Genomic DNA, 288,358 nt, shown 5'->3' with positions numbered 1-288,358 from the left:
TGCATTTCTGCTCAAAATGTTGTATCAAGACTGCCCAAATGTGCCTAATTTGTTTATTAATAACTTTTAATGTTCAATATTGTGCACTCTCCTCAAACAATAGAATTGTATTCTTTCACTGTAATAGCTTCTGTAAATTGGACAGTGCAATTAGATTAACAATAATTTAAGCTTTCTGCAAACATCACATATGTCAATGTCCTGGGAAATTTTCTTGTTACTTACAACCTCATGCTAAACGCATTAGTCTACGTTAGCTTAACCGTCCCGTGGAAGGGACACCGATCCGAAAGACGTTTTTAAGCTGAGGAGGATTGGAGGGAAAGAAAAAGGAGGTCGATAAGACTGATGGATAGAGGATAGGTTTGAATCTGTGGAAGCTAGCAATAACAAGGGAGAGGGTATGTTGTGGAAGATTGGGGTGAAGTTCAAACAGAGTGAGCCGGACTTCAGTTCAAGTTCTGGAGGTGAAGGGGTAGATGGTGTTGAGGAGCTTGGAGCCCAAGCCTTGCATTGATGGACATGCAAAGGCTACGTTTGGTCCAGTGGGAGTGGAATTTTTGAAGAGGGTGGAACCGGGCCTTTTGGCTGATCCATGGGTGGTTTCAGGTTGGGTGGAAAAGATGGTTGTGGTGAAGGAGAAGGAGAGTGATGGAGTGCTGCATCAGGCTTCCACAATCACCCGACCTCAACCCCCTTGAGATGGTTTGTGATGAGTTGGACCGCAGAGTGAAGGAAAAGCAGCCAACAAGTGCTCAGTATATGTCGAAACTCCTTCAACACTGTTGGAAAATCATTTCTCAAGAAGCTGGTTGAGAGAATGCCAAGAGTGTGCACAGTTGTCATCAAGGCAAAGGGTGGTTACTTTGAAGAATCTCAAATATAAAATATATTTTGATTTGTTTAACAGTTGGTTACTAGATTCCATATGTGTTATTTCATAGTTTGGATGTCTTCACTATTATTCTACAATGTATAAAAATGAAGAACCCTTGAATGAGTACAGTAGGTGTGTCCATACTTTTGACTTGTAATGTATATATTTAAAAAAAATATTCAGTTTGACACTCGCAACCCACAAAGCCTTCTCACTGCGCTAGTTCACTCGACCTGTGTTGACTGATAGTTTTCTAGTCCAATCGAGGGCAGAGTGTGCCAAGTCGTTTTTTTTTTTTGCGATACTGCCTCTGGCTGCATGGAGAGTAGTCTAATCTATGGAGACTCTGTGCCACAAAATGAGTGACAAAACCTGGCCAGATAATTTCAAGTCATCAGTCTCAAGTCAAAGTCGAGTCCCAAGTCTTGAGGCTCCAAGTCGAAGTCAAGTTATTACATTTTTTTATTGCGTCCAAGTCATCTCTGAGGTATGGTCTCTGTGGGGACGATGTCGTTGATGCACTTACCAGTGACTGATGTGGTAAACTCCTAAATGTTATTAGATGAATTCCAGACCTTATTCCAGTCTGTGCTGGCAAAGCAGTCCTGTAGCTTAGCATCCACTTCATCAGACCACTTCCGTATTGAGCACGTCTCTGGTACTTCCTGTTTGATTTTTTTCTTGTCAACAGGAATCAATAGATTTATGGTCAGATTTGCCAAAGAGAGGGCGAGTGAGAGCCTTGTATCCGTTTCTGTGTGTGGAATAAAGGTGATCTAGAGTTTTGCACAAGGGTTGGGTTGTGTGTCTATTTGTCAATAACATCTGGTGTGTGATGTCTAGTATTATGGTAGTCTCGAGATATTGCTCGCCTGAGGTAGAGTACCTCATGATAAGCTGTAGACCAAAATATCTACAAAGAGAGTTTTAATCTATATTTTCCGTAGCCGTCTACAGTATTTACCACCACAAACCAATACTGTATAAGGTCATAAGCAAACAAGAAATTGCTCATCCAGTAGCGGCGCTCCTAGTGGCCTGGGACTTTAATGCAGGCAAACTTAAATACGTTTTACCTCATTTCTACCAGCATGTCAAAAAAAGCTCTCCCTCACCCTCCATTTGACAAATCTGATCATAATTTTATCCTCCTGATTATTCCTGCTTACAAGCAAAAACTAAAGCAGGAAGTACCAGTAACTTGCTCAATACGGAAGTGGTCAGATGACGCGGATACTACACTACAGGACTGTTTTGCTAGCACAGACTGGAATATGTTTCGAGATTCATCCAATGGCATTGAGGAGTATACCACCTCAGTCACCGGCTTCATCAATAAGTGTATCGACGATGTCGTCCCCACAGTGACTTTACGTACATATCCCAACCAGAAGCCATGGATTACAGGCAACATCCACACCGAGCTAAAGGCTAGAGCTACTAATCCGGACACTTATAAGAAATCCCGCTATGCCCTTAGACGAACCATCAAACATGCAAAGTGTCAATACAGGACTAAGATCGAATTCTACACTGGCTCTGACGCTCATCGGATGTGGCAAGGCTTGCAAACGCTTATGGACTACAAAGGGAAACCCAGCCGCGAGCTGCCAAGTGACGCGAGACTACCAGACGGGCTAAATGCCTTTAATGCTCACTTCAAGGCAAGCAACACTGAAGCATGCATGAGAGCACCAGCTGTTCCAGATGACTGTGTAATCTCACTCTCTGTAGCCGATGTGAGCAAGACCTTTAAACAGGTCAACATTCACAAGGCCGCGAGACCAAACGGATTACCAGGACCAGGACTCCCTGACCGAGTCTGTAATAGCTACATGTTTTTAAGCAGGCCACCATAGTCCCTGTGCCCAAGAAAGCGAACGCCCGTAGCACTCACGTCGGTAGCCATGAAGCGCTTTGAAAGGCTGGTCATGGCTCACATCAACACCATCATCCCGGAAACTCTAGACCCACTCCAATTCGCATACCACCCCAACAGATCCACAGATGATGCAATCTCAATCGTACTCCACACTGTCCTTTCCCACCAGGACAAAATGAACAGCTATATGAGAATGCTGTTCATTGACTACAGCTCAGTGTTCAACACCATAGTGCCCACAAAGCTCATCACTAAGCTAAGGACCCTGGGACTAAACACCTTCCTCTGTAACTGGATCCTGGGCTTCCTGACAGGCCACCCAAAGCTGGTAAGGGTAGGCAACAACCCATCTGCCACGCAGATTCTCAACACAGGGGCCACTCAGGGGTGCGTGCTTAGTCCCATTCTCTTGTATCCACATCACCAACAAACTATTTATGGTCCAGACACACCAAGAAAGTTGTGAAGAGGGTACGACAAAACCTTTTACCGCTCAGGATTTGGCATAGGTCCCCAGATCCTCAAAAAGTTCTACAGCTGCACCAACGAGAGCATCCTGATGGGTTGCATCACTGCCTGGTATCACTGCCTGCATCACTGCCTGAACTATAAGGCATTAGACAGTAGTGCCTACGGCCTAACTTCCTGCCATCCAGGACCTATATACTAGGCGGTATCAGAGGAAGGCCCAAAACATTGTCAAAGACTCCAGTCACCCTAGTCATAGACTGTTCTCTCTGCTACCGCATGGCAAGCAGTACCGGAGCGCCAAGTCCAGGTCCAAAAGGCTCCTCGGCAGTTTCTACCCCCAAGTCATAAGACCCCTGAACAATTAATCAAATGGCCACCCTAACTCTTTGCATTGACCCCCCACCCTTTATTTTTACACTGCTGCTACTCACTGTTTTATTATCTTTGCATAGTCACTTTAAAAAAAACGTTATTTAACTAGGCATGTCAGTTTAGAACAAATTCTTATTTTCAATGACAACCTTGCAACAGTGGGTTAACTGCCTTGTTCAGGGGCAGAACAACAGATTCGATCTTGCAACCTTCCGGTTACTATTCCAACGCTCTAACTACTAGGTTACCTGCTGCTGCCTGCTGACTTTACCCCTACCTACATGTACAAATTACCTCGACTAACATGTACCCCCGCACATTGACTCTGTACCGGAAACCCCTGTATATAGCCTCATTATTGTAATTTTTTAAACTTTAGTTTATTTAGTAAATATTTTCTTAAAACTATGTTGGTTAAGGGCTTGTAAGTAAGCATTTCATGGTATCGTCTACACTTGTTGTATTCGGCGCATGTGACAAATACAATTCGATTTCATTTGTTCTGCCCAGAAGCTGTTTTCGGTCATAGGAAATGATGGCGGAGACATTCTGTACCAAAGAAAATTCTGAATTTGTCAGGAGCCCGTAAAACGTCTGCTATCCACTGCAGCACCATCTTACATTGTGTGTGTGTGTGTGTGTGTGTGTGTGTGTGTGTGTGTGTGTGTGTGTGTGTGTGTATATATATAATTTCAGCCGTGTGTCAGCAAAGGACCTGAGGGCAGATGAGGTCTCTCTAAAATCACAGTGTTAAGCCAAACAACCTTACATTATACATGCTCTGCCTCAGCTCCCTCCTGTTATGTGAGACTGCAAAAACATGTATTTTATGTCCAGCAGACAAAGACAATCTGTACTGGAACACATTTAATTTTATTTATTTATTTCACATTTATTTAACTGGGCAAGTCAGTTAAGAACAAATGATTATTTAAAATGATGGCCTACCACATATCTGGGTTACGTACATCAAGTACTGTACCATTATTCATAGCACGCACTCTTTTTCCAGACAGTTCAAACACTTGTCCACTGTAAAGACACAAGAGAGGGTGTGTTCAAGGTCAATAGGAAATTAAAATTCAACAAAATGATTAATAATATATATTTTTCTCATAAAGGTAGTGCACTGGGCCTTTACTAGACCTATATTAACGGACCGATATATCCATCTGTGGCATGAAAAATGTAATATCAGCACCCACCCTTCGACAAAACATTTACAGCACCCCCACCCCCAAACTACTTGCGGTGGCTATGGTGACAACCTTCAGCGGTGACTTCCTGATGTTGTGAACTGAGCGGTCAGTCTTCCTGTGTAGAGGGTGGTGAATAAAAGGCTTCCTCTGAAATGGCACAGAAAATCTTAACTATCATCAGTGGATTACCCAGCCTGTCCTCAGTATTGCAGCTCTGTCATTATAGAATTAGTCTGTGTTGGCTAAACCTTTTGTTTTTGCATCATCTGCTAATCTGTTTGGCTCCTGCCCTTTGAAGCCGATACCTGAGGGATCTTTCTGTGGTTTTCTGCACTATTAACATCTCTCTCCAAGAGCAAATTATGCCACAGCTCTCTGAATACTGTAGTTAGGCCTTCCTCGGTCTGGCCTACTTAGCTGATCAGCTCCTCGAGTGTCACGTTCTGACCATCGTTCTTGAGTGTTTTCCTTGTTTTAGTGTTGGTCAGGATGTGAGCTGGGTGGGCATTCTATGTTGTGTGTCTGGTTGGTCTATTTCTATGTTTGGCCTGATATGGTTCTCAATCAGAGGCAGGTGTTAGTCATTGTCTCTGATTGGGAACCATATTTAGGTAGCCTGTTTTGTGTTGGGTTTTGTGGGTGGTTGTCTCCTGTGTCGGTGTTTGTACCACACTGGACTGTTTCGGTTTTTCATGTTTCTTGTTTATGTAGTCTGTTCATGTATAGTTTCGTTATTAAAAAAAAAACATGAATCATAACTACGCTGCGTCTTGGTCCGATCCCTGCTATTATACACCTCTTCTTCAGAGGAAGAAGATAATCGTTACATCGAGAAAATCCACAGCATGGAAATGAGACTGTAATAAATCAAATTAGGCAAAGTTCAGAAAGCAAAGTCAAGTGGGAAAGTCTTCCTTTTTTTTAAACAGGAAAGGCTAATGCAGAGTTCCAGAAGATAGTTAACACGCATGTCAATGCTTGTTATTGTTTGAAGTTCACTGCAGAAGAGCACTTCTAACCCACCTCTGACATTGATTGAAACGGGTGATGAAATGAGGGCCTAAAGGCTATGAATTGAAGGGGTTTGTCAGGGGAATGGAGATTTGACATCAAAGATGACTCAATGGAAGTCCAAAACCTCAGATATTGCTTTGTTCACTGTATGACAGAGCTGTGGTTTTAGTTGATGACATGTACCTTCTTGCTCCTAGTAAATCAATCTAAGTTGTCTTGTTGGTCATCAGTCAACTGCAAATGGCTAACTGCTTTCATGCCTTGTACGTTAAAACCCCGTCAATATAAAACAACTACAAAATATAGCACAATTGCAAATGTTACAAAGTGCAACATTCGAAAGTAATTTGCTTCATATTAAGTGAGTATTCCTCTCGTTGCCGGCAAAAACAGAGTGGCCTAAACCACCACCACCGCTGCCCACTAAGGTGAATAAGCAGGAGGACAGTGTGGATGGTCCTACATTGGAGGCCAAGAAGCCAAGAAGCCAAGAAGGGTGAGGGAGTTCAGTTTACCAGGGTGCTTATGGGGGAACTACTGTATAACAAGGCAGGTCTGGGCCTCACACATCCTCCCCTTCATGAGCCGGTAAATCACAGGAACTATCCAGGACAACGAGGTAAGCCTCACTAGTCTCTCTACAATACTGGCACAGGGCACACACTATATACAGCCTCATAAAAGGGAGATGGATGTACTATGACAACTAATGCCCCCGTAAACCCTAGACCACATTAAATCAAATAAGCATATTGATATTGTCAAAATGTGCCAAGACTGCAAGTCGGCAGAAAACATTACTGCATGGGAGTTTTAGATTGATACAGCGAGGGATGTGGTCAACCTTTTTATGTGTTTGGCAAAAAGCCTAGAAATGAATGAAAAATTCCCCAGTGCTAAACCTAAGACTTTAGCCTGTCAAGTCGTGGTATATCACGGGCAGATGTATTATAAATTGAACAATACTTTGACGAGTAGTGAAATGGAGTCCCGCCCCCCACCAAGGCAGCTGTGTAAATTAGACCAGTATTATCTGTGAAAGCAGCACACAGCCCCATAGGCTCTTGTCCTGTTATTGAGATGGCAGAGTCAGATAATCTGTCAGCTATCTAGATCCCAGGGCTGCATACATGTGGTTGGCAAAGGGATTTCCCCCCTCTGTGTGTGTACCTAGCTTACAGCAGATAGAATGTACCACCTGAGTCATTGTGACAGGATGCTGATAATATACATTTGTGCGGGACATAGGGGACCACATGTACTGTAGGAGCATGTTCATTTTGTAACGCAAAGACACATGTCTGTTATGTTACAACAACCTAAACATACAGTACATACATCATGTCATGGACCTTTACTCATGCACAACACATCACCGGGGGCAAACTACCTGCCCTCCAGGATACCTACACCACCCGATGTCACAGGAAGGCCATAAAGATCATCAAGGACAACAACCACCCGAGCCACTGCCTGTTCACCCCGCTATCATCCAGAAGGCGAGATCAGTACAGGTGCATCAAAGCAGGGACCGAGAGACTGAAAAACAGCTTCTGTCTCAAGGCCATCAGACTGTTAAACAGCCACCACAAACATTGAGTGGCTGCTGCCAACATACTGCCTCAAACCAAAGCCACTTTAATCATGTAAAAATGGATGTAAAAAATGTATCACTAGCCACTTTAAACAATGCCACTTAATATGTTTACATACCCTACATTACTCATCTCATATGTATATACTGTACTCGATACCATCTACTGTATCTTGCCTATGCCGTTCTGTATCATCACTCATTCATATATTTTTATGTACATATTCTTTCATTCCTTTACACTGTGTGTATAAGGTAGTTGTTGTGGAATTGTTAGGTTAGATTACTAGTTGGTTATTACTGCATTGTCGGAACTAAAAGCACAAGCATTTCGCTACACTTGCTTTAACATCTGCTAACCATGTGTATGTAACAAATAAAATGTGATTTTATGTCCTATGCAGCCTATAGACTATATCGCTGCACCATCCACATTATTTTATTTTACTGTTATTTTACCAGGTAGGTTGACTGAGAACACATTCTCATTTGCAGCAACGACCTGGGGAATAGTTACAGGGGAGAGGAGGGGGATGAATGAGCCAATTGTAAACTGGGGATTATTAGGTGACTGTGATGGTTTGATGGCCAGATTGGGAATTTAGCCAGGACACCGGGGTTAACACCCCTACTCTTACAATAAGTGCCATGGGATCTTTAATGACCGCAGAGAGTCAGAACACCCATTTAACGTCCCATCCGAAAGACGGCACCCTACACAGGGCAGTGTCCCCAATCACTGCAGTACATTTTACCATCACCAGCCAATGTGATCACACCACTTGCACTTTCTCTCCTTTCAGACTCCCCAATAGTTATTTTGTCTGAAGACAGAAACACGACACATTGCTAGCAGGCTAGGTTAGAAATGCATGCATATTAATCTACAGTTTATTAGCTAAATATAAGGGCCTTAAAATATTTACCTTTAAAAGATGAAATGGCAGATTCATGTTTCTTTTGTGTTCTCCCAGGCTAAACGCCAAAGGATTTCTGTGACAATGGACAACAACAGCTAAAGGTCAGAAATACATACGGTGCCCTCGGAAAGTATTCACACCCCTTGACTTTTTCCACATTTTGTTGTGTTGCAGCCTTAATTTAAAATGGATTAAATTTTGATTTTTTTTTGTCACTGGCCTACCCACAATACCCCATAATGTCACAGTGGAATTCTGTTTTTGGAAATTGTAACAAATTAATTAAAAATTAAAAGTTGAAATGTCTTGAGTCAATAAGTATTCAACCTCTTTGTTATGGCCTAAATAAGTTCAGGAGTAAAAATTAGCTTAAGTCACATAAGTTGCATGGGCTCACTCTGTGTGCAATAATAGTGTTTAACATGATTTTTTTGAATGATTAACTCATCTTTGTACCCCACAAATACAATTATCTGTACGATTTCTCAGTCGAGCAGTGAATTTCAAACACAGATTCAATCACGAAGACCAGGGAGCTTTTCCAATGATAATCGCAAAGAAAGGTACCTATTGGTAGATGGTAAAAATTAAGTAGGCAGACATTGAATATCCATCCCATTGAGCATGGGATAAATTGCAATTTGAATTGTGTATCAATACACCCAGTAACCACAAAGATACAGGCATCCATCCTAACTCAGTTGCCGGAGAGGAAGGCAACCGCTCAGGGATTTCACCATGAGGCCAATGTTGACTTTAAAACAGTGAGAGTCTAATGGTTGTGATAGGAGAAAACTGAGGATAGCTCAACAAGATTGCAGTTACTCCACAAAACTAACCTAATTGACAGAGTGAATAAGGAAGCCTGTACAGAATGCAAATATTCCAAAACATGAACCCTGTTTACAAAAGGGAACTAAAGTAAAATTGCAAGATGTGACAAAGAAATTATCTTTATGTCCTGAATACAAAGCGTTATGTTTGGAGCAAGTCCAACACATTACTGAGTACCACTCTTGATATGTTCAAGCATGGTGATGCATCATGTTATGGGTTTGCTTGTCTTCGCAAGGACTAGGGAGTTTTCTATGATAAAAATAAATGGAATAGAGCTAAGCACAGGCAAAATCCTAGAAGAAAACATGGTTCATTCTGCTTTCCAACAGACACTGGGAGACAAATTCACCTTTCAGCAGGACTTCAACTGTATATCACTCCAGTGTAAATTGCTAAATTGTAACTACTTCGCCACTATTGGCCTATTTATAGCCTTACCTCCTTACTGCATTTGCACACACTGTATACAGCTTTTTCTATTGTGTTATTGACTGTTCTTTTATTTATCCCATGTGTAACTCTGTGTTGTTGTTTTTGTTGCAGTGCTTTGCTTTATCTTGGCCAGGTCGCAGTTGTAAATGAGAACTTATTCTCAACTGGCCTACCTGGTTAAATAAAGGTGAAATAAAAAAATAAAAAATGAAAGGCAACATTTTCTACTGAGGCGTTGGCTGGACTTTTAAACACAATACCGAGTTCATGACTACCTTTCCTGTTGGAAATAAAAGTACAATACCTATTCTGTACTCCACCACCTGCAGATTTTCAGCACATAACTTTTCAACATGTGTAAGTTTTCTTTAGCAATTATAAACCCCTTTAAACTGTAAAACCCTAACAAAGGGCTAAGTGTTTATGACGGGCTGGATTTACACAGCCTCAAGACCCATTTGGACTCATTCAGTTAGTGTGACTGCCCAGAGAGAACATGAAGCCTGATGCCTAACACTGCTATATGAGACAGACCAGTGGCTGTTTTCCCAGGGCTTACAGAGGATCTTGGGCTTTAGTTTGACCTTTGTTTCACACACATGCATGAGTCCGGTTCTCTTTTGGGTGCATTTGCCGTTCTCCTTTTAGAAAATAGGTCACAAATTACACAAGTAGGGATTTTACCTATTCCCTGGAGAATTCATATAGGAAGCAGATTTTTCAAACAGCCCTTCGGGCTTACAGTTAGACTTTCACAAAGGGGCAAAATCTGAATAAAAACTGAAACATTCCCTTTCAACCAAATACTTGGAGTCCATTTAAGACTCGCTTTAAGATTGTCAATATAGTCTCTATATACAGTCTCAATTAGCCTCGTTCAGTGGTTTTAGGTTATTGATGTGGTCTCTGCCCCCTCCAGATCTGGGGCCAAGTGGAGGAGTCATAAGGGCATGTCCCAGCAGGGAAGTGTGAGTTGGACCAAAGGAGGGACCCTTCCCACCCCAGATTCAGATGGGGCAGAAACAGGTGTCTAAATCTCCATTTAGACACATCTGTATCGTTGAACTGTGGAATGCACAGCAAGAGCAACTTATTCTCCATACTGCAATTCAAAGCTTCAATTACTGATTAATTATAGACCAGTTTAAATTTGGAACATGATTTGATTTGAGGTAACCACATTCAATTTGAGGTTACTTCATGTTTTCACTCAGCAATACAATTTACGGCTCCGTACATTTCTCTGAGACGGCTCAAGAGATTTTACTACTTCATAAGTTTATCTGTCATCTGCTTGCCAGAGGAGTTGGCTCCCAGCCAGCAGAGAGAATTTCCCACACAGACTGCTGTCACATATGGGAACCTTTATCAACTTGTACAGTTAGGTCCATAATTATTGGCACCCTTGATAAATATACTATATAAAATAAAAATGCAATATAAAATAAATTATACAAATACTGAGCTGTATTGTGTGCTCCAAAAAAATGGGTGATTCAATTATTTTCCTCTCATACAATTGGTCAGAAAGATTTAGTTTAACAAGTAAAAAAATAAATCTCTAAAAGATCGGAGTCAAAATTATTGGCACCACTGTTTTCAATACTCTAGCATCCTCCCTTTGTGAGGATAATGACACTGATAATGAGTCTTTTTCTAAAATGTTTTATGAGACTGGAGAACAAATTGGGAGGGATCATAGACCATTACTCCATACAGAATCTTTCCAGATCCTTGATATCCTTCGTCTGCTCTTATGGACTTCCCTCTTCAATTAAACCACAGGTTTTCAATTGGGTTGAAGTAAGTTCAAGTCCTGAGACAGATTGCAAAATGTTAATTTTCTTTGTGGATTTTGATTAGTGCTTGGGGTTATTGATTGCTGGAAGATCCACTTGCGGCCAAGTGTCAGCTTCCTGGCAGAGGCAACCAGGCTTTTGGCTAAAATGTCCTGGCACTAGGTAAAGTTCATGATGCCAATGACCATAACAAGGGCCCCAGGACCAGTGGATGCAAAATAGCCCCATAACATCCAAGGTCCACCACCAAATATTACCATAAATATGAGGTATTGTTCTGCATATGCTTCTGTTTTTCAATGCTAAACTCACCACTGGTGTGCGTGGCCAAAGAGCTTGGGACAAGACGGGATGGGATGGGATTGCAGGGATGGGACAAAACTAACTACCAATTGGATGTCAATAGGATGTCATAAAAGTACACAAAAAACAACAACTTAAAAAACACGCCAGCCCAGGACCGCCACATCAATCTTCTTCACCTGTGGGTTCGTCTTAGACCAGCCACCCGGACAGTTGATGTAAGTGTGGGTTTGCACAACTGAAGAATGTCTGCACAAACTGTCAGAAACCGTCTCAGGAAAGCTCATCTGCATGCTTGTCGTCCTCGACCTGACTGCAGTTCGGCGTCGTAACCGACTTCACTGGGCAAATGCTCACCTTCGATGGTCACTGGCACACTGGAGAAGTCTGCTCTTCACGGATGAATGCCGATTTCAACTGTAGCAGGCAGATGGGCGAGCGGTTTGCTGATGTCAACGTTGTGAATAGAGAGCCCCGTGGTGGCGGTGAGGTTATGGCATGGGCAGGCATAAGCTACGGACAACAAACACAATTACATTTTATCGATGACAATTGGAATGCACATAGATACCGTGGCGAGATCCTGAGGCCCATTGTCGTGTCATTCATCCGCCGCCATCACCTCATGTTTCAGCATGATAATGCACAGCCCCATGTCACAATTCCTGGAAGCTGAAAATGGCCTAGTACTTCCGTGGCCTACATACTCACCAGATATGTCACCCATTAAGCATGTTTGGGATGCTCTGGTCACAAACAACAGCCTGATCAACTCTATGCGAAGAAGATGTGCCACACTGCATGAGGCAAATGGTGGTAACACCAGATACTGACTGGTTTTCTGATCCACTCCCCTACCTTTTATTTTTAAAGTATCTGTGACCAACAGATGCATATCTGTATTCCCAGTCAAGTCAAATCCACAGATTAGGGACTAATGAATTCATTTCAATGGACTGATTTCCTGATATTAACTGTAATTCAATAGAAATCTTGGAAATTGTTGCATGTTGCGTTTATATTTTTGTTCATTGTAGTGTAGTGTTCTATTGACAAGCTGTTCCATGTCATGTCTCCCTGGCAGGCAAACAGGCCTCCGCCTCCCTCTCATAACAAAAGCATGTCGCACATCTTTGAGCTGGGCCCAGAAGTCTCAAATCAAATCAAAACAAATGTTATTTGCCGCTTGCGCAGAATACAACAGATGTAAACCTTACAGTGAAATGCTTACTTACATAAACAGAGAGTTGCAGAGGTGTAAAAGAGGGGTCTGGGTAGCCCTTTGATTGCTGTTCCGGAGTCTTATCGCTTGTGGGTTGAAGCTGTTAAGAAGCCTTTTGGACCTTGACTTGGTGCTACGGTATCGCAGAGAGAACAGTCTATGACTAGGGTGGCTGGAGTCTTTGACAATTTTTAGGGCCTTCCTCTGACACCGCCTGATATATAGGTCCTGGATGGCAGGAAGCTTGGCCCCAGTGATGTACTGGGCCGTACGCACTACCCTCTGTTGTGCCTTGCAGTCGGAGGCTGAGCAGTTTCCATACCAAGCAGTGATGAAACCAGTCAGGATGTTCTTGATGGTGCAGCTGTAGAATCTTTTGAGGACCTGAGGACCCATGTCAAATCTTTTCAGTCTCCTGAGGAGGAATAGGCTTTGTCGTGCCCTCTTCACGACTGTCTTGGTGTGTTTGGACCATGATAGTTTGTTGGGGATGTGGACACCAAGGAACTTGAAGCTCTCAACCTGTTCCACTACAGCCCCGTTGATGAGAATGGGGGTGTAATCGGTCCTCCTTTTCCTGTAGTCCACAATCTTCTCCTTTGTCTTGATCACATTGAGGGAGAGGTTTTTGTCCTGGCACCACACGACCAAGTCTCTGACCTTCTCCCTATAGGCTGTCTTCTCGTTGTCAGTGATCAGGCCTACCATTGTTGTGTCATTGGCACACATGATGATGGTGTTGGAGTAGTGCCTGGCCATTCAGTCATGAGTGAACAGGGAGTACATGGGACTGAGCACGCACCCCTGAGGGGCACCCGTGTTGAGGATCAGCGTGGCGGATGTGTTGTTCCCTACCCTTACCACCTGGGGGTGGCCCGTCAGGAAGTCCAGGATCCAGTTGCAGAGGGAGGTGTTTAGTCCCAGGGTCCTTAGCATAGTGATGAGCTTTGAGGGCACTATGGTGTTGAACGCTGAGCTGTAGTCAATGAATAGCATTCTGACATAGGTGTTCCTTTTGTCCAGGTGGGAAAGGGCAGTGCTGAGTGCGATTGAGATAGCATAATTTGTGGATCTGTTGGGGCGGTATGCAAATTGGAGTGGGTCTCGGGTTTCTGGAATAATGGTGTTGATGTGAGCCATGGCCCGCCTTTCAAAGCACTTCATGGCTATAGACGTGAGTGCTATGGGTCGGTAGTCATTTAAGCAGGTTACCTTCGCTTTCATGGGCACAGGGACTATGGTGGTCTGCTTGAAACATGTTGGTATTACAGACTCAGTCAGGTTGAAAATGTCAGTGAAGACACTTGCCAGTTGGTCTGTGTGCATTCCTGTAATTCCTCACAGGTCTCGTATTAGTGTCAAGTGGCTGAGACAAGGAGTGGGTCACCTGGGGTCAATGAAGGGATTATGCTAATTTGACACAAGATTACAGAGGGGGGACAGGGAGGACAGAGGGCAGATTTGACTCCTCTTTCAACGAGTTTCTGAAAAGGCACGTCAGCTTTTCAGCACTGACTAGGCCAGTCACCCAGGAGCTAAGGGTCAGTAGGGGCCTGGGGTACTACAGCTGCTTTGACTGTAGCTGACACTGGTTTATGTATAGAGTCTCCAACTCTGTCCAACTCTGTTGATCAGCTCTGTTCCTCTGATCTGTCAAATCAAATAGTCACAACAGACTGCAACTCCCACCAGTAGAGTCCAATCACTCATGAACAGGAGATTGTAATATCGCTGTATAATATCTAGATTCATATCTGAGTTTTGATTTCAGATTGTGTGAAATGTTCAATCTTATGCGGGAAAACAGTTAACTGTACTAATTTGTAGCTTAGTCAATAGATTGGCTTTTCTTTTGAGCTGCTAAAGACGTGTGGTGGTTATGCTGTGTTGTTCAATAGAGGTTATGGGTTGTATGCCTGGCGGAGGTTGGCCTGTATAGAAGGTGTAGGTCAGGGGTCAGGCCCAGTCTGATGGATGTCCCAGGTCATCCCACTAAATACCATTGTCACATGATACATTTACCAATTTCACCCAAGAATATGGGCAATTTGATCCTTGTTTGGGTTTGTAGAGCTCACATTTAGAATCCATTATTAAGCTTAAACAGGTTTAAAACCATAACATGCATACATAAGGTATACTATTTCATAGACCTCGTGTATATCAACCCAAAGCAAAATACTATTATTTAGTTGTAAATTGTTTGTGTTAGTACTAGTTTGTATGGTGCAGTTTGCTCTTATCTAAAAACCATATTTGGTGGGTGACTAGCTGGCTCCGACCACCACCCCCACCTCCGGTGCTATTTGGTAAACCGGGTAGGGCACAGGGAGGATATTACCCCCCTCCCCCTCCCGCGCACAGGCCTGCAGGCGCTTTCTCTGCTAATGCCCTACACCTGTGGATAAGTAAAACCTCTGATGTTTTATGACACTCACATCTTTATGAGCCAGCGAGAGAGTGGGAAGAGAGAGGGAGAGAGAGTGTCAACATACAGTGCATGTTTTTGTGTAGGCCCTGTGTCATTCACTCTGAAGGGACACACTGTAAAATGGTTATCAGAGTTCTTGGCTTTTGACCTCTGGCTCAGCCTGAGCAGGGTACCTTTACTTACCTTTGCATCTTTGGAGCCTTTTCTATTATAAGACGTAGCTAGTCTAAATCAAAAGTTGTTTGTTTGTATTCTGTGTGGTGATATACAATGATCTTGTCAACAACGTTGGACTACATTGAACAGTGCACAGCTGAGTTGAACTGATCTATTAGCACTTGTGCATCTCAGATCGGGGATAACTGTGTTGTGAAAAGGGAATAACCATTATGTTTCTGTTGTGTTCCCAGCAGGCCAGAGCCAGCAGCATTAGGAGGATGGGTTCTGGTCCCGTGGGCAGGGTGGCCTGTAGATGCAGCAGCGCACCAGCAGCAGCCAGCCCCTCAGAGTCAAGTCCCTCCGCCTGCTCCAGACCAGGACTCCGCAGTCCCTGTCACCCCTCTCCACATCATCCCTCACCTCCCCTACACCCTCCTGCTCAGCCCAGACACAGACCCCTCAGAGCCCATACCCAGGTAAGCTGGAACCTACTGTCTACATGGTCATATAGATCAGGGGTTCCCAAGTCCAATCTTTTGACTCTTCGCCTCTGGAAGGTCGTATCTCAGCTTCTGAATGTCATAGATATCCCTATGTGCATCAGTGTTTTTTACCACTTATTTCTAGCCTAAAGCATCCCAGAGTAATGCGTCGTTATAGATCGGTATATACACTCGCAAATTTGTTAAATATATATATATATATTTTTAAATGTACCCCTCAGATCAAGGCTTGGAGTTCCAGTAACTGGGCTTCTCATTCCAAAGTGTCTTCCTCACTTAAATTTATCTGAAGGGGATGAAATCAGATCCTTGCTCTATTTGCTTTTGGCTTGATAGATTTGATACCTGCTGACAGAAGTGTGGTTGTCTTGTTATTTGTAGTTACAGGGATCACCACTCATATTTAGTCATCATGATATAATGACGGATTACCTCTGCTTCCAGGATGACAAACAAAGGAAAGTGTAAATGTACAGTACCAGTCAAACGATTGATATTCAAGGGTTTTTCTTTATTTTTGCTATTTTCTACATTATAGAATAATAGTGAAGACATCAAAAATATGAAATAACGCATATGGAATCATGTAGTAACCAAAAAGTGTTAAACAAAGCAAAATATATTTTATATTTGAGATTCTGTAAAGTAGCCACCCTTTGCCATGATGACAGCTTTGCACACTCTTGGCATTCTCTCAACCAATCTTGAAAGAGTTCTGATATATGCTGAGCACTTGTTGGTTGCTTTTCCTTCACTCTGCGGTCCAACTCATCCAAAACCATGTCAATTGGGTTGAGGTCGGGTGATTGTGGAGACCAGGACATCTGATGCAGCACTCCATCACTTTCCTTCTTGGTCAATTACCCCTGGAAGTGTGTTGGGTCATTGTCCTGTTGAAAAACAAATAGTAGTCCCACTAAGCGCAAACCAGATGGGATTGTGTATTGCTGTAGAATGCTGTGGTAGCCATGCTGGTTAAGTTTGCCTTGAATTCAAAATAAATCACAGACAGTGTCACCGGCAAAGCACCCCCAGACCATAACACCTCCTTCTCTATGATTCACGGTGGGAACCACACATGCGAAGATCATCCGTTCACTTTGTGTCTCACAAAGACACGGCGGTTGGAACCAAAAATCTAAAAATTGGACTCATCAGACCAAAGGACAGATTTCCACCATGTCTAATGTCCATGGCTCGTGTTTCTTGGCCCAAGCAAGTCTCTTCTAATTGGTCTCCTTTAGTAGTGGTTTCTTTGCAGCAATTCAACCACAAAGGCCTGATTCACACAGTCCCCTCTGAACAGTTGACTTTGAGATGTGTCTGTCACTTGAACTTTGTGAAACAATTATTTGGGCTGCAATCTGAGATGCAGTTAACTCTCAGAATTTATCTTCTGCAGCAGAGGTAACTCTGGGTCTTCCTTTACTGTGGCGGTCCTCATGAGAGCCAGTTTCATCATAGCACTTGATGGTTTTTGCAACTGCACTTGAAGAAACTTTAAAAGTTCTTTACATTTTCCAGATTGACTGACTTTCATGTCTTAAAGTAACGATGAACTGTCATTTCTCTTTGCTCTTTTGAGCTGTTCTTGCCATAAATGGACTTGGTATTTTACCAAATAGGTCTATCTTCTGTATACCAATCCTACCTGGTCACAACACAACTGATTAGCTCAAAAGCATTAAGAAGGAAAGAAATTCCACAAAGTAACTTTTAACAAGGCACACGTGTTAATTGAAATGCATTCCAGGTGACTACCTCATGAAGCTGGTTGAGAGAATGCCATGAGTGTGCAAATCTGTCATCAAGGCTACTTTGAAGAATCTCAAATAGCAAATATATTTAGATTTGTTTAACTTTTTTTTTTTACTACCTGATTCCACGTGTTATTTCATAGTTTAGACGTAAAATATAGAAAAACCCTTGAATGAGTAGGTGTGTCCGAACATTTCACTGGTACTGTACATCCCAAATCAAATGGGTCCAATTCATATTTTGTAATGAAGAGATGAACTATTAAACATTGAACAGTAATCTCTTCTTGTTGTGCAATCAACTGTAACAACACCTCCTGAAACGATAACCCTCACAGCCCCACTCGATTTGAATGTGTTGTTGTTCGCAGTGAACTATTTATTGTCTGTAAAAATGTTTTTACACACCAAGCAACCAGTCCACTACTGTATCCTATAATATGCTTCCATCCGGCCCACCTGTGTTCTGTGCCTTGACCTGCCCTGAGTGACTTGACATCAGTGTTGATCTGTTTCAATTGCGTAGGCAAGACTGGACCACTTAATGGAACACAAATAAACCAGAGAGCTGCCTGCCTATAGTCCTGACTCTGTCCCTGGGAATTAATTCTGTGTCTGTGGGCAGCTTGGGAAATCCGGAAGCCCTGAGCATGTGTGGAGGAAAATGACAGTTCCTCTTTCTCTGCATGCAGACCAGTGTCAGCCCCCTCCCTACTCACAAACCCTGCTCAGCACTACAGAGGAGATGTATTTATAATCAGGCACATCCCTGGCAGCCCCACAGAGCTCTGCCCTCTGACACACCAACTGACCTCGCCCCGTTGGAAAGACCATCCATGGTCCGAGACTAGAGAGGATGAGTCACTCACTGCAAGTTTCAAGTTGTATTGTCATGTGCACAAGTTCAGTGAAATGCCTCCCCTGCTTGCGCTTTCCCAATGTTGTAATCAATATCAGTGGTATTACAAAAAACAAATAAAAAAGGAAAGTTGAACAAAAACACACGAGAAGAACACAAGAAAGTAAGTAAGCTATATACAGGGTCAGTTCCTGGGTCAGTGCCAATACCATATTTACAATGTGCAGGGATACTGGAGTGGTAGAGTTAGATATGTATAGGAGTAAGGTGACTAGGCATCAGGATACATGAGAAATGGAGTAGCAGCAGCGTATATGATGATTGTATATGAATGTGTGCTTGTTATGTGTGTGCAAGCTAATGAAGTGTGTGTGTGTGTGTGTGTGTGTGTGTGTGTGTGTGTGTGTGTGTGTGTGTGTACACCGGGGCCCCTGAGTGGCGCGGCGGTCTAAGCCACTGCGTCTCAGTGCTAGAGGCGTCACTACAGACACCCTGGTTTCATTCCAGGCTGTATCACAACCGGCCGTGATTGGGAGTCCCATAGGGCGGAGTACAATTAGCCCAGCGTCGTCCGGGTTTGGCCGGTGTCGGCCGGCATTGTAAATAATAATTTGTTCTTAATTAACCGACTCGCCTAGTTAAATAGAGGTTAAATGAAATAAAATGTTTTGGCGGCCGTTCAAGCCTTGTGTATAGAAATCCACATTGTTTGGGTGTTGTAACCTGATAGCGGATGCTGCTCCGTGGGATGATTGGTGCTGTCATGCGTTAGTCTGCAAGCATTTACTTTCCATGTGATCCAAGCCAACCTGACTGACAGACAAACATGTTTTGGTGATGGAAATCACATCGGTAAAATTCTTTGACAGCTTGCCAGGGACAACCTGACTGCTACTTAAGTGGCTAACGAGCACGACAGGTATTTTTTTAATCACCCATTCTTTGTACACTGAGCATATAAATAGGGAGGGGAGAGTTAATAAGAGAGTTAATAATGAGAAGCTCATTTCAGCGTTTTATGTAATAACTATTTACATGACTGTTGGTTATTTTCACTCTGAACTATGTGAGAAAGTGTTTCATGCCAGGCGGCTCCTCTTCACCACCATGTGTCTCCGGACTGAACAAGGACTGAACAAATTGTGCTTCTGGTTCATTCGCATTGTTTTGTGGTTCGCTACTTAACAGGTGTGCAAATAAGTCAAGTCAACCATCCCTCTCCAACAAAGGCAATGTAATTACAGACACAGATGACTGTATTTAAGACTAACTTTATTCATGAAATATGCGTGACAGCTATAACCGCCATCTTAAATGCACAACTAACAACGACACAGGCGCCAAAGAGACGAGCACACTTGTTTGCCTTACTGATTAGTTTGCCAGCCCCACGATCACCCCCGCTTAACTGTACTCATGAAAGGGGGATTATTATGAAACATACGGTAGACTAACCCATTAGAGAGGCACAGAGAGTTGATGCATGGGAAGAAGAGACTGTGTGTGTGTTCAACAAGCGTGTCATATGATACAGCACTGCTGTGTGTTCAGAGAGGTGGGAGCCTGACTCCTCTCCTGTTCTCTCTCCCCTCTGAGCACCGTGGGAGGAGATGTACAGTACAGGTTCACTGGGTCCACTGGGACCAGATTAGGACATGGCTAGCAGTGATGATAAGGCTGAACACGCTTTAACTCTGGAACCTGATCACTCACCGTGTGTGTGTGTGTGTGTGTTGTTCGGTAGCACACTCATCCCAGCCGTAGTTATTTAGGGAATTCCTAATGTGTTCAGGTGTAAGCTCACCCAGCGCACTAGAGCTCCTGTAGCATAATCCTGGGCTACAATTACCCGGGCCCACGACCGGTCTGTCGATGCCACCGCAAGAAGAGGAATAAACAGACTCACCCCATCGCGACGTCCCCCAAAGGTTAGCTCTCTAGCCCTCGCTATCTCCCTACTTGCTATTCGGCCTGCTAACGGCTAGCTTGTCTAGCCCGGGCCTACGAACTGTTAGCTTGTTAGCACAGGCCTGCTAACCATCTGACTCACCTCATCCCAAACACTTCTGAACCCATTTACTTTCTATCTCTCTTTGATTTTTATTTGTTTATACCTTCCGGAAACCTGCCTCACCCACTGTGATACGGATTCGCTATCACTTTTAATTTTGATTTATTTTTATGACACACTCAAGAACCTCCAGACGCTAACCAGCTAACTAGCTACAAGCTATTTAGTCATTGTTAGTTTAAAAAATAAATTTAATAAAAAATAAAAAAAAACCTGGATAACACTCGCCAGCCCAGCTTCCCTGCCCATCCACCGCTGCCCCCTGGACACTGATTTCTTGGCTACATAGCTGACGCACGCTGGACTGTCCATTAATCACGGTACCCCATTCTGCTTGTTTGTTTATCTGTCGGCCCAGTTGCCTAGTCAACGCCATTTTACCTGCTGTTTGTTGTGCTAGCTGATTAGCCTCGCCTACTGTTTTTAGCTAGCTTTCCCAATTCAACACCTGTGATTACTGTATGCCTCGCTGTATGTCTCTCCCAAATGTCAATATGCCTTGTATACTGTTGTTCAGGTTAGTTATCATTGTTTTAGTTCACAATGGAGCCCCTAGATCCACTCTGCATACCCCTGTTACCTCCTTTGTCCCACCCCCCACACATGCGGTGACCTCACCCATTACAACCAGCATGTCCAGAGATACAACCTCTCTCATCATCACCCAGTGCCTGGGCTTACCTCCGCTGTACCCGCACCCCACCATACCCCTGTCTGCGCATTATGCCCTGAATATATTCTACCATGCCCAGAAACCTGCTCCTCTTATCCTCTGCCCCCAACGCTCTAGGCGACCAGTTTTGATAGCCTTTAGCCGCACCCTCATACTACTCCTTCTCTGTTCCGCGGGTGATGTGGAGGTAAACCCAGGCCCTGCATGCCCCCAGGTACCCTCATTTGTTGACTTCTGTGATCGAAAAAGTCTTGGTTTTATGCATGTCAACATCAGAAGCCTCCTCCCTAAGTTTGTTTTACTCACTGCTTTAGCACACTCTGCTAACCCTGATGTCCTTGCCGTGTCTGAATCCTGGCTCAGGAAGGCCACCAAAATTCAGAGATTTCCATACCCAACTATAACATCTTCCGTCAAGATAGAACTGCCAAAGGGGGCGGAGTCGCAGTCTACTGCAGAGATAGCCTGCAAAGTAATGTCATACTTTCCAGGTCCATACCCAAACAGTTTGAACTACTAATTTTGAAAATTACTCTCTCCAGAAACAAGTCTATCACTGTTGCCGCCTGCTACCGACCCCCGTCAGCTCCCAGCTGCGCCCTGGACACCATTTGTGAATTGATCGCCCTCATCTAGCTTCAGAGTTTGTTCTGTTAGGTGACCTAAACTGGGATATGCTTAACACCCCGGCAGTCCTACAATCTAAGCTAGATGCCCTCAATCTCACTCAAATCATCAAGGAACCCACCAGGTACAACCCTAACTCTGTAAACAAGGGCACCCTCATAGACGTCATCCTGACCAACTGGCCCTCCAAATATACCTCCGCTGTCTTCAACCAGGATCTCAGCGATCACTGCCTCATCGCCTGTATCCGCCACGGAGCCGCAGTCAAACGACCACCCTCATCACTGTCAAACGCTCCCTAAAACACTTCTGTGAGCAGGCCTTTCTAATCGACCTGGCCCGTGTATCCTGGAAGGACATTGACCTCATCCCGTCAGTTGAGGATGCCTGGTCATTCTTTAAAAGTAACTTCCTCACCATTTTAGATAAGCATGCTCCGTTCAAAAAATGCAGAACCAAGAACAGATACAGCCCTTGGTTCACTCCAGACCTGACTGCCTCGACCAGCACAAAAACATCCTGTGGCGGACTGCAATAGCATCGAATAGCCCCGTGATATGCAACTGTTCAGGGAAGTCAGGAACCAATACACGCAGTCAGTCAGGAAAGCTAAGGCCAGCTTCTTCAGGCAGAAGTTTGCATCCTGTAACTCCAACTCCAAAAGTTCTGGGACACTGTGAAGTCCATGGAGAACAAGAGCACCTCCTCCCAGCTGCCCACTGCACTGAGGCTAGGAAACACGGTCTCCACCGATAAATCCATGATTATCGAAAACTTCAATAAGCACTTCTCAACGGCTGGCCATGCCTTCCGCCTGGCTACTCCAACCTCGGCCAACAGCTCCGCCCCGTAGTTCCTCACCCAAGCCTCTCCAGGTTCTCCTTTACCCAAATCCAGATAGCAGATGTTCTGAAAGAGCTGCAAAACCTGGACCCGTACAAATCAGCTGGGCTTGATAATCTGGACCCGCTATTTCTGAAACTATCTGCCGCCATTGTCGCAACCCCTATTACCAGCCTGTTCAACCTCTCTTTCATATCGTCTGAGATCCCCAAGGATTGAAAGCTGCCGCAGTCATCCCCCTCTTCAAAGGGGGAGACACCCTGGACCCAAACTGCTATAGACCTATATCCATCCTGCCCTGCCTATCTAAGGTCTTCGAAAGCCAAGTCAACAAACAGGTCACTGACCATCTCGAATCCCACCGTACCTTCTCCGCTGTGCAATCTGGTTTCCGAGCCGGTCACGGGTGCACCTCAGCCACACTCAAGGTACTAAATGATATCATAACCGCCATCGATAAAAGACAGTACTGTGCAGCCGTCTTCATCGACCTCGCCAAGGCTTTCGACTCTGTCAATCACCAAATTCTTATCGGCAGACTCAACAGCCTCGGTTTTTCGGATGACTGCCTTGCCTGGTTCACCAATTACTTTGCAGACAGAGTTCAGTGTGTCAAATCGGAGGGCATGCTGTCCGGTCCTCTGGCAGTCTCTATGGGGGTGCCACAGGGTTCAATTCTCGGGCCGACTCTTTTCTCTGTATATATCAATGATGTTGCTCTTGCTGCGGGCGATTCCCTGATCCACCTCTACGCAGACGACACCATTCTATATACTTTCGGCCCGTCATTGGACACTGTGCTATCCAACCTCCAAACGAGCTTCAATGCCATACAGCACTCCTTCCGTGGCCTCCAACTGCTCCTAAACGCGAGTAAAACCAAATGCATGCTTTTCAACCGATCGCTGCCTGCACCCGCATGCCCGACTAGCATCACCACCCTGGATGGTTCCAACCTTGAATATGTGGACATCTATAAGTACCTAGGTGTCTGGCTAGACTGCAAACTCTCCTTCCAGACTCACATCAAACATCTCCAATCAAAAATCAAATCCAGAGTCGGCTTTCTATTCCGCAACAAAGCCTCCTTCACTCACGCTGCCAAGCTTACCCTAGTAAAACTGACTATCCTACCGATCCTCGACTTCGGCGATGTCATCTACAAAATGGCTTCCAACACTCTACTCAGCAAACTGGATGCAGTCTATCACAGTGCCATCCGTTTTGTCACTAAAGCACCTTATACCACCCACCACTGCGACTTGTATGCTCTAGTCGGCTGGCCCTCACTACATATTCGTCGCCAGACCCACTGGCTCCAGGTCATCTACAAGTCCATGCTAGGTAAAGCTCCGCCTTATCTCAGTTCACTGGTCACGATGGCAACACCCATCCGTAGCACGCGCTCCAGCAGGTGTATCTCACTGATCATCCCTAAAGCCAACACCTCATTTGGCCGCCTTTCGTTCCAGTACTCTGCTGCCTGTGACTGGAACGAATTGCAAAAATCGCTGAAGTTGGAGACTTTTATCTCCCTCACCAACTTCAAACATCAGCTATCCGAGCAGCTAACCGATCGCTGCAGCTGTACATAGTCTATTGGTAAATAGCTCACCCTTTTCACCTACCTCATTCCCATACTGTTTTTATACTGTTTTTATTTATTTACTTTTCTGCTCTTTTGCACACCAATATCTCTACCTGTACATGCCCATCTGATCATTTATCACCAGTGTTAATCTGCAAAATTGTATTATTCGCCTACCTCCTCATGCCTTTTGCACACATTGTATATAGACTGCCCATTTTTTTCTACTGTGTTATTGACTTGCTAAATTGTTTACTCCATGTGTAACTCTGTGTTGTCTGTTCACACTGCTATGCTTTATCTTGGCCAGGTCGCAGTTGCAAATGAGAACTTGTTCTCAACTAGCCTACCTGGTTAAATAAAGGTGAAATAAAAAAAAATAAATAAAAAGTAAGGTTTATGTAACCAACACACAACAACAATAAAGGAGAAGACAGCAACATAGGGAAATTGGGGGATAGGATCCGTGATCAGAGAGCTAGCTATTTTATCTCTGCATTGCAACAAAGGAGCAGCGGAGCTCGATGGGAATATTTGTTTATTGAGATGATACAAACTGCACAGGACAACCAAAGCTGTTTGCCAAGAGTTAAAGCCACGAGGGAACACACAGATAGCATTTTATGGATATTTATAAGTGTCTACCTCTGCGCTCCCATGACACCCTATACAACAGTTACCTTCATTTTTTATGACATCACTCCTGATTTCCCAGTATTGGCCTGCTGTTCAGACAGGCTACCGTCTCTCTGAAGACTAGGAACAGAGGGAATTTCAGACAGCGCACATTCTTGGAAACCATGATTACATGTGAAGCTTTAAAATGTGGTAGTCTCATTGAGATAAGTAATGCAAATTGTTTTCTGCTGTAGGTTTTTAGATTCAGGTGGGAAAAGAGGGAAGAGTCAATGAAGTGGACAACTTACCGATACTTTGGAAGGCCCCACTTGAAGAGAGCAAAGAGTAAATATCTGCCAATGGAAGGGCGTGTTGACTATCACACCCACCTGTTAATCCAGAACATGATCAGTGTCAACGACCTCCAGGCTCGTCACTGCAGCGGTAAAGGTAGAGCCCCTCTCAAAGGTCCTCAGACCTGCCTAGACCCTCTTCCCAGCACACCTGTATTCTCACCTCCTCAACAAAGCTCTGTAAACAGGATGAGAAAAGAGCAACCTCTGTCCCCTGGGTGCTGTTACATACCACACATCAGAGGAAAAATGGAGTACTTGACCATCCATCTTTTCAGAGCTCAGCTAACGCATGGTGACTACTATCCCCTTCCCAGAAAAGGGACAATGTTTCTTATCAACTGCTAGATAGTGTAAATGTATTTTTAAAAATTTGTATCCGTTTATTTGGTCTAACTTCAACTATTTTGGGAAAGACCTTTCATGGTTTCTGCTGCAGTGCAACTGAATTGAAATGATGCATGCCGAGTGTTTTCTTGAGCATGAAGGCAGTAATTACCTCCTTTGTCTAATGTGGTGACGTGCTCCTCTCAAGGCTATAGGAAAACTGTAGCAACCACCATTATGTTCCTACGTAGCCTAAATGTTTAAGTAGATCCAGTAGCCACATTCAGCCATTGTGAATTGAGCTTGTGAATGTCAGTCATATTATATGGATTTATGGCCAGTATTTTCTTGGCAAAGGAATTTCTCGCCCTTGGTGTTGTAGCTAACTCAGATGCTGTTGTAATGTTAGAGTACTGGAGTATCACATACAACAAAGCATAGATTCAGCTCTGGTAATCCTTCATAGTTGTCCCGGGAGCTGAAATGTAATATGGGAGTGAAAATTGCATCTCATCCCCACAGGTCTGTTCCACCTGTAGTTCTGCCCTGTCCTGCAATCGCTCCACCACACTCTTACCCAGGCATTCACAGGCTTTCACATCCAGGTTACACACGGCCAGTGTTGCTCTAGAAAAGGCTTCTCAGTATCACTCAGTATCACTCACAAAGGTGTCTTTGTTCACAGCAAGATGCAATATTTGGTCCTCTGTGTGGCAGACTCTTTCAAGTCCTTAGGTCCCCTTGACGCATGTAGGACTTTGTGCTGGAACATGTCCTGTCATGTCAACCCCCTCACATGTGTCATAAACACAAGGGGCTTCTCACACCAGCTCACGCTCTCCCTCCCTGGCGCTCGAGGGCGCCAGGCTGCCCAGCACTACACACTCCTGCCACCATCATTACGCACACCTGCTTCCCTCGTCACGCACATCAGCCATTCATTCCACTCACCTGGACTCAATCACCTGTGTCATCACCTCCCCTATATCTGTCTGTTCCCCAGCTCTGTTCCCCGCTTCAGCCTTAATGGTCGTATGTCGTTGTGTTACCCGGTTCTGACGCTGTTCCTGTCCTGTTCCATGTCTATGCAATATTAAACATTCACTCCCCGTACTTGCTTCTCTACTCCAGCGTCGGTTCTTACAGGGCTTGCATAGCGAAGAGGAAGAGAGCACAACAACACTCCTGTTTCCCTCCTCATTCTCAGGAGGTAGTGTCGCTGTCAAACACTGTTAGACTTTCTCTCATCTCATGTCTGTCAGCCCCGCATGAGGATCTCTGGAGCAGTGTATTTCTCCTCTTGCCTCTTATGTAGTGCTCTGGAGCGAGGCGGGCCAGGGCCCCTGCTATTCAGGATTAGCTGTCAGCTCAGACATGTGTAGGGCCCCTGGTCTCGCCGTTCTACCAGACTGGACCAACCTGCTGTCTCCACTGAGGTCAGTGCTGCTTGGGCCTCCATTATCTGCCGGGCCAGACCGACTCAATGGCACTGGCCCACTCTTATCACTTATTAGCGCCAGCACATGGCTAGCTAAATCCAGCGTGGCTAAACTGTTCAGGGTAATCTCTCCTCAGTCCGCTCTTCACTCCACCCAAATGGATCAGCTCTGACAATGGGAGCTAGGCTAACGCGATGTGCAGCAGCTGTTTAGCACGCTGCAGGCCGCACATCAAAACCCAACTGTTTATCCCCTCAAATAAAGAGGTATTAATGACATGCAGGGGGGAAGCCAGGGCTCCATACTGGGGTGACAGAGCTTGAAAAAGGCATTGTGACATGAAGATTTAATTCCAATGTGTATGGAGCTTGATGCATTTGCTGTTAGTGTCATGTACAGTGCCTTCAGAGAGTATTTTTTCCACATTGTGTTTTTTCTTCTACAGCCTGCATTTTAAATTAATCGAAAAACCTACAGTAGAAAACTGATAGCCCTATGCGACTTCCACATTTCAAAGCTTCACATTTGTGTCACTGATCTACACACAATACCCCATCATGTCAAAGTGGAATTAATAAAAAATGAAAAGCTGAAATGAAATGTCTTGAGTGAAGAAGTATTCAACCCTTTTGTTATGGCCTAAATAAGTTCAGGAGTAAAAGAAAATGTGCTTAACAGGTCACATAATAAGTTGCATTGACTCACTCTGTGTGCAATAATAGTGCTTAACATGATTTTAAAATGACTACTCCATCTCTGTACCCCAAGCACAATTATCTGTGAGGTCCTTCAGTCGGGAGTGATTTTCAAACACAGATTCAACCACAAAGACCAGGGAGGTTTTCCAATGGTTCGCAAAGAAGGGCCTATTGGTTAATGGGTAAAAATAAATCAAATATAATTGAATACCAGTCTGAGCATGATGCAGTTATTAATTACATCTTGGATGGTGTATCAATACACCCAACCACTGCAAAGATACAGGCGGCCTTCCTAACTCAGTTGCCAGAGAGGAAGGACACCGCTCAGGGATTTCACCATTAGGTCAATGGTGACTTTAAAACAGTTAGAGTTTAATGGCTGTGATTGGAGATAAATGAGGATGGATCAACAACATTGTAGGTACTTCACAATACTAACAAAAATAACAGTGAAAAGGAAGCCTGTACAGACTAAAAAATATTCCAAAACATGCATCCTGTTTGCAATAAGGCACTAATAATACTGCAAAAAATGTGGCAAAGAAATGAACTTTTTGTTATAAATACCAAGGTTGTTTGGGGCAAACACAGCACATCACTGAGTACCACTCTTAATATTTTCAAGTATGGTGGTGGCTGCATCATGTTAAGGGTATGCTTGTCATCGGCAAGGACTAGGGAGTTGTTTTAGGAGAAAAACAAAAACGGAATAGAGCTAAGCACAGTTAAAATCCTTGAAGACAAATTCAACTTTCAGAAGGACAATGACTTAGCGCACAAGGCCAAATATACACTGGAGTTGTTTATCAAGACAACATTGAATGTTCCTGAGTGGCCTAGTTATAGTTTTGACTTAAATTGGCTTAAAAATCTATGACAAGACATGAAAATGGCTGTCTAGCAATGATCAACAACCAATTTGACAGAGCTTGAATATTTTTTTGAAAGAATAATGTGTAAATATTGTACAATCCAGGTGTGCAAAGCTTTAAGATTTACCCAGAAAGACTCATAACTGTAATCACTACCAAAGGTGATTCTAACACGTATTGACTCAGGGAGTTGAACACTATTCTAATCAAGATATGTTATTGTTGTATTTTCCATACATTTTTACAAAATGTTACAATATTTCTTCCACTTTGACATTACAGAGTATTTTGTGTAGTCCCACTTTTAACACAACAAAATGTGAATACTTCTGAAGGCCATGTGTGTATGTCTCTACCACTCTGAATATACCATTGACATAGATGTACTGTATGTGTGTCTCTCCATCCTTAATCATCTATTGGATGATGAGCTCTAAATATAGCATGAGCGGAGCCATATCAGGCTATGCTTTTCATTAGGTGCATTTGATTAAAGCTTCAGTAGGATACAGTTGTCCATGTCTATGTTCATTAACGTGGAGTAGACTGAGGATTCCTTTGAGGCAGAGTTGCTGTATTTACTTAGTAGCAGTACTTGGGGCCCTGTGATGTTCTGTAATCCAGCTCCCACAGCATGGTTTCACCTGAGACTTGTTGAGAGCAGCTCAAGGCTCCATCTCCAGCCCCCCTCCGGACCACCACATGCCAACCAAAACCCCTACAGCGTCACAGGCTCCAGATCCACTGATTGTCCCCAATGCCCCCAATGCAGCAGCATTAAACCTTCATTATAATTAACGTCGCACAGCCATTGTGTTCTTCTTTTAGAGGAGTCTTGGGGACTGGGGGGCATTGTGTTGCTATCTGACACAAGTGTCTCATTCCCCCTCCGCTCTCTGATGCTTTGTGTGTCACAAATGGAGTGTGCCCTTCAGTGTTTTGGCATTCAGAAGTCTTTTGCGTGAGAAATGTAAAGTGCTCGTAGAGCCCGAGGACGAGGAGGGAGAGAGCTTCAGCAGCAGGCGTCTCAGTGCTTTTGATGCTCTCCTCTGGTTTGTTTTTTTGAATTATTCCTCTGTGGAAGAGCAATATCTTTTGCATTTTATTTTAGCATTAGGCTACACGCTCTGTGCAAATCTTTTCAGTCGGTTTTGTGTCGGCGAACTCATTGTGTGTGTTTTGTCCATGTCTCTACATTAATACTCTGTGAACATTTTTGAAGGACGTTGTTAGAATAACTTGTTACTCGACAATACACATCTTTTGCCTCTTTCAGCCTCTCTTTATCTAGACTTAGAATTTTTTTGCCGGCTAGCTTCTGTTGATTGTAGTTTGAAAGGGCAGAAGTGCAGCGCCACAACACCCAGTCCTGTCAGCCCCATTTACTCACAGGTTGAGAATGTCTTTGTTACTGATCACTCACTTTTCTCTTGTGTCATAGGGAGCTGTCATCAAGATATCATGGCCTGAATAAGACTACCAACCCCTTCAGGAACACTCGGGAGTCCCAGCTCATCTGAGAAAGGGAGGACCTGCATTTGATTGCACTGTTGTCTATCACTATGCCCCCCCAAACTCAACACAGACTACTACAGATTAACACTACATGACCAAAAGTATGTGGACACCTGCTCGTCGAACATCTCAATCGTGGGCATTAATATGGAGTTGGTCCCCACTTTGCTACTATGACAGCCTCCACTCTTCTGGGAAGGCTTTCCACTAGATGTTGAAACATTGCTGCAGGGATTTGCTTCCATTCAGCCACAAGATCATTAGTGATGACGGGCACTGATGTTGGGCGATTAGGCCTGTTTCGCAGTCGGTGTTCCAATTAATCCTAAAGGTGTTCGATGGGGTTGAGGTCCGGGCTCTGTGCAGGCCAATCAAGTTCTTCCAAACTGATCTCGACAAACAATTTCTCTATGGACCTTGCTTTGTCATGGGAAACAGGAAAGGGCCTTCCCTAATCTGTTGCCACAAAGTTGGAAGCACAGAATCGTCTAGAATTTAATTGTATGCTGTAGCGTTAAGATTTCCCTTCACTGGATCTAAAGGGCCTAGCCCAAACCATGAATCTCCCTACGAACAGTTCTTGTGCTGACTTTGCTTCCGGAGGCAGTTTGGAACTCGGTAGTAAGTGTTGCGACCGAGGACAAACTATTTTTATGCGCTATGCACTTCAGAACTCGGCGGTCCCGTTCTGTGAGCTTGTGTGGCCTACCACTTGGCTCCTAGACGTTTCCACTTTCCAATAAGAGCACTTGCAGTTGACTGGGGATGCTCTAGCAGGGCATACATTTTACGAACTCACTTGTTGGAAAGGTGGCATCCTATGACAGTTCCACGTTGGAAGTCACTGGGCTCTAGTGTAAGGCCATTCTACTGCCAGTGTTTGTCTATGGAGATTGCATGGCTGTGTGATCTATTTTATACACCTGTCAGCAACCGGTGTGGTTGAAATAGCCGAATCCACTAATTAGAAGTGGTTTACACATACTTTAGTGTATATAGTATATCCCATGAAAAAGTTTTAAAGGCACATACAAGATCCAAGCTAATCACCTAATCACTGCTCATAGTTCTGAATATCAATGTCCTAGGAAGGCCATTCTGATATGGGGGACTTCACTGCTCCATATCCCCTACCCCATGTTGTTTGTTCCACCACTGCTACCCAGTGATTCAGCACTCTCTGGGTAATAGGGCAGCGAGTTTTTATCAATCAACCCTCTGGTGTAATAACAAGGCGATAGTTGGTGGGATTTTCTGTGTCCCATATTCGCAAACACACATCCATCATATATTTTAGTACTGCATGTGGGAGTGTGTATTTAGTGCTAATCCTACTGCTGGATTTCATTGGTGTTGCTCTAGTGGAGTCATTTGTTATTTTTGTGTCTCTTGTCTTCGTTCTTCTAGAGACATGTTTTTATTGTAGATATATATATACATATATATAAATAAAACATTTTTTATAGCTGTTTGAAATAATAAAACATTAATAACCCCACTAATGGTCAGGCATAATTTATTCACGAGGATGTCTCGATCTGAGGGTGGGCAAATGTGAAGTCACCAGCTGCTCTTCTATCTGTGGTTTGCATTTCTTACGAGGAGGATTCTCTTCTATAGCTCAACTCAATACAACAATACATGAGACTAGAAATGGAAAATCTCTACACGTATAAAGAGGGAACATGTTTTCTTATGCTGAAATGTGGTGAAAGTGCCACTGTTGGACTTCACAGATTCTGTAATAGGTTAAAAAGGAGTGGGGATTGGAATATGTAGAAAAGGTGTTAGTTCTGTTGACTCGAGAAGAAGGGCAGCCAGTCTGTTGAGCCAATGTGTCTTTAGGCAGCAAGTGCACCGTCCATTTACCTCTAGACCCTGGATGTTTGACCAGAGGCTCTCGTTCTTATGTTTTCACTGCAAAAGCACAGTGTGGGTGGTAGAGTTGACTGTCTGTCTGCCATTAAATGTTTGAAGAAAGGCAATCAGGCCCCTGTAATTACCTGAGGTGTATGTAGGCAGCACTACACAAACACATCCACAACCATACAACTGCGTCACCTTGACGAAACAAACTGGTGACTGGCAGACAAATGCTATAGATTTAACCTGGGTAGTTTTCATTCAAATCTTTTAAAGTTAGTTTTTTTGTTGTTTGTTATTGTGACAGTTTTATTGTGATTTAGTGCTCCTCCCTGTCAGCCCACAAGAAAAACGAATTCAACTGGAAAAGCTGCTGATTGAGGGGTGTGTGCTTTCAACACACTATCACAGCTTATTGTGCAATAGACACTAATTACTTATTTGACATTTGTGACAGGCACACGAAAAAGTCCACAATTTTCTTAAATGCATTTCGAGCGTGTTACGCAATTTTCTTTCTTCATAACTCTTTCGTGACACACCACCTGGATTCTGTTTTATGTAGCAACATTTGAATTTCTGTTTATTACATTGGATTAAAGTAGAGACTCAGAGCTACAAAATGGTATATCATACACTGCATTTGAGGAAACAATGGGAACATAATTCTGCTTTGAAAGTTGATCAACTTGTAAACTCACTTTTGAGAAAACCGTCTTTCAATGTTTTGGTCCTACTATTGGAGAGCCCTTCTTTGTCTACACCCATTCAACCTTGTTCACACCCTCTTAAGCCATAGCCCCACCCATCTCTTTAAGGGTTGATCCATGCGTTCTGTACCAACTTGCAAGCTACTTCCAGACATCTAAGAGAGCGAGAACAGCTCACTGAACATTACTCACCAAGGGCAGAGCTGGTTAGACTGTTACAGTATGCTATCCAGAGCGTTGGTGACTGCAACTGTGCTGTCAGATTGTCAGTTGTAAATTCAGAGCGTTTCCCGTTCAGAGCGCACACTGGATGCTCTGAACAATAATAGGCTGACTACATGGCCCGAGTCGCGTGCGAGAGCGTTGCAAAAATAAATGTAGAAATCTGTATTATTAAATTATGGCATCCTCACTGCTCGCACGCGCCAACGAGCGTCTGTGTTGCCAAGGGCTAAAATAGAAGTCAGTTCTATTTCTGACACAGATCACACTGCAAGTCCTGCCTCTCCCATGTCCTCATTGGTTTATAGAAGCAGGTACCCACGTGCCATCTCCTTATTGGTTATACCCACGTGGGTGACTGAAAGACGAAATAGGTCGGGGGCGGTAAATGCACCTAATTTATGAAAGTTGCCTATAGCAATATAAAGTCAAGAGAAGAAAAATCCTGGAAGGAGGAGAGATAACTAGAAAGATTTGGTCATAGACTATAGGCAACATCCACACTGAGCTAGCGGCTAGAGCTGCCGCTTTCAAGGAGCGGGACTCTAACCCGGAAGCTTATAAGAAATCTCGTTATGCCCTCCGATGAACCATCAAACAGGCAAAGCATCAATACAGGACTAAGATCAAATCGTACTACACCGGCTCTGACGCTCGTCGGATGTGGCAGGGTTTGCAAACCATTACAGACTACAAAGGGAAGCACAGCTGAGAGCTGCCCAGTGACATGAGCCTACCAGATGAGCTAAACTATGCTCGCTTTGAGGCAAATAACACTGAAACATGCATGCATACATATCCACCTGTCCAGTAAAAAACCAGGCTCCTCAGTTGGTATGAGTACGCTGGTGGGCCATACTGGGAGTCTTCTAACTCCTATTACTCATACCCCTTTCCATGTTATCCTGCTGTGAGGTGACCAATCTAAATCTCTCCGGGTGCTCATTGACTCTGGGGCTGATGGGCTGCTACTCTAGTATCTGAGCTGGGTATTTCCACACAACTCCTCTCTTTTGCCATGGATGCCAGAGCACTGGATGGATGCTCCATTGGCAGGATCAGGCAATCACAGTGAGTCCTTACAGCTTCTACTTATTGAATCTCCCCATGCTCCTGTTGTTTTTGGATTTCCATGGCTCCAGAGGCACACAAGCTCTGATTGACCGGACTACTGGTTCTATCATTTGTTGGAGCCTGTTCTGCCACTCACATTGCCTTAAGGCGGGGCAGCTTGCCCTGGGACGTCTTCCTGTGGGCTCTTCCCGTGGAGTACCAGGATCTCCTGGAGGTTTTCAGCAAGGCTCTCGCCACCTCCCTTTCTCTGTATCGTCTCTACGATTGGACTATTGATCTCCTCCCGGGCACCACACCGCCTCGTGGGCGGCTATATTCCCTGTCTGGGAATGGAGGAGTACATTGAGGACTCTCTGGCTGCTGGGAGCATCCGTCCTTCTGCCGGCACCGGTTTCTTCTTTGTGGAAAAGAAGGACAAGACCCTGCGTCCGTGTATCAACTACCGGGACCTCAATTACATTGTAAAGAATCATTACCCTCTACCACTCCTCTGTTTGTTGCTGATTCGGCCCCCTCCCCGGTCCTGGAATGGGACCATTCCTCTAAGATTTACCTGTCATTCCGGCTCCCGCCGAACCCTGGCTTTCATCCAACAACATTTTTGATGACCCACTATGGTTTCTGACGTCTCCACATTCGTCGCCGCCTGCACTGTGTGTACTCCGAACAAGACTCAGCGGCAAGCTCCGGCTGGCCTCCTTCAACCACTCCCTGTGCCTCGCCTTCCCTGGTCCCATATTTCCCTTGACTTTGTCACTGGTCTCTCTCCGTCTGATGGCAACACCACCATCCTTACAGTGGTGGATATGTTTTCTAAAGCTACCCATTTCATTCCCCTCCCCAAGTTACCTTCAGCCAAGGAGACGGCCCAACTCTTGGTGCAGCACGTCTTCCGAATCCATGGACTTCCTGTCAACATGGTACAATGTAACAGCAATAGGTTTACAACCTAGCCTATGAATGAAAGTTTACAACGTAGGTACACACAGGTCGGGAGAGAAAATGAGGCGACAGATAGTTAAACATGGACAGACAGTGACAATACTGCCTTGCACACTTTTCACTGCATCTATCTGATATAGGGTGTAATCATTAGTCCAACAGTTGCAAACTATCGTTTTTATTGGACAAATACAGTTATGTTTATCCCCATTTTGTTCCATTTGCTTCCGTCTAAGAAATGTTTTTCAACAGAACCAGTGGAAAGAATACACCCCTGATCACGCATAGAAACAGTTCACTTTCATAGCAGCAACGTTGTATTCCTTCAATGTGCTCTCCTTCTCTCACCTTCTCTCACCTTGCAAAACAGCTGAATGTGACCAGGTGAAAAAAACTTTCAAGCCAAACCGCTACACACAGCCTACATCGTTGTCACCATAGTAGCTAAAGTAACGTCAGCATTGCTAATAGAACTAACTCGTTAATATACCCGTTACAATCATGCAGTAACCTTAGTGTACAGTCAGTGAGCAGTTTCACCAGTGAGCACCGGTACAATACATTAGTAATACCAAAAGCTTACCTTGGAAGAGTTCCAGTGTTGTGTTGGATAGTCATAACCAGCTATCTAACATAGCATCCCTCTGTTTGAGCAGGGTGTTTCAGTAGTCTAAAATAGCTAGCTGCATTTGCTAGCTAAGTAAGTGAAACTGAAAGTGAAAAAATACAATCTCTCTCTCCCTCTCTATTTGTCTCTTGCTTCTCCTTCACTTTGGGAGAAATTTGTTCAAAACTGTTCAACTACTGTCTTTCTCTCTCTTTGAGTCAACTACTCACCACATTTTATGCACTGCAGTGCTCGCTATCCATATCTTATGCTTTCAGTACTAGATTAATTATCTGATCCTTTGATTGGGTGGACAACATGTCCGTTCATGCTGACATGTAGGCTGGAGGACGTCCTCTGGAAGTTGTCATAATTGCTGTGTATGTCTATGGAAGGGCGAGGGAACCATGAGCCTCCTACGTTTTGTATTTAATTCAACTGTACCCAGAGGAATGTTCTCCCGGGTGGCGCAGTGGTCTAAGGCACTGCATCGCAGTGCCACCAGAGATTCTGGGTTTGAGTCCAAGCTCTGTCGCACCAGTGGTGTCTAGTGGAGGCCGTATGTAACCAAAAGCAACTTTATTTCTCATTATTTTAATTGTATTTGAATTCACAAGATAGTTTGTGTGTTCCTTTTGACTCACCTTATATGTCCTACGGGAGCCATTGTACCTGCCTGCGCTAAACAGGTGTTTGCTTGCGCACAAATGTGAGGAGAGTTGTAGCTAATGCACAGAGCAGCTTATAAAGAATTTAGCTAGTCTCGTTCTTTCTACAGTATTCTCCCTTGAAATCAGAGTTCCTTGAGTTTCCCAGCCGTAGCCTGCCTAGGCTATATGCCTGTGATCGAAATCAACACAGGTAGGCACAACGTTATGGTTGTCAAATATGTATTATTGGCATTGGCAGTTAAACTTATCAACACAAGACACAATTCCAGATGTAACAATGCATAAATGTCTATTTTCTGGCAGTGTATCCGCTAATTTTACCAGCATTGCTTTGCATAAATGCGAGAAATATAGACCTGCTTTCTAATTTGACGGACTACGACGCCGTTGACGGCATTGACGCTCTTAGCCTGTCTGTTTTCTCTCATTCACTCCTGTGCATTCGAATTCAAATGCTTTTCGTTTGAATTGGGCTTGACGCCAATGCCGGACGCCCAATGACTTTAGTGTAGCGGGACCTTTAGGTGAGTTTAAACTTTTGAAATATGTTTTGTGAAACTGAATACAAAAACCCACCCCCCAAAGTTACTTTTCTCACCCTGAAGTAGATCCAACCAATTGGAGTAAAACATTAACATAGAAACTAGAGTTATTTTTTGTCTTGTTTCCCAGAAGTCGTCTGGAACTCCCTAATCTAGTCTCCTATGCTGCGTTTTGGTTTCAATCGTCCTTATATCCTTACGTGTGATCACTCAACCTCATGTATCCATATAGCAGATACCTTTAGGAAGGTATATCCACCCACAGGAGGCTATTTGTCTTACCGTTGTTCTGGGAAGCTCTGTCAGCTCTTGTTAAAGACATGTTTACATCTGCATGAGCTGGACAAGGAGGCACACACGGTTTAATTATTGACAGCACACTCTTTCACAAGCTCCCCTAGTCAAGGGACTACTGATGAAAATGAGCTATCTAGTTAAATCTGGTGCAATGGCACGTTGTACATGGTCTCTAACAAATAAACAGAAAAAAAGATCATCTACAATCCCTTTGGAGGAGAGAGTTTCTCAGAAATAGAACTGTAGCCAAAACCTGTATTAACATTATAAGAAAACCTCTGCTATTACAAAATGTTACACAGCAGAGCACAAGAATGACCTTATTGCATATTAATGTACTGGGAAGTGGTGAGCAGGAAAGGGAAAGGTACCATCTGCTTCCTGGCATTCATTTGTTGGGATGAGTGGGACTAAAATCGAAATGAACATCCAGCACATCTAAACTGAACAGACCTGACACACACACACACACACACACGCACACGCACACGCACACGCACACGCACACACACACATGTACAGTTATGTTTTTCCTCAGTTTATTCTCTGGAAAAGAAAACAGAATTTGAAAAACAGTAACTGTTTATTATCTCTAAATGTATGAGAAGTGTTGAGTACAAATCAATATGAATGTTTCTCTACTAATAGCCATGTCACTATGTGGAAACCCTGACAGATGCAAGAAATCCACTTGGCCATTAGACCTCTGCAGGCTGTTCCACCCTTCAGAGAGAAGCTCTGCTCTTGTTCCAATTGAATAATGTATGATGTCATTAACCAATCCAATAATCCATTAAAAGGAGTTTAAGACACTCTCTTTGTCCCTTCTGACCTGCCCGGTGTGTCCACAGGGACCACACAGTAATGATGACCTACAATATCTTTCTCATCCATATAACAACTAATGAAAACATTGTGACTGGACTGTAGTTATTCTTGTACTGTGAGGTTTTTACTGATGTACTACCTTAATTTAAACAGTTTCTCAGAGCAGGAAAATAATCCAACAGCAATATGAAATATGAATTATTATGTGGAAAGTGGAAATGACAAACAAAGTATTTTTAAACCTTGAATACACTACAAGTTTGCATTTCCTGCTGCACAGGAAAATGATCTGGGCCAACAGTGATCAAATTAAGATGGTGTGCAATCTCTAGTATTAATGAAGTCTTGAGGTTCTGCTTGCCTGAATTAGAATAACTCATGATAAGCTGTAGACCATACTATTTACCAAGAGAGCTTTCATCAGTATTTTTCGTAGCTGTCTATTTCCCGCCACAAACCGATGTTGAAACTAATGCCGCACTCAATGAGCTGTATAGGGCCATAAGCACACAAGAAAATGCTCATCCAGGCAAAGCAGCACTCATAGTTGACAGGGATTTTAATGCAGGAAAGCTTAAATCTGTTTTACCTCATTTCTACCAGCATGTACATTGTAGAATAATAGTGAAGACATCAAAACTATTAAATAACACACATGGAATCATGTAGTAACCAAAAAAGTGTTAAACAAATCAAAATACATTTTATATTTGATTTTCTTCAGCCACCCTTTGCCTTGATGACAGCTTTGCACACTTGGCATTCTCTCAACCAGCTTCAAGAGGTAGTGACCTGGAATGCATTTAAATTAACAGGTGTACATTGTTAAAAGTTAATTTGTGGAATTTCTTTCCTTCTTAATGGGCCAATCAGTTTGAGCCTCTCAGTTGTGTTGTGACAAGGTAGAGTTGGTATACAGAAGATAGACCTATTTGGTAAAGGACCAAGTCCATATTATGGCAAGAACAGCTCAAATAAGAAAAGAGAGACGACAGTCAAACATTACTTTAAGACATGAAGGTCAGTCAATATGGAACATTTCAAGAACTTTTAACAAGTTCTATGATGAAACTGGCTCTCAATGGGACTGCCACAGGAATGGAAGACCCAGAGTTACCTCTGCTGCAGAGGCAAGTTGAGCCTCGGAAATTGGCAATTAACTGCACCTCAGATTGCAGCCCAAATAAATGCTTCACAGAGTTCAAGTAACAAACACATCTCAACATCAACTGCTCAGAGGAGATTGCGTGAATCAGGCCTTCAAGGTCGAATTGCAGCAAAGAAACCACTACTAAAGGACACCAATAAAAAGAAGAGACTTGCTTGGGCCAAGAAACACGAGCAATTGACATTAGACCAGTGGAAATCTGTCCTTTGGTCTGATGAGTCCAAATGTGAGATTTTTTGTTCCAACCGCAGTGTTTTCGTGAGACGCAGAACAGGTGAGCGGATGATCGCTGCATGTGCGGTTCCCACCGTGAAGCATGGAGGAGGATGTGTGATGGTGTGGGGGTGCTTTGCTGGTGACACTGTCTATTTAGAATTCTAGGCACACTTAACCAGCATGGCTACATGTCACGTCCTGACCTTAGTTCCTTTTTTATGTCTCTGTTTTAGTTTGGTCAGGGCGTGAGTTGAGGTGGGCATTCTATGTTGTGTATTCTAGGTTTTGTATTTCTGTGTTTGGCCTGGTATGTTTCCCAATCAGAGGCAGCTTTTGATCGTTGTCTCTGATGTAGAACCATACTTAGGCAGCCTGTTTTCCCACTATGATTTGTGGGTAGTTGTTTCCCGTTTCTGTGTTTGCACCATACGGGACTGATTCGATTTTCATTTCTTTCCTGCACTTTGTTCTTTTGGTATTTTCTCGTGTTCTGAGTTAATAAAGTTATCATAGACACGTACAACGCTGCATTTTGGTCCGATCCTTCCTACTCCTTCTCAGAAGAGGAGTAACATCGTTACACTACCACAGCATTCTGCAGCAGTACGCCATCCCATCTGGTTTGAGCTTAGTGGGACTATCATTTATTTAAAACAAGACAACGACCCAAAACACACCTCCAGGCTGTGTAAGGGCTATTTGACCAAGAAGGATAGTGATGGAGTGCTGCATCAGATGACCTGGCCTCCACAGTCACCCGACCTCAACACAATTGAGATGGTTTGGGATGAGTTGGACTGCAGAGTGAATGAAAGCAGCCAACAAGTGCTCAGCATATGTGGGAACTCCTTCAAGTCGGTTGGAAAAGCATTCCAGGAGACTACCTCATGAAGCTGGTTGAGAGAATTCCCAGAGTGTGGAAAGCTGTCATCAAGGCAAAGGGTGGCTGCTTTGAGGAATCTCAAATATAAAATATATTTTGATTTGTCTAACACTTTTTTGCTTAGTACATGATTCCATAGGTGTTATTTAATGGTTTTGATGTCTTCACAATTATTCTATAATGTAGAAAATTGTAAAAAAAAAAAGAAAAACCTTTGAATGAGTAGGTGTGTCCAAACATTTGCCTGGTATTGTACGTGAGAATGCTTTTCATTGACTACACCTCAGCGTTTAACACCATAGTGCCCTCCAAGCTCATCACTAAGCTTATGACCATGGGACTGAAACCTCCGTCCACAACCTGAAAATCCTAATGGGCCTTCCCCAGGTGGTGAGGGTAGGCAACAACACAGCCGCCATGCTGACCATCAACACAGCTGTGCGTGCTCAGGCCCGTCCTGTACTCCCTGTTCACCCATGAATGCATGGCTGCACACGACTCCAACACCATCGTTAAGTTTGCAGACGACACGATTGTGGTAGGCCTGATCACTGACAACGATGAGACAGCCTGAACGGGGAAGGGCGTAGACCTGGCAGTGTGTTGTGAGGAAAACAACCTCTCCCTCAACGTGGGCAAGACAAACTGCATTTGCAACTGCTCGGCATCCGACCGCAAGGAGCTACAGAGGACAGTGCATACGGCACAGTACATCACTGAGGCCGAACTTCCTGCCATCCAAGACCTCTATACCAGGCGATGTCAGAAGAAGGACCAAAAAATTGGGGAAGATTCCAGCCACCCAATTCATAGCCTGCTCTTTCTGCTACGTCACGGAAGCGGTACCGGAGTGCCAAATCTGGGACCAAAAGGCTCCTGAACAGCTTTTAACCCCAAGCAATAAGACTGCCGAACAGTTAATTAAATGGCTACCCGGACTATTTACATTGAACCCACTTCATTTATCGTTAAAAAAATGCATGCACTCTCTTGCACACTCACTCACACATACTACACTGACACTCCAACACACACACACACACACACACACACACACACACACACACACACACACACACACACACACACACACACACACACACACACACACACACACACACACAACACACACACTACATAAGCTCACACACACAAAACACGCACACAAGCATATTCACACCACACACACACACACTCACACGGACATACTTTCGCACTCTTCACATACGCTGCTGCTACTCTGTTTATTATCTATCCTGATTGCCTAGTCACTTTTACCCCTACCTACATGTACATGCTGAATTACCTCAACTACCTCGTACTCCTGCACATCGACTCGGTACTGTCCTTGTATATACAGCCTTATTATTGTTTTTATTGTGTTACTATTTCCTTTTTTATTTATCAAATAATTGTCTTACTTTTTAACTCTGCATTGTTGGGAACAATCTCGTAAGTAAGCATTTCCCTGTAAAGTCTACACTGTTGTATTCGGCTGTTGTATTCGGCGCATGTGACCAATACAAATTTGATTTGATTTGATGTATTTGCACCATGCCTGTTGGGAGCTGTGTTGTGCGGAGGCTAACATTAGCGCAGGCTCTAATTTAAGACTCGCATAATGGATGAGTTTTGTGGTGTGGCACTAGCACAACTCCCTGCTCAACGTGAGTGACGTGACTGGCTCCTGTGAGAACCAGTTTAAGTGCTGTGAGCCTGTTCTTTACTTCACCATCGCCTCCTTACAGACACACGTGCCAGCTCCAACCTGTTCACACTGATAGCTCTGATCGCTGCATGGGAATATTAGAAGTAGTAGGACTAGAGCATACGGCTGTTGGTATTATATCATAAAAGCAAAATGTCACTATTAACTGGCCTACCAAACTGTTTTGCATTATTACTGTATATCATTTTTTGCTATATCTACTTCAGTGCATGACACCTGCTCCCTTGCATGGATGATGTGTGGGAAAGTTATGCTAGTTGGTGTGGAAGTGTACACACACACACACACATAGGTATGTCCTGCGCTGAGTGAGTCATTATAACGGGTTGCCACACACAGGCGTGTTTGTCTTTGACAGGCCCGTGGAACGTGAGGTCAAGGAAACCTGCTGGATGTATTTACTCTGGTAAATGTTTAATCCATCGAGCCTTTCCACACTAGATGGACGCCTGTTTGTCTGCAGCTCTTTGTTTCCCAGTCCAGTGTAGCCCTCAGTCCAAATCCTGTGTGATGATCTACTCCCATCTTAAAACTAGACAAACGTACAGTTCATCCCGAAAGTATTCAGACCCTTTGACTTTTTCCACGTTGTTACGTTATAACCTTATTCTAATATGGATTCAATTGTTCCCCCCCACCCATCAATCTACACACATTACCTCATAATTTGCGAATGTATTTTTAAAAATACAAAACTTAAATATTATATTTACATAAGTATTCAGACCCTTTACTCAGTACTTTGTTGAAGCACCTGAAGCACACGTTACAAGCTTGGCACACCTGTATTTGGGGAGTTTCTCCCATTCTTCTCTGCAGATCCTCTCAAGCTCTGTAAGGTTGGATGGAGAGTGTCGCTGCGCAGCTATTTTCAGGTCTCTCCAGAGATGTTCGATCGGGTTCTCTGCATCATCATATACCCCAAAAACATCTGATATATTTGTTGTCTGCTGTTTGGTTGTGTTAGAATCCAAGGTAACATTTCATTTTACACACAAATCCATTTAAATTGTATTTGTTGCATGCTTTTTAAACAACAGGTGTGTACTAACAGTGAAATGCTTTCTTAATGGCCCTTTCCAACAATGCAGTGAGAAAGAAAATAGATAGTCCGGGTAACTATTTGGTTAACTATTTAACAAACTATTTATCAGTCTTATGGCTTAGGGGTAGAAGCTTTTCAGGGTCCTGTGGGGGAAGAGGCATTGTCGTGCCCTCTTCATGACTGTGTTGGTGTGCTTGGATCATGATAGATTCTTAGTGATGTGGACACAGAGGAACTTGAAGCTTTCGACCCGCTCCACTACAGCCCTGTTGATGTGAATAGGGGTGTGCTTGGCCCTTCGTTTCCTGTAGTCCACGATCACAACCTTTGTCTTGCTGACGTTGAGGGAGAGGTTGTTGTCCTAGCACCACACTGTCAGGTCTCATGATCTCCTCCCTATAGGCTGTCTCATCATCAACGGTGATCAGGCCTACCACTGTCATGTGGTTGACAAACTTAATGATGGCGTTAGAGTCGTGCACGGCCACACGGTCGTGTGTGAGCAGGGAGCAGAGGAGGGGACTAAGCATGCACCCCTGAGGAGTGGGTTCAGGGTGGAGTGGGTCCAGGGTTGAATGGGTCCAGGGTGTCTGGGATAATGGTGCTGATGTGAGCCATGACCAGCCTTTCAAAGCATTTCATGGCTACAGATGTGAGTGTTAAGCAGTGATAGTCATTTAGACAAGTTACCTTGGCGTTCTTGGGCACAGGGACTATGGTGGTCTACTTGAAACATGTAGGTATTACAGAATGGGTCAGGAAGAGGTGAAAATGTCAGTGAAGACACTTGACAGCTGGTCAGTGCATGTTCTGAGTACGGGTCCTGGTTATCCGTCTGGCCCTGTGGCTTTGTGAATGTTAACCTTTTTGAAGGTCTTACTCACATCGGCTACAGAGAGCGTGATCACACAGTCATCTGGAACAGCTGGTACTCTTACGCATGGTTTAGTGTTGCTTGTCTCGAAGAGAGAATAGAAGGCATTTAGCTTGTCTAGTAGGCTCGCGTCACTGGGCAGCTCGTGGCTGGGTTTCCCTTTGCAATCCGTGATAATTTGAAAACCCTGCCACATCCGACAAGCATCAGAGCCAATGTAGTAGGATTCAATCTTAGTCCTGTATTGACGCTATCCCTGTTTGATGGTTCATCAGAGGGCGTAGTGGGATTTGTTATAAGCGTTCTTGAAAGCTGCAGCTCTAGTCTTTAGTTCAGTGCAAATATTGCCTGTAATTCATGGCTTCTGGTTGGCATGTTCAGTGGGTATAGATAGTCATCGCCCCCTTTCAAAACATTTACCTTTTATTGCCTTTCAGCCTGAAATGAAAACACATAAAATCCGACTTTTTACGGCATTATTTACACACAGTAATCCATAATATCCAAGTGGAGAAAAAAATTCTGAAAATGTATTCAAAGTAAACAGTAAAATACTCTATTTTGATTTTTTTCAGCAATTTCAAACTTGCTGAGGTATAACCAACCACCTTCCAGATCACAAATCAAGCTAATTGGCTTCCAAACTGTGATCAATTGTTGTGACTTTGATTAGTTCAGAATAAAAGCAATTGTTCATAGAGAACTCCACTGCTTAGTAGTGCAATTCAAAGCAAAGAATAGAAAATGTACTTTCAGAAGATCTACGTGAGGAAGTTGTGGAAAGGCACTAGGGATGGATATAAAAAGATTTCAAAGGCTTTGTCTATCCCTTGGAGAAGTGGAAGGCGTATGGCATCACCCAGATCCTGCATAGATCAGGCTGTCCCTCCAAACTGGATGACCGGGCAAGGAGGAGACTGATCAGAAAGGCTACCCAAGAAACCAATGGCAACTTTGAAGGAGTTTCAGGCCTTTATGGCAAAGACTCGTCAATGTGACGACAATATCACGAGCGCTCCACAAATCTGGTCTCTATGGGAGGGTGGCAAGAATAAAACTACTCTTCAAAAAAAGCCACATCAAGTCTTGTTTGAGCTTTGCCAAAAAGCACATGGTAGACTCCGAGGACAACTGGCAAATGATGCTGTGGTCAGATGAGACCAACATTTGTATTTTTGTCCTGAACACGAAACGATATGTCTGGAGAAAATCTAATACATATTTCCATCCAAAGAACACCAAGCCTACAGTAAAGTACGGCGGTGGCAGCATCCTGTTGTGGGGGTGTTTCTCTTCAACAGGGACTGGAGCACTTGTCAGGATATAAGGGAAATTGAAAAGTGCAAAATACCGACCAGATTATTGAGGAGAACCTGCAGCTCTCTGCCAGGAAGTTGAAAATGGGAAGACGGTTCATATTTTAACATGACAATGACCCAAAGCACACTGCCAAAGCAACTGTACAGTGGCTGAAGGACAAGAAGGTGAATGTCCTTGAGTGGCCTACATTAGTCAGAACCCCGACATAAATCCCATTGAGAATCTGTGGAATGACTTGAAGAGTGCAGTCATGAGCGGTCACCATGCAATTTGACTGAAGTCAAACAATTCCGCAAGGAAGAATGGGCAAATAATGCACAGTCTAGGTGTGCAAAGTTTGTAGAGACGTATTCAAAGAGACTCATGGCTGTAATTCAAGCAAAAGGTGGTTCCACCAAGTATTAACTCAGGGGGGTGTTCACTTATCCAAATAGGTTATTCTACAGTTTAAATGTAATAAATGTTCAGAGTTTTTTAGAAATGGTTCTTCACTTGGGTATTGTGGGTTGCTGTGTGTAGATAAAGCCGGAAAAAGTCTAATTTTATGTGTTCTCATTTCAGGCTGTAAGGCAACAAAAGGGGAACATTTTGAAAGAGGGTGGTGACTTTCTACACCCACTGAACGTATGGTCACTGTTGGGATGACATCGTCGATGCATTCATTAAGGAAGCCAATGACTGATGTGGTAAACTCCTCAATGCTATCGGATGAGTCCCAGAACATATTCCAGTCTGTGGTAGCGAAACAGTCCTATAGCTTAGCATCCGCTTCACCGGACCACATCCGTATTGAGCGGATCACTTCTACTTCCTGTTTGAGTTTTTGCTTGTAAGCAGGAATCAGGAGGATAGAGTTATGGTCAGATTTGCCAAATGGAGGGCGAGGGATAGATTTTTATGCGTCTCTGTGTGTGGAGTAAAGGTTTTCGAGAGTTTTTTCTACTTTAGTTGCACAGGTGACATGCTGGTAGACATTTCAGGATTTCAGTTTTCCTGCATTAAAATCACCAGCCACTAGGAGCTCTGCTTCTGGATGAGCATTTTCTTGTTTGATTATGGCCTTATACAGCTTGTTGTGTGCAGTCTTAGTGCAAGCATCGGTTTGTGGTGGTAAATAGATAGTGAAAAGTACAGACAAAAACTCTCTTGGTAAATAGTATGGTCTACATCTTATCATGAGCTATTCTCACTCAGGCGAGCAGAACCTCAAGACCTCCTTAACATTAGAGATCATGCATCAGCTGTTAACAAAGAGACACACACCAACCCCTAGAGTTTCCCCGACGCTGCCGTCATGTCCTGCGGATGCATACGATCAGCGCCCCAAAAAAAACACAAAACAGCAGACTGATATTTTAAAAATAGCAGACTGGTTTACATAGCATTAATTGGTCCTATTGGTCCTGCATGTTAGAGCAACCCAGTTGAGCTACTTTGCTTTAGAACTAGGAATGGAGCAAGACAAACGAACCCATCCCTCTAGAATAGGCCTATAAATCAATATGGCTGAGTGGCTCTTCAGGTTGTGAGTGAGTTATGGCAGGGCTTGTGAGTGGCTCTGTCTGTGTGTAATTACTCTGTCAGATGGCACCACACAGCCTGGCTGAGTTGTCGTCATCAAATATTTATAAGTCCACGCCTTAGTCTGGATGTTCCATGTTCATCCAGCCAGACTGACTGATAAACAGAGAACAGAGCAGACAGGCTCATCAAGTTAATTAGACACTTTGCTAGGAGCTCTGACAGAACCCCCCCCCCCCTTCTCTCTCTGTCTCTATGCTCTTCTATATCACCCTTTCAGGGCCACATTCAGTAGGAAAACATTGTCAAACGTTGCAGATAGAAATGCCATGAGCAGAGACTACATGTCCGAGAGGCATGTTCTACATAACATATTTATTCCTGAACGTATTTCAATGTTGTGCCCTGCTGAACATGCACCAGAGTTTGGTGTGACTAGAGGCTCAGCCACCCATCTGACAGGCCACTAGAATAACCTCCTACTAGCCTATCTGGTACATGGGTACTCACTCCTCTCTAATGGTCTGGACAGGGATGAGAGTGGTTGGCAGTAAGCACTTTGAGATGTGTTATGTTCGGGCTGTCTGTCCGTCTGACGGAATATATGTTGGTTTTATTATATTGCACAGATTGTTTTCCTGACAGTAGTATTTTCTAACGACAGCCACCAGGGCCTATTGGATCCCATACGGATATTAACTGCTGGGCTCATTCCAGCTAACACATTATGAGCCTGGGTCATCTCATCTGAATGGTTTTGCACCATGCACGCATGGCATACATTTGAATATCACACAAGTATCTTACATTTGACTATTTATAAATATTTCTGAATGGAGCGATTCTCTTTCACTTTGTCACGCATTGATGTCAATGGGAGACTAATGAACAATTCAGATGAAGTGGAAGTCAGGATTCTGCCCTAAATGTTTTAGAGGGCTGGTGCTATTCAGCTCGACATGGTGTAAGAATGACCCCGGCCTTACAGGCTGCTGCTCTTGAACTATTTATAGGTCCGCTATCTCCTGAGGTTGATGACCCATGAGAACATCGCCAGGGCATGGTCCCATTCATTACTAAGGGTGCACTGCATGAGTGAAATAGGGGGTTGAAGAGTGCAGAAGGTCTCTCCGAGAGTGTCTTTTCCCTTATTTGCATTATGCAACTCCATTATGATAAAACCGTCCTGATAGTGTTATCATACAAAAGTAGCAGAAATGACTGCCTCCTGAGTGGCGCAGTGGTCTAAGGCGTCACTACAGACCTGGGTTCGATCCCAGGCTGTGTCACAGCCGGCTGTAACCGGGAGACCCATGAGGCGGCACACAATTGGCCCAGAATCGTCCGAGTTAGAGGCGTGTTTGGCCTGCTGGGATTTAGTGACTCCATGTGGCATGCCAGGCGCCTGCAAGCTGATTTCGGTCATCAGCTGGATGGTGTTTTCTCTGTCACATTGGTATTGCTGGCTTCCGGGTTCAGCGAGCAGTGTGGCTTGGCAGGGTCATGTTTCGGAGGACGCATGGCTCTCGACCTTCGCCTCTCCCGAGTCAGTAGGGGAGTTGCAGCAACGGGTCAAGACTGTAACTACCAATTGGATGTCACGAAATTGGAGAGAAAAAGGGGGCAATAGTACAAAAAAAACACAACAGAAATGGTACAGGAAATCCCTGGCACAGATGGTTATGCCTAAAAAAATGTTTTTTTAAGTACTGCATATGGCATAGTGTATGGATACGTTTGAGGTGAAAATGCTGTTTGAGGATAATGCAACAAGGTTGTGTTTCAGTGTCAGGCTATCGCTGACTGATGGTTGCCAGGGTGCTATCCACTAAAACGCTTTGTCTGTCTGTTTGTCTGTCTGCCTGTCTGTCTGTCTGTCTGTCTGCCTGCCTGTCTGCTTACTTGCCTCTCACTGGGATCAATTTCATACATGTGGCACAACTAATCTCAGTGGTTTAGAGAACCAACAGAGTATTAGTGTCACTTCTGACACCTGCAAATCGTCAATCCCAGACATTAATGTTTTAGACAGAAATGCCTGGATATGAATAACAACCACTTGAAGGCATATTCCATAAGCGGAGTCTCCCGCTCTGTTGTCAAAAGTCATATTTAAAGCATCATGTGGCACTACGCTGTTGGGGACTCAAATCCTCTGGATCTGAAACACAGACATCCCTTCTCACACAGTCCCAGTCCCAGCTCACCCCAAAACAGTAGAACATAAGGCCTGGCCCAGCCTTCATCTCTGACTTATGTAAACTCCACTGTTTTCAACCGAGTGAGCCAGGCTAGGCAGCTGCTCTCTGGCTGCTTTCATACAGCCCTGCTGCCCAGTGCCAAACACAGCCCAGGGAGCACACAGGGGGGGCACAACAACACATAACGCCCAGACACAAAAGCAGACTGGGTTGCATAAACAGAAACAGTCTGGGTTTTGACTTTGGGTTGTTGTATGTTGTCTGTCTTAGCTTTCCCAGCGTTCATATACACTGCTGTTTCTATTACTTGTACTGACTCCTGATAAACTGATTAGATTAGAGCTCTCAAGTGGTTGTCCTGATATAAACCATGCTGAGAACTACCGATCCATGAGGTTGATTGGCACAACAAATTGTACTGTAACTGAATAGGGCATTGCCATCAATAGGGTATTGGTATCAAGCTGTCAAGCAACCGGAGAGAAAGTGAGGATCAACTACACGGATTAATTAAACAATTACTGGGTAAGGTGACAGCTAGTCTGGCCAATTTGCATTGGATTTGCATCATCAGACTGGCATCTGACTATGAAAGGTTAGTCATGCTGAAACAACATGATCAATTAACAAAAACCTCCCTCTGGAGAATGTCTTTTGATATTTCTAGAAGTTACCCTCTGGGAAACGCTACATCTCGGCAGGTTTGAGCCTGGCTCTCCTAGGCAGATAGTGTTACAAAAACAACAACAGAAATCTGGAGGCCTAAAGATGGCCAGCAGATACGGCCTCCAGATGGATCGAATAGAGTTGCAGTTTAATGCACTGGCATATATCCAACTTTTTGAACACCCACTTCAGAGTACAGTGAAAAGTTTGGAATGAAAATTACAAACATAACAGTGAAAATGTCTGGAATTCCCTCGCTTGGTTAATAGTGAACAGTTTGCTCTGTTAGTGAAACAGTTTAGTAAAAAGGTATGCATTTACACTAATCATCATTAATGCAGAAGTTCATGCTCTGCTACTCCACAGACTCCAATTAAAAACAGCAGAACATGACACACACACATCACACACCCCAAAGGATGCAAAACATCTATCTACCATTTTTGACTTTCTCGTGAGGTAGGACTAATTCCAATGCAAATGAAATGTGTGATTTGCATAGCCAACTCTTAAATCATTTGTCCTACTTATGCATGTACTAAATCAAACAGATCAATATTGGTTAATACTTTATTTCCACAGTAACCTGTATGTTTATAGTTGAATGTTCATAGTGATGTGGGTCTTTGCAGTTCAATGCAGTTGTTGTTTTCCCTCATTCTAAACACTTTCTGATAAATAGTACTTGTGACACAGAAACAGCATAGCAAGCTATATCCACTTTCCACAACTTTTGTCAGGATTTCAGCACAATTGGCATAATATGATCATAAATTCTATTGCTTGTCTATACTGGCTGAATATCTGAGAGTGGCCTATTTAAAGACAAGCTATTGTGGAGTGAGTTGACTATCATATATGTACGGTGTCCATGCTGAATCCTTTTGAGGGAAACGGAGAAACATATTTTTTTAGTGTAGAGAATTCCACTGTCCCTGAGTTTGCGTTGCATATTTTCAACAGTTCAATAAAGAGTTAGCTACACCAGTGATTCACACACAGGTGTATTGTCAGAGTCCTGGCTATGCATGGAGCTCAGCCCCGTGTCTGAATCTTCGTCGTTCATGTCGCAGGTCTTGGACAGACCTCTGGTCTGCTCCACCCACCCACTGCTCTTCTCCAAGGAAGGCAACATGTCAGTTTCAGTGATACCAGAGTGTTCTTTATCAGCCTCGGGTAACTTTTCCTTATTTAAATTCATAGAGTGCATTTTTGCGAGCAAATCCGTTAGTTCTTTTTCTTTCGCGTCCCATAGCTCCTGGCTTAAGTCCAAATCACCCTTAACAGCCTCCAAATCCGTGTTTAAACGGAGACCAACATATAAACTGGTATCCAGCTTTGATTTGATTATCTTCCCCTCTAAAACCAAGTCGTTCTGTGATAGACTGTTCACATCTGGCTCTGGGGCGGCGGCGCCTGACTGTGCTGCCGGCTGTGGAGCCACTGCAGCTACGGGGATGTCCACAGACTCCCCAAAACGTTCTGTGTCTTTGCCCGACAGCTCATCTTGCCGTCTTTTCATCCACCTTTGGTTTAGCTCCTCCTGAATTTCACCTGTGATGCATTCCACGAGAGCCTCGCGCTCTGTCAACTCCTCCTGAAGTCGCAGGACCTCCTCGCACCTAAGAGCGTACTCCTCAAACTGCGCAATAGCCTCCGCTGAACGTGGAACGTCCTCTATTGGATCAGCCTCCACGCTCGATTCCACCATGTATGTGTCCTGCACATAATTGATACCATGTCTCTTAATTCTGTCAAAGTGCACTTTTGCCTCATACATCTCTATATCACTATCCAACTCTTTGATCCTTTGGATCTGCTGGCGGATGGTGTGATCTTGCGAGATAACCAAGTGCACAAACGTTTCCAATTTCTCCACTGAGGATTTATCCTTGGGAAAAGTCTCTTCTCTCTTTTTGTTAATTTTGTCCAACTTTCTAAAAGCTTTTCTAACAATCCTCCGCTGCTTTTCTTGCGAGAAAGCCATTGTGGTCTTGGCTGCTCCCTTGAATACGCACGGATTGTCTTTGCTCTGAACGACTCGCGCCTCGGCGCTCCTGGGTCCGTTGTTCGGTAACGATGCCTCATTCTTCACCAACACAAACCTCACGTTTTCCTGCTCATCTCCCCAGGCGCTCCAGAGACGCAGGATTTTGGTTTTATTGGGTAACATCCTCTCAAAGCCTCTCCATTTCTCCACAATGCAGTAAGACTGGGGGGTCCCAGACTGCATCGCCGCTGACGCACCTTGTGGCAAGTTTTGGTCCTCCAGTAGAACTTTTACAACATCCGCGCAGGTGGTGCGTTTGGACAGCCCTGAGACCAGCTTCTCCTCCCGGCAGACCCATACTGATACCTTGCATTCTTCCTGCTCCATACTGGGAAGAAAAAAAACTCCAACCGAATTGCTTATCAAAGTTTCTGCTCCCCTCTCGACTCCTCGGTCCCTGTTTTCAGGCGTTAAGAGAAAAGTGTTTCACACACCTTCGTTTGGAGCTGTCCTTATTCTTATGTAGGCATGTCATCATTCTCATGAAATAATCAGCTCAGTACTTCCCTCTATGTAGGATTATTCCCGTAGCAGACTCAAGAGGCACGCTGGGAAGTTGTTCAGCAGGGGACATTACATTATCCCCGCAGACTTCCTTTTGGTACACTGTGCGCAGAGGAGGAACGGACGTCCTTCCTCTCGGTCGGCACGCACGGCTGTGTGTACATTTCTATGCAAACACTAAAGTATACGCCCTCCGCTCGCAACGGGACTCTCCAGTGTCTGTTGATCACCACACTCCACACGTTTTTGTATGTAACATTACCCGTTCACTTTGTGCAAATTTTACGCACCAATTTGCTTACTGTACTTTGTTCAAAAATACCATCATTCTGACCTGAAAGATTAAAAGGTGAACACATTTTAAATGGAGTGTTATATATGTCATATTAAATGAATTCAGGCAAGGGTCAGTCAGGGGCCCCTTGTTTCACATCTTCATTACTTCTGATCGGTATTCTATAGGAACAAATCAAGCAAAAAAAATAAAAAATACAACTATTCATGGAGCTGCTCAGAATATAAGTTCTCTGCCCTCAATAACACGTAGCACACTTACCATTCATCCCACTTGTCTACAGTCTTTAGGCCAAACTGACCCTGCTAACCAAACCACTCACCCGAAAGTCATGTGAATGTGAACTAAGACCATATTTTCATAAAACAAAACAATTGTTTATCTGTGATTATTGCAGAGGTCTATTGGTGCATGGGGATTGTTGTAGTGGTGTAATATGTTAATGATCTGTCCAGAATCACAGGTTGTCATTGGTCCCGCCTGGTTTATCTTCCTCTGACCCTGACAGTGGATGACAGGCCAAGTTTGTTGATGAAATAATAATAATACTTGTGGGGGAGGGGGGTTTATATTTGTCATTGTTCAGCACCCCTGGAGCAATTAGAGCCTTGCTCTAGGGCACTGTGACATATTATATATTTTTTCACCTTGTCGGCTCCGGTACGTCAACCTTTCAGATGCTGGCCCAACACTCTAACCTCGATGCTACCTGATACACCAAGGCTATAATAATGTCAGGCAGGTTATACTCCAACATCAACATGGCCAGGAGATGTATTCAAAGAGAATTGCCATATCCGGGCTCAAGGAAAAAATCATTCAAGTTAATATTTACTCTCATGTGGGTGAACCGTTGCACAGTATCACTGCTCGCGAGGCCTGGTTCTTTTGGATATAGCTCCCCCTGTTGTGCATTAAGAGTATTGTATCGTTACAGATATATCAAAGGTGGGCTAGTAAAGAAATGCAAATACTTCATTTGAGAGAAATTCATTGATGTTTGTGAGAAATTATGATTCATCATCAAATCAGAAACAGAATTGACCATTTAGTTTTATTGGGTATTATATGCATATAAAGTTTCTAGAAAGCTATAAAATATCTAACACTTTAGCAATGAAGAAAAGGTTACAAAGCAAAGACCAGACCCTGCAGTAACAACACACATATTGTCAGTTTCTCTTTTTATATTCTTGTCTGAAAGAATTCACAATCTTTAAGAAAATTAAAGATAACATTAAACATGTGTACCAGGACATCTCAGAATACATTCTTCTTTATACAAATCACCTTTTTTAAAATGTATTATCTGCACGCAATGCTCTAAGGATGCCATCCAAACCGAGAAAAATGAAAGCCAATGTTGAAAACAATAGACGAAAGTTACCAGTACCGATAGACAAAGAGCGCATGGCCCCAGAGCTTTGCTGCTGATCTCAAAAAATCTCCTTGTGCCCGTTTAAAATAATACCTTCAAAATACTTAAGTGTGAAAAATCTATATTCCAGGTTGACAGAACAGAGACACAGAGCCCAGCCATGAAACCAACAGGCTTGTCTCTGGCTAAACTGGAGTCATCACAAAAGCATTGTAAAGTATAGCCTACATACAGCACATTCAAACAGAAACTACTGTGATGGTGGACACCCCAGGATCTAGTAACAATTATTACTAAGTTAGAAAACAGGTCAAAGGTCTTCCAAACATGACATAAACCCGGATCCATTGTCTTTACTCACAGTGTAACATACAACTATACTGCATTGTGTTTTCTGGACTTGAATAAGTTAGTGTGCATATGATATCATGATAACACAATTGATCTACTGTGACAATGATGCTATAAACCTCCACAGGGAGATTCACTGTGAACTGAACATGCATCTAAGGGAACAATCGTTTCCCAAATAATAATCATAATTGGGTGGGTTCTTATATATGTCCTGTTTGACACGTACAAGTACACGAACACTCGCACTTGACTCCCTTATTGAGGAAGAATGTACTTACTATGACTGAGAAATGTGGTTGTCCCACCTAGCTATCTTAAAATGAACTCAATAACTGTAAGTCGCTCTGGATGAGAGCGTCTGCTAAATGACTAAACTGTAAAGTGTGGATCATACGCACGTGTGAATTGGAAATGTGTTGTTGTTGTTGTTTTTTTCTCCATTATCCCAACTCCCCGAGACACCCTCGGAGAGTGGGGTCATGGCCATGGGGCTGCCATTATCAACGGCGACCCCGGAGCAAGTAGGGTTAATTGACAGATTTTTTTTCACCATGTCAGCTCAGGGATTTTAACTAGCGACCTTCCAGTTACTGGTCCAATGCTCTAACAGCGGGGCTACCTGCCGCCCAGCAATCGTCAAATTGTTGTGGTAATGAATACAGTTCTACAGGGACATGCATTGGAAAAGGCATTCTGGTGATCTCTTCCACCATTTACGTAGGCTTTTTGGTTTAGCTTCTTTTAAACCTTTTCTTCACTGGAAAGTCATGACCAAAGGCACTTTATGCTACAGTGCAAGGGACAATTGCACGTCTGAAATGTCTCCAGTTTTTTTGGTTTTTGAAAGGCAAGGCAAAGTTATTACTGCTATTACACACGGATCTTGTTCATTGTAATAATCTACGTATGATTTACCAGTTATTTTGTACAACACGGTGAAATAGGTGCACATGTAGAACCACTAATAGTTAGCCGTGTATTTATAATGGCCGACATGACGCGTCACAAAATGTTATGTATTTTTCGATCCAAGCAAACCATTGGGCCATTGGTGGAAAGTTACTCACTAAGGCACTGTACACATAACACTGGGATGTAATGGAGATTACAATGCTGTCCTCCAGCTCAGGAAAGATCTCACAGCTTGAGTGGTGGAGATACAGTATCTGTAAGGATCCCATTCCCTACCACCACGGTTAATGTGCCCAATAGCATAGGTCACCGATTGACAAGCAAAATAAGGCTGAATTAGCATTCAGAACCAGGGAAACACAGATTAATATATGGGAGTGTTTTTGACTTCTGTGTTCCTCAGTCACTAAAAAGAGCAGGTTCATTCAACAAGTTTACTCCACCCTGCAATAACCATACAGAGGAACTAAGTGCTTTGGGATGGGTGACGATGGTAGTAGAGTGTCCATTTTCAATGTTCAATATGTGTATTCTATGATTTCTTTGCTTCATTGTCATACAGGCTAAAACCTTAGCAGCTCAGAGAAAATAGAACATAGGAGGAATCTCTGATCTGTACACATTGTCTTGCTGTGTTCTCACAGTGCTTTTCCTCTTCGAATAAAATCACGTTTTATTGGTCGCATACACATATCTTGCAGATGTTATCGGGGGTGTAGCGAAATGCTTATGTTCCTAGCTCCAACAGTGCAGTAATACCTAACAATACAGGTTTATTTTTAGTTGGGCACAGGAGATATGATGCAGATATGAGAGAGCTGTGCTGCAAAGTGGTACCTGAATCATCATATATTTTATTTATAGTTTCAAAGTGTCCCTGGAATTATAACTATTACTGGTCTTCATTATAGTTTAGTATTTGCGTCGTTATCCAAAATGTACAAAATGTAAAACCTACATATTTTTTCTTTGGAAAATGTTTGTGTTGATAGTGATGTTCACAAAGCTACATGTACACTACATGACCAAAAGTATGTGGACACCTGCTCGTTGAACATCTCATTCCAAAATCTTGGAACATTGCTACAGGGACTTTCTTCCATTCAGCCACAAGGGCATTAGTGAGGTCGGGCACTGATGTTGGGAGATTAGACCTGGCTCTCAGTAGGCGTTCCAATTCATCCTAAAGGTGTTCGATGGGGTTTAGGTCAAGGCTCTTTGCAGGCCAGTCAAGTTTTTCCACACCAATCTCAACCAAAAAATTCTGTATGGGCCTCGCTTTATGAACGGGGGCATTGTCATGCTGAAACAGGAAAAGGGCATTCCCAAACTGTTGCCACAAAGTTGGAAGCACAGAATCGTCTAGAACTCTAGAATGTCATTGCATGCTGCAGCATTAATATTTCCCTTCACTGGAACTAAGGGGCCTAGCCCAAACCAGGAATAACAGCCCAGACCACTATTCCACCTCCACCAACCAAACTTTACAGTTGGCACTATACATTGGGGCAGGTATCGTTCTCCTGGCAACCACCAAACCCAGATTCATCCGTTGGACTGCCAGAAGGTGAAGCATAACTCATCACTCCAGAGAAGGAGTTTCCACTGCTCCATGGTCAAATGGCGGCGAGCTTTACACCACTCCGGCTGACGCTAGACATTGCACATGGTGATCTTAGGCTTGTGTGCGGCTGCACGGCCATGGAAACCCATTTCATGAAGCTCCCTATGAACAGTTATTGTGCTGACGTTGCTTCCAGAGGCAGTTTGGAACTCAGTAGTGAGTGTTGCAACCGAGGACAGACAATTGTTACGAGCTACGTGCTTCAGCACTCAGCGGTCCAGTTCTGTGAGCTTGTGTGGCCTACCACTAATTTGATGGGGTGTCCACGTACGTTTGTATATATAGTGTATGTAGTAACTGTTTGTATAGTTTTTCTATTTATCTAATTAAGAAAGGCTATTATGATCTGTAATTGGTTGACATTGGTGATGACTACAGTATAAAAAGCTGGAAACAGAGTAGTTTCCAAATGTAATCCACAGAACATCTCCCCTATGTTACGCAATGCCCCTTCATATGTACACTTTCTACACTACAGACCTGAACTAGTCTGGAAAAATGGCACATGACACAACTATACCACAGATTGACAGCTGCACTCATACAAATATACATTAAAAAGACAAAAATATAATGATAATATTATCCGTGATAGACTTCACCCACAATGTAACCAAAGGACATTGTGGGTGGGATTTGTGTAGAGGCACAGCCACTTTCCATACGGTTGTCAAGTAAGTCATTCTGAAGGCGTGTTTCACTGGGGGGTTGCCTTGTGTCCTCCCCCACAACCCTGACAATACTCAGGGTCTGTCCTTCAATGTCTTCCTTCCATCCTTCATAAGCTACATGTCCTTCAGGTTAGCGAGATCTAAGTGATAGTTTGTCCCAGTTCTGAATGAAGCATGTTCACACTGAGTGTCAGGGCTAGATTCAATCAGATTGACATTCACATAGCGGTTGTTTTGGCGGTGTCAGGAGGTGGAACTGCAGAGAGCTGTCCAATCCACAAGCGGCTCGTTGCGTTATTTTATTGCGGACACCGCCATTGGATGAAACGAAATCACACCCGACTATAATCTGACAAATCCCATACAGCCGCGTTGGAAGTTCATTCAGCAACGTTACAAGTTCAAACACTCAAATTAGACTGATAAGCTATAACCCCCCCCCCCCATCTAAATGAACATGAAAACATGCGATTAGCCTAACATCTACGGTTTGACATTTGAAAGTCATTACGTCTAACATCGATAGAGTCTACACTTCCTTGAACTCCTAACGCGGTAGGGATATTAAGGAAGGGATGGTTGCTGCCACACAATAGCAGCCGCTCACCGATATTTCAGCTCATTCCGCAGTTACACCTCCAACACCGCCAAAACATCTGCTATGCGGATGTCGGTTAACGTTCGATCTGATTGAAATCTAGGCCGCAGTCTCTTATTCCTTGACTAGCCGGTAGATGTGATGTTGTGCTCCGTGGTCGCTGTTCGACACCTCAAACACACACGCCATGCACAGCAGCGTCTCCTGTGTCTCTCTGTTGGTCACCACCTGAAAACACAAGAGAAATGCAATGTGAGACACGTAAGACAAATACACGGAAACACACACATGCGCAGAAAGAAAGACAGACAAGACAGCCAGACACACACTTGTTATAAGTATACAAACAGATGGATGACTGAGTAGGACATCCTTACCAATAGGATGGTGAAGTTCTCCAGGACACTGTTCATCATGTATTTCTCAGGCAGGTGTTTGAGTTTGTGGATGAAGTTGATCATGTATTCACACATGGGGGAGCGGCTTATCCTGTAGACAAAGCGTCCGTTCTCGAAGCGAGCATATTCCGTCTGAGGGGGAGGAAGAGAGAGAGAGAGAGAGAGATCACTGAGTGCAGCTCTTCACAAGAAAACAATTAAGTGATAATGCCCGAGAAGCCGGTGTTTGGAGGATATATTGGCACGGCTGTCGTCGAGGGCCTGCAAACCGTGCCAATATATCCTCCAAACACCGGCTTCTCGGGCATTATCACTGTTAATCAACGGGTTACCAACAAAAAAGGTTACTTTGCCGAATTTATTCATTATATTTCATCCTTCTACATGATATAGTCCTCGACACAAATCTAGGGTTGCTACCCAAGCCGGCTGGTCGGTTCAGTTGCCAGAGATGCGACCCAGTCATTAAATCTTTTTATTCTGTATCTGTGGATGCGATCCAGTCGTTCGTTCTAAATGTTATTTTGCCATTCTGGCTGGCAACGTTCTTATCCCTTGCTTGCTGGCTAGCCAACTACAGCTAACTCACAGTCACGTCAAACAGTGCAGCCAGAATAACAACAAAGTAGCAGCATTTGTATTTGTTTAAGCTGTTTTCTAGTGACATTTATTTGGATACATCCATAACAATGAGCTAATGATTTCACCTGAGGTAGAATATGTGCTCTCTCGTCAGGACACTGTTGTTCAGAGGAGCTAGCCAACAATCATTTAAAACTGAAGCTGGAAAGACTGCAAACTAGCTGCACTTCGTTTCATTTGACCTGTTTTCTATTGATAGTTCTTTGTATATATCCATAAAAATGATAATGACTCATGATTTCAACTGGCTGAGAAAAGCTACCTGCCTGTCTGTCTCATCCCGACTCCTGACATATTCATTACTATGGGACAGCTGGAGGTCGAAATTGAATATTGAAACAATGTTGCAAATGTCAGAGAGACAGACAGCAAGGTTTATCCAAATCTCTGCTGTTGAAAAGTAAACGTTAGTCTAAAATAAATGTGGGAAAATGTCTATATGCTTATTATAGTGGAGATTACATTTATACATTGCCTGGCTGGGCTGATGACACAGTGGAATATGCAGTCAGATGGAACAGATTAAATAGCCATTTTAAAGTCATAGATACGGGCTGGAATGCGGTTTTAACCAATCAGCATTCAGGATTAGACCCACCCACTGTATAAATGAGGAGGAAACCATGTTCACCACAATAAAATAGGTGTTAAAACACTCATGTATGCAATTGTGAGTAACACACAAATATAAAAGTAGGTAATTGTGAGTCATTTGTGTCGTTTTATAGTTGCTTCTCCACCGAGCACACAGTGGTGTGTGCAGGACTAGGACTCACCTCCACCTTCTCAACCACCTGCTTGCCAAAGGAGCACACCTTGGTGGAGCAGGTGATGGTCATGTTCTCAGAGCTCTCATACTGGCTGGTCACACCGTAGAAGGCCCCAGAGTCATCCTGGATGTTACAGTTCAGATCAGCCTGCATCGGGACAACATAACAGCAGAGGTTTAACTACATGGTCAAGCAAATGTTGACTAACAACGGCTAAAACAATGAGCTAAATGTTTACAACACATGCTGAACATTTTTAAATTAAAAAGGGATTTTCTTTAAAATGTCAAGATTAACTTGAGGAAAGCATCTCGATGTAAAGGTTACTAAGGCAGCGAGGCCCTCCAGTGGCTCATGACAATACTTGCAATTATATTATTTGGCATGTCTGTATGCCGAGAATGAGCTGAGTGGCTATCTACCGGTAAACACTGTTGTACAATAATCTTGTGCTTCTGCATCTCAAATGAGGCGGAAAGAGGCTTTAGAAATATCCAAATGGCACAAGGCAGATATGAGAAATGGCCTGAATGGATGTAAAAATAAACTATTTAATAAGAGTCCTCTGAAGGGGACAGTCTGTTTTCAGAGAACACTGAGTTCATCGTGTGAACAAAGGAATAAATAGCTCCTTCATTAAGTCAGCTGGTTATTAAGGCCTGTAATGATCAGAGGAGGGCGATTGTTTAGAGGGTGAGTGTCCATGTTTGAAATTCAGACGCAGTGGCTCTTCACTAACGTCTGAAGAGAGACTCACCGTCTTGTTTGCGTTTCCCATTTGAATTTTCAATTGAATTCATGTGGACGTGAACTAATATGGTCAAGTCTTAAAACCTATTAGTTGTAGATCATGAAACTATCTTTGTGTTGAACAAAATAAAAGGGATTTGACTGAGTATCTCAAAGCTCATAGAGAACCAGCATGTATGTAACAAACAGAGGAAACAGAGAGCTGAGGATGACATTATACTCGAGTTGTAACATTGTAAATCAAATAAAGCTTTTTTGGGGAGCCAATAGACTATATAGGATGTAATAGGAAGTAAAGCTGTGGAGAATGGGACCAGTAAATATTTGCACTTAGAGAGAGAAATGAGAGACAGAGACTCCATTGGTAGGGAGCTACTGCAATCTCCTTAGTTTGCCCCAATCTCTCACACCTGTCAGGGGGTAGGCAGGTGTTCAAACAAAGCCTCAATGCTACCACATCAGACCCTAGGGAAACGCACATACACACACATTCAAACACAAAACCATATCCTCGGCTTCACTCGTGATGCGTATACTTGAATATACGTATCATTAAAGTTGTTTGTTCAGATGTAAATCGTGTTTTTTTGTGACGCCAAATTGTGTGGACAATAAAGGCCGGGATTCAATTCGAGACACGTTATAGAGCAGCGCATTGGACAGCCGACAATGCGCCTTTTAAAAAACATCATCGTGTGAATGTGCCATTAAACTCACCCAGAACTTGACCAGGAAAAAGGAGTTGTGAGGGCCCTTTCCAAAGAGCTCCTTCAGTCCTCCCTTCTTCTCTGGGAACTTATCGTAGATCTGACGGATGTCGACAGCCTCCAGTAGGGCATCGCTGTACGAGTAGTTAGTCTGTCCGATGTGGGCAAACAGGTGCTTGTTGTACTGACGAGAGAGAGAAAACAACAGGTTTGAATAGATCCCTTCGATTGGCATTCTTTTATGACTTCTCCATTACCTGAAGGGCCAGTTTCCCCAGACACAGATTAAGCCTGGTCTTGAACTAAGAAAGGTTTTCAACAGTTAATCTCCATTGAGAATGCATTTTAGTCCAGAATTAGAGTTAATCTATGTCTGGGAAACCGGCTCTAAAAGTTCTCAATCTCTCTTGACAAGGTTGTCATATCAAAATTATATATGAATATTTCAAAATGATTTTAGCACATCATGTATGATTTGACAAGCTCTTCAGAAGAGAAGATGTTATTTTCAGGGTTGTTTTAAAGTCACAGATGTGCACAGGCATAGCAGTATAAATACTGGTCTCAGATAACTCACTACCCCAAGATAAATGTCCGCTGTCATAGAACACAAGCAAAAAAGCAATAGCTAAGAAATAGTGACAAAATGACAAATCGGCTGTGCCAAGGTAAACATAGATTTTCCAGAGTCACTTAGGTATCACTTTGGTATTTGGAGGGATTCTGCTTTGCTTGTGGCATTATTGTCCTTGTTTTACCTTCTCTGTCTGTGAGTGTGTGTGTGTGTGAAGACATGCCCCAGTTTGAGGCAGTACGGTTGACCTCAGGAATTGGCACTAGTTTGACCTGCTTTGGGACGCTGTCTGAGAAACAACCCCGGCGTGTTTTACTGTGCGTGGAAAGGAATACAGTGGGGCAGGTACTCACAGAGTCAGGGTCTCTCTGCTGCTCCAGGAAAGCAGAGAACTCCACCAGTCTGAGTTTGGTGGTCCCGATGGAGCGGCCCTGCCAGGCTGGAGCTGTAGGCGTGGGGGCTGTGGGAGGCTCGTACGCTGGGCAGGGTAACATATAACACCGTCAATTCACTATCCACCGTTTACCGACACTAACATCGCACCTCTCACTATCGTTATGGCCATTAGCTATAGCAATAGTAGCATTGGCTATGTAACAGTATTAATGTGCTGGTAAATAGGTGTCATTGGAGTTTCCTTTTGAGCGTTGGCCTGAGAGGAATTGAAATGAGCTGATAGAAATAGTGTGGGTAGGGTAAAAGGTTTCTCACCTGAGATGGTGGTCGTTACAGCTGTCTGGATGGGGTAGGCCTGCTGGGCAAATGGCTTAACGCTGAAGACAAAAAGACACGAGCTTTAAGCACCAACTGTCAGAGCAGCTCACAGATTACTGCACCTGTACATAGCCCACCTATAATTTAGCCCATACAACTACCGCTTTCCCTACTGTATTTAATTAATTAATTCATTAATTTTGTTCCTTTGCACCCCATTATTTTTATTTCTACTTTGCACATTCTTCCATTGCAAATCTACCATTCCAGTGTTTTACTTGCTATATTGTATTTACTTTGCCACCATGGCCTTTTTTTGCCTTTACCTCCCTTATTTCACCTCATTTGCTCACATCGTATATAGACTTGTTTATTCTGTATTATTGACTGTATGTTTGTTTTACTCCATGCGTAACTCTGTGTTGTTGTATGTGTCGAACTGCTTTGCTTTATCTTGGCCAGGTCGCAATTGTAAATAAGAACGTGTTCTCAACTTGCCTACCTGGTTAAATAAAGGTGAAATAAAAATAAAATAAATAAACACAGAATCAGGAGGTTGACCTGGGTAATGCAATCATACAAAGAATGATCTGGCTCCATACCAGTTAGACCATTGGTCACCAACCTTTTTTTGGGTCAAGATCACTTTCTGAGTCAAAATGCCGTCTACCGCTCTGATTTTTTATTTACACGACTTTTAAAAAATGTAAGCCTATGCAACATTAACCAATTAAAAACAGCTCTGTAGCATTGAGAGTTGTGTAGTAGGCTATAGGCCCAATACATTATCACCGCATACTGGCTTTGCTTGATTTTACCTGCCAATGCAGTGTTGTTCGGGACATTTAAAAAATATATATTTAAACATTTGAGGTAGGCTATATGATCACACCGGGAATAGATGGTTGTATTATTTGTGAGGCACAGCCGAGTGAGCAACATATAAATAATTTGCTTAATATTTTACTGGGCTCACGGTGCCTGCATCTGATGGTCAGTCTCAGCGGAGGGAAAGAGCAGCAGACTGAGGGTCCGTCACTCAACATTTGTCTGCTCTCTCTTTCCTCCGCTGACACTGACCAAAAAAAGCCACCGTCTTCCAGCTGATGGCGAAAACTCGAGTCGCACCGCATTATTTCGGCGTCATGCACAAAATCAGGTTGTTAGTCGTATGAACAGAGAAAGTTAAATATTCCTTGATATTAAAAGAGACCTAAGCCGCCAACAATAACAACAACGCAAACCTATAGATACACTTTCCTGCTCATTCATTACTGCTGCAGTGCTTATTGTCGCGCTGGGTGGAAATAGCAAGAACGCTCATTTTCTGGCTTATAAAAGTGTTGAATACAAAGTGTCGACAGTGCCCGAGTAAGAACTCAAACAGGAACTCACTCTTAAAAACAGCAGCTCATTGCTGTATTTGTTGACAGTCTCTCTCTCTAGTCATGGTTTTAAACTTTTTGAAATCTCACAGTATCAATTTTGCCGTAGCTTTCTTTTATGCCTGCCACGTTACTGCAGACTCGGTCATCAGCAATCTGATTGGCCAGCGGAAGCATAGTGCACTTGATTTCCACTCCAGGCCACCGGGAAGGCAGAGTTTTTACCTTCAGACACATGAAATGGCAACAGTTTGCCTACCAGGCGTGCAGGGCAGCTGAATTGGCTGCACCTACTACCAACAGACAGAGACTTGGGTTTTTTACAGAAATGTTTGACGATCGACTAGAAAAGCCTCGACTAGAAAAGCTAACACATTTGTTATTACTTATTACTTCATCATCTTCTATTGTGAATAACAAGACAAGCATTAGGACTTCTTACTCTTGTGAGGATCCAGGCTGGCCAGTGGATATCATACCCTGCCAAAACTAGGGAAAAGGAGTAGATGAACGAATGGACAATCAGGATGGCACAACGCACTTAAAGTAATTTGTCAATTGCCATATTTGTCAATTGTTACGAGGGATGTGTGTTTAGTGACGGGTGTCTTACCCCTGCCGCACCAGGGAAGGTGGGTCTTGGGAAGCCTGGGAGGCCAAGCTTGTTGTGGATGGCGGTGGCAGAGACGATCTGAGCCGAGGACATGGAGGCCATACTCTGCAGTGCCTTGTCTTTCACACTCTGGTCCTTCAGCAGAAAAAAACACATTGACTCAGCCAGAGAGTGGTGGGCCAAACAACAAGCAACAACAGCCAAACACACACACACAACAGAACTCTTTACAACACCAGCAGGCGAGGACATGGATTATCTGAAAAGACCACAGGAACACCAAGACCGCCTATACACCTGAAAGGAATGTACTATTAAGAGTACATATTTCTATTGCTCTTCATACTTCTCTCTCAGACTGGTGAATAAAAACACAGAATACAGATTGTGGTGTTTTTGATCCTGTAATTGAATAACAGACCATTTCATGTATTTATCTTCTAAAGGCAGAGTTTGTCTTCTATGAAAACAAACAAGGACATCAGGGCAAGATTCTAGTGTACAGTGAACTTGGGGGGGGGGGGCACTCTGGTGCCTGAGTTCTCTGTTAAGTGTCACCCTCTGATATGCTGCCATTTAGCATTTCTGTACCATTTTAAAAGCATATGTAATATATGCCATTTAGCAGACGTTTTTCCCCCAAAGCAACTTACAGTCATGATACATTTTACTTATGGGTGGCCCTAGCGGGAATTGAACCCACAACCTTGGGTGTTGCAAGCACTAAGTTCTACCGACTGAGACACACGGGACAACATATGAATTTGTGCAAGCATGGGTTAATGGAATGCCTCACTGCCATTTGCGTGAAAGAAGACTTGAGAGAAGACGAGCATGCTGGCAAAAACAATTCACTTAGATGGAGTGGATACAGTGAGATGGAGTGGATACAGTGAGATGGAGTGGATACAGTGAGATGGAGTGGATACAGAGAGATGGAGTGGATACAGTGAGATGGAGTGGATACAGTGAGATGGAGTGGATACAGTAGGATGGAGTGGATACAGAGAGATGGAGTGGATACAGAGAGATGGAGTGGATACAGAGAGATGGAGTGGATACAGTGAGATGGAGTGGATACAGTGAGATGGAGTGGATACAGCGAGATGGAGTGGATACAGCGAGATGGAGTGGATACAGTAAGATGGAGTGGATACAGCGAGATGGAGTGGATACAGCGAGATGGAGTGGATACAGTAAGATGGAGTGGATACAGAGAGATGGAGTGGATACAGTAAGATGGAGTGGATACAGAGAGATGGAGTGGATACAGAGAGATGGAGTGGATACAGCGAGATGGAGTGGATACAGCGAGATGGAGTGGATACAGCGAGATGGAGTGGATACAGTAAGATGGAGTGGATACAGAGAGATGGAGTGGATACAGCGAGATGGAGTGGATACAGTAAGATGGAGTGGATACAGAGAGATGGAGTGGATACAGAGAGATGGAGTGGATACAGTAGGATGGAGTGGATACAGCGAGATGGAGTGGATACAGCGAGATGGAGTGGATACAGTAAGATGGAGTGGATACAGAGAGATGGAGTGGATACAGAGAGATGGAGTGGATACAGCGAGATGGAGTGGATACAGCGAGATGGAGTGGATACAGAGAGATGGAGTGGATACAGTAGGATGGAGTGGATACAGCGAGATGGAGTGGATACAGCGAGATGGAGTGGATACAGATAAGATGGAGTGGATACAGAGAGATGGAGTGGATACAGAGAGATGGAGTGGATACAGTAGGATGGAGTGGATACAGAGAGATGGAGTGGATACAGTAAGATGGAGTGGATACAGTAAGATGGAGTGGATACGGAGAGATGGAGTGGATACAGTGAGATGGAGTGGATACAGTAAGATGGAGTGGATACAGAGAGATGGAGTGGATACAGTGAGATGAAGTGGATACAGCGAGATGGAGTGGATACAGTAAGAAGGAGTGGATACAGTGAGATGGAGTGGATACAGAGAGATGGAGTGGATACAGAGATATGGAGTGGATACAGAGATATGGAGTGGATACAGTGAGATGGAGTGGATACAGTGAGATGGAGTGGATACAGTGAGATGGAGTGGATACAGAGAGATGGAGTGGATACACTGAGATGGAGTGGATACAGAGAGATGGAGTGGATACAGCGAGATGGAGTGGATACAGTAGGATGGAGTGGATACACTGAGATGGAGTGGATACAGTGAGATGGAGTGGATACAGTGAGATGGAGTGGATACAGAGAGATGGAGTGGATACAGCGAGATGGAGTGGATACAGTAGCGAGATGGAGTGGATACAGCGGGATGGAGTGGATACAGTGAGATGGAGTGGATACAGTGAGATGGAGTGGATACAGAGAGATGGAGTGGATACAGAGAGATGGAGTGGATACAGTGAGATGGAGTGGATACAGCAAGATGGAGTGGATACAGTGAGATGGAGTGGATACAGTGAGATGGAGTGGATACAGTGAGATGGAGTGGATACAGAGAGATGGAGTGGATACAGAGAGATGGAGTGGATACAGTGAGATGGAGTGGATACAGAGAGATGGAGTGGATACAGTGAGAGGGAGTGGATACAGAGAATGGAGTGGATACAGCGAGATGGAGTGGATACAGAGAGATGGAGTGGATACAGAGAGATGGAGTGGATACAGTGAGATGGAGTGGATACAGTAGGATGGAGTGGATACAGTGAGATGGAGTGGATACAGCGAGATGGAGTGGATACAGTAGGATGGAGTGGATACAGAGAGATGGAGTGGATACATAGAGATGGAGTGGATACAGAGAGATGGAGTGGATACAGAGAGATGGAGTGGATACAGAGATGGAGTGGATACAGTGAGATGGAGTGGATACAGTGAGATGGAGTGGATACAGTGAGATGGAGTGGATACAGAGAGATGGAGTGGATACAGTGAGATGGAGTGGATACAGCGAGATGGAGTGGATACAGCGAGATGGAGTGGATACAGCGAGATGGAGTGGATACAGGGAGATGGAGTGGATACAGCGAGATGGAGTGGATACAGCGAGATGGAGTGGATACACTGAGATGGAGTGGATACAGAGAATGGAGTGGATACAGCGAGATGGAGTGGATACAGTAGGATGGAGTGGATACAGTGAGATGGAGTGGATACAGTGAGATGGAGTGGATACAGTAGGATGGAGTGGATACAGAGAGATGGAGTGGATACAGTAGGATGGAGTGGATACAGAGAGATGGAGTGGATACAGTGAGATGGAGTGGATACAGTGAGATGGAGTGGATACAGCGAGATGGAGTGGATACAGCGAGATGGAGTGGATACAGTAAGATGGGTGGATACAGCGAGATGGAGTGGATACAGCGAGATGGAGTGGATACAGTAAGATGGAGTGGATACAGAGAGATGGAGTGGATACAGAGAGATGGAGTGGATACAGTAGGATGGAGTGGATACAGCGAGATGGAGTGGATACAGCGAGATGGAGTGGATACAGTAAGATGGAGTGGATACAGAGAGATGGAGTGGATACAGAGAGATGGAGTGGATACAGAGAGATGGAGTGGATACAGTAGGATGGAGTGGATACAGCGAGATGGAGTGGATACAGCGAGATGGAGTGGATACAGCGAGATGGAGTGGATACAGCGAGATGGAGTGGATACAGCAAGATGGAGTGGATACAGTAGGATGGAGTGGATACAGAGAGATGGAGTGGATACAGTAGGATGGAGTGGATACAGAGAGATGGAGTGGATACAGTAAGATGGAGTGGATACAGTAAGATGGAGTGGATACGGAGAGATGGAGTGGATACAGTGAGATGGAGTGGATACAGTAAGATGGAGTGGATACAGAGAGATGGAGTGGATACAGAGAGATGGAGTGGATACAGTGAGATGGAGTGGATGAGATGGAGTGGATACAGCGAGATGGAGTGGATACAGTAAGAAGGAGTGGATACAGTGAGATGGAGTGGATACAGAGAGATGGAGTGGATACAGAGATATGGAGTGGATACAGAGATATGGAGTGGATACAGTGAGATGGAGTGGATACAGTGAGATGGAGTGGATACAGAGAGATGGAGTGGATACAGAGAGATGGAGTGGATACACTGAGATGGAGTGGATACAGAGAGATGGAGTGGATACAGCGAGATGGAGTGGATACAGTAGGATGGAGTGGATACACTGAGATGGAGTGGATACAGAGAGATGGAGTGGATACAGCGAGATGGAGTGGATACAGTAGGATGGAGTGGATACAGCGAGATGGAGTGGATACAGTGAGATGGAGTGGATACAGAGAGATGGAGTGGATACAGAGATATGGAGTGGATACAGTGAGATGGAGTGGATACAGTGAGATGGAGTGGATACAGCGAGATGGAGTGGATACAGTGAGATGGAGTGGATACAGTGAGATGGAGTGGATACAGCGAGATGGAGTGGATACAGTGAGATGGAGTGGATACAGTGAGATGGAGTGGATACAGTGAGATGGAGTGGATACAGTGAGATGGAGTGGATACAGAGAGATGGAGTGGATACAGAGAGATGGAGTGGATACAGTGAGATGGAGTGGATACAGAGAGATGGAGTGGATACAGTGAGAGGAGTGGATACAGAGAATGGAGTGGATACAGCGAGATGGAGTGGATACAGAGCGATGGAGTGGATACAGAGAGATGGAGTGGATACAGAGAGATGGAGTGGATACAGAGAGATGGAGTGGATACAGTGAGATGGAGTGGATACAGTAGGATGGAGTGGATACAGTGAGATGGAGTGGATACAGCGAGATGGAGTGGATACAGTAGGATGGAGTGGATACAGCGAGATGGAGTGGATACATAGAGATGGAGTGGATACAGAGAGATGGAGTGGATACAGTGAGATGGAGTGGATACAGTGAGATGGAGTGGATACAGAGAGATGGAGTGGATACAGTGAGATGGAGTGGATACAGCGAGATGGAGTGGATACAGTGAGATGGAGTGGATACAGCGAGATGGAGTGGATACAGTGAGATGGAGTGGATACAGCGAGATGGAGTGGATACAGCGAGATGGAGTGGATACACTGAGATGGAGTGGATACAGAGAATGGAGTGGATACAGCGAGATGGAGTGGATACAGTAGGATGGAGTGGATACAGTAGGATGGAGTGGATACAGAGAGATGGAGTGGATACAGAGAGATGGAGTGGATACAGTGAGATGGAGTGGATACAGTGAGATGGAGTGGATACAGCGAGATGGAGTGGATACAGCGAGATGGAGTGGATACAGTAAGATGGAGTGGATACAGCGAGATGGAGTGGATACAGCGAGATGGAGTGGATACAGTGAGATGGAGTGGATACAGAGAGATGGAGTGGATACAGAGAGATGGAGTGGATACAGTAGGATGGAGTGGATACAGCGAGATGGAGTGGATACAGCGAGATGGAGTGGATACAGTAAGATGGAGTGGATACAGAGAGATGGAGTGGATACAGAGAGATGGAGTGGATACAGCGAGATGGAGTGGATACAGCGAGATGGAGTGGATACAGAGAGATGGAGTGGATACAGTAGGATGGAGTGGATACAGCGAGATGGAGTGGATACAGCGAGATGGAGTGGATACAGCGAGATGGAGTGGATACAGCAAGATGGAGTGGATACAGAGAGATGGAGTGGATACAGAGAGATGGAGTGGATACAGCGAGATGGAGTGGATACAGTAAGATGGAGTGGATACAGTGAGATGGAGTGGATACAGAGAGATGGAGTGGATACAGAGATATGGAGTGGATACAGAGATATGGAGTGGATACAGTGAGATGGAGTGGATACAGTGAGATGGAGTGGATACAGAGAGATGGAGTGGATACAGAGAGATGGAGTGGATACACTGAGATGGAGTGGATACAGAGAGATGGAGTGGATACAGCAAGATGGAGTGGATACAGAGAGATGGAGTGGATACAGAGAGATGGAGTGGATACAGTAGGATGGAGTGGATACAGAGAGATGGAGTGGATACAGTGAGATGGAGTGGATACAGCGAGATGGAGTGGATACAGTAAGAAGGAGTGGATACAGTGAGATGGAGTGGATACAGAGAGATGGAGTGGATACAGAGATATGGAGTGGATACAGAGAGATGGAGTGGATACAGTGAGATGGAGTGGATACAGTGAGATGGAGTGGATACAGAGAGATGGAGTGGATACACTGAGATGGAGTGGATACAGAGAGATGGAGTGGATACAGCGAGATGGAGTGGATACAGTAGGATGGAGTGGATACACTGAGATGGAGTGGATACAGTGAGATGGAGTGGATACAGAGAGATGGAGTGGATACAGCGAGATGGAGTGGATACAGTAGGATGGAGTGGATACAGCGAGATGGAGTGGATACAGTGAGATGGAGTGGATACAGAGAGATGGAGTGGATACAGAGAGATGGAGTGGATACAGTGAGATGGAGTGGATACAGTGAGATGGAGTGGATACAGCGAGATGGAGTGGATACAGTGAGATGGAGTGGATACAGTGAGATGGAGTGGATACAGAGAGATGGAGTGGATACAGTGAGATGGAGTGGATACAGTGAGATGGAGTGGATACAGAGAGATGGAGTGGATACAGAGAGATGGAGTGGATACAGTGAGATGGAGTGGATACAGAGAGATGGAGTGGATACAGTGAGAGGGAGTGGATACAGAGAATGGAGTGGATACAGCGAGATGGGTGGATGGATGGAGTGGATACAGAGAGATGGAGTGGATACAGAGAGATGGAGTGGATACAGTGAGATGGAGTGGATACAGTAGGATGGAGTGGATACAGTGAGATGGAGTGGATACAGCGAGATGGAGTGGATACAGTAGGATGGAGTGGATACAGCGAGATGGAGTGGATACATAGAGATGGAGTGGATACAGAGAGATGGAGTGGATACAGAGAGATGGAGTGGATACAGAGAGATGGAGTGGATACAGTGAGATGGAGTGGATACAGTGAGATGGAGTGGATACAGAGAGATGGAGTGGATACAGTGAGATGGAGTGGATACAGCGAGATGGAGTGGATACAGCGAGATGGAGTGGATACAGTGAGATGGAGTGGATACAGTGAGATGGAGTGGATACAGCGAGATGGATGGATACAGCGAGATGGAGTGGATACACTGAGATGGAGTGGATACAGAGAATGGAGTGGATACAGCGAGATGGAGTGGATACAGTAGGATGGAGTGGATACAGAGAGATGGAGTGGATACAGAGAGATGGAGTGGATACAGTGAGATGGAGTGGATACAGTGAGATGGAGTGGATACAGCGAGATGGAGTGGATACAGCGAGATGGAGTGGATACACTGAGATGGAGTGGATACAGAGAGAGTGGATGGAGTGGATACAGTAGGATGGAGTGGATACAGCGAGATGGAGTGGATACAGCGAGATGGAGTGGATACAGTGAGATGGAGTGGATACAGCGAGATGGAGGATACAGTAGGATGGAGTGGATACAGCGAGATGGAGTGGATACAGCGAGATGGAGTGGATACAGTAGGATGGAGTGGATACAGCAAGATGGAGTGGATACAGAGATGGAGTGGATACAGCGTGGTGGAGTGGATACAGCGAGATGGAGTGGATACAGTGAGATGGAGTGGATACAGGAAGATGGAGTGGATACAGGAAGATGGAGTGGATACAGGAGATGGAGTGGATACAGTGAGATGGAGTGGATACAGAGAGATGGAGTGGATACAGCGAGATGGAGTGGATACAGCAAGATGGAGTGGATACAGTGAGATGGAGTGGATACAGTGAGATGGAGTGGATACAGTAGGATGGAGTGGATACAGCGAGATGGAGTGGATACAGCGAGATGGAGTGGATACAGAGGATGGAGTGGATACAGCGAGATGGAGTGGATACAGTAGGATGGAGTGGATACAGCGAGGAGTGGATACAGTGAGATGGAGTGGATACAGCGAGATGGAGTGGATACAGCAAGATGGAGTGGATACAGCAAGATGGAGTGGATACAGCGAGATGGAGATACAGCGAGATGGAGTGGATACAGCGAGATGGAGTGGATACAGTGAGATGGAGTGGATGGAGTGGATACAGCGAGATGGAGTGGATACAGCGAGATGGAGTGGATACAGTGAGATGGAGTGGATACAGTGAGATGGAGTGGATACAGCGAGATGGAGTGGATACAGGAAGATGGAGTGGATACAGTGAGATGGAGTGGATACAGTGAGATGGAGTGGATACAGAGAGATGGAGTGGATACACTGAGATGGAGTGGATACAGTAGGATGGAGTGGATACAGCGAGATGGAGTGGATACAGCGAGATGGAGTGGATACAGCGAGATGGAGTGGATACAGTAAGATGGAGTGGATACAGAGAGATGGAGTGGATACAGAGATGGAGTGGATACAGTAGGATGGAGTGGATACAGAGAGATGGATGGATACAGTAAGATGGAGTGGATACAGTAAGATGGAGTGGATACAGAGAGATGGGAGTGGATACAGTAAGATGGAGTGGATACAGAGAGATGGAGTGGATACAGTGAGATGGAGTGGATACAGCGAGATGGAGTGGATACAGTAAGATGGAGTGGATACAGTGAGATGGAGTGGATACAGAGAGATGGAGTGGATACAGTGGATACAGAGATATGGAGTGGATACAGTGAGATGGAGTGGATACAGTGAGATGGAGTGGATACAGAGAGATGGAGTGGATACAGAGAGATGGAGTGGATACAGAGAGATGGAGTGGATACAGCGAGATGGTGGATACAGTAGGATGGAGTGGATACACTGAGATGGAGTGGATACAGTGAGATGGAGTGGATACAGAGAGATGGAGTGGATACAGCGAGATGGAGTGGATACAGTAGGATGGAGTGGATACAGCGAGATGGAGTGGATACAGTGAGATGGAGTGGATACAGAGAGATGGAGTGGATACAGAGATATGGAGTGGATACAGTGAGATGGAGTGGATACAGTGAGATGGAGTGGATACAGCGAGATGGAGTGGATACAGTGAGATGGAGTGGATACAGTGAGATGGAGTGGATACAGAGAGATGGAGTGGATACAGTGAGATGGAGTGGATACAGTGAGATGGAGTGGATACAGAGAGATGGAGTGGATACAGAGAGATGGAGTGGATACAGTGAGATGGAGTGGATACAGAGAGATGGAGTGGATACAGTGAGAGGGAGTGGATACAGAGAATGGAGTGGATACAGCGAGATGGAGTGGATACAGAGCGATGGAGTGGATACAGAGAGATGGAGTGGATACAGAGAGATGGAGTGGATACAGTGAGATGGAGTGGATACAGTAGGATGGAGTGGATACAGTGAGATGGAGTGGATACAGCGAGATGGAGTGGATACAGTAGGATGGAGTGGATACAGCGAGATGGAGTGGATACATAGAGATGGAGTGGATACAGAGAGATGGAGTGGATACAGAGAGATGGAGTGGATACAGAGAGATGGAGTGGATACAGTGAGATGGAGTGGATACAGAGAGATGGAGTGGATACAGTGAGATGGAGTGGATACAGCGAGATGGAGTGGATACAGCGAGATGGAGTGGATACAGTGAGATGGAGTGGATACAGTGAGATGGAGTGGATACAGCGAGATGGAGTGGATACAGCGAGATGGAGTGGATACACTGAGATGGAGTGGATACAGAGAATGGAGTGGATACAGCGAGATGGAGTGGATACAGCAAGATGGAGTGGATACAGTGAGATGGAGTGGATACAGAGAGATGGAGTGGATACAGTGAGATGGAGTGGATACAGTGAGATGGAGTGGATACAGCGAGATGGAGTGGATACAGCGAGATGGAGTGGATACACTGAGATGGAGTGGATACAGAGAATGGAGTGGATACAGCGAGATGGAGTGGATACAGTAGGATGGAGTGGATACAGCGAGATGGAGTGGATACAGCGAGATGGAGTGGATACAGTGAATTGGAGTGGATACAGCGAGATGGAGTGGATACAGTAGGATGGAGTGGATACAGCGAGATGGAGTGGATACAGCGAGATGGAGTGGATACAGTAGGATGGAGTGGATACAGCAAGATGGAGTGGATACAGAGAGATGGAGTGGATACAGCGTGGTGGAGTGGATACAGCGAGATGGAGTGGATACAGTGAGATGGAGTGGATACAGGAAGATGGAGTGGATACAGGAAGATGGAGTGGATACAGTGAGATGGAGTGGATACAGTGAGATGGAGTGGATACAGAGAGATGGAGTGGATACAGCGAGATGGAGTGGATACAGCAAGATGGAGTGGATACAGTGAGATGGAGTGGATACAGTGAGATGGAGTGGATACAGTAGGATGGAGTGGATACAGCGAGATGGAGTGGATACAGCGAGATGGAGTGGATACAGTAGGATGGAGTGGATACAGCGAGATGGAGTGGATACAGTAGGATGGAGTGGATACAGCGAGATGGAGTGGATACAGTGAGATGGAGTGGATACAGCGAGATGGAGTGGATACAGCAAGATGGAGTGGATACAGCGAGATGGAGTGGATACAGTGAGATGGAGTGGATACAGTGAGATGGAGTGGATACAGCGAGATGGAGTGGATACAGGAAGATGGAGTGGATACAGTGAGATGGAGTGGATACAGTGAGATGGAGTGGATACAGAGATGGAGTGGATACACTGAGATGGAGTGGATACAGTAGGATGGAGTGGATACAGCGAGATGGAGTGGATACAGTGAGATGGAGTGGATACAGCGAGATGGAGTGGATACAGCGAGATGGAGTGGATACAGTGAGATGGAGTGGATACAGCAAGATGGAGTGGATACAGAGAATGGAGTGGATACAGCGAGATGGAGTGGATACAGCGTGGTGGAGTGGATACAGCGAGATGGAGTGGATACAGTGAGATGGAGTGGATACAGGAAGATGGAGTGGATACAGTGAGATGGAGTGGATACAGTGAGATGGAGTGGATACAGAGAGATGGAGTGGATACAGCGAGATGGAGTGGATACAGCGAGATGGAGTGGATACAGCAAGATGGAGTGGATACAGTGAGATGGAGTGGATACAGTGAGATGGAGTGGATACAGTAGGATGGAGTGGATACAGCGAGATGGAGTGGATACAGCGAGATGGAGTGGATACAGTAGGATGGAGTGGATACAGCGAGATGGAGTGGATACAGTAGGATGGAGTGGATACAGCGAGATGGAGTGGATACAGTGAGATGGAGTGGATACAGCGAGATGGAGTGGATACAGCAAGATGGAGTGGATACAGTGAGATGGAGTGGATACAGCGAGATGGAGTGGATACAGCGAGATGGAGTGGATACAGCGAGATGGAGTGGATACAGTGAGATGGAGTGGATACAGTGAGATGGAGTGGATACAGCGAGATGGAGTGGATACAGGAAGATGGAGTGGATACAGTGAGATGGAGTGGATACAGTGAGATGGAGTGGATACAGAGAGATGGAGTGGATACACTGAGATGGAGTGGATACAGTAGGATGGAGTGGATACAGCGAGATGGAGTGGATACAGTGAGATGGAGTGGATACAGCGAGATGGAGTGGATACAGCGAGATGGAGTGGATACAGTGAGATGGAGTGGATACAGCAAGATGGAGTGGATACAGAGAATGGAGTGGATACAGCGAGATGGAGTGGATACAGCGAGATGGAGTGGATACAGTGAGATGGAGTGGATACAGTGAGATGGAGTGGATACAGTGGGATGGTGGATACACAGTTGCTGCTGGTGATAGATACAAACACAGGACATACAGTACCAGTCAAACATTTGGACACACCTCCTCAAGGTTTTTTCTTTATTTTTACTATTTTCTACATTGTAGAATAATAGTGAAGACATCAAAACTATGAAATAACACACATGGAATCATGTAGTAAACAACAGTGTTTAACAAATCAAAATATATTTGAGATTCTTCAAAGTAGCCACCATTTGCCTTGATGACAGCTTTCCGCCAGTCTATTCTCCATTGCTTGTGTTTCTTGGCCCAAGCAAGTCTCTTATTATTATTGGTGTCCTTTAGTAGTGGTTTCTTTACAGCAATTCAACTATGAAGGCCTGATTCACTCAGTCTCCTCTGAACAGTTGATGTTGAGATGTGTTTGTTACTTAAACTCTGTCAAGCATTTATTTGGGCTGCAATCTGAGGCTGGTAACTCTAATGAACTTATCCTCTGCAGCAGAGGTAACTCTGGGTCTTCCTTTCCTGTGGCGGTCCTCATGAGAGCCAGTTTCATCATAGCGCTTGATGGTTTTTGCGACTGCACTTTAATAAAAGCTCTTAACATTTTCCGGATTTTAAAATAGATTTTGATTTGATTTAACTAGGCTAGTCAGTTCAGAACAAATTATTATTTACAATGACGGCCTACACCGGCCAAATCCGGACGATGCTGAGTCAATTGTGCTCCGCCCTATGGGACTCCCAATCACGTCCGGTTGTGATACAGCCTGGAATCGAACCAGGGTGTCTGTAGTAATGCCTCAAGCACTGAGATGAAGTGCCTTAGACCGCTGCGCCACTCGGGAGCCCTTGGATTGACTGACCTTCATGTCTTAAAGTAATGATGGACTGTTGTTTCTCTTTGCTTATTTGAGCCGATCTTGCCATAACATGCACTTGGTATTTTACCAAATTGTCCTATCTTCTGTATACCAACCCTACCATGTCACAACCCAACTGATTGGCTCAAACGCATTAAGAAGGAAAGAAATTCCACAAATTAACAAGGCACACCTGTTAATTGAAATGCATTCCAGGTCACTGTATCATGAAGCTGGTTGAGAGAATGCCAAGAGTGCAAAGCTGTCATCAAGGCAAAGGGTGGCTACTTTGAAGAATCTCAAATATAAAATATATTTTGATTTGTTGAAAACTTCTTTAGTTACTACATGATTCCATATGTGTTATTCCACAGTTTTGAGGTCTTCACTATTATTATACAATGTAGAACATAGTAAAATTAAAGAAAAACATTTGAATGAGTAGGTGTGTCCAAACATTTGACTGGTACTGTACATTACACAGTATTTGGGCCTTTAGCAGCAGGACACTATGGATCTAAGCGCAGGGACACCTAGCTTTACAGATGGGCCTGAAGCACAGCCAACAGTACAGTATTTTGAGGGTGGTACTTACCATACATGTGACCTGAATGCAAAGAGATGAGAGTGGTTTTATTCTTACAGCCCACTCGTCACACTTTGCTATCCGGACAAAACTAACTACTGTCCGTATTACAACATAGAATGATTACGTTCAGATTGTTAGAGATGACATGGGAGGTATAGACAGTGGTATGTAAAACATGACTTTGTATGCAAGCCAACCCTCAAGTTGAGCACACACACAAACACACACAACCACGCACAAACGAATAACAGCTTCAGCGTTAAACGATGATAAGGTCATAGCTTCTGGCTGACTGCTATCTCCAACACTAAGGTGCTCATATACAATAAACAGCGAACACGTCTTGCCAGCATGCTTCTCTTATTGGCTTGCTGTCCAAACATCATGCAGGGAGATATTGTAGGTGCAATCTACATTTAAAAAAAAAAACTACTTTCACAAAAAAAAAATACATTAGCATTTAAACATTACAGTACTTTCTTGCAAGTTGATGTAAGATATTTTTCTTGAGTAAAATATAATATGAAATATTATGAAACTGAACATGCAATTCAATCCTTGGTCAGTGAAAGAAAGAGTAGAACTATCCCCTTGCAAAGCCATTCGAGATCCGCTGAGCGGGTGTACACTTTTGTTAGTCACAGGAAGCAATAAGAAACAAGAGCAACAAACAGGGGGAAGCATGGGACTAGCCCATCGAATGCTAAACAGGAATATTGGATGTGTGGAATCTAGGATACTGGAGTCACAGCATCAGGCATCCCACCCATTACCACAGCAACAGAAACAGGAAGCTAGACAAACAGCGCCTGGAGGTCGAAAAGGCAGTAGCTCTTACCTTTAGCTTGGTGTGAAACTCCCGAGATTTCCGTCTGGCAAGAACCTGAATGTGACTGGAGACCTGTTGGTAGGGAGACAAGGGAACAGACAGTTACCATGGAGATGAAAAAGAAATAGGGCCTAAAGCCCGCCACTGCGGGCACACACTCCTCCCTTGACAACTGCATCCAGCGCTTTGTATCCTTCACAGTTTGACAGTGAAAAGTGCTATGCATCATGCAAAAACGGCCTTCAATAGGAGACCTGTTTTGATCCTCCTACGCATGGCCACACAGGTCAAAGATCCTTCGCCTGGCCAGTAGTATCAGGTGACCTGCCCTACAGCAACCTCTAAGGGCTCCAGAAAATGACAATATGTGTCCCTTAGGGATTGGACCCGTGAGTGGTTTAGATTTCATTACAAGTGCACAGTATATCTGATGAGTCTTCTTACCTGCTTTCTTGTCCTTGTCTTTCCCGTTCTTAGTTTGATGTATCTCGCTATCAACTCATTGCGACCTGAGGGAAGAAACAAATCACTCAGGTTTGTGTAGGTAGTGGCCTCCTGGCTTAAGTGTCCACTCCAGACAGGTGTATGTGTGGAGGGGGCCTGGTGAGTGATACTAACCCTAACCCATGTTCATTTGGAGGGGACCATTTTGTTAAGGCAACACGGACTGGCGGATAACATGTGACCTCGGCCGAAAAAAACAGCATCTGGGGGGGATTTAGTGGTGTGACCCTGCACCCAGCAGGCCCGCACTGTAATCTCCCGCCGCCCATGCTGGGGCCTCCCTACTCTCAATCACTCACACACTGTGTACACATAACATGACAATACGGGCATTCATGCAGACGCCCAATTCCCAGATCAAAGGCCCCCAAACGGCCAGCTGTAAGCATGCTTACTGCTGAATAATTCATTATTTTCACCAGCTTGCAAACACACTCAGCGGGACTTGGCAAGAGCACGAAACAAGCGAGAGGGAGTGACAGAGCGAGAGAGAGAGGGAGGGTGAGGAAGAGAGGGAGGGAGGGTGGGTGAGGAAGAGAGAGAGGGAGGGAGGGAGGGAGGGTGGGTGGGTGAGGAAGAGAGGGAGGGAGGGTGGGTGAGGAAGAGAGGGGGAGTGAGAGAGGGTGAGGGAGAGAGAAAGGGCAGAGAGAAAGGGAGAGACAGACAGAGGGATGGAGAGAGAGAGCCAGAGAGAAAGAAAGAGGGAGAGGGATGAGAGAGGGAGTGAGAGAGAGAGAGAGAGAGAGAGAAAGGGAGAGACTGAAAGAGGGAGGGACGGAGCGAGAGAGGGTAAGAGAAAGCGAGAGACAGAGGGAGGGAGAGAGAGAAGTTTAAAGATCCTCAACCTAACAGACCAAACCAAGAAATCCCTCCCCCATGATACTCATAAATTAGCCCACTATGAGTTGAGTAAGCTAATATCTATTTCCAGAGCTAAACAAAAAGAGTGCACTGCCAGGAGACAAGAGAGAGAAGTTTCTGCACTGATGGACATTGTTATTGTCAAATGTCTCATTAAGTTTCAAAGAGGTAACACTGCACCATTTCCCTCAGCTTTCTTCAAAACCAGCTCCATCACATATTCCTGCTTTGTTTGTTGTCTCTGTAAAACCAGCCATTTAAGGGGGGCTGAACTTCCTGATTTGGCCTCATTTTCAGCTTGGTCTTTAAGAAATGCAGCGGCCATGACTGAAGCCAAACGAGAGTCTGTTGTGTGTGTTAGCACGTGGCAAGTGTTTGTACATTCACTCTGCCAAAACAGTACACAGTTACAATTGCTCACCCTTCTAGATAACTTGAAACAGTCTAACCAGGTCTTATGTCTTGAAATTGCAGAGGCTAGCTAGTGCTAGCCAACTTCTTTCGCCAATTAGCTTCAGCCAGCTGGTGTGCAACCGTGGCAAAGTTGGTTTGACATTGGATAGATTATCTCTGGGGCTAGTTAGGGACCATCAATAAATTATACAATGTAAATGGGACAATATTTTCATGTTGCACATCTTTTAGTTGGCTCATAAATACGTTCAATATTTGTAAATACATTTCTATAATTTATAGTTGGTTTGAGGTTTTTAAGTCAGTTACATTTGGAGTTATTGACATTTTTTAAATATTGTTTACATTGTGTAATTTACGGATGGTCCCTATCTAACCCCATAGGGGTATGGAATGTCAAACCAAATATACCATGGGCATTACGATCTGGTAATTTGCAGCTGCGCTCCGAATTGATGATTACTTGGGTGCTGCCAGCTTTGGGCAGGATTTAAATAAACCAAACCCAATGAAAACTGTTACAGTAGTACCACTACCCTTCATTCCATGACATAGACATTTTTCCTATCATCTCGCAAATCTCTGGTTTGGACGAGGTTGACTTTATGACCAGAATTATCCTATTTACACTTTGTAGTCAAGTTTGACACTAGGATACATGTTTCTGACTAACATCGATGCCACATACGCTGTTTTCAAAATTTGAAGTTGCTTTTTAGGAGCAGTCACTCTTTAATATCATTATTGCATGAGCCAAGAAACACACATTCAAATGAGTTCTCTCTGAAATAACATCTTATTCAAATGCATTGCAAATCCTTCAAGCAAACTGGACAATATCTCCTTTCATTGGCTATCCCTTAAATAATAAAAATGATGGAGAACATAATGCAGCCTACAGCAGAGGTTAGAGCAGGGTCGGAGTTAGGGTTAACAGATTGGAGTTGCGAGTTCAGTAGGTCGACGAGATAAGAGTTTGTGTGTGGGTTGGAGATGTCTGACTATGTAGAGTTGGAGCTTAGAGCTCTCATTGCTATGGTTTGCCTGATCAGCAGACTGCTACAGTGCTACTTGACAGCTGATAGTGTGTGTGGGCAGTTTTGTGTTCCCATTTCAGCTCCCACTTACCAGGCTGACGGATGGAGCAGGACACTGACCCACAGTGACCCGGCCTCAGCCCTACTGATCCAGGCCAGGGGTTAGAGGTCAGGGGTCAGAGACAAAGGGGAGAGACACAACACCACACAGTACACACAAAATAACCAGAGAGAGAGGTAGTTTAGCACCCTCCACTGACACCAACGGACAACTGACACTGAAATTCCAGGATAACGCAGGTTAGTGTTTTCGTAATACACATAGAAATTATTTGTATTGGTAACAACAACTTTAAAATTAGATTTATTTTGTGTGTGTGTGTGTGTGTGTGTGTGTATATGTGTGTGTATGTGTGTGTGTGTGTGTGTGTGTGAAACAGCACGTCTCTTAGCTGAGATCTTTTTAAAGCTCTCATTTCCTTTCCCGGCCCTCGTTTTAAGGATGGACTGACCATACCCCCACAAGGCACTGCACTGCAGCATCCAGGGTGATGTCAGAAGACCCTAGAGAACACTCTGGCATTCTGACAACCTGAGGATCACTCATATACTCACTCACTGCTCTCTTCATGTGGCTTCGCCATTAAACGCTCCTCCAATAAATGTCTATTGCCAGGCAATATGAACTGTTTCCAACATCATAACAAGGGATTTAAAGGCTTTTCTCAGAGATGGTTTCCAAGTGTCATTGTGAATCACGGCCATAAGGAAAGACAACTGTGACTTGCCCTGTTCTTGACATTACCAAAGTTGTGAAACACTGAAATGGAATAAAAAACCAAACACTTTATAGGCAATGAAATGATCTTGAACCAGTTAAAGAAGCTGCCCTCCGTATTGTACGGTTCTATTCATTTTCCTGCATGTTGCGTTCAAGGTAGTGAGGCTAGCAACTTTAAAACGTATCAAAAGTATCAACTCCCAACATTACAAATCCCACAGAATACGCACAAATACAACAAAATGCCTCATCTCTTGGTCCAGTGCTCAAACTTGTCGCAGGCACCCTCCTTTCATAGCCCTCTGACTAGCTTATATTTACACTGTGACGGGCGCCCTAATCCTTTCCGCTCTTTACTCCCCCTTCCCAGAATGCACTGGGCCCCAGGCAAGCCCCTGACTCTCGGCGGAGCGGAGTGAGTGCAGGAGAGACCCAAATCCTCTGGACAATAGCCTGGCTGTCCCGCCGGCCATGATGGATGACTCAAGGGTCTCAGGCCTACATTAGCATCACAAAGGCCTAAGCCAACAATATGGAGCCTTTCAGTGGGAGGTCCCCTGGCTGGCTGGGGAGACGGGAGAGAAGCCCTATAACTACTACAGACTGGAACATTACCATGGCCAGAGCTGCTGTATATTTACTCCTTCCCCAGGGCTCTGTCTGGTCCAGCCTCCATATTGTCACACACAAACACAGAGGGCTACCTTGGGGTATGTTATCGGAATAATAGCCCCGTCCAAGTGATTAGACCTTAAAGCTGAGATCAGCATTTGGTGAAACACCCCCCCCCCCCCAAAAGATAGCACTTTGTTTTTGTTTTGCTTTTGAAACAGGGAAGAGGAGCATTCTGCTGTGGTGAGAAAGAAAACAAAGATATCATAGGACACATTGCTGTTCTATCATGCGTGCAATGATTTGCCATGATGTTAGAGGGGGGAAAAACGATTGTTGTTGTTTGAAGTAATGTCTTTGTTGTTGGAATGTCGTAAACAGACGTGGCAGTTTCACCGCTTCGGATTCCAACTTTAAAGCTCCAGAAACCAACTATACCTAGAATTTCGCGCCCTATGCGGAAGCTAGGTGAATTGCAACAGCACTAGGCTGTATTCAAAACAAAACTCTCTCCTCCCACGCATCCCATTTCCCTGTGACATGGTGGAGACTCGTGCTTGAGCCTTTTAATTTGGTCCAAAAACTATATTTTTGTTATTGAAAACATATTTCACAGAGATATTGGTGGTAAAATGATTCCCTATGCTATTCAGTGTTTGCTTTCCTCACATAAACTGAAATTAAGAGAACAGTGTAGAATTTTAGCAACCTGGAAAAAAGTATTTCGACATTGGCCACTTGACCCAATTTCCACTAGATAACACAGCCAAAGTCAAAACAGCTTTTCCCATTTTGACAACAGATGGCGCTCCGGTGGGAGAAATCAATAGGCGAATATCACAGCCAATCACAACACTGGTGGGTAAGACATACTGTGAAACATTATCATTCCACTATGACTGCAGATACTGTATATTATGGACATTTTCTGAAATTTCAATGCAAAAATGTATGTGTAGGCACCTTTAATGCATCCAAAGAGGCTGCAATGTCACAGGCATACAAACTACAAGGTACAAACACACAGATAGAAACAAACTAAAATACTGCGTATTACTTCTGGACCTGTTGAATGGAAATAGATCTAGCCCTGGCCCTGTGTCCCTAAACCAGATGGTGCTGTTCTGACCCATCCCTTAGCTTGGAGATAGGGAGCTTAGTCGGATAAGATCTACAGCTCCAATGCAGGTGTTTCCCTCAGAGCAGTCAATGGGCGCGGCCGTCACTCCCCCCTGACAAATAAATCCTCACACACTCACACGTACACACTCCTGGCAGGCTGACATCTGACTCCTTCCCCGACCAGCTGCCCATTCTAGATGGCTTACACAGTACATTATGACCCCCCCCCCCCACACCCACACACACACACACACACACACACACACACACACACACACACACACACACACACACACACACACACACACACACACACACACACACACACACACACACACACACACACACACACACACACACACACACACACACACACACACACACACGCTCCCATTTAGAGAATGGGCCAGAGAGAAAGACTTCAAGGCCAAAGTCAGATGGTCTGAGGCCGTGACGATGGCTTTTCTCATTATCAACATTTACCCCTCCAGCCCTCCCCTATGGATGTATCCAGCTCGCCACCAAACACAACACACTCCATTACACAAAAGGAGCCACTGGTGAAGCCAAACACAGTAATCAGGGAATATCAAACATCACTTGCTGTTCTAATTGCTAATTTGGGGAAATCTTTGCACAGTAATGCACATGTGAAATGAATGGCAGAACCATCCAACATTTTGATTAAGGCACCCCGTAGTATGCAGCAGTGATTTTGAGTTTGTTTATAGAACCATTTCAGCGGTACTTCCAGAACACAAAGGTTTCAAAGTAAGAAAAACATTTTCTTAATGCATGACGTTTAGAATGGAAGGCTGATGTATACCACGATGCCGATAGCCTCGACTCACAATAAAGCCCTTCAGTTGTTTTAGAATGACTCCAAACGTCATCTTGAGCCCAGTCTCTAATGAGCTTGGAGTACACTGAGGAGTCCACAAACCACAACGACCGCGTCTTGGTTTGGCAAAGGACCGCTGTATTCATTCATCGCAATTTTTTTAATTAAAAAGGCACTGTGTGTGAGTTTAAGTGTGTGTGTGTGTGTGTGTTTTTTGTGTGTGTGTGTGTGTGTGTTTAAGTGTGTATATATATATATATACACAGCAGAACGGCACTCTAAGAACCACAATTCACTCTATCCCAAACTGTGGCCCACTATGCATACTCACGGCCTGTGGGAGTGAATGTTGTTGGTTGGTTGCAGCCGTTGGTTCGTTTTAAGGGGACTAATTAGCCATTCTCACCTGTGTGTTCGAGCCTCTCAGAGTTCTGACAGAGAGGCCCGAATGGAAACATTACACCAGCGTGCTGGAAATCTCACATGAAAAAAATGTGAAATATCCTCAAGTGAACTCCACAGGCCCTTAAGCTGACGAAGGTATTTACCTTTCAAGATTTTCTTCAACCTAGTCCCCAAAAAAATGGTGTGAAGCAAAATGTACTGTACATCGGAATTGTTTAGTCAACCAAAACAAATACTGTACAGTATTGGTGAGAGAGAAAGAAAGAGAGAGAGAATGAGAGCGAGAGAAACAGCATTGAGTGTTGTGACCACTCACATATTCTCCTTTCTCGACAACACTTCCTGTCATCATTACCTCTATCATTCTGTCGCTGTGTGGGCCTTCACACAAAGTACCATAAATCTATCATGTCTTTCAAAGGAACAAATTGTTCCTGGAATAATTACATCAGAAGGGAGTGCAACATAACGACCTACAGATGAACACCTAGTGCTCTTTTACGAACCAAACACTCCAGACACACACATGCCCTCGATGCGAGAGGCTCTGTTAAGAACATGTTCTACCCCTGAAGGCCACTGAGTCATTACTAACAAACAAAGATGTGCCATGAGCCTCTTTCACTCCAATTATCTTGAGAGGAAGACAGAGGGAATACCACTGGATAATAATCTCTATGCTTTTTGTTTCAATGGTTATTGGATGAAGATCTCAAATTCTGTTATGTAAACATCTTTGTATGTCATGATATTGATATTTCTGTTTTGTGTGTGTGTGTGTGTGTGTGTGTGTGTGTGTGTGTGTGTGTGTGTGTGTGTGTGTGTGTGTGTGTGTGTGTGTGTGTGTGTGTGTGTGTGTGTGTGTGCGTGCGTGCGTGCGTGCGTGCGTGCGTGAGCGTTTGTGAGACGACAGGTACAGGCATGCCCTTCATGGTCACAGCTCACACCCCTCTGGAGCCACAAGGGAACACATTACTGCAGCATCCGGGGAACTCTCCTCTTTGAACATTTCCTACCATCCCACTTTCACCATAGCCATTCATTTTGAAGAGCGAGAAACAGCGGAGGTCTGTAGTGTATCTCTCATTCAACAGCAATACATTCATTATAAAATAACATTCTTTGTTACAGTACAGCAACTGGCAACTGCAATTCGACTGTCAAGAGTTTCCCTGATTAGGGTTGGAAAGGTAAAGGTTTTAACCACTGCCACAGTACATCCTGACTGTTATAATGCTTCTCCGGAAATCAGCACTATGGTGACAGCAGCCACTACTATTAAAATCCTCGGATGCCGTCTACCAATTGGACCCTTCGCTTTATCACAGGTGACAGTTGTGATACTCGCCATTGCATCCTGTATCAAAACGTTGTCTGGTCCTCATTAAAGTCCCGTAGATCACTTCACTGTTCCCCCTTTGTTGACAAAGCTCGACGACACAAGCTTCTGACTTACCTAAACATCGCTGTAGGAATATAAAAACATGAGATACCAAAGTCGTTCACAAGGTTGGTTAACTCTTGAGGTTCCTCTGGTCTCCACTGAACTAGGTGAATTCGCTGTATTTTTTTAAAGCACCTCGTTGCTGGAACCAACTACAAAATACATTACAGTTGGATGTTCTGGTGCCGCTCGAGCAATTTCAAATATTGATTTGGGACCCTCTTATTGAGGAATGTAATTGTTTTTCTTTAATATTTGTGTTTTGCTGTATTTGACTTGTTTTATATTGTATTTGATTTCGAGTTTGTCTTATGAAATTGGATAAGCAGAGCTCCCTTGTGAAAGAGACCCTGGTGATTCTCTGCTTAAATAAAGAAAAATGAAAACGGTTTTTAAAAAAAGAAGAGTTTTGTTGCCTTACAATTCTCCATACATTTCCTAAGTCCATTTTTATTTTACACACCTTGAAAAAAAAACACCCAGACCTTCAGTTGCACATCGTCAATAACCGGCCTCCCTCGCAGGACAAAGTCATGTCGCGCCACTCTGAGGTAGTAACATAACAGATAGTAAAATCAAAGCTACCTACCTAAAAACCCGTCAAAAAAACAATCCCACCACAAAATACCACTACTCTTAATACAGAAAATACAAAGAACATGATGTTTTCTGGCTATACTTGTTTTCCCTTCACACAGCCTGTGCAACCATATACAGCAGAATGGTTCGGGAAAAAAAATGAAGAGGCGCAACTTCTGTGTGTCTCCATCCTTCCTTGAAGATAACGTGTGCAGGTCACACTCTTAACTCTCTCTTACGCATTATCTTTGCTCTCGAAGAGGCACAATACAATGGATGGGAAATACGTATAGTGTTCAGAGGAGAACTCAGAGGTGAAGTTCCTCGAGGTGTGGAGGAGGTGGGTCTTTCCCGCGGTGCCGTACAGGTCCACGCCAGGGAGAATGACAGTGGCTCAGTGCCAATACCAACTCTGCCCACACCACGGTACTGTACAGTAGAGAGCAAGCTGGTATGAGCGTTGACTGAAAGACAGGTAGTCCATTAGCGGTTTGTACCGCCCCTTTAAACCATCTCTTCGAGACTCGTAAGTTTCAGCAGCTAGTATTATAGTTGTATTATTACCTAGAGAGGCTACAACTATAAATGCTAGAAGCTGAAGTCAAGGCTCTGTACTGTACCCATCATATAGTGAAGCATACTGTCATATATTACTGTAGTTCCATGATACTGTATGTACCATACAGGGAGAATAGACTGAGGGAAACCCAGACCCAAGGATGACTCAGACTCAAGCCACCCCAGCATGCTTCACCATTACCCTGAGGGCACGAGGACTATATTTCCCATCTCATACGGCCATGTTGGCAGCTTGGATGTACAGGATCTTATCCTCAATAGCTAGAAGGCAGCGGCGAGATATCGTGCAAACCAAATCAATCCTCACGAGTACACAGCGTCCCATGACTCATTTTCAAAGCCTTTTCTTTCCTTTTAAAGAATAATTGAAAGTTGGCTAATCATTAGTGACAGTCACAATGTATCATAGAACTTCAAAGGGCCAAATCCAAACCTGATCCAAGATTCAATACCTATACCTCAGTCACTACCTATACCTCAGTCACTACCTATACCTCAGTCACTACCTATACCTCAGTCACTACCTATACCTCAGTCACTACCTATACCTCAGTCACTACCTATACCTCAGTCACTACCTATACCTCAGTCACTACCTATACCTCAGTCACTACCTATACCTCAGTCACTACCTTTACCTAATATAATAATAACCTCAGTCACTACCTGCTCCTGAAGCAGAGAGGGGAAATGGCCATGTCACCAATGGTGCTACAAAACTCCAGCCTGCCTCTGCTCTGGTCTCTTCTCCAGCTAAGCCATGCTGGGATATTTGGCCTGGCCAACAGAGAGACAGCAGATTGCTACGGTCTAATGATGATGAGGCATCATGACAGGCCTCTCCACTCACAGGATAAATGGTGGCAGAATGGAACCACTGCGGAGGCCTATCTGCTCCTCATCTAAACCAGATGGAGATTGTCAATACCATTTTTAAAAAAACACTGATTTCTTTCTAGAATTTATCGCTCGGATAAAAGACGTGCAAAGTGGATTATACCTTAGCATACATTGTGCCATTAGAGAGAAACATCAAGCAATCGTACAAGTTGTGGTGGAGGAGTTATACGTTTCGTGATCAGTCAGTACGTGGGCTTTTTTTTAGGGCCGGGCTGAGGTCATGTCCCTTCCTTCCACCTGCTCAATCTAGTTCCTGTAGAGCAGCCGGCGCTCCACAAAGAGGAAAGAGCCTACCCCCCCCCCCCAGGCCGGGCACCGTGCCAGGCCCCACTGAGACTCAAAGCACCCGAGAGCCCCACAGGTAAACACTGAGATAAGCTCCGCTGCAACAGGAAAAATAGACATTGTTTAGAGGCAATAGGCAGTTGCTATAGAGACAGTTGCTAATTAACTGCATTGAGTGGAGGGAGCAGAGGGCTGAAGAGGGCCACTCAGGAGGACCTGAGCCTTACTCTTGCTTCACTCCTCCTCCTCTAGTGACTAATCCAGGTCGCTCTGCGTCGTTCCTCCAGTCTCTCAGATGCCAACGCCGCCCAACGCTGTACCGCACTGTCCCTCGTCAAACGTCTGTCTCACATCGCGAAAGCTCAGCAACTGTCTGTTGTCTGGTCAGGATGCGAACCGAGCGGACAGCAAATTAAGTTGTTATTGAATCCAGGCCATCTGTGTGGCTCCAGTGCTAACTAATGCAAACAATTGTATTTCTAGCAATCAGCCCACTTAATCAGCCTGGACCACCTCTCTATCTGTTTCTCATCGGCTCTGGGATGAGAGGGAGGGCCCGCAGCACAGTGGTGGCCAACAGGATCTGAGTGTTTCGTAAAGGCAAATCCATGGTCTGCTATGTGGAGGATATTAATTGTAGACAAGGGAGATATTAGGTTGTGCTACAGGCAACATGAGTCCACGGTGAGTCACAGTTCAAGCACTAGGACCCAGTGGATCCAAGGCTGGGAAGAGAGGTTGGAGTGAGTTCTTCCACAGTTCCAGTAATCACTGCTCATTACTCCAACTCCACATGCCTCTCAACCCCCTCTTTTATTCTCCCTACCTGATACGCTGACATGCAGATCCCATCCATGAGTAAGGTGTAGCGATTTGTAATACATTCGAATAAACTACAATGACAAAATGCACAAAAGGCCCAGTTTCTGGCTGATGGATGTGTGTTAGTGTCAAACCTACAGAATCAGGTCTTTAAGTGGTGTTTGAGTAAAACCCCAGAGGGATCATTGCTATGTTCTAGAGACGGTAAAGATACAAGCAGCTCAGTCTGGAACATGTTAAGATACTGAGGACCTCTGACCGACCCTGTGCTGATCCCACTCAATACATCACAACCAAGCAGAGATAACACGTCTGTCAACACGCTCAGACAGAGATTGATCTAGTCAGGGCGATATTCAATAAACATAAACTCAAACAATGTAGATGGTCTTGCTTGTGTGTCAAGAGTCTCCGAAACAACCTGAAGACATACAACAACATATAGAAGTATACACATTTATAACCAGCAAAAGTTCACGAGAAGTTCCCAAAGTGCCACAGTGCTGTTACATCCGACTCGAAAATGTTTTTCTAGTTTCTGTATATAATGTCTTTCTAACATCAGTTTTCTGACTCGGTAAGATGCATGAGTTCTTACACAGACTGTGAGCTTGGGTAGTGAGGTCGCACGAGAGCAGACACTGGTCATGTTTGAAAAATAAAGGGGGGTTCACCTCTACTTTCATTGGATGTTGTGTTGTGTGCTGTGAGCAACTATGGCACTCAGAGAAGGAGGAGGAGGGGGTTGTCCTCCCTCTCCCAACATCACCAGCCAAGCCCAAGAAGAGAGGGAGGGTGAGGGTGTGTGTGTGTGTGTGTGTGTGTGTGTGTGTGTGTGTGTGTGTGTGTGTGAGTGAGAAAGAGGGTAAGGGGGAGGGGGTAGAGTGTACGGCGCAGCTGGTGGCAGCCACACGACCATCTGTTCCTCACTAATGGTTCACACTGGCTTTAGTTCTAAACCTCTGCCTCCCTCCCTCCCTCCCACAGCACTCCAGCAGACTCACTGGTCATGTCTCTCACTAACTCACCACTCTTCCACTCTCACTAACTCACCAGTCTTCCACTCTCACTAACTCAGCACTCTCACTAACTCACCACTCTCACTAACTCACCACTCTCACTAACTCACCACTCTCACTAATTCACCACTCACTAATTCACCACTCTTCCAATCTCACCACTCTCACTAATTCACCACTCTCACTAATTCACCACTCTCACTAATTCACCACTCTTCCAATCTCACTAACTCACCACGGTGCAGTATGTGTTGTTTCTAATAAAATAAATATTCCTGCCACTCTGTCCACTTCTGTGAACAATAGCCCAGTTCTAACTAACTGGAGCCTTTCTTGGAGTTGTTCTCTTCCTCCTTCCTCTGTACTTACCGTACATCTTGCCCTCGTCTGAGAGGATGATCTTCCTCCGCCCACAGGGCGGGTAGATAGCCAGCGCCTCCTGGAAGCTCTGGTCGATGTCGGGGCTCCACACCCCTTCGGGGTCCCCGTCCATGCCCTTCTCGGCCCCGTCGCTCATCCTCTCCATGTCGTCTGCTGGGCTCTCGCTGCCGCTCCAACTGCTGGGGTCCATAGTGGCGGTGCGCTCGTCCATGCCCAGGCCTGGATCACACTAGGGGGAGAAACCTGGAGACCAGCAGTGGAATAAACAAACAGTCAGTTAGTCAGGTACAGAGCAGAGTGTAAACCAGCTGCCTCCAGCACCACCACAGAGCGCAGCACAAAACAGAGAAGCGCAGACCTGGTTCACTCTGGCCTGGGCAGCAGCGGTAGCAGCAGAGCACGGGAAGGGAGCGAACACAAGCGAGACAACGAGAGGAAACTACTGCTATGTTTGCCCAGAGATTTGGCAGGCCGATGCCTGCTTGTCGTTTTTACACAAGTGCTACGTTTGAGAACATTCAAACTGTCGCCAGGACCTAGGCATGAGGATTATTCCTATCAACATTTCTCCTCGGCCTAACAAGACATTGTATAGCAGGACAGATCGTTAATGCTGTATACACCTGGTGAGAGAATGTGATCCAATCCCAAAACAAACATCCAGATACAATACAAATGCTATAAAAGAACATGGAAGAAGGAAGCCACAAGCCGAGAGCGAATAGAAGAGAGGCCTTGGGTAGCATTCATCAACACCAGCTGCCATCTACTTGGAAACCAGTATCATAGTCAGTCACTACTCAAAGGCAGTCTGTCACCAAGCTCTTCAATATGGCTGGGGTTCATATAGGGGGGATCAGCGTACAAAGGCTTCGTGGAGCTCCAGAAATACGAGTCTATGTTCACAATATCCTATTCAAAAATCAACTTTGTCACTTCCGCGTCTAAATACAGCTACTTCGTCGTCTAAGTTTCGTAAACGACGTCCCACCCCAACAAGTAGAACGTTTCCTATAGAGAAAGTGTACAGCTGGAATATACTTTATTCCCCATGGCTTTGTGGAGATGGCCGCACAGCTGCCCCCCCCTCCCCCCTCCCCATCCAGTTGCCGGGCAGCAACTCCTTCCTCTCAAACAAGATCCTATTCATGGAGCACGCTTTGTTGTAAAGAGCGACTAGCAGCATATGTTTCCTCTAGAATGTCAGTACACTGGAGGATCTGTCTGTGTGTGTGTGTGTGTGTGTGTGTGTGTGTGTGTGTGTGTGTGTGTGTGTGTGTGTGTGTGTGTGTGTGTGTGTGTGTGTGGTTGACAGGGGTGAGGGCTGCTGGTAAAGAATCTGCCACAGAGCAAGCGTAGCTTTGACTGAATTTGGTTTTTGTGTGCTGAGTGCTGACATTGCACAACTAACTACTGCTATTGGTGGGGGGACGTTCCATTCCAACCACTAAATGACTCTCCCCCGACTGATCTATGAACTGAGTTAGTAATCACTAATAGCATGCTGATAAATGTGGGTTATCAGAAGGGAGAAAGAGTCATTCAAATTTGAATGAATTTGGCTTCATTCAGCATCTTCATGTAAAATACCTTCTCCTTCAGTTAGTTCGACATAATAGCCTGATTTGAGACATAGTAGCATTATTTGAGACATAGTAGCATCATTTGAAACAGAGTAGCATGATTTGACACATAGTAGCATGATTTGAAACAGAGTAGCATGATTTGAAACAGAGTAGCATGATTTGAGACATATAGCATGATTTGAGACAGAGTACCATTATTTGAGACATAGTAGCATGATTTGAGACATAGTAACATGATTTTAGACATAGTAGCATGATTTGACACATAGTAGCATGATTTGAGACATAGTAGCATGATTTGAGACAGAGTAGCATGATTTGAGACATAGTAGCATTATTTGAGACAGAGTGGCATGGTTTGACACATAGTAGCATGATTTGAGACATAGTAGCATGATTTGACACATAGTAGCATGATTTGAGACAGAGTAGCATGATTTGAGACAGAGTAGCATGATTTGAGACATAGTAGCATTATTTGACACATAGTAGCATCATTTGAAACAGAGTAGCATGATTTGAAACAGAGTAGCATGATTTGAAACAGAGTAGCATGATTTGAGACATATAGCATGATTTGAGACAGAGTACCATTATTTGAGACATAGTAGCATGATTTGAGACATAGTAACATGATTTTAGACATAGTAGCATGATTTGACACATAGTAGCATGATTTGAGACATAGTAGCATGATTTGAGACAGAGTAGCATGATTTGAGACATAGTAGCATGATTTGAGACAGAGTAGCATGATTTGAGACAGAGTAGCATGATTTGAGACATAGTAGCATGATTTGACACATAGTAGCATGATTTGAGACATAGTAGCATGATTTGACACATAGTAGCATGATTTGAGACAGAGTAGCATGATTTGAGACAGAGTAGCATGATTTGAGACATAGTAGCATTATTTGAGACAGAGTGGCATGATTTGACACATAGTAGCATGATTTGAGACAGAGTAGCATGATTTGAGACAGAGTAGCATGATTTGAGACATAGTAGCATGATTTGACACATAGTAGCATGATTTGAGACAGAGTAGCATGATTTGAGACAGAGTAGCATGATTTGAGACATAGTAGCATTATTTGACACATAGTAGCATGATTTGAGACATAGTAGCATGATTTGACACATAGTAGCATGATTTGAGACAGAGTAGCATGATTTGAGACATAGTAGCATTATTTGAGACAGAGTGGCATGATTTGACACATAGTAGCATGATTTGAGACAGAGTAGCATGATTTGAGACAGAGTAGCATGATTTGAGACATAGTAGCATGATTTGACACATAGTAGCATGATTTGAGACAGAGTAGCATGATTTAACACATAGTAGCATGATTTGACACATAGTAGCATGATTTGAGACAGAGTAGCATGATTTGAGACATAGTAGCATGATTTGAGACATAGTAGCATGATTTGAGACATAGTAGCATGATTTGAGACAGAGTAGCATGATTTGAGACATAGTAGCATGATTCGAGACATCGCAGCATGATTTGACACATAGTAGCATGATTTAACACATAGTAGCATGATTTGAGACATAGTAGCATGATTTGAGACAGAGTAGCATGATTTGAGACATAGTAGCATGATTCGAGACATCGCAGCATGATTTGACACATAGTAGCATGATTTAACACATAGTAGCATGATTTGACACATAGTAGCATGATTTGAGACATAGTAGCATGATTTGACACATAGTACCATTATTTGAGACATAGTAGCATGATTTGAGACATAGTAACATGATTTTAGACATAGTAGCATGATTTGACACATAGTAGCATGATTTGAGACATAGTAGCATGATTTGAGACAGAGTAGCATGATTTGAGACATAGTAGCATTATTTGAGACAGAGTGGCATGGTTTGACACATAGTAGCATGATTTGAGACATAGTAGCATGATTTGACACATAGTAGCATGATTTGAGACAGAGTAGCATGATTTGAGACAGAGTAGCATGATTTGAGACATAGTAGCATTATTTGACACATAGTAGCATCATTTGAAACAGAGTAGCATGATTTGAAACAGAGTAGCATGATTTGAAACAGAGTAGCATGATTTGAGACATATAGCATGATTTGAGACAGAGTACCATTATTTGAGACATAGTAGCATGATTTGAGACATAGTAACATGATTTTAGACATAGTAGCATGATTTGACACATAGTAGCATGATTTGAGACATAGTAGCATGATTTGAGACAGAGTAGCATGATTTGAGACATAGTAGCATGATTTGAGACAGAGTAGCATGATTTGAGACAGAGTAGCATGATTTGAGACATAGTAGCATGATTTGACACATAGTAGCATGATTTGAGACATAGTAGCATGATTTGACACATAGTAGCATGATTTGAGACAGAGTAGCATGATTTGAGACAGAGTAGCATGATTTGAGACATAGTAGCATTATTTGAGACAGAGTGGCATGATTTGACACATAGTAGCATGATTTGAGACAGAGTAGCATGATTTGAGACAGAGTAGCATGATTTGAGACATAGTAGCATGATTTGACACATAGTAGCATGATTTGAGACAGAGTAGCATGATTTGAGACAGAGTAGCATGATTTGAGACATAGTAGCATGATTTGAGACAGAGTAGCATGATTTGAGACATAGTAGCATGATTTGAGACAGAGTAGCATGATTTGAGACAGAGTAGCATGATTTGAGACATAGTAGCATGATTTGACACATAGTAGCATGATTTGAGACATAGTAGCATGATTTGACACATAGTAGCATGATTTGAGACAGAGTAGCATGATTTGAGACAGAGTAGCATGATTTGAGACATAGTAGCATTATTTGAGACAGAGTGGCATGATTTGACACATAGTAGCATGATTTGAGACAGAGTAGCATGATTTGAGACATAGTAGCATGATTTGACACATAGTAGCATGATTTGAGACAGAGTAGCATGATTTAACACATAGTAGCATGATTTGAGACATAGTAGCATGATTTGAGACAGAGTAGCATGATTTGAGACATAGTAGCATGATTCGAGACATCGCAGCATGATTTGACACATAGTAGCATGATTTGAGACAGAGTAGCATGATTTGAGACATAGTAGCATGATTCGAGACATCGCAGCATGATTTGACACATAGTAGCATGATTTAACACATAGTAGCATGATTTGAGACAGAGTAGCATGATTTGAGACATAGTAGCATGATTCGAGACATCGCAGCATGATTTGACACATAGTAGCATGATTTGAGACAGAGTAGCATGATTTAACACATAGTAGCATGATTTGAGACATAGTAGCATGATTTGACACATAGTAGCATGATTTGAGACAGAGTAGCATGATTTGACACATAGTAGCATGATTTGAGACATAGTAGCATGATTTGAGACAGAGTAGCATGATTTGAGACATAGTAGCATGATTCGAGACATCGCAGCATGATTTGACACATAGTAGCATGATTTAACACATAGTAGCATGATTTGAGACAGAGTAGCATGATTTGAGACATAGTAGCATGATTCGAGACATCGCAGCATGATTTGACACATAGTAGCATGATTCGAGACATCGCAGCATGATTTGACACATAGTAGCATGATTTAACACATAGTAGCATGATTTGAGACAGAGTAGCATGATTTAACACATAGTAGCATGATTCGAGACATCGCAGCATGATTTGACACATAGTAGCATGATTTAACACATAGTAGCATGATTTGAGACATAGTAGCATGATTCGAGACATCGCAGCATGATTTGACACATAGTAGCATGATTTAACACATAGTAGCATGATTTGAGACAGAGTAGCATGATTTGAGACATAGTAGCATGATTCGAGACATCGCAGCATGATTTGACACATAGTAGCATGATTTGAGACAGAGTAGCATGATTTGAGACATAGTAGCATGATTCGAGACATCGCAGCATGATTTGACACATAGTAGCATGATTTGAGACAGAGTAGCATGATTTAACACATAGTAGCATGATTTGAGACATAGTAGCATGATTTGACACATAGTAGCATGATTTGAGACAGAGTAGCATGATTTAACACATAGTAGCATGATTTGAGACATAGTAGCATGATTTGAGACAGAGTAGCATGATTTGAGACATAGTAGCATGATTCGAGACATCGCAGCATGATTTGACACATAGTAGCATGATTTAACACATAGTAGCATGATTTGAGACATAGTAGCATGATTTGAGACATAGTAGCATGATTCGAGACATCGCAGCATGATTTAACACATAGTAGCATGATTTGAGACATAGTAGCATGATTCGAGACATCGCAGCATGATTTGACACATAGTAGCATGATTTAACACATAGTAGCATGATTTGACACATAGTAGCATGATTTGAGACATAGTAGCATGATTCGAGACATCGCAGCATGATTTGACACATAGTAGCATGATTTAACACATAGTAGCATGATTTAAGACAGAGTAGCATGATTTGAGACATAGTAGCATGATTCGAGACATAGTAGCATGATTTGACACATAGTAGCATGATTTAACACATAGTAGCATGATTTGAGACATAGTAGCATGATTCGAGACATCGCAGCATGATTTGACACATAGTAGCATGATTTAACACATAGTAGCATGATTTGAGACAGAGTAGCATGATTTGAGACATAGTAGCATGATTCGAGACATCGCAGCATGATTTGACACATAGTAGCATGATTTGAGACAGAGTAGCATGATTTGAGACATAGTAGCATGATTCGAGACATCGCAGCATGATTTGACAGATAGTAGCATGATTTAACACATAGTAGCATGATGTGAGACAGAGTAGCATGATTTGAGACATAGTAGCATGATTTGAGACATAGTAGCATGATTCAAGACATCGCAGCATGATTTGACACATAGTAGCATGATTTAACACATAGTAGCATGATTTGAGACATAGTAGCATGATTTGAGACATAGTAGCATGATTCGAGACATCGCAGCATGATTTGACACATAGTAGCATGATGGGAGGAGTAGATGGCAGAGATAATTGGGGTAGATTTAGTAAGACAAACAAAAAAAGAATGTTTACTAAAAGGGACTCTTTGGCGTTCCAGAATCTGTCAGCAGATGAATTCACGGCGAAAACAACAGTGACACTCAGAAGTGTTTTTGGAGATGCCTAGCTACTATAATTGCCACTGCCCAACAGGATATCTGTGGCGCTGAGGTTTCCTCCACACTCCCACAAGTGGCGTTCCCAGAACCTATCTCTCTAGGAAGTAGAAAGAGGCAAACCGCACCTAACGTGATGAAATATTAAGCTCTTCCTGTGGCACAGCCACATGCATATGTGGCACTTACTGAACCGTACTGACATGTGTGGCAACCATAGACCTACATATTACAGCACTGAGAGCGTCCACCAAAGTTCAACAAATAGACATTTAGGCACAGACAGTGATGACGATATGTTGTTCAATCCGTTTTGTATAACATGTGAGCAACATGCATTTGGTACTCAGGACAAAAATGAGAATTTGCGTGGGACATGTGTAACACGGGGATGTTTTCTGTATCCCTGTAGAGATAATAGGAAAATCCCCCCAGATTAGCATTGTGGTGTTGAATTGGCAAAGAGCAGAATCCTATCAGCGTAGCCGCTGCAGTGAAAACTGCATAATTAACTCATCTGTTGAGCTTAAATGTATCACCTCCCTAATCTGCATCCAGAGCCTTGATTATTTCCTGTTAGAGTGGGCCGCTGGGAAAGATTAAAGCACCCCGATACAAACCACATCACAAAAGGCTTTGCAGACAAATACATTTACCCCCCCCCCCCCTGTTCCCATTTCCCAATTATGTAAACCTGCTGCAAAATTAAAGAGGAATCTGGAAGCAATACTTAGACCCTATTTCATCAAACCGGTAACCTGATTTCTAGCATGAGTTTTAATAATAAACCTGATAGATTTATTTCGTCAATGTACCTTTTTTTTTGTTGAGTTGCCAATAACATTGTAGACGAGTGTATAAATGCTTGAGTTCTTTCAATGACAAGAAACAAAACACAATAAGAAGATCATCTGGATTTACTCATTTGGATCTGATGTTTGGACATGGTTGCTCCGTTATGTTATGCAATTGTGTACAATGCGGGGCAATGTCTCAGCTCAAGCAGCTTCTCTGCTCCACTGATTCTGTACTAATGTAGAGGAGGAGGGAGGGGCAAGGGAAGCCAGAATGTTGTGATTGGTGCAATATGGCCGTGCTAGATGCTGGAGTGGGGCCGCTTGTCCGAGGCCCCAGTGGCAGATGGGAGAGGGAGATTAGTCATGCAACAATATACTGTGGCTACACTTACACTGCACTTCATCCTCCAGGCAGGGACAGCCTTCCAAACAAACGCCATGGCATGAATGCAATTCCACAGAAACAGGGGGCATACATTCACACCAGGCATCCTCTCTCTCTCTCTCTCTCTCTCTCTCTCTCTCTCTCTCTCTCTCTCTCTCTCTCTCTCTCTCTCTCTCTCTCTCTCTCTCTCTCTCTCTCTCTCTCTCTCTCTCTCTCTCTCTCTCTCTCTCTCTCTCTCTCTCTCTCTCTCTCTCTCTCTCTCTCTCTCTCTCTCTCTCTCTCTCTCTCTCTCTCTCTCTCTCTCTCTCTCTCTCTCTCTCTCTCTCTCTCTCTCTCTCTCTCTCTCTCTCTCTTGGGGCTACCTCTGAGTTTGCAATGTGCATCGCTGCAGGGAGGGAAATAGGGAGGCCGACCGGACAGTGTGTCATAATGAAATGTAATGATATGTATATATGAGCGCTTCCATCACCAGGGGGTTGACCATGTTATCACTGTAACAGTGAACACAAGCAGCAGCATGGTCCTCTGCCCCTCTGCCTCCTGGGCATCCTCTCTCTCTCTCTCTCTCTCTCTCTCTTGGAAGCTGCGTCCGTCTAAAAGGCAGCCAAAACACAAAACACTGTGTTTTACCAGAACCTCCCTGGCATCCAATCTTCTGCCACGTCTAGGAAATCTGTTCCCCACAGGGGCAATGTGAAAACACCTTCACACAACACTACTAAATGGATATGGCCATTTCCTGAAACCTACAAAAGAGAGATGCATCATGGGATTTTTCTCTATTAACCTGACCATTAAACAAAAGCTGGACTCAGAGGTAACCATATAAGCACACAAAGACGCCAGTTACAAAGCCTGAACATATTTCTGACAACCGCACTAACAAGGCCATTCATAATACAATTATGCATTTTGTAATTATGAAATGAGACCTGTATGAATAAGTACAGATTTAATACAAAAGGATTAATTATCTACAAGAGGCAACCATCAAATGATGTTCTTAGATCTTTTCCAACATCTTACAAGCAAATCTCGGAGTAAAAAAAGGCTTTTATCCCCTGCTGTTCAGTTCATTTCTACTGATAACGTGAATTACTTAAGCCCTGCTATTAGTTTATGAGTCTATAAGGCTGGAAATTCAAATTCAAAGGCTGACAACGCCTCCTTTCATGCCTGCCTCTGTCAGATATCTCTTTGCATTTCAATAGCACGATGCATCAGTGGAAGACTGTGCCTGTCTTTTTCCGTTTGTCATTTCAGCATTGGGCTAAGTGAGACACGGCTCCTTTATCTCTCTGGGTAGGCCTCAGCATAATGACATTATTTCAATGTCCCTCCACCTGAACGGGTCTATTTTACCGCCCTACTATGGCGTTAACATTTGCACATCCTTTGTCACCGTCATAATTGTAAAAAAAAATATGGAAGGGATGAAAAATCTAGAATATTTCTGAAATGCTGACTTCTGCCTCCACATTTAAATTCGCTAAAAACAAAACAAATTTGAGGATTAGGGTTGAATGGCAGGAACCCGGTTACCGAGAAAAATCACTCCCTTTTCCCCTGGGATAAATAACTAAGCCCATCTCAGTATGGAGCGCAGTTCACAATGCATGTGTAGACCTATCATCTCATCATGGTAGCTTTTTTCTTCTTCTGACAGGTAGGCCTACATTTGCTGCAGCGTAGCCTATGCTACAGCAATATAAAGACCGAATGTGCGTCTAATTTACCCATCTCCATCTGGCTTTCGGGGGTCACCTTGTTTTTTCATTGTACATCAAAAACTTTTCATTGCAGCTGCAGAGTTTTAAAACAGCCTATCACTCAAATTGCTTTAAATCAGTGCACTCGCGAGCACTCTCTCACAGTCTTTCTCTCTCCATCAACTCCATTCAAATTGTATTCAAAATAGATCATCCTGTTCTAGATTGATATTTAGCCCTATATTTAGATGCCCTAGCCTACCTCTTTTAGGCAATACATTAATGGAGTATTAGCCTTACATTTAGCTAATTAATCATGGGTTATGTATAATAAGCTTCTAACTTATAGCCTCTGTCTCTTGTGCAATATGCAAACACCTGTGTTCTGCTGGCCTCTCTTCTTTTTTTTTTTAAACACTCCTTAGCTCTTGGAGTCCCATGCAGGAAACATAGACTAGAATAGCTTGCTGGACATCATTTTTTTGCATTTCTCATACCAATAGACTATTGGAAGAGGGACGCAAGCTCTTTGTTGCTGAATGTTAAATACAGCAACCAGTAGAAATCACGGGTAGTTTGAAAGAAGAGCGAATGCGCGATGGTGGTAAGCTATAGCAGTTATTTATTCAGACCCATAACCATTCAATCTTCGTAAAGAGAAGTGAACGCCTTCCGCATCTAATGCATCTAATTCTAGTCCTATATTATTCAAGGTTGTCACTAGAACGATGAAGATAAGGACAACTAAACTTATTTCACTTAACTGTTGAAAGCGAGGAAGGACTGAAGCAACAATAGAGAGAGGCAGAATATATGCGTCAGCCAACTAATTATACAAATTGGCCCTATTATATTTCAAAATTAAAATCAAATTCGCTAGCCTATAGCCTACTTGTGCTGCACCAAAATTGGATGCTCTCTTCTGTTTTATCATAGTTTGAATGATGTGTGTAATTCCAGTCCATATAATACAGTATAATACAATACAGTAATATAGATTAGCCTACTGGAGCTAGTTTCAGTTATTTACCCAAGAGAGCATAGCTAGCTACATCTACGGCCAGCTGTATGGAGAGTTTTGGTGGTTCCAAACTTTTTCCATTTAAGAAGCCTTATCCTCCACATACAACACGCATTCGGTCAGTCATGTTCTGTTAAAGGTCCCCTAAGCACACACATCCCTGGGTTGCTCCTCTTTTCAGTTCGCTGCAGCTAGCGACTGGAATGAGCTGCAACAAACACTCAAACTGGACAGTTTTATCTCCATCTCTTCATTCAAAGGCTCAATCATTGACACTCTTACTGACAGTTGTGGCTGATTTGTGTGATGTATTGTTGTCTCTACCTTCTTGCCCTTTGTGCCGTTGTCTGTGCCCAATAATCTTTGTCCCATGTTTTGTGCTGCTACCATGTTATGCTGCTGCCATGTTGTGTTGCTACCATGTTGTTTTCATGTGTTGCTGCCATGCTCTTGTCGCCTTAGATCTCTCTTTATGTAGTGTTGTGGTGTCTCTCTTGTCGTGATGTGTGTTTTGTCCTATATATTTTAATTTTTAATCCAAACCCCTGTCCCCGCAGGAGGCCTTTGGCCTTCTGGTAGGCCGTCATTGAAAACTGACTTAACTCGTTAAATTAAAAAAATGTAAGAAATAATGGAGGCCATTGCGTTTTTGGGGACCTTTAATGCTGCAGACATTCTTTGGTACCCTTCCCCAGATCTACAATTCCTTCGAACTCATGGCTTTGTTTTTGCTCTGACATGCACTGTCAACTGTGAGACATTATATAGACAGGTGTGTGCCTTTCCAAATTATGTCCAATCAGTTGAATTTACTACAGGTGGACACCAATCAAGCTGTAGAAACATCTCAAGTATGATCAATGGAAACAGGATGCACCTGAGCTCAATTTCGAGTCTCATAGCAAAGAGCCTGAATACTTACGTAAATTAGGTATTTTTGTTTAAAAAAACGGTTTTCGCTTTGTCATTATGGGGTATTGTGTGTAGATTAATCCAATATAGAATAAGCCTGTAACGTAACAAAATGTGGAAAAGATCAAGGGGTCTGAATACTTTCCGAAGGCCCTGTATATGGCACATCAGGCTTGAATGTTCATGCTGAACAAAGCTCCAATCAAATCCAGATATTTATATGCTTTATAATGCTTTTGAACAACACTTCCGGTTTTGGCGGGAAATACCGGGTTACCGGGGAGAAAAGTGATTTATTCTCGGGATGGAACATTTGTAAAATACCGGGGGAAATATTCAACCATAATGAGCATGCCCTCCTTCTCCCAACACCAGACAGAGAGAGACATCCTCATTACCAGAAGAGACTGGTCCTTAGTGAGCACGGCTGGATGAGGCTCCAGTCCAATCACAGCTCCAAATGACATGACAAATGACAACACCATCCTCAGAGGTGTAGCTCTCTGATTTTGCCTCAACACCACAGAAAGCACCAACCAACCCCAGTCCTAACCAGGTGACACAGTCCTGTAAGACAGCAGTAACAAGACAGCAGTAACATGGTCATTGATGTGTCAGAGGACTGTTGCCACACTTGTTAATAAGAGACACAGGCTGAGACCCGGGCTATTCACAGAGTCACTGAGTGGTGCTCCGAGGTTTCTATTGAATACAAAAACACGCTAGCTAATTATCACAGGCTGTGAGAGGGGGAAATGCCAGTGTCAATTCAACAGTCAAGTCTGAGCAGATTACTACATACCACAAGCCCTGACTGAACGCCATGGAAATGCTCTTATTAGCGACATAAAGGTAGAGAGACCCAGGGTTTAGAAAGGGCTCAAGCTATGACCCTGCGTGATATAGGATCCAACATAGTATAAGGCAAGGATGCACGACCTATTGACAGTCACTCTGAAGACGAATCCATTTAAGTGAATTTCACAAATATTAGTCTCAGCATGTAGCTTCTTTTTGGAGCCTGATGTCTATCATTGTATAGAGCTAAATTGAATTCTACCCTGATGAGTCATGCAGTTCAAGTTCAGTCAATGCAGTTCAAGGTGGCCTGCACAATAGTGAAAACTTCAGATACATTCATTGTACGCTGGAAAACTGGGAACAGCAATATCAAATAGAAATCCTGTGTTCAATATAAAGATTGATACAAAAATGTACATATTGTATTTTCCAACAATCACACAGTGCTGAAACATTTTACTTTAATAGATGAAACGGATGCAATTTTGTTCGTGATGCAATAGCATTTCAAAACGTGTATTAGGGAAACCCAGCAATTTGAATGGTCTACTTATTGCTACATCACCATACAAAACACTGGCTGCATCTCTTTAATATAAAAACAAACCCAACACACAAATTGGAAATCAATTTTGACTGCACTAAAGCAATAACATGTAGCTGTTTCCAGGCAACAACTTAATTGATGAATGGTTCATGAAAGAATTATGTATAAAAAAAATACAATTTGTTGGGGGAAAATAAGATACAAATTCAGATGTAAAAAGCAACAGTCCTAGGTGACCCACTCATGCCTACACTAGCCATCCAGTTCTTTTGGCTTCCTTCTACATTTCTCTGGGCTCTGGAGGAAGAGTAATCAGTAAACCCAAGCTAACCTGGCAGCAGCGTAACTCTGTTAGCGTTCAGGCCCCGATTGACAGCTACAGTATCAGGATACTTCACTAGTCCCACTACATGGGGAAGACAGGAGGGCGCTTGTTGTTTTGTCTGTCTCCCCTCCAGCAGTATCATCCCCTCCCACCTAAGTCCTACTGGCATGGAGGCGAAACGCAACCCTCTGGAAACTATTTTGTTCGCTGTCTGACTGCCAGCCAGTGCAGATGCCCAATGGTTCAATGGGTTCAAGTAAGGCTCGTCTCTTTTTTAATTTAACTAGGCAAGTCAGTTAAGAACAAATTCTTATTTACAATGACGTCCTACCGGGGAACAGTGGGTTAATGGCCTTGTTCAGGAGCAGAACAACAGATTTTTACCTTGTCAGCTCAGGGATTCGATCCACCAACTTTTCGGTTACTGGCCCAACGCTCTAACCACTATGCTACCTGCCGCCCCGTATATATATATGCTGAACGGTTAACGTTCTGTCACGAGAATTCCAAACTATCTCCTGCAATTTTCAGCTTTAAGCAACACGTGGTAGTAGCAGCCAAAAAGACTCCGCTTCCCCCATGTATTGTCCATATATCTGTGAGCAGGCCCACTTCCTCCAGGTATTGTGTTGCTGCTGTGTTTCCTATATGCGCAACTCCTATTCTTCCTTTTAGGCAGCTATATTGCTGAGTCAGACCCCTCTGTTATCTGTCATCTTCCTGGGGCGTCACTCTCTCCCTCAACAACAGGCTCTACCAGGAAAGACAGGCCTGGATTGGAGTAATATCAACATGCTCCAAGACGTGTGAACTCCAGAGCAGCGTTCTGCATGTAAGTGTATAATCCTTCCTTGACACTCCGCAGGATAGGAGCATGTGGTTTCAAAGGGGGGGATGTGAACCCTGTGTGTCCCTAGGCTAAACACTGATACAACCTCTGTTAGAAAACAGTCACGGTGCTCAGGACCCAACAAAGAGACCGTTTCAGCTCCACCTAACCAAATGTACAAACTCAATTTAGCCCAAATGGTGTTTTCCATCTCTTCTATTGAAATAGTCAGACACCTTTTTATTTGCAGACAAAAGTGCAACCTAGTGTGATGGGGGGGAATCTTTTATTTAAATCCTCTTGCAAAGTATATTTTTGTCAAAAGAGCCTAGATATTCACTGAAGTATCATAGCTGTTAAATTCTCCATTTTAGCAGGCGCTCTTATTCAGAGACTTTCAGGAACAATTAGTGTTAAGTGCCTTGCCCAAGGACACATTGACAGATTTTTCACGTAGTCGGCTCAGGGATTCAAACCAGCGACCTTTCAGGTACTGGACCAACGCTAATAACCGCTAGGCTACCTATCTGTTAGTACTTAACCAACGATGCAGTAGGCCACAGTAATCCAAGTAAAGTAGTAGCATTGTGCCTAATGCTAAATAACATTGTAGGAACCAACAATTGTACTCAATTTATCAGCTATAAGGTTTTTTTCTTTTTCTTGTGGTATAATCAGTACATGTTGCCACTACTACTGTATTGTAGTCAGTCCAGGGAAAGGAAGTAGTTGGAGCCTGGATTTCCTGTTTCAGCTGAAGCCAAGAACTCTGAGGAGGTTTGTTTGAGCTTCAGGTTCTGACTCATGTAATGACGGATGGGTTGCATATTGCTGTCGTGACACATCGGTCGTAGGACCCATCATCTGTAGCCTAAACAGTTATCAGGATTTTTATTTTGGAAAAGAGACTTAAAACAAAAAAGGAAGATAGCATTTCAGCTGTCAGATGGTTCGAATTACGAAGCTGTTAATCGCTGATGCAGCTATTGTATATTTAAGTCATTTAAGTGTTATAATATGGTATACATAAAAAAAAAAATTAAAAAAGCTTTATGGGGCAATATATTTAATCCTATTGATTAAATAGATGGCACGCCTCAACTTGTTACATTTGGACAACATTTGTTGTTGTGAGGGCTGTTGGCACTTATTTCGAAGGGATTATGAAAGCACCCTTGTCTATCACCCTATTTACATTCCTAACCCTGTGGTCTTGTGTGTCCTAACCCTAGAGTTACAGTGGTCCCATGGTTGGTGGACAGGGCCAAAGTGCAGCCAGAAGAATCTGGCAGCCAGAGATTCCCCACGGCTGCAGCTAGCACTGCCATGACGTCACTGGCTGAGTGCCAGCTGTACAGTTTTGGTGGCACCCACCGTCTGCTTTGTGGGCCCGTGCGCGGCTGAAAGTGCAGCGCAGCAGACCGTGCTGAAATGCTCCCTTTGTGACACAGGGTTTACCTCAGGGCACAGAGGGAGGCCCGGGGAACAGGCCAGCAGAGCGGCCGGCCCTCCTGCAGCCAGGCAGCCATGCCCCTGGAGGACGCCCATTGTTCCCCTGCTCTCCAAACAAAGCCTGCCCCCCGTGCCTCTGCCCCAGTGCTGTGACACACCAGCCCACCGCACCACGCATTGTTGCTCTAACAAACCCACTCCCAAATGTCATTACATATGAATTTTCTTTCTTCTCTTTTACACTCCATTTACTTTCTGTTGAATTGGCTATCCCTCCCAAAAATACAGCCTTACTCTGTGGCCGCCGCACATTTTGTGTCCTGCGAGTATCAGATAACAAGGCAACTTATCAGGCCAGAGAAATGAGACATATTTCTCTCAGGCAATCTATCTCAGCATTCATTTTCACTCCTCTGAGAATAAGACACAGGAATGACAAAAAGGGACCAAATGATACACCGTTTCCACTGACAACTTATTTAGTTTCCATGGCTTTTAGTTAAGATGGTCACTTCTAGTTTAAGACAAAATCTCTTTTAGAATAGTAGAAGGATGATGATTTGCAATCAGATGAAGTGGTGAGAGATTCTTGTTACAGCAGTGTAGGCCTATCATTCCCACATTCAGAACGTAAATCACCTGTGGATTTGATAGCATGCTGACGAGACCAATGGTTCTTCAAAGACATGTCAATTTAACATGTTGTGGTTGGGATAAAAGTCCAGGTATTTAACATAGATTCAGATAGGCTGATGTAATTTAGGGAGCCAGGTTATCCAAGTGACTTTCTAAGGCAGTGGATGCTTCGGTGTGTCAGGCCTTCCCCCTTTTCCCTATACAAAGACAGAATAACAAGGAGAAAATAGCTGGCAAACTCAAAAATCTACCATATTGTAATGCCATTGATAAGCTAAATTAAGCAGATAGCACCGACTGGGCACACAGGAGCCATATGGTGCCTCTACTGCCTGTTGCAGGCATAACAATAGGCTGGCCTAGACAGTGAGGGGCAAACACAGCCGAACAAATGGTCGTTAGTCCACATTTCCACAGCTGGGAGGGGTAAAACCAAACGTCTGGATTTGCATATTTTTTTCCCTCTTCTACAGGTGCTTGAAGTACTAAACCAGATGTCAACGGACTGAAGAGTAGGACTGTTTGCCCATGGTGATTCAACAGTTTCATACGCACTGGCGTAGCACACAATCCCTGCAGCCCACGTAAGGCGGGGTGGCCCACGAGCCTTTGGGGTTGGGGTCCAACCAGAGGTTGGGGCGCCCCAACAAAATATTTAGAATTACAGGAAATTAGCTTTAAAATTGGAACATTTTCTCTCAGACGCATGGAAAAATGTGAAAAATAGCATGAGATTAGCTATTAAACTGCAAATGTTTCTCTCTGCCACATGGCAAAGAAATAACAATAATAAAAAATATACATTTTTGTTGCTCGGACCTTCCGGGGGCCCCGCGAAACTACGCTACGCCACTGTCCATATACTCTCAGCCTGAACCCAGCAAAGATAATAAAATACCCTATTTCCCTCCATCCATCCATCCCTCCCCTCTTCCAAAGTTACCCACAGTCCTCCACTCCCAGAAGTAACTGGTGAGTTTTGCACCTCCCCCCACCCCTCTGATTTCAGAAGCGGTTTGAAGTCCCCCTTGGCTAGACATATTTATTTCAAGCTTTATTTTCAATCTAAAAACTAAGTCCAAATTTAGGAAAGTGATAATGACATTAACGTTAGTGACATACCAATTGTCAGATTGAAAAACAGTTTCATAACATATCATATGAGAAAAAAAATTAAAACAAGTAAAGCTGAACACTGGAACACATTTGACTCAAGTCAGTATTTCACTAAAGAGATCTGTTAATTATCTAATTGAGATGAGATGTTTCACATTATTGTTTCAAAATCAGCAGGTTATTAAAATTTGATTTACACATGATCAAAACAAACTTCCAATCTAATCCATGGGCTCATGGAATAATTGCAGGCATATTTTCTTTGATGAGAGAATGGTGATTAAATTAAATGAAACACTGTACTTATCATAGCATTCATAAACCAAATTACAAAAGATCTCCATTTGCTTCTTGGACTCATGAAATCACAGGAGGGTTAGAGGCTGTATTACACACTTGTACCTAGTCGAATGAATCATTAACGAAGGCAAAGGCCCTCTGTAATATAGACTTTCTCCTTCACACATAATGTACCACTTAGTAAAAATAATGATAATATGTTTGTTTTTATATGAAAATCTTAAAATAACTTAAGAAAAAATCATTCGGTGGTGAATATGATTGCAAAACTGTTTACACATCCAAACACTACTGTAAACAGAAAGATATCACACAACAATAATTCCCCCAGGCAATAAGTTACTGATTAGGATACAATATTACATCATCGACATGTTATATTGTACGAATAAAATGTGTACTTACAGATGTCAAAGGGCCAAATGAAAACCCGAAATGCAACAAGTCCTCTTGACTTGTATGCTTTTTTTTTGCGCCAGGAAAGCAAAATATCCTTGACGGCAACTCCCTCCCTATTGGGGGGAAAACACAATCAAAAGTGTCTGAATAACTTATATCATGTAAAAGCAACAATATGTGTTCTACAGTAATTATACGACGATGTACTGTGGCGCCGTCGTAATATACAAAGGAGTCTTCAGATTATTATTTTTATTTTGAAATGTCAAAGATTTTCATGCAATGCCGGACGACGTCTCGGCACAAAGTGAAAGCGACGGATCTCCGATGTATACTAGTTCAGCCAGCCAATATAACACGCTTGTAGTTTCTACAATCTATTTCACCAGTGGCCTACTTCTATTAGATAGGCTACATATTTTTTTTAATATATATACACTATAGTCATTCTTAAATATTTTCCAATTAAATCTGACTACTGATTTTCCAGTTGCCTACAAACGCATCACAATAAGTTATCATACAAAGTAGTTGGAAACTTACCTTAAACACCTCTAAAAACGGGTTAATTGTCACAATTTACGCTGTTTTACGATTTTGCTGTAAGAACTGAGATGTTTTTTTTCAGAACTGACAAGGTATTTTTTCTCCAGACCAGCCGGCGAGTGCGTAAAATTCGCCGCGTATCTACAGGGATGCGAAGTATGCGCGGAATGGGAGCAGGAATGAAATGAACGCAAAGATTGAGTTTTCGGGGCGGGGCGTGAGTGGCGTCATTCTAAACTCTGAAGCCATTGACCAGACCGGTGGGAGGGACTGTACACATTCAACAAAAGAACAGTAGTGCGCCCAAACTTCCTTCAAAATACAAAACGAAAAATCTGTGCATATTATACCTAGACTATCCACTAACTCTCTTTGATATTTCTGTTTTGAAAAAAAAAAAACAACTTTGATTCTAAGAATGATCCACGAACTAATAAGACTGTTGGTTGGCATTATACTATCAATAGGATAACTTTCTTTCCAAATAGACATTGTAAAAAAAATTAACAAAAAAAAAGTTGTAGGTATTTATTTTGTAGCAGAAAATAGAACGTTCCCGTCAACCCAGCAATGCACCTGAATTGTTATTATCATGGCATGTCTGTTGGTGTCAAGTCTATATATAATATATTATATGCCATTTAGCAGACGCTTTTATCCAAAGCGACTTACAGTCATGTGTGCATACATTCTACGTATGGGTGGTCCCGGGAATCGAACCCACTACCCTGGCGTTACAAGCACCATGCTCTACCAACTGAGCTACAGAAGGACCACCCAACCTTCCATCCTGCAGCATGTGGATGGAACTGTACCTACAGCAGACCATTACTTTTGACCATTACAAAAGGCTGTAAGGTCATAAACGGAGAGGGAGTGTTTCACAACCACTTGTTTGCAAACGTGTAAAAGCCAACTCATCTTTAAAGGAGATAAATCATCACAATTAGCTTAAGGACATTTTTTTTAGTTAAACGTTTATACCTCTATCTAATCATACCAACATTTATGAATTAATATGCACCCTTGCAGCACTGCCTCTGACTTTTAAGGAGTTGTTTTTTGAAACTCATCCCAGCTCAGGTTTCAGCCCTGGGGCTCTTAAGCCATGTCTTCAGATGAGGAGGGTCTTGGCACAAAGCCAAGAGGTATTCCTGGGTCATGACCTGAGTCAGCAGCCACAACCTGACACCAGGGCATCCTGACCCCTCTCAGAGCCAGTCTCTTTATCCACAGCAGGGGACAGATAAGAATGTCCTCCCCATTTCTCAAATCGCTCAGCAATACACGCCTGCACACAATCACGCTCACACAAACACACACGTAAATAGAAGCGCGCCGCACGGACGCACACACAGGCACAGAGGATATGACGCTGCGTTGTCAATATAATACACATGCAGAGCAATTTTCATGGAAACCAGAAACATGACTGAAAACGGTCATGATTAAGTAGAGAACCGCTTGCCTCTCCATCATAAGTGTGTTGATGTTTAATGTCTCTGCTGGCTTAAATTGACCCCTGTCACCCTGAGGTCAGAGGTTAAATTGGCCTGATTTACTACCCTATACCGGTGACGTAAGATCTCTCCTAATCCATCTCCCAGAACAGCCACCAATATAATAGATCCTGGGAGTTAAATACTTAGGGGAATGGACAGGGGATGAAACACATGGAGAACATTATATATTGTATAATAAACGTTATATTGTATAAAATAAAAATGCTACGGTGCTCTGCCTTCATTTCCTCTTCTCTGCCTCGGCCCGTGACAGTCCCTTGGCTGCAGTGTCATGAACTGGCTACTTGTTTTGAACATCATTTGCCTTCGACAGAAGAGCTGGTCAATTAGAGCTCAGCATGTGAGCAGTCGCCATCTTGTGGTCAGAAGAAAGCAGTGTTGATCTGGGTAAATAGAATGACAGGAAGGGATGCGGCAATGCTTGAGCATCCAAATGCTTTCCGGTCATTGGAAATTGAGCCTCTGGGACAGTCATTTGAATTTGAACCATACAGTGATTGAGCATAGTTCAACTTCTTGTTTTTTCACAGGCAGCATAAATTCACTTCATTATTACACTGTCGTTATACCACAAGGTCATCTGATGGGACAAACATATGACAGTTGTTAACGGGAGCAGATTTTCTGACATTTAAAGCTCGGGGTGGACTACGCAGGATTTATGTAATTGTTTTAAATTGGTCATATAATCCACTCTTTCAATAACTTAGATGGCACCTGCATTCTCTATGCACATCCATGTATATCAAATGGTCTGATAAACTAAGTGTACTTCATTGAAGGGTATGTACATTCATGGTCATGGTTCTTCTAGTGGATTGTGTTACAGAAAAACTGGTTAGCTGCAGGCCTTTTCAATGGGACATTTGAAGGGGTTGATGTCACTATACACATACAGTGCATTCAGAATGTATTTGAGACCCCTTGACTTTTTAAAACGTTGTTATGTTAAAGGCTTATTTAGTAAAATTGATTAAATTGTCCCCCCCCTCAATATTCTACAGACAATACCCCATAATGACAAAGCAAAAACACTTTTAGTCAAGAAAATTTATGAACTATCATAAATATCATATTTACATAGTTATTCAGACCCTTTACTCAGTACTTAGTTGAAGCACCTTTGGTCGCGATTACAGACTCAAGTCTTCCTGGGTATGATGCTACAAGCTTGGCACACCTGTATTTCAGGAGTTTCTGCATTCTTCTCTGCAGATCCTCTCATGCTTTGTCAGGTTGGATGGGGAGCGTCACTGCACAGCTATTTTCAGGTCTCTCCAGAGATGTTTGATTGGGTTCAAGGCTGGACCACTCAAGGACATTCAGAGACTTGTCCCGAAGCCACTCCTGTGTTGTTTTGGCTGTGTGCTTAGGGTCGTTGTATTGTTGTAAGGTGAACCTTCACCCCAGTCGGAGGTCCTGAGAGCTCTGGAGCAGGTTTTCATCAAGGATCTCTCTGTACTTTGCGGCATTCGTCTTTCCCTCAAACCTGACTAGTCTCCCTGCCACTGAAAAACATCGCCACAGCATGATGCTGCCACCACGTTTCACCGTAGGGATGGTGCCAAGTTTCCTCCAGGCCAAAGCATTCAATCTTGGTTTCATCAGGCCAGAGAATCTAATTTCTCAAGGTCTGAGTCCTTTAGGTAACTTCTGGAAAACTCAAAGCAGGTGGTCATGTGCCTTTTACTGAGGAGTGGCTTCCGTCTTGCCACTTCGCCATTAAGGCCTGATTGTTGGAGTGCTGCAGAGATGGCAGAGATGGCTTTCCTTCTGGAAGGTTCTCCCATCTCCACAAAGGAACTCTGTCAGAGTGACCATTGGGTTCTTGGTCACCTCCCTGACCAAGGCCCTTCTCCCGTATGCTCAGTTTGGCTGGACAGCCTGCTCTAAGAAGAGTGTTGGTGGTTCCAAACAACTTCCATTTAAGAACGATGGGGGCTACTGTGTTCTTGGGGACCTTCAATGCTGCTGAAATTTTCTGGTACCCGTCCCCCGATCTGTGCCTCAACACAATCCTGTCTCAGAGCTCTACAGACAATTCCTTCTATCTCATGGCTTGGTTTTTTGCTCTGACATGCACTGTCAAGTGGGGGTTCTTATATAGACAGGTGTGGGCCTTTCCAAATCATGTCCAATCAATTTAATTTATCACAGGTGGGCTCCAATCAAGTTGTAGAAACATCAAGGATGGTCAATGGAAACAGGATGCACCGGAGTTAAATTTCAAATCTCATAGCAATGGGTCTGAATAAGTAAGTAAGTAAGTAAGGTACTTTTTATTTTTAATAAATTAACAGTTTTCACGTTGTCATTATGGGGTAGTGTGTAGATTGATGAGGAAAATGTTTTTATCCATTTTTAGAAAAAGGCTGTAACATATCAAAATGTGGAAAAAGTCAAGGGGTCTGAATACTTTCCAAATGCACAGTAAATACATGAATGTTTGTGCACCAATCGTCTCTCTGATTCATAGTCCACAGGGCTGCTTGTGATGTTACGGGTGAATGCCTCAGCCTTTGATGTGGCCCTGCTTTCTTAGCAGCATGTGAAAATCCCAACACTTGAAGGAGAAAGGGCAGCCAGGTTACATGACCCCTAGCGAAACAGGCCTAACAGAGCAGACATTGTGTGCGTTTCCATGGAGTTATTATGGTGTTTAGCCTACATGTGTTCAGCTTTTTCCAAAAACGAATGATCAACCTCACATGCAAATAAAGGAGGCCAAAGGTATCACATTTTCTTCTTCACATCCCTGCCAATGGTCCCTTCTCTTCCTCTGCTGTACTCTCTATACTCTTACGCCTGCTAAAAGGTGAGGTACGAGAGGCAGAGACTCGGCAGATGCACAAGCTCTGCTGTGAGGAAAAGTAATGAAAAGAATAAAGGGGAGAGGGATGTAGAGGGAGAGAGATAGGGGTAATTACCCTCTAATGGGGGTAACACTAGTATTCAGCAGTCAGGGCACCTTACACGACCAGTCAATTACTCTGCTGTCGTTTTCTGTTATTTTCTCTCTATAGGGCGGACGTGTACTCAAATGTACTGAAAGCTCTCTCCCTTAGCTTTAGTGATAATAGCTCAGTAGTGAATGTGTCAGAGGCAGAGCAATTGGAAACTAACGTTATGATGGTCGTAGTGGCTTCATACTAGCCGGACTGCCATCTGGCTTCAACTGAGAAATAAAGCATAGCTCTACCCTATTCTTAAAGGGACAACCAAATATCATATAGGTTGCACTAACAGACATGACCTGGTACATTGGTGCACTGGTTTACTTTCACCTTTAAAATGATCAAATACAGAAAGAACCTTGTTTTTCTGCAGTTTTCCCCCCCAACAGTGACCACCTGCTCCCAATCTTTAATAGTATCGCAGAGCTGACCATCTTTAATAGTATTGTAGAGGTCACTCAGCTCTATTGTAGAATATATGACAGGAAAGGCTGAGACCCGCTAGAAATACTGCTCTGATCAAACCTCAGCTTCCTAAAATATATCCTTTTCTGAAGAGGGAAGTGAGGCCGCTGGTAACATTACAGTAATGGAATAACATTCAATCACCATAATATCCAGACAATGTTTTATTTCAGAATTAACAGATGAGCAATAGAAACTATGGATGAATTAACTCAAAATACAAAAGCTTGTAGTGTATATCATTTGAAAAAGTGTTCGCAAAACCCCCAATTCTCACACATTTGACAAATCTTTAAGACCTCTGCATTAGTGAGCGAGGTCACACTTTATTTGGATAGTCCGGATTATCCATCTGTAGATGCTCTACAGACTATATGTTTATAAGGTTACGGTTAGGGTAAAGAATAAGGGTCAGGGTTAAGGTTATGATTAGGAGGTACAGTGCATTCAGGAAGGATTCAGACCACCTCCCCTTTTTTCGCGTTTTGTTACGTTAGCCTTTTCTAAAATAGATCATTTGTTCCCTCAATTTACACACAATACTCCATAATGACAAAGCGGTTCTGAATAACCTGTTTTCGCTTTGTCATTATAGGGTATTGTGTATAGATTGATGAGGGGGGGACTATTTAATCCATTTTTAGAATAAGGCTGTAATGTAACAAAATGTGGAAAAAGTCAAAGGGTCTGAATACTTTACGATCGCACTGTAGTGGAAATGTTACTGATTGTCTATAGAGCAGTGATCTCCAAGGCATTCCTAGTCTAAATCGCCAAACGTTTCTGTAAACAAAAAAACAGTGGTAAGCCTTGCGTTCCTATTTTATTAATTAATCTTGCGCTGTCAGTGGTAGACGCACTCGATTCAGCTGCCCTGTATGCCGGGTAGGCGATGTGTTCCCATTTCATATGTCTGAAGGTACAAACTATGCCTTCCCGGTGGGAGCAAATCAAGTGAAGTGTAGGTCGACCACTGGCCAATCGAATGGCTCAGATTAACATATCTGCAGTAAAAGTAGCAGGCGTAAAAGAACGCTACAGCAAAGTTGAGGCTGTAAGATTTTTAAACGTTTAAAAACCATGACCAGAGAGAGACTCAACAAATACAGCAAAGAATGAGTAGGAAAGTGTATCGATTGGCTTGCTTTATTATTAGCGGCTTCTGTCTTTTTTAATAGAGGAATATCTCACTTTCTCTGTTCATAGGAGTAACAACATGAATTTGTGCACGACACAGAAATAATGCGGCGCGACTCGAGTTTTCGCCATCAGCTGGAAGACGGTGGCCCTTCTTGGTCAGTGTCAGCGGAGGAAAGAGAGAGCAGACAGATGTTGAGTGACGGACCCTCAGTCTGCTGCTTTTTCCCTCCGCTGAGACTGACCATCAGATGCAGGCACCGTGAGACCAGTAAAACAGAAAAAGTTAATTATTTAAAATGTACGCTCACTCAGCCATGCTTCACAAGTAATACAACAACTCATCTATTATTGGTGTGATCCTATAGCCTACATCAAATATATATATATTTTTTTAATGGTCTGAAGAATAACAATGCATTGGCACGGCAATTCAAGCAAAGCCAATATGCAGTGATAATGTTCTGTACCTCATTAATTACCTCCTCATTAATACAGTGCTGTTTTTAATAGGGTGATGTTGCATAGGTTTACGTTCAAGTTATTATTTTTTTTATACATTTTCCACAGTAGAGCTCGGCTTGCATTTTGACTCAGAAACTAATGGACTCCAAAAGGGTTGGTGACCACTGCTGTAGAACATCTACAGATGGACTATCCAAACAAAGTGTTAGCGTGAGGGAGACCTTCCGTTTCTTTACAAGGTTGTTTTAACATTACAACATTTTAGGAATGTGGTTACTAAAACATTTAACATATATGAGACATGCAAAGCAGTTTTGAGAATAAAGTAAGAGAGCATATTCAATCACAGTCAGCACTTTAAGTGGTGTCTTCCTAATAAATGGCATGCAGTACAGTCTTTTTATTTTAAAAAAGGAACTTATCCACTAGTGAAAGTAGAAAACAGCTAAGTAATTGAGACGGTCAGGTGCACACAAAAGCACAATACATGTAGGTTAACAAACATTTGTTTAGTAAATAAATTAAACAGGCTTTAGCGATGGAAACATGAAGAAATTTCATCACAATATCAACCTTTTGAAATATGACATTACGAAAAAAATATGGAATTTTCATCTATTAAAAATATAATTAAAAAAACAATGACTGTTTTTACTTAGGCTAATATGCATTCATTTAACAAAAATGCATACAGTATGTAGTGTATTTTAAAATGGCAAACAGCACATACAATAGTAGAAGTTATTATTATAGCACATAAAATATTTGGAATGGAATCTATAAAAAAAATATTGATAATACCAACGCTGAATGTCCTGAATTGGTTCGTAGTGTTCTTTGCAAGGGACTACTTCCCTTGAAGCATGTAATTGGGGAAAAACGCTTAAAACTTGAATGTGATACCCCATAAAATGAGTCACCCCCAACACAGCATATTCACTCCACGTTTCTGTACCTGGTGAAGAGGTTGTACAGCACCCTCAGGGTTGACTTGAGGTCACAGTTCACGATATCTGGGAAATAAGGGAATTAATAAGATTTAAATAAACACAGACAATCTCTCTAAAAAAAAATGTTTTGATAGCGTCAATACCAGTAAAATCTTTATTTTTTTTAATTGTTAATTGAATTCTATCAGGATATGCGGTATAAAGGAAATGTTTTGACCATGAGAAATGATTCAGGTACAACACCGACCATGAATGTGTTTCAACACCCATTCACAGACACACTACTACATAATACTAAGGACAAATGAACAAAGACGCACAAACCCCAACAAGTAAACATATCCATTAAGGGGCTTGGTGTGTAGTGCTTTTACTTTAGCAATGTGTGGCATTTAAGATTTACTGAATGGATTTGTACCATAGAGGAGCATATAGCCAATTCTCTCCGAACAGTTCGACTGAAAGATACAGCAATATTATCACATAAGTTTTGCTTTCAGGGAATCTTGCCTGACAGAATTCTCACAAAATAAATACTGGACTTTAAATTAGGAGGCAAATGTATTGCGCCATTATGGTTTTGCACCAAATTTCCAGAATTAATCATCTTCTTAAAAATAAGAAAAAGGACAAAAAAAATTAAAAGTAATACAAAAAAATAATTGTCCATGGGAACTATATAAACAGCATCCTAAAGGAAAACACCTACCTTCAGGTCTAGGTTTGGGTCTCTCCAAACCTCCGTCTTGCATCAGCTCAAAAGAGAAGGACACGTTGTGCACCTGCGTGAGAAACACAATGACAACAACATTATACAACAGAAGAGCAAGCCACACACAGGCAGGCCTAGAGTATGAGGAAACAGCTCCTAAACCATAACACACCTATACAATTCACACAAGTCATTACAGCTCCCCTACCACAGGTTCCTAGGTGTGTAAACATCAGCTCCATAAACCCATAAGCTCTTTACAGCTGGACAAACAGTCACTCAGCACCAGGCAAAAAGGAGGGGGAGTTCTATCAGAATTTGGTTGTTGTTTGGTTCATGTAAAAGTGTGGTACCGAGTGTCAGTACAGAATGTGGGAAGCCTTGGAACAGACCAGCTAGGAGGTGAAGGCAATTAAGGAAATATGGAGTGGATAATTAGTAGCCAAAGCTTAAGAGAAAGAGAGCGCTTGAGACAGAAGAAAGAGTGAGAGAGCGAAAGAAAACAAGAGAGTTAAAATTCAAGCAATACAGAGACTGACCATTGGAGGATTCCTTCAGGCGAGTACCAGGGACTCCTATATAGCAGCTGTCCCTGAAAAGACCCCTTGTCCCTTCTCCCCCCTCTCCCTGCATTAGCGCTAATCTCCTGGCCACTTATTGATTTTCTGTGCAGGAGCAGATTACAGATGCTGCCTGCCGGGTGCCCACTGCCTGGCACAGCACAGCCGGCTGGAGAGGACCCAGTCTCAGGCCTGACAGGGCGTCCCTTTAGAAAGCCTGCTAAGAATAGAGGCTTTGGGCTGCACATTGTCTGTCTGACAATATGGAATAATCTTCATGATAAATACTAATATCAGCAAATAGAATTAATCACTGAGGGATTAGCCATCTTGAAGTAAAAAATTATGCAAATGTTTGAATTAAACAATTAGGGCCTGAAAAAAACAATAATTTGCTGGAAATGTATGAAATGGAACAAAACAAAGACTAGTGTGTTCACTGTCATTAAAGTGTACCACACTGAGCAAAGATAAATGTCAACATACCTGTTGTTCAAAGTTCTCAGGAGTCAGGAAGAAATTATAGAGTGGAACAAAGTAGCCCTCCAGCAATCCCATCAGCAGAACAAGGTACACACCGTCAGCAAACTAAAGAATAAAAAAAACATGCTTATTCATATCAATATACAAGAGGTATGATTCTAATTAGATACAGTAGAAGTCGGAAGTTTACATACACTTAGGTTGGAGTCATTAAAACTCGTTTTTCAACTACTCCACAAATTTCTTGTTAACAAACTATGGTTTTGGCAAGTCGGTTAGCACATCTACTTAGTGCACGACAAGTAATTGTTCCAACAATTGTTGAGACAGATTATTTCACTTAATCTCAATTCCAGTGGGTCAGAAGTTTACATACACAAATTTGACTGTGCCTTTAAACAGCTTGGAAATTCCAGAAAATTATGTCATGGCTTTAGAAGCTTCTGATAGGCTAATTGACATAATTTGAGTCAATTGGAGGTGTACCTGTGGATGTATTTCAAGGCCTACCTTCAAACTCCGTGCCTCTTTGCTTGACATAATGGGAAAATCAAAATAAATCAATTGTAGACCTCCACAAGTCTGATTCATCCTTGGGAGCAATTTCCAAATGCCTGAAGGTACCACGTTCATCTGTACAGACAATAGTACGCAAGTATAAACACCATGGGACCACACAGCCGTCATACCGCTCAGGAAGGAGACGCATTCTGTCTCCTAGAGATTAACGTACTTTGGTGTGAATAGTGCAAATCAATTCCAGAACAACAGCAAAGGGCCTTGTGAAGATGCTGGAGGAAACAGGTACAAAAGTATCTATAACCACAGTAAAACAAGTCCTATATCGACACAACCTGAAAGGCCGCTCAGCAAGGAAGAAGCCACTGCTCCAAAACCACCATAAAAAAGCCAGACTATGGTTTGCAATTGCACATGGACAAAGGAAGGCTTTTGATACTGTTAACCATAAGATTCTCATCACAAAATTGTCCAAGTTCAACTTTTCCCCTGATGCCTTGAGATGGATGAAATCATACCTTGAAGTCAGAACTCAGTGTGTCAGAGTGAGCAATGAGCTGTCGCCCACTCGTAGCTATGATGTGGGCGTGCCCCAAGGGTCAATACTGGGGCCCCTCCTGTTCAGCCTGTACATTAATGATCTGCCTTCTGTATGTACTGGGTCTGAAGTTCAAATGTATGCAGATGATACAGTGATATATGTGCATGCAAAGAGCAAACAACAAGCTGCACAAGAACTCACTACTGTAATGGTCCAGGTTACAAAGTGGCTCTGTGACTCGTGTTTGCATCTCAATGTGAAAAAAACTGTTTGCATGTTCTTCACAAAGAGGGCAAAAGATGCTACTGAGCCAGATGTCTATGTGTCAGGGGAGAAGCTCCAGGTGGTATCCGATTTTAAGTACCTTGGCATCATACTTGATTCCAACCTCTCTTTTAAAAAGCATGTGAAAAAGGTAATTCAAATAACTAAATTCAATCTAGCTCATTTCCGATTTATACGAAATTGTTTGACTACAGAGGTAGCAAAACTGTACTTCAAATCTATGATACTCCCCCACTTAACATACTGCTTGACTAGTTGGGCCCAAGCTTGCTGTACAACATTAAAACCTATTCAGTCTGTCTACAAACAGGCGCAAACAAGTGCTTGATAGGAAGCCCAATAGCCATCATCATTGTCACATCCTTAGAAAACATGAGCTCTTGAGTTGGGAAAATCTTGTGCAATACACCGACGCATGTCTTGTATTCAAGATCCTTAATGGCCTGGCTCCCCCTCCACTCAATATGTTTGTTAAACAAAAAACCCAGACATATGGCAGCAGATCCACAAGGTCTGCCATGAGAGGTGACTGTATAGTTCCCCTAAGGAAAAGCACCTTTAGTAAATCTGCATTCTCTGTGAGAGCTTCCCATGTCTGGAATACACTGCCATCAGACACACATAACTGCACCACATATCACACTTTCACAAAATGCTTGAAGACATGGCTAAAGGTCAATCAGATTTGTGAACATGGTCCCTAGCTGTGTGTTGCCGCTTTCCATGTTGTCTGTAGCTTGTGAGGTATGGAAACACTTTGTTGCTTTTATGAATTTTGTCTTGCTGCTTTTTGTTCTATGTTGCTCTGTCTGTATGCTATGTCTTGCTTGTCCTATGTTGCTATGTCTATGGTGCTATTGTCTATATTGTAATTGTTTTTAATAACCTGCCCAGGGACTGCGGTTGAAAATTAGCCGGCTGGCTAAAACCGGCACTTTTACTGAAACGTTGATTAATGTGCACTGTCCCTGTAAAAATAAAATAAACTAAACTAAAAACTAAACAAAGGTCGTACTTTTTGGAGATATGTCCTCTGGTCTGATGAAACAAAAATAGAACTGTTTGGCCATAATGACCATTGCTATGTTTGGTGGAAAAAGGGGGAGGCTTGCAAGCCAAAGAACACCATCTCAACCGTGAAGCGTGGGAGTGGCAGCATCATGTTGTGAGGGTGCTTTGCTGCAGGAGGGACTGGTGCACTTCACAAAATAGATGGCATCATGAGGATGGACAATTATGTGGATATATTGAAGCAACATCTCAAGACAGTCAGGAAGTTAAAGCTTGGTCGCAAATGTGTCTTCCAAATGGACAATGACCCCAAGCATACTTCCAAAGTTGTGGCAAAATGGCTTAAGGACAACAAAGTCAAGGTATTGGAGTGGCCATCACAAAGCCCTGACCTCAATCCTATAGAATAGTGGGCGGAACTGAAAAGCGTGTGCGAGCAAGGAGGCCCACAAACCTGACTCAGTTACACCAGCTCTGTCAGGAAGAATGCGCCAAAATTCACCCAACTTATTGTGGGAAGCTTGTGGAAGGCTACCAGAAACGTTTGACCCAAGTTAAACAATTTAAAGGCAATGCTATCAAATACTAAATGAGTGTATGTAAAATTCTGACCCACTGGGAATGTGATGAAATAAATAAAAGCTGAAATGGATCATTCTCTCTACTATTATTCTGACATTTCACATTCTAAAAATAAAGTGGCGATCCGAACTGACCTAAAACAGGGAATGTTTACTAGGATTAAATGTCAGGAATTGTGAAAAACTGAGTTTAAATGTATTTGGCTAAGGTGTATGTAAACTTCCGACTTCAACTGTAATTCTAGTTCATACTGTACCTGTGTGTCCAGTTCAGCCACCTCCAGATTGAGTTTGTTCAAGTGTTTGTTCACAAAGGTGATGAGAGTCTGTGGAAACAGCAGTCATTTCTGTGAGGCACGCCAACAGTACAACAGAAAACTCTACTACTACTACTACTACTACTAATATTAACACACACTACCTTTTTTACCACATTGAGCTTGTCCGGAGCGTGATCAAACAGGGTGTCGAAAGCATCTCGCTCTTAATGGATGGAGAGAACAGTCATACCGTTACTCACAGAAACAAGATAAAAAGCATCAAGGTCGTCATATACTGAAAACAGCGATTTAAAATAAAAACAAGTGTCAAATTTACTGCGACTGATTAAAAGATGCATTGGGAGAGAATAGACCAAGTAGAAGACATACCATGTCTGCCAGATAAAGCCCTGAGGGAAAAAAGACAAAACAAGATATAAAAGCTCCATTTGGTCAACAAGGACAGCTCACGAAGAACTTCATTAAAATGTCCACATTAGCCTACTTTACATTCTAGTAATTTAGCAGACGGACGCTCTTATCCAGTGAGAATTACAGTAGTGAGGGAGTACATTTTCATACTGGTCCCCCATGGGATTCGAACCCACAACCCTGGCGTTGCAAGTGCCTTGCCACATGGGATTATTCCACAACTACTAAATCTTTAAAATTATTACCAATTCTACAATGTAATCCTCACAAATATTCCTGATAGGCATCAGTCTGGAATTTTCTCTAATGACCTTAGTGATCACTGTTTTACAGCCTGTGTCTGTAATGGCTGCTCAATGAAACAACCTGTCTTGATTGTCATAGACACTTGCTAAAAAACTTTAAATGAGCAAGACTTCCTTCATGAACTGGCCTCTAAAATGATATAGAATCAGCTTGATCCCCTCTGTCGAAGACACTTGGACCTTCTTTTCTTGATATTTTCAGTGGTATTGTTAACAAAAACGCTCCCAGAAAGAAAATTAGTATTAAAAACCGGTCTAGCCCCTGGTTCGACTGGGATCTTGCAGAGTTACTCCACCTCAAGAATTGCATTTGGCGAAAGGCTCGGCACACGCATACTCCGGCTGACTTTAAGGAGCAGTTCTCTCTCTGTGGGTCTAACCCCAATAAGTTCTGGAAAACATTTAAAGACCTGGGGAATAAACCCTCCTCCTCACAGTTGTCCATGTCCCTTAATGTTGATGATGTGGTTGTTACTGACAACAAGCACAAGGCTGAGCTCTTTAATCACCACTTCATTAAGTCAGGATTCCTATTGGACTCAGCCATGCCTCCTTGCCCGTTCAACATTTCCTCATCTCCCACCCCTTCTAATGCGACTATCCCCGATTCTTCTCCTTCTTTTTCCCCTGCCCGCTACAAAGTTTCTCCCTGCAGGCAGTCACTGAGTCAGAGGTGCTAAAGGAGCACCTTAATCTTGACCCCCAAAAAACATCTGGGTCAGAGGGTTTAGCCCCTTTCTTCCTTAACGTTGCTGCCCCTGTCATCGCCAAGTCTGTCGCTCCTTTCTGGGGAGGTTCCCATTGCTTGGAAGGCAGCCACGGTTTGTCCTTTATTTAGAAGGGTGAGATCAAGCTGATCCTAACTGTTATAGGCCTATTTCTATTTTGCCCCATTTATCAAAAGTGTTGGAAAAACTTGTCAATAATCAACTGACTGGCTTTCTTGATGTCTATAGTATTCTTTTGGGTATGCAATCTGGTTTCCGCTCAGGTTATGGATGTGTAACTGCAACCTTAAGAAGGTCCTCAATGATGTCACCATTGCCCTTGATTCTAAGCAATGTTGTGCTGCTATTTTTATTGACTTGGCCAAAGCTTTTAATACGGTAGACCATTCCTTTCTTGTGGGCCGGCTAAGGAGTATTGGGGTGTCTGATGGGTCTTTGGCCTGGTTTTCTAACTACCTCTCAAAGAGTGCAGTGCATAAAGTCAAAATCTGCTGTCTCAGCCACTTCCGGTTACCAAGAGAGTACCCCAAGGCTCGATCCTAGGCCCCCCACACTTCTCAATTTACATCAACATAGCTCAGGCAGTAGGAAGTGCTCTCATCCATTTATATGCAGATGGTAGTCCTCTACTCAGCTGGCCCATCCCTGGATATTGTGTTAAAAGCTCTAAAACAAAGCTTTCTTAGTGTCCAACAAGCTTTCACTACCTTTAATCTTGTTCTGAACAACTCCAAAACAAAGGTAATCTGGTTAAGAAGAATGCCCCTCTCCCCACAGGTGTTATTACTACCTCTGAGGGTTTAGAGCTTGAGGTAGTTACCTCATACAAGTACTTGGGAGTATGGCTAGGCAGTACACTGTTCTTCTCTCAGCACATATCAAAGCAGCAGGCTAAAGTTAAATCTAGACTTAGTTTCCTCTATCGTAAATCACTCCTCTTCACCCCAGCTGCCAAACTAACCCTGATTCAGATGACCATCTAGATTACAGAGACATAATTTATAGATCGGCAGGAAAGGGTGCTCTCGAGCAGCTAGATGTTCTTTACCATTTGGCCATCAGATTTGCCACCAATGCTCCTTATAGGACACATCACTGCACTTTATACTCCTCTGTAAACTGGTCATCTCTGTATACCTGCCGCAAGACCCACTGGTTGATGCTTATTAATAAAACCCTCTTGGGCCTCACTCCCCCTTATCTGAGAAATCTACTGCAGCCCTCATCCTCCACATACAACACCCATTCTGCCAGTCACATTCTGTTAAAGGTCCCCAAAGCACACACATCCTTGGGTCACTCTTCTCAGTTCGCTGCAGCTATCAACTGGAACGAGCTGCAACAAACACTCAAACTGGGCAGTTTTATCTCAATCTCTTCATTCAAAGACTCAATCATGGACACTCTTACTGACAGTTGTGGCTGCTTTATGTGATGCATTGTTGTCTCTACCTTCTAGCCCTTTGCGCTGTTGTCTGTGCCCAATAATGTTTGTACCATGTTTTGTGCTGCTACCATGTTATGTTGCCTTACTATGTTGTTGTCTTAGGTCTCTCTTTACATAGTGTTGTCTCTCTTGTCCTATATTTATATGTACTTATTTTTAATCCCAGGCACCCGTAGGAAGGCCTTTTGGTAGGCCGTCATTGTAAATAAGAATGTGTTCTTAACTGATTTGCCTAGTTAAATAAAAAAATAAAAATACTATTGATACATTGATATCAACCTGATACAGAGGAATGTTGGTGGTGAATACAGTAATGTTGTTGTACACAAGCGATTAACTTCACTGAACATTAACAGAATGGGCCACTAGGCATTGTCACACATGTTGAGTTAAGGGGCTGCTGCAACATCCCAACAGCTATCGCACAAAAGAGGGCCTTAGACACGCACAAACACACGACACCCTTTCTCGTCGTGGTGTAATCCCTGATGGCAGGGCAACGGTCCTGGTCATATGATAACAGCCCTGTGACCATGATATGAGCGCTTTGCTCGCCCACTAATCTCCCCAGCTGCTCTGGACCTGCTGGTTCGCTCCAACCTCAGCTGGGGCAACGCTACACTGGCAAGGAACCATCACATCCCTGTTTATACAATGGTCAACTGTGTTCATACACACTGGTGAAATAATTGTGCTTGAAAAATGTATTAATATGATGTGGTTATTACATAAAGACTACAGAGGGGATTGCATTTGAGAGATACAAATCTATATTAAAGTACTTCATATTGCAAATAGGAGATTGCATTGTGTTTTGGGGAAGACAGTGGTATGTGGTTTACTGCCGTGGTGAACCCATCCCTATTTCTGACAAAACAGAGCTCTCACACTGAGTGAGAAGGAGTGTGTTCTCTCAAAGACTGGTTCATCCCATCGGAGAAAAACGTGACCTACTCTGTATTGCCCGTGATCTCCTCCTGGATCTGGCGAGATTGCAGAATCCCCTCTCTTTTCTGAGAGAAGACAAAGAAAAAAAGAAACAGGAAAAGGAACAGAGTAAATAGGTATTTTAACATTCAGATTTATCCAGAATGCGGTTTTAACCAATCAGCATTCAGGATTAGACCCACCCGTGGTATAATTTGACAAAGTATTGTAGTACTTCAATTTATCGTAAAACAGCATTTATAGCGAAGTTATTATAACACGTAACAAAACAGGTGTATGACCTCAGAGACTTACATCAAGTTTCATTCATGTGTACTATGCACCAAGCAAAATAAGAGGATTTACAGTACCTGAACCACCACTACTTGGATGGACACGTGATCAGGAAGTCTGATAGGTGCTCTGAAGTGCTGAGATAGCGCCACCAACAGGTGAAGAATGGCCACTATACTCTTAGCATGGACGGCTGGGCAAGAAACCGACAGAAATGGGGATTTGCTTTAGTTTTCATTGGTTGGAAGAACAATCAATGAAGAAAACAATGTTTTGATTTCCGCCTAATAAAAAGAAGCTAAATTAAAGGAGAGGTATCTAAAAGCCCTTTGATATCGGCCTGATCCTCTCAGCCGAAGAGGATCAGAACATCTCCCTTAAGTGTTTTCTTCAGCTTAAAAGAAAAAGGTTGAAAGTAGGGAACAACGCATTGATTTGGTTAGCGCTTGGTTGACAGTATTCTGCTGTAAATTCGATCAAAAACACCATCATATCATACAAGTGTTCCTCTTTCGTGATGTAGTCATGCATTTACCTCTTACCGTAAGCCGAGATCCACATTAGCGCCACTGGCTGCCCCAGGCGCATTCGTTATGGTTTTTGAAAAGCAAAGTAATACAAAAACTAAAACACTGCACATACTCTGCTGTTCTATCACGTGCCGTGATGTACCATGATTAAAACAGTGTTGTTTTAAGTCACGTCTTTGTTGTTTGGAATATTGCAAACAGACGTGGCAGTTTCACCGCTACGGAGTCCAACTTTAATGAATATGTATATTTCTGGACTACTTCCCTCAAATCAGTTCATCCCTACAACTCTCTTTCCTTTTCTCATACATGTACGCTAATGATAAAACACAAGCTAGAACGCTATTACCAGTGTCATCATATTCTTGTTAAAAGCCTCATAAAATAGAGACATCACGGCAAACCTAAAGTGCTTTACCTAAATGTACTGTATGGACAAACATTCCTTCTCCATTAGAGACGGCTCAATGGGAAGCAGAGAAAACTCGACGACCAGTGTATGGACTGGTAACAAGCTGAAGCCCCCATGTATTCCACCTGTCTGACCACTTTGGCTCACTCAACAACTACTGTATGCTGAGTCTCTCTCACCAAAGAGATGAAAATGGACTGAAACATGGAGGGACTGTCCAATAAGAACGCTTGTTATCATTTTAGGGTTGCGTAATGTCTTGCTACGGTGTGCCCTAATTAATACGACCAAGTTCTCAGCCTCTACTTACAGTCCACGTTCCATTTGATGCTCCTGGCAGAGACCTTGATGGAGTCGTTGATCCTCTCCAGCACCGTCTGTAGTTTCTGTTTCTGGGCGATCTCCGACTGGGTCACCTCAGCTACGTTTAGCTTCTCCCCCTCCAGCTTCTCTGAAACACATATACAAAGAAAACAGCATGTATTACATTTGGTCAGGGGTCTGCTTTAGCATAAATACAGGCATTTGCACAATGAGAGAAAGGCCTGAGAGAAAATGGTCAGAGGGAGAAGGCGAGCGGTAGTAGTGATCCTTTAAGTTTGATGGAGAACCATTAAATGGACTTGTTCCTCACCAAAGAGTTTCTGCAGAACCTGCCCGTCGTATAGATCCTCAGCCAGGTCCTTCACGATGATCCTCTCCCCCACCAACACATCATTGATCCAGTCGATCAACACCTTCTGGAGTTCCTGTAGTTTCTGGTCGTTCTTGGAGTTGGGGTCGACCATGGTGCGGACCTCATTCTCCTCTGTAGGAACAGAAAGCAACATTAGGTATAGCCAGTGTCAAGGCGTCTCATCTTCTATGGCCAGGGATCTCAGATAGGGACTGCACTGTACTGCACTGCACTTACCTAGCATGGTGTCTTCTGGGTCCAGTTCGTATTGGGTGGGGCTCAAGGGCAGGTTGATGGCGTTCATCCCCTCTTCCTGGAGCTCAGACACTGTAGGGAGAGCACGTCACGTCACTCACAAGGCATCCTCTCAAACCGCCATCTTTCAGTGCAACAGCTATAAATTCACGTAGGTTGTAAGTGGCTTACTGTTTGTGCCGCCTAACTGTGATAATTTCACCAAAAAAAAGAAGCTTTCTACAACTTAGGCTACTACACGTTTCATACTGCTCAGTACTTTGCTGCTCTTAGCATCAGCTAAGCTTTGCCAGTATGGCAAATCCAGCAGACATAAGCACAGAGGGTCAGGGGAAATGAGAAGTTGTTGTTAAGGCGGGGGACTACTAGGATAGGGACCAGCACATGATAAATGTAGTGTTCCCACACCACTAACACACTAGCTAACTACTACCACAGCTATTTGGTCACAGTAATGTACTGGGCCTTATGCGCTACCCTCTGTAGCTCCTTGCGGTCGAATGCCAAGCAGTTCCCAGCAAACATAACCCCACAGGACCGGGCGTTGCCTTCTTTATCATGTCTAATATGGTATATTATTGAGGCGTAGCGGTTATTTCTGGAAGTGGTTTCACTCGTCAAGGAATATTTTCTTAGAAGCTGCTGCTCATTGGGAAAACACAGTAATGCCCGTCCAGGTAATGACCTTCTGTCCTCCAGACAGGCATTTCCTCGTAGTCTACTACTTATTGGCCCTCATCCGTACACTCCTCCTCCCTAGGCTATATCTCACAACAGAGGAGACGTGTTCTAAAGGGGATGATTCTTATATCAATATCAGCAGCTACAATTGATTCTTAAACCAATATCACGTTTTCCCCTTTGACGACTGCACCACCTCAGCTTTCTGTGTCCCCGTTCCTAAAATCAGCTTTATCTGATCAGACACTGTTCTCAGTTAATCAATTTATCACACAGAACTTCCTGGTTTCCCCATCAACCCCTGCCTTGCCCAAGAATGCGTTTCACTATACTGCTTCGTGTCAGTTTAAGTGACACCTGTAGTGGTGTGAACATCCTGTGCTGGATTTCTCATCCTTCCTTCCCAGCGAGGATGACATCCTCATAATCAACACCATCAGCAGCCCTAATTCGGACCGCCTGTGTAGCGTCATATCAAGACTAAGGAGAATATCCTGTGCCTTGACAGCGCGACACACAGTGCCTTCAGAAAGTATTCACTTTTTCCAGATTTTGTTGTGTTACAGCCTGAATGTAAAATGTATTAATGGACATACAATTATCTGTAAGGTCCATCAGTCGAGGTGTGAATTTCAAAAACAGATCCAACCACAAAGACCAGGGAGGTTTTTCAATGCCTTGCAAAGAAGGGCACCTATTGGTAGATGGGGGGGCAGACATTTAGTATCCATTTGAGCATGGTGAAATTATTAACTACACATTGGATAGTATATCAATTCACTCAGTCACTACAATGATACAGACGTCCTTTCCAATTCAGTTGCCGGAGAGGAAGGAAACCGCTCAGGGATTTCACAATGAGGCCAATGGTGACTTTAAAACCGTGAAAGTTTAATGGCTTTGAAGGGAGAAAACTGAGGATGGATCAACAATGTTGTTACTCCACAATTACTAACCTAATTGACAAAGTGAAAAGGAAGCCTGTACAGAATACAAATATTCCAAAACAGTTGTTGTCTGCAACAAGGCACTAAAGTAGTACTGCAAAAAATGTAGCAAAGCAATTAGCTTTTTGTCCTTAATACAAAGTGTTATGTTTGGGGCAAATCCAATATAACATTAGTGAGTACCACTCTCCATATTTTCAAACATAATGGCAGTGGTGTGAAGTACTTTACTATTTATATTTTTTGCCAACTTTTACCTCCCTACATTCCTTAAGAAAATAATGTATTTTTTACTCCATAAATTTTTCCTGGCACCCAAAAGTACTCGTTACATTTTGACAGGAAGTACTCGTTACATTTTGACCATTTCACACACTTATCAAGAGAACATCCCCGGTCATCCATACTGCCTTTGATCTGGCGGACTCACTAAACACAAATGCTATGTTTGTAAATTATGTCGGAGTGTTGGAGTGTGCCCCCAACTAACCACCAAAAAAATGTAAATAAAATTGTGCTGTCTGGTTTTCTTAATATAGGGAATTTGAATTGGTTTATACTTTTACTTTTGATACTTAAGTACATTCTAGCAATTCCATTTACTTATGATACTTAAGTATATTTAAAACCCAAATACTTTTAGAATTTTGATCAAGTAGTATTATACAGGGTGATTATTTTACAGTATTTTACAAGGTTCCACTTTTACCCTTAATTAAAAAAAAAAACTATAGTATCTTTACTTTTACTCAAGTATGACAATTGAGTACTTTTTCCATCACTGCATAGTGTTATGGGTATGATTTTAAATCGCTAAGGACTGGGGAGTTTTTCAGGATAAAAAAAAGAAACGGCGCTAAGCAGAGACAAAATTCTAGTTCAGTTTTTTTCACCAGACAATGGGAGATGAATTCACCTTTCAACAGGACAATAACCTAAAACACAAAGCCAAATCTACACGGGAGTTGCTTACCAAGAAGACAATGAATGTTCCTGAGTGGCTGAGTTACAGTTGACTTAAATCTACGGCAAGACCTGAAAATGGTTGTCAAGGAATAATCAACAACCAATCTGACAGAGCTTGAACATTTTTGAAAAGAGTAATGGGATTGTGCAAAAGTTGCAAATGTTGCACAATCCAGGTGTTGAAAGCTCCTCGAGACTTACCCAGAAAGACTCACAAATGCTTCTACAAAGTATTACCTCAGGGGTGTGAATACTTATGTAAATGAGATATATATGCATTACATTTTCAATGAATTAGCAAACATTTCTCAAAACATGTTTTCACTGTCATTATGGGGTATTGTGTGCAGATGGGTGATAACCTTTGCAATCCATTTTGAACTCAGGCTGTAACCGAGCAGTCACTTTATCCCTACCTACATGTACAAATTACCTCGACTAACCTGTACCCCCGGCCCCCCACATATTGACTCGGAACCGGTACCCCCTGTATATAGCCTCGTTGTCATTTTTAAGTGTTACTTTTTTATTTTTATGTAAATATTTTCTGAACTCTATTTCTTGAACTGCATTGTTGGTTAAAATTATTCGGCATGTATGACAAATAAAATTTGATATGTGGAATAAGTAAAAGGGTATGAATACTTTGAGGGCACACTATGCCTTCTCTCAGAAATAATTGTATGACTGAAAATTGCATGCATCAGCGTGTCTAGAAAACAATAGAGGAATTGTCACTGCCCTCCCAATCACACATTTAAATAATCTCCATAAACAATGTCCCCTTGACCAGCAGAGATTCACACACAGAGCATGTGATGCTATGAGTTGGGGTGCTAAATGCTATCCCAGACCTGCTACAGAAACTGGGTCTCCATTCCTCGTCTACTTTCCTTCATATGAACTGATGTGAAGGACCTGGATTGGTGAAAGCAAGTAACAGGTAGGTATCCACCACACATTGCTTACACCCATCCTGCAACACCATCTATGTGTAAATGAAGGAAGGGAAAGCAGCAAAGGACGCCAATTTAGATTGTTGAAATGCAGCCACAGTGTTTCTCCTTCCTCTCCTCATGCTCCAGCATGAGGGTGAATACTAACAGGCGGTCTTACCTGGTGGGCAGAGTGCTCCACAGCCCATCTCTCCATTCTCTGAGTTTCCAGCATCTTCCCTTCACTGACTCATCCTCTCCTCCAGCCTGCTTAACATCCACCGTCCTGTCTCTAACATTCTCTGTCTCACCCTTTCCTCCCTCTCCCGCCGCGGCCCAATCAACAGGCTTGTTCAAGGCCGTGCCCCTCTCTTCCTCCCCATCGTAAAATGTCAGAGAGCTTTAAATTAAATATACTGCCGCAACGCGGGACCAGAGACGCTTTCCATCAAATCACTAGGAACACACTGCGGACATCCTGGCCAGTGTGCTCCGCTGTGGATGGGTGTGAGGGAGAGACGGGATAGGGCTCAGCTGTGGTGTGTCAACCACTCAGCCCTGTGAACCCTGATTGATACAAACCAATCATAACACAAGTGCAGGGCCGGGCAACCACATTTGGGGGGCCCCCTGGAGATCGGGGGCCCTCTTAACAGGACAAACGAAGTGGGAACATTTCCACTTAATGTGCAACTAATTCATTTGATGATGATCCTACCTCATTTGCACATGCTGCATATAGATTTTTCTACTGCATTATCGATTGTATGTTTGTTTATTCCATGTGTAACTCTGTGTTGTTGTTGTTGTATGTGTCGAACTGCTTTGCTTTATCTTGGCCAGGTCACAGTTGCAAATGAGAACTTGTTCTCAACTAGCCTACCTGGTTAAATAGAGGTGAAATAAAAAAACAAATCAAAAACGGAACTTGAGGAAAAACAATGGGCAACTCGTTCATTTTATAGGTGTGTTAATCTCGTAGCAGTGAAATAAAGGACATACACTAGCAGTGCAGCTGCTCCTGGAGTTGTGTTTGCTCTTGCCTCATTCCAGAGTAATTGCATCTGAAGTAGTAGCATACCCTACATGGCAACCATAGCCTGCAGCTACAGTGAGGAACTCTACTAGGCACTGCATGCGCTCCCAGGCTGCCCTGCAGGCCAACTCGGGTCAATACAAGAACGTTGAATTACAAGAAAGTGAGTGTGTACGCTAGTTTACCGATATTTATGTAATACCCTACTCTATTCTGATCTCTTCAATGAATCTGCAGTTCGGAAAGCAGGCAAAGGCGATATTCCTTTACCAATAACGAATAGACAGAATCAGACAATGGTTGAGGCGTGACTTCATTACACAACGGATTGAAACAATGTTGTAGCGACTAGCTAATTACAATGAGCTACACGGTCGTTCCTTAAAAATACTTATTTTCTGCTTGTGCTTTGCTGATGGTTTAACATTTTTTTTTTATACACATGCCACTTCACGCAAGTAAAGTTTAGACATGTTCGTGACAGTATTGTTTTGATCAGAAATGTACCTTCTTTTGCCTTCTTTCTTCTTACTAAAGTTCCTCCAAGTTTTCCCAGGAACGAGTCATCTTTCTTTCTGGAAGAGGGTGATTTCGGAGTCGTCGGCGACGGAGAGGATGGCGACTTTTGCGGCGAAGTAGCCATGATACAATTTATCCAAAAGTACAATCAATATTGTGAAAGTTGAGTGGGTCTCTGAAATAAATAGATTTTCAAGTCAAGTTCTGCTCAAATCAATTTTCACTCCCTAAAGCGGAAACGGAATTTCATCCAGGCTTAAATCCCTTCCTTGTTCCCTCCCCTATTTCTATTGTAAATAAAACCCTACTGGCTGAATACATTGTAGTTAGCAACTGGCCCCTGTTTGCTTTGACCAGTGTGCTATGTAACTTCTGATTTATCACGAACACATTTCTTCATTATCATATTTTTCTAGTGATATCAGTAAGGATGCATAGACATTGTTATAGGCGTTATTCTAATACCACCAAAATAGGCTTTGATCCTCAAAAAGTTCTACAGATGCACCATTGGAAGCATCTTGATTGGCTGCATCACCACATGGTATGGCAACCCAGCAAACATGTCCATATTGGTACGATGTGGGTCCAATGTGGCTTAAAACATTTGAGCTCAAGGGCCCGTGCTGGGTTTGGTGTGGGATAGCCTGTGCTGGGTTTGGTGTGGGATAGCCCGTGCTGGGTTTGGTGTGGGATAGCCCGTGCTGGGTTTGGTGTGGGATAGCCCGTGCTGGGTTTGGTGTGGGATAGCCCGTGCTGGGTTTGGTGTGGGATAGCCCGTGCTGGGTTTGGTGTGGGATAGCCCGTGCTGGGTTTGGTGTGGGATAGCCCGTGCTGGGCTTGGTGTGGGAAGGCCCGTGCTGGGTTTGGTGTGGGATAGCCCGTGCTGGGTTTGGTGTGGGATAGCCCGTGCTGGGTTTGGTGTGGGATAGCCCGTGCTGGGCTTGGTGTGGGATAGCCCGTGCTGGGCTTGGTGTGGGATAGCCCGTGCTGGGCTTGGTGTGGGATAGCCCGTGCTGGGCTTGGTGTGGGATAGCCCGTGCTGGGTTTGGTGTGGGATAGCCCGTGCTGGGTTTGGTGTGGGATAGCCCGTGCTGGGCTTGGTGTGGGATAGCCCGTGCTGGGCTTGGTGTGGGATAGCCCGTGCTGGGCTTGGTGTGGGATAGCCCGTGCTGGGTTTGGTGTGGGATAGCCCGTGCTGGGTTTGGTGTGGGATAGCATGTGCTGGGTTTGGTGTGGGATAGCCCGTGCTGGGGGTGGGATAGCCCGTGCTGGGTTTGGTGTGGGATAGCCCGTGCTGGGTTTGGTGTGGGATAGCCCGTGCTGGGCTTGGTGTGGGATAGCCCGTGCTGGGCTTGGTGTGGGATAGCCCGTGCTGGGCTTGGTGTGGGATAGCCCGTGCTGGGTTTGGTGTGGGATAGCCCGTGCTGGGCTTGGTGTGGGATAGCCCGTGCTGGGCTTGGTGTGGGATAGCCCGTGCTGGGCTTGGTGTGGGATAGCCCGTGCTGGGTTTGGTGTGGGATAGCCCGTGCTGGGTTTGGTGTGGGATAGCCCGTGCTGGGTTTGGTGTGGGATAGCCCGTGCTGGGTTTGGTGTGGGATAGCCCGTGCTGGGTTTGGTGTGGGATAGCCCGTGCTGGGCTTGGTGTGGGATAGCCCGTGCTGGGCTTGGTGTGGGATAGCCCGTGCTGGGCTTGGTGTGGGATAGCCCGTGCTGGGCTTGGTGTGGGATAGCCCGTGCTGGGTTTGGTGTGGGATAGCCCGTGCTGGGCTTGGTGTGGGATAGCCCGTGCTGGGTTTGGTGTGGGATAGCCCGTGCTGGGTTTGGTGTGGGATAGCCCGTGCTGGGCTTGGTGTGGGATAGCCCGTGCTGGGCTTGGTGTGGGATAGCCCGTGCTGGGCTTGGTGTGGGATAGCCCGTGCTGGGCTTGGTGTGGGATAGCCCGTGCTGGGCTTGGTGTGGGATAGCCCGTGCTGGGCTTGGTGTGGGATAGCCCGTGCTGTGTTTGTTGTGGGATAGCCCGTGCTGTGTTTGTTGTGGGATAGCCCGTGCTGGGCTTGGTGTGGGATAGCCCGTGCTGGGTTTGGTGTGGGATAGCCCGTGCTGGGTTTGGTGTGGGATAGCCCGTGCTGGGTTTGGTGTGGGATAGCCCGTGCTGGGTTTGGTGTGGGATAGCCCGTGCTGGGTTTGGTGTGGGATAGCCCTTGCTGGGTTTGGTGTGGGATAGCCCGTGCTGGGTTTGGTGTGGGATAGCCCATGCTGGGTTTGGTGTGGGATAGCCCGTGCTGGGTTTGGTGTGGGCTAGCCCGTGCTGGGTTTGGTTTAGACTAGCCAGTGTTGGGATGAACCGTGTTGGGCTGATGTGGGATGGCTGTGGGCTGGCCCATGCTAGGATAGCCCGTATTTGGTAGGTGTGGACTTGTTATGGCTTTTTGTGGGCTAGCCCCTGTCCACATGAGGCCAATGGGGTTATGTTTCCTGGGAACTGCTTGGCATTCGACCGCAAGGCGCTACAGAGGGTAGCGCATACAGCCCAGTACATTACTGGGGCCTAGCTCCCTACCATCCAGGACCTCTTACTCTATTCCAGGTAATGTCAAAAGAAGGCCCTAAAAATTGTCAAAGACTCCAGCTACCCAAGTCATAGACTGTTCTTTCTGCTACCGCACAGCAAGACAAAGTCTGGAGCCAACAATACCCTAAATAGCTCTACCCCCAAGCCATGAGACTTCTAAATAGTTACCAAATAGCTACCAGGACAATTTGCAATGACCTTTTTTGCACTAACTCTTTTGACTCATCAGATACGTGCTTCTACTGTTTATTATCTATCCTGTTGCCTATTCACTTTACCCCTACTAACAGTACCAGAGTTTGGACACACATACTCATTCAAGGGTTTTTATTTATTTTGCTATTTTCTACATTGTAGAATAATAGTGAAGACATCAAAACTATGAAATAACACACAAGGAATCATGCAGTAATAATTAAAAAAGTGTTAAACACATCAAAATATATTTTATATTTGAGATTCTTCAAAGTAGCCACCCTTTGCCAAGGTTTTTTTAAAATACATTTTTATTTATCTAGGTGAAGCCAGTTCAGAACAAATTCTTATTTACAATGACGGCCTACACCAGCCAAACCCTCCCATAACAACGCTGAGACAATTGTGCGGCGCCCCATGGCACTCCCGATCATGGCCGGTTGTGATACAGCCCGGGATCGAACCAGGATCTGTAGTGACACCTCTAGCACTGAGATACAGTGCCTTAGACCGCTGCGGCACTCAGGGTAGGTTTGGGTAAGTTACTTCCTAAATGTAATCTATTAGTTACCTGTCCAAAATTGTAATCAGTAACATAACTTTTGGATTACCCAAACTCAGTAACGTAATCTGATTACATTCGATTAATTTTAGATGACTTTCCCCTTAAGAGGCATTAGAAGAAGACAAAAATGTATGTTACCAATTGAACCACATCTATTGCAGGATAAATCAATGTTAAATTTTACATAGCTGGTCATATATGGATGTTAAATTTTACTTTATGGGTTGGTTATGTAGGCTTCTTCTAACCCATCACGTTCTACTATTAAATTATATCTTTACATTAAAAACCAAAGTTTATCAGAATTCCAATCATTCCAATAAATGTTATACCCCTTGATCTTCAAGAATAGGACTTGGAAATATGGAAGTATAGATTTGCCAAATTGATTTACCTGAGCATAACTCCAAAACAAAGGATTTATTAGCCAGCCCTACTCTGTTTATGATTTTGTTGTCATGGAGGACTGATTAGGCTCATTGATTCGAGTTGAAAAATAAATGCTGCTCTCATGGAATTGCTTGGTTTGAGCATTACTGAAAAGTGCTATTTACATGTGAAAAATGAATACCATATGCATCATTTGCTATAGGCCTATTGTTTCACTTTTTTGTTGGCAACACTTTGATATCTTGATAATATGCAGCTGTTAAAAGGGCAAATCCACAGTGAAACAATAAATAAACAGCCATCCCACCTCTGTTTTGGTAAAAAGCTGAGCGATAGGCCTGGAGAAATGTAACCACTCTCAGAATAACAGACAGAGCTATGGATGCAAGGACTGACCATCCATGATATCAACATGATTGTTTTAGCCATGTTATGAGGTTATACAGTGTTAGTTTACATTTACATTTTTTAAAGGAGAAAAACAAGCTTATATTTTGGGTTCTTATGGAGTGTGACAGTTTAACTAAGATCATGAGGCATTTCTAAGTTATATTCTTCAAGAATGAATGGAGATATATATACAGTACCAGTCAAAGGTTTGGACACACCTACTAATTTAAGGGTTATTCTTTATTTTTAACATTTGCTACATTGTAGAATAATACTGAAGACATAAAAACTATGAAATAACACATATGGAATCATGTAGTAACCAAAAAAATGTTAAACAAATTAAAAATAAATCATATTTGAGATTCTTCAAAGTAGCCACCCTTTGCCTTGATGACAGCTTTGCACACTTTTGGCATTCTCTCAACCAGCTTCATGATGTAGTGACCTGGAATGCATTTCAATTAACATGCGTGCCTTGTTAAAAGTTAATTTGTGGAATTTATTTCCTTCTTAATGCGTTTGAGCCTATCAGTTGTGTTGTGACAAGGTAGGGGTGGTATACAGAGGATAGCCCTATTTGGTAAAATACCAAGTCTATATTATGGCAAGAACAGCTCAAATAAGCGAAGAGCAATTACAGTCCATCATTACTTTAAGACATGAAGGTCAGTCAATTCAGAAAATGTCAAGAACTTTGAAAGTTTCTTCAAGTGCAGTCAAACATTAGACCGGTGGAAATCTGTCCTTTGGTCTGATGAGTCCAAATTAGAGACTTTTGGTTCAAACCACTGTGTCTTTGTGAGATGGATGATCTCTGCATGTGTGGTTCCTGCAGTGAAGCATGGAGGAGGTGTGATGGTGTGGAGGTGCTTTGCTGGTGACACTGTCAGTGATTTATTTCGAATTCAAGGCACACTTAACCAGCATGGCTGCACAGCATTCTGCAGCGATACGCCATCCCACCTGGTTTGAGCTTAGTTCGGCTATCATTTGTTTTTCAACAGGACAATGACCCAACACACCTCCAGGCTGTGTAAGGGCTATTTGACCAAGAAGGAGAGTGATGGAGTGCTGCATCAGATTACCTGGCCTCCACTGTCACCCGACCTGGGAACTCCTCCAAGACTGTTGGAAAAGCATTCCAGGTGAAGTTGGTTGAGAGAATGCCAAGCGCGTGTGCAAAGCTGTCATCAAGGCAAAGGGTGAATACTTTGAAGAATCTCAAATCTCAAATTCTATGTGTTATTTCATAGTTTATGTCTTCACGATTATGTAGAAAAGAGTCAAAATAAAGAAAAACCCTGGAATGAGTAGGTGTCCAAACCTTTGACTGGTACTGTACATAGGCAATATTTTTCTTTGAGAGGGAAAACACATTTGATAGGCTGAATCTATGGGTTTCTGTAGTGTTTATAAGTGCTTTCCAGTGCAACTGAAAAGTGTTCTATATTATTATATTTATAAGGCTGCATAACATTAAGGTTTTCTTGGTAAGGCATACAGTAATCTCTGAAGGCTGTCTCGGGAGACTAGCCTAAACAAACACAAATCTGTCGTTCTGCCCCTGAACAGGCAGTTAACCCACTGTTCCTAGGCCGTCATTGAAAATAAGAATTTGTTCTTAACTGACTTGCCTAGTTAAATAAAGGTAAAATAAAAAAAATAAAAAAATGTACAACCCTCAGGTCCATAAGAGGTGTGGTCCTCAAGTAGGAATTGACAAGTCAAATTGATATACATATTCAAAAGGGTCATCATGCCACGTGCGGCCAAATCCAGTAAGGTAGTCACTAGTAGTCAAGTCACTTGTCTCTTCTGCCTGTGGAGCTGCATGGTTCTGTAGCCTTTTCCCTGCCCCAGAGGGCTGATTCTTTTCAGGTCCAGTGGAACTGGTAGCCTCTAGACAGTACCAGGCTCTCCGGGTCTCTGTCCTCAGCTCTCTCCTGCAGCCGCTGCTCCTCCAGCAGGCTGACCAGAGTGTCTCTCCTCTCCACCACCTCCATGATCTCCGTCAGCATCTCCTGTTCCTCCGCCAGCTCACTGGAGCTCTTCCTGGAATCTGCAAAGGGCCACAGCGGATAAAGGGCAGCGGCGCAAACGTATAACAGTGGTAAGTACAGAATGTGTAACAGCTGCACACTACAATTGCACAGTACTACGCTACAATTACACAGTATGTGACCCATACCGTCTATGGACATCCTGCACCGTAGATCCATCTGTAGTTGACTCTGTCTGTCCTCCAGCTCGAGTTCCTGAGCACTAACAACAGACAAGACAACCCATTTTCGAACACTCTTCACTCCATAAGGCGGTCACACTATCTGAGAATGCACTGTGCCTCTCCTCGTTTCCTACTTACAATATGACCAGCTCCTCCTCATAGCGTGCCAGTCTGTTCTTCTCCAGGACCAGCTTGAACCACGTTTGAAGGAGCTCGTGCTCATCAGAGAGACCATCACCTTTGTCTGATCGTGGGAGAGAGCAAGGTCACAATCAGTTACCCCAACCCCATATAGAAGTTTGATCTTCCTGTTTCTTCATTCCTCATTACGTCCAAGGTCGACTAATAAGCTCCCTGTCACAAGGTTATACAGTAGACGGACATAGTAATCGTCCAACTGTACATGAGCCGATAACGTAAATGGGTCATTCCATCAATTCGGTGCCTTTTGAGAAGTATAACTTGGTGGTGGGGGGATGCTAGATTTTCTGTAATAGAGAGCACACGTTCATCTTCATAAAACATGTTCTCCCCATCTCAATAAATAAAACATGTACATGAATATAGAAAGTGCCTATTAAGTGCCAAATAAAGTAACAGGGTTGACGATTTCATCTTAAATCAGCCATAAATCCCCCTGTCACAAAGGGATTGAAAGCTTGTTGTGTGGAACAGGGAGTGGCAATTGAACGCAAGCTTCACAATTTGTATTTATTGTTGAAACATTTCTAGCCTGTCTATTTATGAGTAACAGGGTTGACATGTTATGATCGACCTGCTCAGTTTTCCACCACAAAACACCAGCAAATGGCCGAAAAGAGCAGAACCAGCTCACCTACTTTTACACTATGATTTTTCTATTAGATGTTCAAGGTTTCTTTTGAAAAACGTATCAAAATATGAATAGTTTCACCATATTAATAAACGAGTTCAGTTCATGTAACAGAGTTGACCTTAAAATGAGGGACAGACATAAATGAATCACTAATCACTTGAAATAAATAATAATATTCAAAATTGAAGGTGAACACGGAGAAATGTTGGGGTTAAGTGAGTTAAAACCTTCCTGGAAGGTCACATGGAGGGACATGTCAAAATGTGAATTTTGGAACCTCAGCTTTTTTGGCACTTCAGCACTGGTTGAATCAACATTGTTCCCACGTCATTTCAATGAAATTACATTGAACAAACATGGAATAGACGTTGAACTGACATCTGTGCCCAGTGGGTTTTGTCCTTTTTCAGATGAAAAAATCTGATTGATTGAATCCTCCATGGGGTCTAAAGTAAAGGGGACTTCATATAACCGACTTTTAAAATTCAATATTGGTCCACAATTTCTACTTAAAATATCAAAAGCCAATCACTTCGTGGAACGGCCAAATACTAACGCTAGCGACTTCATAAAGCACTTTATAATGGACCGTCGTAACTATCAGAGGTGAAAGAGTTAACTTTTGAAAATGTAATAGCATGAAAGTGTAACCCGTAGACAACAGGCTAAAGGTATTTATTTAAACTGCTTAAGCACATTCTCCATACTAGTGTGTCATTTAAACAAGTTAGTGGGTGACTGGATCTGGAGCAATTGATTTATATGTCAAAGCTACTAAGCACGGAGATTTAAATTAACTACAGATATGACATATTAGACCCATTAGAAGAGTGTGTTTGATTGAACGACAGCTCCTCATTCCTTTTCTAAATCTTCTGGAACATTATGCCGTCTTTGTTGTCAGAAAGTTAAGAGGAAACGCCTTCTCTACCATTGCCACATACTGTAGAGCACTGTGACCCTTGCCTCCAAATACCCCTGCAAACATCTATTGATTCATTTTTGATTGAAGAGAGTCAGATACAAAGTCTAAACTTTGTGTTCCTTTTTCAAACTCAGAATCTTGCCATGCACATAAACTTGTCATTGTCTGACAACTACCCCTGCCCTCTTTCTATCCATTTGGAGTACGTTAATAACGTACATGAACAAAGAGTCTATTGAGCCAAGAGCCCTTCGCTATAATGCAATTATCCAAACAAAGCAAAAACATCTGCACAATGACGGCCACATCACAAGAGAATATCTCTGTGTAGTTTTAGAATCAGAATTTGCAAGGTCATTCATTGTACTGAGAGGAGCCTGCCTGTTAATGTATCTGTCTCAAATGGTACTTAGACAAGATACACTCAGTCATTCAGTGGAGGCTTTTAACATAGAGCCTGACTATTGAACGAAACGTGAGTTTACACAAAAATGTGCTTTCCATTTGAGAATAGAAGGGAAAAAATGTGGATGAAACAATTGCATTACTCAGTTCTGCGTGCTTTTATGCACTGTAATCTAATTTAATATAATGATAATAAAAGTAACAGCTAACTATGCTTAAATTCCCAATAATTATTTATCTGGAGGGTGCAGAAGGAACAAACACATTTCTGAGAAACGTATGAAAATCCCATTTACAATTCCGGCAAAACACAATTTACCTTTGAGGACTATGATTATCAGTATAAAAACATTACTTGTTAAAAGGAATGACTGTTTTTCATTCTAAAATGGCTGTCTTTAATGGCTAACTTGTATATCACGATGTGCAGTGGAAATGAAACATGGGTTGCTTTCCCAACGCCTTCCTCTCTTCACAAGGCCAATTGCCACTGTAGTGATTTCAAAACAATTTTAGCTTGAGGTTATTTTGGTTATTAAGGTTATTTTGAATGCAAATGACTATAATTTGGTGCCATTTTTATTATATATTTTCCTAGCAAAGGCATCAGAGTAGTTCTGACTGTAGACTACTCTAGATAAGGAAATTGAAATAATGATTAGAGAAGCATTGCCACTTTCAAACCTCACAGAAACCCGTCAACTAGAACGAGCATAGGTCTTTCTGAATACAGTATTTACATGTCTCGGCTATATGTTCTTGGCTGAGGTCAAACAAAGATGAAGAGAGTTCCATTATCAGCCATGCCTTTCTCCGCTCTCTGTTCATATCGGTCTTCACGTGCCATGTCTTTGTGTGGTACCTTCAGAGAATAAGGCATCTCTGATGCGAGGACAAGGACGACCAACTTACTGAACATTCTGATTTTGACCCTTCCAATCCATTCTCCTAAACCCATAAAATTCTCTGGCCACGAGTCAGATACGTCAACTGAACGGATACACTTTAATGTACTTCACTCATACTGTACACGGTGCAGCTGTTGGAATCCGCATAGCATGGGATGACAAATGTACAGTACTCGCCAAAGGTACAGTACATGCAGTTAGGACACAGCGTGGCTCACCTGGGGATTCGCCTCGAAGGACCTTCTCAATGGTCACCCCTCTCTCCTCCAGGTCCTTCTGCTTCTCCCCCACTTCCTCCAGCTGCCTCTGTATGACCTTCACACAATAAACAACCAGGTCAGAATCAACCAAGACAGGCTCACAATGTAGCTCGACACATCATATTTATATTCCATTCATCTCCCCAACAAATCAAATACGTTTGTGGAAGACTTCATGAGTGATTCAAATGTATCAGAAAAAAAAATCTATGTAGATAGGTTAGTTGACAATACCACAAAAACTATGTGCGCACTTTCATCGGGCAGAAGTCAGCATGTTGTTGTGATACTGGATGGCCAGATTGTTAGCAAGAATGACAATAAACTACCATGTGGGGAATCGTAATGGGCTCCTTTCATCTTGTTATTGATACCATGTCTTGTTGTAAGGTGTTTTGACTGATTTCATGTCAATGCTAATATGCTCAAATTTGATAACTAGCTCACCAATAACTGTAACGATGTATTTGAGAGACAACAAGTGCTCATTGTGTTTTCAATAAACATCAGGGACAAAATATAGCTTACATGTTGCCAGCAATCTAAGCCAAACCATATGTTTGCCCCATAGTTGTGCATGCCTCGGTTTTGTTGCTAAACAACCAAACCGTCTATAAAACATGTAAACGAATGGCAAATGATCACAGAAGCCCTTTGTGTGGTAGTGCTGTTCTGTTGTTTATGTGCTCTACTGTACCTGGGCTCTGTGGAGTCTCTTCAGCTGCTCTCTCTTGTCCTGTTGAATCGCAGTCTCCTCCTGCCTCCTCCTCTGTCTCTCTGAGCTCCCATGGGTCTAAACACAGACCAGCAAGACAGTGTCACATACCACTTACCTCACAGCAGAGTTGAACCCTATTTTCTTAGTCACAACTATTAGTCTGCTGTGCACAACAGTCTGATATCTTATCAGTCATGCACTTATCCTGACCTGGCGGAAGAAGCAGAGATTGTTCCTAACAGAGAAGTGCAAAAAACAGTGCTCAAAATGAGAGGGTGTGGGGTGTACGCGGTGAAGCCATGGCCGAGACCTACTGCAACACCAGAGTGGGATTTCCTCCCTGTATGTAAAGTGATACGAGCAGGTCATGATGTGCTCCTTTCAGCCTTCCCAATAATCACTCTCTAATGGAGGATGGATTATCTGTTCCCCACCGGCCTCTTTCTGCCTACTCTGTATCCTCTGCCTTGAGGAGAGGTGCATCTAACCGCTGATCTGACCAGTGGAGGCTCCTCGGAGGAGGAAGGGGAGGACCATCCTCAGTGAAATTCATAAAAATAAAAACTGTAAAACATTAAATAAGTTCTCCTTTTTAGATAAAACTATACTAAATATATTCACACCACTAAATGATTGATTAAAACACATTGTTTTGCAATGAAGGTCTACAGTAGCCTCAACAGCACTCTGTAGGGTAGCACCATGGTGTAGACAGAGGACAGCTAGCGTCTGTCCTCCTCTTGGTACATTAACTTCAATACAAAACCTAGGAGACTATTGTTCCTCTCCCCCTTCCATAGACTTGCACAGTAACTATGACAACTTCGGGAGGACATCCTGCAACCTATCAGAGCTCTTGGAGCATGAACTGACATGTTGTCCACTCAATCAAAGGATCAGAGAATGAATCTGGTACTGAAAGCATAAGCTACAGCTATAGCTAGCTCTGCAGTGCAAAAAAATGTGTTGAGTAGTTGACTCAGAGGTAAAAAGACAATAGTTGAACAGTTTTCAACAAATTCATTTATTGAAAAATGAAGGAGAAGCAAGAGTATTTTTTTTCTCACTTTCAGTTTCACTTACTTACTTAGCAAATGCAGCTATCTAGTTTAGCCTATTCAAACACCCAGCTCAAACAGAGGGATGCTATGTTAGCTAGCTGGCTATGACTATCCAACACAACACTGAAACTCTTCCAAGTCAAGGTAAGCTTTTGGTTGTATTAATTGCCACCGGGCCTGCCGGTGTAACTGCTAAACTGCTTACTGACTATACACTAACGTTAACTCATGATTGTAGCTGGTCTACTAACGTATTAGTTCTATTAACTATTTTGACTAGGAGGTTACTTTAGCTAATATGGGGTCAACGATGTAGGTTGTGTGCAGCGGTTTTGATATGGTTTGGCTTGGAAAGTTTTTTTTGCCTAGTCACATACAGCTGATGTGTTGTGCATTGAAGTCCACAAACAAAGGGAAAAGGTGAGAGGAGGAGAGGGCATAGATGCAAGAAGGAATACAACGTAGCTGCTATGAATGTGAACTGGGTTGTATTCATTCTGCCAATTCTGTTGAAAAACATTTCTTAAACGGAAGCAAGCAAAAAAAAATACCTGGATTTGTCCAATAGAAACTCTCGTTTGCAACTGTTGGACTAATGACCCTAGATAAGCTAGATGCAGGTAAGAGTGTGCAAGGTGGTATTGAATTTGTCACTGTCTGTCCATGTGTCACTGTCTGTCACCTTTTCTCTCGACCTGTGTGCACCGACCTTGTAAACGTTAATTCTTAGGCTAGGTTATAGCAACCTCATGATGGGTATAGGGAAAATGATCATGTAGTAGCCTAAACCTATCGATGTTACATTGAACTGGGTGAATGGATTATGAACGACAGACATCCAATATTCTGTAATAGAAACAAGGCCATGCTCATTAAAAAAAAGGTCCTCCCTCATCTTAAACGGCACTGACCGCCACTGGATCTGACGTGACATGGATTGTTGCCTTCACCCATTATTTAACATCACGATCAGTGATTACTTCCAAGAAAGGCAGGAAGGAATGATGAATGTAAGAGTATTGGAAGAGGGCCCTTACCTTCGGCTGGGACAAAGGTTTGGCTGGGACAAGCTCATCGTCACTTGAGGAGTTGGACTCATCCTTCTGCTGTTCGCTGGAGGCTGTGCATAGATGAGACGACACAAGGGCATTACACTGGGAGCAGTGGTCTTCAAACTGTAGTTGTACACTCACTTCAACTATGTGATTTACATTGTTAGGTTCTAATTGTCAGACTAAGAACTCGACGGACACTATGAAAGCTTAAACAAAGTGTATTCTTCCCAAAGGATCGAACAGCTGAATCGACAAAGACATGGTTATAATAGTGGTGGTATATGTACCTCACTTGGGGTGGAGTCTCCTCCTTCTCGCTAAAACACTGCATCTTTATTGCTAGGCAGGAAACTAAGTGATACGGGCAATAAACGGTTCCAATTCCCTTAACGTGACCTCGGCCCCCTTATCCATGGCTCTCTCCCCTTATCAGTACTGCCACATGGGACCGTTTTCCCTGCACTCAGCCCCTCCCAAGCTTAACTGCACCCACCATAACCCTTCCTCCTACAGATAACTCCTAGTGTAAACCCTCTGCTATGGCACCCCTCATGTCTCTATTATAACTAAAGATTCATAATAGTTTAAGCTCAGAAACCCAAACCCATCGACATTAAACACCAAGTATAGGCTAATATTGTAATCTAATTTATAGCATTTCATTATAGCATTGTAGCATTTAGTAGCCACGGACGGAAAAGGAGTAGAAGCATATCATAATGCTCATCACATCCTCCTGACCCCTGACCTTTGTTCCTGATGTTGGACAGGATGGTCCTGATGTCCTTCTCCAGAACCCCCGCTCCCACGCTCTCCGGCCCCTCTCTCTTCTTCAGCCTAAGATAGGAGAAGAAGTTGAGCCTCCTGGGCGGCAGTGAGGCCATGTTGTCTGTGGTGAAGGATCCCACAGACTTGTTGCTGCCTAGGGACACCTGGTCCAGTAGCATGGGCAGGTCTGCGGGTCTATCACCCATGGATGCCTTGCGTGGGTGTGGGGTCGGCTGGCTCTTCTGACCCACTCCCACTGGTTCGGCCTCCTGGCTTTGGGCAGTAGCCCCAAACAGGGAGCTAAAGCTGAAGGCGCCGTCAGACAGAGGCCTGGGCTTGGTGGGCCCGTTGTTGTTCCTCCTGGTCACAACTGTGTTGGAGTCTGTGGTTGTCCCTGGTACTCCAAAAGACCTTCTGAAGGCATTTGCCCAAATCTGGAACATGGACGGTGCCGGCTGGGCCTGAGCTGGGACTGGCTCTGCCTCTACCTGAGGCAATGGGAGGATCTGGTCCCCAGGTTTGGAGTGTTTGGATGGGTCTCCTCCTCCAGGGCTTCGGGCCTCTTCTGGAGTAACCAGGTTCCAGTCTAGGAGCTTCTGTTTCTCAGACAGGGACAGGGTCAACCTCTTCTTTGGGCCGACTGCTTCCTCCAGCTGTGGCACTTTGGTGACAGGAGGCGCTTCTTTACCCATCGATGGATTCTGATTCGGAGAATCTGGAGGTAGTTTAGGACCATCATGGGAGACCTGCTGAAAAAATGCCAAAGTATTTTATTATTGCTCAGTACCAAAGTATTGTTTTATTGCTCAATTGCAATAAGGTTTATATGTGATATGTTTCTATAACATAGGAAATTGTTGAATATCTGTATGAATTTTGTGTTTTACTGGTGGTTCAATCATGTTGAATTCAAAGTTGGCCTCTTCAATGATGGGCTCCTCTTTTTCTGTAGTGTTTTCATGTGAGAAGTGCCTCACCAGGATGAGAGGGAGAGCTAAAGGAGTAGAGTACAACATATACTGAACAAAAATATAAACGCACCATGTAACAATTTCAACGATTTTACTGAGTTACAGTTCATTTAAGGAAATCAGTCAATTGAAATAAATTCATTAGGCCCTAATCTATGGATTTCACATGACTGGGAAGGGGCGCAGCAATGGGTGGGTCTCAGACGATCCCGCAGATGAAGAAGCCGGATGTGGAGGTCCTGGGCTAGCGTGGTTACACGTCGTCTGTGGTTTGCAAGGCCAGTTGGACGTGCTGCCAAATTCTCTAAAACGACGTTGGGGGTGGCTTATGGTAGAGAAATTAACATTCAAACCTCATCCACCAGAGCTGTTGCCAGTTCCTGCAGTCAGCATGCCAATTGTACCCTCCCTCAAAACTTGAGACATCTGTGGCATTGTGTTGTGTGACAAAACTGCACATTTTAGAGTGGCCTTTTATTGTCCCCCGCACAAGGTGCACCAGTGTAATGAGCATGCTGTTTAATCAACTTCTTGATATGCAACACCTGTCAGATGGATGGATTATCTTGGCAGAGGAGAAATGCTCACGAACAGGGATGTAAAGAAATATGTGCACAAAATTGGAGAGACGTAACTTTTTGTGCGCATGGAACATTTCCGGGATCTTTTATTTCAGCTCATGAACCCTGAGACCAACACTTTACATGTTGTTTATATTTTTGTTCAGTATAGATAACTTACATTCATCAGAGCTCATACAGCAACACAGCGCTGTAGATCAGACTGAACACACAACTCGGATGCATTCACAATAACATGCATATGCTGTGTTGTCATTGTGCATAACATTAGGGTCATCACGCATGAATGACCAATCATGTGGGACATTTTCAAATAATACATGCAAAACCCTTATGGTTCAAAAGAGTTGAAGAAACAAGAATTATTGCGTTTCATCAGCAAGAGAGCACATTCATGTTGTTTATCCTGGAAATAATGACCTTTTTCTTCATCTAATCTCATTCAATTGTAGACAACTCCAGATAAAAACTAATATTAAAACTCTTTTGCCCAGAGATCAGCAGCTCCCTCTAGTGTGGAGAGAACAGCTCTGACGCTCAGGTCTTCTCACTAACTTGTTTGTTTTTCTTGCATGTAACCAGCTTAAAGACGATAAACCTTATATCCATCAGTAGAAAGTCATTAGTGGTCCGATTGGATTTGAATCTCCACTATCTTGCTCTATTGAACCATGGGGCTTTACAGTCCTTCAGGTCTAACTCCATAAAATGGATAACGAGTTGGTATAAACAAACTCCAGGGAGAGCCCGCTAGAAGTATAGCTTACTACTGCATTGATAGCGAGAGACTTGAAGGTCAATGACCCATTGGGATTCGTAGGCCCCTAACTGCAACAGCTCTTTACAACACTTCTACAAAGCACAAACATCACAGAGCTACTAAAGCCACAGTAGGGCATAAAAAGGTGTGAGATTATGCCTGTATGATAAGGACAGGGGGTGATGGATAGGCCAGATAATGTATAAGGATCATGTCAAATTGTCAACAGCAGATAGTCTACTCACTAGCACGGATCTTCCTCTTCCATCGGCTGTTCCCAGACAGGAGAGATGAATTGGAACCGGAAGGTTCTACAGGTGTGGGTAGGAGAGGGAGAGAATACGTAATAAGGAACACATGCCACACACAGTACTGATTTGTGCCAACACATTTGAACTGGATGTCTGTCACACAACAATGATAAACGATGATACAGTATAGTTCTGAATGTACATGTGAACCAAGCCAATGAGGAGACCTCGTTCCAGAGTTCCTCCAACTCAGCCACGGGGTGTCGTCACAAACCTATAACTGAGCCCAGCCAACGTAGCGTGGAGAACAGAACAGATGTGGTCTATAGACAGCCAACAGACAGCCCTATCCGTGCAGCCGAACAGAATGTTCAGGCCGTTCACAGTGCTCAGGGCTCCCCATGCCAAGACAACTATTCAATTAATAAGGGAGAATGGCTTTGTCTGCTCCACCCAGATTTCAGAGCCTTAACTGGAGGAGTGGGAGTCTCACACTTCCTACATGCTCCCGACTGATGTCTGTAATGATCCTGGGAGAGAGGTTAGGCTGCTACAAGGCCAAGGCTGTGGACGGTGAGAATAGGGAAAGAGTGATCGCTGTAGCTAGGGAAAAATCAGAAGGCCTATGTGTTTCTCATGGTGGCGAATGTCAGGGAGACCTGCACACCTTTCTTCTCTTGTGCAGAATCTTGTGGTCGGAGAGAAGTATTCGAGTTGTCCTGTTTCTCCGAGTCGGCACTGCAAATGGTCATAGACAACAGACACAACGAGCAACTGGCAAATATCCATTTGGATTGTGAACAAGGACACATTCTGAGCATTGTGCTGTACTAGTGGACTCACGTCCTGTTGGAGTCAGGCATGTCCAGGTCCACGGCCTCCTCCTCTGCCACTTCAGGCACCATGCGGGTGTACAGTCCATCCAACAACGTGTATCTGTAGTGATGCCCTGAAAACATACCCATCTTATTAGGTTATACATTCTGCCAGATTTAGTATAGCTATTTATGACACTAAGTTTACTATAAACAAACAAGGATATCTTTGGTGACTAAGCTTTTTTGGAACACGACTACTCTTACTACGTGTAATTACGTCTGCCTCTTTTCTAACTGCCTAGTACACAGTCCCAGGTTGCATTATTGCTATGGTAACAACTAACATTTGACCTTACTTTATACACTGAGTATATAAAACATTAAAGACACCTGCTCTTTCCATGACATAGCTTTCACCTGGATTCACCTTGACAGTCTATGATCCCTTATTGATTTAACTTGTTAAATCCACTTCAAATCAATTGAGATGAAGGGGAGGAGAGAGGTTAAAGAAGGATTTTTAAGCCTTGAGACATGGATTGTGTATGTGTGCTATTCAGAGGGTGAATGAGCAAGACAACATATTTAAGTGCCTTTGAATAGAGTATGGTAGCAAGTGCCAGGCACACTGGTTTGTGTCAAGAACTGCAACACTGCTGGGTTTTTAACGCTCAACAGTTTCCTGTGTGTATCAAGACTGGCCCACCAACCAAAGGACATCCAACCAACTTGACAACTGTGGGAAGCATTGGAGTCAACATGGGCCAGCATCCCTGTGGAACGCTTTCGACACCTTGTAGAGTTCATGTCCGACGAATTGAGGCTGTTCTCAATATTAGGAAGGTGTTCCTAATGTTTATTATAAACTGGGTGGTCTGAGCCCTGAATGCTGATTGGCTGACAGCTGTGGTATATCAGACCGTATACCATTGGTATGACAAAACATGTATTATTACTACTCTAATTACGTTGGTAACGAGTTTATAATAGCAATAAGGCACCTCGGGGGTTTGTGGTATATGGCCAATATACCACGGCTAAGGGCTGTGTCCAGGCACTCTGCATTGGGTGTTGCGTCGTGCCTAAGAACAGCCCTTAGCCGTGGTATTTGGCCGTATACCACACCTCCTCTGGCCTTATTGCTTAAGTATACTCAGTGTATATTTGCATGAGTCAGCATGCAGTGAAGTCTCTCTCATCTATACATTTTATACAGTTATCTGCCAAAATAATGGAAACACTTGAGTAAATGAGGGATACAAAGTATATTAAAAGCATGTGCTTCCACACAGGTGTGGTAATATTCCATCATGCTTCGGGTCATGTATAAAAACGCTGGGCATTGTAACTAGATGGAGTATAGCTACGACCGGAATTTACTTTTCGTAGCAGGTTAGGAGAGCAGTTTAGCTAACTTTAACCTCATTCTCCTAACATGCTACGTTAATTCTCCTAACCTATTGTGTAAGTTCTCCTAACCTGCTACGAAAGTCACGGTCGTAGCTGTATTCCACCTAGTCAGAACCATTATTTTGGCTACCATGGCTATGATCCCCTAGGAAGGACAATGCCCCGATCCACAGGGTGGTCACTGAATGGGTTGATGAGCATGAAAACGATGTCAACCATATGTCATGGGCGTCTGTCACCAGATCCCAACTAAATTGAGATTCTGGAGCGGCACCTGAGACAGCATTTTCCACCAACAAAACACCAAATAATGAAATTTTATCAAGGAAGAATGATGTCGCATCCATCCGATAGATTCTACAAGTGTCTGGAACTCTGTGCCAAGGCACATTGAAGCTGTTCTGGCTCGTGGTGTCCCAACGCCCTATTAAGACACTATGTTGGCGTTTCCTTTATTTTGGAAGTCACCTGTATATACACAGGTATAAACTGAGACTTTGGAAAAGCATTAAACTGAAGCCATGTTGACATTGTTTTACACATTCTTTTGAGAGATTAGTTGAATTACATTTGCTAACCATAAAGAAAATGTAAAAAACCTATACAAACATTAGATATAGATATATCTAGATATATACATAAATATATGGGGCATGCTCAGTATCGGAATCACCCGAATGGATTGGTTAGGTTGTGTAGTATATTGTGGAAGCGTGTGTGATTAGAGGCAACACAGCTTCAACACACATACATGAACGATAACCTATATGGTAATTCCCCAAACATTGATTGTCAGATTTATGGTTAGGATTCCAATGCAGAATAACAGGAAAGCACCACTTGTAAATGAACTCTGCGAGAACTCTTACAATGCAGACCAGATTTGACCCAACAGGAAAGATGAGAAAGACCCGAAAGACAAAGCCATAAAGTGAAAGGATATGTGCAATGGTCTATTACTATTATCTGATTTAAGTTCATAGTTAAAGCACTTTTGTAGTAGGTCTAATGTATCATTTGTTGTTGTGACAGTAAGGGACTGTGCTATTTGGATTAAAAAAAAATCAGATGTGGTTAAGCGCATGGGAATGTGCCAGTCAACAAATGACAAGTTTATTTTGTGAACAGAGGTTATGCTTTTAACAGGGTTATTAATGTGAGGCAGCTGGTGCAAATAATATATACAATGGGGCAAAAAAGTATTTAGTCAGCCACCAATTGTGCAAGTTCTCCCACTTAAAAAGATAAACCTGTCATTTTCATCATAGGTACACTTCAACTATGAGACCAAATGAGGGGGAAAAAATCCAGAAAATCACGTAAGATTTTTAATGAATTTGCAAATTATGGTGGATTTTCCACCATAATTTTTTCCCCCCATTAACAAAAGTTTCTCAGTACCTTGTTATAAACCCTTTGTTGGCAATGACAGAGGTCAAACGTTTTCTGTAAGTCTTCACAAGGTTCACACAATGTTGCTGGTATTTTGGCCCATTCCTCCATGCAGACCTCCTCTAGAGCAGTGATGTTTTGGGGCTGTTGCTGGGCAACACGGACTTTCAACTCCCTCCAAAGATTTTCTATGGGGTTGAGATCTGGAGACTGCCTAGACCATTCCAGGACCTTGGAATGCTTCTTAGAAGCCACTCCTCCGTTGCCCGGGCGGTGTGTTTGGGATCATTGTCATGCTGAAAGACCCAGCCACGTTTCATCTTCAATGCCCTTGCTGATGGAAGGAGGTTTTCACTCAAAATCTCACGATACATGGCCCCATTCATTCTTTCCTTTACATAGATCAGTCGTCCTGGTCCCTTTGCAGAGAAACAGCCCCAAAGCATGATGTTTCCACCCCCATGCTTCACAGTAAGTATGGTGTTCTTTGGATGCAACTCAGCATTCTTTGTCCTCCAAACACGAGTTGAGTTTACCAAAAAGTTATATTTTGGTTTCATCTGACCATATGACATTCTCCCAATCTTCTTCTGGAAACTTCAGACGGGCCTGGACATGTACTGGCTTAAGCAGGGGGACATGACTGGCACTGCAGGATTTGAGTCCCTGGCGGCGTAGTGTGTTACTGATGGTAGGCTTTGTTACTTTGACCTGCAGAGAGCTGGGACCATTCACTAGGTCTCCCTGTGTGGTTCTGGGATTTTTGCTCACCGTTGTGATCATTTTGACCCCACGGGGTGAGATCTTGCGTGGAGCCCCAGATCGAGGGAGATTATCAGTGGTCTTATGTCTTCCATTTCCTAATAATCTCTCCCACAGTTGATTTCAGAAATCTTGCTTGTTTGTAGGTAACCAAATACTTATTTTCCACCATAATTTGCAAATAAATTCATTTAAAAAATCCTACAATGTGATTTTCTGAATTTCTTTTCCTCATTTTGTCTGTCATAGTTGAAGTGTACCTATGATGAATATTACAGGCCTCATCTTTTTAAGTGGGAGAACTTGCACAATTGGTGGCTGACTAAATACTTTTTTGCCCCACTGTATATATATATTCCCCCCCCCCCAAAGTCTTTAATATTTAAATAGTTAATTCTGCTGTTAATTTGAAAGCTGTGAGAATGTTATAAATGTAATGGATCAACCATGACAACTATAAACAGTAATTTTTTAACAGCTTAAGCCATGGATAATAGCTGGTAAATTTAGCAATTAAAAAAAAAAAAAAAAAAAGAGGAAGCAAGTAACTTCTGTAATCAAATCAATTTATTTATACTTACAGCTTTAAATAGCATAAATTAAGCAACCCGTTTTATTCACTATGGAAAAAATACAAGGTAGCAGACAAAATGATTAAACAACTAAAATGTACAACAAAATATTCTGGAGCTGACATGCAGAATTGTGCCCCCCCCTCCCCAAAAAAACTAGGATCCTCTCAAGCGCAATGAGCTCAGCTTTGTGTATTAGGAGGAACATGAGAGCGCCTTTGAGAAGGTTTCTGAGAGGTAACCACCTTCTGCAACAGAGAATCACAAGGGGACATACAGAGAAGTAGAGACAGGGAGGTTATCATGTGTCAGATGGGTTGAAAAAAACTGCATGCCAAAAACGTAGAGGCATGCGGACCTTGAGCATGTGGGTTAGCTTGGAGGAATGGAAGGCTTTCGAGACATGCGTCAATTAACAAACAAAGTGTGTGGCTAACTAAATTAATTCGTCATACATAGGACCCATGCCTAGTTCTCAACATGAATAGTACATGTGTGGTTAAGAAGAGCTATGAAGGCAGCTAATGCAAAGCAACACTTTGTGCTTGGGTCACATTGATCACGTGACCCAAGCAGCCACATCACCTTCCTGCAGCCACAATTCAGCCAATCAGAGGTTGCAGCATTGGAAACTTGAAATTACATATGAAGTGAAAGAAATAATGGAGGTATGAAAATGGGGATATATGGAAGGGAAAACATAAGAGACACAAGTACTTAGAATCACAAATTAAATAAAAGCTTTGTGGCATCACTGTACCATAACAGATAATAATACTGTACTACTGGAACAAGCTATTGATTAAACATATACAACACACCAGCACAAACATTTGTGATAATTCATACCTTAGAATATGTGCAGAAATGTGCATTAAATCCAAGGCTTTTGATACCAGCAACAAAAGCAAAAAAATTATAACTAAATATTTGAAATAAAAATATATTTTTGGCAGAATTTGCTACAGTACCTGGTGTAGGAGGTAAAAATCAGAATCCTCTCAGTCTTTCCAGACATCTGTTTCTACCCCACTTATCTAATCATTTACAACAATAAGAATCCGTTTTTCAAACAGATACATAAAATCAAATGTGTGTTCCATTAAACGGCCTAGACAAATAAAAAAATACTGTGCGAAAGCTGTTTTAAAACCAAAAATGTACACAAAAAAAATTACAACAAAATAGTCTCTAGAATCATCTTAATAACAGAAAAAAAACTATTGGTCAGAAAATAAATACTGTTTGGCATTTCCATTGCACATGTGCAATATAGCAGTGCAGTTCAAGATGCATAGCAGGACTTCGTTCTCTAACTTTCCACATCACAAGCACACCAGGCACAACGCAGAAGCCTTAGCAGCCCCTCCAAGTCAACTAAAGTGCTTTTAGTGGATCCTTTTTTTGGATTACTTTGGAGTTAAAAATAAAAGTTGAACCCAAACATAAGCATGGGAATACTGAAATAAAAGATTTCAAGCAACTGAAAGGATGCATGACCTCCTCAAATGCTAAGGACCATGTGTCACACTTGCTATAATACTTTGATGATACTTTGAGGTTTCTCAGCATCAAATCATAATCATGGAAGAACAAATAAGACTTTTGAAATTGAACCAGTCTGCATAGAGTACTGTACAGACTGAAGCAAGTGCCTGTGCATCATTAAGTCCATGAGACCCAGAGGCACCAGTCTCTGCCCCCTCTAGGTGAACCTGAGGCCTAGGTGCTGCTGAGCTTAGTGCAGTAGGCTGTGAGACTGAGGCTCAGGCTGGCTCAGCCTCCATGTACATCTGGCCCAGGAGCTCGTGCAGTATGCTCAGTAGGGGCATGCCCAGACTCAGCAGCTCGTACAGGAAGCCGTAGTCCTCTGAGTGGTCTATGAGGTGGAGCCCTGCCTGGCCAACCGCCGTATGCACCCAGCGGGCCAGCTGGCAGGGCGTCCCACACACTGCCCGGCCCGCGTGCAGTGGCCAACGCAGGCTTCTCCTAAGGAAGGAACTCAGGGTACCTGAGGGCTGGCTCTGCAGGCTGTCTGTGGCCGAGTAGGGGTCACTCCGGTCCGGCGAAGACGTCAGACGTCCCTGATCCTCCTGCGTGTGATAGACACAACATACAATTGAAATCAGACCACGTAAAACACATATTTTTTATTTTTTTAAATAACATGAATAGTAAAAATGGCTGTGTTTATGTTTGCGGTTACTGAAAGCTGTTTACCGTTCTCCTCAGGAACTTGCTTGAACTTTGTAGGCTGGACCGACGCTGAGAATAATGAGGCTTGCAGTAAAACTTGCCTGAAACACAAAACACTGTAAAAACACATGCCGGCTGACACTAAATATCAAATTAATTCACAAACAGCTTCTGTCCCCAGGTGGGAGAGGGGCTGGTGTCGGTGTGTCAGCATCATGCCGTGTTGGGAGTCGTAGGCGTGTCCTCCCAGGCGTAGTGTGGAGCTGCAGACGTCACAGCGGAAACACTCCCTGTGGAAGAAGTGGCCCTCAGCGCTGAGTCGCTCCATCACGTACACACGCTTGGAGCAGAAGTGACACGTGTCACTGCCTCCCAGGTTCTGAGGGAACTCCTTCCGCACGATACACTGTCAGGAGACAGACAACAGCAGCTGGTTAGTGATACGGTGAGATCAACGTAATAGGCAAGCTGTTACTGTAGTCGTCTACTGCTAACAATGAGGGTGGTTGAGGGCAATATGAAATGAGTCATTGAGCATTGTTGGTTCTAAACTCAGCAAAAAAAGAAAGAAATGTCCCTCTTTCAGGACCCTGTCTTTCAAAAGATCACTCGTAAAATTCCAAATAACTTCCCAGATCTTCATTTCAAAGGGTTTAAACAGTTTTCCATGCTTGTTCAATGAACCATAAAACAATTCATGAACATGCACCTGTGGAACGGTCGTTAAGACACTAACAGCTTACAAATGATAGGCAATTAAGGTCACAGTTGTGAAAACTTAGGACACTAAAGAGGCCTTTCTACTGACTCTGAAAAACACCAAAAGAAAGATGCCCATGGTCCCTGCTCATCTGCGTGAACGTGCCGTAGGCATGCTGCAAGGAGGCATGAGGACTGCAGATGGGGCCAGGGCAATAAATTGCAATGTCCGCACTGTGAAACGCCTAAGACAGCACTATAAGGAGACAGGACGGACAACTGATAATCCTCGCAGTGGCAGACCACGTGTAACACCTGAAAAGGTTTTGTACATCCAAACATCACACCTGCAGGACAGGTACAGGATGGCAACAACAACTGACCGGAACGCACAATCCCTCCATCAGTGCTCAAACTGTCCGCAATAGGCTGAGAGAGGCTGAACTGAGGGCTTGTAGGCCTGTTGTAAGGCAGGTCCTCACCAGACATCACCGGCAACAACATCGCCTATGGGCACAAACCCACCATCGCTGGACCAGACAGGACTGCACTGAGCACTTTTTCCCCCTTCGGATTTGCGTTTATCGTTGAAGGAATGAACATTACACCAAGGCCTGTACTCTGGAGCGGGATCGATTTGGAGGTGGAGTGTCCGTCATGGTCTGGGGCGGTGTGTCACAGCATCATCGGACTAAGCTTGTCGTCATTGCAGGCAATCTCAACGCTGTGCATTACCCTCATGTGGTACCCTTCCTGCAGGCTCATTCTGACATGACCCTCCAGCATGACAATGCCACCAACCATACTGCATGTGCTGTGTGTGACTTCCTGCAAGACAGGAATGTCAGTGTTCTGCCATGGCCAGCGAAGAGCTCGGATCTCAATCCCATTGCGCACGTCTGGGACCTGTTGGATCAGAGGGTGAATGCTAGGGTCATTCCCCCCAGAAATGTCTGGGAACTTGCAGGTGCCTTAGTGGAAGAGTGGGGTAACATCTCACAGCAAGAACTGGCAAAGTTGGTGCAGTCCATGAGGAGGAGAGGCACTGCAGTACTTAATGCAGCTGGTGGCCACACCAGATACTGACTGTTACTTTTGATCCCCCCCTTTGTTCAGGGACACATTCCTATGTCACATAAGTGACCATAGGTCTGTGGAACTTGCTCAGTTCGTTTCAGTTGTTGAATCTTGTTATGTTCACACAAATATTTACACGTTAAGTTTGCTGAAAATAAACTCAGTTGACAGTTAGAGGACGTTTCTTTTTTTGCTGAATTTATATAGCACCCTTTCTTCTAACGGTGTACAATATTAAGTGGTGGTGTGACTACCTAACCATAACGTGGATGTTAAGGCAGAGTAATATAACATGGAATGGGAACTTTTTTACTAATGTGTCATATTAGTAGGGCATTTCTCCAGTCCAGTGAGAGATGATCATGAATCAACAGAGATTAATCAACAATTCTCGGGACCATAGCAGAGAACTAACTAGTCAAATACAGTGGTTTCACAAAGCTCTACACAAGATTGCAGTTAGCTTTTGCTTTGCCTGCATAGTGAGGCAAAGCAAAATGCTGTTCACTGCTCTCGACCTGAAGACCTGAAGTGGGGCCAAACACTGTGTGAACAGGCACCCACATGAGTGCATGGAGTTACTACTTTCGTGGCCCCTGAAGGCCCTTCACACAAAACACCATGGCTCATGACTGGAGAAGTCCCAGTAAGATTCAGGTCAGAATGTTTTACAGTTTACAATGAACAGGATTATCTTTCCTACTAATAACAGATGTAGTATCCTGAAGCAAGACATGACTTGATTGATGTTTAGAAGGTTACCAAAACTCCTGAAGCTTGGGGTGGTAATAGATATAGAGCCCACTTGTGTGTGTGTGTGTGTGTGTGTGTGTGTGTGTGTGTGTGTGTGTGTCTTGTGATGTATATTCCCACTGGGCTGTGTCGGCACAAACATAATCGTTAGTCACACTGTGCTTACCGGCAAGGCATTAGGCCTGTGGTCAGTTTCATAAAGGATGGCTAGAGTTTCAGCCCTAGCGCCTATGTGAGAAGAGACCTTCCCAACTGTCCTCTAACAGAACCCAGTCAGAGGTAGAGGGAGGGAGCCACACAGAGACAGAAATTAAAAGGGGGGGAAAAAAGAGAAGGAAACAGAAAAAGTAAGGATCAGAATAGTATAAATTAAGGAAAAGAAAGACATTTCTACTCAGACATGAGAGGAGATGCAGAAATCATGCAGACAGTGAAGTTGTTACTCCTACCTGTTTGGCAGGCATAGAGGGCTCAGCAGGACAGTGTTCAGATTGATCAATTGTTTTTTTAATCATTACGCTTGGTGCAGCACTCCCATTGCACTAAAACCAATAAAAACATGGTAAGAGTGAGCTGATTTAATATATATATATATATATATATATATATATATATATATATATATATATATATATATATATATATATATAAGAAGCTTCTACTTTTTCCATTTCAAATTTTTACTGATACCCGTTGGGCAGACTTTAAGGGTTCAGCTCGATAACGCTTCTATCTAATTATTCTACTAGAGACTCAGCATTCCCATTGCACTAAAAGCTAAATAAATGAGAGTTAGCTGACACAACAGTGTCTTCTGTTCTCTCATGTCAAATGTAGTGAGATTTTTACTGATACCTGTTCGGTGGACTTTAAAGGGCCAGCTTCGTAACTCTCAAATCGAATGATTGGCTTTTGAATACTTGATCCAGCACTCCCATTGCACTTAAATCATCAAAAATACAGTGAGTTGACTTAAGTTTTTTTTTCTTCTATTTTTACAAATAAGTTTTTTTTTTACTGAAACTTGTTTGTCAGGCTTGAAGGGTTCAGAATAACAGCTTTCGAGTCAATCGATTGACTTTTGAAGGAGTCTACTTAACGAAGCATTCCCGTTGCACTAAAAGCAATAACAACATGGCTGGAGTGAGTTGAGTCTCTCTATTCTTATACTTCAAATGCATTTCAAATTACTGGTACCTGTTCGGCAGACATGTCAGGCTGGAAGGGTTCAGCTTGATAACTCACAGGACATTCGGTTGGCGTTTGAATGAGTCTACTTGATGCAGCACTTCCATCGCACTAAAACCATTTTAAAAAAAACATTGTCAGAGTGAGCTGATATCTTTTTAGGTTTGGGCTGGTCAGGACCACAAGGCACTGCAAGCGGCAGTCGTTTTCACCTTGTAATGATGCACAGGAGATGTTGGGGTAAGAGAAGAGACGCAAGACAGAGCAGACGGTTCAGGGACAAGGTGTATTGAAGTGATTTTAGGAACAAAGGCAGATCGATCCGTCTGTAGTAAAAAGGGTTCATATCAGAAATGAGAGCAATCTCCAAAATCTCTAGCTCTTCATATCCCACCCCAAAAATAGAGGAGATGCAAGCTGAATATAAGTAGGGGAACAATTGGGGGAAACAATTGGTCAGAGAAATATTCAACAGCTCAAACCTTTATCTCTTCTAATGAAGATATGAATGTTCACTCATTAGTATCATCACAGACCACTTTCATCATGCAGAGAGAAGTCACCTGACCTTTAATTCGCAGAGCTGTAACACCATGGAAACAAGACATGCTGCAAGAAAACAACCTCTGCCAACAAATGGATTTAAAAGGGATTACCAAGCTGTTACAAGCCTTTAAAAACATGCTCCACTCAGTAAATTGTGAGTAGGTTTGACTGGTGACATTGCATCCTTCTAAACAGTCAGACTGTCAAACAGAACTTGTGTACAGGGTCAAACATACTGTGCCTCATTTCCTTAGATGGAGTTAGACAGGCAGGCAGGCGAGGGGTGGCGCTACACTTTCACCTTATACTCTTTCACTCGAGGAGTCTCGGACTCAGGAAACATAGAACGCAGAAGCACAGCTCTCTCCTTTATACTCTTCCTGTTAAATTCCCCGGTAGTTACGGTTTGTACTTTTTTCTTTAGAACAGCAACAAGGAAAGGAAAGAAAAGCAAGTGTGAAACTACAGGAAGTTGGCAAATAAATACTGAACAGCAAACATAATCCGTAAAGCTGATGATGTGTGGTATGGCAATTTTGTATCTTTTGAACAATTCTGTTTTTGTTGCGGAGTTGTGCTGTCTGCTAGACTCGTGGCTAAGGCGCATGTGGATTTACTGTTTTGAATGGGCATAAAAATCTATTTCCACGCAAAAAAATTGTGAGAGTGCAGAAGTAAGGCATAGCTGTGAATGGGGCTAACATGGTGTTTCCAGACAGATATAATGGAGGCTCATTGTCACCTGGCTCATCTTTCGCTCCAGCTTCTCTAGGCCCTTCCCTGTGGGGCCAGGAGAAGGTTGTTCTGGGTAATCTACGTCATCTGGGGTTTCGGTGTGTGGAATCCACACTCTCTGCTGCACCAAGTCTGCGCGCGGAGAGGCCTGTGTTTGATCATCACGTGGAGGAGGACTCCAGGACCTTGTTGGAACGTGAAGGGGAGTCGGTTGCGCCACGGCTGCAGGCTCTTCTAAGAGTCGCATATAGATGGACGGCTGAAAGCAGATATACACACAAAGCAATGTGTAAAGCAGCACGGACCTCCAACCAGTAGAGGGCGAACCTCCAGGGTGGCATAAAAGGAGTGTCTTTTCAATGACTCTTGGTCTAGAAGACTATTGGTTATTTTGTTAACATAGGCTCTATGTTAGGGGGGGGGGATTTATTGAGTTTATGATGCAGCGGCTGACCCTTCATGGTCTCAACACACACCAGATTGACGTGACTGTACCTGCCACTTGGGGCGTGGAGGCGAGGGAGGGGGCTGTTTCTTGGGCTTAGCAAAGCGAGGGTTCTCCATCATATCCAGAGAAGGAGATGAAGGACGGCTTGAATCAGAGTCAGAGTTCAAATCAGACTGACAGAGCAGCAGGCACGAGATGAGGCAGGAAGCACGAGCAGGAGGAATAGGAGAAAAAAAAGAAAGTAGTGCAGAATGATTTGTTTCAAAACCACACCCTGCCATCATCCACCCATTGCATAAAGTGTGATTTCTGATCCTGAATGCCGATTGGTTAAAACCACATTTCATCCGGTGTCTATTCCACAAGTTACCACAGGCTAAATCTATGATGTTAAAATGCCTATTTACTCTGTTCCATCTGACAGAGCAATCCACTGTCTCTTCAGCCCAGACAGGTAGTTTCTAAAACTTGATCTGCACTATAAAAAAAAATAAAAAATGTTATGCTTTTTAAACTAACATTTACTTTAACAGCAGAGATTTGTATAAACCTTGCCGTCTGCTTTTCTCAGCCAGTTGAAATCATGAGTCAGTTCTTTGTATATATCCATAAAAATGATGCTATCAATAAAAAAAAGACAAAACAAAAACGAAGTGCAGCAAGTTTGCAGTCTTTCCAGCTTCAGTTTGAAGCTCCTCTGAACAACAGTGTCTTGACGAGAGAGCACATTTTCTACCCCAGGCAAAGTCGTGCAATATTTGCACAATATTATGGATGTTGCCAAATAAAATGTCACTAGAAAACAGCTTAAACAAATGCAAATGCAGCTACTTTGCTGTTATTCTGGCTGCACTGTTTGACATGACTGTAAGTTATGTTGGCTAGCTAGCAAGCAAGGGATAAGAACGTTGCCTGCCAGTAGGGCAATGGAACATTTAGAACGAACGACTGGGTCGCATTAATAAATACAGAACAACCGGGTCGAGTCTCTGGCAACCGAACCGAAGAACGAAGAACCAGCCGGCTTGGGAAGCAACCCTTGATTTGTGTCGGGACTTCTTTTGTGGAAGGATGAAATGGTATGAATAAATTAATCAAAATATTTTTTAAGTGAAAATATGCAAATCATTATTTGAATATGTTGGTAACCCGTTGTATAAAAGCGATTGTACCCTTGAAGCCGGTGTTTGGAGGATATATTGGTACGGCTTGCCGGCCCTCGACATTGAGTCGGGCATAACAGCCGTGCCAATATTTACCTCCAAATACCAGTTTCTCTGGCATTATCGTATATGCACCATAACCATACCATATCTATGGTATTCCACACCATAATCAGACAGAGCCACTCAGTCCTTTGATGGGGCTTCACAGGCAGATTATACTGTATCCACTTCTTCATCAAGGTTCCAAATGCACAACCTGCTTTCTTTAATCCTATAATCCAGGGACAGCCTCTTCTTACGATGGAGTAGCTAATCATACTGTGTGACTAAGGTAGCGGTCGATATACTAGAAGTACGTTATTGGTAGAAGTAAAACGATACAGTAAATTCATCTTCAATCTCTTCATAGCTTTCTTGACCATCACCTAAACCTCGTCAAAACGTTGTACTCAAACTGTACCCAAGGGTAGTGGCTGTGGGTGTGGTAGATCTGTCCCATTGTACAGTCTTACAACACAATGGGCTATATTCAAACATGATTATGGTGGCAGTGATGTTGCAGAATTGGATACAAGGACATAAGTGCTCTCCCCGGACATAAAAGCAGGTCTATGAAATGAATTTCATCCATTTCCAAACTCTCTCAGAATGTTATGTACCATAGAGAACAAGTAGGTTCCACAGAGCCTTCATTATCTGCAATTTCAACACAAAAACATGACCTGTGTATGATTAAACCCCCACCCCACACACACGGCAGAAAGTACTATACAATAGTACAGATTTCTAAAATCAGATATGATCAACCATCAGAGAACCATCAGAAGAGTCATACAGTAACCATTGGCACTGAGGCCATCGACAGTTTGTCTGTATGTGACTTTACAATGTGTTGTTGTTGTTGTTGTTGTTGTCCCCCCCCATTGTCTCTACACAGCACAGTGTACAGGGACCTTGACCCCTCTAGTCAGAGTACTGTACACCTGGAGCTGCTCACCTTATTGCGCAGGGAACTGCCGGGCAATGCATTCTCCTCAAACTTGGCCAGTAGCTGTGTGGCCATTGAGCGCACTTTATTCTGCTCCCCACCGTCACCTGCAGGGGGGGCACTCTGACAGGACAACTGACAACACAATGAATGATCAGTCCCTTTATCGACATTAAAATGGTTGCATCTAAGGCCATACTGGTGACAGAGAAATGTTTGTTGTAGTCACTAACACACCTCCTCTAAATAGGTGCTGCCCTTTCTTCGTCTTTTGTTCATCGGGTCGTTCGCCTCCAGCTTCCCGTTATCCTGAGGAAAAGGTAGTACAAAATAGACCTAAAACAACTGTTCCTTCACAGTCATTCACGTCACAGTCAAAGGTCATCGAGTGTGGGGGTAATCATTAAGAAAGTATGCCTTGTAAGATGTAGATTATCTAGGGTCTCTCAGTCTTGTTGACATACAGTACCTTATCTACATTTCAATGACTTCTTGTCATTTATTGGCACATAGGAATTCCTTTCATCTGTCAAGTAAACACACACCTATTTTGACACACTTTACGTAGGCTAAAATCACATTTACATGGATGCCTTTGTTGTTGCAATGCTTTCCTTTTAAAGACTGTAGATGGGTGAGGAGGAGGAGGAGAGGGTGAGCCCACGGTACCTTTGGGATCCTTTTTTTGGGCTGTGTTCGGTTCATTAAGTTGTAAACAGAGTGTGCAGACGCCGATGAAGTCGCTTCATTGTTCTCATCCGTTTCCCTTGCACCTGTAACAAAGCATAGCAGTGTGTTATGGGTGCTTTGATACAGGACATAATCTAATACGCACACTGTTATAAACCAGCCCTCTAAGCCTAGGTCAAGCCAAATCAAGAGGGTAACCAGAGAGTAATGTGAAAATAAACCCTCAAAATAGTAGTATCCAGAATTCAAAACAGATTCCTTTTGATTAATCACCAAGTGTCAGAAACTATTATGAGGACATTACAATAGTCAGTAGGGCTGAATCATTAGTGTTTTAAGTGAAGGAATTGTCAGCCATTTAACATAAACGCCTACTGTATTCTATAAGAGGCAGCCCTATAGATCATAGAAGCATTATTATTACCATGGCCCTGTGAGATGACCTGAACTGGGGCCCGAATGCATTTCTTACATACCACACTCATAACTGACCAGGTTGTGTAACATGCAAATCTTATCCTTCAGGCACACTATCCTCATTAAGGGTTCAATCTTAAACTCAATCTAACCTTTACAATCCTGCAAACAAATCATTCCTCAGGAGTAGTAGAACTCCAGTTATGGAGTAGTTTATGGAAAATAGTATGTAGTATATATATTAATTCAATTTAAATTAATAATGTTAATTAACATATCAGACTTCAGGATCCCATTACGTAACCCTTGCCTCGAGGTCACCAGGCTGCTCGTTATGGCGCACACCTGTTACCATTGTTATGCACAACTGCTTGTCAGACTCAACTGGACTATCACCTCCCTGATTACCTTCTCATATACATATAAGGGATTATGTCTGTGTGCTGTTAGTGTTTGTATTATGTTTATTTTTATTTAAAAAACACTCACTCCCTGAACTTGCTTCCCGACTCTCAGCCCACATCATTACATCAGGAAACCGACTCGAGCTACTGCAGGCACTGTTCCTTAGTGTGTGTCGTCTCCCTAGACATCCGGGTCACCTCCCACAATTTTCCAAATGTTCCGACATTCATGTCTGTACTTAATAGAACGGCAGTTTGGCATAGAGGAACTGTGTCACTGCCTACAGTACCTTATCCACTTGAATAAAACTACAAAAATAGTAGCTAGCAAGATAAAGCTCACAGGGGTTATTTTTAACCTTTTCACGCATGAGTTCCAAATATCTCTTAAGGTTGCGCCCAGCGTGAGTTATGCTTGTGATGTGAGAATGCACTCACTGTTCCACAATGTGATTGTCATGCAACAGGACAGTTAACCCTCGCTGCCCTCAAACCAAGACACACGCTGCCTGCTAATTATCTACAGGCTATATTTCAACTTGTCAATTTGAAATAATTTTCTAACAAGTTTCATCTTCCAACAACAGTTTGAAGTGAGTGTGAGTGAGTGAGTTCCGCCTCCTCATTAATTCGCATAGAAGGTGCCCTTTTCACCGTTGCGGACAATTTATGTTGAGGCTTTACTGAACCGGACAAAATTCTCTTTCGATGAGAGCCCAAGCACATCCCCAGTGTTTCCCCAGATCAACTATGCAGATGTTTGCGCAGTCTTGCATGAACTTTTTCCCCCTGGCACATTTTCTGTCAGGCTCTTGCATTGCCTTCATTGTTGTTCTCCTTACAAATAATAACATTGGACATCGTGTTGGTGTTTCTACTGTATGTATATATGGAGCATAATGTATTTACTGTTTTATTCAGATTTTCAAGTACTGGTGATAAATGATGCATTCGGGCTCTTGCATTGATTGTAATGTACACACGTGTGTAAAATGCTTTTAAGGCTGTACTGATTATGATGAGCTAATGCAAAGATATGTCCCAGCTATTTTGGTTACAAGGTTTTTGACATTTTAAAAGGCATTCTGGGTGTCATGTAAAAGTCTGTCAGACCAAAGATGTTATAGTAAAATGAGTAAACGTCCGGAAGTGAAGGATGGTAGACACACGATGAATTGTAAATGGTCATTTCTATAGCTAAATTCATATTATGGTTTCTGTCAGCCGAGAGTTCTGTAAATATGACCACTTGTGTCAGGTCAAACTTTTCTCAGCACAAGGACTAATGTAGCCTACTGTACATTTTCCGGTTTGGATGATTGTGTTATGCTGTCGCAACTTCTGTGAATGTCTGAGCATTGCATCCAAAAATAAACTGGTCACATTCAGGACATAAGGTTTTAAGGACTGTTTGTGAAAAAAAAAAAGTGTTGCAAGCTCAAACGCTGACTGTTGCGTCAATCGAAACTGGATGTTCTGAATCGCATTGGTTTGAGAGTACGCTGCAGAGACCACTGGAGAATGATCACACACACACGTTAATGTCTGCATTTCGTAAGTGGCTAATTTGCATCAACTACCTCCACTAAAACCACTGCAAAGGTTTTGCCTGCAAACTTTGGTTTCGAATAGCAACCTTCTGGCATGTCTGCCTCATGATTTGTTGCGAGAGTTTTCGGGCTGAAGCAAATTCACCCCAGAAAATGTTGTTTTCCCCCCCTTTCTGAAGTTGCCAAAATACAAACGTCTGTTTCCTAGAGTCTTGTTTTCGAGTCTATACTGTGTGAGGCATCAGAGTTGTGAGAGAATTACCAAGAACAGCAGCCTACCAGTGATGGATGCAGGCGAGTTGCGGAACATCTCGTAAAGCTTGGAGATGTACAGCACCATCATAAGCTTGTCTGGGTCCTGGTCCAGAGCCATCTCGTTCCCCGTGGTCACAGGCTGGATACCAAACTCATGCTCTGCTATGTCAAAGGCCAGCTGGTTGTTCTTGGCCGAGTCCTTCTCATTCAGGGAGTCAAAGTCACTAGGATGGAGGGAGATACAGAGAAGAGGCATAAGGTTCACCTCCTAATAAAGACCTTAATAAAGTGGTTTCCCCTATGGAGTGAGAATGTTAGCCCTAAAACGGTTTGTTGCTAAGCATTAAAACATTGGTTTAATGCTGCATTCTATAATCATTATACTTTCTGCACCACCAGACTCCTACCAACATTGCACTAGCTGAAAGGTGAGGTCTAAGTCCCTTAGCAACAGCCCATAGCAATGTCATAAACAGATTGTAAACACATTTCCTTTCCATAAAAAGGATTTAATTCAGAATGGACTGTCGAATCACATCTACCTGTGACACAGAAGGGGGAGGGGGTGATGAGGTCATCACGGCTGCACCCCCTCAGCTCACACTCATTTTGACTCACACACAAAAGACGACTTGAGCGGGCCAAATTCACACCGCATGAAGGATAAAACACCCACTTGTTATTTAGGTAAGACGGAAACATTTCAAGGCGTGGAGTTGCTCAACCGTGCCATCAGTATCTAATACTGTTAGTACAAATGCTTTATACACATAATTGGACGTGCAATATGAAAGCCAAACCAGAATGCTCGCTTTCTCATTTCTCTATTTAGACAAACTGAGCTGTTGCCCGCAAAGGTCAGTACACATAGTACAGTTCCTAATTTATGAATCCTACACCTAGAGTTTAAACAGAAGTGTTGTCTACAATATAATCAATATCGCTGTACACATTTTCAACAGCATAACATGTGACAGACACAAAGGCAGCGCATGACCATAGACGAGATGAAAATCAGTGTGTGCTTTGATGGTGCCAATAAGACCATGACTGTGTGTATGTATACACACACACACACACACACACACACACACAGCCTTCAGAAAGTATTCACACCCCTTTACTTCTGCCACATTTTTTTGTGTTGGTCTGAATTTAAAATTGATCAAATGTAGATGTTTGTGTTACTGACCTACACACACACACAATACCCCATAATGTCAAAGTGGAATGTTTATTTTTATAGATTTATCAGATGAATTAAAATCAAAAAGCTGAAATGTCTCGAGTCAATATGTATTCAACCCCTTTGTTATGGCAAACCTAAATAAGTTCAGGAGTAAAATTGTTACATAATATATTGCATCTATACACTGTGTGTAATAGTGTTTAACATGATTTTTATATGACTACCTCATCTCTGTACCCCAAACATACAATTCTCTGTAAGGTCCCTCAGTCGAGCAGTGAATTTTAAACACAGATTCAGCCACAAAAGACCAGGGAGATTTTTCAATGCCTCGCAAAGGACACCTATTGGTAGATTGCTTTTTTTACTAGACATTGTATATCCCTTTGAGCATGGTGAAGTTACTCATTAAACTTTGGATGGTGTATCAATACACCCAGTCACTCACTACAAAGATACAGGAGTCCTTCCTAACTCAGTTGCCGGAGAGGAAAGAAACCGCTCCGGGATTTCACCATGAGGCCAATGTTGACTTTAAAACAGTTAGAGTTTAACGGCTGTGATAGGAGATAACTGAGGACGGATAAACAACATTGCAGTTACTCCACAATATTAACCTAATTGACAAGTGAAGAGGGAAGACTGTACAGTGTGTCAAACTCATTCCACAGAGGGCAGTGGCTGCGGGTTTTCGCTCCTCCCTTGTATTCAATTGATAAATTAATAAAGGTCACTGATTACTAAGGAACTTCCATCACCTGGTTGTGTAGGTCTTATTTGAAAGAAGAAAAAAAGACACTAGGCCCTTTGAAGTTATGCGATAAGAAGAGGGGGAGGAGGGGGTTGAGAGAGAAAAGGGAGAGAAGTTTGTGTGAGAGAGGATGGCATCAGTTGCTGGGATCGATACTATCTGTATAGTGACCAAGGCCAGGTCTGAGGAGCTGCTTGGCGTAGGCAGCTAGACTAGCTGCCTATCAAGCTAGCTGGGTTTTCTTGAGGGCTTGAACACAGCCCGAGATGCGATTAGCCATTGTGGCTGGGACTGCGGATTATCCAGGCCTTGTGTCAGTGTAGATCCTTGCTGTTTATTGTTCTGGTTTCCAATCCTCCCAGTGATCTACCCTGTCTGGAACTGCGGGGAGTAACAGCATAACCTACCATGACAAAGACCAAAGCAGGTAGGAGTACCGTTGAGGACAGTGATGTCTATCACAGGTGCAAGATCTTTTTAAACTAACAAAAATTGTTATACAAGCAGTTGTTACAAGAAAATAGCTTCAAGTGTTGTCAAAATACTTGTGGAGTCAACTAATAAAATATTGGATGACCTGACCAGAGAGGTCCAGGACCTGTAGAACAGTTTGCACATCTCCCAGGGTCAGCTCGATGAGGTTAAACAAGAGAATGGCATGAAGAAAACAACCTGTAAGTCATTGAGAGAGGACATCATTTCTGTATGCGAATCCATGATAATTTGATTTTTCCGTCATTGTTATCAAGGTGCAATCAAAGCGGAACAACATGGTTGTGGATGGAATTGCAGAATCTCCACAGTGGTCAAAGTTCCTTAGGTTCAAGGACAAGGTAGCTGTTCTGGAAAGAGCCAAGAACTTGAGAGGAACGTACATCTTCCTCAACGAGGACTATCCTGAAGCTGTGCGCCAGAAGAGGAAAGAACTTATCCCAGCCATGAAAGCTGCCAGAGAGCGTAGGGACATTACTTATACCTTCTATGACAGGCTCATAGCCCACCCTCCCTCTCAAAAGTCCGGAAAGGATGAGAGAGCCAAGCCTATGGGTTCGTAGCTTCAACCCCGCAGCGCACACACAACAATTGATGAATGGACTGCTGAACGTATACATTTCTCTTGCCTGGTTTATTCTTCTTTTCCATATTTCGTTCTTATAAGCTACCCAGGAAAAGGATGAAAATATCCCATATCAATATATTTAGCCTTAGAAATGAGGTTTATGAAATCAATAACATTTATAGACATTTGAGACTAATTGATTTGATGTTATACACTTTTATTGCTGCTGCTCTAACATCTATAGAAGAGACAGGAATGCTTATGGGGAGGGGTTGACACACACACACACACACCTCAAAAAAAATAAAGGGAACACTTAAACACAATGAAACTCCAAGTCAATCACACTTCTGTGAAATCAAACTGTCCACTTAGGAAGCAACACTGACAATACATTTCACATGCTGTTGTGCAAATGGAATAGACAACAGGTGGAAATTATAGGCAATTAGCAAGACACCCCCAATAAAGGAGTGGTTCTGCAGATGGTGACCAGACCACTTCTCAGTTCCTATGCTTCCTGGCTGATGTTTTGGTCACTTTTGAATGCTGGCGGTGCTTTCACTCTAGTGGTAGCATGAGACGGAGTCTACAACCCACACAAGTGGCTCAGGTAGTGCAGCTCATCCAGGATGGAACATCAATGCGAGCTGTGGCAAGAAGGTTTGCTGTGTCTGTCAGCGTAGTGTCCAGAGCATGGAGGCGCTACCAGGAGACAGGCCAGTACACCCGGAGACGTGGAGGAGGCCGTAGGAGGGCAACAACCCAGCAGCAGGACCGCTACCTCCGCCTTTGTGCAAGGAGGAGCAGGCGGACCACTGCCAGAGCCCTGCAAAATGACCTCCAGCAGGCCACAAATGTGCATGTGTCTGCTCAAACGGTCAGAAACAGACCGGCTTACAGCCCAACACCGTGCAGGACGTTTGGCATTTGCCAGAAAACACCAAGATTGGCAAATTCGCCACTGGCACCCTGTGCTCTTCACAGATGAAAGCAGGTTCACACTGAGCACATGTGACAGAAGTGACAGTCTGGAGACGCCGTGGAGAACGTTCTGCTGCCTGCAACATCCTCCAGCATGACCGGTTTGGCGGTGGGTCAGACATGGTGTGGGGTGGCATTTCTTTGGGGGGGCGCACAGCCCTCCATGTGCTCGACAGAGGTAGCCCGACTGCCATTAGGTACAGAGATGAGATCCTCAGATCCCTTGTGAGACCATATGCTGGTGCGGTTGGCCCTGGGTTCCTCCTAATGCAAGACAATGCTAGACCTCATGTGGCTGGAGTGTGTCAGCAGCTCCTGCAAGAGGAAGGCATTGATGCTATGGACTGGCCTGCCCGTTCCCCAGACCTGAATCCAATTGAGCACATCTGGGACATCATGTCTCGTTCCATCCACCAACGCCAGACTGTCCAGGAGTTGGCGGATGCTTTAGTCCAGGTCTGGGAGAAGATCCCTCAGGAGATCATCCACCACCTCATCAGGAGTGCGTGGAGGCCACACACACTACTGAGCCTCATTTTGACTTGTTTTAAGGACATTACATCAAAGTTGGATCAGCCTGTAGTGTGGTTTTCCACTTTCATTTTGAGTGTGACTCCAAATCCAGACCTCCATGGGTTGATAAATTTGATTTCCATTGATAATGTGTGATTTTGTTGTCAGCACATTCAACTATGTAAAGAAAAAAGTATTTAATAAGAATATTTCATTCAGATCTAGGATGTGTTATTTTAGTGTTCCCTTTATTGTTTTGAGCAGTATATATATATATATATATATATAATAAAAGGGCAATGGTGTGCTATATATACAGTGGGGCAAAAAAGTATTTAGTCAGCCACCAATTGTGTAAGTTCTCCCACTTAAAGATGAGGCCTGTAATTTTCATCATAGGTACACTTCAACCATGACAGACAAAATGAGAGAAAAAAAACCTGAAAATCACTTTGTAGGATTTTTGATGAATTTATTTGGAAATTTGTGGAAAATAAGTATTTGGTCAATAACAACAATTTCTCAATACTTTGTTATATACCCTTTGTTGGCAATGACAGAGGTCAAACGTTTTCTGTAAGTCGTCACAAGGTTTTCATACACTGTTGCTGGTATTTTGGCCCATTCCTCCATGCAGATCTCCTCTAGAGCAGTGATGTTTTGGGGCTGTTGCTGGGCAACACGGACTTTCAACTCCCTCCAAAGATTTTCAATGGGGTTGAGATCTGGAGACTGGCTAGGCCACTCCAGGACCTTGAAATGCCTCTTACGAAGCCACTCCTACGTTGCCCGGGCAGTGTGTTTGGGATCATTGTCATGCTGAAAGACCCAGCCACGTTTCATCTTCAATGCCCTTGCTGATGGAAGGAGGTTTTCACTCAAAATCTCATGATACATGGCCCCATTCATTCTTTCCTTTACACGGATCAGTCGTCCTGGTCCCTTTGCAGAAAAACAGCCCCAAAGCATGATGTTTCCACCCCCATGCTTCACAGTAGGTATGGTGTTCTTTGGATGCAACTCAGCATTCTTTGTCCTCCAAACACGACGAGTTGAGTTTACCAAAAAGTTATAGTTTGGTTTCATCTGACCACATGACATTCTCCCAATCTTCTTCTGGATCATCAAAATGCACTCTAGCTAACTTCAGACGGGCCTGGACATGTACTGGCTTAAGCAGGGGGACACGTCTGGCACTGCAGGATTTGAGTCCCTGGCGACGTAGTGTGTTACTGATGGTAGGCTTTGTTACTTTGGTCCCAGCTCTCTGCAGGTCATTCACTAGGTCCCCCCGTGTGGGGTGAGATCCCACGGGGTGAGATCTTGCGTGGAGCCCCAGATCGAGGGAGATTAGTGGTCTTGTATGTCTTCCATTTCCTAATTGCTCCCACAGTTGATTTCTTCAAACCAAGCTGCTTACCTATTGCAGATTCAGTCTTCCCAGCCTGGTGCAGGTCTACAATTTTGTTTCTGGTGTCCTTTGACAGCTCTTTGGTCTTGGACATAGTGGAGTTTGGAGTGTGACTGAAGTTGTGGACAGGTTCAAACAGGTGCCATTAATACAGGTAACATGTGGACAGAGGAGCCTCTTAAAATAAGTTACATGTCTGTGAGAGCAAGAAATCTTGCTGGTTTGTAACCAAATACTTATTTTCCACCATAATTTGCAAATAAATTCTTCTCATTTTGTCTGTCATAGTTGAAGTGTACCTATGATGAATATTACAGGCCTCTCATCTTTTTAAATGGGAGAACTTGCACAATTGGTGGCTGACTAAATCCTTTTTTGCCCCAATGTATGATTTTTTTAAAATAAATTGATAATAAGATGATTGTGGTCACTGTACCGTTAGATTTCCATGCAGCCTTTGATATTATTGACGATAACCGGTTGTTAAGAAAACCTATGTGTTTTGGATTTTAAACCTCTGCCATATCATAGAACCATAGATATCTAATAGAACTCAAGGGATTTCCTTTAATGGAAGCTTCTCTAATGTCAAACATGTAAAGTGTGGTGTACTGCAGGGCAGCTCTCTATGCCCTCTACACTTTTCACCGATGACATGCCGCTGGAATTAAACAATGCATGGGTGTCCAAGCTGCAGCAGGCGCAGAACAGAGCCGCAAGTGTTGCTCTTCATTGTAATCAGAGGGCTAATAATAATAATAATAATAAATACGCATGCCAGTCTCTCTTGGCTAAGCGTTGAGGAAAGACAAAAACAATAGTGACTGTCAAAGAAACAATGTGTTGGAAATTCCAAATTGTTTGCATATTCAACTGACACACACCCACCCCGCCAGACATACAACCAGGGATCTTTTCACAGTCCCCAGGTCCAGAACGAATTCAAGGAAACGTACAGTATTATACAGAGCCATGAGTGCATGGAACTCCCTTACATCTTACATAGCGGAGGTGAACAGCAAACCTGGTTAAAAAATAATAATAAAGCAACACCTCACGGCACAATGCCTCTCCCCCATGTGACCTACTTGTTGTGTGTATATACTGACATGCATGTGTAACTGATAGATGCACAAACACACTACCTGTTAATGTTTTTAAAATGTATGTAAATTGTAAAGTATTTTGTCTGTATTGTATTTTTTGCTGTGTTGGACCCCAGTAAGACTAGCTGACGCCATTGGCCTTCGGCTAATGGGAATCCTAATAAATCAACATTAAATAAAATCCATAGAATGAGTTTGACACCCCTGCTGTACAGAACAACAATATTCTGATGACTAAAGTAATAGTGCAAAGCAAATAACTTTTTGTCCCGAACAAAGTGTTATATGTTTGGGGAAAATCCAATACATTACTGAGTACCACGCTCCATATTCTCAAGCATAGTGGTGGCTGCATGATGTTATTGGTATGCTTGTCATCGTTAAGGACTGGGGAGTTTTTCAGGGAAGAAAATGAATAAAAATCAGAATGGAGGCAAACATCCTATAAGAAAATTTGGTTAATTCTGCTTTCCACCAGACACTGGGGGATGAAGTCACCTTTCAGCAGGACAATAACCTAAAACACAAGGCCAAATATACACCGGAGTTGCTTACCAAGAAGACAGTGAATATTCCTGAGTGGCCGAGTTACAGTTTGGAGTTAAATCTATGGCAAAACCTGAAAATAGTTGTCCAGCAATGATCAACTAATTTGACAGAGCTTAAAGAATTTTGAAAATGATAAAAAAAATAAAAAAAATGGGCAAATGTTGCACAATCCAGGTGATGAAAGCTGTTCGAGACTTACCCAGAGAGAACCACAGCTGTAATCACTGCCAAAGGTACTTCTACAAAGTATCAACTCAGGCATGTGAATACTAATGTATATGAGATATTGTTGTATTTAATTTTCAATGAATTTTCTAACATTTCTAAAAACATGTTTTTACTTTGCCATTATAGAGTATTGTGTTTAGATGGGTGAGGGAATAATCTATTTAAATCAATTTTGAATTCAGGCTGGAACACGACAAAATGTGGAACAAGTCAAGGGGTATTAATACTTTCTGAAGGCGCTGTGCATGCTCTCACATGAGGTCTGGCCGGAGGCGGTGTATAAGAGCACAGAGTGCTAGGCCACTCTTCCAGGAAGAGGTGAGATTGGTGACATCCACACCCCTGTACCCCTGTGTCTGCTTCTGACACCAGGTGAGGAGGCGGCTGGGCCGGATGTCAGACTCTGTGGGAGAAGAGGGGCCAACCAATCAGTCATCCAATCACGCCATCACCAAATAAAAACATACAGAGAAAGATAAATACACCTGGCTAGTGGCTAGAGAATACAACACATCCCTGTAGTGTAATACGTCTTCATGGATACCTTTTTAAAAGTAGTATGAGGGTATGGGAGTGTAGGCCAGCACACGCTTTTGTTGGGCATGTCTGACCCTGCTTCATGTAATGTGACCGCAGTCATTGTTTCATGTGGGTGTAACTGTGATGAGCCCTTTTATTAACTCTCAGGTGAGGAAAGTTTATGGGACAAACACAGATCAGATTACTAATAGAACGTCACAAGGAGCCACTAATCCATAATGCTTGCACGTCTGACTAATCCAAACCGTCTCGGTCAGCTCCTGGCCTGTAGAAATACAATTTCTAGAACAGACATTCCCATTCAAGTCAATGATCCATAATGGGTGGACCTGCAGCCGTAATTGCATTTCTATGTCCTGGCCTACATGGGTGTCTATGTCTGAGCTTGTCTAATATAATTAGAGGATGATGCATCAGGTTAGTCATTGAGATGACAGGCCTGAGAAATGACAAGTCTCAGACTGTGGTCAGTTTGTGTTTGTGAAGACTGACCTCGTCTGGATAGATTGACAGAACTACGTGTGGGTCCACCCCGCTCCAGAGGACAATTGTCCTGCTGCCCGTCTATGAACAGGTGACGCACCTGTGAGAGAGAGGCATAAGAAGTATATTACAATATTAAAACTAGAGTTACCTGCTTTGTGAAACCGGTTCTTTAGCATGCCAATGTCAATACATGTTAAGCAAGTTAACCCATTCACATCCCTGTACCATATTTAGTAAAATATGAAAAAAGCACCACAGAACAAATTCTGTTTGGTGTAAATGAATGCAATGTGTTGACACCAGCATATAATATTGTTATTTGACCTGTTCACCTGTTCAAAATAAACTCACTGTTTGTGAACTATAGCCGATTCTGCATCATACTATACCTTTGGACACGTGGGGTTATCATTGGACACAAATGGTCCAGATGTGTATGTATATACCTAGGGCTGTTGCTGTGACCGTATTACCGGTGGTCACGAGTCATGAAGGCAGTCAAATTCCACCTGACCGTTTAGTCATGGTAATTAGGCTTCTCCAAGCTCTGATGCTGCTGATGGTCATTAGTATGTTATTCAGCTATTTCAGCCACACTCATTGCTGACAGGTGTATAAAATTCAGCACGCAGCCATGCCATCTCCATAGACAAACATTGACAGTAGAATGGCCTTACGGAAAAGCTCAGTGATTTACAACGTGGCACCATCATATGATGCCACCTTTCCAACAAGTCAGTTCGTCAAATTTCTGCCCAAGGGGACTGCGTAAGTAATGTTATTGTGAAGTGGAAACTTCAAGGTGCAACAACGGCTCAGCCGCGAAGTGGTAGGCGACAAGCTCACAGAACGGGACCACCGAGTCCTGAAGCGCGTAATGCGTCAAACCAGCTGTCCTCCATTGCAACACTCCCTACAGAGTTCCAAACTGCCTCTGGAATCAACGTCAGAATATATGACAGCGTGTGGATTTCATCTACTCAATCCTGTTTCCATATATACAGTACCAGTCAAAAGTTTTAGAACACCTACTCATTCAAGGGTTATTTATTTTTACTGTGTTTTACATTGTAGTGACGACATCAGAACTATGAAATAACACACATGGAATTATGTAGTAAGCCAAAGTGTTAAACTAATCAAAATATATTGCATATTTGAGATTGTTCAAAGTAGTCACCCTTTGCCTTGATGATAGCTTTGCACACGCTTGGCATTCAGTCAAACAGCTTCATGGAGGAGATATTTTCCAACAGTCTTGAAGGAGTTCCCACATATGCTGAGCACTTGTTGGCTGCTGTTCCTTCATTCTGCGGTCCAACTCATCCCAAACCATGTCAATTTGGTTGAGGTCGAGGGACTGTGGAGGCCAGGTCATCTGATGCAGCATTCCATCCCTCTACTCAAGGTCAAATAGCCCTTACACATCCTGGAGGTGTGTTGGGTCACTGTCCTGCTGAAAAACAAATGATAGCCCCACTAAGCTAAAACCAGATGGGATGGCTGCAGAATGCTGTGGCAGCCATGCTGGTTAAGTGTGCCTTGAATTAAAAAAATAAAAATAAAAAATAAATCACTGACAGGGTCACCAGCAAAGCACCCCCACACCACCTCCTCCATGCTTTACGGTAAGAAGCACACATGCAGAGATCATCCGTTCACCCACACCACGTCTCAAAGGCACAGCGGTTGGAATCAAAAATCTATCATTTGGAGTCAAGACCAAAGGACCAATTTCCACCAGTCAAATGTCCATTGCTTGTGTTTCTTGGCCCAAGCAAATCTTTTCTTGTTGGTGTCCCTTATTAATAGTTTCTTTGCAGAAATTCGACATTAAGCCTGATTCTCAGTCTTCTCTGAACCATTGATGTGTCTGTTATTTGAACTCTAAAGCATTTATTTGGGCTGTAATTTCTGAGGCTGGTAACTCTAATGACCTTATCCTCTGCAGCAGAGGTAACTCCAGGTCTTCCTTTCCTGTGGCGGTCCTCATGAGAGCCAGTTTCATCATAGCGCTTGATGGTTTGAGGCCGCACTTGAAGAAAGTTCTTTAAATTTGCCACATTGACTGACCTTCCAGTCTTCAAGTAATAAAGGAATGTCATTTTTCTTTGCTTATTTGAGCCGTTCTTGCCATAATATGGACTTGGTCTTTTACCGAATAGGGATATCTTCTGTAGTGTGTGTACACAACCACACACAAGCTTGGGGTCACTTAGAATTGTCCTTGGATTTGGAAAGAAAAGCACATTTTTTGTCCATTAAAATAACATCAAATTGATCAGAAACCGTGTGGACATTGTTAATGTTGTAAATGACTATTGTAGCTGGAAACAGCTGATTTTTTTATGGAATATCTAAATAGACGTACAGAGGCCCATTATCAGCAACCATCACTCCTGTGTTCCAACGGCACGTTGTGTTAGCTAAGGCCAATTGATCATTAGAAAACCCTTTTGCAATTATGTTAGCACAGCTGAAAACTGTGGTGCTGATTAAAACAGCAATAAATGTAAAAAAAAGACCTTTAGACTAGTTGAGTATCTGGAGCCTGAGCATTTGTGGGTTTGATTACAGGCTCAAAATGACCAGAAACAAATAACTTACTTGTGAAAATCCTCAGTCTATTCCTGTTCTGAAAAATGAAGGCTATTCCATGCGAGAAATTGCCAAGAAACTGAAGATCTCATATAACGCTGTGTACAACTCCCTTCACAGAACAGAGCAAACTGGCTCTAAGCAGAATAGAAAGAGGAGTGGGAGGCCCCGGTGCACAACTGAGCAAGAGGACAAGTACATTAGTGTCGAGCTTGAGAAACAGACACCTCACAAGTCCTCAACTGGCAGCTTCATTAAATAGCACCTGCAAAACACCAGTCTCAACGGCAACAGTGAAGAGGTGACGCCGGGATCCTGGCGTTCCAGGCAGAGTTGCAAAGAAAAAGCCATATCTCAGACTGGCCAATGAAAATAAAAGATTAGACAATAGACAGAGGAACTCTGCCTAGAAGGCCAGCATCGCGGAGTCGCCTTTTCACAGTTGACGTTGAGACTGTACCTGACAGGTACTACAGTTGGAGTCGGAAGTTTACATACGCTTAGGCTGGAGTCATTAAAACTTGTTTTTTCAACCACTCCACAAATGTCTTGTTATCAAACTATAGTTCTGGAAAGTCGGTTAGGACATCTATTTTGTGCATGCCACAAGTATTTTTTTTACATACACCAAGTTTACTGTGCCTTTAAACAGCTTGGAACATTCCAAGACCTCAGAAAAAAATTTGTAGACCTCCACAAGTCTGGTTCATCCTTGGGAGCAATTTCCAAACGCCTGAAGGTACCACATTCATCTGTACAAACAATAGTATGCAAGTATAAACACCATGGGACCACGCAGCCGTCCTACCGCTCAGGAAGGAGACGCGTTCTGTCTCCTAGAGATGAATGTACTTTGGTGCGAATAGTGCAAATCAATTCCAGAACAGCAGCAAAGGATCTTGTGAAGATGCTGGAGCAAATAGGTACAAAAGTCACTACATCCACAGTAAAACGAGCCCAATATCGACATAACCTGAAAGGCCGCTCAGCAAGGAAGAAGCCACTGCTCCAAAACCGCCATAAAATGCCAGACTACGGTTTGCAATTGCACATGGGGACAAAGATCATACTTTTTGGAGAAATGTCCTCTGGTCTGATGAAACAAAAATAGAACTGTTTGGCCATTATAACCATCGTTATGTTTGGAGGAAAAAGGGGGACGCTTGCAAGCTGAAGAACACCATCCCAACCGTGAAGCACGGGGGTGGCAGCGTCATGTTGTGGGGGTGCTTTGCTGCAGGAGGGACTGGTGCTCTTCACAAAATAGATGGCACCATGAGGATGGACAATTATGTGGATATATTGAAGCAACATCTCAAGACAGTCAGGAAGTTAAAGCTTGGTTGCAAATGAGTCTCCAAATGGACAATAAACCCAAGCATACTTCCAAAGTTGTGGCAAAATGGCTTAAGGATAACAAAGTTAAGGTATTGGAGTGGCCATCACAAAGCCCTGACCTCAATCCTATAGAACATTTGTGGGCGGAACTGAAAAGGCATGTGCGAGCAAGGCCCACAAACCTGACCTAGTTACACCATCTTTGTCAGGAGGAATGGGCCAAAATGCACCCAACTTATTGTGAGAAGCTTGTGGAAGGCTACCCGAGACGTTTGACCTAAGTTAAACAATTTAAAGGCAATGTTACCAAATACTAATTGAGTGTATGTAAACTTCTGACCCACTGTGAATGTGATGAAAGAAATAAAAACTGAAATAAATCACTACTATTATTCTGACATTTCACATTCTTAAAATAAAGTGGTGATCCTAACTGACCTAAGACAGTGAATGTTGACTAGGATTAAATGTCAGGAATTGTGAAAAACTGAATTTAAATGTATTTGGCTAAGGTGTATGTAAACTTCCAACTTCAACTGTATTTAATGAACCTGCCACACGATTCATGAAATGTGTAAAAAAAAAAACAGTAACCCCATGTGTCCAAAGACTAAATATAGTACAATATAAAATAAAAAAAACTCACTGTAGACAAATTCTTTGGCCGATTTTAAAATGTCTTCAGATTTGTCCATTAGGAAGCAGAGAGAACAAGAATCAAATAAACTAGACTAAAATAAATAACATTTCTGCAATGGATATGAATGGGTTAATTGTCAACTGTTAAAGAGTGCATTCGGAAAGTATTCAGACCCCTTGACTTTTTCCACATTTTGTTACTTTACAGCCTTATACTAAAATTGATTAACTTGACATTTTTTGTTAGCAATCTATATACCCCATAATGACAAAACCAGTTTAGAAATTATAAACTTATTCAAAATAAAAAACAGAAATACCACATTTACATAAATATTCAGACCCTTTATTCAGTACTTTGCTGAAGCACCTTTGGCAGCGATTACAGCCTCGAGTCTTCTTCGGTATGACGGTTCAAGCTTTGGGGCGGCAGCGTAGCCTAGTGGTTAGAGCGTTTGACTAGTAACCGGAAGGTTGCGAGTTCAAACCCCCGAGCTGACAAGGTACAAATCTGTCGTTCTGCCCCTGAACAGGCAGTGTTCCCAGGCCGTCATTGAAAATAAGAATATGTTCTTAACTGACTTGCCTGGTTAAATAAATAATGTATTGGGGGAGTTTCTCCCATTCATCTCTGCAGATTCCCTCAAGCTCTGTCAGGTTGAATGGGGAGCGTTGCTGCACAGCTATTTTCACATCTCTCCAGAGATGTTCGATAAAGTTAAGTTCAGGCTCTGGCTGGGCCACTCAAAGACATTCAGAGACTTGTCCCGAAGCCACTCCTGCGTTGCTTGGCTGTGTGCTTGGGGTCATTGTCCTGGACAAAGGTAAACCTTCACCCCAGTCTGAGGTCCTGAACCCTCTGGATCAGGATTTCATCAAGGACCGGTCTGTAATTTGCTCTGGTCATCTTTCCCTCGATCCTGACTAGTCTCCCAGTCCATACCACTGAAAAACATCCCAACCACCATGCTTCACCTTAGGGATGGTGCCAGACGTGATGTTTGGCATTTAGGCCAAATAGTTCAATCTTAGTTTCATCAGACCAGAGAATCTTGTTTCTTTAGGTGTCTTATGGGAAACTACTGAGGAGCGGCTTTCATCTGGCCACTCCACAAAGGCCTGATTGGTGGCATGCTGCAGAGATGGTTGTCCTTTTGGAAGGTTCTCGCATCTCCACTAAGGAACTCTGGAGCTCTGTCAGTGACCCGCAGGTTCCTGGTCGCCTCCCTGACCAAGGCCCTACTCCCCCGATTGCTCAGTTTGGCAGGGCGGACAGCTCTTGGTAGAGTCTTTATGGTTTCAAACTTCTTCCATTTAAGATTAACGAAGCCACTGTGTTCTTGGGGACCTTCAATGCTGCATATTTTTTTTGTATCCTTCCCCAGATCTGTGCTGCGACATCCTGTCTCAGAGCTTTACAGACAATTCCTTCGACCTCATGACTTAGTTGACAGTGCATGTCAGAGCATAAGCAGTGTCCCTTTCCTTACCAAATCATGTCCAAACAATTGAATTTCCCACAGGTGGACACCAATCAAGTTGTAAAAACATCAAGGATGATCAATGGAAACAGGACGCACCGAAGATACGTTTAAAGTCTCATAGCAAAGGGTTTTAATACTTATGTAAATACATTTTTTTTTATTTTTATATATATAAAAAAATTGCAAACATTTCTAAAAACCTTTTTCTTTATGGGGTATTGTGTAGATTAATGGGGGGGTGAATTTAATCCATTTTAGAATAAGGCTGTAACATAACAGAATGTGGAAAAAGTCAGGGGGTCTGAATACACTGTAAATAGGACAACACAATTTATCTGTTTAAAATGTAAATGTGAGGTATTCTCCATCTCAGACGAACCTGATGTGGCTTGACACAGCTGGAGTTGAGGTTAGGGTACCGTGTTACCGGGTCTATGGTGTACTGATCAAAGTTCTTTGAGATGTTCTCTGTCGTTGTTTGGGGTAATAGCCTGTAGAGGCCCTCCCTACAAACATGTCATGAGATGAAGTCATTCATTTTCTGTTAAAACCAGAGCAACAGATTACCTGTCATACTGTGGGACAAACACAAAATCACCATCACTTCCACTAATAGGATAACCAAACGTTTCTAGCATGTAGCAATATGGATCTAATCATAATTTGAATGTAGACAGCTGATAGCAATGTTTTCCAAAGTGACTGGAACCGGTCTCTAACCTGGATTAAGAAAATGTCAATATAATATATATATTTTTTTATTACTTTTACCCCTTTTTCTCCTCAATTTCGTGATATCCTATTGGAAGTTACAGTCTTGTCCCATCGCTGCAACTCCCTTACGACTCGGAAGAGGCGAAGGTCGATCCTACTTCTTGACACACTGCTCACTTAACCCGGAAGCCAGCCGCACCAACATGGAGGAAAGACCGTCCAGCAGGCAGCCGAAGTCAGCCCCGCAGGCGGCCGAAGTCAGCCCCGCAGGCGGCCGAAGTCAGCCCCGCAGGCGGCCGAAGTCAGCCCCGCAGGCGGCCGAAGTCAGCCCCGCAGGCGGCCGAAGTCAGCCCCGCAGGCGGCCGAAGTCAGCCCCGCAGGCGGCCGAAGTCAGCCCCGCAGGCGGCCGAAGTCAACCACAAAGAGTCGCTAGAGCATGATGGTACAAGGAAATCACGGCCGGCTAAACCCTCCCCTAACCCGGACGATGCTGGGCCAAATTGTGCGCCGCCTCATGGGTCTCCCGGTCACGGCCAGCTGTGACACAGCCTGGGATCGAACCCGGGTCTGTAGTGACCGCTGCGCTACACAGGAAGCAGTCATTAGAATCTCAAATGTAAACATCTACAGCCTACTGTACCTTTCTGCCAGGATCTCCAGATGGGTCTTGCCCTGCGCCCAGCCCCTCACCATCCACACCGTGTCAAAGGCAGCCAGGAACCCTCTAGCACAGCCTGTCCCCGTGGGCCAGAAGGGCTATAGACAGAGAGAACATGGGTCAACACACTACACGCATACAAAGCAGGACACATTGATTGTTCAGCGACATCAAGCAAGCTAGAAATGTTCTCAAACTGCCTAAAGGGATATGTGAGGGAAGAACAATGCTCATCTGATCTACTGTAAGAAGAGATGACAAGCCACCTAGTACTAACAACCTGGATGCTAAATTAGTGAGGTTGGTAGCAGAATACATTGTGACTTCAGTTTGCCACATGTTCAATTTAAGCCTAGAAGACGGTGTGTGCCCTCAGACCTGGAGGGAGGCAAAGGTCATTCCGCTGCCCAAGAATAGCAGAGCACCCTTTAATGGTTCAAATAGCTGACCAATCAGCCTGTTACCAGGGCTTAGCAAATGTTTTGAAAATAATCGTGTTTGACCAAAAAGTTATTTTACAACGGACTTTCAGCATGCTTATAGAGAAGGGCACTCAACACGCTCAGCACTGACACAAATGACTGATGATTGGCTGAAAGAAATTGATAGTAAGAATATTTTGGGAGCCGTTTTGTTAGACGTCAGTGCAGCTTTTGATATCATTGATCATAAACTATTGCTGAAAAAAAATGACTTGTGTTATGGATTTGCATCATCTGCCTTATGGATTGAGAGTTACCGATCTAATAGAACACAGAGGGTTTTCTGTAGTGTACCACAGGGCAGCCGGCTTGGGGAATTGTTTTCTGTTATTACTAATGACTTTCCAATGTCCTTGAATAAAGCTTGTGTTTCAATGAACGCTAACGACTCAAAAGTAAACACGTCAGCTACGACAATAAAAATAAATAACTAACACTTAACAGAGCTTCAGTCAGTTTTCGAATGGTAACTAGCAATAGGCTGGTGCTATATATATATAAAAAACTAAAAACAGTTTTTGGGACAAATCACTCACTCAATGCTAAGCCTAATTTAGGATGTAATATTGAATAACGTGGTTATCGAGGTACACATCTGTTATTCTGCCCCGTTCCTAGGCCGTCATTGAAAATAAGAATTTGTTTTTAACTGACTTGTCTAGTTAAATAAAATAGTTTTTTTTTTAAAGAAATAAAAAGAGTAAGCTGTCATGGTCAAAACATAGACTCGGTTGCTGAAATGGGTTAGAGGTCTGTCCATGTGATGACCCTCCCACTCTGTCTGCCGTATACTTTGTCTTGACTCTTGTTTTCCTTATTAGGATGTCGGCAAGCGGAGCTGGGAGGGTCGTCAGCGATATGGGACACACCTGGGCCCGGGTATGTCTGAGATAAATACACCTCTTCCCCATTCATTGGGGAGACTCTCTCCATGCAGACAAACTTAGTTTTTGGTTGTTTGCTTTCACCCCTCATCACATTTCTGCACGCAACCACACACTTACGATGGAGTACTGAACACACACACACACACACAACTGTTAATTGTATTTACATTTTCTCAGTTAAAGAATAACAAAAATATATTTATTATCACCACATATCACCTTTTTGTTGCGTACTATGAGAGCCGTTCGTGACAATGTTAAGGAGTTGCTCTGCTTTGACATCAGTCGACCAGACAGGTGCTAGTTTTGTTGGACTACTGCCCAGTTGTGTGGTCATGTGTGGCAGAGGGCCATGGGTAAATTGCAGTTGGTCCAGAAGAAAGTGGCACATACTGCATTTAGATGTACACAGGGGGGGGGGCTGCCATTTTTTTTTACATGTTTTGTATTGTCTCTGCCCATTCATCACCATTGTACCAGTTGTCATCTTCGCTGATTAGCGGTTGTCTTACCCGTTGTTGCCTTAGCTAGCTCTCCCAATCAACACCTGTGATTGCTTTATGCCTCGCTTTGTCTCTCTCAAATGTCAATATGCCTTGTACACTGTTGTTTAGGATAGTTATTGTCGTAGTTTACTGCGGAGCCCCTAGTCTCACTCAACATGCCTTAGATACCTCCTTTGTCCCACCTCCCACACATGTGGTGACCTCACCCAGCATAACTAACCCTTCCAGAGATGCAACCTCATCACTCGGTGCCTGGGTTTAAATCCACTATACCCGTACAGTCTGTACATTACACCCTGAATCTATTCTACCACGCCCAGAAATCTGCTCCTTTTATTCTCTGTCCCCAACGCACTAGACAACCAGTTGATAGCAGTTAGCCGTACCCTCCTCCGTTCCCCGGGTGATGTGGAGGTTAACCCAGGCCCTGCGTGTTCCTAGGCACTCATTTGTTGACTTCTGTAACCGAAAAAGCCTTGGTTTCATACATGTTAAAATCAGAAGCCTCCTCGCCAAGTTTGTTTTACTCCGCCAACCCTGATGTCCTTGCCGTGTCTGAATCCTGGCTCAGGAAGGCCACCAAAAATTGAGATTTCCATCTGCAACTACAACATTTTCCATCAAGATAGAACTGCCAGAGGGAGGAGTTGCAATCTACTGTAGAGATAGCCTGCAGAGTTGTCATACCTTGGTCTATGCCCAAAGAGTTCGAGCTTCTAATTTTAAAAATGAATCTCTACAAAAACAAGTCTCACTGTTGCCACCTGTTATATACCCCCCTCAGCTCCCAGCTGTGCCCTGGACACCATATGTGAATTGATTGCCCCACATCTATCTTCAGAGTTCGTTCTGTTAGGTGACCTAAACTGGGAAATACTTAACACCCCGGCAGTCCTACAATCTAAACTCGATGCTCTCAATCTCACAACTTATCAAGGAACCCACCAGGCACAACCCCAAATCCTTAACTATGGGCACCCTCAGATATTATTCTGACCAACTTGCCCTCCAAATACACCTCTGCTCTTTTCAATCAGGATCTCAGCAATCACTGCCTGCATCTGCAGACAAATGACCACCTCTCATTCCTGTCAAATGCTGCATAAAACACTTCTGCGAACAGGCCTTTCTATTCAACCTGGCCCGGGTATCCTGGAAGGATACTGACCTCATCCTGTTAGTCGAGGATGCCAGTCGTTCTTTAAAAGTAATTTCTTCACCATCTTAAATAAGCATGCCCAATTTAAAAAAAATGTAGAACGAAGAACAGATATAGCCCTTAGTTCACTCCAGACCGGACTGCCCTCGCCCAGCACAAACTCATCCTATGGCGGACTGGACTAGCATTGAATAGACCCCGCGATATTCAACTTTTCAGGGAAGTCAGGAACCAATACACGCAGTCAGTCAGGAAAGCAAATGCTAGCTTTTTCAAACAGAAATGTGCATCCTGTAGCACAAACTCCAAAAAACTTATGGGACACTGTAAAGTCCATGGAGAAAAAGAGAACCTCCTCCCAGGTGCCTACTGCGCGGAGGCTAGGTAACGCTCACCACCAATAAATCCACAATCCGCTACTTTCCCCAAGCCTCCCCAGCTTCTCCTTCACCCAAATCCAGATAGCTGATGTTCTGCAGGAGTTGCAAAACCTGGACCCGTACAAATCAGCTGTGCTAGACAATCTGGACCTTCTTTCTGAAATTATCCACCCCATTGTTGTAACCCCTATCACCAGTCTGTTCAACCTCTCCAATCTTTAGGGATCTCGGACGATATGAAGGAAACTGTCGCGGTCATCCCCCTCTTCAAAGGGGGTGACACTAGACCCAAACTGCTACAGACCTATATCTATCATGCCCTGCCTCTCTAAAGTCTTGGAAAGTCAAGTTAAGAAACAGATCACTGACCATTTCGAATTCCACCGTACCTTCTCCACTCTGCAATCTGGTTTCCGAGCTGGTCATGGGTGCACCTTCTCAGCCGCGCTCAAGGTACTAAACGTTATCATAACCTTCAATAAAAGACGGTACTGTGCAGCCGAATTCGTCGACCTGGCCAAGGCTTTCGACTCAATCACAATATTCTTATCGGCAGACTCAATAGCCTTTGTTTCTCAAATGACTGCCTCGCCTGGTTTTATTGCATGACATAAGTATTTGATCACCTACCAACCAGTAAGAATTCTGGCTCTCAGACCTGTCGCTGGGCAACACGGACTTTAAACTCCCTCCAAAGATGTTCTATGGGGTTGAGATCTGGAGACTGGCTAGGCCACTCCAGGACCTTGAAATGCTTCTTACGAAGCCACTCAGTTGCCGGGGCGGTGTGTTTGGGATCATTGTCATGCTGAAAGACCCAGCCACGTTTCATCTTCAATGCCCTTGCTGATGGAAGGAGGTTTTCACTCAAAATCTCACGATACATGGCCCCATTCATTCTTTCCTTTACACGGATCAGTCGTCCTGGTCCCTTTGCAGAAAAACAGCCCCAAATCATGAGGTTTCCACCCCCATGCTTCACAGTAAGTATGGTGTTCTTTGGATGCAACTCAGCATTCTTTGTCCTCCAAACACGAGTTGAGTTAACCAAAAATATCTATTTTGGTTTCATCTGACAATATGACATTCTCCCAATCTTCTTCTGGATCACCCAAATGCTCTCTAGCAAACTTCAGACGGGCTTGGACATGTACTGGCAGGGAGACACGTCTGGCACTGCAGGATTTGAGTCCCTGGCAGCGTAGTGTGTTACTGATGGTAGGCTTTGTTACTTTGGTCCCAGCTCTCTGCAGGTCATTCACTAGGTCCCCCCGTGTGGTTCTGGGATTTTTGCTCACTGTTCTTGTGATCATTTTGACCCCACGGGGTGAGATCTTGCGTGGAGCCCCAGATCGAGGGAGATTATCAGTGGTCTTGTATGTCTACCATTTCCTAATAATTGCTCCCACAGTTGATTTCTTCAAACCAAGCTGCTTCCCAGCCTGGTGCAGGTCTACAATTTTGTTTCTGGTGTCCTTTGACAGCTCTTTGGTCTTGGCCATAGTGGAGTTTGGAGTGTGACTGAGGTTAGGGACAGGTGTGTTTTATATTGATAACAAGTTCAAACAGGTGCCATTAATACAGGCAACGAGTGGAGGACAGAGGAGCCTCTTAAAGAAGTTACAGGTATGTGAGAGCCAGAAATCTTGCTTGTTTGTAGGTGACCAAATACTTATTTTCCACTATAATTTGCAAATAAATTCATAAAAAAATGCTACAATGATTTTTTTTTCTCATTTTGCCTGTCATAGTTGTAGTGTACCTATGATGAAAATTACAGGCCTCTCATCTTTTTAAGTGGGAGAACTTGCACAATTGGTGGCTGACTAAATACTTTCCCCCCCCACTGTACCACCCACCACTGCGACCTGCATGCTCTAGTCGACTGGCCCTCGCTCCATATTCGTCGCCAGACCCACTGGTTCCAGGTCATCTATAAGTCTATACTAGGTAAAGCTCCGCCTTGTCTCAGCTCACCAGACATGATAACACCCACCCATAGCACACGCTCCAGCAGGTATATCTCACTGGTAATCCCCAAAGCAAACACCTACTTTGGTCACCTTTCCTTCCAGTTCTCTGCTGACAATGACTGGAACAAATTGCTAAACAAAAAAAAAAATCACTGAAGACATATTTCTTTCACTAACTTTAACCATCAGCTATCTGAGCTGTAAACCATTTGCTGCAGCTGTACATAGCCCATCTGTAAATAGCCCACCCAATCTACCTACCTCATATTTTATTTACTTTTATACTATTTTGCACAACAGTATTTCCACTTGCACATCTGCTCATCCATCACTCCAGTGTTAATTTGCTAAACTGTCATTTCTTCACTACTATGGCCTATTTATTGCCGTACCTCACGCCATTTGCACACACTGACTTTTCTTTCTATTGTGTTATTGACTGTACGCTTGTTTATTCCATGTGTAACTGTTGTTGATTGTGTCGCACTGCTTTTCTTTATCTTGGCCAGGTCGCAGTTGTAAATGAGAACTTGTTCAACTAGCTTACCTGGGTAAATAAAGATTAATTAAAAATTAAAACAAATTGCAATGCATTACCTATTGTATTATGTAGGTAGTTGGCCGGAACAGCTCATAGGGCTGGAGCCATCTCGTGTTTCTGAAGCTTGAGGGAGAGGCAGAATATTATGTATATTTATTGTGGCGTAGAGCAGGTCAGCTAACAGAAAATGACATTGAAACCTACTTCTGTACATTTGAACGGACAGCACTACTGGAAGGATGGCCGAGGCAGAAGTGGGCCAGTCTGCTGGCATCACCAGGTGATGGCTCCTAACCGACGTACCCACCTCCTCCATCCTAGACAAAGTGGTCCAGGATTGCATCCAACGGGCACTACACCACGACATGAAGAGGGCAGCGAGTCTATGCACGCCCCAGACCTTGGAGGGCCTCCTGGAAGCAGTGGAGATGCATCAGAACATTCAGGCCCTGCTAAGTGGGAGCCGGGCCGAGTCGGCGACTCATTCAAGGAGTCGGAAGGACAGCCCCACTGCTGGGTACCCCGAACCGACAGTCGGCAGCGCCAAAGGACCGTAAAGAGACTGTTAGTTTAGGGCCAACCCGCCACGAACAACCACAGGTAGATAAAGACCAAAGGAGGCGTTTTGAGTGTGGCACATGGCCTGGAATTTCCCGGCTTGAGAGGAGTCGATGCCAATCAGCAAGCCCCGGAAGCGAGGTGGGTTAACGGAGTGAACTAGATCACCCCCTGTTGGGCACACCACGAATCAACTGCACCCATGGTCCCGGTGAAGGTTGATGGACATGACACAGAAGCTCTATTAAAAACGGCAGAAGCATGTTTACCCTCGTAACCACGAGCCTGCTGAACCAGGAGACCGAACGATTGAGGGGCCAGTCAAGGGGGGACAATTCGGGATGGGGAGGACCCTAACTTGAAAGCTGCCGCAGCCCAAGTGATAGCGGTGGATGGACAGCTACTTCCGGGGGTGAGTGACTGGCGATATCCCCCCCATTTCCAAATCAAGAATAACCTTTTGTATCAGGTGTCGGGCCAACAGGGGGAACTTCGAGAGGCATTGTTGCTGCCCCGACAGTATGTGGGAACTGTTCTTCTGCTGGCCCACACCCACCTGTTGGGGGCGCACATGGGAATGGAGAAGACCCGGGAACAGATCACCACCCGATTCCACTGGCCCAGGATGAGGAGGGCCGTGGAAGAGTGCTGTCGCAGCTGCCCAGAGCGCCAAATGCCTGCCCCAAAGGCATACTTCCGAAACCCACGGGTCCCCCTACCGATCATCAGGGTTCCCTTTGAATGCATCGTCATGGACATAGTGGGACCCCTGGTAAAAACAGCACATCCTGTTAATCGTAGACTATGCCACGCGGTATCCAGAGGCCATTCCCCTATTGGCGGCGGTGTCCAAGGGAATCTCTCGGGAGCTGTTCCACTTCTTTAGCTGGGTGGGCATCCGGAACGCGATCCTGACAGACCAAGGTACGGAGTTTGTCCCGCCTAATGAAAGATGTGTGCTTTCCTGCAGATCAGGCAGATCTGGACCTCCTTTCACCCACAGACGGGTGGGCTTGTCAAGCGGTTTAAAAAAATAAAATAAAATCTCAAACAAAAATGCTGAGGAAGGTCATCGGTCACGATGGGAAGAACTGGGACCAGCTACTACTCCACCTAATGTTCTCAATCCAAGAAGTAACCCAGTCCTCCACGGGGTTTTCCCTTTTCAAACTCCTCTACAGGAAGAGGCCACGCGGCCTACTGGACCTCACCAATGAGGTGTGGGAAGCCCAACTGACCCCCTTACGCAGCGTGGGAGAGCACGTGGAGACAATGAGGGAGCAGATGACAGCCATATGGCCAGTCGTGAGGGAACATATGAAGAATGCCCAACGCGCCCAAGCCTACAATCTGGGAGCCCAGCCCGAGAACTTCAAGTGGGAGACAGGGTGTTGGTCTTGATCCCCACGGCCAAAAGTATGTTTCTGGCAACAAGGCTCAGGCCATACGAGGTGATCGAGAAGCTGGGACCTATCAATTACCGCGTACGGCAGCCCGGGTGATGGAAACCAGATTTACCACGTGAACCTGTTGAAGAAATGGCACGAGAGGACAGCCTTGGCCATGTTATGGTCGGGAGCCAGGACACCAGTGGTACCAGTGGTGGTCCCAAGCAATGAGGACCTCGACCTGGCCCAGAAGCAAGAGCTCAAGTCCTTCCTGGGACTGGCAGGATACTATAGACTGTTTATCCTCAACTTTGCAGCTATAGCTTCCCTCTCAATGATCTAACCAGGGCCCGCCTCCCGAAAACAGTGAAATGGATGGACGAGAAAGAAGCGGCGTGCAGCCGCCTGAAGGACGCGCTTTGCTCCCCATTTCTAGCTGCCAATGTTGGCCCAGACGGAGGCATGTGACGTGGGACTAGAGGCCGTTCTGTCCCAAATACATGTGGTGCTCCTCCCCACCGTGTACATCAGCCGAAAGCTGATACCGAGAGAAAAAATATACTATATTGTTGAGAAAGAGTGTCTAGCGGTGAAGTGGGCGCTAGACACTCAAGTATTACCTGTTAGGTACCCACTTCACACTGGTCACGGACCATGCACCCCTGGTCTGGATGGCCAGGGGAAGGGACAAACGATCTCGGTCACCAGGTGGTTCTTGTCCCTTCAACGCCTCTCTTTTTCTGTTGTGCACAGGTTAGGGGCAAAGCATGAAACGCGGATGCCCTATCGAGAAGGGTGACATACCTCGCACTGATGACAGTTCCTTCCCCGACAGAACTAGGGCGAGGGGGGGGGGGGCGTTCAGTTTTTAATCCCCATAGGATACACAAGACAGAAGCCCGGAGAGAGTCTCTTGGGGGAAACCTGTTCTTTTCTTTTGGACTTTTATTTTAATAAATACCTTTGATACTGAGCTAATTCTACTGTCTGATCTGTGTAAACATTTTGACCCAACCCCCTGGTCTGCCACAGTATATTATTAATTTTATTTGTGTTTCTTTTCATGTTTGGACCCCAGGAAGAGGAGCTGCTGCCTTGGCAGCATTGGGGATCCCAATAAAATACATTTACTGTTGGCTCCTGTGACTTGAGAGGCATTTAGACAAAGCTTTGAGAATGAACTAGCATGAGAAATTAAATGAACAGTAATCTATATCCCGTCACACCATACGGATGAAAACAGACTGAACCAGGAGGGGGAAAACCTGAAGTTGTCCAATAAGAAAGGCATTTTTGGTTTCTGCTGCAAAATGTTTTACTCCATTTTGCTATGACAATGTGTATTCATTTCACCCACAACATCAGTATGACGTAAAGCCACCTCACCTCCAATAGACTGTCCCCCACCAGAGCCACCAGTAGCTTATGTCCGCACTTCTCCCTGAACAGCGCCGCATTCTCTGAGGCGCACATGCAGGTGAAGTCGAACATGGCCACATCGGGCTGGTTGCAGTGGTTGATGGCGTAGTCCAGAGAGGGCAGCTGGTAGTTGGTGCCAAAGTCGGCCGCCTCGCGGGCGTAGGAGAGAAGAGCCTCCTGGTTCACGTTGTCTTGGCCCAGCAGCTTCTCTGTTTCAATGTAATCCTGCAGGACCAAGAAATAGGGCGGGTTGATTGAAAATGAATGGTATTGCTACGAAAGAATCAGAGCGCCACCTCTACCAAGTCCTAGTTGGAGCCTATAACTGGGGCTTAAGATTCTCCTGGTTAAATCATATGGTCAGGAAAACATCAGGGCCCTACCTACCTACCTCTTCATCATGTGTAGATTAGACTGAGGTGATGGCAACCGGCCCAAAAGACTTTACAGTTGCCCTAGACAGTTTTGGTCAACATTTCTGAACACGTAAGCAGACTTTGGAAAAACTACATAGACTTGTACCGTTTCAGCAGCTGGTTAAAAAAACAACAAAGGGACAGGTTTCACCTCAGGTAGCAAGCAATTACAGGGATTGCTTGCTACAAGTCTACTACATTATTGTTATGGATCAGCGCCTTCACATGCAAATCCCCATCATATTATTTTATCAAACACCTCCATTGTACAGTTTAAAATATAAGTCAAGAGCTCGCTGACATTTCGAACCAGTCAAGGCAGCAGTGCTATGACGAGAGCTTAAAGACTACACAGAGGTCACATTCAGAGCAGGAAGGATGAGGAGTCCATCTTCACTGAAGGAGAAATTAAATTAAAACGAGCCTTCAGAGACTAGACACACACACACAGGTGCCAGATTCCTTCTCACCCAGCAACACCTTTTCCTCTCTCACTCCACTCCAATGTATCTTGTTCTGTGCTTTTATTCCCAGTTCAAACAAAGGGCTGAGATTTAGCACCCTCTGGCAGATAGGGCACAATGGCACAGCTGTGCAAATCTGAACTGTCGGGGATTAGAAGAGTGGGGGAATGACATATAGGGAAAGTGAAAACAAAGAAGCAAAACAAACACCACTCACATGAATGATGACCCCCTTGTCCAGCAGACTCTGCTTCTTTGCAGTCATCACAAAGTAGTGCGTGTTGTCTCTGTAGTACACGATGTTCTCCAGATCAATCCCTGCAACAACAAGAAAACAAAGATGAATTAACACCTTTATGTCCTTCATCATGTTGACCAGGTTGACCGTACAACCAGTGGGGTGGTTGTATTAGTTGACCAACTGTACAGTAGGGATTAGCCCAGTGGATCATGTTTCACATGCAGTGTGCATCTTATGATCCATGTGAGTGATGGGGCCGAAACTTTCATTAACTTCTTCGGGCTAGGGAGCAGTTTTCGGAAGTTTAGATGAATGAGGTGCCCAAAGTAAACGGCCCGTTACTCAGGCCCAGAAGCTAGGATATGCATATACAGTGGGAAGAAAAAGTATTTGATACACTGCCGATTTTGCAGGCTTTCCTACTTACAAAGCATGTAGAGGTGTGTAATTTTTATCATAGGTACACTTCAACTGTGAGAGCCGGAATCTAAAACAAAAATCCAGAAAATCACTTTGTATGATTTTAAAGTAATTCATTTGCATTTTATTGCATGACATAGAGTGGGGCAAAAAAGTATTTAGTCAGCCACCAATTGTGCAAGTTCTCCCACTTAAAAAGATGAGGCCTGTAATATTAATCTTCAACTATGACAGACAAAATGAGAAGGAAAAAAAATCCAGAAAGTCACATTGTAGGATTTTTTATGATTTTATTTGCAAATTATGGTGGAAAATAAGTATTTGGTCACCTACAAACAAGCAAGATTTCTGGCTCTCACAGACCTGTAACAACTTCTTCTTTAAGAGGCTCCTCTGTCCTCCACTCGTTACCTGTATTAATGGCACCTGTTTGAACTTGTTATCAGTATAAAAGACACCTGTCCACAACCTCAGTCACACTCCAAACTCTACTATGGCCAAGACCAAAGAGCTGTCAAAGGACACCAAAAACAAAAATTGTAGACCTGCACCAGGCTGGGAAGACTGAATCTGCAATAGGAAAGCAGCTTGGTTTGAAGAAATCAACTGTGGGAGCAATTATTAGGAAATGGAAGACATACAAGACCACTGATAATCTCCCTCGATCTGGGGCTCCATGCAAGATCTCACCCCATGGGGTCAAAATGATCACAAGAACAGTGAGCAAAAATCCCAGAACCACACGGGGGGGGACCTAGTGAATGACCTGCAGAGAGCTGGGACCAAACTAACAAAACCTACCATCAGTAACACACTATGTCGCCAGGGAGTCAAATCCTGCAGTGCCAGACGTGTCCCCCTGCTTAAGCCAGTACATGTCCAGGCCCGTCTGAAGTTTGCTAGAGAGCATTTGGATGATCCAGAAGAAGATTGGGAGAATGTCATATGGTCAGATGAAACCAAAATATAACTTTTTGGTAAAACACTCAACTCGTCGTGTTTGGAGGACAAAGAATGCTGAGTTGCATCCAAAGAACACTATACCTACTGTGAAGCATGGGGGTGGAAACATCATGCTTTGGGGCTGTTTTTCTGCAAAGGGACCAGGACGACTGATCCGTGTAAAGGAAAGAATGAATGTGGCCATGTATCGTGAGATTGAGTGAAAACCTCCTTCCACCAGCAAGAGCATTGAAGATTAAACGTGGCTGGGTCTTTCAGCATGACAATGATCCCAAACACACCGCCCGGGCAACGAAGGAGTGGCTTCGTAAGAAGCATTTCAAGGTCCTGGAGTGGCCTAGCCAGTCTCCAGATCTCAACCCCATTGAAAATCTTTGGAGGGAGTTGAAAGTCCGTGTTGCCCAGCAACAGCCCCAAAACATCACTGCTCTAGAGGAGATCTATATGGAGGAATGGGCCAAAATACCAGAAACAGTGTGTGAAAACCTTGTGAAGACTTACAGAAAACATTTGACCTCTGTCATTGCCAACAAAGGGTATATAACAAAGTATTAATATAAACTTTTGTTATTGACCAAATACTTATTTTCCACCATAATTTGCAAATAAATTCATTAAAAATCCTACAATGTGATTTTCTGGAATTTTTTTCCTCATTTTGTCTGTCATAGTTGAAGTGTACCTATGATGACAATTACAGGCCTCTCATCTTTCTAAGTGGGAGAAATTGCACAATTGGTGGCTGACTAAATACTTTCTTGCCCCACTAACTATTTGGGCAATATGGACCTTCAGCTCCCTCCAAATATTTTTTATTGGGTTCAGGTCTGGAGACTGGCTAGGCCACTCCAGGACCTTGAGATGCTTCTTACGGAGCCACTCCTTAGTTGCCCTGGCTGTGTGTTTTGTGTCGTTGTCATGCTGGAAGACCCAGCCACGACCCATCTTCAATGCTCTTACTGAGGGAAGGAAGTTGTGGGCCAAGATCTTGCGATACATGGCCCCACCCATCCTCCCCTCAATACGGTGCAGTCATCCTGTCCCCTTTGCAGAAAAGCAACCCCAAAGAATGATGTTTCCATCTCCATGCTTCATGGTTGGATGGTGTTCTTGGGGTTGTACTCATCCTTCTTCCTCCAAACACAGCGAGTGGAGTTTAGACCAAAAATCTCTATTTTTGTCTCAGACCACATGACCTTCTCCCATTCCCCCTCTGGATCATTCAGATGGTCATTGGCAAACTTCAGACGGGCCTGGACATGCGCAGGCTTGAGCAGGGGGACCTTGCGTGCGCCGCAGGAATTTAATCCATGACGGCCTAGTGTGTTACTAATGGTTTTATTTGAGACTGGTCCCAGTTCTGACCAGGTCCTGCCGTGTAGTTCTGGGCTGATCACTCACCTTCCTCATGATCATTGATGCCCCACGAGGTGAGATCTTGCATGGAGCCCCAGACCGAGGGTGACTGACAGTCATCTTGAACATCTTCCATTTTCTAATAATTTCACCAACAGTTGTTACCTTCTCACCAAGCTGCTTGCCTATTGTCCTGTAGCCCATCCCAGTCTTGTGCAGGTCTACAATTTTAGCCCTGATGTCCTTCCACAGCTCTCTGGTCTTGGCCATTGTGGAGAGGTTAGAGTCTGTTTGAGTGTGGACGGGTGTCTTTTACAGGGAACGAGTTCAAACAGGTGTAGTTAATACAGGTAATGAGTGGAGAACAGGTCTGTGAGAGCCTGAATTGTTACTGGTTGGTAGGTGATCAAATACTTATGTCATGCAATAAAATGCAAATCAATTACTTTAAAATCATACAATGTGGTTTTCTGGATTTTTTTAGATTCCATCTCTCACAGTTGAAGTGTACCCATGATAAATTACAAACCTCTACATGCTTTGTAAGTAGGAAAACCTGCAAAATCGGCAGTGTATCAAATACTTTTTCTCCCCACTGTAATTGGTAGTACTGGACAGAAAACACTGAAGTTTCCAAAACTTTAAATAAACTCTGAGTATAACAGAACTGACATGGCAGGCATAAACCCGAGGACAATCCATCCCCAAAAAATGAATTCAGCCCACCTCTGATTACAATGGCTGGGAATATCAAACCAAATCCTGACAGATTAGAAGCTCTAGGAACTGCACTCGATGTCAGTCTTTAGAAGTGGTTTCAGGCTTCTTTTTTGAAAAATGAGCTAGAATGTTGTTTTTCTAAGTGGCTCCCATTTTGGCTGTAGTGTTTGTAGTGCATTCCGGTCTCCGGTATTCGCAGTCTTAAATTATATAATTTATTTACATAATAGGGTACCTGAGGATTGATTAGAAATGTTGTTTGACTTGTTTAGAGTAACTTTATTGGTAACTTAAGGGATTCATTTTGAACGAGGGAAACCGGTGGATTACGGAGTCAAGCGCGTCATTGAAGCTTACTTTTTTGGGATATAATGGACTTTATCGAACAAAAGGACCATTTGTTATGTAGCTGGGACCCTTGTGATTGCAACCAGATGAAGATTTTCAAAAGGTAAGTGATTTATTTTATCACTATTTCTGACTTGTGTCACATCTGCTTGGTTGGAAAATGTATGTCATGCTTTTTCTTGCGGGGCGCTGTCCTCAGATAATCGCATGGTGTGCTTTCCCCGTAAAGCCTTTTTGAAATCTGACAAAGCAGGTGGATTAACAAGAAGTTAAGCTTTTAAATGATGTATGACCCTTGTATTTTCATGAATGTTTAATGTTACGATTTCTGTAAATTGAATTTGACGCTCTGCAATTTCACCGGATGTTGTCGAGGTGGGACGCTAGCGTCCCAATGATCCGTAAGAAGTTAAGAGGGGATTGGACGGGAAGCGATTCCAGCCTGTCTTCACTGCTGAGCCAACTGTCCTCACAAAGCCAAGCAAACAGAAATCAGCAGCACAGGATCCTCCATGGTGTTCTAGCATGGCAAAGCACATCTTATCTACCCGACAGGCTGGTACTTCATCGTAAACGCAACACTCCTTTTTTTAGGAGCCACACTAGTTTGGACTTATGTGATGACATCTAGGGAATCAGAATTCCAAAAAAAGGTAAATAGAAGGTAAATTAGCCTGGTCGCAGATCTGTTTGTGCTGTCTTGACAACTATGGTCATTGGCAAGACTGTACAAAGACTTCACAGACCAGGCTATAAGTCATTGCCCTGGAGAAGGGTAAATGCAGGCGTGTTGGGGGTCAGGTTTGGTAGAGGACCCACCTGTCTCCTCTTTGAGCTCCAGGAAGAACTTCTGGTTGAAGATGAAGGCCACTCCGCTGATCTCCTCTACCTTGGCCTCGGCCGTGGTGTTCCTGTTGACAAAGTTGGCTGTGATGGCGATGGCCAGCTTACCCCGGAACTCCTTTCTCTTGAAACCTGAGGGGAAAGTATTGTTATTGTTCTGCTTAACATTTTGGAAGTCAATCATTTTATATTAAACTGGGTCAGATTGATTTATTACATATAAGAATGATACAATAAAATTATTACTCTAGCACCATGTAATAAAACAGACTGAAGGTTCAGATTAAGCAAAAAAAAATTAACGATGGTAGAATTGCAAAATACTACCTTTGAACTTTGAGTAATAATTGTCTGGGTGATGATTTACCCATTTGCTTTCCTTTTTAGGTGCAGTCAGACTACACTCAAGACTGATGCAAATACTGCAATTGACTTTCACCTGTCACATGACCAGGGTCAGTCTGTATACAAGCCATTTACCTTCTCAGGGCTCCCAGGTAGACCTCTGGGCAAAGTGCTCTGATGCAGTTCAAATGTTGCCAGTGCTAACTAGAGTTAACTGCAGATGAAGAGTAGTAGACACTACCAGGGGTGCAACTTCGGTTTTAGAAGTGGGGGGACATAATTAAAAAAAAATATTAATTTCAGAATCTGGGGAGGACATGTCCCCCCGTCCCCAGTGAAAGTTGCGCCCCTAGTCACTACAATCAAAACCAGTCGGCCAATGTGCCCTTGGAGTGCAGCTCAAACTGTCAACAGGAAGGATTTGGAACTAAAAAGGAGCGTTGCACCATCTCGCCCCAACTCAGCAACCTCGGTTCCTATAAAATGAATGACTTGTGCTTTGAACCATAGCTTTAAAAGGGCTCCCTCAATGTATGCTAGAAGCAATCCACTGTGTAAACATGCATGTATTCCCCCTTTTTTCCACTCACATACTGTAACACCTCGTTTGTGTGCATTTCTATTAGACTTTCCCTGTCTAGTATTTTATGGATGAGTGAAACTCTGTAGTTGAAAATGTTCAGGTGTGCAACTTTTAGCTGTGCCCCAAGGGTCTTCCAGGCTCCTGTCAATGTTAAAAACAGTCAAACATTAACATCTCCATCGTCTGTTCTCACCATCTAGCGTGTTTCTGCGTCCATCCGCACCGATCACCACGTCAAATTCATAGTCAGTGAGGGGGTGGTTTGATGGTCTAATCTCAGCTCTCCATCCAAGCCCTGGGAAAAGGAGAAGATACAGTATTAGACAAGCGTTCGAGACAGCAGCAAGTCATGAATACAGCAATCTATTGTAAACATTTCCTGTTTTCCATGACTGTTAAGGTTTCAGAGTTTGTTATTGGATGACGAGTCACTACATGGTGCTTTTAGATTCATGTGAGGGCACGGTTAAATACATAGCCAAGTTCTCTGCAACTATTTATTTTATTTGCATTTAACTAGGCAAGTCGGTTAAGAACAATGACTGCCTACCCCAGCCAAACCCGGACGACGCTGGGTCAATTGTGCGCCGCCCTGTGGGACTCCCAATATCATGGCCGGATGTGATACATCCTGGATTCGAACCAGGTAGTGACGCCTCCTGCACTGAGATGCAGTGCCTTAGACCGCTGTGCCACTCGGGAGCCCATATAGCTGGAGTCTTGCTGGGGGTTTGCAATCTTTCACAATGCAGCATGGTAAGTGGCAATGATGCAGAGCGAAAACAGTGACCCTCTCCATATCAGCTCAACACTCGTGCCACACCGTCTTACAGAAACGCACCAGGCCCATTCTCCTGAGGTACCCCCTGAAGGACACTGTAACTGCTGCAGAGAAGGACACATTGCAACCCTAAATTTAGGCTAGTCTTCTTCTATATTTATCCATCTAGTGACAAGTCTGCCACCACATGCTACTGAAGAAATAACCGGGAGAAAAACAGGACGCTTGTTTAAATCCAATGTTCAAAATCAAAAGAAAATGGGACAGTTAGTGAAGCTTTGGGACTCTGAAGAACTTTGAAATACAGCTTCATAAATATACAATGGGCTTGTTTTTGGCATCAACTCAAATTAGGCAAGCAACATTGCAAGCTGATAATTCGCAGAATAACAATGCAAAATGCAGATTTATGACAAATATGCAAGCATGAAATAACAGTAAAATAAACAGAAATAAATTGTTTGTTGTAAACACAGCCGTTTAGTGATTGCCATGGCATGAAGGCCAGGCTTGTGACAGTCATGGAATTTTGAATGATGGTTGTTGTTCAGCCAAATGACCCTCGGTCACCATTATATTCATTTGAATAGCAAAATAATTAAGCCAGAAATATACAAATGTGCTGCTGCAGGGAGGGGGGCATTGCCTAAGCAACCAAAGACTTGTTTGCTACACCATTTTACCCCTGAAACCGACTCAACAGCCCAAATGGTGGTGGTGGGGTTCATGATGTTCTTAATCCATAATCGTAGGTTACACAATTATACGGTACTTGTGCAAGCCCTAATGAAGGTTTGAAGTTCTGATACTTCCTTTCACAGACTGATGCCAGACCCGATACCACTGGGTCAGATTCAAAAGTGTAGGGACAGAAAGCTGTATTTTCGGACAAAAATAAATAATAGTTACCTTCATTCTCCTGGTTGTCCAGTGGTTCCAGCAGTTTAACAAACTCCACATTAACATGGACCTCCACTCCCATGATGAGGGAGACCTTCAGCAGCATGAGCTGGAGCTGGCGAATACCTTCATAGACAAACAGATATATTTAAAGTGGCAGTGCAGTTTATATATATATATATATATATATATATATAAAAAAAAGTGATTTTACTGATACAGTATTTTCCCCATTATAAAAAATACATTAAAGGCCTTTTTGTGTAAGAGCAGTTTGAAAAATAATTCCTGGATTTTCTGCCTGTACAGGTGGGATGGAATTTTTGGCCCAGATCACATCACAATCTGATCTGATCATTCTGACTATCACCGCCATCATCTTGTATTTGCATACGCATCCTCCTACTTTGAAAGCGAAAGAAGGATAGGCTCTAGAGTCTAAATGATCCTATCCGCTTTTAGATTGGAAATAAGCCCACGAACGGCTAGTAAAAGCTCAAACCAAGTTAATTCACCAACTGGGTATCACAGCTACCTATAAGACAAAGCCTTACACATCTGGACAACCAATACATCCATTGCTAGACAGGATTTAAGGGATGCCTGTTCTTTCTCACTTCATCTGACCTGACCTCGGCCCAAATTCCTCCCTCCTCCCCATCTCACAGCTGTCCTACCTTATCTGTTGACTGAAACCAGACTGTGGCCCTTCTCTCCATAGGATACCTAATATCTAACAATATGTTCTGACAGAATGTAAACTTTCTGCATTACCCTCTCTCCCTCAGTAGCATGAATAAGGATATTTCAAGTTTAGAAGTCAGTACCCATCACCGCCAATCAGACTTTTATGTAAATACATTTACATCAACACGCCCACAAAATCAGACTGAGCATTTCAATGGCAAAATGAGGCTCAGGGAAATAAATTAAAAATATTTTGTGTTATTTTCATGAAATAAACAGTGATTTGTTAGACATAGTGATCATAAAAAAAAACTGCATGGGGCTTTAACACTTATCCATCAACACACAATATCCAATAACCTGTGGCCTTGCTAGGCTTAGAGACAAGGTTAGTGAAATGCCACATGACTGATTCCATTCTGAGGTATAGGTGTAGCTAGCTAGCAGCTGGTAAGTCTGTTTTCAACTTCATAAATACTGCTTCTCACGTTAACTTATGACCCCGATAAAGGACACCAGAAGGTCACTATCTGGCAGCTTTGGTTTGAAAAACACACAACATTTGCATTTATGGGCTCCTCCACTTTGCATGTTATCTAAGGCAAGGAAGTAGCAGGGAGATTTATAACTCACACAATCATCAGATCTCTCGGCAGAGCGACCTGGAAATACAGTACCAGTCAAAGGTTTGGACACACCTACTCCAACGGTTTCTCTATATTTACTATATTATAGAATAATAGTAGTGAAGACATCAAAACTATGAACGCATATGGAATCATGTAGTAACCAATAAAAATTAAATGTGTTCAACAAATCAAAATATATTTCATGTTTGAGATTCTTCAAAGTAGCCACCCTTTGCATTCTCGCAACCAGCTTCATGAGGTAGTCACCTGGAATGCATTTAAATTAACAGGTGTACCTTGTTCATTTGAGGAATTTCTTTCCTTCTTAATGCATTTGAGCCAATCAGTTGTCTTGTGACAAGGTAGGGGTGGTATACAGAAGATTTCCCTATTTGTTAAAAGACCAAGTCCATGTTATGGCAAGAACAGCTCAAATAAGCAAAGAGAAATGACAGTCCATCAGTACGTTAAGACATGTAGATCAATCAATGCGGAAAATTAAGAACTGTCGCAAAAAACATCAAGAGCTATAATGAAACTGGCTCTCATGACACCACCACAGGAAAGGAAGACCAAGTTACCTCTGCTGCAGTTGTTAAGTTCATTAGTGTTACCAGCCTCAAATTTCAGCCCAAATAAATGCTTCAGAGTTCAAGTAACAGACATCAACTGTTCAGAGACTGTGTGAACCAGGCCTTCATGGTCAAATTGCTGCAAAGAAACCACTACTAAAAGGATATCAATAAGAAGAAGACTTTGCTTCAGCCAAGAAACATGAGCAATGGACATTAGACCGGTGGAAATCTGTCCTTTGGTTAAATTAGAGATTTTTGATTCCAACCGCACGTCTTTGTGAGACGCAGAGTAGGTGAAAGGATGATCTCCGCATTTGTGGTTCCCACGGTGATGCATGGAAATCAAATCAAATTTTATTTGTCACATACACATGGAACGCGAAGCGAGGCGGCCATCTCTGTCGGCGCCGGAAGTCAGGCATGGAGGTGGTGGTGTGATGGTGCTTTGCTGGTGACACTGTCAGTTATTTATTTAGAATTCAAGACACACTTAACCAGCATGGCTGCACAGCATTCTACTGCGATACGCCATCCCATCTAGTTTACACTTTATAGGACTATCATTTGTTTATCAACAGGACAATGACCCAACACACCTCCAGACTGTGTAAGGGCTATTTGATCAAGAAGGAGAGTGATGAGTGCTGCATCAGATGACCTGGCCTCCACAATCAACAGACCTCCATTTTGATTTTTTTAACACACCTTTATTTAACTAGACAAGTCAGTTAAGAACATATTCTTCTGAACAATGACAGCCTACACCGGCCAAACCCAGACTATGCTGGGCCAATTGTGCGCCGCCCTATAGGACTCCCAATTACAGCCGGTTGTGATACAGCCTGGAATGAGAAATTGTTCTCAACTATCCTACCTGGTTAAATAAAGGTGAAATAAATAAAATTCTAATAAAAAAAAATCAAACCAGGGTGTCTGTAGTGAAGCCTCTAGCATTGAAATGCAGTGCCTTAGACCACTGCGACACTAGGGATGGTTTGGGGCGAGTTGGACTGCAGAGTGAAGGAAAAGCAGCCAACAAGTGCTCAGCATGTTTGTGAACTCCAATACTGTTAAAAAAGCATTCCAGGTGAAGCTGATTGAGAGAATGCCAAGTGTGCAAAGCTGTCAAGGCAAAGGGTGGCAACTTTGAAAAATATATTTAGATTTGTTTATCACTTTACTGGTTACTACATGATTCCATGTGTGTTATTTCATAGTTTTTATGTCTTCACAATTATTCCACAATGTAGAAAATAGTAAAAAGAATAGAAAAACCCTTGAATGAGTAGGTGTCCTAACTTTTTTGGACTGGTACTGTATATTGAAAATCTAACTGAAGAACATGGGAGTGACAGATCATGTAACAATGTTACCATCTGAAAAATACCTTAGTCCGTTTTCCCCAGCAGTACACCAAAACAATGAAGAACAATATTACTTAACATACTTCCCAATGAGATAAGAATGGCATTCCGAAAAGTATGAAACTTACTGATGTGGTCTATGGCTCCGGCACAAAATTTGCCATAGAACTTCTTGGCCCCGAGGCCCCTGAGGTCGTGGATGGTGTAGGGCCACAGGTGGAGCACGTTGTTTCTGGAGAAGGTGTCCCTCTTCTCAATCACCACCACCTTGGCCCCCAGCAGAGCCAGCTCGATGGCTGTGCGCAGGCCACAGGGCCCTCCTCCAATGATCAAAGACTGGGCGGGAGGAGAACAAGAGACATCAGTATACAGTAAAAAAAAACTGTAATTAAAACTAAATCAAGGTAAACTGTTGCAAAGGTGAAATGAAGTGTGATTATAGAAAATGTGATCAGCTACATCGAAGGCGTTATCTTCTTCTATACAAGTTATATTGTAGTGCAACCTCTGGTATACTGTGGCATGGTTTGCTTAACTTTACAATCAATGGTTTTGGTTTGGCATTCATTTTAAAGTAAAACATCTGAGTCTCAGCACCATTCTGTTAAAACGTCTTGGTGACAGGGGGCAGTATTTTCACATCCGGATGAAATGCATGCCCAAAATAAACTGCCTGCTACTCATCCACAGAAGATAAGATATGCATATTATTAGTAGATTTGATTTTTTTTTTAAACACTTGAAGTTTCTAAAACTGTTTGAATCATGTCTGAGTATAACAGAACGAAACATAGGCGAAACCCCGAGGACAAATTATTCAGATAAAAAAAAAAATTGGTCACTCTTCAATGGCTTTTCATTGGGAATCCAGATTTCTAAGGGGCCTTCTTGCAGTTCCTATCGCTTCCACTGGATGTCAGTCTTTAGAAATTGTTTGAGGTTTTTCCCTTGTGTAATGAAGAAGTACGGCCATCTTGAACGAGGGTAACTTGAAGTGTACTGTTAGATAGAGGCGCGTGACCAGAAAGCTAGCTACAGTTTGTATTCCTCCTGTATTGAACACAGATCATCCAGTCTTCAATTTGATCAATGATTTACTTTTTTTTTTTTACCTAAAGTTGTATTACAAAGGTAGTTTGAAATGTTTTGGCAAAGTTTCCAGGTAATATATGCCATTTAGCAGACGCTTTTATCCAAAGCGACTTACAGTCATGTGTGCATACATTCTATGTATGGGTGGTCCCGGGGATCGAACCCACTACCCTGGCGTTACAAGCACCATGCTCTACCAACTGAGCTACAGAAGGACCCGGGTAACTTGAGAGATATTTTGTAGTCACGTTGCGCAATTTGGAACCAGTGTTTTTTATGGATCAAACGCGCCAAATAAATGGACATTTTGGATATATTTTGACGGAATTAATCGAACAAAAGGACCATTTGTGATGTCTATGGGAAATATTGGAGTGCCAACAAAAGAAAATAAATTATATTTTTATTTCTGCGTTTTGTGTCACGCCTGAAATATGCTCCTCTTTGTTTACTATGGCGCTATCCTCAGATAGCATTGTTTGCTTTCGCCAAAAAAAGCATTTTTGAAATCTGACATGTTGGCTGGATTCACAACAAGTGCAGCTTTAATCTGCTAACTTTGCGTGTGTGATTTTTATTTTTATAGTAATTTATTTGAATTTGGCACACTGCATTTTCACTGGCTTTTGGCCAGGTGAGACGCTAGCATCCCACATATCCCAGAGAGGTCATGGAATTGCCCCTATGCTAAACATGCTAGAAAACATTGATATAAAATGGGCAGAATTATTCTTTTTAACAGTCTGCATTCTTTGTTCCAATTCTTTGCAAAAATCAGCAAATCTATCACAAAAAAATTGTATTTTGGTAGGTTTCATATGCTTTCTTTGTTTAAAATGATCCCATAGACGTGTGCAGCGTAGTGTTTCATTGCTCACAAGCATCTACCAGCTGGGTGTGCAGGGATATCACATCAAGACAGTGATACATGAGACACAAGCTCAGTTTCACCTGAATCACAACATTACCATGAAAGAGAAGTCACGTTATGAAGTTACTGTACAGCTAGTACTCTAACATATTGTAAACCATATAACTACGTAGAACACAGTTATGTGCTTCTGTTTTACACTATACAGTGTAGTATGGAGGGACATAACATGCATCTACACTTCCATTTTATAGACTGTTACACATCTACACAGGGGGATGGAAGATTTCCCTGTGGGCTATTTGAATAGTTAGGCCTTTCTTATTGGTATATTAACCAATTTACCACCCGTTGATAAATCTCACCAGGCAGGCCAAAACTCCATCCAAGATGGTCTTTTCAAACAGCATGTTAAAAGGGTATTGTTGTATTTTTCACAATTTCATAGTATTATTCCAGCTATGAAATAATATAAAAAACAGGGAGATCAAGTTGACTGCACGGGCCTTGAATACAAAGTAGCCTTTTCCATCCGACGGTGACCCCCTACATCTGACACAGGAAAGGTTAACACTTTATTTGGATAGTCCCAAGTAGATGGTTTGTAGATGTTTAGTACAGGGCTGAACTACCGCATTTAGGCCCTGGGGCACCTACCTCCAGGGCCCCCAACCCCTGTATTCATATGCTATCTGGGGGGGCCCCGTTTGGTAAACCAGCCTTAGTTAGTTTAAATGTTACTGAACATCTACTAACCCTTATCCTAACCATTATTCTAAACCTAAGCAAGCATTTTCTTATCAACAAACACTGTTGATAATATGACCATCTGTAGATCATCTATAAGGGACTAAGTTAAAAATCAAAACCTGCCACATAGATGAGTGTGACTTGTGCATTTGCAATACTGTGATAGCTTGACTGACTTCTTACCCTGGTGCCCTCACAGGCTTTGGCTTTCATGTACTCCTTGTGGCCGGCTCTCTTGTCCAGTTTGGTCCAGAGGGCCTTGGCCTTCCAATTGGTGACCGTGGCTTTGAGGTTGCTGTAGAAGTTCCTGTAGTCTAGCGGGTCCAGATCCATCTGCCTGCATAGGATACTAAAGGCCTGCAGAGTGCCCTTACATGTGGACGCCTGGACAAAGTTCTCAAAGAGTTGCCCTGCCTGGGCACTCCTCTCATCCTCCTTTTCACCCATCTTCTGTTTTGGAGACTTGATCTGTCCGTCACTCCCTCGCTCGGTCTACAGCCGCTCTCGGGCTTAGTTAGACTATGATCAGACTGCCATCTCAGCGGGTTCTGGAAAAGGAAATGGCATTGGATTTTACTACAGTATCACTCTGCACTCAGACTGTGGTACTACAGGCAAAAATCAAGACATTCTCTCTGTGAAAGGGTCTCCCAGTAATTAATAGCACTTAATAAACAATTAAAACTATTACTGAAATGAAAAATGACTTTGCTTAACATGTTTAAAATGAAAACAAGGTCACATTAACTGTACAGAATGTCTGAGGCTTAAAATAGACTCTACATGCACTCCTATTCAAACCCCTTCATTTACGTTACATCTTTAGTTTAAAATTGATTCAATAATTTATTTTTCCTCAAAATCAAATTTAACATAAATACCTGATTTACATAAGTATTCAGACCCCTTGCTATGAGACTCGAAATTGAGCTCGGGTGCATTTGGTTTCCATTGATCATCCTTGAGATGTTTCTACAACTTCATTGGGAGTCCACCTGTGGTAAATTCAATTGATTGGACATGATTTGGAAAGGCAAACACCTGTCTATATAAGGTCCCATAGTTGACAGTGCATGTCAGAGCAAAAACCAAGCCCTGAGGTCGAAGGAATTGTCCACAGAGCTCCGAGACAGGATTGTGTCGAGGCACACATCTGGGGAAGGGTACCAAAAAAAAAAAAAAAACTTCTGCAGCATTGAAGGTCCCCAAGATCATAGTGGCCTCCATCATTCTTAAATGGAAGAAGTTTGGAACCACCAAGATTCTTCCTAGAGCTGTCCACCCGGACAAACTAAGCAATCGGGGGAGAAGGGCCTTGGTCAGGGAGATGACCAACAACCCGATGGTCATGGACAGAGCTCCAGGGTTCATCTGTGGAGATGGGAGAACCTTCCAGAAGGGCAACTATCTCTGCAGCACTCCACTAATCAGGCCTTTATGGTAGAGTGTCACGACGGAAGCCATTCCTCAGTAAGTCACATGACAGCCCGCTTGGAGTTTGCCAAAAGGCACCAAAAAGAATTTCAGACCATGAGAAACAAGATTCTCTGGTCTAATGAAACCAAGCTTGATCTCTCTGGCCTGGATGCAAAGCGTCACGCCTGGAAAAAACCTGGAACCATCCCTACGGTAAAGCATGGTGGTGGCAGCATCATGCTGTCGGGATGTTTCAGTGGCAGGGACTAGTCAGGATCGAGGGAAAGATGAACAGAGCAATGTACAGAGAGATCCTTGATGAAGACCTGCTCCAGAATGCTCAGGACCTCAGACTGGGCTTCACCTTACAACGACCCTAAGCACACAGCCAAGACAATGCAAGAGTGGCTTCGGGACAAGTCTCTGAACGTCCTTGAGTGACCCAGCCAGAGACCCGATGGGAATCTCTGGAGAGACCTGAAAATAGCTGTGCAGCAACGCTCCCCATCCAACCTGACAAAGCTAGAGAGGATCTGCAGAGAAGAATGGGAGAAACTCCTGAAATACAGGTGTGCCAAGCTTGTAGCATCATACCCAAGAAGACTCGAGGCTGTAATCGCTGCCAAAAGTGCTTCAAACGTACTTTGTTGAAGCACCTTAGGTAAAATATGATACTTCCGGGGGGGGGGACTATTTAATCCATCTTAGAATACAGTTGTAATGTAACAAGATGTGGTAAAAGGGGTCTGAATACTTTCCGAATGCACTGTAAGGTTGTAAACCAAAATTTCCATTGAGCAGTTACGGGGAAACAGGAAAACTTGAAATGGTATGGCCTGTTTCAAGCATGAGGAGGACTTTGCATAAATCCTCTCTAAAATACCTCTAATTTGCATAGCTGAATATATTAAATCAGCTCATAATGACAGCTCTGAAACCATAAAAAAAAGCCCAGGGATGAGATAAGGGATCTTTCCTCATTACAACACCAGTGTACCCTACACAACTTCCTACCTGCAGCCTCTCCCATTACCTGTGTATATAATAGTTTCACGAGACAGCCATTCAACTAGTCACCATTCAGTAGCTTATCCTCTGTGCTTGTCTCCATAGTTAAAGTAAGGACTACTAATTTCAAGCAGTATATTGTAGAAGCATGTGGTCAGAGTGTATAAGGAAAATCAAATATATATTATTCAATGACCTTGTATAATATTCTCTCAACAATGACTTCTCTACCCTTCATGTCAATTGGAATGTAAACCTGGATGTGTCAAAGGAACTTGACAAAATCCCAATAACATCAAAGCACTACAGTAGTGGCAACTCTTCTCCAGAGAGGAGAGCGAAAGCATTTTCCATGAGGCTCGAAACAGGAGCTCCTTCAATAGTGGAAAGGCTATGTGCCGAATGCAACCTGAACAAGTGAGAAGTCTGGCTGCAGTGGTTGAGGCCTGCCAGTCCACAGTAGCTCCCCTCTGCTTTTAGTGGACCAGAAGGGGTGTCATATCTCATATGTAATCACATTCGGCAGATAGCAACAACATCTAATCTAACACAGACGGAGTCTCTAGCATTGAAAGACAGCTGCTCTAGCATTGAAAAAAAATAAAAAAATAAATAAAAAAAGAAGTCCTCACACACACTTCCAGGGACTCTGTGGTATGGAAGTGTTCGCGGCCTAGTCTATATATAACAGATTGTAGCACTGTGCATTGTGGGAATTTGCACAGGAAGTGCCTAGCATGATATCGCGCCCACAATCTGCCTCTATTTGCAGAAACAGTTTTAAATTGAGTACAGGAAAAACAAGACATTTTTATATTTCCACTGAAGTCCCTGCGTTTGTAATTAGACATGCACTCAAGGGAAATGTAGCTGCCTCCCTCTGTCATTCATATAGTCTAAACACTGTCCAAAGGATTTCTTGTTACTGGAACAAAGACACTGTTCTATGTCCTGTGTGGCGTGTGAACATGTCAACATGTACCAATGTCCAGCTCACGTTCAATGCAAAACAACCACAACGTAACGGAGGTCCATAGAGAACATAGCTTATCCAGAGAGAGCTTCATCTTGAGAGACCTTAATGGACAAAGAGTAGAAAGCAACGTTGATCAAAAGAATCCAGAAATAAGCCCGGTCTAGTCTCTATCAACAGGGAGCAGCACAACCACTAGCCTCCACAGAGACTCTCATGGGCAGTGGTGTGATGGAGCCAAGACTCCAGGACCCAGCAGAGTTATATATGCTGCCAAGTATAGGACAACTTTCCTTGCAAAGACACAGGTCACAATTTCTTAGCATTTCACCAAGCCTTGACTGGAGCTCTTCGACGACAGGTCTACGGAGTAAGAATGGTGGACCATTCTTGATACATACTTTTATTTCACCTTTATTTAACCAGGTAGGCTAGTTGAGAACAAGTTCTCATTTGCAACTGAACCTGGCCAAGATAAAGCATAACAGTGTGAACAGACAACACAGAGTTACACATGGAGTAAACAATTAACAAGTCAATAACACAGTATAAAAAAAATAAAAAAAGGGGAGTCTATATACATTGTGTGCAAAAGGCATGAGGAGGTCGGCGAATAATTACAATTTTGCAGATTAACACTGGAGTGATAAATGATCAGATGGTCATGTACAAGTAGAGATATTGGTGTGCAAAAGAGCAGAAAAGTAAATAAATAAAAACAGTATGGGGATGAGGTAGGTAAAAATGGGTGGGCTATTTACCGATAGACTATGTACAGCTGCAGCGATCGGTTAGCTGCTCAGATAGCAGATGTTTGAAGTTGGTGAGGGAGATAAAAGTCTCCAACTTCAGCGATTTTTGCAATTCGTTCCAGTCACAGGCAGCAGAGAACTGGAACGAAAGGTGGCCAAATGAGGTGTTGGCTTTAGGGATGATCAGTGAGATGCACGTGCTGGAGGGCGTGCTACGGATGGGTGTTGCCATCGTGACCAGTGAACTGAGATAAGGCGGAGCTTTACCGAGCATGGACTTGTAGATGACCTTGAGCCAGTGGGTCTGACGACGAATACGTAGCGAGGGCCAGCCGACTAGAGCATACAGGTCGCAGTGGTGGGTGGTATAAGGTGCTTTAGTGACAAAACGGATGGCACTGTGATGAACTGCATCCAGTTTGCTGAGTAGTGTTGGAAGCAATTTTGTAGATGACGTCGCCGAAGTCGAGGATCGGTAGGATAGTCAGTTTTACTAGGGTAAGTTTGGCGGCGTGAGTGAAGGAGGCTTTGTTGCGGAATAGAAAGCCGACTCTAGATTTGATTTTCGATTGGAGATGTTTGATATGAGTCTGGAAGGAGAGTTTGCAGTCTAGCTAGACACCTAGGTACTTATAGATGTCCACATATTCAAGGTCGGAACCATCCAGGGTGGTTGTACAGTTATCTTAGCTAACTGAATTGCTAGCAGAATTGTTTACTTGTTGCTAAGCAGTTGCTAGGGACTCTCCTGGAAGAAGCTAGCTAGCTTACAAAGAACAACAACAAAAAATATCTAGTTAACAGAAGAAAGGAAGACAAAATAAGGACAAAAGAAGGACAGAAGAAAAAGGAAAAGAAAGAGGACAACAAAGTGAAACAGTCAGCACTTCTATTGCAACTTCGTATTTCGTCGTCCTAACGTAGTCTACACTGCTATCTGCCCAACAGCTAGCCAGCTAGCAAACGTCCACAGTCTACCGAATAGCAGCACTGTAGAAACTATTACACTCAACTGAACGACTTGATTAGTGTAGTGTTAGCTAGCTACATAGTTGTCTTTGCTGTCTTCATATCCAAGATAATTGTGTAGTTTAGAGCGTGTAGTCTTAGAGTGATTATCTTAATTTACCGAGGTTAGCTAGCCAGCTATTTGTCGTCCTTAACGTAGGAGACACTGCTAGCTAGCCAACAGCTAGCCAACGTCTACCGAATAGAACTTCCGCACTCAACAACCCGGTCGCATTCCGCTTCGCTCCACAGGTAGTATCACATTTTCATTTCATTTCATTACAGCACAACGGTTTGATTTGTTTGATCGTAGCTAGCTACATAGCTAGCTACATAGCCGTCTGTGTATCAAAGATAATTGTGTAGTCTAGAGCGATTTTCTAGGTTAGCTAGCCAGCTATTGTAGTTCTTTTAACGCAACGTAACGTAATCAACACTGCTAGCTAGCCAGCTAGCCCCCGAATAGCAGCACTGTAGAAACTATTACACTCAACGGAACGACTTGATTAGTGTAGTTTCAACAACGCAGCCACTGCCAGCTAGCCTACAAAGTCAACAACGCAGCCACTGCCAGCTAGCCTACTTCAGCAGTACTGTATCATTTTAACCATTTTAGTCAATAAGATTCTTGCTACGTAAGCTTAACTTTCTGAACATTCGAGACGTGTAGTCCACTTTGTCATTCCAATCTCCTTGCATTAGCGTAGCCTCTTCTGTAGCCTGTCAACTATGTGTCTGTCTATCCCTGTTCTCTCCTCTCTGCAGACCATACAAACGCTCCACACCGCGTGGCCGCGGCCACCCTAATCTGGTGGTCCCAGCGCGCACGACCCACGTGGAGTTCCAGGTCTCCGGTAGCCTCTGGAACTGCCGATCTGCGGCCAACAAGGCAGAGTTCATCTCAGCCTATGCCTCCCTCCAGTCCCTCGACTTCTTGGCACTGACTGAAACATGGATCACCACAGATAACACTGCTACTCCTACTGCTCTCTCTTCGTCCGCCCACGTGTTCTCGCACACCCCGAGAGCTTCTGGTCAGCGGGGTGGTGGCACCGGGATCCTCATCTCTCCCAAGTGGTCATTCTCTCTTTCTCCCCTTACCCATCTGTCTATCGCCTCCTTTGAATTTCATGCTGTCACAGTTACCAGCCCTTTCAAGCTTAACATCCTTATCATTTATCGCCCTCCAGGTCCCCTCGGAGAGTTCATCAATGAGCTTGATGCCTTGATAAGCTCCTTTCCTGAGGACGGCTCACCTCTCACAGTTCTGGGCGACTTTAACCTCCCCACGTCTACCTTTGACTCATTCCTCTGCCTCCTTTCCATTCCTCTCCTCTTTTGACCTCACCCTCTCACCTCCCCCCACTCACAAGGCAGGCAATACGCTCGACCTCATCTTTACTAGATGCTGTTCTTCCACTAACCTCATTGCAACTCCCCTCCAAGTCTCCGACCACTACCTTGTATCCTTTTCCCTCTCGCTCTCATCCAACACTTCCCACACTGCCCCTACTCGGATGGTATCGCGCCGTCCCAACCTTCGCTCTCTCTCCCCCGCTACTCTCTCCTCTTCCATCCTATCATCTCTTCCCTCTGCTCAAACCTTCTCCAACCTATCTCCTGATTCTGCCTCCTCAACCCTCCTCTCCTCCCTTTCTGCATCCTTTGACTCTATGTCCCCTATCCTCCAGGCCGGCTCGGTCCTCCCCTCCCGCTCCGTGGCTCGACGACTCATTGCGAGCTCACAGGACAGGGCTCCGGGCAGCCGAGCGGAAATGGAGGAAAACTCGCCTCCCTGCGGACCTGGCATCCTTTCACTCCCTCCTCTCTACATTTTCCTCCTCTGTCTCTGCTGCTAAAGCCACTTTCTACCACTCTAAATTCCAAGCATCTGCCTCTAACCCTAGGAAGCTCTTTGCCACCTTCTCCTCCCTCCTGAATCCTCCTCCCCCTCCCCCCTCCTCCCTCTGCAGATGACTGCGTCAACCATTTTGAAAAGAAGGTCGACGACATCCGATCCTCGTTTGCTAAGTCAAACGACACCGCTGGTTTTGCTCACACTGCCCTACCCTGTGCTCTAACCTCTTTCTCCCCTCTCTCTCCAGATGAAATCTTGCGTCTTGTGACGGCCGGCCGCCCGCCCAACAACCTGCCCGCTTGACCCTATCCCCTCCTCTCTTCTCCAGACCATTTCCGGAGACCTTCTCCCTTACCTCACCCCGCTCATCAACTCATCCCTGACCGCTGGCTACGTCCCTTCCGTCTTCAAGAGAGCGAGAGTTGCACCCCTTCTGAAAAAACCTACACTCGATCCCTCCGATGTCATCAACTACAGACCAGTATCCCTTCTTTCTTTTCTCTCCAAAACTCTTGAACGTGCCGTCCTTGGCCAGCTCTCCCGCTATCTCTCTCAGAATGAGCTTCTTGATCCAAATCAGTCAGGTTTCAAGACGAGTCATTCAACTGAGACTGCTCTTCTCTGTATCACGGAGGCGCTCCGCACTGCTAAACCTAACTCTCTCTCCTCTGCTCTCATCCTTCTAGACCTATCGGCTGCCTTCGATACTGTGAACCATCAGATCCTCCTCTCCACCCTCTCAGAGTTGGGCATCTCCGGCACGGCCCACGCTTGGATTGCGTCCTACCTGACAGGTCGCTCCTACCAGGTGGCGTGGCGAGAATCTGTCTCCTCACCACGCGCTCTCACCACTGGTGTCCCCCAGGGCTCTGTTCTAGGCCCTCTCCTATTCTCGCTATACACCAAGTCACTTGGCTCTGTCATAACCTCACATGGTCTCTCCTATCATCGCTATGCAGACGACACACAATTAATCTTCTCCTTTCCCCCTTCTGATGACCAGGTGGCGAATCGCATCTCTGCATGTCTGGCAGACATATCAGTGTGGATGACGGATCACCACCTCAAGCTGAACCTCGGCAAGACGGAGCTGCTCTTCCTCCCGGGGAAGGACTGCCCGTTCCATGATCTCGCCATCACGGTTGACAACTCCATTGTGTCCTCCTCCCAGAGCGCTAAGAACCTTGGCGTGATCCTGGATAACACCCTGTCGTTCTCAACTAACATCAAGGCGGTGGCCCGTTCCTGTAGGTTCATGCTCTACAACATCCGCTCTCTCCACTGGCTTCCAGTTGAACGACCCTGCCTCACACAGGAAGTACCTCCAGGCTCTGCAGGTACACCCAAACAAGGGCACTAATCCAGGCACTTGTCATCTCCCGTCTGGATTACTGCAACCTTCGGAGCTGTTAAGGCTGGGCTCCCTGCCTGTGCCATTAAACCCCTTACAACTCACCCTGTGGCACCCCCATAGAGACTGTCAGAGGACCGGACAGCATGCCCTCCGATTTGACACACTGGGGAACCAGAACATCCAGAACGCCGCAGCCCGTCTGGTGTTCAACCTTCCCAAGTTCTCTCACGTCACCCCGCTCCTCCGCTCTCTCCACTGGCTTCCAGTTGGGGCATCCGACAAGACCATGGTGCATTTGCCCAGTCAAAACGGAGCTGTGGAGACGGGAACGGCACCTCAGCTACCAGGGGGTCGGAGTAGCCAGGCGGAAGGAAGGCATGGCCAGCCGTTGAGAAATGCTTGTTGAAGTTTTCGATAATCATGGATTTATCGGTGGTTGACCAGTGTCCAATTACCTAGAAGCCTCAGTGCAGTGGGCAGCTCGGGAGGACTGGTACTCTTGTTTTCACATGGACTGTCTCAGTGTCCCAGAACTTTTTGGAGTTGAAGAGCTACAGGATGCAAATTGTTTTCTGCCTGAAGAAACCAGTTGGCCTTAGCTTTCCTGTTTGTTTACTGACTGCATGGATATAGGTCTGTAACAGTTTGGGTCCAGGTGTTCCCCTTTGAAGAGGGGGATGACTTCCCCTGAACAGTTGAACAGGCTGGTAATATGCGCAATGGGACTATTACAGGGTCCAGATTGTCAAGCCCAGCTGATTTGTACGGGTCCAGGTTTTGCAGTCCAGAACATCCATCAGGATGTTGAAGTTTTCGATAATCATGGATTTATCGGTGGTGACCGTATTACCTAGCCTCAGTGCAGTGGGCAGCTGGGAGGAGGTACTCTTGTTTTCCATTTGTGCTGGTCTATTCGATGCTATTGCAGTCCGCCACAGGATGTTTTTGTGCTGGTCGAGGGCAGTCAGGTCTGGAGTGAACCAAGGGCTATATCTGTTCTTAGTTCTGCATTTTTTGAACGGAGCATGCTTATCTAAAATGGTGAGGAAGTTACTTTTAAAGAATGACCAGGCATCCTCAACTGACGGGATGAGGTCAATGTCCTTCCAGGATACCCGGCCCAGGTCAATTAGAAAGGCCTGCTCACAGAAGTGTTTTAGGGAGCGTTTGACAGTGATGAGGGGTGGTCGTTTGACTGCGGCTCCGTAGCGTACACAGGCAATGAGACAGTGATCGCTGAGATCCTGGTTGAAGACAGCGGAGGTGTATTTGGAGGGCCAGTTGGTCAGGATGACGTCTATGAGGGTGCCCTTGTTTACAGATTTAGGGTTGTACCTGGTGGGTTCCTTGATGATTTGTCTGAGATTGAGGGCATCTAGTTTAGATTTTAGGACTGCCGGGGTGTTAAGCATATCCCAGTTTAGGTCACCTAACAGAACAAACTCTGAAGCTAGATGGGGGGGGGGCGATCAATTCACAAATGGTGTCCAGGGCACAGCTGGGAGCTGATGGGGGGGTGGTAGCAGACGGCAACAGTGAGAGACTTATTTCTATTTCTAATTTTCAAAATTAGTAGTTCGAACTGTTTGGGTATGGACCTGGAAAGTTAGCCTGCAAAGTAATGTCAAACTCCTCCCCCTTTGGCAGTTCTATCTTGACGGAAAATGTTATAGTTGGGTATGGAAATCTCAATTTTTGGTGGCCTTCCTGAGCCAGGATTCAGACACGGCAAGGACATCAGGGTTAGCAGTGTGTGCTAAAGCAGTGAGTAAAACAAACTTAGGGAGGAGGCTTCTGATGTTGACATGCATGAAACCAAGGCTTTTTCGATCACAGAAGTCAACAAATGAGGGTGACTGGGGACATGCAGGGCCTGGGTTTACCTCCACATCACCCGCGGAACAGAGGAGGAGTAGAATGAGGGTGCGGCTAAAGGCTATCAAAACTGGTCGCCTAGAGCGTTGGGGACAGAGAATAAAAGGAGCAGATTTCTGGGCATGGTAGAATATATTCAGGGCATAATGCACAGACAGGGGTATGGTGGGTTGCGGGTACAGCAGAGGTAAGCCCAGGCACTGGGTGATGATGAGAGGTTGTATCACTGGACATGCTGGTTGTAATGGGTGAGGTCACCGCATGTGTGGGAGGTGGGACAAAGGAGGTATCAGGGGTATGAAGAGTGGAACTAGGGGCTCCATTGTAAACTAAAACAATAACTAACCTGAACAACAGTATACAAGGCATATTGACATTTGAGAGAGACATACAGCGAGGCATACAGTAATCACAGGTGTTGAATTGGGAGAGCTAGCTAAAACAGTAGGTGAGACAACAGCTAATCAGCTAGCACAACAACAGCAGGTAAAATGGCGTTGACTCGGCAGGGAGGGTCAGATTAACTATACAGAGCCTGAGTGCGGCTGGGGCCGACAGAAACAAGCAGAATGAAGTACCGTGATTAATGGACAGTCCAGCATGCATCAGCTATGTAGCCAAGTGATCGTCTGAGAGCGTCTGATAAATGACTTAAAATGTGATCAGTGTCCAGGGGGCAGCGGTGGATGGGGCAGGGGAGCTAGACTGGCGAGTATTATCCAGGTTTTAAAAAACTGGCTGGCTGTGCAGAAGGTAAAAGATAAAAGCCGCTAGCAGTGGCTAACAATGACTAAATAGCTTGTAGCTAGTTAGCTTCTGGAGGTTCTTGAGTGTGATCTAAAGATAAAAAATAGTAGCGATTCCATATCACATTGGTGAGGCAGGTTACCGGAAGGTATAAACAAATTAAAAATCGAAAAGAGATTGAAAGTAAGTATGGGTCCAGTGAGTGGTTGGGACGCAGCGATTGACGGTTAGCAGGCCTGTGCTAACAAGCTAACAGTTAGTAGGCCGGGGCTAAACAAGGTAGCAGTTAGCGGACCGGGGCTAAACAAGCTAGCAGTTAGCAGGCCGAATTAGCAAGCAAGGAGATAGCAAGGGCTAGAAGGTTAGCCTTTGGGGGACGTCGCGATGGGGTGAGTCTGTTTATGCCTCTTCATGCGGTGATATCGATAGACCGGTCTTGGGTACGGATATTGTAGCCCAGGAGTATGCTTCGGTGGTAGCACAGGAGCTCTGGCCGGGCTAGCTTCAAGCTAAGTGGGTGGGAACGCTAGCCAGGAGTAGTCATCCGGGGTTGCGGTTAGTTAGTTAGCTAGCTGTAAAGATCCAGCTGAAAATGTTCTGTTTGCGATGGGAATCCGGTGGGAATCCGGAGGGAATCCGGAGATAAAAAAATTAAAAATAGGTCCGTTATGCCGTGGTTAGAGTCGCGTTGTTCGAACTGGCGAGAGCTTTCCGAGCTAAAGGTTAGCTGATGACCGGTTAGCTGAAGACCGCTAGCAATGGTTTGCTGACTGATAGCTGGCTAGCTTCAGTTGAGGGGTTCCGGATCCGAAGTAAATGTAAATACTTTAGAAGAAAAAAAAAAAGCAGATCCGCGCTACATTGGGTGAGGCGGGTTGCAGGAGAGTATTTAGAAGTTGAGGTTTAGCAAAATGGTTTAAAAGATATGCGAAGAAGAATGTTAAAAAAAACGATATATACAAGGGACACGACACGACGTCTGACTGTTACGCCATGTTGGATACGGCAAACTGTTGAGCGTGAAAACCACAGCAGCATTGCGGTTCTTGACAAACCTGTGCGCCTGGCACTTACCACCATACACCGTTCAACAAGGAACTTACATTTGTCTTGTCCATTCACACTGAATGGCACACATACACAATCAATGTCTCAAGGCTTAAAATGTCTTAAACCAGTCTCCTCCCCTTCATCTACACTGATTGATGTGGATTTAACAAGTGTCATCAATAAAGGATAGTAGCTTCACCTGGTCACTCCATGTCATGGAAAGAGCAGGTGGTCTTAATGTTTTTTTTACACAGTGTAGGTTACCTGGAATTTGCCTTAGCTAGGGGATAGAATATATACATCCAGGTAACGAAGGAGTACAACGCACCGGCAAGACATGGGTATCAGTTACAACAGGAGGGGTTTCATTTCTGTAACAGCCAGAACTACCGAAAGTCAAATATAATTACCTAAAAATCTTTACTGTAAGACTTTCCCTCAAACTCCTTTTTTTTTTCTTTAAAGAGTTTAAGTGGCTGACAAAGCAAAATGAGTTTGCTGTAGTACCACAGTGTGTTAATGTCAAGAACAGAACAGTGCTGTCTGCCCAGCAGACACAGTGAGAGGCAGAGAAAGTTGTGCCTTCTCAGTGTGAGACAGGAATCAAAGGAGAGCCAACAAGTGCCTGGCCAGACAGACTGTGCCAGCAACACCTTTGAAAAACGTGGCTCACTGGCTCAGAGCACCAATTAAAGAGATTCACAAAGACTTCTCTTCATACCACTACAGCCTGTGTAAAGTACAGTACAGGCCTTTGTAGAGTACAGTACAGGCAATGAGAATATCGTCAGACACAATCTGGAGCATAGCACATTGCTTTTCTGAGGGACGATCCAATGGTGCCACACTAAGGGTTAAGGGTTAAGGGTTTAGGCGTGTCAGTGGTGGTGTGGTGAAAGGGAATTCAAAGCGGTTGGCTGGTGACATGCAGGTTTAAATATGATGCTGATTAACTCCAGCACGCTTTGTTTCCTCTGAGGCAGGAAACATCCACTGGAGGAATGTCAGAGAAATATAGACCTGATTCAGGACAGTTTGTTCGAGGAGAAAGAGAAGGAACAAACAGAGAAGGCCTAAGGCCATTATGAAATATAATCCTATTATTCAGGCCAGCTGTTATCCTTTCGTCCAATCAGAAAAGAACATAACCTAACAAAAAAATATTGCATTGCAGTCAGAAATGAAATCTAATTAATAATATTCTAACTTAGATTCATCATGAAAATAATACAGAACAATCCATTGAAGATCATAGTCTGACTCAGTCACAGTCCTCTGAATTGATTAGCATTTAACTTTATCAGAGAACTTCCTGCTTGACATGGCCTCCCGTCTGTCTACCCAATGGACAGTTTCATACGTTAGCCTTAAATGACCTGGAATGTACAGTCATGTTTGGACAAACCTACTCATTCAAGGGTTTCTTTATTTTGACCATTTTCTACATTGTAGAATAGTGAAAACATAAAAACTATGAAGTAACACATATGGAATCATGCAGTAACCCCCCGTCCCCCCCCAAAAGTGTGAAATAAAGATATTTTAGATACTTCAAAGTAGCCACCCTCTGCCTTGTTGGCAGCTTAGCACACTCCGTACAAAGCTCTCTCTCCATTTGGCAAATCTGACCATAACTATCCTCCGGATTCCTGCTTACTCGCTCAATACGGAAGTGGTCAGATGATGCAGATGCTAAGCTGTAGGACTGTTTTGCTAGCACAGACTGGAATATGTTACCGGATTCTTCCATTGAGGAGTACACTACATTAGTCAGTGACCGTACGTACATACCCCAACCAGAAGCCATGATTATAGGCAATATCAGCACTGAGCTAAAGGGTAGAGCTGCCGCTTTCAAAGAGCGGGACTCTTACCCGGACAATTAAGAAATCCCGCTATGCCCGCCGACGAACCATCAAACAGGCAAAGCTTCAACACAGGACTAAGATTGAATCCTACTACACCGGTTCAGATGCTCATCGGATGTGGCAGGGCTTGTAAACTATTACGGACTACAAAGGGAAGCACAGCTGTGAGCGACACGACGAGCTAAATTACTTCTATGTCTGCAACGAGGCAAGCAACACTGAAGCATGCATGAGAGCACCAGCTGTTCCGGACAACTGTGTGAGTATGACCTTTAAAAAACAGGTCATCATTTTGGCCACAGGGCCGAAAGGATAACCAGGACGTTTTCTCTGAGCATGCACAGACCAACTGGCAAGTGTCTTCACTGACATTTTCTACCTGTCCCTGAACGAGTCTGTAATACCAACATGTTTCAAGCAGACCACCATAGTCCTTGTGCCCAAGAACACCAAGGTAAACTGTCTAAATGACTACCGACCCGTAGCACTCACGTTTGTAGTCATGAAGTGCTTTGAATGGCTGGTCATTGCTCTCATCAATACCATTATCCCAGAAACCCTAGACCCACTAAATTTGCATACCACCCCCAACAGATCCACAGATGCAATCTCTATTGCACTCCACACTGCCCTTTCCCACCTGGACAAAAGGAACAGCTATGTGAGAATGCTGTTTATTGACTACAGCTCAGCGTTCAACACTACAGTGCCCTCAACACTCATCACTAAGCTAAGGACCCTGGGACGAACCACCTACCTCTGGAACTGAATCCTGGACTTCCTGTCAGTCCGCCCCCAGGTGGTAGGGGCAGGTAACAACACATCTGCCACACTGATCCTCAACACAGGGACCCCTCAGGATTGTGTACTCAGTCCCCCCTGTACTACCCGTTTACCCACCCATGACTGCATGACCAAGCATGACTCCAACACCATCATTAAGTTTGCCGATGACACAAGTGGTAGGCCTGATGATCGACAATGATGAGACAGCCTATAGGGAGGTCAGAATACTGGCAGGAAAACACTCTCCCTCAATATGATCAAGACAATGGAGATGATTGTGGACTACAGGAAAAGGAGGGCCGAGCAAGCCCCCATTCTCATCGATGGGGCTGTAGTGAAGCAGGTTGAGAGCTTCAAGTTCCTTGGTGTCCACATCACCAACAAACTGTCACGGTCCAAACACCAAGACAGTCGTGAAGAGGGCATGACAACGCCTTTTCCCCCCTCAGGAGACTGAAAAGATTTGGCTTTGGTCCTCAAAGTTCTACAAAACAAGCAAACTGCTGTGAAATATTGTCAATAACCAAAGATATTGTATTTTCAGCTGATGTACAAAGCTTAAAGTAAAAGATGCAACAAAACACATAGAAAAGCGCACATCTGTTCTTAGACTTGCTTTCAATGAAAATGATAAGATCTATAACTCACATTGTAATGTGAATTTGGTCAGGTTGTTCAAAAAGTTAAATACTGCAGCTTTAAAATGGATCACAACATTTTATTTGCAACTTTAGGTAGAAAACCAATAGCTTTTGCTCATGATGAAAATAAATGGTGTGGTCATCCTCACAAGTCAAGTCAGTTCTTCATGAAAGCAATTCAGTGTGTCCTTTTAGCAACCGAATGAGTCAACCAAACTCTCCTTGAGTCCAACAAATGTCAGCTTTCTGAGAGGGCTATGGTTCAATTCTCATATGAAGACTTTCCCTACAAGCACAAAACTTGAGATATGGGCTAGTGACTAAAATGTTGTGACAAACCTAATCAAATAATATGAATTGTAAACCAATGCACGAAGAAAACATCTATTTAGTGTGATTAGTGACATTTACCATTAAACCCAACACCATAACAAAACATGTGTGTTTGGGACTTACCATTGAAGCCATTAGAACTGCTGTAGCCTAATGGTTTGCTTGTTCACCAGGAATGGTCTAACTAATCTAGATATATTTTAAGGGAATAAACCACAAAGGGCTATTTCCTGGACACATATTTAGCCAAGAGAAGGATGTACTGAATTTCTTTCATGGAGGACTGGCTATAAGGATGGCAGGTAGCCTAGCGATTAAGAGGGTTGGGCCAGTAACAGAAGAGAGAAAAAAATAGTCTGCTGTTCTACCCTTGAGCAAGGCAGTCAACCCCCAATAACTGCTCCCTGGGCGCTGATGACGTTGATGTCGATTAAGAAAGCCCCACGCACCTCTCCGACTCCTCTCTGAGAACCTTCGAAAAGGACAAACATCTCTGCAGCACTCCAACAATCAGGCATTTATGGTAGTGGCCAGACGAAAGCCACTCCTCAGTAAAAGGCACATGACAGCCCACGTGGAGTTTGCCGAAAGGCCCCTACTCTCTGGTCTGATGAAACCAAGATTCTTTGGCCTGAACGTCATGCGTCACATCTGGAGGAAAGCTGACACCATCCCTACGTTGAAGCATGGTGGTGGCAGCATCATGCTGTGGGGATGTTTTTCAGCGGCAGGTACTTGGAGACTAGTCAGAATCGAGGGAAAGATGAACAGAGCAAAGTACAGAGAGATCCTTCATGAAAATCTGCTCCAGAATGCTCAGGACCTCAGACTGGGGAAAAGGTTCACCTTCAAAACAGGACAACGACTACACACAACCAAGACAACACAGGAGTGGCTTCCAGACAAGTTTCTGAATGTCCTTGAGTGGCCGAGGCAGAGCCCAGACTTGAACATCTCTGGAAAGACCTGAAAATAGCTGCAAGGCTCCCCATCCAACCTGACAGAGCTTGAGAGCATCTGCATAGAAGAATGGGAGAAACTCCCCAAATAAAGGTGTGCCAAGCTTGTAGCATTATACCCAAGAAGACTCAAGGCTGTAATCACTGCCAAAGTTGCTTCAACAAAGTACTGGGTAAAGAGTCTGAATACTTATGAAAAACCGAAATATCACATTTCTAAAAACAAGTTTGATTTGTCATTATGGGGTATTGTGTGTATATTGTTTTATTTAACTAGGCAAGTCAGTTAAGAACAAATTTTATTCTACACCGTCCAAACCCTCCCTTAACCTGGACGACACTGGTCCAATTGTGTGCCGCCCTGGTCCAATTGTGTGCCGCCCTATGGGACTCCCGATTACGGCCGGTTGTGATACAGCCCGGGATCAAACCAGGGCCTGAACTGATGCCTATTGCACTGAGATGCAGTGCCTTAGACCACTGCGCCACTCAGGAGCATTGACTGAAAAGCAATTGAATCCATTTTAGAATAAATCTGTAACGTAACAAAATGTAGACTACTTTCAGAATACACTGTATGTGCATTATGTGGTGCTTTGCGACATACAATGTCCAAAAGTTATCTAGTAAAACACACAAGCAATCACAGTAATAATACTGTAAAAGGAAAACGTCCATCTCCCGCTCACATGCTTCTATCTGTATGAATATTTTGGTCTCTGTCAACATTCCCAGAATATATATTGGCCTCTGACAGAAACCCATCCGGTTCAACAGTGACACTGACACCACTAGCTTCTGGTGTATTTTTGTCTTGCCTCAGGGCTGATATGCAGGCACAGCCCTTATAAGACACTTATAAGTGACAGGAAGTAGTGAGACCTTGTGTAACTGTTTGTCTCCCTCGAATGGGCAAGGGAGAGATTATGCAAAAAAACTCACATGAAAAAGGTAGAAGATTAACATATCTGCTGTAACAATGGGAATAAGGCCCTTATAGAAAAAAATCCTTTGGCCATTGAGAGGGCTCAGGATTAAAGTCAAATTGGCAGGAAATACTGTACATCCAGTAAGAGCCAGGTTCTGCTCCCAGGAAATCTTGACCTGGAATACAATCATATAATTTGAGATGGTTTGATTCCAACCGCTGTGTCTTTGTGAGACGCAGAGTATGTGAACGGATGATCTCTACATGTGTATGTGACAGTATAACTTTTGTCCGTCCCCTCGCCACTCGAACCAGGGACCCTCTGCACACATCAACAACTGCCTCCCACGAAGCATCGTTAACCATGGAACCACAAAAGCCGCAGCCCTTGCAGAACAAGGGTAACAACTACTTCAAGGCCTCAGAGCGAGTGACGTCACAGATTGAAACGCTATTAGCGCGCACCACCGCTAACTAGCTAGCCATTTCACATCGGTTACATGTAGTTCCCACCGTGAAGCATGGAGGATGGTGTGGGGGGTGCTGTGCAGGGGACACTGTTGGTGATTTATTTAGAAATCAATGCACACTTAACCAGCATGACTACCACAGCATTCTGCAGCGATACGCCATCCCATCTTGTTTGCGCTTAGTGGGACTATCATTTATATTTCAAAAGGACAATGACCCAAAACACCTCCAGGCTGTGTAAGGGCTATTTTACCAAAGAGACTGATGGAATGCTGCATCAGATGACCTGGCCTCAACCCAATTGAGATGGTTTGGGATGAGTTGGACCGAAGAGTGAAGGAAAAGCAGCCAACAAGCGCTCAGTATATGTCGGAGGAAACACCGTTCAACTGGGTTCAACTGGGGTCAGCGTGCAGGCACCCGGCCCGCCATAAGGAGTCATTAGGGCCCGATGAGCCAATTAAAGCCCCCCTTTCCTAACCAATTGTGCGCTGTCCTATGGGACTCCCGGCCACGGCCAGTTGTGGCTTAACTCTAACGTGTTAGCCACCTAGCTAACGGGTTAGCCACCTAGCTAACGGGTTAGCCACCTAGCTAACGGGTTAGCCACCTAGCTAACGGGTTAGCCACCTAGCTAACGGGTTAGCCACCTAGATAGAATTCATAACATCTCGTTTTGCAAATTCGTAACATAGAATAGGAATTGTAATTCGTAATGTGATTACATCCACAAATTAATACATGCCATATGCTAAATGGAGTGTCTCAAATGTATTTACAGAAAAATACAAAATTATCTGAGACCAGGTTGTCAGAGATGTTACTCAGATCAAATTGATGACAGTAGGCTATTTCAATAGTTAAGTGTCTCAAATAATCATACATGCACCATAGAAAACACTTGATTTTGCAGTAACAGTGCAGGGCCCCATATGCACACATCACCCGTTGTAAAATATGAAACATTATCTTTTTAAACTAGGACTGTGCAGTGGTGGAAAAGTACTCAATTGTCGTTGAGTAAAAGTAAAGATGCCTTAATAGAAAATGACTTAAGTAAAAGTGAGTCACCCAGTAAAATACTAAATTATCATACTTGAGTAAAAGTTCAAGTAAATGCTTTACATCATTTCTTATATTCAGCAAACCATACAACACGATTTTTGTGTTTTTAATTTTGTTTGTACGGACAGACATGGGCACACTCCAACACTCATACATAATTTACAAACTCCGTATTTGTGTTAATGGAGTCGGCCAGAGCAGAAGCAGTAGGGATGACAATGCGTTATCTTGATAAGTGCGTGAATTGGACCATATTGCTGTCCTGCCTGAGCATTTGAAAAGTAACGAGTACTTTTGGGTGCCAGGAAAAATGTATGGGAGTAAAAAGTACACATTTTCATTAGGAATCCGGTGGAGTAAAAGTAACAGTTGTCACAAATATAAAAGTACAGATGCCGCAAAAAACAATTTCAGTAAAAAGGTTTTGCATTAATACTTAATTAAGTACTTTACACCACTGGGACTGTGTAACCAAACACTATTTATACAGTATTCAGAATCCGATAGCATCGCCCAATAAATGTATAAATATTTCAGTTGCACGCTTTGAACAGAAATAATACGAGCTAAAGTTGAATAGAAAACACAGGCAATGCATGTTTAAAGTGTTGAATATTCACCTGAATAGTCGGTCAGTCGTACACTCACGCTCAAATGAGAAATAGACTGTCATTCACTGACATATGTGTGTCAATTGAAACGAACTTCAAAATGACAGACAGCTGTCCTAATCAAACACGCCTTGTTTTGTCCAGAATAAACAACGTTTCCACCGAGCAATAAACTTCAAGGTATCCAACTTCTATCTCTGTCAGTTGACTACTGAAAATGTTATGAAGTTGTAGCCGACAAACCGGAGCCGGATAAAGCCTGACAAAGTCTTTAGAGGAGGTGCTACGGAGTTTTGACGTCCAATGAGAAGCTGAGCGATAACCTTGGAGCGTAAATTTGCTGCCAAACGAATCCTCGGATCAACTGTGAGCAACTTTCTCCCTGTAAGTAGACATCTAAAAACATTTTGGTACCTAAATGCATTTGAGAATAAATGGAGGAATAGTTAATGCATTATGTTGTCTAGCATAATAAAGAAGTTGCACAATTTGTCGTGACCGTCTTGACAGTGGGTAACATGTGACATGCCCCAAATAGTTAACTCCAAAGAGTCAATGTCAATAGACAGGATAGACATAATAAGAACGCACTCACACACACGCGCGCCCTTCTCCACATTGCAGGGTATTTTATTGCCCTGAGACAGCTATGCTTTTGGACGACTTCAGTTACAGAGAGCGAGCAAACCCTCCACACACTGACATAACAAATTAGGGCTTCGGAATGACAAACCAGCCTCATAGTAAAGTGAACCTAGATGATCAAGGAGCTAACATTTATAACCTGCCACAATAGCCTATGATAAGTACATCTCCAGGATGTATCACAACCGGCAGTGATTAGGAGTCCCATAGGGCGGCGCACAGCCCAGCGTCGTCCGGGTTTTTGCCGGTGTAGGCCGTATTTGTAAATAAGAATTTGTTTTTAACTGACTTGCCTTGTTTTATTTTTTATTTTATTTAACATCCCAAGACAGGGCCTAAGGGGCATCTGTGAGTGTTTAAGAGTGAGTTATCCCATACATTTGGAAAACAGGCCCTATGAAAACATATTGTAAAAATACTATTTTCTATGATAATTTGATTGTGCAAAAAAAAAAAAACGTTTTTGTTGAATTTTCAAACGGAATCCGAGACTGATCATATGCCTTTGACTCGATGTGTGGAAACATAGGATTAGCTGTCCATCTACAGGACAAAAGGTGCTATTGCAAATCCATAACAATTTGCACAGCACAGCCAACATGGTTAACTTCTCTCTCTGCCAGTGGCGGCTGGTGGGAGGAACTATAGGAGGATGGGCTCATTGTAATGGCTGGAACAGAGTTCATGGAACGGAGTCAAGCATGTGGTGTCTATATCTTTGATGTGTTTGACACGGTTCCATTTACTCTGTTTCAACCATTACAATGAGCTCATTCTCCTATAGCTCCTCCCACCAGCCTCCACTGCTCTATGCGTTATATGCTACAAATATTATTATTATAAAAAATATATTTTATTTTTATTATTATAAAATGTCAAATTACAAATGAATAACAAAAAAACATAGGACATCACCTTACGTATTTTTCTCTGAAGAAACATAAAATAACATTATGAATGTATTATTATGTATTATATTTCTTATCCAGCAGGGGGCAACCTGCTAACATAAATTGTGCATCTATCTTGACATGTTCTTCAAAACACAAATGATATTTCATTCATTGAGTAAGTCCTGAAAGTATTGCTTTGTATATAGAAACAGATCCACAGATGATGCTATCTCTATTGCACTCAATACTGCCCTTTCCAACTTGGAAAAAAGGAACACCTACGTGAGAATGCTACATTGACTACAGCTCAGCGTTCAACACCATAGAGCCCTCAAAGCTCATCACTGAGCTAAGGACCCTGGGACTGAACACCTCCCTCTGCAACTGGATCCTGGACTTCCTGATGGTCTGCCCCCAGGTGGTAAGGGTAGGTAACAACACATCTGCCACGCAGATCTTCAACACATGGGCACCTGAGGGGTGCGTGCTCAATCCCCTCCTATAATAATAATAATAATAATATGCCATTTAGCAGACGCTTTTATCCAAAGCGACTTACAGTCATGTGTGCATACATTCTACGTATGGGTGGTCCCGGGAATCAAACCCACTACCCTGGCGTTACAAGCGCCATGCTCTACCAACTGAGCTATACCCCCTGTTCACCCATGACTGTATTCTATACTATCTATTGCATCTTAGCCTATGCTGCTCTGACATTACTCATCCACATATTTATATATTCTCATTCCATACCTTTACTTAGATTGTGTGTATTAGGCATTTGATGTGAAATTGTTAGATATTGCTTGTTAGATATTGCTGCACAGAATTAGAATGAGATATTGCTGTCAGAATTAGAAGCATAAGTGTTTTGCTACACTCGCAATGACATCTGCTAAACACATGTATGTGACCAATAAAATTTGATTTGACTCTATGCCCAGGCACGACTTCAACACCATCATTAAGTTTGCTGACGACACAACAGTGGTAGGCCTGATCCCAGACAACAAGGAGACAACCTATAGGGAGGAGGTCAGAGACCTGGCCATGTGGTACCAGGATAACAACCTCTCCCTCAACATGATCAAGACAAAGAAGATGATTGTGGACTACAGGAAAAGGAGGACAGAGTACGCCCCTATTCTCATCGACGGGGCCTGGTATGGCAGTGATGCCCCCCATCCCCTCTTTTACGCTGCTGCTAGTTTCTGGTTATTATCTAGGCATAGTCACTTTAACTCTACCTACATGTACATATTACCTCAATTACCTCGACTAACCTGTGCCTCTGCACATTGACTCGGTACTGGTACCCCCTGTATATAGCCTCCCTACTATTATTTTACTGCTGCTCTTTAATTATTATTATTATTTTTTTTTTTACTTTTCTATTTTTTACTAAACACTTATTTTTCTTAAAACTACATTGTTGCATAAGAGCTTGTAAGTAAGCTTTTCACTGTAAGGTCTACTATACCTGTTGTATTTGGTGCATGTGACAAATACAATTAGATTTGATTTGAAGAGAGTATATTTCCTTCTTTGTCAAATAAATCAAGCACAAATATATTTCTTTCAAATCACTTAGGAAAGAACAAATACTTGGTTTTTACAACAATATCTTTGTTGTTCCACAGAAGTGCCTGGCTATTCTCGTTTGTGTTTTGATGGGTAATCTCTACCTGCACATTCATCTTCTGCCAATCTACCATTCCAGTGTTTAATTGCTATATTGTAATTACTTCGCCACCATGGCCTATTTATTTCATTTGCACTCACTGTATATAGACTTTGTTTTCTTTTGTTCTACTGTATTATTGACTGTATGTTTTGTTTATTCCATGTGTAACTCTGTGTTGTTGTATGTGTCGAATTGCTATGCTTTATCTTGGCCAGGTCGCAGTTGCAAATAAGAACTTGTTCTCAACTAGCCTACCTGGTTAACAACACCATAGACTACACTATGCACAACCAAATACTCTTTTAAGAGTCATTGACATTGCATTAAGAGTATTATTCTATTTACTTAGCTATGTTAACTGCAGTTATTCAATTCCCAGTTTCTCTCTCTTTGAGTCCTACTTCTCAGGTGAGGGTACTGTTTAGGTAAGGGTGTGACGTCTGTACAAAAACAAAACGGGCTATTTTAAATAATCCATATTGAAAAAGTGGAGAACAATTAGACACCCTATAACCCACACCTACACACTCATGTATCAATCTGATTGATGAACTGACTGTGTTGTGCAGTAAGCAGACTTGACTGTATAACTGTGGCTCTGTACACCTTCAAAGAATAGGCAAGAGGGCAACCATGGAGAATAATAAGACACTTTATTATCTCTATAACTACGCTATAATGTTTGTCCTCGTGTGTCCGTTCATGTTTTTCAGCAAAGAGTACTCTGCAGCCACTTAGTGTGGTGTATTCACACCACACTGATTCCTGTTGAACATTTTCTCAATAACGGTCTCTCTCTCTCCTTCACTTCATCCCTCTTCTCCCTAAATCCTTTAGTTTCATATCAGCTGTGTCGGGGAACCCCTCCCGCATCAGAGCTGGCTACATAGAGGGCACTTGGTCAGGTCAACAGGAAGTATTATTAAAGAGATGCTTCACATTGGGATTACTGCATCTATCTGTATTTCAGAGTTAATGATCGAAGGTCAGTTTTGCATTTCACCTCCTGATGCTTATGATTACACCTCTCGCCACCTCTTTCTTCCTCTGTTTTTATAGTGCACAACAGATGTGCTTTGAAGTACAGATTGAACTTGTATTTATAGTATTATATTTATGCATGTATTTATAACACTTGATAATGAACTTCTTTCAATAAAGCGTTTCATATTCTCTACTAGTTGAAATTAAGTCTCATTTGATGAAATACTACACCTATCCTGTGTTTATCAGATCAATGCAGATGAAGGGAATTGGATATTAAGATGAACTGGTTTTAGAGTATTAACATGATGCATAGGAAGTGTAGTGTACTGTTTAAAAACATATTCTGTATATATGAATTACAAATCAGTCTTTTAACTAGTTAAATCCTGTTTCTAGTCTATTAGTTACAATGTGTAACCATTGATTGGTAATACATACATTCAGACGGTGTCATTCAAAGACTGGAATTTGATACGACTGAAAAATGATCTAAAAGACATTCATACCTGAACTGCACCTTTAATTGCCAAGGTAGAGTACATGATCAATGAATATATGAAATGTACAGGCTACCAATCTCATGCTTGGTATTAACTACATGTATATATGACTAGCATCCTTGGCACAAAGTTATATTCTACTCAATCCATAGGCTTCATTAATGTCATTTAGACGGTTTTGAAGTTGATACAACTGGTTAATGATAGCTGAGGTTCATAGCTAGGTTCTGAACTAATATGTATACCAAATGTTTGGGTCAAATCACCGATATGCTAGATACAGTTGAAGTCGGAAGTTTACATACACCTAAGCCAAATACATTTAAACTCAGTTTTTCACAATTCCTGACATTTAATTCTAGTAAACATTTCCTGTTTTAGGTCAGTTAGGATCACCACTTTATTTTAAGAATGTGAAATGTCAGAATAATAGTAGAGTGATTTATTTCAGTTTTTATTTCTTTCATCACATTCACAGTGGGTCAAAGTTTGCATACACTCAATTAGTATTTGGTAGCGTTGCCTTTAAATTGTTTAACTTGGGTCAAACGTTTCAGGTAGCCTTCCACAAGCTTCCCACAAAGTGGGTGAATTTTGGCCCATTTCTCCTGACAGAGCTGGTGTAACGGAGTCAGGTTTGTAGGACTCCTTGCTCGCACACAATTTCAGTTCTGCCCACAACCTTTCTATAGGATTGAGGTCAGGGCTTTGTGATGGCCACTCCAATATCTTGACTTTGCTGTCCTTAAGCCACAGATTTGGAAGTATGCTTGGGGTCATTATCCATTTGGAAGACCCATTTGTGACCAAGCTTTAACTTCCTGACTGATGTCTAAAGATGTTGCTTCAATATATCCACATTTTCCCTCGTGATGCCATCTATTTTGTGAAGTTCATCAGTCCCTCCTGCAGGAAAGCACCCCGACAACATGATGCTGCCACCCCCGTGCTTCACGGTTGGGATGGTGTTCTTCGGCTTGCAAGCTTCCCCCTTTTTCCTCCAAACATAACAATAGTCATTATGGCCAAACGGTTCCTTTTTTGTTTCATCAGACCAGAGGACATTTCTCCAAAAAGTACGATCTTTGTTCCCATGTGCAGTTGCAAACCGTAGTCTGGCTTTTTTTATGGCGTTTTGGAGCAGTGGCTTCTTCCTTGCTAAGCGGCCTTTCAGTTTATGTCAATATAGGCCTTGTTTGACTGTGGATATAGTGACTTTTGTACCTGTTTCCTCCAGCATCTTCACAGGAATCTTTACTGTTGTTCTGCGATTGATTAGCAATTTTCGCACCAAAGTACGTTAATCTCTAGGAGACAGAACGCATCTCCTTCCTGAGCGGTATGACGGCTGCGTGGTCCCATGGTGTTTATACTTGCGTACTATTGTTTGTACACATAAACGTGGTACCTTCAGGTATTTGGAAATTGCTCCCAAGGATGAACCAGACTTGTGGAGGTCGACAATTTTCTTTCTGAGGTCTTGGCTGATTTCTTTGGATTTTCCCATGATGTCAAGCAAAGAGGCAATGAGTTTGAAGGTAGGCCTTGAAATACATCCACAGGTACACAATTGACTCAAATGATGTCAATTAGGCTATCAGAAGCTTCTAAAGCCATTACATAATTTTCTGTGATTTTCCAAGCTGTTTAAAGGCACAGTCAACTTAGTGTATGTAAAGTTCTAACCCACTGGAACTGTGATACAGTGAAGTATAATAAATAATCTGTCTGGAAACAACTGTTGGCTAGCCAAAACTATAGTTTGTTAACAAGAAATTTGTGTAGTGATTGCAAAACAAGTTTTAATGACTACAACCTAAGTGTATGTAAACTTCCGTCTTCAACTGGAGCTAGCTACACATCCATAGGCATATAGGTATTTTTATAATCCATTGCACTATAAGCAAGAACACAAACTCAGAAAAAAAAACGGCCATTTTTTCAGGACCCTGTCTTTCAAAAAGAATTAGTAAAAATCCAAATAACTTCCTAGATCTTATTTGTAAAGGGTTTAAACACTGTTTCCCATGCTTGTTCAATGAACCATATGCAATTAATGAACATGCACCTGTGGAACGGTCGTTAAGTTAGGGGGAGTGATGAGTCTCACAACTCAATCGCTGGTTGAAAACTGTTTTCTGCCCCTCACAAAAGATAGAATTTGTAGATAATTGGCCCTCTTTCTGAGCCTCACCCACAAACAGGACCAAGCCTGACCTGCTGAGGAGTGACGGACTCCATCCAAGCTGGAGGGGTGCTCTCATCTTATCTAACAACATAGACAGGGCTCTAACTCCTCTTGCTCCACAATGAAATAGGGTGCAGGCCAGGCAGCAGGCTGTTAGCCAGCCTGCCAGCATAGTGGAGTCTGCCACTGGCACAGTCAGTGTAGTCAGCTCAGCTATCCCCATTGAGACCGTGTCTGTGCCTCGACCTAGGTTGGGCAAAACTAAACATGGCGGTGTTCGCCTTAGCAATCTCTCTAGGATAAAGACCACCTCCATTCCTGTCATTATTGAAAGAGATCATAATACCTCACATCTCAAAATAGGGCTACTTAATGTTAGATCCCTTACTTCAAAGGCAATTATAGTCAATGAACTAATCACTGATCATAATCTTGATGTGATTGGCCTGACTGAAACATGGCTTAAGCCTGATGAATTTACTGTGTTAAATGGGGCCTCACCTTCTGGCTACACTAGTGACCATATCCCCTGTGCATCCCGCAAAGGCGGAGGTGTTGCTAACATTTACGATAGCAAATTTCAATTTACAAAAAAAATATATGTTTTCGTCTTTTGAGCTAATAATTAGTCATGAAATCTATGCAGCCTACTCAATCACTTTTTATAGCTACTGTTTACAGGCCTCCTGGGCCATATACAGCGTTCCTCATTGAGTTCCCAGAATTCCTATCGGACCTTGTAGTCATAGCAGATAATATTCTAATCTTTGGTGACTTTAATATTCACATGGAAAAGTCCACAGACCCACTCCAAAAGGCTTTCGGAGCCAACATCGACTCAGTGGGTTTTGTCTCTGGACCTACTCACTGTCACAGTCATACTCTGGACCTAGTTTTGTCCCATAGAATAAATGTTGTGGATCTTAATGTTTTTCCTCATAATCCTGGACTATCGGACCACCATTTTATTACGTTTGCAATTGCAACAAATAATCTGCTCAGACCCCAACCAAGGAACATAAAAAGTCGTGCTATAAATTCACAGACAACACAAAGATTCCTTGATGTCCTTCCCTCTGTCTACCCAAGGACGTCAGAGGACAAAAATCAGTTAACCACGCAACTGAGGAACTCAATTTAACCTTGCGCAATACCCTAGATGCAGTTGCACTCCTAAAAACTAAAAACATTTCTCATAAGAAACTAGCTCCCTGGTATACAGAAAATACCCGAGCTCTGAAGCAAGCTTCCAGAAAATTGGAACGAAAATGGCGCCACAGCAAACTGGAAGTCTTCCGACTAGCTTGGAAAGACAGTACCGTGCAGTACCGAAGAGCCATTACTGCTGCTCGATCATCCTATTTTGCCAACTTAATTGAGGAAAATAAGAACAATCTGAAATTCCTTTTTGATACTGTCTCAAAGCTAACTAAAAAGCAGCATTCCCCAAAAGAGCATGGCTTTCACTTCAGCAGTAATAAATTCATGAACTTCTTTGAGGAAAAGATCATGATTATTAGAAAGCAAATTACAGACTCCTCTTTAAATCTGCGTATTCCTTCAAAGCTCAGTTGTCCTGAGTCTGCACAACTCTGCCAGGACCTAGGATCAAGAGAGACACTCAAGTGTTCTAGTACTATATCTCTTGACACAATGATGAAAATAATCATGGCCTCTAAAACTTCAAGCTGCATACTGGACCCTATTCCAACTAAACTACTGAAAGAGCTGCTTCCTGTGCTTGGCCCTCCTATGTTGAACATAATAAGCGGCTCTCTATCCACCGGATTTGTACCAAACTCACTAAAAGTGGCAGTAATAAAGCCTATATTGAATCTTCCATTTCTCTCATTTTTTTTAGAAAAGGCTGTTGCGCAGCAACTCACTGCCTTCCTGAAGACAAACAATGTATACAAAATGCTTCAGTCTGGTTTTAGACCCCATCAGAGCACTGAGACTGCACTTGTGAAGGTGGTAAATTACCTTTTAATGGCATCAGACCGAGGCTCTGCATCTGTCCTTGTGCTCCTAGACCTTAGTGCTGCTTTTGATACCATCGATCACCACATTCTTTTGGAGAAATTGGAAACCCAAATTGGTCTGCACAGACAAGTTCTGGCCTGGTTTAGATCTTATCTATCGGAAAGATATCAGTTTGTCTCTGTGAATGGTTTGTCCTCTGATAAATCAACTGTAAATTTCAGTGTTCCTCAAGGTTCCATTTAAGGACCACTATTGTTTTCGCTATATATTTTACCTCTTGGGGATGTCATTTGAAAACATAATGTTAACTTTCACTGCTATGCGGATGACACACAGCTGTACATTTCAATGAAACATGGTGAAGCCCCAAAATTTCCCTCGCTAGAAGCCTGTGTTTCAGACAAGGAAGTGGATGGCTGCAAACGTTGTACTTTTAAACTCGGACAAAACAGAGATGACTGTTCTAGGTCCCAAGAAACAGACATCTTCTGTTGAATCTGACAGTTAATCTTAATGGTTGTACAGTCGTCTCAAATAAAACTGTGAAGGACCTCGGCGTTACTCTGGACCCTGATCTCTCTTTGACGAACATATCAAGACTGTTTCAAGGACAGCTTTTTTCCATCTACGTAACATGGAAAAAATCAGTAACTTTCTGTCCAAAAATGATGCAGAAAAATTAATCCATGCTTTTGTTACTTCTAGGTTAGAATACTGCAATGCTCTACTTTCCGGCTACCTGGATAAACCACTAAATAAACTTCAGTTAGTGCTAAATCCGACTGCTAGAATCCTGACTAGAACCAACAAATTTGATCATATTACTCCAGTGCTAGCCTCCCTACACTGGCTTCCGGTCAAGGCAAGGGCTGATTTCAAGGTTTTACTGCTCACCTACAAAGCATTACATGGGCTTGCTCCTACCTATCTCTCTGATTTGGTCCTGCCGTACATACCTACACGTACGATATGTCACAAGACGCAGGCCTCCTAATTGTCCCTAGAATTTCTAAGCAAACAGCTGGAGGCAGGGCTTTCTCCTATAGAGCTCCATTTTTATGGAATGATCTGCCTACCCATGTGAGAGACGCAAACTCGGTCTCAACATTTAAGTCTTTACTGAAGACTCATCTCTTCAGTGGGTCATATGATTGAGTGTAGTCTGGCCCAGGAGTGTGAAGGTAGACGGAAAGGCTCTGGAGCAACGAACCGCCCTTGCTGTCTCTGCCTGGTCGGTTCCCCTCTTTCCACTGGGATTCTCTGCCTCTAACCCTATTACAGGGGCTGAGTCACTGGCTTACTGGTGCTCTTTCATGCCGTCCCTAGGAGGGGTGCGTCACTTGAGTGAGTTGAGTCACTGATGTGATCTTCCTGTCTGAGTTGGCGGCACCCCCTGGGTTGTGCCATCCTTGTGGGCTATACTCGGCCTTGTCTCATGATGGTAAGTTGGTGTAGTTGAAGATATCCCTCTAGTGGTGTGGGGGCTATGCTTGGGCAAAGTGGGTGGGGTTATATCCTTCCTGTTTGGCCCTGTCTGGAGGTATCATCAGCATACCAGCATACCACCCTGCATACCACTGCTGGCTTGCTTCTGAAGCTAAGCATGTTAGTTCCTGGATGGGAGACCAGATGCTGCTGGAAGTGGTGTTGGAGGGCCAGTAGGAGGCACTCTTTCCTCTGGTCTAAAACATATCCCAATGCCCCAGGGCAGTGATTGGGGACACTACCCTGTGTAGTGTGCCGACTTTCAGATGGGACGTTAAAAGGGTGTCCTGACTCTCTGCGGTCATTAAAGATCCCATGGCACTTATTGTAAGAGAAGGGGTGTTAACCCCGGTGTCCTGGCTAAATTCACAATCTGCCCCTCAAACCATCACGGTCACCTAATAATCCCCAGTTTACAATTGGCTCATTAATCCCCCTCCTCTCCCCTGTAACTATTCCCCAGGTCGTTGCTGCAAATGAGACTGTGTTCTCAGTTAACTTACCTGGTAAAATAAATGATAAATAAATAAATCATTGGATGGGGCCACAGTGTCTCCTGACCCCTCCTGTCTCAGCCTTCAGTATTTATGCTGCAGTAGTTTATGTGTCGGGGGGCTAGGGTCAGTTTGTTATATCTGGAGTACTTCTCCTGTCTTATCCGGTGTCCTGTGTGAATGTAAGTATGCTCTCTCTAATTCTCTCTTTCTTTCTTTCTCTCTCTCTCTCGGAGGACCTGAGCCCTAGGACCATGCCTCAGGATTACCTCGCTTTATGACTCCTTGCTGTCCCCAGTCCACCTGGCCTTGCTGCTGCTCCAGGTTAAACTGTTCTGCCTGTGATTATTATTATTTGACCATGCTGGTCATTTATGAACATTTGAACATCTTGGCCATGTTCTGTTATAATCTCCACCCGGCACAGCTGGGTACAGAAGAGGACTGGCTCACCCCACATAGCCTGGTTCCTCTCTAGGTTTCTTCCTAGGTTTTGGCCTTTCTAGGGAGTTTTTCCTAGCCACCGTGCTTCTACACCTCCATTGCTTGCTGTTTGGGGTTTTAGGCTGGGTTTCTGTACAGCACTCTGAGATATCAGCTGTTGTATGAAGGGCTATATAAATACATTTGATTTGAATTGATAAGACACTAACAGCTTACAGACATTAGGCAATTAAGGTCACAGTTATGAAAATCTAGTATACTAAAGAAGCCTTTCTACTGACTCTGAAAAACACCAAAAGAAAGATGCCCAGGGTCGCTCATCTGTGTGAACGTGCCTTAGGCATGCTGCAAAGAGGCATGAGGACTGCAGATGTGGCCAGTGCAATACATTGCAATGTCCATACTGTGAGACGCCTAAGACAGGGAGACAGGACGGACAGCTGATCGTCCTCTCAGTGGCAGACCATGTGTAATAACACCTGCACAGGATCGGTACATCCAAACATCACATCTGCAGGACGGGTACAGGATGGCAACAACAACTGCCCAAGTTACACCAGGAACGCACATTCCCTCCATCAGTCCTCAGATTGTCCGCAATAGGCTGAGGGAGGCTGGACTGAGGGCTTGTAGGCCTGTTGTAAGGCAGGTCCTTACCAGACATCACCGGCAACAATGTTGCCTATGGCCACAAACCCACCGTCGCTGGACAAGACAGGACTGGCAAAAAGTGCTCTTCACTGACGAGTCGCGGTTTTGTCTCACCAGGGGTGATGGTCGGATTCGCGTTGTCTTACAAGGTGATGGTCGGATTCGCGGCCTGTTCTCTGGAGCGGGATCAATTTGGAGGTGGAGGGTCCGACATTGTTTGGGGTGGTGTGTCACAACATCATCGGACTGAGCTTGTTGCCGTTGCAGGCAATCTCAATGCTTTGCGTTACAGGGAAGACATCCTCCATCCTTATGTGGTATACTTCCTGCAGGCTCATCCTGACATGACCTTCCAGCATGACAATGCAACCAGACATACTGCTTGTTCTGTGCCTGGTTTTCTGCAAGACAGGAATGTCAGTGTTTTGCCATGGCCAGCGAAGAGCCAGGATCTCAATCCCATTGAGCACGTCCGGGACCTGTTGGATCGGAGGGTGAGGGCTAGGGCCATTTCCCATTGAGCACGTCCGGGATCTTGCAGGTGCCTTGGTGAAAGAGTGGGGTAACATCTCACAGCAAGAACTGGCAAATCTGGTGCAGTCCATGAGGAGGAGATGCACTGCAGTACTTAATGCAGCTGGTGGCCACACCAGATACTGACTGTTACATTTGATTTTGACCCCCCCTTTTTTCAGGGACACATTATTCCATTTCTGTTTGTCATATGTCTGTGAAACTTGTTCAGTTTATGTCTCAGTTGTTGAATCTTATGTTCATACAAATATTTACACATGTTAAGTTTGCTGAAACTAAACGCAGTTGACGGTGAGAGGACGTTGCTTTTTTTTCTGAGTTTATGTACTTTATATATATTTATATATTATATATACAGTATATATGTAGTATATGTGTTTTTCACTGTAACCGCCAACCACGGGAAGACCCAGGAGCCCTCTCTCAATGAGCGTATACAGCCAGCTGCTGCCATTCTGCTAATCATCAGATGAGGGGAGGAGAGGAGGTAGGGGGCTGATATGGGTCACTGGGGGGCTGCCTTGATTGGGTAATTTATTCACTTAAAATATATATAAAAAACTTTATAGTAAATACATGACACTGGTCAGTTGTGTGAGTCAGGAGCTTGACCCAAGCCCATATGGTGCCTAAGTAACAAAAATAGTAAATGAACAATTACGTAATTTTTAAAATTATTATAATTTATGCTGGGCGGAGGGGTAGGAAAAAAATAAAAAACGAAGCTCCAGGGCCTATTATTTCACAGTCCGGTCCTGCACACTGTGTAAGGAACGCCCCGAATTGCAGTGTTCTCAGGTTTCAGGCCTTTTGGGCGGGTTTTAACTTGGCATTCATTCGTATAGTTGAGCTAGAACCTGGGAAGCCAGCCGTCACGTTTCCTGTGCTCACAGTCTGCAGAAATAGAGTAATTGGGGAGCTGTAGCTACTCTTGTATCCGGGAGATACCTCTGTTTTAACGCAAGAAAACTCAGCCTCATCCAAATTTCAGGTATATCCGTCTTTCACATGCTATTTTCTCTGGTTGCATTATATTTAGCGCTAAATGTTCAAAGATGACTGGGAATGGCTATCGTTCTTTAACGACGTGCGACAGCATGCCGCGGAAGAGATGCGCAAAAGGGAGGGGTAGCTGGCTAACGTTAGCTAGCCAGTTAGCTAAATTATTTCCAGAAAGTGTTGTAGGTTTGTGTTAAGACTCATTGAGGTCAATCCTTTTCAGAAAGTGTTTGCATTTTCTTGTTTTGGTAGTGCTGTTTTTGCTGTCAGTCATTAGCTAACTAATGGGAATTGCTCACCACCACACCAAAGAAGTTGACATACTAGCTAACGGTTAGTTAGTTATTTAGCTGGCTGGTTGGCTAGTTAGTGTTCTTGCTGTGTGGGGTGACACGGCCACAAGTCACTGCCAGTGTCTTCTTGAGCAAGTTTCGCTAATTGACTTGTGGGCTGTGGTGTTCAAGCTTAGAATCATTATCACTTTGTAAGACAATAGCTTTCTTTCTAAATTCACATGGCGTGACACAGGATTTAATTTAGCCATAATTTAAGCCACAAGTAAGTTGTCTGACTTTAATCGAGGTCACAAGATCTCCAACCTTTTTCCATTTATGCCATTTGACATATTCCTTTAACTCATTGACGTGAGTGTTAGCCAAAATGATAGCCACAATGATAGCCACCCCACCCCTTCTCTAATATTTGGACAGGTATAGCTGCTGGTCTATACTAGGCCAACATCACCTGCTCTGATTTTGAATCACTGCTGAGGTGGCCTTGTCAACAGCGTTCTCTGATCTTTGCAGAGGGGGTCTTACCTCATACGTTACCTTTTGCGATTTGTTGTTTTCACATCTCTCAAAATATTTACTACAGCATTCAAGTGCCAACTCCAGGGACATGCATGTGTTTTAATCAGTTATTCCAACAGGAGATGTGGTATCTAGGATCACTTGCTTTTACAGCAGTAGAGACTTGATCAATGTGAATGCACTGTGTAGTTTACAGTGCTGTACGGTGAGACCCAAGTGATGTTAGGTTGTGTGTTATTCTTGGCTGGTGATCGTTTTCCTAGGTTGGCCAAAGAGGATGCCAATCTTGGTCCCCCAAGGAGGACTGCAGAGTGGAAGCTGGATCTACAGGTGTAAAGGCTGTCTTGGTCAGTTGTCCCAAGTGAAATAGAACACTCTCCAGGGGTCTAAAACATTTTAATGATTCTGTAGCAGCAGCACTCTGTCTCAGTGTTTTTAGTGAAGCGCCAGAGTCTCCTTTGCACCGCTCTCATACCCACCTGATAAGCAAGATTACCTTTTACCTCCATTCCTCCAAAAATGGGTATCAGGTTTTTCCATGGTGGTGCTTTAGTGAATACAGTTGTTGCACACCAGTCACCAGGGATTTCTTGATGGCTTTTTCTGTCCTTACTCTACAGTTGAAGTTTCTCTTTGTGACACCTGTTATCAAGTAGTTTATTTGGTTTATAATAAGCACACACATACAGTAGGCCTATATATATAATGTGAGGGAAGATGGCACTGCATGCCACAACTGCCTTGCCGCTTGGGCAGAGACACTGTCTCTGTTTGACAAGCTCACAGCTGTCACAGACTTGACACAGGCTGTTATTTACTGCATATAACCAATCTGCTCTGCCACATTGACCTGAGAGAACCTATCCTGCACGTAAAAATGGCACTCTGATCAGTGCTGTACAGTACCCGTATGCATGTAAACGTTTTCATCATACTATTATATTAATCTAACTATCCACAATAATCACATTGTGTGCATGTAACCATACTTACTCACTGTTGGTCAGAGGTGTTTTAGTGTGAGGTTTGAGTGTTACTTGTTTAATGATCTTGGTGGGTGATATCTGTTTTGAATAAGATATAACAACTTCTGTGTCAATCATTAACCAGTTATCTGTCTGAATAGCGTGATGTATCAACAGTAGCATGCCGTCCACCCGGCCACTATCACTCACAGAGATAAGACTAGTAAACATTTTTTAAAAATGGGCGTATTTAAACTCTTGAGTTTTAAAGATGCACTATGTAACTTTTCGGGCGACCTGACCAAATTCACGTATGTATGCGATTTCTATGCTTTCTGTTCTGAAGTTTAGGTTTTGCGTGTCTTCCTTTTGGTTTTGTACACATGCTTCAAACAACTGAATATACAATATTTTTGGTTATGGAAAATATATTTCTCAGCAGTTTCGACAATACAATGATTCTCTACACAATGACAGCTTGTTTTGTCACATAAACTGAATGTAGGCAAACTACTAGAATTTTAGCAACCAGGAAATGGCAGTGCGATTTCCGCATAGTGCATCTTTAAGTCAGGCTCATATCTGGTTAACCGGATATTAGTGATGCAATTTGATGTTGTGTAGAGAAGATTTCAATTGACTTTACTGGAACTTTGCCAGGAGTGCTCAACTCTGTTCTCTAGACCTTTCAGTAGATTGTGTGAATGAGAAGCAACTTTCATGAGAAAATAAAGTTTTAACCGTAAACCAGGTGTTATAGTAAAACACGTAGATTCTGGTCTTCATTTTGAGTTTTTCTTTTGGGGTAAAGTGATATATTTTGGTATTTTTAGTAGTAAATCTAGCTGTTTGTTCAACTTTACCATTGAAATCCCGATGTAGACTACAGGCACTTTGAGAAGTTGCCTCTACGTCATCTCAAGGGAGGGGTTCAGTATGAAATACACTCCCTTCTAGATGTGCTGGGTGGCACCAACTCAAGGCTTACTATAAACGCAGGTGACAGCGCACCTTATTTGGCAAAGCTCTTGCTGAGTAGTGTGCAAATATATTTAGCATGATGCTTCCTTGACTAGACTACTGACGGTACACAAAATTCAAAAGGCATTAAGGCACCTTTGAGCATATGACCAAATTAAATGTTTTTGCTTAGTTTCATACACCTGTGCTTTTTTAAGAAGGAAAAAAATACATTTAGGCAATGAGGATTGTACGTTTTTATATTTGTAGCTACATTCATAGCAAGAAATAAATGACCATGGTGTTCATGTCAACTCATTGTATTGTTTCCCCATCTGCTATGACTGATTGGTGGCGTAGTCTGCTAAAACAGTTGGCTCAATGGTTGTGAGATCTGCATGTGGGATTAGGAATCTTTATTTGCCTTACAATATTCATCCCATGCCCACACTTCTAATTCTGAAAAGTGAGAGTGGTCGCCCTGGTAGTAGTTGTAGGTTTTTATACAGTACCCAAGACTACTGTGTAAATACTGCAGTAAGGGTTGGGTTAAATTGAGCCCCTATAATTATCATTATTGCACTTTTTCCCCCTCCAACACCGCAATAAATGTGATTTAATTTGTATTTTTATTTTATTGTGCTCCATGGGGGATTCAAATTGACATCGCAATTGGCAATAATGTCAGGAACTCGGGCGTCTTACTACTTTGAGCAAATGGTGCAGACATATTTGCTCGCCATGCACAATTCTATTAGAGTGTATGCTTTAGTGAGAAAGTGTTGATCAGGTACAACAATGTTTACCCACCCCCAAAATGAATTCTTGTGAGCAACCCCCCCACAATGTTTTTTGAAGGGGTTAGGCAAAGGCTGATATTGGAGTTGAGAGTTAACCTTTAAGTAAAGATCTTGAGCCCGTCGCTCATCTTAATGCCAGTGTGGATTAGACTGGATAAGAGTTACTTACAACGGTGGCGAGGCTGAGTAAGATACAGGAACCAACATACTGTATGTGATATGGGTGCATTTTGTAGATAGAGTAGTTTTTGTCTCTTAACTGGGGTTGGTGTTACTGGTGAAATTCTGTCCCACTAGTCGGTAGGTACTACAATAACAATGCTAACTATGATGTAAATCTTCCATAGGTTGAGGAGGGTTGGAGCACACCTGACAAAATGGTGACCATTCCGGAATACTATGAGGGGAAGAATGTGCTTATCACGGGGGCGACAGGCTTCATGGGAAAGGTCCTGCTGGAGAAGCTGCTGCGGTCTTGCCCTGGAATCAAAGCCGCGTATGTTCTGGTCCGGCACAAAGCAGGGCACGCTCCCCAGGCCCGCATCGCTGACATGATTAACTGCAAGGTGAGCAGAGCTGGAGAAGGATAAAGGTCTAATGGGGCAAGCCAAAAGGGGATGTCTGTGGGGTGATGGATCATACCTTCTTGACCGTTTGTTACTGGAGATCTGAAACCCAACAATGCAGTAACACTAAAAATAAGTTGGAAGAAAAATTTATGAGAACAACACGATAAAGTAAATAAGCATATTATATACAGGGTCAGTTCCAGGACCATATTTACAATGTGCTGGGATACTGGAGTGGTAGTTGGATATGTATAGGGGTAAGGTATGTGAGTGGGTATGTTTGTGTAGTCAGTGTAAATGTATGTGCATATTATGTTCGTGAGCAAATAACGGAGTGTGTGTATTGACGTGTCCGTGTGTAGTGTGAGTGCAAAGAATAAAACATAAAGGTCAACTCAATCCATGCAGCCATTTTGTTAGCTATTTATCAGTCTTATGGAAGGGGAATAGAAGACTTGATGCACCGGTACCGCGCGGAAGCGGAGAGAACAGTCTTAAGTTGTGGGTGGTTGACGTCTTAAACGATTTTCTGGGCCTTCCCTGTACCCCGCCTGGATGGCAGGTAGCTTGACCCCCTGTGACGTAGTCTTAACTAAAGGGATTGCTTTCTTGGAGTGCTTTCAAACCAAAACACATCACTCTACCAACTGCTGTCATTAAAAAAACTTTGAGTATGTTAATTTTGATCCTCTTATTGGCAGTGAAAGTAGCATGATTTGAGTATTACATTTTTTTGCCAACTGTTGCAGCTGTTTGTATTTCAGCTTTTTGACAGGGTACGAGATGAGCAGCCAGACTTTGCTGAAAAGATAGTGGCTGTTAACAGTGACCTCACCCTGCCAGAGCTGGACCTGAGCACAGAGGACCAGGAAACTCTTGCTGACTGCATCAACATAGTCTTCCACTGTGCTGCAACCATCCGATTCAACGAGCCTCTCAAGTGAGCCATTGTTTCTCTCCTAATGCTACTCTCCAGAGCTTTGCTGGACAATTCTGCAAGCTCAGATTTTTCTACAGGGAGATCTTGTCACTTGCTTCACCTGCAGAGAAATGACTCGTTTCCTTTTAGTACTTAAAGTGTAGGTTATCATTCTATAAGTATTTCTAACCCTTGTGTACCTGCCCATTGGTTTTTAATATTTGTCATGTTTTATGTGACATTTTACTTCCTTCTCAGAGATGCTATGCAGCTGAATGTTCTAGCCACCCAGAAGATGGTGGCTCTGGCCCACAGAATGAAGCACTTGGAGGTGTTTCTTCACGTGTCCACAGCCTATGCCAACTGTGACCGGACGCTCATTGAGGAAGTGGTTTATCCACCTCCTGTTGACTACAAGAAGCTCATCGACAGCCTGGAGTGAGTCCAAGAAATGTGACTTGTTTTTCATAACCCTTCCCATTGCGGACTTGTTACCTTGAAGTTATTTGCAGATTGGTAGAAACGGAAGCCATTTATATTATTTTAATTTTACCTTTATTTCACTAGGCAAGTCATTTAAGAACAAATTCTCATTTTCAATGACTGTATTACGATGAATGTGAGTAATACTATATACCAAGAGATTATAGAAATTTACAGATAGGCATGTTTGACTAATGCAAAAGCTTGGAATTTCTCAAGGGTTCCTCAATGCCGCTTCATGGACTGAAACTTCGTACCAACACAGGGAGCGTCTCTGATTTGAAACTTAATGCAGTTTGGTTACTGATTGAATGGCACTCATTTGTAAACTATTTAATAAGGACATTTGCTTTACTCAAAATGTTAGGTGGGACTTCTGACTTCTCTTGAAGGTGGCCCAATATGTAACCCATGGATGAAACGGTCACCAGTTGTGTAAAAGTTATTGTTCTGTAATGTTTCCACCCTTAAGTATTATGAAAGCCATGTCAGATTCTCTTCAGAGATTTATGTGGGTGGGGCAGTTTTAAGGAAAGTTAATCTCTGAAGTATGTGTTTGGTCATTGGCAGAAAATTTCAATATAACTGACCTTTTGTGTGGATCTTCCAGGTTTTTTTTCTTCTACAAAGCAAAGTAGATAAAAAAAAAAAGGGTTTGCTGTCATTATTAGGATTTAAAAAAATAAAAAAAAATCAGTGTAAAATGAACTTTAAATGACTAAATCCAGATATAAAGTATGTAGAAAAGATAATGGACTGATATATATAAAAAAAAAAATTGTCTTTGATAACTAAAAATCACCAAAATAAAAGCTAGGCAGTCAGGGAGAAACTAAAATTCAAAATATGCATTCGGGAGAATATGTGTCATGAAATAGGACCTCTGTTGATTTAGTGATGTTTGAGTCACTCATAGCATAAGCCATGGCAAAATGTGTGGAACTGAAGGAAATTGCTTTAAAACAGCAACGTTTTATCACTGGCCAACAGGAGGGCCTCTAAAATTGTTCTTCAGTGACTGTACCATTGGCCACTCCCATGGCCACACCCACCATCTAAGCTCAATTTTTATCCCGAAAAAACCCTGAATTGATTGTGTTTTCATGTTGGTTAGATGGATGGATGAGAAACTGGTCTCAGCGATGACCCCAGGGCTGATTGGAAAAAGGCCCAACACGTACACCTACACCAAGGCCATGGCTGAGTACCTGGTCCAGCAGGAGTGTGGAAACCTCAACGTGGCCATCATCAGGCCCTCTATAGTAGGGGCCAGTTGGAAAGAGCCCTTCCCAGTGAGTGTTCTCATGTACTGAGCAGGCTGTCTTTTAAACGGTATCTACTGTAACTGACCGTAGTAATTTAACTCTGTATACTGGTCATAACATGTTTTCACTTTTCTTAGGGCTGGATTGATAATTTCAATGGACCTAGTGGAATATTCATTGCAGTAAGTAATGGAGAAAAAAAAGTGTGCCGAGTTCTCTTCTCTTATGTAAAATGATCAGAGATCGGACCGCGATCATGACCACGTCAACATTGTGGCTACTCATTATAACCTGAGAAAGCACTTTCAGATGACCTAGTAATGAACTGGATACTTCTCTGCCTGATATAGGCAGGAAAGGGGATCCTGCGCACCATGAGAGCATCCAACAACGCAGTGGCTGACCTGGTGCCTGTGGATGTGGTCATCAATACCACACTGGCTGCCGCCTGGTACTCTGGCTCCCAGAGACACACCAGGTCAGTCGCACACACACACACACACACACACTGGAGCTGGATGAATGATATGATTATGAAATGCAAATATTCCTTCCAGTTTCTATTTTGTCCCTTTTTTTTGTCCACAGGCCTAAGAGCATATTGGTGTACAATTGCACGACAGGTGGCATCAACCCGTTCCACTGGGGTGAAGTTGGTATGAACCGCTTTCCTTATCTTACACCCGGAGGATATTTGTTGTCAGATGGTCTAACAAAGCAGAATGATAAATTATGATTATCAGTTTTGCTTCTGAGGGCACACCCACTCTTATAACTAGTGAGGTGTGAGCAGGTTTTGGTTTACTCACACACTCTTTGAGGTATTAAACTCCCTGGATTAGTGTTTACTGTACATATTCTAGGTAAGCCCTCATTGTAAATTAGTTTTCTTAACTGACTTGCCTAGTTACATTTAAAAATGAATACATCTGAATGCTAGCCATCTGAGAAAGATCAACATTGTGCCAGGTTTAAAGGAAATGGGTGAAACTATATAACATGACTCATGCGTGAATGAAAGTGTATCAGTCATAAATCCAGTATTTGTTTAGTGGACTAAAGATGGATGGTATTTTCATAGTGCCATTTTGTATAGTTCCCTTTTGCGTTTGTTGTAGTAAATGTCAAATATATTTTCGATATTTGCTACTCATTTACCGTAGATTGTGATGCTGCTTAAATATTTCAGGTGAAATCACTTTTGTTTTTTTGTAACATTGCTTTTCTACATTCATTAGGCTTACTTTGAAGTCTAGATTTGTGGTGTTACGTAATCTCCCCAGACTCCTGCAATAACTTGTACGGTTAAATAATAATAATGGTTCAAAAGCACTTCAAAGATATATTGTCTAAACTGAAGATCTGGCTTTGTTGCTGCTTTGTTGTATGCTTGCCGCTTAGCTTTTTCTCTCTACTTTGGAGAAATGAGTTGTGCCAACAATTCACCCTGTTGAACCTTTTCTCCTAGAGTACCATGTAATATCCACTTTCAAGAGGAACCCCCTCGAGCAGGCCTTCAGACGGCCCAATGTAAATCTCACAACCAATCACCTTATCAATCAGTACTGGATCGCTGTAAGCCACAAGGCACCAGCCTTCCTTTATGATCTCTGCCTCAGGATGACAGGAAGAGAGCCCAGGTAAATGACGCCCCGCTCGGTCACACCCATCTCCCTCCACCCCCACCCCCCCGCGTTCTCGCTCAGTGTAGCCCAATGTTCACTGTACCTGTGACGTGATGCTTCTGTCCGGTGTCATGGGGTTAAGGGTGCATAAGCCACCCATATACCATTAGGGCTGGGTTCTGCACTCTTACCCCTCTCGGTGTTACCTCGACCATGTCCTGGCATTGAATATCCTTGTTAAAGGGCTCCTCCCTCCTGTGATGTCATATTCTCTCTGCAGAGTACTGTATAAACATGACCTTCAAGACCAACCCCTTAGAGCAGGCTTTCAGGCGCCCCAATGTTAACCTGCGGTCCAACCCCTTTACCAATCAGTACTGGACCACAGTGAGTCACACTCTACCTGCCCTGCTGTATGACGTGTATCTCAGGGCCACGGGTCAGAAGCCCCGGTAAGGTCTACTACAGTGCCCGTGCCCTCTCAACCCCCTCTCCCCTCCACCACTGGGTGCTGGTTGTGTGGCATGGTGGGTGGGGAGGAAGCAACGCCTGGCTGTTTACTCGGCTGGCTGCTGACAGGCTTCTGTGTCGTCATGACAAGCATGGGTTCCTGTCCAAAGCATGCTGCAATAATGTTTGAGTTATTTTATTTTGTCGCCCTTTTTGTTTGACCTTTCTGCCTGTTACTGCATTTGTACTTTTTTGATGCAGTTGGAACTATTTGGCTTTGGAAGTCATTTTTAAAAATTATTGTGGAATTACCTCCCTTTTTTATTTGTCGCCATTTTTCGTTTTCCTGAGCCATGCCGTTAAGTCCGGTGTTTTTCCAAATTAGGGGTTGTGTGAGACTCTGAAATAAAAAAGATTTGTGCTTGGTTCGTAGAACCTGAGCTTACTGACCGCTAGATGCGGTTGTAATAAACAGAGCGGTTCTATTTTCTCCTTACAAATCTGCGTCTCTCTTGAAAGATTTAAGCTACAAAATAATGACCCCATCACTGAAAGATAAGACTCCCGGAACACGTATGTGTCTTCTGTTACCCTCCAATAAAGTCGTGCATTACTCATTAGAAGAGTGGACAAGGCACGAAGTCAGACTGGGGGGGAGGGCATTAATGTTCTTTTCAACACAGATTATCATACAAAATTATTGCCTAATTTATCTTCTGAACTTCCCGATGCATTTCAGTCCCTTCAAACCATACTTTAAAAAATACTGTCAGACCGGTTTTGAAATAACTGTAATAGCCCCAATAAATAAAATACATTTTAAAAAGTTAACATTAGCCTTTGATTACATCACACTTTCTTTTTTTTTACATGGTGGGGTTGCAGATAGAAAAAAAAATATACAATCAAAATTGGGTCACAGGCCAGAAATTTTGGGAACCCTAGCATTAAGTCTTCTGAAGTGACCTGGGGTTGATCGCTCCTCATTCTTGTTCTTTACTCTTCAATAATCTCTCCAAATGAGAGGAACCAGTGAACTAGTTGTCCTTTATTAATTGGCCCATCAACACTTCTATTCCTGGTGGTCCTATTCCTGGGCTTCATGAAGCAGAATGGAAAGCACTGGAAGAAATTGATACGCTCAGAAGCCAATGGCATATTGAATTAAAATGGATCAGTGAGTTGAGTGGGCCTACTCATAAACCCCACCTTTTTATGCGTTTCATTATGCATCCAGACCACGGTTCAGTCTAAATCAAGTTTTTGTTACCTGATAGACAGTATTGATCCTCAAAAGTTTACTGTAAAGCAGAAACATTTCAGCAATAATAAAGTTCTGGTAACACATCTCAATTAGTAAAAATGTAACATTTTTGGTTGTCTGAAATGCATTTGGATTAGTATTCAACACTTTCTATGGGTGAAGTGAATAGATGGGTGTCTCACCCACTGAAAAACGAATACCTTTTTAATGTTTGACTTTCTAAATGGTCCACCGTGCATGTTTTGTCACCTTCCTCTTGGAACACAATGTATCATGGAGGGGGAATCTGAGCTCTGATTACAAGCATGGTTGCTTTTGATGCAATTTGGCATGGCTATTAATCCTCAAACCAGTTGGTCATGAAACTTTCAACTACAATTAGTACATGTTTTCCTAATGACAATGTAATTGGTGCAAGTTTTAAAACCTTAAGCTACTGGCAGTCAGACATGCTCAGATGCCCTCAAAGATTGGACAAGCCCTCCCATTTACATTGTGTTCAACATGCAGTACATTCGGTAAGTATTCAGACCCCTTGATTGTTACGTTACAGCCTTATTCTATAATGGATAAAAAAAATTAAAAAAATGTATCTTCGGTCTCCACACTACCCCCTAATGACAAAGCAAAATCAAGTTTAGAAAATGTTGCTAATGTCTAAAAAAAACATAGCCGATCAGATTTACATAAGCATTCAGTACTCTGAAGCCCCTTTGACGGCGGTTACAACTTCGAGCTTTCTTGGGAATCAATCACATTTATTTATAAAGCCCATACATCAGCTAATGTCACAAAATGCTATACAGAAACTCTGCCTAAAACCTCAAACTGCAAGTAATGCAGGTGTAGAAGCACGGTAGGACTCTACTAGCTTGGCACGTCTGTATTTGGAGAGTTTCTCCCATTATTCTCTACAGAGCCTCTCAAGCTCTGTCAGGGTGGATGGGGAGCATCGCTGCACAGCTATTTTCAGGTCTCTCCAGAGATGTTCGATCAGGTTCAAGTCCAGGCTCTGTCCTTGAGAGGCCCAACCATTCAGAGACTTGTCCTGAAGCCATTCCTGCATTGCTTAGGGTTATTGTCTGTTGGAAGGTGAACCTTTGCCCCAGTCTGAGGTCCTTAGCGCTCCGGAGCGCTTTCATCAAGGATTTCTCTGTACTTTGGTCTGTTCATCTTTCCCTCGATCCTGACAAGTCTCCCAGTCCTTGCCACTGAAAAACATCCCCACAGCATGATGGTGCCGCCACCATGCTTCACCTTAGGAATGGTGCCAGGTTTCCTCCAGACCTGACGCTTGGCATTCAGGGCAAAGAGTTCAATCTTGGTTTCATCAGACCAGAGAATCTTGTTTGAGTCCTTTAGGTGTCTTTTGGATTGACTTCCGTCTGGCCACTGTCATAAAGACCTGATTGGTGGAGTTTGCGATGATACTTGAAATTGGGCTCAGGTGCATCCTGTTTCCATTGATCATCCTTGAGATGTTTCTACAACTTCATTGGAGTCTACTTGCAGAGATGGGCGAACCTTCCAGAAGGACAACCCATCTCCACAGAGGAACTCTGGAGCTCTGTCAGTGACCATCGGGTTCTTGGTCACCTCCCTGACCAAGGTCCTTCTCCCACAATTGCTCAGTTTGTCCGGGCGGACAGCTCTAGGAAGTATCTTGGTGGTGCCAAACTTCAATTTTTTAAAAGAATGAATGGAGGCCACTGTGTTCTTGGGGACCTTCAATGCTGCAGAGTTATTGGTACCCTTTCCCAGATCTGTGCTTCGACACAATCCTGTCTCGGAGCTCTACAGACAATTCCTTCAACCTAATGGCTTGGTTTTTGCTCTGACATGCACTGTCAACTGTGGGACCTTGTATAGACAGGTGTGCCTTTTTTCAAATCATGTCCAATCAATTGAATTTACCACAGGTGGACTCCCAATGAAGTTGTAGAAACATCTCAAGGATGATCAATGGAAACAGGATGCACCTGAGCTCAATTTTGAGTCTCATAGCAAAGGATCTGAATATTTATGCAATAAGGTATTTCTGTGTTATATTTTGTATACATTTGACAAATGTATAAAATATTATTTTCACTTTGGCCTTATGGGGTGGTGTTGTATAGATTGAGGATCAAAAATGTATTTTATTAAAGGCTTGTAACAAAATGAGGAAAATGTCCACGATCTGAATAGTTTCTGAATGCGCTGTATGTGTCAACCTAACAATACTCAACCCAATGGAGACTGGTATGAGTTAGTGTAAATGAGCTTATAATGCTCGTGTGCTTACTCTTACCGGTGTTCTATTTTTCTATTCTAGATTGTGCTGGATTTATACAGTTCTTTATTTTAAAGCTGTGAAGTGTGCAAGCTGTGAAGTGTTTCATCTATAGCGTTGACATACCCTAATCTTTACTTTGGTAATGAATTGGCTTAGAGGGCACTTTTACCCCGTACAAAAATTCTCATCTGTTGTTCCATTTTGTCTGCTTAACAGACCTCAATCCCCCTGGTCTGTCCCTCTCCACGTCATAATCCGAATCCAGTTGGCTGGGGTTACTTTCCAGCAGTTGGATATTAAAGCTCAGTGCCCTTAACGGTAAAAGACGGCACTGTGCTGTCAGCTCTGTGCCATCTCTCCTTCTACCTCCTTAATACCTGTCTCTTCCCTGTTGCCATGGCGACCACCACTCCACGGCAGGATGATGAAGACCATCACACGGCTGCACAAGGCCATGATGGTGCTGGAGTACTTCACCAGTCACTCGTGGGTGTGGAACACGGACAACGTCACCATGCTGATGAATCAGATGGGCACTGATGACAAGAGGGTACGCTTTACGCCCACCCGCCAGTAGCTGGCGCACACACACTTGTAGGATGCACACACATACTTGTAGGACCCACACATACATACATGGGTAGGACACACACACACTTGTAGTGTGGCAGACACAGAAATGCTATTGAACGAATGGAGTATGTTTGCATTTGTAGGATGAGCACAATTGAATAATTCAGCTTGGTTTTAAATGGACTCATTGTGTTGGATAGTCAGGGCCTGGCTGAAATGTACAGTGGATGTACACTCAGTGGACAGTTTGTTAGGTACACCAATCCGTTCACAACAATGTTTGAGTCACTTGACCGCGGCTTTCTACTATATAAAGCAGGAAGACCGGTATCGAGGCATTTTGTTACCGTTAGAATGGGACAAAATGAGGGAGCTAGGTGACTGAGCGTGGTATGGTCCAGTATCACAGAAACAAGTGTCTAGAGTTTACTGAGAATGGTGCCTGTGTCTGACCCTGTACTGGATGGGTGTACCTAATAAACTGTTCACCGAGTGTGTTGGTCCAAGTTGTACTTTTTGTGTCAAATCTTCCTTGGTTCAACAAAACTTGCTCAATGTCCATCCTTACAGTATGAATCCCCTTTATTTGTTTGTCCAGATGTTCAACTTTGACGTGCGACAACTCAACTGGGCAGAGTACATGGAGAACTACTGCATGGGTACAAAGAAGTATGTCCTGAACGAGGCTGAGTCAGGTCTGCCAGCCGCACGCAAACACCTCAACAAGTAAGAGTAATGTCTCTACCTGCACATGTTACGTAACACAACTATCCTCTTATTGACAATTCCCAAGTCATCTTGAATATTTAATTGTAATGGCATTGACTTAATGTTATTTTTCATTCTTTGATGCACATGCTTTTGTTGCCGAGGGTTAGCTGTTTGTTCACCAGCCCGCAAAGACCAGCACTTTACATGTTGCATTTGTTTTTGTTCAGTATAGATACATGCAGGTTTTCTTATGTCATCTGTTGCCTGTGAAGACTAAATGAACCCTTGCTCACCAGGATGTCATAAATTCTAGAATGAATGCTTCAATCTAGTTGACATTGGTCAAGTTTTCTGTCATCTCTGCTTCTTTCACGGAACAAAGACTTGGACCGGGGAGAAAAGGCAATTACTATAAATATTTTCTGTGCAAAATGTTCAAATGACATCAGTTTGACCAGTTGTGAGGAAATGGAAAGCTGTGAAACTGACTCAACGTGTTTCTGATAAGATTTTAGTTAGACTTGGATGTGTATTTTCTTTTGCAGGAGTTGAGAGGTTATAGACCTACTGTCAGTATCCATTTTACCCATCTGAATACAGGATACAGTTCCCTTGACATGCCATAGGCCTATTTTAAGTCGCGGTCTAGTTACTGTGGAATTTGTATATCGCCTCTCAATCATCACACTGCCTTCATCCTCTTTTACGACTTCACCAAATCTTTCCCAAACATTACTTTTCTAGTGCCCTTTCTCCTTATTTTCAACTTTCCATTTTGCAGCTTTTCTCTTTCTGTGTTAAACATTGTACTTTTTTCCTCAGTGGATCGACGTTAACGTTTTCTGCCCATTCCCAAAAGCGTTTGGCGACTTAATCGCCAAAGAATAAAAGCAAAACCTCGATGTAGCCTATAGATTTAAAAATGGTGCTATAATTGTACATTTATGGATTATGTTTTGGGGGTATGTTTTTCTCTTTATTCAACCCGACCGCCAAACACCTGCCCTTCAGCCACGGAATATTTCATGACCCTAAAACAATGCATTACTAGCACATATATCTTTCTGCTTTTCTGGATCACCAGCAAAATATTTCCCTGGTATCCTCTGTTCTTCTAAAAGTGCTTGTTGCTCACAATATTCAACGGGTAAAGTTCTACTTAAATGTCCTATTCCTTCCGTGAATGCCTGTTCACATGCAAGCTACCCAGGACATGTCATTGTATTTCTTCAGTTACCTCATTCATAATAAAAATAAAACATTTTGTGGGTTTTTTCAGGTTGAGGAACATCCGCTATACGTTCAACACGGTCCTGGTCGTGTTCATCTGGCGAGTGTTCATCGCACGGTCCCAGATGGGCAGGAACATCTGGTACTTTGTCGTCAGCCTCTGTTTCAAGTTCCTGTCCTACTTCCGAGCGTCCAGCACCATGAAATACTGAGGCCACGTGGCGTGTTCACCCTGAACCTATCCACCCTCTCTCCCTCCTGCCCGGCCCGCCTGCGGACAGCTATGCATTGGACAATGCTCTTCAAACCCTGGGACTATTTTCAGTCACATCAAAGGGAGCCTTCAGGATTTTGTCTACTTTATCTACTTCCCTAGAGTCAGATGAGCTTGTGGATATCATTTTTTTAATGTCTCTGCGTGCAGTTTGAAGGAAGTTGATAACTAGTGTTGACTGGAAGGTTAGTAACTGCTAGCAACGTGAGTAGATGCCATACACTTTGTCATTGCGCTAACGCTAGTTAGGGTTGGCTGGTGAAACTACCGCTTACTTCCTTCATCCTGGATGCAGAGACTTATACATTTGTATCCATGAGTTCATCTGACTCTGGGGAAGTAGATAAAGGGCTTCATTGCCAAAAAATCCCAAAGTATCCCTTTAAAGGTCTGACATACCATTCATCCTACTGTATGTGATGTGTCCCCTTCCCTCTGCAGTGTGTTCCCTGGTGTGGGAGGTAGTACGGCATTCAACTGTGATGTAGTAAGCATGAATCCAACCAGACCCCAGGTCCTGTGATGCTCCCCTTGCACAGTGATGGTCAGACAGAATTGTCATCGATTTTTCTCGGTTGGTTGTCATGGTCATTGAGCTCTGCTTTGCTGACTGCCCCAGGGTGGTCAGGCGTTGGCTTTGACTAACGGTTTAGATTTTCTTGCTTGAATAGGGATGAAGGCACCCATGTGCTCTATGCTTGCTGGTGGCAATGACTAATTCCCAATGACATGATCAAGCACAAGTTAGATGGTAATGAGATGGCATTTTTTTTACTGTGCCTAAAAGGTTTTGATGATCTTGCATCAGCTGACCTTGCAGAGCTCGCTTTTTAATTTAAATTTTTCTCCCTATGTTGCATTTAAGCCATTTCTGACTGGACTGTCTGCTTATGATTTCTGACCCAAATACCTCATCTCATGTAGCTCAGAACAGGCAACTGCTCAGAGGACTTGATGCTGGGGTCGTCTGCTGTTCTTTACATTGGTTTTACTGAGAACAGCTTTTAGGCAAAGCTGTGCTGATCTATTTAAGTCTTTCCCCATGTTGCACAATGTCATGGGCATTTTACTGCCTGGAATTCAAGCTTTGATTACGGCTTTGCGTCACGTTTTGCCTGTTCTAGTTTGGGATACTCCATGCATGGGAGAGAACTCTCCTCTTCCAACCCTAAACTCCTTTTATCTTTGTCTTGTTATAACTCTCAAAGGTGGTCTTTATCCAATGTTTGCCTGGGTAGGTTGTGCACATGGGACATTTTTAAATGTTTGTACCTCTCCCTTTTTAAAAAATGTTTTCTTGTACATATTGTCTAAGATGTCAGACTGACAGCGCACTTTGTGGTTGTACATTGTATGTGTCCATTTGCCATATAGTTACTTATACCTACAAAACTCTATTTAGGTCGACTTCAAATCTGACTTACAAAGTATTTTTATGCTATTAAAATGTTTCATGGCTTTTTATTTACTAAAGAAAAAAGCTTGAGGAAACTAATTCAACTGAACCTACTTCAGCTGCTGTATACCATTTTACATCAGTGATTTATTGCATCATGTTGGAAACTGTTGTCAGTTCTTTTTAAGTGTACAATGTTTCTGAATGTAGTAGTTAACACATCTTGACTCATTGCACAGCTCACTAAAAAGCTACCTATGATTCCTGAATCCAAATTAAGTTAATACTGTAGTGGCTTGTATTTGAATATCGATGAACAAGTTGTCATGTCCATTGTAATAACTGTTTTGAGCAGCACATGTTGAATGGTATCCTTGCTTTTGTCGTCCCCTTTTCCTTGTGGTGTTGGATTTGAAGAATTTAGTGTGTAAACAGTTGTTTATTTCTGTTATGTGGCTTTGCTATTCGTACTGTAGTATTGTTACACTTGTGAAGCAATGGAACAGCAAATTCGGGGTTTATGAACTTGCCGTGCCAGTGGTGAAGTAAGAGAGTGGAGCAGACCCTCTACTACTTCATATTGTTCAGAATCCATGTTACTGGGTCATTCTAATGGTCTTTATATTGCACATCTCTAACATTTACATTCGTTCTGGTTTTACAGCATATCACAATGCCCATCTGGACTGACATGATTTAACATATTCCTCTTGCCTTTTGTCTGCTTGCCAAATCTTTGTATTTTGTTCTTTTCCCTCTTATTTTACAATGTAGTCTTGCAGAAAGAACTGTCCTATAAACCAATTTGTTTGCCATGACCCTCACTGAAGTCTCCCGAGGATGCGCTCTACAGTTTGAGGGGTTTAAAGTAATTGCCACTGTAAATGTAAAAATAATAATCAATGGGTGCCTTGTTTGTAAACCAAAAAGAAGGAATAAACTGTTAAATCCTCTGTGCGGGAAGTTTTGTTCTTGAAGCTCAGTATTTTATGTTGTTGGGTTGAAAAATAACTCTCCATTAACATGGCTTTGATCGTACAAGATTTCTCACTCCAATGATCACTCCTTGGTAGAGAAGAGCTGGTAATACTGCTTGAGCATTCCAGTAATTCCTTCGGTTTAAGTACCAGGTACAATCAGCAGGGATGGGCAACTTTGATGGGGTGGGGGCCACATCAAAATCTGAACTTATCATGAGGAGCCACAGTGACTCGCGGTTCTTCTTACCCACACGTGCAGTCAGCCGGCCCTAAGTGAAATTTGGTTTTCTTCCCCTTCAACATCGGAGAGAAATGTTAATTCTACTCATTTCTTGCGATTCTACACATTTTGCCATGGGGTGTAGAGAAAATGTTGCAGTTTTAAAGTAAGTTTGCCTCAATTCTACACCTTGTGCGATGGGGTGTGGCGAGAAATGCAAATTTACAGCTTTTTATTTTTTTTAAAAACGTTTTTCTGTACAGCACTTTGAGATATTTGCCTATATAAATAAATTTGATTTGATTTGATTTTGCCATGGGGGTCAGGAGTTGCTCATCCCTGAGCTAGAGAGGTAATAAAGCTTCGCTTTATATAGACATCTGACTAGAATCTTTTCATGCTTAACAGATCTCCCTCACCACTTAGCATACCAGACATTTTGTCATGTTTCTCTGATTCTGTTCAGATTTAAGTTAACACTGCCAGCCAGGATTTGGTCCCCTAATATCAGGTTCACCAGGACTTCTAACTGGAGTCTTCTGGCTCTGCCAATTCCTTGGTTTACCGTTGTCGCCAAGAAATATGACCCAAGAGATTCCGCTATGATATCATTGCACAGGGGAGGTTTTGTTTTATGTGCAAAAGAGTTGACTAGAACAGAGTCAATTATTTACTATACTTAGCTACAGAAGCTGACTGAATTAAATACCTGCCCTAGAGGTATATGTCATTTAGTGACTTACATACTTAATTTTCTTATGGTTGGACTTGAACACATGACCCTGGCATTGCTAACACCACGCTTTTACCACCTGAGCCACCAATAAGGCTGCCAATGTATTTAAGGTATTGATAGAATTTTCCACCAGGGGATAGAAGTTCAAAATCAATATTGCATTTGAACTTCAATTCTTTGTATTGAGGCAAATGGTGTATTTCTTTGCGTGATCATGGCATCAGAATATGTTGTGTTTTATGATTGGCCATTTAGCCTTTCCTAACATAGTCTGCTTCAACTAAACTGTTGTCTTCTGTTTGTGGAGAAGACCCTTACTGTTTTGAACTACATGTGGCATCTTTTCCACTTCTATACATTTGCCTTGACAATGAATTGTGTGAAGTAAAGTAAATTGAAACAATGGAAAGAAAGCATACCCAAATGCGCTTCTGCCCAACTTGAAACGAAATCAGGTGCTCAACGGAGGGACCCAAATCCCCAAAACATTCCTTACCTCAGGACACTTCAAAAAGTGCACTCTGTTTCTGCATAAATCATTGGATGTTTATTGACAGGACATGAACAGGCTTACAATTAGAAACGTAAGCCTGTTCATGTCCCGCCAAAAAATATCGGTGTTCCTTTCTCTTTATTTCCTGCGATAGTCACCTGTTGAAATGACCTGGGGTAGGGAACGTTTTTTAAATTGAGACAATGTTGCCAACCTCTCCTAAAGAATGAATTCATCCTAATGACCTCTAAATCTCTTCTTTTACCCAAGAAAAGGCTGACATGAATGCAGTGGTGCTGACTTTGAGCCATAGAACGACAACAGGAAAGAAAGAATGGATCCCTATTGTAGGATGCTTTCAGATATTCACTCTTCACCCATTCTCAAAACCCATGATGGTCAAAATGCTCCGGAGCTTCTCAGCAATCTTCTGCCAGAGGCAGTTTCTAGAATCAGAATAATAGAATTAGAAACACCGGGCTAGTTGCCACCAAGTCACTTGTGAGATTTGTGACAATTGTGAGATAAGAAGTGTAATGACGGTTGTGCATGAATTCATGCTATTTATCCAAATCAAGATGCATAAGGTAGATGGTAACCTGGCAACCATGGTCCGGTATGAGTCACTACTGAGTGTGCCCATTGGGAGTCAGACCCCTCGGAAGGGGAAACAGGATCCACCGTCTCAGGGGCTTAAGACAGTGGGATGCCCTCATACTTCGATGCAAGACACACATACACTTTCAGCACAGATATCCCTGTTGAGCACACTAGGAAACATACAGGAGTAGCTTAGCTGACAGTAGGTCACAATACTTGTTCAGAGCAGATACATTTGTGTTCAAACTGGGTTCATCTGAATGTAGTCTGTATAAAGCATAGGACATTCTGACATTACTTTCCCAGAGGTTGCTTGTCCTACTGACTGATGTTATCATTGAAGTCTGATTTGCCCTGACTATCAAGCATACTACTCCACTGCCCCTGCTAAGTAAACCCCCATAGAGAGTCTGTCACATTAGATTTAACTGAATGTAGCATCATGTGACAGTCTTTGTTTGTGTAAAAGGTATATCACTGTTTTCTACGGAAGATCACGCTAATTTGAACTGTATTGTTTGAATGCCATGGTTCCTCAACTGTACCAGTTCCCTGATGGTCAAGCAAGTCCCATGTGTTCTTGTGTTTTGGTATGCATGAAATGTTATGACTGAAAGGGTGTTGAACCAATTTAAAAGCTTCTAGAGCAGGGTCGGCAACAGGCGCCCCGTGGGCCTAAAATCATCAGGAATTCAAAAACAATTAAAACATTTAAATTTAGGTAATCTGTTCCCAAGAGACTTGATCCTATTTCAATTTAATCAAGGTATGAAATTATTGTTATTTTCAAGTACAATCTCTGTTTGGGTTCATTTGCAGTGTACACATTATTATGATTGTTTACCTGCCCCCCGACCATTCCCTCTGAGAAAAATTGGCCTGTCAGATGGTCCAGCACCATCACCAGACAATTGCTTTCATTTTTGGTGTAATTCTCATTTCTGGAAAAGCTTAAAATAAAGGTACAAATGTAGGTCATGTGACATGATATCCCAAAACACAGAGCCCTAGTCATAATCCTTGAGTCTATTGACGCACCCATGCGTCAATCTAAGTAACATAATAAAATAATCCCCGTCAAAATCTGTTTAGCGGATAAGAGCCACCATAAATCCTCTATTCCCTCAACATCAGAATATTAATTCAGTGTGCAGAAATGGCAAAGGAGTTCAGGAAATCAAATTAACTGCCTATTTCCTGTTCCATGACTCGCAAATGTAGCTTCAAATGTCATCGTGACCATCATGAAGGCGTGTCTTGTAGAACAAACATGCCTTTGACATGTAGAATAAGGAGGAATCATGTCGGCTCTGTATCAGGGCAAAATTTGCCTGAATTTCATGAATGCTCTTACTGTTTCAATAGCCTATATATTAATTTGATTAAAATCAGCCTTTAAACTCTCAATATCTCAGTTTTCTTGTTGTCTCTACTCCTTGTGTGTCTGCAGCTCCTTCTAAAGATTGGATCTAAGGTTTCTCAGCATTGTCCAGGATGATTTATGGTTGTCTTGGTTGATTTTTATGGGGTACTCATGCCTGTGTTATACTGGTAAAGCCTGCCCTTGATATAAGACACTGACATATATAAGACACTGACCAGTTTCAATTCAGGTTCAGTTTACAAAGAAGGAAAAAGCATGGCCAATTTTTCTTCTTTGTCTCCCACTGTATCATATGAATGGCAGTTCACTGGTGATAGTTGTTGTCATGCTCTGAGGGGAAGTCACCCTGAGCGCTATTGTCTGAGGCAGTATGCGAGTGAAGACCGCTGCGATTCTACTCTGTCTGTTACTTTCTCCAAACGGGCATTTCAGATCTCTCTGGTGAGTTATGAAATGTATACCAGTAATAGGTAGCAGGGTATACAGATTCAAAGAAACATTGATTGGATTGTGGACGTTTAACTTGAATGTCCAACTATCGTCAGTGTATTTTTTTGTTGAACAAGCCCTGTCTTTTTTCCACCTACAGGTCTAAAGTGTGGACTTCCACAGGTCCGGAACCACCTTGACTGTTATTTGAGAATTGTTGGAGGCAAGAAATAGAATAACCACCCCTGGTTGGCAAGTGACTTCCTTTTACTGTACATGTGACACCTTCCTTTTGAGAAATATGGCTATAAGGATACAGTGCATTTGGAAAATATTCAGACCCCTTGACTTTTTTCACATTTTGTTACATTATAGCCTTATTCTAAAAAATGTTTTTTTTAAATTGTTCCCCTCATCTACACACATTACCCCATAATAACAAAAAACTGAAATATCACATTTACATAAGTATTCAGACCCTTTACTCGGTACTTTGTTGAAGCACCTTTGGCCGCAATTACAGCTGTGAGTCTTCTTGGGTATGACTCTACAAGCTTGGCACACCTGTATTTGGGGAGTTTCTCCCATTCCTTTCTGCAGATTCCCTCAAGCTTTGTCAGGTTGGATGGGGACTGTCGCCGCACAGCTATTTTCAGGTCTCTCCAGAGATGTTCGATTTGGTTCAAGTCCGGACTCTGGCAGGGCCACTCAACAACATTCAGAGACTTAACCCGAAGAAACTCCTGCGTTGCTTGGCTGTGTGCTTAGGGTCATTGTCCTGTTGGAAGGTGAACCTTCACCACAGTTTGAGGTCCTGGGCACTCTGAAGTAGGTTTTCATCAAGGATCTCTCTGTACTTTGCTCTGTTCATCTTTCCCTCAATCATGACAAGTCTCCCAGCCCCTGCTGCTGAAAAACATCCCCACAGCATGATGCTGCCACCACCATGCTTCACAGTAGTGATGGTGCCAGGTTTCCTCCAGACGTGACGCTTGGCATTCAGGCCAAAGAGTTTAATCTTGGTTTCATCAGTCCAGAGAATCTTGTTTCTCATGGTCTGAGAGTACTTTAGTTGCCTTTTGGCAAACTCCAAGCGGGCTGTCCTGTGCCTTTTATTGAGGTGTGGCATCTGTCTGGCCATTCTACCATAAAGGCCTGATTGGTGGAGTGCTACGAAGATGGTTGTCCTTTTGGAAGGATCTCTGGAGCTCTGTCAGAGAAACCATCGGGTTCTTGGTCACCTCCCTGACCAAGGCCCTTCTCCCCCAATTGCTCAGTTTGGCTGGGCGGCCAGCTCTAGGGAGTCCTGGTGGTTTCTTCCATTTAGGAATGATGGCCACTGACTTCTTGGGGAACTTCAATGCTGCATAATTGTTTTTGGTACCCTTCCGCAGATGTGTGCCTCAACACAATCCTGTCTCGGCGCTCTAGGACAATTCCTTCGACCTCGTGGCTTGGTTTTGCACTGACATGCACTGTCAACTGTGGGACCTTTATATCGACAGATATGTGCCTTTCAAAATCATGTCCAATCAATTGTATTTACCACAGGTGGACTAAATAAGGTATTTCTGTTTTATATTTTCTATAAATTAGAAAACATTTCTAAACCTGTTTTCACTTTGTCATTTATGGGATTGTTTGTAGATTGCTGAAAAAAATATTATTTAATGCATTGTAGAATAAGGCTGTAATGTAACAAAATGTCAAAATCAAGGGGTCTGAATACTTTCCTAATGCACTGTAGGTAATGTTTTGTCTTAAACAATTAAGCACTTTGGGTGATGCTAGTTTTGCTGGTGATCAGCATATGCTAGTATGCTGGTGATCAGTTTGTTAGTTAGTATGCTGGTCACCAGCAAAAACAGCACTGGTCACCAGCATATGCTGTTTTTTTCAGCAGGGGACTTTGGCCAGTCATTATTCTTGGCAATGTAGGAAATCCTTTCTAAAGTACATCCTCTGCCTGCTTCTGTGTTCAGACCATATTTCTACCTCTGCCCAGTGAGCGCTTCCTGCCCAGGACCAGCTGGCTTGTGAGTGGATTGGAATGGACAATAGAATGTAAGGCCCACATTCACTTTACCTTCAGTTTGACATTTATTACAAACTAGCACTTCAATATGGACACCTGACTCTTCACTTGGATTTTCTGGATGTTTTGAAGATGGAGACCTAGCTCGATCCCAGATCTTTTATGCAGTCGGTGTGACAATGACCACGCGGATTTGGTAAGATGGCACCAACGGATATAGGATCAGGCTAATGGAAACCCACTGTACCCACATTCAGCTGGTCGTCTACCTACCATTCCGAGAGGTGCAGCTGGAGTTGGTGGAGCCAGCTAAGTGCAAGTATGTTCTCTAGACGCTGAGACCCCCACAGCAGGCCCGCTGTGTGCTGGACTAGAGAGAGAGAGAGGGTAAGGACACCTGCCAGGTAGGCTACAACACAGCATGCTGTCTGACTCTGCATGTCAAAATCTATAACAGTGTTATTATGCTTCAGTGGTCTCTGTCCAGTGTCTGGTGGAGGATCTCTGGGTATTTTCAGGCATAACAGTTCCTCTGTTCAGACTTCCCATCATTCCTTTGAGAGGTCCTTTATCAGATAGTGTTGTATTCTCCCATCTCCAGCAGGACTCTGTGGGTCCTCTGATCTACCCCAGAGAGGATGGCCACTGGGCCATGGTGGGGGTCACCTCCTGGGGGAAGGCTGTGGCCGGAGCCGGATCAACAACAAGGCCGAGTCTCCAGCCAAGATAGGATCCCCGGGGGTCTTTACTGATGTCAAGATGCTCCTGCCCTGGATCGAGAGGAAACTCGGAAGGTCATCTAACACGTTTTAGTCAGTGTGAGCCATGCAGGTCTGGATTTGTTTAATTAATTGGTTTAACAGATGGTCTAACAAATTGTTTGGTTTTGTTCATCAGCAGACGCTTCTTCTCATCATTTCCACACTGCATTTACTTGCATTTTGAAAACTTTTGAAACTGCGCCCACATCCTCTTTGTCATCTGATTAGCGACTACATTTCTATTTACACAAATGCAATTTGTACAATTAACCTTTACTGTATGATGTGACTGTCGTCTTTGAACAGTGCATTTGATGCTGATTGTGTGTGCACTGTGCTGCAGGACTTTGCAGTGAGGGATAGGCCTGTGAGGGTCTCAAACCCAAACCTTACAGTCTGTCTCGACAACAACGAGTGGGTGTCAGTGAACAGGCCCGTTGCATTGGGGGGAGAGCTGTGCTGAATTGAATGCTCTTATTGAATGCACTTTAATTAAATACGCTTTTAGGCCAATTTACTCACCACTTGACAGCTGTCATGGGCAGCAGGTAGCCAAGCTGTTAGACAGGCGAGCAGGCAGCCAGCGGGTTGCTGTTATCAAATCCTAGATTCCATTGCCTCTGTTGTGCCCTTGAGCAAGGCACTTAATGCCTCACAACAACAGCCCCCTGGGTGCCCAGTGTGGAAGCCCACCCCCACACCTCTCCAAAAGCCTGTATGCATGTACTGTAAGTCAAATTTTGGTTGGACCTTGTGTGCAATTGACCAATAAAGTGATCTTAATCAGTTTAGTCAAAAGGTGGAATACTTGTGACAGTTTTTTTTCACAAAGTAATAGATTGACCCTGTAGGAATATATATACTTTAGATGAAACTGTTCTTGGAACATCAAATGCATCCAATCAGTTTTCCATACTGATTCTTTGTCTCTGTCTCTCTCTGTGTACAGTGGCAAGAAAAAGTATGTGAACCCTTGGATTTAATAACTGGTTGACCCTCCTTTGGCAGTAATAACCTCAATCAAATGTTTTCTGTAGTTGTGGATCACACCTGCAGAATGGTCAGAATGAATTTTGAACCAGTCCTCTTTACAAAACGTTCAGTTCAGCAATATTCTTGGGATGTCTGGTGTGAACCGCTCTCTTGAGGTCATGCCACAGCATCTCAATCGGGTTGAGGTCAGAACTCTGACTGGGCCACTCCAGAAGGCGTATTTTCTTCTGTTGAAGCCATTCGGTTTTACTTCTCTGTTTTAGGTCGTTGTCCTGTTGCATCACCAAACTTCTGTTGAGCTTCAATTGGCGGACAGGTAGCCTTTACATTCTCCTGCAAAATGTCTTGATAAAATGAATTCCCAAGTTCTCTGACAACGATGGCAAGCTCTCCAGGCACTGAGGCAGCAAATGATGCTCCCTCCACCACACTTGACAGTTGGGATGAGGTTTTGATGTTGGTGTGCTGTGCCTTTTTCTTCTTCTTCTCCACACATATCTTGTGTGTTCCTTCCAAACTGGACTTTCATCTGTCCACAGAATATTATACCAGTAGCGCTGTGCAACATACTGGTGCACTTTGGCAAACTGCAGACGTGCAGCAATGTTTTTTTTTGGACAGCAGTGGCTTTCGTGGTGTACTCCCATGAACACCATTCTTGTTTAATGTTTTACGTAACGTAGACTCGTCAACAAAGATGTTAGCACGTTCCAAAGATTTCTGTAAGTCTTTGTAGTCATCTTTGTAGAAGGGCCACTCCTAGGGAGAGTAGCAACAGTGCTGAACTTTCTCCATTTAGAGACAATTTGCCTTACCGTGGACTGATGAAGATCAAGGCTTTTAGAGATACTTGTAACCTTTTCCAGCTTTATGCAAGTCAATAATTATTCATATTAGGTCTTCTGAGATCTTTTGTTCGAGGAATGGTTCACATCAGGCAATACTTCTTGTGAATAGCAAACTCAAATGTCGTTTTTTTCATGGGGCAAGGCAGCTCTAAACAACATCGCCAATCTCCTCTCATTGATTAGATTCCAGGTTAGCGGACTCCTGACTCCAATTAGCTTTTGGAGAAGTAATTTTCCTAGCGGTTCGCATACTTTTCCCAGCCTACACTGTGAATGTTTAAATGATGAATTCAATATAGACAAGAAAAATACAATTTGTGCGTTATTAGTTTAAGCACACTGTGTTTGTCTATTGTTGTGACTTACATGAAGATCAGATCAAATTTGATGACCAATTTATGCAGAAATCCAGGAAATTCCAAAGGGTTCACATACTTTTTCTTGCCACTGTATATTTCTGGTCCATCAACGTTTCTTTAGGGAGGAATATTTTTTTTGTTTGAATTTTACCCACTTTTCTCCCCAATTTCGTGGTAACCAATTGTTAGTAGTTACTATCTTGTCTCATCGCTACAACTCCCGTACGTGCTCGGGAGAGACGAAGGTCGAAAGCCATGCATCCTGCGATCCACAAGCCGCACTGTTTCTTAACACAGCGCGCATCCAACCCGGAAGCCAGCCACACCAATGTGTCGGAGGAAACACCGTGCACCTGGCGACCTGGTTAGCGTGCACGCTAGTGCGTGATGAGACAAGGATATCTCTACCGGCCAAACCCTCCCTAACCCGGACGACGCTAGGCCAATTGTGCGTCGCCCCACGGACCTCCCGGTCGCGGCCGGCTGCGACAGAGCCTGGGCGTGAACCCAGAGTCTCTGGTGGCACAGCCCTAGACCACTGCGCCACCTGGGAGGCCAGGGAGGAATATTCTGCTGGAATTCCTGGAATTTGACAAAGAATGACACCCTCTGTCACAGTGACCAGCTCACAGTATTTGTGGGTTCAGACTCCGAGTAGCCTATTGGTGAGAGATGAGGTTGTGTTGACCCTAGTTTGACCCTTCCCACCGGTTGATTTGGAGGGTTTTGACTTTGATGTCACATTGGCTTTCTCTCAGTGGTGGAAAAAGTACCCAATTGTCATACCTTAGTAAAAGTAAATATACCTTAATAGAAAATGACTAAATAGAAAATGACTACTTGAGTAAAAGTCTAAAAGTATTTGGTTTTAAACATTTTTTTTCACCTTTATTTAACCAGGTAGGCAAGTTGAGAACAAGTTCTCATTTACAATTTTGACCTGGCCAAGATAAAGCAAAGCAGTTCGACACATACAACAACACAGAGTTACACATGGAGTAAAACAAACATACAGTCAATAATACAGTAGAAAAATAAGTCTATATACATACTTCAGTATCAAAAGTAAATGTAATTGCTAAAATATACCTAAGAATCAAAAGTTAAATCCTTTCACATTCCTTATATTAAGAACCAGATGACACCATTTTATTTGCTTCTTTAAAAGGATATCCAGGGGCACACTCAGACATAATTGACAAATTAAGCATTTGCGTTTTAGTGAGTCCATCAGATCAGAGGCAGTAGGGATAACCAAGGATGTTCTCTTGAGAAGTGTGTGAATTGGACCATTTTCCTGTCCTGATAAGCATTTGAAATGTAACGAGTACTTTTGGGTGTCAGGGAAAATGTATAGAGTAAAAAGTACATTGTTTTCTTTAGGAATGTAGTAAAGTAAAAGTTGTCAAAAATATGAATAGTAATGTACAGATACCCCAAAAAAACAACTTAAGTCGAAATACTTTAAAGTACTACTTAAGTATTTTTACACCACTGGGTTCTCTTAGGAAGGTTCTGTGGCAGTCCCCCCCCCAGCCCCAGTGCTAAACGATTTCCACAAGGGCTCCACTTTGTGTCTGACGTCAGTGGAACAGGAAGCGGATTTGTTGTTAGATTCCGAGGTGTAACCGCTATGTCAGGCCATGCATACTTGGCTCGCCAAGCCTAACCCCACTCACCCCAGGGATAGAAAAACTCTCAGAGTTAACAACAGAACATTAAACCAGTTACCATTGCAGAAGTGCTCTATGTCAAAACTGTGTTTTTGGATTATAAAAATGACAGACTGAAACTGATGGCTGGATCCTCATAGCATTTGTTTTCTGCTAAATAATTATTTAGTTCTCTGTTTATACTGCAAATACCTGTGTATTGTGTTCGTGACATGATGATAGAGTACGTTGTTTGGCAGAGCTATGTGCTGTGTCTCATGTTTCATCACCATGCCTGATGACTGGATGTGTCTAGTCCCTCAGAGTTCCTGACAATGGATAGGCTCCCTACTCTCTTTCAGTCCTAGCAGAGCCCTTATTAGCCACACACCCTCCAAGTGCTGTTAGTCAGACATGTGCAAGTATGCACACACGCATATACACACATCCCCATGGGGCTAACTGAATTCTAATTCCAAATTCTATAGCTGACTCTCCCATAGTTACAGAGCATTCAGGGGGCACACAGCAGTCCCATGACCAGGCAATGAGGTGCAGAGGGTCTGTGATAAACACAAACTCCTTTACTGTAACTACACCACGTGGGTCAGAAACAGGAGCCAAGATGGCTGGCTGACAGTGTTTGTGTTGTATGGAGGCACATGTATTGTCAAGGGTTAAGTGTGCGACAGGGTTCGTGTAGAGCCACAGGCAGGGCTTGTGGCTAATAATATGTCCTTTGTGTTTGTGCAGCGTCGGGATGTGGCACCGTGGCACTAGTCCAGGATCAGAGGGCCGTTCAGAGTTTCAACTACCCACAATCCTACAGCAACAACTCTGCCTACCACTGGGTCTGCCCCCCAGGATCATGTTGTCAAGGTGACACATGTTGACCTATACCTCTTATGCAGAGGGGGCTTTAATATTTTGTGTATTGTCCTGTGCAAGGCCATTGTGACCGAAGGGATACCCCAGATCTCTGATTGCTCCCAGTGGAATCATGAATACGGTCTCTGGTGTGGATGGGATCAGTTTACCTGTACTGGAAAGAATGTGTTACTCACTTTGATGCAACCATAACAACAATAATAACAGCAACAGACTGCAATAGTGTTGCTGCACATGTCACATTTTTTTTGCTGAAATTACAATTATTTAAGAGTTTACAGCTTAGTGCAAGGATGATGTTGTATTCCTTTGTTATTTTATTCTCTTATCTTGCGGCGTGACTTCGATGACTTTGACTTGGAGCAGTCAGATGACTGCAGTCTGGTTCGCTGATTTGTACTTGGAGATGTGGACGCAAATCAAATGTTATTAGTCACATACACAAGGTTAGAAAATGTCAATGCGAGTGTGGTGAAATGCTTGTGCTTCTATTTCCGACAGTGCAATAATATCTAACAAGTAATTTAACAATTCCCTAACAACTACCTAATACACAGAAATCTTAAGGGATGGAATAAGAATATGTAAGTATATGGATGAGCGATGGGCGAGTGGCATAGGCAAGGTGCAGTAGATGGTATAAAATACAGTAAATACATGTGATATGAGTTATGAGTTATGTAAACATGATTAAAGTGGCATTATTTAGAGTGTATTGTATAAAGTGACTAGTGATCCATTTATTAAAGTGGCCAGTGATTGGGTCTGAAGCTGTTTTTCAGTCTCTCAGTCCCAGCTTTGACGCACCTGTACTGACCTCACCTTCTGGATGGTAGCGGTGTGAACAGGCAGTGGCTCAGGTGGTTGATGTCCTTGATGATGTTTTTGGTCTCCCTGTGACATCGGGTGCTGTAGGTACCATGGAGGGCATGTAGTTTGCCCCCGGTGATGCGTTGTGCCGACCGCACCACCCTCTGGAGAGCCTTGTGGTTGAGGGCGGTGCAGTTGCTGTACCAGGCTGTGATACAGCCCGACAGGATGCTCTCGATTGTGCATCTGTATAGTTGTCAGGGTTTTGGGTGACAAGCCACATTTCTTCAGCCTCCTGAGGTTGAAGAGGAGCTGTTGCGCCTTCACCACACTGTCTGTGTGAGTGGACAGTTTCAGTTTGTCTGTGATATGTACGCCGAGGAACTTAAAACTTTCCACCTTCTCCACTACTGTCCCTTCCTTTGTGGATAGGGGGGTGGGTGCTCCCTCTGCTGATTCCTGAAGTCCACGATCATCTCCTTTTGTTGACGTTGAGTGAAAGGTTATTTTCCTGACACCACACTTCGAGTGCCCTCACCTCCTCCCGGTAGGCTCTTGTCGTTGTTGGTCATCAAGCCCACTACTGTTGTGTCATCTGCAAACTTGTTGATTGAGTTGGAGGCGTGCATGGCCACACAGTCGTGAGTGAACAGAGAGTACAGGAGGGGGCTGAGCACGCACCCTTGTGAGGCCCCAGTGTTGAGGGTCAGCGAGGTGGATATTTAGTTTCCTACCTTCACCACCTGGGGGTGGCCCGTCAAAGTCCAGGACCCAATTCTGCAGGACAGGGTTCAGACCCAGGGCCTCCAGCTTGATGATGAGCTTGGAGGGTACTATGGTGTTGAATGCTGAGCTATAGTCAATGAACAGCATTCTTACATAGGTATTCCTTTTGTCCAGATGGGATAGGGCAGTGGGGCGGTATGCAAACTGAAGTGGGTCTAGGGTGGCCGGTAAAGTGGAGGTGATCCTTGACTAGTCTCTCAAAGCACTTCATGATGACAGAAGTGAGTGCTACGAGGCAGTAGTCATTTAGTTCAGTTCTTTGCCTTCTTGGGTACAGGAACAATGGTAGCCATCTTGAAGCACGTGGGGACAACAGACTGGGATAGGGAGTGATTGAATATGTCTGTAAACACACCAGCCAGCTGGTCTGCGCATGCTTTGAGGACGCGGCTAGGGATGCCGTCTGGGCCAGCAGCCTTGTGAGGGTTAACACGTTTAAATATTTTTACTCATGTCAGCCACGGCGAAGGAGAGAGAGGGGGGGACGCAGTCCTTGTTAACGGGCCGCGACGGTGGGACTGTATTATCCGCAAAGCAGGCAGAGAAGGTGTTTAGTTTGTCTTGAAGCGTGACGTCGGTGTCCGTGACATGGCTGGATTTCTTTTTGTTGTCCATGATTTCCTGTAGATCCCGCCACATGCATTTCAAGTCTGAGCCATTGAATTGCTACTCCACCTTGTCCCTGGACTGGCTTTTCACTTGTTTGATTGCCTTGCGGAGGGAATAGCTACACTGTTTATATTCAGACATATTCCCAGACCTCTTTCCATGGTTAAATGCGTTGGATCGCGCTTTCAGTTTTGCCTGAATGCCGCCATCTATCCACAGTTTCTGGTTAGGGTAGGTTTTAATAGTTACAGTGGGTACAGCATCTCCAATGCACTTTATAAATGCACTCACCGACTCAGCGTATAGGTCGATGTTGTTCTCTGAGGCTAACCGGAACATATTCCAGGCCACGTGATCAAAACAACCTTTTGGTCGGACCAGCGTTGAATGGTTCTCGTCACTGGAGCATCCTGTTTGAGTTTCTGCCTATACGTCAGAAGGAGCAAGAGAGGAGATGGGTACAGAACCTGATCCTAAGAGCAATAAGTCAATACGCCTATCCAAATTGATAAGACTTTTAAGCCACATGAATAATTGTAATAGACGCTGAAATATAAATGAACAAAACATTAACTCAAGCTGAAAGATCTCTCACCTACAGTACACACACACAAACGCACACATACAGTTGAAGTCTGAAGTTTACATACATTTAGGTTGGCGTCATTAAAACACATTTTTCAACCACTCCACACATTTCTTGTAAAAAAAACGATATTTTTGGCAAGTCGGTTAGGACATCTACTTCGTGTATGACACAAGTAACTTTTCCAACAATTGTTTACAGACAGATTATTTCACTTATAGTTCACTGTATCACAATTTCAATGGGTCAGAAGTTAACATACATTAAGTTGACTGTGCCTTTAAACAGCTTGGAAAATTCCAGAAAATGTCATGGCTTTAGAAGCTTCTGATAGCCTAATTGACATAATTTGAGTCAATTGGAGGTGTACCTGTGAAAGTATATCAAGGCCTACCTTCAAACTTAGTGACTCTTTGCTTGACATCATTGGAAAATAAAACGAAATCAGCCAAGACATCAGAAAACAAATTGGAAGATTGAAAAATTTGTGAAGATGCTGGAGAAAACGGGTACAAAAGTATGTATATCCACAGTAAAACGAGTCCTATATTGACATAACCTGAAAGGCCGCTCAGCAAGGAAGAAGCCAATGCTAAAAAAAAGCCAGACTATGGTTTGCAACTGCACATGGGGACAAAGATCCTACTTTTTAGAGAAATGTCATCTGGTTTGATGAAACGAAAATAGAATTGCTTGGCCATAATGACCATCGTTATGTTTGGAGGAAAAAGGGGGAGACTTGCAAGCTGAAGAACACCATCCCAGCTGTGAAGCACAGGGTGGCAGCATCATGTTGTGGGGGTGCTTTACTGCAGGAGGGACTGGTGCACGTCACAAAATAGATGGCGTCATGAGGGAGGAAAATTAGAGCACTTGGCCTTTATTAAACTAAAAGTAATCACTTGAAGTAATCATGTTCAAATTTCCAACTGTGGGGCCCCCATTGATTTTGTTAGTCACTCTCACTCAGATATTAAACCCCTACAACTCCAGAACGCCGCAGCCCGTCTGGTGTTCAACCTTCCCAAGTTCTCTCACGTCAGCTCCTCCGCTCTCTCCAAACTGTAAACCATTGCCTCGGAGCAACAAACCTCCAGGCTCTGATCAGGCCCTACACCCAAACAAGGGCACGTTCATCCACCTCTGGCCTGCTGCTCCCTACCAAAGTACAGTTCCCGCTCAGCCCAGTCAAAACTGTTTCTGGCTCCCCAATGGTGGAACAAACTCCCTCACGACGCCAGGACAGCGGAGTCAATCACCACCTTCCGGAGACACCTGAAACCCCACCTCTTTAAGGAATACCTAGGATAGGATAAAGTAATCCTTCTCCCCCCTTAAAAGATTTAGATGCACTATTGTAAAGTGGCTGCTCCACTGGATGTCATAAGGTGAATGCACCAATTTGTAAGTCGCTCTGGATAAGAGCGTCTGCTAAATGACTTAAATGTAAAATGTAATATCATATTAAAAACTGTAAACATTTCTCTCCAACAAATGGAAAAATGGACATTAGCTGTAAAACTGCACATTTTTCCTGGTTTAAGCACTTCATGTGTAGGTTGGTCTTGCTGAAAGGGATGCACAATGGTACTGGAAAAGCTCCTCCCTATCAATGGAATAAAATATACTCTAAAGTAGGATACTATACTGGTAAATTTAACAGTTAGACAGAAGAATACAATTGATTCTATGGGATCTTCCAATCTTTACACCAGTGTGTTCGAGACCAAGACCGGAGCGAATCGAGGGGGGACAATGCAAAAATGCAAGTCCAATTCAAGACCATGATTGTAATTTTGTAATACCGATTTGTTGAGTTAGTTAGCGATAACTGGTATATATCATACATTTAAACGTGTTTTCTAACCTACCGGCTACCTGGAGTGGCAGGTAGCCTCCTGGTCAGAGCGTTGAAGATTGCTGGATCGAATCCCCTTGCTGACAAGTTAAAATCTGATGTAGGCAGTTAACTCACTGTTTTTAGGTAAACTGTTCCATGCCAAAAACCAGTTGAGCTGCACACTCTTGTTGCCTGCAGATTATATTCTGATAACTAGGCTGCGGAGCGCATGTGATTATTTCACGCGTTTGTGTAGGCTACTATGCGATTGTGTAGGCTACTCTGTGCATGATTGCTCTATTGTACTACTACATCACCGTACACTACTTTGATAGCATCAGTAGAGATTAAGAAGTGAGTAAAAGCAATGCCCATTGTTTTACAAAAAGTGCGCTCTCCTACATGAGTGCGCGGGTATTACTGTTGTTGTCCTTTCAGAATCACGAAACTGTCACATACTGAAGGCCTATAGGTTCGCCACTTCGCAAACATGTTTATAAAATATAAATAAATAGTTTTATTTACTCCGCTGGTCTCTGGAAGAAATTAGGAGTCTTCACTGTCTAAGACCTAGTACAAATGTTTTCGACACGGAGACACTCTGTGGTCTCGAGTACTGCAACACTGCTTTACACTAAACATTTGTTTGTTTATTAACTTTAAATTCCATTTGGAGTAACGTCCTTCTAAATGAATGTAGGTTGGCCTTTTCCCAGTTTCTGGTTGGTCCAAACTGTGGGCGTGTCTCATCTGTCCAATCACTATTGGTGCTTCTCAACACAGCAGTGAGAATAGACCAATTGATGTTTACAGACGTCGGATCAAAAATGTATCATTCTTTTGTCGCAATCAAGAAATTCAAATGAGCATCAAAATCCGTAGTTCTCTTTCTCTCAATGTGGGGGCAGTAATGCCAATTTAGAAATGTTGTTACTAAATTTAGCAGCTTTTCAGACTACCCTGGCAAAAAAAAATCAAACAGCACCTCACCTAGCAACAAATTTAGCTACTTTAAACAATTTATTTGGAACTTTTAGCAATTTTTGAAGTGACTCAAATGCTGAAATGCACGCATTTTCCCTCCAAATGACACAAGAACGATTTTCTCTTTCACACACTCAGTCACAACACAAGTGCCTGGCTGCAAAAGTGCATTGTGAAGAACGTCAGCAGCAGGCCAGCAGCAATTTCAGAAAATTGCAAATCATTGTTGGCTGACTGCAGCAGGTTTCGACGAGCCAAACCCAATGAATAAGTTAGTCACGAATGTTTGATCTTGAACAGAACTAACAACATCAATCAACATGTCTCAATCAAAACTGTACAGCCAGAAGTACAGAAAAGACTGAGTCTGTACCTGAACAAATGTCAAATCATTCACTGTGTGGGGCAGTCGAATCATTAGGACCAGTACCAGCTCTCGCTCGGTCTAACACTTAAAGCACCAGACAGAATATTAATACATGTCCTACTGGTACTGTAGACATATAGGTCCTATTACTGCAACAATCACATGTACCAACATGTATCTGAAATGCAGCCGTACGCTTCAACAACTCTAGTTTTAAATAGCTTAATTAATAACACAACATACAGTGCATTCGGAAAGTATTCAGACCCCTTGACTTTTTCCAAGTTAGAGGCATAAAGTTAGAGGCATAAAAAGCATAGAAAGTTAAAGCATAGAAAGTCAAGAGGCATAAATATCACCCCCCCCAAAAAATGCTAACCTCCCCTGTTATTGGTAATGGTGAGAGGTTAGCATGTTTTGGGAGTTATGATCTGTGTTCCTCTAACTTCCTCACTCATCACTATTCACGATTCATTCATGATTTTCCATAATCATGGTAGAATCCACATCAACATAGAAGTGTCCAGAAACACATTATATTCTTACGTACAATAAGTGACATTTCTAAACAGTTAAACAGATATGTATCAAAATATCCTTAAATAAAAGGGGGCATTCTGTACTGTCGCCTCATATGAAACATTTGATCTCAAATCCAAAATACTGGAGTATAGAGCCAAACTTTTGCTACACTGTCCAAATTCACATGGAGGGGAGTGTAACTGTGTGTGTATGTGTGTGCGCCTGCATGCCTGCACGTGTGTTTGTGACCTCTCAGACTCGTGTGGAATGTCTCATGTCTGTGCGCCTCAACCCCCAGTGAGTCTCTGGAGGGAGAGGGCGTCATAGCACTCCAGGCCCTGAGAGGTGCGCCTCAGCCTGGACATTGAACATATCTGCACTGGGGCCATTATCCAGCCTGCCTGGGTCCTCCTAGGCCTGTGAGTGTCACACCAACACATATCCTATACTTTTTCATAGGTGAAAATGTTAATAAAAATAGATAACACACATCCTATAGTATTATATTCATTTGGTGCAAAATAAATGGGGTATTTGAAGCGTTTGAAATCTCCTGCCCTCTACTTTTTCGTAGATGAATATGAATATTCATAAAAACAGATCATAACACCAGGTAGAGACCCAAAGAATCAGGTAGGAAGCATCCTCTGTCTTCCTATCCCTTACTCAGTGTGTCAATCTCCCCCCACTTGACAAACACACATACATACTGTGGCAGACCAGAGGGTTTGGTCAAAACGTTTACACAGATCAGACAGTAGGATTAGCTCGGTTTCAAGGGTGTTTTATTTGAATAACAAAAGAAAAGGTCTCCCCCATGAGACCATCTCCGGGATACCGTCTTCTGGGCTCTGGGTCTTGCTGTATCCTGTGGGGAACAAAAACTGAACTCCCTCCTTTTACCTCTGGAACTGTCCAACTATACAGGAGTAACCTTTCTTCCCCAGTCTCTTCTCCCGTGAGCTGCCCTTCTGGCAGCTTTATGGGACCCGTCCAGCTGGTGAGCAGTCAGCCCTTGATTACTCACCAATCACAAGCAGCCCCAAATAGTCCTGGCCGGAGAGCCCGTCGAGACCTGGCACATCCAGCAGAGGGAGCCATTGCCTCGTGATGTATACTCCATCTGTCACCAGGCCTCAACAAGTCTCCCCCTGGTGGCTGACCTGACATACAGCTATAGCTGTACCCCCGCTGCTCCTCACTGAGCAAGCCCAGTCCTATCTGTCCTGCTTGGGACAGGAAGTCCCACCCTTCCAGGTCTGCATAGTCTCATCGCGGGAGGGTCTGACAGGTACGTACAGTTTCGTGCCATACTGTGTTTAACCCATAACAAGACACCATGACAAAGCAAAAAGGTAACTTTAGCACGATGAGTGTTGTTCTTAAAAGTTGAAGTGGAAACGGGGTATGTGTATGTATAAATATGACATTACCTCATTAAAATGTCTGCACATCAGGGAAATATTTGCTGGAAATGTGTGTGTGTGTGGCAACATTCCCCATCCAACCTGACAGAGCTTGAGAGGATCTCCAGAGAGGAATGGGAGAAACTCCCCAAATACAGGTGTGCCAAGCTTGTAGCGTGGTACCCAAGAAGACTCGATGCTGTAATCGCTGCCAAAGGTGCTTCAACAAAGTACTGAGTAAAGGGTCTGAATACTTATGTAAATGTGATATTTTTTATTTATTTATTTTTTATAAATATGAAAATATTTCTAAACCTTTTTTGCTTTGTCATTATGGGGTATTGTGTGTAGATTGATTGAGGGGAAACAACTATTTAATCAATTATAGAATAAGGGTGTAACGTAACAAAATGTGGGAACAGTCAAGGGTTCTGAATACTTTCCGAATGCACTGTATATGATGTAAATAAGAACAGTAGTCTATTTTGTATTATTAGGTATCCCCATTAGCTGCTGCCAAGGTAGCAGCTACTCTTGCTGGGGTCCAACCACATTAAGGCACGTCATACAAAAAAAGAAAACAGTACATCATATAACATTACTACACCATTACATATCCACTACATAAAATGTACAGTATAAACCGTGTGGTTTGAGCCTTCAATATCACCATACGACAATAACACAGTATGTGTGGGTGTGTGTGTTTGTGTGTCTCTTCACAGTACGCTGTTCCATAAGGGGTAGTTTTAACCAGGTTTTTTTCAATCTGATTTTAATAGTGCACAGCTATATTCAGGTCTCTTTCAAAGATGTTTGACCGGACTCTGGCTGAAGAACATTTAGAGACTTGTCCCGAAGCCAATCCAGCTGTATGCTTAGGGTCTTTGTACTGTTGGAAGGTGAACCTTCATCCCAGTCTGAGGTCCTTGGTGCTCTGGAGCAGGTGTTCATCAAGGATTTCTCTGTACTTTGCTCCGTTGATCTTTGCCTTGATCCAGACTAGTCTCACAGTCCCTGCCGCTGAAAAACATACCCACAGCATGATGCTGCCACCACCATGCTTCATCGTAGGGATGGTGCCAGGTTTCCTCCATCGTGACTCTTGACATTCAGGCCAAAGAGTTCAATCTTGGTTTCATCAGACCAGAGAATCTTGTTTCTCGTGGTCTGTGAGTCTTTAGGTGCCTTTTGGCAAGCTCCAGGCGGGCTGTCATGTGCCTTTTACTGATGAGTGGCTTCCGTCTGGTCACTCTACCATAAAGGCCTGATTGGGTGAGTGCTGGGGAGATGGTTGTCCTTCTGGAAGGTTCTCCCATCTTCACAGAGGAACTCTAGAGCTCTGTCAGAGTGACCATCGGGTTCCTGGTCACCAAACTGTGCCTCGACACAATCCTGTCCCTGAGCTCTGTGGACAATTCCGTCGACCCCATGGCTTGGTTTTTGCTACTCTGTGGGACTTTATATATAGACAAGTTTGTGCCTTTCCAAATCATGTCCAATCAGTTGAATTTACCACATGTGAACTCCTATCAGGTTGTAGAAACATCTCAAGGATGATCAATGGAAACTGGATGCACACGAGCTCCATTTCTAGTCTCATAGCCAAGAGTCTGAATACTTGTGTAAATAAGGTATTTCAGTTTTCTATTTGTAATAAATGATTAACAATTTCTAAAAACCTGTTTTCACTTTGTCATTATGGGGTATTGTGTGTCGATTGATAACGCTGTAACATAACAAAATGTGTAAAAAGTCAAGGAGTCAGAATACTTTTCGAATGGAGTGTATACCAAATTGCATGAATCTAGTTCAACAGTCCAGAAGTTATAAGCCTAAGTGTGCTATAGTGTCATAAACTTGCTTGGAGCTATTTTCATTGATCAGACCATACACATGCACACACACACAGTCTCACACACACACTTTCTAAACCAGTGTCCCAACCCCTGAGTGATCTGAGAGGGGCGTGATTTTGGACCATTCACCTCTACATGTATGGATTACTCAGCTGTGCGTCGTCATGGTGATTTCTTCTCTCCTATTGGTCCGTCAGCCCTCTATTACCTTTCCTCCAGCTGGCTCCCCCCTCCCCTAGGTGTCCTTGGTGCAAAGGTCTGACTCCAGGGTCAGAGCCTAGCTCAGCCCAAACTCACTGCCTGGATCCTGATCACACTGACCACACTGCAGAGGCAGACAGAGAGCAACACACCAGACACACACTTACCCGTCATGGAGAGTCTGGTGAGAATGAGTCTTTACTCTTTACTCTACTTTATTTGCCACTTCTTCCTATTTGCCACATACACTCAAATAAAAGGTGACATTTTGCACTGTCAACTCATTTAAAATATTTGATCTCAAATCCAACATACTGGAGTATAGAGGCAAATTCAATGTTTTCGCTTCACTGTCCAAATAAATACATAGGGGAGTGAATTTGTCAGTCCACTGCGTTTTCCACCGTATTCTGTATTCATGGTTGTCCATGATTTTGATTGGCAGACAGTACCTGTTGTGGTTGGAACGTCTGTGGTGGTCCTCACTGGGCTCTACTTCCTCCTCCGAGGTGATAAGAAGAAGAAGCCGCTTCCACAGACACTACAAGATTCTACAGTTAAATATCCACTGCCACTCATAGAGAAAGAGGTTCGCCTAGAGTTACATGTCTTTCTCTACTTGTTTTAGAGTTAGTATGATCCTATACCTGCAAGGAAATCATTCTGATTCTGACACAGGATTGTCACAAATAATTGATTGATTGAAATAATAGTTCAAGTTTACCTTTAAGCTGCTTTTAACTTTGTCTGCCAATGATATTCAAATGCAGGATATTCCCACCCACAAAGCTTTTTGAATGGCTGAAAAGTTACAGTACTCCCATTTTGCTGTTTCTGCACAGGATATAAGCCATGATACAAAGCGCTTTCGCTTTGGCCTTCCCTCTCCCACACATGTCCTTGGACTGCCAGTAGGTACTGAGGCTACACTACACACCCACCTCATTCATCAGACAGTGCAACAGCACCGATATCCTATCAGGCCAGAGACCTACTTATCTGGGCATATCAGGACTTATAAATACAGCAAGAGCTGACTGAGAAGGTAGTACTATCCCGCTTCTGCCCCTTTCACCCCATGTACCCTTTCCGCCCATCCAGGACAGCATGTGTACCTGTCAGCTAAGGTGAATGGGAGCCTGGTCATCCGGGCCTACACTCCTGTCTCCAGTGATGAGGACCAGGGCTTTGTGGACCTGGTGGACAAGGTACTCTTATTCAACAGCCCATTCAACAGATCATTTGAGTTTGTTCAGACTTGTTACAATATAACAGCAAGGATCTAACACCATAAAGATGGATGGATGTGTATGAATCGTTAGAATTGCATTTTAATCAGTTGAATGACTTGTAAGACTATTCATCATTTGACATTGATCTTAACTTGTGCCCATGTTTTCCAAGGTGTACTACAAAAACACTCATCCTAACTATCCTGACGGAGGAAAGATGTCCCAGTACCTGGACGCCATGAGCATTGGGGACCAAATAGATTTCAGAGGACCCAATGGACTCCTTGTATACACAGGAAATGGTGTGTGTGTCTGTGTGTGATCGAGACATTCTAGTCATGTGTACTATGCTGTTTCATCATGACATTATCATTTTGTGACCAACAGAGGGCAGTGTATTACAATGCACCAGCCCTTTCTCAATTTACTTCATTTTAAACAGATTTCTCCTCATTTTAAGGCAAATTTGCCATTCGACCTGATAAGAAGTCTGAGGCCAAGGTCCGCAAGTTTAAACATGTTGGAATGATCGCTGGTGGAACAGGTATGGACCTCATATCTTTAAAATGTACGTGTCATGTATTTATACAGAAATATGTGGGCAGCATAAATCTTTTCGGAATGAGATGTCTTTTTCTTCTTGATGAAAACAAGATTTGTGTAACTGTTTCAGCACAATTCATGTGTTCTGGGAAGCAGACGTGAAAATTGGCATAAATGTCCTGGTGCTTTTTCAGGGATTACCCCCATGCTGCAGCTGATTCGCAGTATTACAGGAGACCCTGCAGACAACACCAAGTGCTCGCTCATATTTGCTAACCAGGTCAGTCGCACCAGTGCACAGGGAAGTGTGGATTCTTGTCCAAATCTGAGGAAGAACCTGAGTCATATCCCACACACTATGAACCATCATGGTGGATTATCAATGAAGTGGGCACAAAGCTTGTAATGAATACAAAATCGATGACAATCATCTGATGATAGACAACCAAGACCAGTGTCACCTTTTAGAATGGTCTAACAAAACTCAATGACATACGCCAGTGACATACATATGTCACACCTGTAAACCTTAATCTAATGATGATTCTCCCCCAGACTGACAAGGATATCCTACTGCGGGATGAACTAGAGGAGGTGCTGAAGAGTCACTCTGACCAACTCAACCTGTCCTACACTCTTGACAAGCCTCCACAGGGTAAGACCATAGTGTTCCATAATGACAAATAGAAAGCTACGGGGTTGTCATGGGCTAATGCCATTCTATCGTCCTTTTTGAACGGCAATAAATCATTTTTACCATGCTGTCTTACCATATTATAATACCCTTTGTATGGTGACAAGAACAACAAAAAATCTCAAAAGGTGCACCTGCAGCAACCCTTTTCAACTGGTTTATTAAAGTGTTACTGTTGTACAGTAAACTGCAAGCTGAATCAATGGAAAACATTTCCCCCTTCAATCATATCCCAACATTACTATGATCTTAATGTTCTATTTATATTATGTTTTGCCATGTGACCCACCAGCTATACTGTAGCTCCTTGTCTGTCCTGGAACTCGTTAATTAGCTCCACAAGAAGGAAGCTCACAGTTCCCTGTGAGAACAGTTCTCTGATATACGAGTGAGATGTATCACTATGGGATTTTCTCCAGGCGGATCACTACTGGAAATAACCAATCACATAATGTATTTCGGAGACAGACAGGTTGAGTGAGCAACTCCCCCTTTATTAGGTTGTACTCGCCCCTCTGGTTATTCTCAAGCATGCCTGTCTTCCTTGCGCTTTTGAAAGCAGATCATTTTTATTTTATTTACTTTTTACATTTTAATTTTGTGGTATCCAACTGGCACCATGGAAAACCCTGGTGCCAGTGTGTTGCCCTCTCCCTGCCACGAAGCCTTGGCTCGTGGAGGGGTAGAATGGGTTGCCACGGTACCCAGGTCTGCGGGGCAGGCAGAAGTTGAAGGCTTCACTTTCCTTCTTGCGAAGTTCTCACTTTTGTCACATGGCGGTAGGAGCATCAAGGGAATCTGCATTTTCTTTGTCCGGAGGCTGGACACGTGCCCATCTCTAGCAGCAAATCATCCTGGTAAGCCAACAGTAGCGACGTTATGTTCCACGCCCGCACTGAATGTGCCGCAGACATGTAGACCATTAAGGACATGGAGGAGCTTGGTTTTGCCAAATGTCTGGTAGTTGAGCCGTCACTGGCCAACCACCTCAATCCCAGTGCCTCGTAACTGACCGGCACTACTCTCCTTGGGAAGACTACCAGAGGTTTGCCAAAGCCCAGCTCCTCCATGTCCTTAACGTCCATGTTATCAAAGTGCCTAGCCTCATAGACGAAGGTTTGTCCCCAGTTGTCTAGCTTCCGTTTGCGGGCCACTAAATATGGAACCTGGCCTCTGCCTGTTTGCAGAATTCGATAAGCTCAAATGTATCATCAGGCAACGATGCTCCACTGAGGGCGGAGATTAGCCATGCCATCGTCATTTCCCTCGTCGATAACGAGGTCCCCGTCTCCTTCCCCCACGGCTATATTTTGAAGCAGCTGGTGGAGGTCATCTGGGTATCCATCACCTCGGCCCAGGTGGGTTGGGGTCGTGGAGTAGCCTCCTCGCTCGAAGGCTGAGGTCAGTAGTAGGAAATTCCCTACAGTGCGTGCAGGACTCGGGTTTGATCTTTCGACAAACAAAGTGTTTCTCTCAATCGTCGAGCTGTGAAGCCAGAATGGTCAGTCTAGTCAACACGGCACAAGGGAACGAGGGTGGAACTGAACGGGAGAGGTGAGCTAGACATTCTACCTTTCCAGGTAGAAAAGCTAGTTTGGTGGTTTTGCTGGCCTTGTTGTGAGCTATCCAGCTTAGCTAAGCCTTTCAGCGAGAACTAGTCAAGTTTCCGTAGCTAGCCGTGTGACGCTAGCTACTACAGAGACTTAATGAGTAGAAAAATGCAAAAGAGCTTATTTTACACGATGCAAAAACATTCCTTTCGGTTGGTTTGTTCAACACAAAAGATGAGAGCTAAGGTCCTACTTTCGGCGGCATTAACCACAAAGGTTAGTCTGAAAACTGTAAAGCTGGAAGACCGGGATCATGTTGTGCTGAAGAGAGCTTCCGGAGCGTAGTGATCTTAGCAAGGAAGAGAGGCGAGAATAACCAGAGGACGGGCGAGTGGCGCCTTATAAAGGGGAAGGGGCTCAACCCATAGTGATACGTCGAAACAAGTATTTGAAAGCGAACATGTCCTCGCTAACAAGGTGTTATCATTTCATTGGCCTGCATAGCTGATCCTTATCTGTTGATTAAAAGCGTTGGAATTCAGCTTGTGTCCTTTCCTCTGATTACAGACTGGAAGTACAGCTCAGGATTTGTGAACGCTAATATGATGAAAGCGCACCTTCCCCCGGCGTCCAACGATGTGCTTATTGTCATGTGTGGCCCACCCCCCATGATCCAGCATGCATGCCTCCCCAACCTTTCCACTCTGGGCTACAAGACAGAGAACACATTCACATACTAGTAACTCCCAGGCCCTGCCAACTAGGCATAGAACCCCATATATACATTAAACTGCACCAGGACATTTGAGACCATTTGTTATATTGACTTATCTGTGTAGAATATAATGTAAAAGCCTACACTACAAGACCAAAGGGATATTTTCTAGGGGTTTCAATAAAAGAAAATGTCATATTTGCATGTTTAACATTCAAAGAACAGTTTGAACTGTTTTGTGTTAGAAAGACTGTAATAAGGTTGGTTGGGTTTTGGAATGTTTGGACTGTTCCAGTAACAATTTGTCTAGATTAGTATTGTCTCTAAAGCTTTTTGACGTGCTATTTTTAACCCTCCTGCTGTGTTCGGGTTGAATTGGACCGATTTACAAGTTTTCTCTCTGAAAAATGTAGTTAATTTCATCTGATTGTCATAAGGTTCCATTACTTTTTCCACACAGGGCATCTGAACAAACAAAATACATTTTTATGATTTTCATTACATTTTGGGTGTTTTATTTACCGTTTGTACAGCTGTAGTGTTCCCAGTCAAAAATGACCGGTTATTAGAAATGAATGGGTGAGACGACAATTAGTGTATAAAAATGACCGGTTATTAGAAATGAATGGGTGAGACGACAATTAGTGTATAAAAATGACCGGTTATTAGAAATGAATGGGTGAGACGACAATTAGTGTATAAAAATGACCGGTCATTAGAAATGAATGGGTGAGACGACAATTAGTGTATAAAAATGACCGGTCATTAGAAATGAATGGGTGAGACGACAATTAGTGTATAAAAATGACCGGTCATTAGAAATGACTGGGTGAGACGACAATTAGTGTATAAAAATGACCGGTCATTAGAAATGAATGGGTGAGATGAAATTAGACCGGTCATTAGAAATGACTGGGTGAGACGACAATTAGTGTATAAAAATGACGGTCGGTCACCGGTCATTAGAAATGAATAGAAATGATGACAATTAGTGTATAAAAATGGGAAATGAAGGTGAGATGACAATTAGTGTATAAAAATGACCGGTCATTAGAAATGAATGGGTGAGACGACAATTAGTGTATAAAAATGACCGGTAATTAGAAATGGTGAGATGACAATTAGTGTATAAAAATGACCGGTCATTAGAAATGAATGGGTGAGATGACAATTAGTGTATAAAAATGACCGGTCATTAGAAATTGGGTGAGACGACAATTAGTGTATAAAAATGGGTCATTAGAAATGAATGGGTGAGATGACAATTAGTGTATAAAAATGACCGGTCATTAGAAATGAATGAGGTGAGATGAATGGGTGAGAATTAGAAATGTATTAGTGTATAAAATGACCGGTCATTAATGATGAGACCGGTCATTAGAAATGAATGGGTGAGATGACAATTAGTGTATAAAAATGACCGGTCATTAGAAATGAATGGGTGAGACGACAATTAGTGTATAAAAATGACCGGTAATTAGAAATGACTGGGTGAGACGACGATTAGTGTATAAAAATGACCGGTCATTAGAAATGACTGGATGAGACGACAATTAGTGTATAAAAATGACCGGTCATTAGAAATGAATGGGTGAGATGACAATTAGTGTATAAAAATGACCGGTCATTAGAAATGAATGGGTGAGACGACAATTAGTGTATAAAAATGAGTTCAGGCACATGCCTTTTCATCAGATGGACACACTTCCTCTCCCAGACCCCCACATGCATGTGTGTTTGAGCACACACACACACACACACACCTCACTCGCCTTCTTGGCTTCCATGAAACACCCACGGGAACCTTTCCACCAATATAATCTTTCCCCCACGCGAACCACACCTGTTGGCATTCTCAAAAACAATCGCAACATTGTTTCAATAATATATAGAACTTTTCTCGCAGCTCTGGTATACAAAGCTTTTTTGAGTCCTTGCTCACAATTAATTCTGTGGCAGCACAATGACCAACAGATATTCTGTATGTGAGGCTCTTGGTCATATCTTTGATCATAACGCTGGTGAGGAAGAGAGAGTCCTTGTTAAACTTTGACACAAAGTAGTCTGTGATAAATAGCACAATACGTTTCATCTGAGTATTTGTTATAGTAAAAATAATCCATACATTTTTAACTCAAAAATGAGTTGTATGAGCTCAGGTCAATGAGGCCTACAGGCCATAAATAGCATATAGAAGTTCAAAACTTGTTGATAAACTTAAGTTGATTAAAAAAATCTAACACAACATTAAGTGATAATATATGTATTATTATGGATTTATAATCAGCTATAATGGGGTGGTCATTTTGGACCAGGAACACAGAATTAATTAACATGAAACGAACACAACAGGAGGGTTAATCATTAAACCCATCTCTAAACATAGTCTGTCTTTGTGGTATTGGGTAAAAAGAGTCATATTATTATTTGCACCTACTTATACTGTATACATTCACCTACAAAATTAATGGCAACCTTGATAAAGATGAACAAAAAATACTCTATAATATAAATACAAATACTGAACTATATCGTATGTTCAAAACAATGGGGATTTTTTTTAAGCTAAAATAATTGATCTAAGAAAGAGAAGAAATAAAAACAATTCTCAAAAAGGTGGGTGTAAAAAAATGACTGGCACCCCTTAAGATTCTTTGAAATAAAATCAAACAAAATTAAATCCGCATTAACATTGTACTTTTTTTGTTCATCTTAGCTTAAGGAACTGCATTGTGGCCTTCAAAACGTATTGTTTCCAAAAATGTGGTCAAATCAATTCATCATCCAGAACCATGGGGAAAGGCAAATAACTCACAAACGAAAAGAGACAAATAGTTTTTGAACTCCATAAATCAGGCAGTGGGTGCAAACAAATATCAACAACTATAAATATACCACTTACCACTATTAGGGTAATAATTCAAGTGGCACTCCATTCTCATTTTCACCTAATTTAACACCTGATTTACACACCTCTCAATATGTTGTCCAGTTATGTCATATTATAGTGCAGGTAGGGGGGTGGGCCTTCCCTCTTTTTTTCTCTATATCTCCTCTATTGGATGCCCTACTCCTTGATATTTGCAGTTGTGTCTAAAATACACAATTTTGCTCAAAACCTTTTTTTGTGTGTACTTCGCTTTTCAACAGTAAAAGTTCAAACATCTCTAAGAAGATTAAAGCCACTGGAACATGGTTCCATGCCGATAAGCTATTTCGAAGGGTTGCCAGAAAAAAATACTTTATTGCGCATCCAACAAATGTAAACGCCTGGGCCTCATTTATCTATCATACTTAGGCACAAATCTGTGCGTAAACCATGTGTGGGATCATTTCCACACAAAGGGTGAGATTTATCAATATGAACGTTTTCTTGAGTGTGCTTAAATTTACTTACAGCCGTGTGTACACACAGTACCAAATGGTGGAATAAGGGAACTGCTTGTCAAGCATAGAAAGGGCTTGTAAAACTTTGTTTGGTGTCTCTATCTTGAATGGTTCAAGAGTTATTGTTGTTGAGTTATTTTATATGATTAGACCGAAATATGCAATCAGAAGAGATCGGGTGAAATAAGAAACAAGTGAATGGAGACAGCTTCACTATATCCAATCAGAGCAGCAGGATCAACGTCATTTTTAGGGCCTTCCTCTGACACCGCCTGGAATAGAGGTCCTGGAGAGCAGGAAGCTTTGCTCTAGTAATGTACTGGGCCGTACGCACTACCCTCTGTAGTGCCTTGTGGTCGTAGGCCGAGCAGTTGCCAAACCAGGCAGTGATGCAACCAATCAGGAGGCTCTCGATGGTGCAGCTGTAGAACCTTTTGAGGATCTGAGGACCCATGCCAAATCTTTTCAGTCTCCTGAGGGGGAATAGGTTTTGTCGTACTTTCTTCACGACTGTCTTGGTGTGCTTGGACCCTGTTTGTTTGTTGGTTCGTTTGTTCGTTTGTTGGTGCCAGGACACCAAGGAACTTGAAGCTCTCAACCTGCTCCGATACAGCCCCGTTGATGAGAATGGGGGCGTGCTCGGGTCCTCTTTTTCCTGTAGTCCACAATCATCTCCTTTGTCTTGGTCACGTTGAGGGAGAGGTTTTTGTCCTGGCACCACACGGCCAGGTCTCTTCCCTATAGGCTGTGTCGTCGTTGTCGGTGATCAGTCCTACCACTGTTGTGTCATCGGCAAACTTAATGATGGTGTTGGAGTCATGCTTGGCCGTGCAGTAATGAGTGAACAGGGAGTACATAAGGGGACTGAGCACGCATCCCTGAGGGCGGATGTGTTGTTACCTACCCTTACCACTTGGGGGCAGCCTGTCAGAAAGTCCAGGATCCAGTTGTAGAGGGAGGTGTTTAGTCCCAGGGCCCTTAGCTTATTGATTGAGGGCACTA

The 288,358-nt window shown here is 43.3% G+C and overlaps 6 protein-coding genes and 2 long non-coding RNA genes across 29 annotated transcripts; 4 read left to right on the top strand and 4 right to left on the bottom strand.

The window, feature by feature from the left end:
- Nucleotides 1–49,764: 49,764 nt before the first annotated feature.
- LOC118401022 (ras association domain-containing protein 10-like) lies at nt 49,765–52,365 on the bottom strand. Its single transcript, XM_035798158.2, has one exon. The coding sequence runs from the start codon at nt 52,012–52,014 to the stop codon at nt 50,617–50,619; it is 1,398 nt and encodes a 465-aa protein (XP_035654051.1). The 5' UTR covers nt 52,015–52,365; the 3' UTR covers nt 49,765–50,616.
- A 1,156-nt stretch (nt 52,366–53,521) lies between these two features.
- Nucleotides 53,522–109,956, bottom strand: LOC118401021 (transcriptional enhancer factor TEF-1-like). 4 transcript variants are annotated; one of them, XM_035798155.2, is made up of 13 exons: nt 109,790–109,956; nt 109,253–109,359; nt 91,215–91,469; nt 79,085–79,149; nt 78,650–78,712; nt 64,577–64,711; nt 64,406–64,452; nt 62,576–62,637; nt 62,218–62,342; nt 61,301–61,474; nt 59,840–59,980; nt 58,401–58,553; nt 53,522–58,251 (listed from the first exon to the last, which is right to left on the bottom strand). In XM_035798155.2, exons 3-13 carry the CDS (start codon nt 91,435–91,437, stop codon nt 58,138–58,140), a joined length of 1,302 nt encoding a protein of 433 aa, XP_035654048.1. In that variant the 5' UTR covers nt 91,438–91,469; nt 109,253–109,359; nt 109,790–109,956; the 3' UTR covers nt 53,522–58,137. The 4 variants fall into 4 exon arrangements, with proteins under 4 accessions (XP_035654048.1, XP_052330731.1, XP_052330729.1 ...); XM_052474771.1 differs by lacking the exons at nt 91,215–91,469; nt 109,253–109,359; nt 109,790–109,956 and adding an exon at nt 80,427–80,634; XM_052474769.1 differs by lacking the exons at nt 91,215–91,469; nt 109,253–109,359; nt 109,790–109,956 and adding an exon at nt 80,186–80,399.
- A 4,929-nt stretch (nt 109,957–114,885) lies between these two features.
- Nucleotides 114,886–133,581, bottom strand: LOC118401020 (alpha-parvin-like). Of its 2 annotated transcripts, none has more exons than XM_035798152.2 (12): nt 133,317–133,581; nt 128,227–128,316; nt 127,948–128,121; nt 127,624–127,764; nt 126,449–126,564; nt 126,105–126,163; nt 122,629–122,648; nt 122,400–122,461; nt 122,236–122,304; nt 119,045–119,146; nt 117,996–118,068; nt 114,886–117,349 (listed from the first exon to the last, which is right to left on the bottom strand). In XM_035798152.2, the coding sequence occupies exons 1-12, from the start codon at nt 133,450–133,452 to the stop codon at nt 117,273–117,275; spliced, it is 1,119 nt and encodes a 372-aa protein (XP_035654045.1). In that variant the 5' UTR covers nt 133,453–133,581; the 3' UTR covers nt 114,886–117,272. The 2 variants fall into 2 exon arrangements, with proteins under 2 accessions (XP_035654045.1, XP_035654046.1); XM_035798153.2 differs by lacking the exon at nt 133,317–133,581 and adding an exon at nt 131,955–132,005.
- Nucleotides 133,582–136,215: 2,634 nt separating this feature from the next.
- LOC118401019 (F-actin-monooxygenase mical2b-like) lies at nt 136,216–227,044 on the bottom strand. 14 transcript variants are annotated; one of them, XM_035798138.2, is made up of 38 exons: nt 226,836–227,044; nt 207,307–207,671; nt 204,539–204,746; nt 201,165–201,281; nt 199,668–199,769; nt 198,523–198,678; nt 193,873–193,973; nt 192,743–193,000; nt 183,465–183,580; nt 182,490–182,616; nt 176,058–176,148; nt 175,281–175,428; nt 167,259–167,458; nt 164,588–164,691; nt 164,156–164,227; nt 163,928–164,053; nt 161,812–161,937; nt 161,324–161,575; nt 160,883–160,999; nt 160,248–160,361; nt 160,045–160,146; nt 159,703–159,789; nt 159,297–159,389; nt 159,014–159,106; nt 156,538–156,724; nt 156,343–156,419; nt 156,134–156,215; nt 150,012–150,117; nt 149,836–149,906; nt 149,163–149,228; nt 147,493–147,599; nt 146,586–147,354; nt 145,820–145,902; nt 143,701–143,796; nt 142,962–143,058; nt 139,809–139,914; nt 139,635–139,708; nt 136,216–139,505 (listed from the first exon to the last, which is right to left on the bottom strand). In XM_035798138.2, the coding sequence occupies exons 2-38, from the start codon at nt 207,568–207,570 to the stop codon at nt 139,321–139,323; spliced, it is 5,280 nt and encodes a 1,759-aa protein (XP_035654031.1). In that variant the 5' UTR covers nt 207,571–207,671; nt 226,836–227,044; the 3' UTR covers nt 136,216–139,320. The 14 variants fall into 14 exon arrangements, with proteins under 14 accessions (XP_035654031.1, XP_035654032.1, XP_035654035.1 ...); XM_035798139.2 differs by having other exon boundaries at nt 146,586–147,351; XM_035798142.2 differs by lacking the exon at nt 159,014–159,106.
- A 105-nt stretch (nt 227,045–227,149) lies between these two features.
- LOC127910584 (uncharacterized) lies at nt 227,150–229,543 on the top strand. The gene is made up of 3 exons (XR_008075355.1): nt 227,150–227,210; nt 228,637–228,791; nt 229,312–229,543. It is a non-coding gene; the product is annotated as an uncharacterized LOC127910584 (long non-coding RNA).
- Nucleotides 229,544–240,061: 10,518 nt separating this feature from the next.
- On the top strand, nt 240,062–257,840 carry LOC118401017 (fatty acyl-CoA reductase 1-like). 4 transcript variants are annotated; one of them, XM_035798134.2, is made up of 12 exons: nt 240,062–240,308; nt 244,201–244,419; nt 245,187–245,362; nt 245,600–245,779; nt 246,939–247,116; nt 247,227–247,271; nt 247,440–247,567; nt 247,678–247,745; nt 248,995–249,166; nt 253,124–253,253; nt 253,875–254,002; nt 255,267–257,840. In XM_035798134.2, the coding sequence occupies exons 2-12, from the start codon at nt 244,231–244,233 to the stop codon at nt 255,427–255,429; spliced, it is 1,557 nt and encodes a 518-aa protein (XP_035654027.1). In that variant the 5' UTR covers nt 240,062–240,308; nt 244,201–244,230; the 3' UTR covers nt 255,430–257,840. The 4 variants fall into 4 exon arrangements, with proteins under 4 accessions (XP_035654027.1, XP_035654026.1, XP_035654030.1 ...); XM_035798133.2 differs by lacking the exon at nt 248,995–249,166 and adding an exon at nt 248,558–248,729 and having other exon boundaries at nt 240,064–240,308; XM_035798137.2 differs by lacking the exons at nt 240,062–240,308; nt 248,995–249,166 and adding exons at nt 241,456–241,475; nt 248,558–248,729.
- A 5,873-nt stretch (nt 257,841–263,713) lies between these two features.
- On the top strand, nt 263,714–269,978 carry LOC118400739 (uncharacterized). 2 transcript variants are annotated; one of them, XR_004829087.1, is made up of 3 exons: nt 263,714–263,793; nt 263,897–264,151; nt 264,366–265,304. It is a non-coding gene; the product is annotated as an uncharacterized LOC118400739 (long non-coding RNA). The 2 variants fall into 2 exon arrangements; XR_008075353.1 differs by adding an exon at nt 269,131–269,978 and having other exon boundaries at nt 263,768–264,151; nt 264,366–264,595.
- Nucleotides 269,979–279,246: 9,268 nt separating this feature from the next.
- On the top strand, nt 279,247–284,472 carry LOC118400738 (NADH-cytochrome b5 reductase 2). Its single transcript, XM_035797742.2, has 9 exons — nt 279,247–279,419; nt 279,681–279,824; nt 280,078–280,150; nt 280,337–280,443; nt 280,640–280,769; nt 280,928–281,011; nt 281,205–281,290; nt 281,566–281,665; nt 283,822–284,472. Exons 1-9 carry the CDS (start codon nt 279,408–279,410, stop codon nt 283,992–283,994), a joined length of 909 nt encoding a protein of 302 aa, XP_035653635.1. The 5' UTR covers nt 279,247–279,407; the 3' UTR covers nt 283,995–284,472.
- The last annotated feature ends 3,886 nt before the right edge of the window (nt 284,473–288,358 follow it).

Source organism: Oncorhynchus keta, chromosome 22 (assembly GCF_023373465.1).
Source record: "Oncorhynchus keta strain PuntledgeMale-10-30-2019 chromosome 22, Oket_V2, whole genome shotgun sequence".
Taxonomy (NCBI): Eukaryota; Metazoa; Chordata; class Actinopteri; order Salmoniformes; family Salmonidae; genus Oncorhynchus; species Oncorhynchus keta.
This window is presented reverse-complemented; position numbering and strand designations above follow the sequence as displayed.

Bases quoted from the DNA above. Each gene is read 5' to 3' on its own strand.
- LOC118401022 (XM_035798158.2), bottom strand. From the start codon at position 52,014: ATGGAGCAGGAAGAATGCAAGGTATCAGTATGGGTCTGCCGGGAGGAG.
- LOC118401020 (XM_035798152.2), bottom strand. From the start codon at position 133,452: ATGGCTACTTCGCCGCAAAAGTCGCCATCCTCTCCGTCGCCGACGACT. The intron at 119,147-122,235 runs GTACAGTATGAA...TTTATTCTTTAG, and splicing joins TGGCTGAACTGGACACACAG to TTTGCTGACGGTGTGTACCT. The intron at 117,350-117,995 runs GTAGGTGTTTTC...CTTATTTCCCAG, and splicing joins ACCCAAACCTAGACCTGAAG to ATATCGTGAACTGTGACCTC.
- LOC118401019 (XM_035798138.2), bottom strand. From the start codon at position 207,570: ATGGGTGAAAAGGAGGATGAGAGGAGTGCCCAGGCAGGGCAACTCTTT. The intron at 159,390-159,702 runs GTATCAGTAAAA...TATTGGTTTTAG, and splicing joins CTTTAAAGTCCACCGAACAG to TGCAATGGGAGTGCTGCACC. The intron at 139,915-142,961 runs GTGAGCCACGCT...TCCCACGATCAG, and splicing joins CCTTCGAGGCGAATCCCCAG to ACAAAGGTGATGGTCTCTCT.
- LOC118401021 (XM_035798155.2), bottom strand. From the start codon at position 91,437: ATGGACGAGCGCACCGCCACTATGGACCCCAGCAGTTGGAGCGGCAGC. The intron at 62,638-64,405 runs GTAAGAAGTCCT...TTTTGTCTTCAG, and splicing joins CAGCCTGGATCCTCACAAGA to CGTTAAGCCATTTGCCCAGC. The intron at 62,343-62,575 runs GTGAGAAACCTT...TACCCTGCCCAG, and splicing joins TGTAACGACCACCATCTCAG to CGTACGAGCCTCCCACAGCC.
- LOC118401017 (XM_035798134.2), top strand. From the start codon at position 244,231: ATGGTGACCATTCCGGAATACTATGAGGGGAAGAATGTGCTTATCACG. The intron at 245,363-245,599 runs GTGAGCCATTGT...CTTCCTTCTCAG, and splicing joins CGATTCAACGAGCCTCTCAA to AGATGCTATGCAGCTGAATG. The intron at 249,167-253,123 runs GTAAGGTCTACT...ACTCCACGGCAG, and splicing joins GCCACGGGTCAGAAGCCCCG to GATGATGAAGACCATCACAC.
- LOC118400738 (XM_035797742.2), top strand. The intron at 280,151-280,336 runs GTACTGAGGCTA...CCGCCCATCCAG, and splicing joins TGTCCTTGGACTGCCAGTAG to GACAGCATGTGTACCTGTCA. The intron at 280,444-280,639 runs GTACTCTTATTC...ATGTTTTCCAAG, and splicing joins TTGTGGACCTGGTGGACAAG to GTGTACTACAAAAACACTCA.